A 265984-nucleotide genomic window follows, 5' to 3' on the forward strand; every position below is an offset into this window, starting at 1 on the left:
AGAAAAACAAAAGTAAGTAAAGCAGTTGTCCTCCTAGTACAAATTAAGAGGGCTCCAGGAAAGAGTCAACCTCTGGGGGTGGAGGTTTGACCTCAGTGAAATGCAAACACCATCAGGCCTACTCCTCAGAATCAACAAATAACGAGCCGCTGGGGCAGCGTGGGAGTTGTGGGAGTTGGAAGTTAGAAGATTGAAGGACCTTCCACTGTTGAGGGACACCAAGCACAATTGCACTGGCCTGATTTGGTCCCAGACTGTGCCTATGGGTAAGAAGGAGCTAGCATCCATCTGGTGAGTGTGGTAGCAGAGGGGTGGAGGATCCTGCTGCCTGTGGGCACTTGCAGGAGAAGAGTCCCTGGTTTCAATTCTAGGGCAGAGAGAACAGTTGAAGTTTGCAGCCACTAGAGGGACCACAGGGAGTAAACATGGCTGGGGGCCCTAGCAGTGGCTTAGGGGTATAGAGGAGGGCCTAAGGTAGGGCCCTGGCTCAGAGCTCAGAAAATGGCAGTAAGAAGGACCTGAGGGGGCAGCTAGGTGGCACAGTGGATAAAGCACTGGCCCTGAATTCAGGAGGACCTGAGTTCACATCCAGCCTCAGACACTTAACACTTACTAGCTGTGTGACCCTGGGCAAGTCACTTAACTCTCATTGCCCCACCAAAAAAAAAAAAAGAAAGAAAAGAAGGACCTGAGGCTTGGGGCATCATTTTCAACACATCAGGACTAGAATTTAATTATAATTATAGCTGCTAAAAACAAAATAAAAATAAAAATGAGTAAGCGAAGGAGAAAGAACCAATCATAGTTACTATTGGGATAGAGAAGGTCTGGGTTCATATTCAGAGGAAGATAGAACTAAAAAAAAAAAAAAAAGTCAAATGATTACAAGCCCAAAAAGAATTCTTGGAAGAACTTAAAAAAGGACTTTAAAAATAAAATAAGAGAGATCAAGGAAGAATTAGAAAAATTAAGAACAATTCAAGAAAATCAATAAAATTATTAAGAGTCAACCAACTGGAAATAGAGAATCAAAAGCTTAAAAAAAGAAAATAATTACTTGAAAACTAGAATTGAGCAGCTAATGTGATTATAAGAAACCAAGAAATAATAAAACAATCAAAAGAATGAAAAATAAAAGAGAATGTGAAACAACTCATCAGAAAAACAATTGATCTGGAGAACAAATTGAGGAGCGACAATATAAGAATAGACTACCTAAGGGGCAACTAGGTGGCACAGTGGATAGAGAGCTGGCTCTGGATTCAGGAGGACCTGAGTTTAAATGCAGCCTCAGATACTTGACATTTACTAGCTGTGTGACCCTGGGCAAGTCACTTAACCCTCATTGCCCTGCAAAAACAACAACAAAAAAGAATAGACTACCTGAAAGTTATTCAAAAAAAGAATCTTGATACAATGTTACAAGAAATTATTAAGGAAAAGTACCTGAAGTTTTGGTTTGGGGAGTGTTTTTTTTTTTTTTGGTGAGGCAATTAAGGTTAAGTGACTTGCCCAGGGTCACACAGCTAGTAAGTGTTAAGTGTTTGAGGATGGATTTGAACTCAGGTCCTCCTGAATCCAGCGCCAGTGCTCTATCCACTGTGCCACCTAGCTGCCCCTGAAGTTCTAAAACAAGAAGGCAAAGCAGAAAAAGAAAAAAATCCACCAACCACCACCTAAAAGAGATTCCAGGAGGAAAATTTACAGCAACATCATAGCCAAATTTCAAAGTGCTCAGGTTAAGGAGAAGATATTGCAAGCAACAAGGAAAAAAAACAATTTAAATATTGTGAAACTACAATAAAGATTACACAAGACCTAGCAGCTACTACATAGTACAGCAAATACTTGTTTGTCCTTCATTCTCAAAGAGGACCAAGACATCAGGTGATGTATGGATTTAAGTGAGGGAGGACTGTGCAAGGTTACCAGCCTCATTCTCTCCTCCAGAACCATATGGGTTCAGTGGGATTAAGTAACTTGCCTGGGTCACACAGCTAGTAAGTGGCTGAGGTGAGATTTGAACTCAGATCTAATCAACTTCAGGGTCAGTGCTCCTCTAACCACTGCACCACCTACCTGCCCCATAGCAGCTGCTACATTGGTCTTAGAGTACTATATTTTGTAGAGCAAAAGAGCTGGCATTATATCCAAGAGTAATTTACCCTGCAAAGTTAAGTATAATCCTGAATGAAAGATAAATAGATATTTAAGGAACTGAAAGACTTTGAGGTATTTTTTTTTTTGCAAGGCCAGATTTGAACTCAGGCACTCCTGAATTCAGGGCCAGTGCTTTATCCACTGTGCCACCTAGCTGCCCCTCTGATGTTCAGGTATTTGTGGTAAAAACAGCAGCACTTAATGGAAAATTTGACATATAAGGTCCAGGAGAAATATAAGGTAAACATTAAAGACCAATTATAAGGGACTTAATAAGGTCAAACTGTTTACTTCTTATATGTGAAGATCTTATCAGTGTTCTTATGACTGTCAGCATTGTTTGATTAGTTTGAAAGAAAGGCTTGGGCTGAGCTGCATATGATGGGGTGATTCTCTTAAAAAAAACTTAATAGGGAGAGATAAAAAGGAGCATTTATTTCATACAAATGAAGCATGAAAGGAATTAAGACAGAAGAAGCAAGTGTGTGGGGGTGAAGGGAGGACAGGTAATGCTGGAACCTTACTCTCATCCAAAATGATTTAAGAGGGAACAAATACATCTAGGAGAGTATAAAAGTCTTCTAGATTGAGAAAGAAATAAAATGGAGAGGAGGATAGAATAAGGGAGGGACTTTGTTAGGAGAGGAAGGGGATAGGGAAAAAACTCATAAAAAGATAGGTAGATTAAGGTGGAAGGTGGGGGGGAGAGGACAAGAGAGGGACTCTTGGAGGGGTGGGTATTTAAGGAACAGGAGGACAAGGTAGCAAGCAGAAGTAAATTAGATAAGTGAGGAGGTATAGGGTAAATAGGGTGAGAAGGATAGTGAGGAAAAATAGGATGGAGGGAAATATACAACAAGTGATTATAACTTAGAATGTGAATGGGATGAATTTACCCAAAAAATGAAAATGGATAGCAGAATGGATTAAAATCTGAATTCAACAATGTCGTTTTGAGGAAACACCATAAAAAAGAAAGCTATAAAGATAAACTAAAGGGCTGGAGTAGAATTTATTATGTAAAAACAGGCAGGGGTAGGAATCATAATTTCAGACAAAGTTAAAGCTAAAATAGATTTAATTAAAAGAGAAAAATAGGGAAACTACACTTACCAATATTATTCAATATTTTAGACTATTTAAAATAACTAGACAATATAAAATTCCTGAGAGTATACCTGCCAAAACAGACACAGAACCCTTAAGCAGTTTGGGGAACCCTATGCAACAAAGCTCTAGGATTACAAAGGTATCTAATGATATTGGAATATACTTTTTTTTGGGGGGGGGCAATGAGGGTTAAGTGACTTGCCCAGGGTCACACAGCTAGTAAATGTCAAGTGTCTGAGGCTGGATTTGAACTCAGGTCCTCCTGAATCCCGGGCCGGTGCTCTATCCACTGCACCACCTAGTGGCCCCCAACATTGACATATTTAATCTTTTTTTCCAAATGAAATTCTCTCTACTCTTCCTCAATGGAGAAAGCAAAAAACAAAAACAAAAGAAACCGAACAAAGCCTATTACATGTATAATCAAGCAAAACAGATTCCTGAAGTAGCCATGTCTGAAAAATATGCCTCAATCTGTATTTTGAATCCATCCCCTCTCTGTCAGGAGGTAGGCAGCATGTTTCATCATCAGACCTTTGAAATCATGGGTTGCTCATTGCATTAAATCAGAGGTCCAAAGTCATTCACAGTCATTTGTCTTTACAATATTGTTGTTATTGCTGAAATTGTTCTCCTGGTTCTGTTCTCTTCACTTTGCATCAGTTCAAAAAATTCTTCCCAGGTTTCCCTGAAATTATCCTCTTTTTCATTTCTTATAACTTACATTCATAAACCATAACTCCTTCCGCCATTCCCCACTTGATGGATATCCCCTCAGTTTCCAGTTCTTTGCCACCACAAAAAGAACTGCTATAGATATTTTTGTACATAAGGGTCCTTTTCCTTTTTTTTTCTTTACGGGGCAATTGGGGTTAAATGATTTGCCCAGGGTCACACAGCTAGTAAGTGTTAAGTGTCTGAGGCCGGATTTGAACTCAGGTCCTCCTGAATCCAGGGCCAGTGCTCTATCCACTGCGCCACCTAGCTGCCCTGTCCTTTCCCTTTTTCTTTCATCACTTTGGGGTACAAATTTAGTACCCTAAAGAACTAGAGCAAGGCAGTGACATTATTTAATAAGTTTCTTCAAGGACTCTCCTCAATAGACATCTCCCAGACAACCTCCCACATCAGGATATTTTTACCATTTTATCTCCTGGACCCTCCCAGTTACTTCCTCCTCTCATCAGAATGGGTAAGGAAAACAAGGTGCAATTGTCCAAAAATCATGAGCAGGATTCCTCCTGCTGAGGGTTCCCCCTCCTTTAGGTTCTCCAAGTGAAGGTTAGATGATCCCTTGAATGATCAGTTGTGGCTAGGACTTAATGACCACTACCATCCTTTCCAACACTGCTACCCTGTGCTGTGGTTTCTTTTTCTTTCTTTTTTTTTTGGAGAAGGGCAGTGAGGGTTAAGTGACTTGCCCAGGGTCACACTGTTAGTAAGTGTCAAGTATCTGAGGCCGGATTTGAATTCAGGTTCTTCTGAATCCAGGGCCGGTGCTTTATCCACTGTGCCACCCAGCTGCCCCATGTGCTGTGGTTTCTTAGCAAAGAAGGGTCAGTACAGGACAGTGTTGCTTTATTTCTTGTGTCACCCCTCTTGCTGTCTGGAAGGGTACTATCTCTCTCTCCCTGGAAACTTTGCACATACATTTTCCACCAGCTGAGAATATTTTATCCCCCTCCCCCCCTTCCCCCCCTCCCCCCCCCCCCCCCCCGGGGCAGCAGGGAACTATTCTGTAAAATCATTGTTTTGGAGCCAGCCTGTTCATAGCTTTAATTAATCATAGGCCACCTTAAATGGTAACACTCCCTTAAGACTCCTAAGCTTTCTTGGATCCCTTCCTGGAGTTGTTTAGTAAAAGGAGTGTCTTGTTTTCCTTCTTTGTTAAGAAGCAGCTCTGGCAAGTGAAGCAGGAAAATATCAGCTCCCTTTGCCACTGGGTGCTTGTCTGCTCTTTTGCCATTTTTTTAAACTTCCTCCCCGGACTGTCCCTTTGGAGAGTGAAACTGAGGTTAAGATTGTCAAAGAAAACCTTTGATGATTTTTGGAACAACTAAGTGCCTTCCAAAAGTACACTGGGCTCAGCACTAACTTGGGTCCAGCTGCTGAGAAAGAGAGAATTGGGCCATGGCTCATATCAGCATCAAATGGAGTAACTGGAAGAGGTTAGTTGGACTGGTGCATCCCCCTGCCTGTTCCTTACCCAGGATGCTCCATCTCCCCCCAATGTGAGTTTGCACTGCCTGGCCCTGAAACCTTGAATGTTCTCTCTCTCCTCTCCTCCCCCTCTTAGCTTCCTGGATTTTCTTTAAGCCTCAACTCAGACTCCCCCATTCTGTAGGAGACCTTTCCCAGTTTCTGATTTTCCCCTGGGGCTGCTAGGACTTTCTTCCCTTCTCTGATTACCTCCAATTGACTCTGCATGTGTCTTATGGGTATCTCCTTATTTTCATTTTAGACTATGAGCTCCCAGAAGGCAAGTACCCTGCTACTGTCTGTTTTTTCCATCCCCTCCACTGCTTAGCACATTGTCTGGTACATGACAAGCACTTAATCAAGCACTATTAAGTGATTATTAAATACTCCTTTTGATCTGCCAGCTGAGAAGAGTTGAGGCAGAAAGTGCTGGCTAGAATCTCTGTTAATTCATCTATCTTAGTTTTTGTCCCTGAAGAAATGGCCACCTAGACATTGAACTGCCCTACAAGAGTTCAAGTCACCAAGTCTGGCCTTCCGGGTCTATCCCTGCCTCATCCCATCTTATTTGTACATAGGTGGTGGCTCTCTGTTTTCTCCATTAGACTGTGAGCTCTCTGAAGGCAGGGACTGTCTTTTGCCTTCTTTGTATCCCTATTGCTTAGCACACTGCCTCCGCGCTTAATAAATGCTAGCTGACTGACTGAACAGATTCTAGGCTGGAATATGGTGTGAATAACTAGTGAGAAATCCTGGAGAGATCTCCATCTCTCAGAAAGGCAAAGAGGTGATACCTGCAACTCGTAGCCAACCAATAAGCTTGATGCTTCTCCTGAATGAGTTCCACAACACTTTAAAGGGATGTTTTGTTTTTTTTAAATAAAAGTATTTTATTATTTTCCAGTTACATGCAGAGATAGTTTTTGACATTTGTTTTTATAAGATTTCCAATTTCAAATTTTTCTCCCTCCCTGCCCTCCCTCTCCCCCTCCCCAAGACAGCAGGTAATCTGATATAGGTTATATATACATAATAACATTAAACATATTTCTACATTAGTCATGTTATAAGAGAAGAATCAGAGCAAAAAGGAAAAACCTCAAAAAAAAAAAAACCACCAACAGCACCAAAACCAAAATAGTATGGTTCAATCAGCATCTATATTCCACAGTTCTTTTTTTTTTTCTGGATTTGAAGAGCCTTTTCCATCATGAGTCCTTTGGAACTTTCTTGTGCCATTGTATTGGTGAGAAGAATCTAGTCTATCACAGTTGATCAACACTCAGTGTTGATGATCCTGTGTACAATGTTCTTCTGGTTCTGTTCATCTCATCATCATCCGTTCACGCAAGTCCTTCCAGGTTTCTCGGAACTCCTTAAAGGGATGTTTTTTATTTAAAAGGGGGAAGGACATGATCGTTGAAAGCCAGTCGTGTCTAATTTTCCTCATTTACTCTTATTGGGACAGGAAGTCAAGCCTGATAAGCCACAGACCCAGAATACCTGACCCTTAACCTCATCTGCTTCAATTTCCTCACCTGTAAAATGTGGTTGACAATAACACCTACCTCCCAGGGCTTTTGTGAGGATCAAATGAGATCATGTTTGTAACGTGCTCTGTCAACTTTAAAGACTTTAATATTGGCAGGTATTTTTAATATTATGTTGCTTGGATTTCAGAAAAGCATTTGACAAAGTATGATTGCTTGTGGATAAGACCAAAAGACATGGGGGCAGCTAGATGGCACAGTGGATAGAGCACCAGCCCTGGATTCAGGAGGACCTGAGTTCAAATTCGGCTTCAGACACTTAACACTTACTAGCTGTGTGACCCTGGGCAAGTCACTTAACCCCAATTGCCTCAGCAAAAAAAAAAAAAAAAAAGACCAAAAGACATGGACTGGCTTTCAATGATCATGTCCTTCCCCCTCTTAAATACTCAAAAAACATCCCTTTAAAGACCCCAGTGGTTCGGCATGAGCTTGGAAGGAGGTCTCCAGTGGTAAACCCAAGGGATCTGTTTAGATGCTCTTAGCCCTAGGCCGTTCAACATTTTTATCATGTCAGACAATCACGGAATAGAAGATATCTCAGAGGCCAGCCAAGCTACACCTTGCCAAGAATCTTTTCTATTACACTAGTCTGTGATCTAGGGACTCTTTTTTTCCCAGGCAAACTCATTCCACTTTCAGAGAGGCCTAATTATCATGAGGTGTTTTCACCGTTGTTTTGTTTTGTTTTGCTTTTTGGGTAAATTCTACCCACCTGTTCCTAGTTTGGGTGTCTCTAGGGCCAGGCGGGACAACTCTTCTCCAAGAAACTGCCTTTAACAATGGACTTGAAAGCAGCATCATGTACTCCCTAAGTATCCCTTCTCCAGACTAACTCTCTCCAATTAGATAGAATCTTTCTCAGCCCAGTTCCCCATTTTCTGGACATCAGGCCCCTCTGCTCAGCTATGAGGAAGATGAATAGAACATGGCCCTAGTGGGAAGCAGGGCAAGGGCTGCCAACTCTAACCTGTAGAATCAGCGTCTCCTAGAAACTTATTAAAGCTTTAATGTAACCTGCATGACTTGGGTCCCAACTTGCCAGGGCAGAAGAAAAATTGAAAGGAATTTACTTGTTCCAACCTAAATAACCTGGGAGGCTTCCTGGTAGCAGGTTCCCGGCCCCACCTTTCATGAGGTATGGTTTAAAAAAATAAAGTCTGGACAGTAGCTGGAGGAGCAGGACTGCGGGCCTAACAGAAGAGCTTTAAAAAAAAAATGTGTTGGGGCAGCTAGGTGGCACAGCGGATAGCGCACCGGCCCTGGAGTCAGGAGTACCTGAGTTCAAATCCAGTCTCAGTCACTTAACACTTACTAGCTGTGTGACTCTGGGCAAGTCACTTAACCCCAATTGCCTCACTAAAAAAAAAAAAGTGTTGATTAGCCCCAGGCATGGCACCTGGGCAGCAGAACAAAACAGAAGATGATGGTTCTAGCAGAAGGCAGCAGCAGCTAAACAGAGAAGTCAAGTCAACGGGCCTTTACTAAGGTACTACATAGGTGTGTAAGGACATAGAGCACCTAGCCTAGAATCAGGAAGATACAAGTTCAAATTCGGTCTCAGACATGTACTGGCTGTGTGACCCTGGGTAAGTGAGTTAATCCTGATTGCTTTGCAAAAAAAGAAAAGAAAAAGAAAAAAAAATGAAGTGATCAGGTGATGGTGCCATCCAAGGAAGCAGGCATGATGTTCAAAAATCTTTAGCCTTTGGGAGTTGTTTTATACAGTGCGTTTTGCTTTCCTAAATTTCACTTCATAGGTCATAACATAGTGCATTAATACAGTAATTGAAGAGGCAGCCAGAGGGCCAGCCAACCTGGGCTGTGTCCCTGACCTGCTTCTTTTTTTTTTTAATTTTTATTTATTTATTTATTCATTTATTTATAAAATTAATTCCTTTCCTATTTCACATTCTTTTTTTTTTGGTGGGACGAGGGTTAAGTGACTTGCCCAGGGTCATGCAGCTAGTAAGTGTTAAGTGTCTGAAGTAAAATTTGAACTCAGGTCCTCCTGAATCCAGGGCTGGTGCTCTATCCACTGCATCACCTAGCTGTCCCTAAGAGACTAAGTTTTAGACCGGTTTTCCGTTTGCATGGGGTGGGAAAGGAGGAAGTCATGGGGCCAAGGCAAAAAAAAAAAATAGTTGAATCTAGATTTGTTAAGTAGGGACATGCCCAAGTTTGAAGTAAATGGTAAAAAAAAAGGGGGGGGGATTTATTTCATTTGTATTTTAAATTTTTCCTCCTTCTCTCCCCTCCTTTCTTTAACACCCCTCCCCTTTGTGTAATTAAAAAAAAACATTTCCTTCATTTCTGTTGATCGGAGGAATGTTTTTCCTATCCCAAACACAAACATATGCTTTGGGAATTTAGCTGGACAGTAAGGTAAGCATGATGGGGTTGGAGTGTTAAGTTACAACCCTGCACCCCAAGCGCGCTTTGCCAAGGACTACTGAGGAGCTAAGTGGAGGTGGGGTTCATTCATTCTTTACACTGCAGTTTCTAACTGTCAAACTAGGACAATGGGATTATGGCTTGGAGATCTCATTTTCAAGGCCTATGGCCCAACTGAATGGGAAACATTGAAAAAAAAGTTTCCTTTTCCTTTTTTCGTTGATTCTAGGCAGAATCAGGAGAGAGTACAATTCGCTTGAGGCGTTTAGCTAGATAACTGGGATCCCACATTACCGATGAGGAAATGGAGGCGACAAGGGAAGGTTGTGGCTGGCCTGCAGCTGGACCTTGGCCTGATCCAAGCTGGGGGATGGGAGGAGGTGAGCAGGGTGTTCTCGGTTTCCTTGCCCTTTTCTCTTCCTTTTTTTTCGGGGCAATGAGGGTTAAGTGACTTGCCCAGGGTCACACAGCTAGTACATGTCAAGTGTCTGAGGTCGGATTTGAACCCAGGGCTGTTTTTAGACTAAAATAAGATAATATTTATAAAGTACTAACGTAAGAGCAAGCTAAGGAGACCTATCTTCGACACATATGGGTGTTTAAAGAGAAGAGACTGGCCTGCATTAGCACCTGGGAGTTCCCTATCCCAAGGAAATCACAGATCTCATCCCAACCTCTGTCCCTATCTTGTGTGCATAAGAAAGGTGAAAATCCTAGAGCTCAGTGAAGTCCCCGGGGAGATGATTAAAGTTGACTAGAGGAATCCGGAAGGGCTTCTCTGTTAAATCTCCATCCTTTCAATCCAATCCAATTAAAAGCCAGGCATAGCGCAGGATGCTGAGCACAGGAAGCCAAAAATGGTCCCTGCCCGTGTACACTGATGGGTAAATAGGAAAGATAGACAGTCACGGAGGTGGAGGGGCTCACAAGGAAGACCAAGAACCCTGACCCGCAGCGTCGATGGAAGGAGAGGGGCAAGCTCCCTCTGCAGCCTGCACGCCCACCAAGTGCCACGGGATCGCCTGGGGATCACTGTAACACGGTAACTTGATGACAGGACTCTTGCTGAAGTCTAGGAGGGCCCCACTGCCTTGCAGGGACCAGGCTGGCTCAGAGGGGGCCCCTGGGGGGCCGTCTGGGACAGCTCCGTCCTGCCTTCTCAGACCAGCAGTCAGTCTCAGGGAAGGGAAATGACTTTCCCGAGTTCACCCAGTAGTGGGGAGCAGGGGCAGCATTTGCACCCCGTTCCTCCCAATGCAAATGCACAGCCGCCTCCCTCAAGCCTGGGGGTGGAAGCTGTCGGTGTGGGGGGTGCTTGAGCTCTCTTTGGCCCATTTCCATAGGAGACCCTTTTTCCTTGCCTCCTCCCGCTGAGACACCGAGCCGACAGACTGAGGACGTGAAGCAAGCTGTCAGTCCGTCCGTGCGTTCCCCATCCCCCCCATCCTAAAGAGAGGAGAGGGGGGAGGGGAGGGGGAGGGGAAGGAGGAGGCGGCTGAAGGATGCGAGCTGGACGCCAGGCGGACGCCCTTCTGGCCACGGAGATTACAAAGGGGAGCCCGGGAAGGACACACACACGCCGACCTCTTTCTCGGCCGGGTCTCGGGGCGAGACCCCCCCGCCCGCTGCGGCGGCTCCCCAGCGCCCCCCAGCGGCGCCCCGCGCGCTCTCCCGCCCCCTCGGCCCGCCGCGCGCACGCGGCCCCCGCCCCCATCGGTTAAGGCGGCGAGCGTGCGCGCTCCGGCTCGCAGGGCTAGGCCTCGGTCGGCCCGCACCTCCCGGCTCCGGGCGCCGGCGGGGACAGAAGCAGGTGTCGGGGGCGGCCCGGGCGGGCAGAGGATGGCCGGGTCTCCGGGTGCAGCGGCTGGGCCGGGCCCCGGGCAGCAGCCGCGCGGGGGGAGCCGCAGGTAGGGGAGAAGACTGGGTGGCGTGGGGCGGGGGGGTGAGGAGGGGGCGGAGCTGGGGGGGCGGGAGCGCACGAGGCTGAGCGGGGGGAGGGGGGGGGTGGCCGAGGGGAGATAATGGAGGGGCGGAGCTGGAGGCTGGGGGGGCGGAGCTGGAGGGGGGAGCGGGGGCGGTGCAGAGGCGCCGGACCCCCGCCCCGCCCCTCACTCACCTGCGCGCCCCCGGAGCTGCCTCCGCGCCCTCCTTGCACACTTGGTGGGACTCGGGGTGGGGGGAGCCCCGCTTTCGTTTTTTACACGGCACAGGATCCGTCTACTTGCGTTTCCCTCCTCCCTCTTTTGTTCCAAAAATGCTTTTAAAAGGGAAAGAGGAGGAGGTAAGAGTGGGGACCCCCGCGGCGGCGCGCCCAGAAGCGGGGTGTCCGCCCCACGCGGGGGTGCTCGAGGGGCCCTCTCTTGTCTCTGCTTCCCGGGTGTTCTCTCCGGGCCCTGGCTCGGGGCAGGGTCGGATGTTTGGGTCGGATTGGCCGAAGGGATGGGAGGCAGGGTGGTAACTGACCAGTCTGGGCTGCAGGAGGGGCCAGAGAGGACTGGACCCGGCCCGTGAATACCGGCCCCCAGGGGGCTTGGAAGAAATCTCCCCGGGAAGCTTCTGGTTTCCTATCCGTAACACGAAGGGGCTGGGCTGGAGGATTCTCCAGAAGTCCCTTCCTTCTGGGAACCCCGTTGTCACCAAGCCGAGAGGCCTAGGAGGGGTGGGGGAAGGAGGGGGCTCTGGGGGCTGTGAGAGACTTGGAGGGAGGGGGGCTGCAAGTGCAAGGGACAGTCACTGAGAAGGCCAATGGGTGAGAGCTCAGAGGGCCAGACTGGGGGGGGAAGGGGTTTGTGGAAGTGAGAGGAGCTGGGGGTCCAGCCTGTGAAAAGTGGGGGGACCCCGAGGAGGGAAAAGCCTCTAGTGTGAGCCCCTGAGAAGGACCATGAGGGACCCAGATTAGTGGAGAGTGGAAAGAGGGAGGGACAATGGGACAGGATGTGAGAGAGACCAGGGAAGGAGGCCTTTGGGAGCCTTTTTATTTTTAAGATGGATTTCTTTTGATGCCTGTCTTGAGAGGCCATAGGGATATGGGCCAGGGGAGATGGGGGAGAACAGGATGTCAAAACAGCGAGGGGAAGATGAAGGATTCCCCAGGGGTCCTCCCAACACCCTCCCTTGCGTGTATCAAATGTGACCTACCTTCTACAGAAAGCTGGGGACTTGCTCAGAGTCAGTGGGTTTGTAAGTAGGTGATTTATTATTGAAATTGTGCCCTACCTCGGTGGTGCAGGCCCCCCTCCCCCCAAATAATGAGACTCTTTCCCCATTGTTCTTCCCTTGGAAATAAAAGAAAATGCCCCAGATACCGGCTTTCTTCTTCCTGTGTTCTCAGCATTAGCTGTAGTTTTGTAGTGGTTTGAACAACAGGCCAATCTTTGGCCTGAATGGGGACGGCTTTCTTAGAATAAGAATAATATAATGTGGGGCAGCTAGGTGGCACAGGCCCTGGATTCAGGAGGACCTGAGTTCAAATGTGACCTCAGACACTTACTAGCTTTGTGACCCTGGGTAAGTCACTTCACCCGGTTTGCCAGGTTCCTCATCTGTAAAATGAGCTGAAGAAGGAGATGGCAAGCCACTCCAGTATCTTTGCTGAGAAAGCTCCAAATGGCATCTTGAAGAGTCAGGACTGAACAACAACTTGCTGACTCTAAGCCCAATGTTCTATTCACTCCATCCTCCCAGCTGCCTGTTCTCACTCATCCAGAGCAAACGTAATCACAGATTTAAAACAAACAAAAAATCCCCCCAACCCTGATGTCATTAACAGTGCTTACGGACCTTGGACCGATCCCGTCTGATAAGAAAAACGTCAGCAGACTTCTGCAGATAGTAAGTCTCACCTGGGGAGGCTCCCAGCCAGAATGTGAGACCGGCCCTTGGGAGAATTGGAGAAACATCTCACCCAGTGACCTCTTTTTATAGATGGGTCTCCCCTCACCCTGCAGTGGCCTGGTTCCTCCTTGTGCCCCCTAGAGTAGACACTTCCTGAGGGGAGGCACTGACTGCATCTGCCTTTCTTTGGCTCTCCAGGGCTTAGCATAATCAGTGCTTATTGGTTGGTTTGGTGGCTGGGCACACATAGGAGGTAGGCTTAGGTTATCTCTAGGGCTAAAAACTGTGGGTAGAGAGAGGGGGGAGATAAAGGGGGAGGGAGGAGGAAGGGAAGAGGGGGAGGTAGAAAAAGGAGAGGGAGAGAGATTTTGAAAGCTCTTAAAACCCTGCAGCTTGGCAGAATGCTTGCCCTCTGCATAGCCCGATACGATCTCAGATCACAAAAATAGTCTCCTCTAGTGCCCACGTTGCAAAACCACTGTGCAATTTCTTGCCGTTGGTGATTTCTGCTGAGAAACAGCCACAGGCTGTCTGGTTTTAAGTCCAAATTTGGGCGAATCCCGGATATTTGGAAGCTCACATGGGCATTCCTCTGACAATGAGCTAGGTGACCCTGTCTTTCAGCCTGGGGTTCGTCATCTGTAGAATGGGCTTAGTGATCACCCCGGTCTTACAAATTGTTGTGAGGACCCGTGGGATGGCACACTGTCACCTGGCCTTTGGGTCAAGGACTGACTCTTGCCTCCGGGAATGTCACCAAAGTGAGCCACCCACCTCAGAGCCCAAGCTGGCACCCTGGTCTGGTGCCTAGATGTGTTTTCTGAGAGGCTCTGGCTGGGCACATGGGACTAAGGTTCTGGTGTCTTTTATTTCCTAAAAGCTAGCTTGGATTAGTCAGTTAATCAACACTTATCAAGCACCTGCTTAAGCAAGCATGCTGCCTGAGGTCAGAATCACAGGCCCCAAACTCCAAAGTCAACCCTCTTCCCACCACATTTCTGTGTCTGTCTTTCCTAATGATTCGTTTTTCTTTTAAACTGTTATCAGCATCTTCTGTTTTTACATCACCTTGACTTCTTGAATGCCCCCTGCCCTTACCCAGGGAGCCATCCCTTGTAACTCTTTTTATAAAGGGGTGTGTGTGGGGGGGGGAGGCAGGTCAGAAAAAGTAGCCAACACATTGGTGGAGTTTGGCCAAGTACTTGGTGTTCCACATGCCCCGCTACCCCAGACAAATAATATGATCAGCTAACATTTATAAAGCTGTGCTAAGTGTATTACAAAAGAACGTGCTTGTTACAAATATTAGGCTGAGCTTTTCTTTCTTTCTTCCTTTCTTCCTTTCTTCCTTTCTTTCTTCCTTTCTTCCTTTCTTCCTTTCTTCCTTCCTTCCTTCCTTCCTTTCTTTCTTTCTTTCTTTCTTTCTTTCTTTCTTTCTTTCTTTCTTTCTTTCTTTCTTTCTTTCTTTCTTTCTTTCGCAGGGCAGTGAGGGTTAAGTGACTTGCCCAGGGTCACACAACTAGTAAGTGTCAAGTGTCTGAGGCTGGATTTGAACTCAGGTCGTCCTGAATCCAGAGCCGGTGCTTTATCCACTGTGCTGCCTATCTGCCCCCTAGACTGAGCTTTTCAATAGCTACCATGTTTTCCTATATTAACCCTTCTCAATTCCAGTGCCCCCCCTTATGTATTTCTTGTTTATCCTGCATATAACTTGCTTTGTGCCTGGCTGTTTGCATGTTGTCTCTCCTGTTAGATTGGAAACATCCTGAGGGCAGGGACTGCCATTTTGTATCCCCAGTGCTTAGCACAGTGTGGACACACAGCAAGTACTGAATAAATGTTCATTGATTGATTAAGCTGAGTGTTTCTTAGGGCACAGGACCTGTGATTTCATTAGCGTGGGGAACTCCTAGATGAGAAACCCCTTCTACCTATGCAGATGGCCTCAGAGAATGGCATGGGCATTGAGAGGTCAATGGTCCCATGGACAGGATGTGTCAGAGCTGGTACTTTGAGTCCAGCCCAGGATGGCTTCTAGGCAGCTCGCTAGCCACTCTGCCACACTACCTCTCCCCCTTAGAGAAATGGAAATAAAGCCCAGCCCGGTGGTGTTTTCCTCCACTTTCAGAGCTGTTGCCAGGCACCTGTTAGTTTGAGGCGTTTTTATTTACTTCTCCAGATAATGAGAGACTCCCCAACTTGACTTTGGGGTGTGTCATTTGTGTGTTGTTTCTTGGGGTTGAATAAAAAACGTTGCATGGAAACTCAGGGGCAGCAGCTTTGGTGCCTTCTGTGAAACTGGGTCTGAAAATATTCCTCTTTCAAAGAGTTCCTCACCCACACAATCCGATCCAAATTTAAGTAAAAGTGTTTATTATTTGGCACACAGAGGCATGGCTGGGAGAAGAAGCCTAGACTTCAACTCCTGGGGAGGAACGGATTTATGGCATGATCCTCCCTGCACAAAGGAGAAGGTGATAGTTTTATAGAGGAGAGAACGGGGTGGGGGGAGAGACTTAGGACTGAAAAGTTACAGCTGTTTGAGGAATGATGATGCTAGCTATTGGGGAGTGGGATACACAAATAAGAAAAATTCCACATTTCTAATTTTTTTTTTTTAGTGAGGCAATTGGGGTTAAGTGACTTGCCCAGGGACACACAGCTAGTAAGTGTTAAGTGTCTGAGGCCGGATTTGAACTCAGGTACTCCTGACTCCAGGGCCTGTGCTCTACCCACTGCGACACCTAGCCACCCCACACATTTCTAATTTGAGATTATTGTCACTACCTGGTCCTTATCACATAGCAAACAGGACTGGCTCCCAACTAAGCTCATGCTATACAATTCAAGGTGCCCAGCTTTCTGGGTGTCCGTGACATGTCTGCTTTGTTGTTTTTTGTTTTTTTTTCTTTGTTTTGTTTTATTTTGTTTTTTGGTGAGGCATTTGGGGTTAAGTGACTTGCCCAGGGTCACACAGCTAGTAAGTGTGTAAAGTGTCTGAGGCTGGATTTGAACTCAGGTACTCCTGACTCCAGGGCCGGTGCTCTATCCACTGCGCCACCTAGCTGCCATGACATGTCTGCTTTGTTATCTGACTAACTAGTCTGGTTAATTAACTACTTTGCTTTTCTAAGGAAAGCGTAATCTCTAATTAACCCCAGCAAGTTGATCAACCATATTTCTCCATGGTCAGAGTGTCCCTCTCATGGCCAGAGTATCCCTAACTGAGCCCAGGTCTACTAGGCTTCTACTACACTGGGGTCCTGCTGATCCACCTGCTGCTACTTGGAGTGAATTGAAGGTGGGCCTGGGTAGGGGATCCCCACAGAAGCACAAAGTGCTGGGCTGGGAATCAGAAAGACTTGAGTGGAAATCTGACTTCAGACATGGGACCCTGGGCCATAACCTCTGTTTGCCTCAGTTTTCTCATCTGTCAAAGGGGAATGATGATACTTCCTACCTCTCTGGGTTATTGTGAACATCAGATGAGATCATTTTGGTAAAGTACTTAGCACAGTGTTTGGCAAACAGTAGGCATTTAATAATGGCTTATTGCTTTCCACTGAACCCCTGCTTCTCATCTCCTGGAATACCTTGTTTGGGTCTTAGTGTGAAGGTCTGACTTTCTGTTACTCTACATGGTGGTGGGGCGTTGGGGGGAGGCACAACAAATTCCCTTGTTGAGCATAGATCATGTTCTGCGGGCTGCCATCTCAGCTTGTGGAATGTGTCATACGGTGATTGATTGAGCCACTGTTAGTCGTCAGATTGATGGTCTGCCAGGCTGTGTGTTTAAATGTTTCATAATCCAGCGATCATTGAATCTCCTGTGGGGGCAGTGATGGTGGTTTTGTTTCCGTGCACCCGAACTCGATTTTAGTTGGCACCTACTATGTGCCAGGCTCCTGCGCTAGACTCTGGGGAATTTTCCCCCCAGACCAGTCCTGTGATTTCATCCTCTTGGGAAAAGTCCCTTTTCTTTTTCTTTTTTTTTTTTTCCGGGGCAATTGGGGTTAATTGACTTGCCCAGGGTCACACAGCTAGTAAGTGTTAAGTGTCTGAGGCCGGATTTGAACTCAGGTACTCCTGAATCCAGGGCCAGTGCTCTATCCACTGCACCACCAACTGCCCCAGGAAAAGTCCCTTTTCAACAGGGATTGGCAGCAGAAATCTTAGAGAACTGCCTGTGGTTAGAGAGATTAAACAAACCAGCAAAAGAAGGGAGCAGTCCCTGCCCCTGGGAAGCTTCCATTCTCTTGGGCAGTCGATCTGTGTACAGAGAAGTGAATCCGGAATATCTATAAGGGAATTGCGGGGGGCTGAGGAGAGTGCACACAGCTGGGGGCCCGGAGGTCAGGCAAGACGTTGGGGAGCAGTAGTGACCGAGGAGGGCCTTGAGTGCAGCTCGGGTGTCGGGGAGGGGGAGGAGAGAACTCAGGGGGTGGGGTGCAGCGTGGCTGCAGCGGCCGTGTGATTGTCCTCTGAAGCCTGACGCTGTGCTGGGGCCTCCTGGGATCTCTTGGGCTAAGAGCTGGAAAGGCAGGTTTTGCGCTGCTTAGAGAAGCCTGGGTGGCCAAGTCACCTGCTGGAACCTAACCCTTGCCGACGTCCCATAACCAGCAGCGCCTACCTTGTGCTCAGCTGAATTCTGTTGTGGTGGAAGAAGGGGCGGGCCCCAAGCCCTCCCGCTGATGCTTATAACCTCTGTGAGCTCCCTCTCTCTGGGCCTCAGCTTCTTCCCCAGTAAGACAAGGGGGTTGTGCTCCATAGTCCCTGGGGTGCCTTTTGGCTCTCCATCTGAGGGAACCTGCGATTTCTTTGTGAGGGCGAACACTGGGCCTTTGAACTTTTTAAGTGTGTGTATGGAGCCTGTGATAGAAGGTACCGGCGTTAGAAATCCATCCATACGGGTCCTCCCACCTTCCTCCCTCCCTCCCTCCCTCTCTCCTTCCCTCCTTCCTTCTTTTCCTCCCTCTCTCCCTCCTGTGCCTGCACAGCCTACAGACACATCTCTTCTGTGCAAATGCTCTCATAACTTTCGCCCTGTGGGACTCCATCCAGTGTGCCAGGCTCACTCCCCCTGTTCTTCCCTTGCCCTGACCTTGTCTGGTGCTGATAAGGGGGTGACCAGGAAGCCCTGGGCTTGGCTGTATTCGGATGATGAGAACAGTGTAGACAGCACCCGAAGGCTCGTCTGTCCCCACACTGTCCCTCCCAGAAGCTGGGTTTATGGCCAGTTATGGTTTCTTTGCATTGTGGGTTAGTGGTTGCTTATCCTAAGCTGAGATCAGAATTTATAAAGTGAATATTCGTCTTGTGATTGACTTTGGAACTCTGTGAACTCGTCCTAAATTCTTCCTCTGAGGAGGTGGCTAAAAAAAGGATCCTTTGCCAAGGGGGCTGGGGCGGCCGGTGTTTTGAAGTGTTAGCCCTCATTCATTCATTCATTCTTGGGAATTCATTAGTGCATGAAGCCCTGAGCTAGCTAGTGGGGGTGGGATGCTGTGCCTGCTCCCAAGGACCTCACGACCTGCGAGGGAAAGCACAGATCAGTCACCTTCCTGCTGGGCACCAGCCCTGAGCTGGGTGCCAGGGACATCGAAGGACAAGGAGGAAGCAGCCCCTGCCCTCAGGGCCAGGTGAGATCATGCATGGAGACAGTGAAGAGATGCACTGTGGTCCTTTGGGCTTCCTGTGCAGCCTCATGTTCAGGACCCCAAGGATCTCTCACTTGCCAAGGCCTGTCAGGCCCTGGTTAATTTACCTGCCCTCCCCATCCTGGGAGTTCAGATCCTCATTCCATGAGGAGGAAAGGGCAGGACGTTGTCTTCCCCCTTCTCCCCAAGCAAAGTCCTGCAGTCTTGAATCCCTCATGGTGCCTTGGTGACTCACAGGTATCTGTCATGGTTCACCAGGCAGCACCGGGGCCCTCACAGCATTCACATTGTGCCAAGGCGTGGGTGATAGTGCACTGGAGCTGGCCTCAGAATGGGCAGCAAGCCTACAGAGCAGCAGTGGGTCCAGGCAGGGCCACACTGTACCTTGAACAGAAGCAGGCACAGAAGGAGGAAGAAGCCCAGCTCTGAGGTTGAGGTAGGCCAGAGAGGGAGCCTGGCCAGGTAAGGTGAGTCATTCAGAGGCCCGCCACCCAAGGTTCCATGGGACTGCTCTGGGCCCTGTGTTTACAGCGCCTTCCCCCCAGAGGGAGCAACATGGGCACCACATGTGTATCTGGGCAGAAGATAGAGGTGGGCCAGGGAAAGCCATGGGGCCCCCCTGAAGAACTTGGGAGCAGGGGATCAGCATGGGAGAAAGGACACCCCTAATCCGCATCTTCATTGTTGGGGAAAGTGATGGGAAAGATCTGGAGAGCCCCAGCTCTGGGAAGGGTTCTGGTCATTAGAAAAAAACACCTACTATGCAAATGAGCGGGCACATGGCAGTGTAAAGATTTCTAGTCATTTCCCCCATTTAGAATATGGGATCAGTTCCCTCTTGGGTAGGAATGGAATAGGACCTACTGGCAGTGTTAGGTTGAAATTTTTGGAAAAAACCTCTAGATTCTTCAAAAGATTCGTGATCATTAACCTCATTCTAACAAAGAAGTGTGTCTGGGGACCATTTCTTTAAGTAGTGATTTGTGATACCGAGGGCAAACACGCAGCCCCGGGTTCAGTGGAGCAGACTGCGGCACAGCTCTGGGCCTGCTGCGAGCAGGCTCCTTTGCTCTGGCCATGGCATGCTTTAAGCCCGTATGTATCAAACCTCTTCGATACAGAATGATTCTGGAATTTGTTTTATTGGACTGTTCAGTTGGAGCATCGGTTCTGAACCTCATTTGCCCACTATTGGGGCCCCCTTTGGCAGTCAGGACCCCTTCTCAGAATCACATTTAAAGATTTTTTAAAAACAGTTCTTGGGGTGGCTAGGTGGCGCAGTGGATAAAGCACTGGCCCTGGAGTCAGGAGGACCTGAGTTCAAATCCGACCTCAGACACTTGACACTTACTAGCTGTGTGACCCTGGGCAAGTCACTTAACCCCAGTTGCCTCACCAAAAAAAAAAAAAAAATTAGTTCTTAGCACAGGGCCTGGCAGGTAGGGCCTAATCAGTGCCTCTTGGCTGACACAGGATTGCTAAAGGAAATCAGTTGTGTTGAAACAGTTGTTGTTTTTTAATGTTGAAATCCTAGTTGTTGGTTTTTAAAGAAGTTCAGGGTTCCCTGGGCCCTTCTGGAGTGATCCCTTCCCGTGAGAGATCATGGGCCATTCTAATCCCCATTCACTTAGAGTGGGGGAACAGAGCACTCTCAACTTTGTTCCCAATTCTAAGGCAGCTGTGGCTTTAACCATTTTATTGTGCTTTGCCTATCTGTTGGTGACCTTGGGTAAGAACTTTGGGCATATGTCGGTGATGTAGATAAAATATAAACAGGTCAGCAATCGAACGGTAAAGAAGATAACAGAAGATGGACGTTGACCTGCTGCTTCCTTGAAAGAAAAGGAGATTCAGCTCCAGGGAGACAGGGTGGGCCTCGAAGGCCGAGGACAAGAGCAAAGGGCTGTCTTTTGGTTCAGAGCACTGTCGCTGTCCGAGGAGATGGTCCGGGAGGGAGGATCATGGAGCAGAGCTTCTGGAGCTGGGAGGGGTCTTAGCCATTATCCCCCCATTTTATAGATGAGGGAACTGAGGCCCCGGAAGTGGCTCTGATCCCAAGTCCATTGTGCTTTCTGGGCTGCCAAAGCCCGCGAGGGCATCTCAGCTGGTGCAGCAGGAGAAGGGTGAGACAGAGCCCCCCAAGCTTCCTTTTCCTTTTATTCTGTCTCATCATTGAATCAAATGGAATAATCATTGCGAAAAGCACTGGGCACACAGCAGGCCTGAGAGGAGTGCTTGTTCTCTTGCTCTGCCCCCTTTTGTAATGACCACAGTCAGGAAAAATTCTATAACCAGGAGCTATTTCCTGCTCAGTAATGACTGTGGCCAGATGGGGGAGTCCCTTCTCGTCAGGATGCTGCCCCTGGGGAGACTGTGGACCCCATCTCAGTGTGTTTAGACGCATGACAAAGGAAACCAAATCTATCGAAATATCATTATCAAAATATGTAGGGGAAAAATGACCAGACCCTAGGCTAGGAGGCTCCCAGGCCCCTTCCAGTGTGGCGTCTTAGGAACGCCGATACTCAGATTACTTGCTCCTTTTTTTTTTTTTTTTTTTTTTTGGTGAGGCAATTGGGGTTAAGTGACTTGCCCAGGGTCACACAGCTAGTAAATGTGTAAAGTGTCCGAGGTCGGATTTGAACTCAGGTCCTCCTGAATCCAGGGCCGGTGCTCTATCCACTGTGCCACCTAGCTGCCCCACTTGCTCCTTTTTGAAGAAGAATTCTTTCCCCTGGCCTCGGGCAGTAGCTTCCTCATTGCCCCCACTCCGGCCCATCCTCTACCCAGCTGTTGGTGATTTCCCCCAACTGCAGTTTGGACCATATCACACAGCCCCCCCCCCCTTTCCTCAACAAACTGCAATGGCTCCCTATTGCCCGGGGCCAGATAGAAGTCCTCTGATGATGAAGGTCCCCTCCTACCTTCCCCCTCCAGGAGGCCTTTCTCCTCCCCACCCCAGCCTCTGGTGCCTGCCTTTCCTCCCCACCTTCTGTCTAGTCTGTATCCACGGCCTAAGTAATCACAAGTAGTCTCCCCAGTGGAATGGGGGCTCCTGGAGGGTAGAGACTCTTTGGGTCCCTTTTTGTGTCCCTAGAGGTCAGTGGATGGCGTGGCACCTGGCTCGTGGGCAGCACTTTGTGAAAACACCGAGTGACAATGTTGTCCTATTCCTCCTTTCAGGGCAGAACATGAAGCTGGCCGTCAGAAATAGGGCACCTCCCTCTCTCTGAAGGACTCCTCTTGGAGGACCCAGCCAGTGTCCATGCAGCGCTAGCCCGGAGGAGGGACTGCAGGCGCCGTCCATGTTGTCCTCCGTTGGCACCGAGAGCACTTCCTCACTTGTGTTGGCAGCATGCCTTCTTTGACCACGCCTCTGGAGGAGAAATCTCCTGGCCCCGAGGACAAGCCCAAGGGGAAATCCCTGTTCGGCCTGGGCTCCCTGGCTGGGAACCGGAGTGAGAAAATTGTCATTGCCAGAAGCGACAGCGCCCCCGATGAGAATGTCCTCAAGATCACCATAACAGAGACCACGGTCATTGAGTCAGACTCAGGCATATGGAATTCCCATGCTCTCCTCTACCTCACCTTGTGGTTCTTCTTCAGTTTTTGTACTCTCTTTCTCAACAAGTACATCTTGTCCCTGTTGGAAGGCGAGCCCAGCATGCTGGGTGAGCTAAATGGAGGTTCTTAGGAACCATCTGGGGCCTCGTGGTGGGGAAGGGGGCCAGGCACCACCCAGCTTTCTCTCTGTATGCCTTTTGTACGGAGCCTCTGATTTCTGGGCTGCATCGAGTGCCGGGAGCACGCTGTCAGGATGAGAGAGAAGGTGTTCCCTTGGCTTTCCATTTCAGAGAAAAGAGAAATAGTGTTCTTAATCTACAAGTGTGTGTATGTGTGTGAGAGTGAGTGGGGGTGTGTGTGAGAAGGCATGTGTGTGCACGTGCATCCATGTGAGAGTGTGTGTATGAATTGTGCATGTGTGGGAGTATGGATGTATGAGAATCTGTGTGTAAGAGTATGTGAGTGAGTGGGTGGGTATGCATGTGTGTGCGCTAGGGAAGGGTGGCAGACAGTGCAGCCATAAGCCTATCTGTGGAGGACAACCCTGGCCCTAACTCGATTCAAGCCCTCCTCTCCTCTCTTCTTTCCAGGAGCCGTGCAGATGTTTTCCACCACGCTGATTGGCTGTATTAAGATATTTGTTCCTTGCTGCTTATATCAACACAAAGCTCGCCTGTCTTACCCATCCAATTTCATCATGATAATGATATTCGTTGGACTAATGAGGTAAAGAATCTTTGTGGCTAAGAGCATAGTGGATTTTGTTTCCCTGTTCAAATCCTATTTTTACGTGGATTTTGTCTGTCCCTTCATTCCTGAATAGAGTCTTCCTCCCTCCCCTACCCACGGACCCACCTGTCCCTTAAGACAAGGTTTTTTTAAAGGGGCCCCCGGCCAAGCCTTGTGTCTGTTTCTGCCTCTCTATGACATTTGGCACTGGGCTAGTTGAATATGCCGACAGATAACCGTGGGTCCTTGCCTGCTTTGAACATAAACCCTTTCATTTAAAGCAGTTTCCAGCTTTTGCAGTCGTGTAATCCCAGGGATTCCCTCCCACTCCCGCCCTTGATTGCCTCCCCAGTCCTACAGTGGGCTCCTTCCAGCTTCCAAGCCAGCAGAAGCTTTTCATGTTACCTTACAAGATAAAACAGCTTTCCCTGAGTGACAGCAGCTCCTGTCACAGAAGCCAGTGGCCGGCCCGACAAATGGCTCTGTCTTTCTAAGGCCTTTTCATATCTGTTCAAAGTTTATTTTAATGACACACGTTTGTCACTGAGGCAGCAGGGTTCACTTGGGAGAGAGCTGCCCCTAAGAGCCAGGAAGACCTGGGTTCAGGTCCCTGTGACACTGGGCAAGACCCTTCACTCTGGGGTAGCTCTGAGGCTCTGGGTTGCTGGGAAGGTGCCGACCTGCAGCAATAGAAGGAGTTTCCCAACCACAGGCATCTTAGGTCTGGTCTCTGTCCCCTCTAATAGTATTTATTATGAGAGGCCAGTGAAGATGGGAAGACTTGGGAGAAGGGAGGCCTGGCCTTACTCCTCTGTGAGCCTCGGTTCCCTCCTCTGTAAAATGGGACTAATAAACAGCCCCTTTGTCACAGGGTGTTGTGAGGACAGTACTTGGTTATCCTCAAAGTGGGATGGAAGTACAAGCAGTTGTCATGCAGGAGAGGTGGAGATCAAGTCTGGAATACATAGAATAGCTTTGGGTTTTTTTTGTTGTGTTTTGTTTTTGCTGTGGGGCAATGGGGGTTAAGTGACTTGCCCAGGGTCACATGGCTAGTGAGTGTCAAGTGTCTGAGGCCGGATTTAGGACCGGTGCTTTATCCACTGTGCCACCTAGCTGCCCTTTTTACTAAGATTTTTAAAGAGCGTCTGTGTCTTCCTCTATTTACTATATGGTACTTGTTGCCCATTCTCCATAGAAGTTCTGCACAGCAGCAGGAGAGCCACCGTGCTGACCTCTGACCTGCTGTCCTTGATGTCATTTTCAGGTTCGCCACAGTGGTCTTGGGGCTGGTCAGCTTGAAAAATGTGGCTGTTTCATTTGCCGAAACGGTGAAAAGCTCTGCCCCTATCTTCACGGTCATCATGTCCAGGATGATTCTAGGAGAATACACTGGTCAGTGGTCGGTTCCAAATGGCCCAAGGTTCTGAGGTGGGGTAGGGGGCTACAGGACTGGAAGGCAGAGGAGATCTCTCCCTGGAGATGCAGCTGTCTAGTTAGCTCTTCAGCCTGGGGGGGAGGGGGGCAGGCCCTTGAGCCTCGGCCAGTTCCCTCTCTCTTTCCTTCCCTCTTGGTCCCTGCTGTTCACCTGGCCCTCTCTCCTACTCCTTGTCTCCTCTCTCTAGACAGTTGGGTTTTTTTTTTGACGGGGCAGTGGGGGTTAAGTGACTTGCCCAGGGTCACACAGCTAGTAAGTGTCAAGTGTCTGAGGCCAGATTTGAACTCAGGTACTCCTGAATCCAGGGCCAGTGCTTTATCCACTGTGCCACCTAGCTGCCCCATCTCTAGACAGTTTTACCAGCCTTCCATTAGGCCTCCCTGCCTCCCCTGGCTCTCCTCTGCAGCCAGTTCTTCACATCATTACAGAAGGAACTTTCTGAAGCTCAAATCTGCCATGCCACCCCTTGTTGGCATAGAGGCCTTGGTGTGTCCTGTCTCTGACACATCCTGCCCCCGGGGCCGGGGCAACTCGAATGAGACCAAAAGTGTAGCCTGCATTGGTGGACAGGGTAAAGTCACGGGGTCAGACTTTCCATGATGAGCTAAGTTATCAGCGACTTAGTCATTAAGTGAATATATCATCAGTAAATTTATCAGTGAGTTAATCTGTTAGAGAAACAGATGGGATTGTAGGTTGTGGGACCAGATTTGTTTTTCATCTAGGCCAGAAGCTATGGGCAGCAGCTTATGGTCTCCTTTCTTCCTCTCTCTCCCAATCTTTGTAGGACTGCTGGTGAATCTATCCCTCATCCCCGTTATGGGTGGTCTTGCACTCTGTACAGCTACTGAAATCAGCTTCAACGTCCTGGGGTTCTCTGCAGCCTTGTCCACTAACATCATGGACTGGTGAGACCCAAAGCCGTGGCGGGGGCGGGGGAGGGAGAGACAGAGAAAGCAGGGAGAGAGAGAAGGAGAGGGAAGAGGAGAGAGGAGACAGAGGAGAAAATGAAAGATGCATTGGGAAATCTTAGGAGCAGATGGTTTCTCCCTAGCTCTGCCATCAATCCTAATGAGTCCTCTACGTAGCAGCCCCTGTTCATTTGCCCATACAGTGCTATGGGCTGTTGATGATGCTCAGTGTCCATTTCAGATGGACAGTTCAGCTTGGGCATGTAGAGTGCGTCTGCTGAGTCAAAGCAGACGGGTCTTAGGTCCTCTCTCTGGAGCCTCCCTGTCCCAGGACCATCCAGGCCCTAGCAGAGGAGTGGCCGGTCTACACAGATGGAAGGAGGAGGCTCCCAGGGAGTTCCCCACAGGGATGAACTCACAGGCCGATTGGGACAAATGCCTATCCCAGCACACTGTCAAATTTTTGTGATCCCCTCATGGGGTGGTAACCCACATGGGGGACCCTAAATGGGGGGTAACCCACAGTTCAAGAAGCTTTGTTCTAGTCAACTTTCTCCATCATGAAGTTGCACACGAGGTGGAGACTTGCCTCGGTGGGGGGAGTTCCCTCACCCAGGAGTGCCCTGGATCAAAGAAAATCACAAGTGGAGGCCCTGTTCCCTCCTCTGCCCTGCCACATTCTTTGCATTGAGATAATATGGATGTAAAAGTATCTTTTGATGCTCAAAGTAAAAGAGAAATGTGCTCAGCAGACGCAGGGTGTAAGAGGCAGCATTTTTTTTGGGGGGGGGTGAGGTAATTGGGGTTAAGTGACTTGCCTAGGGTCACACAGCTAGTAAGTGTTAAGTGTCTGAGGCTGGATTTGAACTCAGGTCCTCCTGAATCCAGGGCTGGTGCTCTACCCACTGCGCCACCTAGCTGCCCCAAGAGGCAGCATTTTTTATGCCAGAGATATTTACTTTTGAATCATCTAACTCCAGACTGAGGTAATAGATTATTCATGTTGGACTGTTGTTGGGGGAGAGCCCGTGTTGCACATTTATCCAGCCACATGGTCTGTTGGGCCCATGAGAAAGTGCAGCTTCTTCCTTAGGAACATCCATCCCAGTCTATAGTGACGTGTTTGCTTTAGGGATTTTTAGGAATTATTTGCCCTTATTTCTAACTTGTACCAACGAATATTTTTTCTGGTTTTTTTTTTCCCTTCTCCTAGTCTGCAGAATGTATTTTCAAAGAAACTCCTGAGTGGGGACAAATACAGGTTTTCGTAAGTATCCCAGGCTTTCACCAGGGCCCCCGGAGGCCCATGACCCATTTGAGGGGCCAGAACTGCCCTGATTCCCAAGTGTCAACTACTCGTGTGCCGTGAATGAGTGGAAAAACCTGGCCAGTTACCCAGAGACCCCCTGGAGCTCTGTTAACAGTCACGAACTATCTGACATTAGGATTCAGCTACCCAGGTTTCTTGTGTGACTCAGTCTCCCTCATCAGCGTACAAGAAAAGCATGTTGTCAGTTGTCCAGGATGCTTTCTGAAGCCTCCTATCTAACATGTAAAGCAGAGTCATCATCTTGTGAACGTCAGCCAGCAGGCAGTTATGAATCACCTACCACATGCCAGACGCTGATTTAACTTGGGGGGGGGGCAGATAAAAGTAACTGTAGATATGAGATATGTACAGCATAAAGTGGAGCTTTTCTCAGAGAGGATCCCGTCAGTCAGCATGTGCCAGGCCTGGGGCTAAGTGCCGGGGAGACAAAGAAAGGCCAAAGACAGTCTAACAGGATAGTTGTCATTCCAATAAGGACAAAATATGACAAAATCAGTGGAAGATGGTCAGGTTGAGAAAGGCTTCCTGTCGAACATGGTCTTTGAGCTGGGCAGCACTAAGGAGGGAGAGCATGTCCAGCCTGGGGCACAGCCAGGACAAATATTCGGAGGCGGGAGAGGGAGCGTCTTGCAGGCGGGACAGCAGGGAGGCCGGTGTCACAGGACTGCAGAGTAGGTGAGGGTGGTGCGGTGTACAGGAGTTGGGGGATGGGGCCACAGTTCCTATATTCAGACCTGATTTGCTGTGGAAGCATGCGTGCGGTTTTTTCTTTATGCATCTTGTTATTATTTTCTGTGTGCAGTGCCCCAGAACTCCAGTTTTACACCAGCGCTGCTGCTGTGGTCATGCTCGTTCCGGCTTGGATCTTCTTCATGGTGAGACTGGCTTTGTGCAGAGATGAACCTTTGCTATTGACCATGGGGTGGGGTTTCAGGGAGCAGAGAGGCCGGGTGGTGCAGTACATAGAGAAGTAGCCTCGTAGTCAGGCAGGAAGACCTGGGTTCAGAGTCCAGCCCCTGCCACAGACTGGCCGTGTGACCAGGAGCCAGGCCCTCGAGGTCTTGTGCTAGGCTTCCCTCTAAGACCATGGGCGGCGTTGGTAGAGAGCATTTTGTGTGTCTCCGAGTGTGAGTACAAAGGAGATCCTGGGCCTGGGGCTTATTCCTTTTGTCTGTTCCTCCTCACCTTTCTTTAGGAGCTTTTGAGCCCAGTCAGTCTTCCTTCAGGCCGGAGAGCCATTGTTTCCTGTGCTATGTAGGATGTGTCCATGTTAGAAACGCAGCTAACAGGTCAAATCAGTATTGTGTAGCCCAAGTGTTACAAGCAGCTCAAAGAATCCAAGCAGGCAGCAAGGGTGGGTGAAGGCTTCTTTATTCATCTTTCCAAAGATAGGCACTCCTCTGAATGTGCTGGAGAGTACACTGAAGTGAGGTCCTGCATAGCTATTTATACCCATCAAGGGGTCCCTCCCAACCAATCACATTACAGTACCTACCATCCCCCTATTTACATACAGATAACAACCAATCTGATTGTACCAAGTGGACCAATCACAGTGCTAAAGACTAATTAGGTGGTACCAGTTGACCAATCAGATTGTATGAAATACGATACCAGGCCTTAACCTATTCTGGGCAAGAGTGTCTGCTCCTTAGGATGCTGCTGTGTTAACACACATAACTTTTCAAGAAATGAAACTTAAGTCAGGGTTTGAACTCCAATGTCACATAGGGATCATCTCAGGCACCTCAAGGGAAGCCCCCAGCTTATTCTTGACTCCCACAAAGCACAGGCCCCATTCTCCGTCCTGCTTGGACTCAAGTCCAAGGGGCCTTGGCTTTTTGGAGCTTTGTATGGTGGGCAGCCTGTACAGGGAAGTCCAAGCAACAAGGTTGTGGGTTTTGAAACTAAACCCACTATCTGACCCCTGGACTCTGAGAAGAGTCCAAATACAGCCTTTTCTCTCAGTACGCATTTTACATTTCTCAAAGCATTTGAAGCAGCATTTGTAACCTGGGGGCCTGCCATTTTTTTAAAACATTTTGATGGTAGGTTTCAATATAATGGATTTCCTTTGTAATTCTATGTATTTTATTTTATACATTTAGTGATACTATTCTGAGAAAGAGTCCCTACTTTTACCAGACTGGATGCCAAAGGGGTCCAGGGCACCAAATACACTTTTTCATTCCTTTAACTCCTTGTTCAGAGCTTAGTCATTCTCTTTTCCAGCCTCCTCTCCCACCAGCTTAGGAAAAATAAGCCAACTTTATATCAGAATTAGAAAGGTAATAACAGTCCCTTGACCGTAGTGGGCCTTCCAATGTTTATTGGATGGGAAAGCAGAAGGAATCAGCATTTACACAGCACCTACTATGTGCCAGGCACCGTGATAAGTACTATTTTAATAGATATAATTTCATTTGATCATTTGATTGACTTTAATATGATCAGAAATTTTAAATTGTTAAGAACTATGGCCCCAAGTGGTCTTGACTCCCTCCCCTTCCTCCTCCCCAAAAGAAACCAGTTTTCTATAGTTATTCAGGCTTTCTAAAGACCAATTATACTCAAGAGTATGAAGCAGCTGCATTTATTTTTATTTTTTTTGCTTCTGACTCATACAGGATATGCCAGTGATTGGAAAGAGTGGGAAAAGTTTCCATTACAATCAAGATGTGATCTTGCTGCTCCTCATGGATGGTGTCTTATTCCATCTTCAGAGTGTCACAGCCTATGCCTTGATGGGAAAGATCTCTCCCGTCACATTCAGGTAAGCAGGAGACATTGGGGCAGGAGTGAGTGTTAGTCCACTCTAAGTGATCCAGGTGTTTTCTGTGTGATGGATGCTGGATGCTTAAAATGAGTGAGAATGTTATCAGGTGTTTCTGTATGATGGATGTTGATCGGTTGGGCATTCCAAAACTGTAACACTACATCTCAGTCATTGTGATTATTGTAATGACCCATTGTTACCTCTAAGTGCCATTTTTAGCAAGGCCTTTAAAGGCTGTAGAATGGGTCTCTGTAGAAATCTTTTAAGGCTATAGAAGAGAAAATAATTGGTTTGGAATAGTTTCAGTTCAATCCTGCCTGGACCAGATGTCATCTTTATCATCCTCCTAGTTTCATAAGTTGGAAATTTAAAAAAATAATAATTTTTATATCAACAAAATGTCTTCCAGTATCTCTCTCCCAACCTCTTCCCAGAGAGCCATCTCAGATAGCAAGTGATATTTTTAAAGAAAAAAAAAGAGAAAATTCAGCAAAATGAATAGTGTATTGAAAAAAGTCTGAAAACATGTGGCCTATCACATTTGAGTGGGGCAGGCATTTAGAAGTCAGTCATTTTAATGTAATTGTGATGAAATGTACAGAAGAGAGGCAGTGGGGTATAATGGATAGAGCACTGGACTTGGAGTCAGTAAGGCCGCAATTTGATTTATTCATTTTTTTTTCAATCTTAATAATATTTTTCCAGTTACATATAAAGATAATTTTCAACATTCGTTCTTATAAGATTTTGAGTTCCAAATTTTTCTCCTTCTGGCCCTTCCCTCCCCCCTCCCCAAGACAGCAAGCAATCATGTTGTAAAAGAAGAATCAGAACAAAAGGGAAAAACCTCGAAAAAAGAAAAAAACAAAAACAAAGTAGACACAGTATGGTTCAGTCTGCATCCAGATTCTACAGTTCTTTTTTCTGGATGTGGAGAATGTTTTCCATCATGAGTCCTTTGGAATTGTATTGGATCATTGTATTGCTGAGAAGAGCTAAGTCCATCACAACTGATCATCATGCAGTGTTGCTGTTACTGTATACAATGTTCTCCTGGTTCTACTCACATCACTCAGCATCAGTCCACTTAATTCTTTCCAGGTTTTTCTGAAGTCTGACTGCTCATCATTTCTTACAGCACAATAGTATTCCGTTACATTCATATACCACAACTTGCTCAGCCATTCCCCAATTAATGGGCATTTCCTTGATTTCCAGTTCTTTCCCACCACAAAGAGAGCTGCTATATTTTTGTACGTGTGTCCTTTCCCCTTTTTTATGATTTCTTTGGGATACAGACCTAGTAGTGGTATTGCTGGGTCAAAGGGTATACACAATTTTATAGCTCTTTGGGCATAGTTCCAAATTGCTCTCCAGAATGGTTGGATCAGTTCACAACTCCACCAACAATGCATTAGTGTTCCAATTTTCCCACAGCTTCTCCAACATTTATTATTTTCCCTTTTTTTTTTATCATATTAGCCAATCTGGTGTGAGGTGGTACCTCAGAAAAGTTTTTCTTTCTTTCTTTCTTTCTTTCTTTCTTTCTTTCTTTCTTTCTTTCTTTCTTTCTTTCTTTCTTTCTTTCTTTCTTTCTTTCTTTCTTTCTTTCTTTCTTTCTTTCTTTCATGAGGGTTAAGTGACTTGCCCAGGGTCACACAGCTAGTAAGTGTCAAGCGTCTGAGGCCGGATTTGAACTCGGGTCCTCCTGAATCCAGGGTCGGTGCTCTATCCACTGTGCCACCTAACTACCCAGAATAGTTTTAATTTACATTTCTCTAATCAATAGTGATTGAGAACATTTTTTTACATGACTATAGAGATGGCTTTGATTTCTTCATCTGAAAACTGCCTGTTTATATCCTTTGACCATTTCTCAATTGGGGAATGACTTGTATTCTTGTAAATTAGATTCTGTTCTCTATATATTTGAGAAATGAGGAGTAAGGCCAGATTTTTAATTTTGACTCAAATAATTACTAGCTGTGTGACTGGTCAACTTCTCTGTGCTTCATATAGATATATATTTTTTTTTTAGTGAGGCAATTGGGGTTAAGTGACTTGCCCAGGGTCACACAGCTAGTAAGTGTCAAGCGTCTGAGGCCGGATTTGAACTCAGGTACTCCTGACTCCAGGGCTGGTGCTCTATCCACTGCACCACCTAGATTCCCCCACATGTATATTTTTAAAATCTAGATTTTTCTATATTAGATTTGATTAAAGACATAACTAGGGGCAGCTAGATGGCACAGTGGATAGAGCACCGGCCCTGGAGTCAGGAGTACCTGAGTTCAAATCCGGCCTCAGACGCTTAACACTTACTAGCTGTGTGACCCTGGGCAAGTCACTTAACCCCAATTGCCTCACTAAAAAAACAAACAAACAAACAAACAAACAAAAAGATACATGTGGGCAAATCACCTTATTGCAAAAAGGTTATTTTACTTTATGATGGTATTCCTTGGATAATTTCTCGATAAAGCGAACCATAATAAAACAAGCTAATGGATATAGCCCTTGCCCTCAAGAATCTTAAGGCTAAGGGGTGGCTCAGTGGCGCAGTGGATAAAGCACTGGCCCTGGATTCAGGAGTACCTGAGTTCAAATCCGGCCTCAGACGCTTGACACTTACTAGCTATGTGACCCTGGGCAAGTCACTTAACCCCCATTTCCCTGCCCCCCCCCAAAAAAAGAATCTTAGGGCTAGACTTAGAATAAAGATGACCTGGGTCCAATTTTGACTGAGACTCTTTTAAAAAATATTTTTAGTAGTTTATTTAATTAGCCAAAATCTACCTTCTCACCCTACCATCCAGCCCTTCCCATGTCTCCAATTGAGAATGAGAACATAAGAAAAATAAAGTCCACCATGGACATATGTAGTCAGTCAAAACAAATTTCTATACTGATCATGTCCAGAAAACCATATTTTTCTTATTCTGCATTCTGAGTCCTTCACCTATTGGGAGGTGACCGGCATGCTTAGTCATTAGTCCTTTGAAATCCTGGTAAGAGTTCAGCACAATAATATTTCATCATGTTTATATAATATAATATGTCTGGCCATTCCCTGATTGATGGGCACCCCCTCAGATTCCCATTCTTTGGGATCTTCAAAGAGTTAGAAATCTTTTTATACTTTGTTTTGCTTAGAACTAGTCCCTTCCTTAGTCTGCACTCACTCGAATTCCTTTGTCTCCCCTTTTCCCCTTTTCCTCTTACTTCCTTGTTGAGTGAAATGCATTTCTCTATCCAGTTTTGTGTGTATATGTATGTGTGTGTGTGTGCTTTTCCTTTTGACAGGTTTAGATGAGAGTAAGGTTCAAAAGTGTCAGCTACTCCCCCTCACCCCCTTCTCCTTGTTTGTATAGATGTGAACTTGTGCAAACAGATTAGGTGAGAGAATTTTCCCCAGTCTTCCTTTCTCTTCCTCCCCACACCTGCCGCCACCCCAGTGTATTTTTCCCCTCCATCATCAAGACATAACAGAACCACCCCCATACCTTGTATAACTGGACTCCCTCTGTGGACCCTGAGCAAGTGATTTAATCTCTGTGAGCCTCAGTTCCCTCGTGTAACATGTATGTACTGGGCTTAAAGGTCACTAAGGTCCCTCCCTGCTCTATAATACTGTGTTCCCGTGATATCAACTTTGAAATGTACTAAAGCGGGGTGTGTGTGTGTGTGTGTGTGTGTGTGTGTGTGTGTGTGTGTGTGTGTGTGTGTGTGTGTGTCGGGGGATGTGGAAAGTGTGTTAAGGTAAAACTCTTCAGAGATTCAAGAACCTTTTGTTTTATTTTATTTTATTTTTTTTTTAGTGAGGCAATTGGGATTAAGTGAATTGCCCAGGGTCACACAGCTAGTGTTAAGTGTCTTAGGCCGGATTTGAACTCAGGTACTCCTGACTCCAGGGCTGGTGCTCTATCCACTGCGCCACTTAGCTGCCCCCTTTTGTTTTAATTTTTAAAAATTAAGTTTAAGGGGCAGCTAGGTGGTGCAGTGGATAAAGCGCAGGCCCTGGATTCAGAAGGACTTGAGTTTAAATCTGGCTTCAGACACATGACACTTACTAGCTGTGTGACCCTGGGCAAGTCACATAACCCTCATTGACCCACCAAAAAAAAAAAGTTTTATTTTATTTTCAGATTTTATCCTCTCCCTCCTACCTGCCCCACCTCTCACATACATATATAAACAGACACACACATACACACACACACACACACACACACACATATTAGGGAAAACCTTTTGGTTCTAAATGATTGTGAGTGGTTGGTTTAAAAGGATGCTTAATAAGTGTAAAAGCTGACATCCACCACTTTATTTATTTTTTTTAGTGAGGCAGTTGGGGTTAAGTGACTTGCCCAGGGTCACACAGCTAGTAAGTGTTAAGTATCTGAGGCCGGGTTTGAACTCGGGTCCTCCTGAATCCAGGGCTGGTGCTCTATCCACTGCACCACCTAGCTGCCCCCAACATCCACCACTTTAAACTGGTTTGTTCCCCCGGTTTGGGGGACTCCAGGTAACTGCCTTTTCTGCCATTGCCCTAGCCACCTGCACGGGTAATGCCCCTCCAAGTGTCTGGTGGGTGAGGAAGTCCACTTAGTGGGCCATGGCCATCTCATGCCTGTTACATGACCCAGGTTGATGATGGGAAACCTGGGAATGAGGGCAGGGCGTACTTTGTTGACACCGTTACCACTTTTACCTTTCAGTGTGGCCAGTACAGTCAAGCACGCACTGTCAGTCTGGCTGAGTATTATTGTGTTTGGGAACAAGATCACCAGCCTGTCGGCCATTGGGACGGTTCTGGTGACCATTGGCGTGCTGCTCTATAACAAAGCCAAGCAGCACCAGCAGGAGGCCATGCAGAGCTTCGCCCTGACCGCCAGTGCGGGCGCCCCAGAGGACACGGAACCACTGATTGCCAAGGACTCAAAGTCGTACCACTGACCTGGTCTGCCGCTCACTTCCGCCAGTGTACCGTTGCGTGCATTAGACCCTGCATCTTGTGGGACCCTTCCTTTCCTCACTGCTAACAACTTGATTCTTCCTTAGATGTGCAGATGGGGACTGGGGTGGGGACCAAGGCAGCTGTAAAGTGAAGAAGCCACACACTGTGCTCCTCTGAGTATCACCAGCGGTAGCAAAAGGCACTTCCTTCTCCTGTCACAAGTACTGGACAAGACCCCTGAGCATCAGCACCCTGGAGAGGGGCAGCTTCCACTTAGCACTGTCCCCAAAATAATGTGAAAACAATAAAAAATGACCTGCCACTGTCTTTGGACTTCTTGTTGGGGGATGGAATGGGGCACCATGCAGAAAACAGGCACCGTCCCCCTGCTCCTGTGCAATGTGCTCGAGCTGAGGGTGGCCCAAGACTTCCTGTGGAGGATGAGTGGAAACTGTGAAACCGGAGCTTGATCCAGGGGCCAAGGTGAATGTGTTACTGCCCTCAGAAACCACTGCCCTTCCCCATCGGAATTCACTAAAAACAGAAGATCCAGAGGTTTGGGTCCTCTGATCCCTACGAGTCCTTAAATGAAAAGCAAATCAAGACTGACAAACCTCGTAGATGATTCCCTCCCCCCAGGGGAGAAGGGGGCTTCACCACATTTCTTCTTCCTTCAGAATCTGCGATGAGCCTTCAGCCCCCAAGGAGGCCACCAGGGCTGCTGATGGGCCAGAAATGGCAAAGCTGGCTGTCCTGGGGACCAGAGGTTTGATGAGGTAACCATGGCTCTTTGTGGAACACTCGGGTCCATCCAGGGCAGTTTTCCCACAAGCCCTTAAAGGAGGAAGATTGAGGGGCAAGGGCCCAGATTGGGCTCCCTGCTGCCAGTACCTCCATGTTTTGCCATTTTTTCCTTAAAAATATCACAATCTGCGTATTAAAAAACAAAAACAAAACCCCCTCCCGGCAAATCAGTGATATGTCATAGTATGAGATATTTAGAAAAAGGGGTTGTTTCACAGGCTTGCTTTAAATTATGGAGTGTAATAAAGAAAGTTGGACTCCCTTGTGTCCCTGCCCTGACAATGGCTCCTTAGAAAAAGCAGTGCTGTCCTTTTGTGCTGAAGGGCTTTCCCTTCTCATCCTGTTGGCCAGCCAAGCACAACCCCATGGACCAGTGCCCATAGCCCCTGCCTCCTGATAGTGTGGGAGTAGAATATTAACTGAGGGTCATTTCTCAGTTCTGGTTCATTTAAAACATGTCTCAGAAGTTGTAATTGTTTTGGATCTTCTTCTGAGAATGGGTGTGCTTTTTTATTTTTAAATTTAGCGTCAGCTCTAATGCCAGGTGGTTTTCCTTCTTACTTAGCATTGGTGGGTTTAGAGCTACCATTACGTCCCTCCAGGTTTGCCCCACTCATTGACTTTGTGAAGATGTTAAGTTTCTTTTTCTACGTGAGATGATGAGTAGAGGAAGAAAGCTGATTAAGAGGTGTTAGTGTTTACATTTTTGGTTAAAATAAACTTTAAAAAATACTGTAGTTAAAAAATGCATAGACAGGCTTTAGAGCGGATTTCAGGGAATAACAAATTGCGTTTTGTAGGTAAAGCTAGAATCTTAACTAATAGCTTGTCTTACCCCTGTGGCTCCAAGTGACCAAAGGAAGGACCCTATCTTCTCTTATGACATTCCCTTCTGTTTATGAAGCGGCCCCATTTTAGAACATTTTGTTTAAAAAGTGCAGTCTGCATCATGAATCAGAAGTTTCAGAAATCGGTTCTGTATTCCAACTTCTCCCCGATGATGCCTTTCCTAGTGTCTGTTGACATCCCTGGAACTATTTGTAAGTTGAATTGTCAGAGGGAGACAGATGGAGTTTGGAATGGGATGGTGGGGAGAGAATTTACCTTTTTTCCCCACAGTCTGACCTGAAGGAACTTTGGGTGTCATTGAAGGGGGAGGTAGGAGTAGCAGACATTTGGGTGATGTGTATTGTTACAGTGCTTTTTGAAGAAGATATTCTTCAGATTGAAGTTTGGGGTTTCTATGATGGTCTATACTGATGTTCTCTCCCCATTTTTAACCTGGGGAAGGAATGGGGAAAGGGATTTTCCATAATGTGAGTTTGTGGTGTTTTTATACTGTCTTGATAGCCCTGATGCTTCTCAGAATCAGCTGCATGGACAGTGGGGTTTCCTCTCCCCCCCCCCGTGAATAATAAAGAGAAAAGCCACTTGGGGTCCTGCATGTTATACTGTTCCCTTCCCCCATCTCATTTCCTCTCCCTCCTGCCCAGTTTGGCCTCCCCTAATGATCTCATTAGCTTTCTGCTTGGCTTCTCACCAGGAAAATTGTAAAATGCTTAGAGTAACTACTCTAGTAGATCAAATCTCTTTGAAACAAAGAGCAATAATTAAGTCTTGTTAAGTTCTTCCTGTTTGGAGAGGCTTGCAGAAAGCAGGAGAGCAAACAGCAGGCCTGTTAGCTTGCAGAGGCCTCTTCAGTAAGTTAAACTCATGTCTACAGTGGACATTCCAGATGTGTTTACTCGGACTGGGAAGCGTTTTGTCTCCAGTGACCTTCCCGTAAAGCCACTTTTCCTTCTTCCTAAAAGAGAGATTGAAATTGAAGAGGATTCACTTCCCATTGCTGGGTTGGGGGTGGAGCACGGCGAGGAGATTCTGCCGGTCTGTGAAGACCACTGCAGACAGCATCAACCAAGTCCCTGATTCTGCAGCCTTCCACACGATGGAAGGTTATGCATCTTTGCTCTGCCCCCTCTCCAGCTTCTCCTTCTCTGCCCCTTGAAGATCGCACTCAGCTGGAGAGGGCTGAAAACTCTGGGGGCCGGGTACCCCGTGACAGAGAGCTGACATTTACAAGATTTGCCAGATACCCTGGAATGAGGTCTGTGGGTCTTGGGCAGGCATCCCACAACCTGTGTGTCCTCAGAGAGCCATTGAGCCTGTGGCTCCTGAAGCTGCCTGCGAGCCGCCTTTAAAGAAGACAAAAGACAACGCACAACTCTTGTAGTACTCAGGCCTTCCTGACTCCAGGAACTCCCCCTCACCCCCTTAACAAACAAAACTCAAAACAAGGATTGATAATATGAATTCATTGCTGAATCAGTAGATGAGGCAACAACATATCACACGATTATTTCTGGAACTATTTGCCTCTCGTGATATGGAAGACTTCAGATTTCCTACATCCAGCAGCCGGACCTGGGACCTCGCTTTGGATTGAGTGTCCTTGTTCCATGTTGAGTCATGTCATGGATGCCATCGATGGGCGTTCTGGGGCCGCTTTACATCCAGGGAATGTAAATGTACAGAGATGGTCTATTTTTGTTCACTTTGGCTAAGGTATTTTAGTAACGCTGGCCCCTTCTACTCAAGCCGTCATCCCTGTGTCCATAGGAACAAGTATGTGGGGCTTTGGGGTTGGTTTGCTTGCTTTTTTAGCATTTCATTCTGTTAACCTGGCACTGATTTTCCACCTAGATTTTCTGTTCGTTATCTGTGTCATTTATGAAGGAAAAAAACACTTGAACCAACTCCTTTGGACTTGGCCCATTTCCTTGGCCAGGACAGAGACATCGTGTGGCGGGAGTGGAGATTGGATCCTGGCTTTGAGGACATGGAGGAAGGCTCGCCTTCAAACCTTGCTTCAGAACCTGAGCAAGTTGTTAGTGGTGCATGATCCCAGGCAATTCGCCAAGAACCCTGAGTTACAGATGGGTTGTCAGCCTACACGAGTTGAAGGATGTTTCTGAACTGGAAGCTTTCTAAATGGATCAAGTGTAGGCTTTTATTCACAGTTCCAGATTTGTGTGGGGCGGTGGAGGTGGAGGGTTAGGGAACATGGCTTATAGCCAGTCATTGAAATGTATTAAGTCTCCAATTCAATTCTACAAGCATTTATTAAGCACCTACTAAATGTAAGACACTAGGGATGCAGCTTATATACCAGATGAAAGGCGATGTGCCAGGGTGGACAGGGGGCCAGTATTGAAATTAGGGAGACCTGACACTGGCTGGATGACCCCACACCTCTTGGTGCTTCCAGGCAACTCTCAGAGTACAAGCTACAAATGAGCCTGCATTGGGGAAAGGAGCTTCTGCCCCAAGAGTTTCCTGCCCAATGAAATGTAATCTCTGTGCTTCTTCTGCCCCTGATTATAAAACAAAGAAACAGGCAGAAAAACTCAATGGATGTGGAGTTCTGTAAGGTTTTTCAGAGTCGATGAAGACATTTCCATTCTTAGTGGCACATAGATTCCAATGGCTGTACCTATGGTCCTCTCAACATGGATATTCAGGGCAGTCATTTTGATGGCTCTTCACATGGCTTGCTCATCATTGTTCAGCATGAGGGATTGGCCCAGTGTGCTGGAACATCCATTTTCTCCCCATATGAGCAGCCCATCTCTTTCCTTTTTTTTCCCCCCTCCAGCACACTCAATTGGCATAGAAAGCTTTTATTTAAAATCCAAGGGATCATGTTATTCATGATCCTATGAGCTGTAGCTCTCTTCTACAAGTGTGTGTGTGTGTGTGTGTGTGTGTGTGTGTGTGTGTGACACACACACATTTAAAGACAGGCCAACATGGGGTTCAGTAGTATGTAAAGACTATTTCAAAGAAAGTTGTCTTTTACACCTCTTCTCTCCCCAACCCCCATCAGTTTTTAAAGATATTTTCAAGCCATTGGGCTCTCTATTCTACACCTATGCTTTGGTATGAGTTGTCCCACAGAACAATGTTTGGATCGGTTGTAGCATTAAAGGAAGTACCATATGGCTTTTGGAGGGGGGGGGGCGGGACAGGGAAGATTAAGTGACCTGCCCAGGATCACACAGCTAGTAAGTGTTAAGTGTCCGAGGTCAGATTTGAACTCAGGTCCTCCTGCCTTCAGGGCCAGTGCTCTATCCACTGCTCCACCTAGCTGCCCCACTCATTTGATTCTTGCTTTAAACCAAGCGAGAACTAAGGGCTGATGTTTTTGGACCTGATCTGCCTGGGCTTTGGGCCCTTCCTTTTTTATTGGATAAAGTGAGCTGGGCCTCTGAGCTCAGGCCCCCAAGGGGTGTCTTGGTTTTGTTTCTCTCTGCCCACCAAAGGCCAGGGAAGGGAGATGTGAAGAGCATCCTGGCACCGTGTGTACAGGTCTGCCCCTCTCTGGCTGTCCAGGAGCTCTGGTTTCTTCCGAACTTAGCGTTTAGAATGGTGAGATGTTGCCTTAGATGGACTTAGGTGCTTTGCCCAGATACCTAGATTTCATCTGAAAAAAAAAAATAAAACAGCAAACCCTGCCCTGTCTTCTAAGAACAATTTTTGTTTTAATTCGGGGCACCAAAGCCCAGCTTTGATCTGTTACTTTTAAGCTGTCAGCTGTCTCAAATAGATGTTGGTGAGCTGAGCCACCATATAGACATGATATAAAAGGTCAGTGAACAGCCCTGGATTCAGAAGGACCTGAGTTCAAATCCAGCCTCAGACACTTGACACTTACTAGCTGTGTGACCCTGGACGAGTCACTTAACCCTCATTGCCCCGCTCCCCCCCCCCAAAAAAAAAGGTTAATGGGAGGGCACAGGGCCAGACTCCAGGGTCACAGGGGCCAGGTTAGACGATGAGCACTGTCAAGGAAGTGAGCCATAGTTTGTGGGTTTGACAGTGGGTGTTTACATCCTGCTTTTAATCACCAGTTTCCATCCATGATGGCATGCCAAGGGCTCTCATGTTCCCCAAACAGCCATAAACTAGGATTGTTTGACTCAACAAAGCTGCCAACACAAAGCTCACTCAGAAGAAGCGTCCTTACCTGAACGGGGACCAGCCAAGAAACAACTTGTTTGGTTTGTTCATTTGATCTGGGGGCAGCCCACACGTATCCTGTCCCCACTATGTTTGCTAAACCAATGTTTTCCCCCCTCCCAGAGCTGTAAGACTTGAGCAAATGAAGACCTTTGCACTTGAGGGATGGTCTTTGGCTGCATCTCAGATCCTAAGCGCTGTATCTTGTTGGGTTCTTTTCACATTTACACCTGTGAGAATCAAGCCATATGTAGTATTCTGCCTGCTTGGTTAATAAGGACTAGAGGCATGCTGGAAAGAAGGAAAGAGAACTCTTAAGAATTTGCCTTAAACAACTGTTGGTGCAGAGAGATCCTGAAGCTTCCTGGAAACCAGGGACGCCCCATGACATCCACACCACCACTGAGCAGGAGAAGAATCAGTCCTATCTGGGCTGTCCAAATGCCAGCCAACAAGGGGGTTGCGAGTTCCAGACTTGCCACATACACAGTTATATATGTGTCCCTGTGTACCAACGGGAATTATTTTTAAAATAAAAGAGTGAGTTTTCCATTTTGAGAAACTTGAAAATAGCAACAGTAACTGCTTCTACTCTTGAGCCAAACTGTGTGTGTTAAACCAGACCCAAATGTGTAGAGTGAAAACCACACTGTACAAGACGTTTGTCGGTATTTTGTGCATCGCCTCTTGCAGTATTTCTGTAACTAAGTTCGTTGCTTTCTATAAGATGTTCCTCCTCAGCGCTTGGGTTTGTCACTGTTTTAATTCTTTTGTGTGGTAATAGTTTGATAACTGTAATAAATCCTGTGGATGCCTCTTGGCTATTCCTTTGGTATGAGTAAAACAGACGGGTTAGTTTCTTTCTACAACCATTGTTCTGGAAGTCTCAAATAAAATCGATGTTTGTGCTTCTAGATTTGGTCTTCTATTCTGTATTTCACTTGGGGTCCTTCTTTATTAAAATTATCTGACTTGGTTTCTTGGTGATTTTCCAGTCTCTAATATACCCCGAGGAAAGGGATCCACCAAGCCTGAAAGAAAGAATTTAGACTAGGGGCAGCTAGGTGACACAGTGGATAGAGCACCGACCCTGGAGTCAGGAGGACCTGAGTTCAAATCCCACCTCAGACACTTAACAATTACTAGCTGTGTGACCCTGGGCAAGTCACTTAACCCCAATTGCCTTACCCCCTCCCAAAAGAATTTAGACTATATTCTGATAGTTTGTGTAAATAAACATCATTCCAGATGAAGAAGAAAGATTTCGCAATCACACCAAAAGGAAAGGTGCTAAATTTTCCCCCCTGACTCAGTAAGTACATGTCAGTCAATCCCTTAGCCTCCCCCAGGTTGGTGCGGAATTGTGTATGACTCTGTTGCAGATTCAAGCTTCCAGGAAACATGCCCTGCCCCTGTGGTTTCCATCTTCAAGTGATGAATCAAGACGTGGGAGTGTTAGCCACAGCAGTTCCTGAAGCAGGCTTCACCTAAATTAAAGAATTTACATCCACTTAGGTATCAAGAGATTAGTCTGTCCTCTGCCCTGGCTAATGCACCTGTGGGGGATTATCATTCAATTCTGGGTTCTTCTTTTTGGGGGTAGGCATTGACAAGTTGCTCTATGTCCAAAGAAGGGTCACAGAGATCACAAGAAGAAACGGGAGCCCATGCTATAAGAGAAGCGGAAAGAACTGGAGATGTGAAACGAAGAAGGATGTGATAACCATCTTTGTTTCAAAGGAGGTCTTGTGAAAGGATTGATTATCCTTGTTCTTCGTCCCAGAGTAGGAGCAATGGGTGGGGATTTGAGAGGCAGATTTCAGCTTCTTTTCTTTCTATCAGTGAGAACTGTCCAAAAGTGGAGGGAGCAGCCTTTTCCCGACTTAAGGCAGCAACTGGTTGACTCCTCATTGGATAGTATAGAACAGAAATGTCAAACTCAGCTGGAAACGGGCCCTTCCCACGGCCACTTAGAAAACCACATATTAACCATATTCTATTTGTGTGTGTGTGTGTGTGTGTGTGTGTGTGTGTGTTTTGGTGAGGCAATTGGGGTTGGGGTTAAGTGACTTGCCCAGGGTCACACAGCTAGTCTCAAATGTCTGCGGCCAGATTTGAACTCAGGTCCTCCTGACTCCAGGGTGGGTGCTTTATCCAGTGCGCCACCTAGCTGCCCAGTTCTATTATATTTCTATTTATTTTGTTCATTTCCCCCCAGTTCCATTTTAATCTAGTTTGGCTGCACCTGGTAGTGTTGGTGCTACAAAACAGTCCTGGGTCATGTATTTGACCCCTCTGGTGTATTGCTGGGATCTACCTCCAAATTGATTCTCTGATTCTTCACCCAAGAATTTCCTTTTTTATTACCGAAAGCAGGCCTTGAGATACTAACATAGCTTGAAGAAAAACAGCTGATAGGCTATTATATAATCTGTTGTATTTATTGTTATTTACACATACGTGTATAGATACACACATATTTGTCTTAACCTTTCCCTGGTTTTCTTTAACTCCCAACTAAAGTCAGACCTGCCTCAGGAAGCCTTGCCCAACCCCTGTTCACACCAGTGCAGTTCCTATTAATCCTTTGTATATCTGTGTTTGTGTATTGTCTCCCCATAAGATAGTAAGGTCCCTGAGGGCAGGGACTGTCTTTTGCCTCCTATTGTGTTCCCAGCACTTAGCAAGGTAGAAAGAGCCTAATGAATGTTTATTGCTTGATTAATTAATTGCTATCGCAGAGCAGTCCTTAAAAAAAAAAAGCGCCTAATTATAAAACCGGATGATCTAAAAAACTGAAAAACTCCAGGAAGAAAGTAGGGAAACAAGTACTTTGGCAAAGTGCTTCCCAATACTACCCTGAGTGGCAGCTAGTGCTGTCATCGTCCCTGTTTTACAACTGAGGAAACTGAGGCAGAGGTTAAGTGAATCACAGCCGGCGGGACCGGGCAGGGGTGAGATACCACTCTGGAACTGTCCAATTTGAAGGGAGAGCGTCTTCATGCGTGAGTGTAGTGGAAAGCCGGATCTTCGGGGGTAGATGGTTTGCAGCACCCCCTCTTTCCTTTTTTTGCTGCCTCCCCGCCCCAAATAGCAGTGAGAAAAGACCCCCTGACCCGCCTCCCTGGTTCTCCCCAGAATCCCCGACTGGGGTACTGGAGATTTGGGGGCCTGCAAGGGACTTTTAGGGACCGCCGAGTCCAGGCGCCCCATTTCACGGATAAGGAAACTGAGGTTCGGAGAGGTTACAGGACTCGCAGGGGGTAGTCGGGTGCAGAGCCAGGATTGGGACTAGGGCCCCTGATTCCGGATCCAGCGGGGGTGGGGTGTGTGTAGCGGCCTGCTACCGGGTCTGGGGGGAGGGGGGCAGCAGCAGGAATCTGGGCACTTTTGAGCCAGGAGCGCCGCATCTTTGCCACCTGCAGCCACGCGCTCCCTCCAGATGTTCCCGCAGATTCCCGGCAGCTGCCGCCACTCCTGCCGGAAAAGCTTATCCCCACCCCCCATCGAAAATGACGACTTCAACCCCACGGGGCTGGCAGCCACGCGTCGCACCCGCCCGCTCGCGCCCCTTGGGGGCCGAAGCGGCTCGTGGCGAAAGTGCGGCCAGCTGAGCGCGGGCGGGCCCTCGGCGTCCGCTGTCGCTCCCGCCCCAAGCCGAGCGCTCCTCTGACGTCACCGGCCCGCGCCGTAGCCGGAAGTGACGCTTTTCTCCCGCGCCCGATGCTGGTTCTCCTCAGTCTCCGGGTCCGGTGGCGGCGGCGGCGGCGGTGGTGGCGGCAGACGCGGTGGTAAGTGTCTAGGCCCAGGGCTGGTGGGGAAATGCCCGGCCTGGCGTTGAGGCCGCCTGGGAGGGTCTGCGGATCTGCGGACTTGCCGGCCGGCCTTCCTATCCGACTCTGGAAGGGTTCCGGGCGCGGGGCCTGTGGCGGGGCCGAGGCCGGGCGCGGGGCCTGTGGCGGGGCCGAGGCCGGGCCCGCCTCCAGACCGTGGTGGCGAGATTCAGTGCCCTCCCCTTCCCCGTCCCCCAAGGGGGCTCCGAGTCCTCCGGCCAGAAGCCACCTTAGGCGCCGCCGAGTGGCCCACTCTACTCATGGGGAAACCGAGGCCCAGAGCCGGAGTCTCGCTGCTTAGCAGTTCAGGAAAGGGAGGTGGGATGGCATAGCGCCGGACCCGGGTTCGAATTTTACCTCCGACGCTCGCTGTGTGACCCTGGGCAAGCGGCTTCACTTCTCTGATTCGCTGCTTCCTATCAAATGGGAAAAAGAATGCTTGTTTCTCGGCCTCAGTTTCCCCACTTGTACAGTGCTGACTTCGAAGGGTGACTGAGAACCAAGCGAGATAGTGTAGCGATAAGTGCCTGCAAACCTTTATACTTGTCATTGTCGCCCTCTGGGATCGCTGGGGTGGTCTGCACCAAGTCCCCGACCCACGGTTCTCCGGCCTGTACAATTAAGGGCATGGATGGAGAAGCCCCCCCCCCCGCCCCCCAACCCTTCATAAGAGAGGGGGCGGGGGACATCTTCCGACCACGACGGGCCTCAGCTTCCTCGTCCTCAAAATGGGAGCGAGAATCCAGGTAGTGCCCCCTCCCCAGGCCTGTTGTGGGGCCTGAATGAGACAGGACCCTGAACATATCCTCCCCTCTGTATACATGTGAGAAAGTTTCCAGGGCCCCTTTCAGATCGGACATTGACATGATCAACGTTCAGCAAACAGTTATTGAGCTGCTACTTTGTAGAGCTCAGGGCCCAGGCCTGGAGGAAGCCCCTGTCCTTCCTTCCTGCCAAGTGGGGACAGGAGATAGAAACACAGATCACTAGAATCCCAGGATCGTCCAGAAAGCCAGGAGGGACTTGAGATGTCCCAACATCCAGTTTCCTAGTTTTACAGATAAAGACACCGAGGCCTGGTTATGCTTAAGGTCACAAAGATAGTAAGTAGCATTGTAGGCCATGCCTATAATCAAGGTGCGAATACTGTAGGGCTTTTAAAATTCATCTGTGGTCCATGGGGTAAATTCGGTTGTGTGTTATTATTTTAGAGGCAAGGAAAATTTTGTCAGTGGACACATCTCATTGAAATTGGTATAAAATTGGGAGTCTGGGAGAGTTGGTGAAGCTAAACTAAACTTACGGAATTGCTGTGGCCTCAAAAATGAATCACTCTCCAGCCAACTTTGCAGTGATTGGTGGGTCATTGCTTATTAACGTGATAAGCTGTGACAAATGCCTTAGGGAAGCATAAAAGATGATCGTTAATGTTTGATAAGTGCTTTGAGACTCACAAAACACTTTAGTGTAGATGTGTGTCCTCAGTCAGTTGGTCGGTCGGTCACTCAGTCGCTCAGTCGCTCAGTCACTTCCTCACTCACTCTCATTTGGCCCTCACAACAGCTCTGGGAGGTAGATACTGTATTTTACCCCATAAGCAAGGAACCTGAGGCTCAAAAAAAAAAATGTCTTGCCCAGGGTCACCTACCTAGTGAGTGTCTGAGGTAAGATTTCAACTCAGTTTTAGAACTGAATCCAGTTCTTCCTAATTCCAAGTCCAGGGCTTAGCCATTGCGCCTCTTAGCTAGAGTACTTCATTAAGTCTCTGGGAACAGGTTTGAAGCCCAGAGGACCAGACTTTGGTTCCCATCTATACCAATAACTAACATTTATATAGTGCTTACTATGTGCCAGGCACTGTACTCAGTGTTTTACAATTATCTCATTTAATTCTCACCACAACCCTGGGAGGTGGGTGCTGTTATTATCCTCATTTTATAGATGACTAAGCTGAAGCAGACAGGTTAAGCCACTTGCCCAGGGTCACACAACTAATATGTGCCTGAGGCCGAATTTGAACTCACGTCTTCCTGCCTAGCCTTCTAGCCACTGTACCTAAGTGACATCCCCTCTCTAGCCCTTCTTTTCCTCATCTATGAAATGAAAGGGACTAGGTTGTCTTTATTTTTTTTTTGTGGGGGTTGTTTTGTTTTGCGGGACAATGAGGGTTAAGTGACTTGCCCAGGGTCACACAGCTAGTGTCAAGTGTCTGAGGCTGGATTTGAACTCAGGTCCTCCTGAATCCAGGGCCAGTGCTCTATCCACTGCACCACCTAGCTGCCCCCTAGTTTGTCTTTAAAGGTCTCTTTCAGCTGTCAGTCTGTGATCCTATCCTAGGGATTTCAGGGAAAGCTTCATGTGACTTTAAGGAAGAGGAGTTCAGGTCGAAAGGTCTGGGGAACATCCTTGGAATAAAGTATAGTGTCTGCTGAGACAGGGAGGCAGGAGAGCCCAGGGCATGCTTAGGAGGACAAGTCCTGGCTGTAAAATACAGAGAGTAAGAACTAAGTGGGTGTCTGGAAAGTGCACACGCTCACTCTCTTGGCAGTGAAGATTAAATGACTTGCCCAGGGTCACACAACTAGTAAGTGTCAAGTGTCTGAGGCCAGATTTGAACTCAGGTCCTCCTGAATCCAGGGCTGGTGCTTTATCCACTGTGCCACCTAGCTGCCCCCTGGAAAGCCCTTTCTTTTGGGGCTCTTAGGAGAGAGGCTGAGAAATAGAGATATCTCCTTGCTGACTATTCTTTGGTGTCATCCATGGTGTGGCTTTGCCCTGCATCAAGTGATCAGCCTTATGGTGCTTCATCCCTGCCCCTACTCAGAGGGCTTGGGTCACTGCCTCAGGGGTTCCTGATGGTGCTTGAAGAAGACAAGGGCTCCTGAGCGCTGCCTTGGAGAGATCTGGGCTGGGTTCCAGGGGTACAGCCCATTAGACCCTCTGCCAGCAGAGCATCACCCTTCATGCTGCCCACAGACAGCTGTTTCACAAGGGTAGGAATTATCTCCAGCTGTTCTGGGTTTCTCCTTCACTCTCTTCAAATGTTTTCTTTTCAGTGTGTCTTAACTCAAATGGGTGATGAAAAGGATTCTTGGAAAGTGAAAACTTTAGATGAAATTCTTCAGGAAAAGAAGCGAAGGAAGGAACAAGAAGAGAAGGCAGAGATAAAACGCATAAAAAATGTAAGCCACTTTTAAAAAGTCAATGGTTTGTTAAAAGGAAGTTTAATGTCTTTGCACTCATTTTTCCATTAGAACCTCGCTTCTTCGGTGAAGTGGTTTTGTACTTCCAAATGTCACAGGTGAGCCAAAGTCTCTTTAAAAAGTTACCAAAACCCCATCTGATTCCTCAGTTTATCTCAAAGATAACCAACTAAAGCTATTTCTAGATCAGGGGTTCTTAACCTGGAGTTCTTGGAACACTTTTTTATTTTGTTTTGGGTGGGGCAATGAGGGTTAAGTGACTTGCCCAGGGTCACACAGCTAGTGTCAAGTGTCTGAGGCTGGATTTGAACTCAGGTTCTCCTGAATTCAAGGCTGGTGCTTTTATCCACTGCACCACCTAGCTGCCCCCAGAACATTTTTTTATAACTATTTCAATATATTATTTGTTTTCTTTGTATTTTACTTTATGCATTTAAAAAAAACCAAACACCTGATTCTGAGAGAGGGTACATAGTCTTCACAAGACTACCAGAGGGGTCCACGATGCAGAAAAAGGTTAAGAACCCTTATGCTACATGAAGATTTGTTTGGCAAATAAAGTATTTGGAATCTAACATCCTTATCAAATATTTCTAAGTGCAGTTGGATTAATGTTTTTAATTCTTTTCATGCTTACACTTACCAATAATTCTGTTTTTCAATATTGATAAAATACTGCTTCGAGAAATTAACATCTGTATTAGTTTGCACAATAACATGCTCGGAAGAGCTTTTCAGTAAGTCGGCAGTATACGTCAGGTATAACGCCACCTTCGTTTAAGAATCTGTTGAATATGGCACCATACCGTGCATGCCGTAGAGCTTTGCACAGGCTTGTGGTGTCTAGCAAGCTAGTTAGTGACTGCAGGAGAAGAGCAGTGCCACCTCTCATCTGACTTCATGCACTTTGTTCACGAACTGACTCTTCCACTAAAGATACGCACCAGCTTCTTAGGATTTACACAGCTTCCTCAGGACAAGGCCCCTAACGACAGAATTGGATTTTTGTATTTTATTGGCCCATTAAAACTTAGGTAAAATTTTGTGTCTGAGGTCATCGATGAAGCTGACTTGAAGATCATTTTTCAAAAAGTAAAATGGTTGGGGGTCTCTTTTCTGTTTTCCTCTTAGTCTGATGATCGGGATTCCAAGCGGGATTCCCTTGAAGAGGGGGAGCTGAGAGATCACCGCATGGAGATAACGATCAGGAATTCACCTTACAGAAGGGAAGATTCTATGGAAGACAGGTAAGGGGGTAGAAGAGACAAGGGCAGGACCTCTGGCATACCAGTGTTTTCAGCCCAGCTGAAGGTCCTAAGTATTACTTTGAAAGGGTATGTCATAGGGATGACTGCTGCTTTGAATCCCATGTTTAGGACTGAGTCACTATGTGGCTGGGTGATTGGCTTCATCCTTCTCCTAAATTGCCCACCGCTTCTATGCGGAGCCCTAAAAAGAAAAACAACTGTCAGTGATAAAGCATGTTGAAGCTTGTAAAGGACTCTGTGTGTACTACTTCCTCTCAGTCACCACCTCTGTAAACCTGGGATGATGGTACCTTTGGCATAGGCACTACAGGTGCCATCATCCCAGGTTTACAGAGAAGGAAACAAAAGGCGAGTCACATAGCCAGTGAGTGTCAGAGGCAGAATGAATATGAAATGATATTTAGGGCAAAGGGGAACAGTTCTGTGAGAAATCCACCATATAGGGGTGGCTAGGTGGCACAGTGGATAAAGCACCGGCCCTGAATTCAGGAGGACCTGAGTTCAAATCCGGCCTCAGACACTTGACGCTTACCAGCTTTGTGACCCTGGGCAAGTCACTTAACCCCCATTGCTTCACAAAACAAACAAACAAACAAAAATCCACCATATATTTTATAATAATAATGCATTGGTTCTCATTTCATGGAAGAAATGGGAAGGGTGCCTGTGCACAGCTGCTGTCCTGCACACCTGGTATCATGGCTAGCTTGCTCTCCTGTCGTGTTATTTCCTGGGCCAGTTCTCCTAGCACTCAATGGGCTGAATCCAGCCAGCAGAGGAAGCTCAGGAGCAGTGGCCTGCTGCTACATCTGTTGACTGTGTCGCTTGTGTCAGTCGTTGTAGAGAGGTGGGCGGTCATGCCTTCTGCACCTCAGTGACAGTTCTAGAAAAGAGAGTCCAGCTCAACCTGGCACCCCCCAACCCCCACACATGGCCGCTCCATGGAAAGCACTTTTTGAAGCTTCAGCTGCTCCTGTTCAAGTCTCTCTGGTTCTTGTTGTCCTAAATATCATGGGGTCACCAGAGGCCTGACATGAAGTGGGGTGGCTCAGGGCCTGGTTGATCGATTGTCCTTTGTTTGCCATCTATACGGCACTTCTTATGTGGCAGGCACCTTGATGAGTTCTTGACGTAGATCTCCTTTGAGCCTCACAAGAAACCTGGGAGATAAATGCTGTTATAATTATCCCCATGAGGCAAACTGAGATCAGTACGTGCCCAGGGTCACACAGCTAATAAGTGTCTTGACTTGACTCCAGGCCTAGTATTCTATCCACCACACCACTGAGCTGCCTGTATAGAGCACTGGCCTTGAAGTTGGGATGACCTGAATTCAAATCTCACCTCCAATACTTACTTTGGTGGGGGGTGGGGGAACAGGGCAGTGGGGATTAAGTGACTTGCCCAGAGTCACACAGCTAGTAAGTGTCAAGTGTCTGAGGCCAGATTTGAACTCAGGTCCTCCTGAATCCAGGGCCGGTGCTTTATCTACTGTACCACCTAGCTGCCCCACCTCCAATACTTACTAGCTGTGTTGACCCTGGGCAAGTCACTTAACCCCAGTTGCCTTCAACATCTGTGGCCATCTCCAGTCGTTTTGATAATTCATCTTGCCAGTGGACCTAGATAGCTCTGGAGGAGAGAATGAGGTTGGTGACCTTACACAGCCCCGCTTCACTGTGAGTCATGACATCACCTCCCAATGTCATGGTCCTCTTTGAGAATGAAGGACAAACAACAGCTGTTTTTAAAGAGTCATGGTGTCTTAAACTTTTTCCAATCAAGATCCCTTGTCACCTGAGAAATTTTTATGCAACACTTTGAAGGCAGCATCCTCAGTACAAAGTGCACATATTATGTGTTCAAAACCAAGGCTACAGCAACCCCCACATTCAGTTATGCAACCCCATGTGGAGTCATGATCCATAGGTTAAGAAGCTAGGACCTAGACTAACCTTTTCAACCTGAAAATGAGAAAAATGAGACCCAGAGCAGGTATGTGGCATTTCTAAGGTGGTGCAGCTTGTCAGGACTGTGCCAGGACTAGAGCCTGTCCTCCCAGGCTGGTGTACTTCCCCTACACCATACATTCATCCCCTCCTTAATCAGGTGAGAAGAAACCTTGATGGCAAGATTTTCCCAGCCTGTTGTGGAGAAGCCGCAGGGCCTAGAAAGGAGTTCCTCAGACCATGCTGCCTGCTTGGAAGTGTCGTGTTTTGGGGATCTTGCTCAGTGTAGCAGGCTGACTGTTCCCATAACTTCTCAGTCAACCTCCTGCCATACAGAAATGCTTTTTTGCTACAATTTCAGGTTTTACAAGGTCCATCCTGAGTAATTGTCTGCCCCCTGCCCCTTCATTTGCACATGCTGAGGAAAGCCAGGCCTTTTGATAGCTTTTTATGTAGTTGATGGCCATGCTTGTAACTAAGGTGCTGATGCTGTAATGTGTTTTAAATGCACCTGTTGTGCGTGGAGTAATTGCCATTTTGCATTGCAATCTTAGAGGTGAAGAAGATGACTCGTTGGCCATCAAGCCACCCCAGCAAATGTCACGTAAGGAGAAGGCTCATCACAGGAAAGATGAGAAGAGGAAAGAGAAACGTCGGCATCGAAGCCACTCAGCAGAGGGAGGTACAGAGCCGCTTTTCTTTTGCATCCCGAGTCAATTTGAGTGGTTTGTTCTTCACACTTTACTTCCCTAGAGCACTCTGGAGAGGTGGGCCATCATCCTTTCATAAAGTTTTCCCCTGTTATCTTTAGATTGCTTTGTCCCTAGGACAAATGTTCACACAGGCATGCACAGATGTACACACAGACACAGTTAAAATTTATTTGGTTCAGGGTATAGAACTCCCTAGCCCCATCTCTGCTGTTTACTCTTTAATCGATTTAGTAATCATAATTCACATTCCATTCTGTTGTCACTTGTCAGTGAGATCAGTGATCCACCAAATGAGTGGATCAAAGACCAGGATGGATAGTGACGTGTGCCCTGTTTCCCTCTTTGTCCAGTTGGCCCTACTCTGGGCTCCTTCCATAGAGTTTTCAGCCTTTCAGTCAGCTGCTTGTTTCTCCCATTCAGTCTTGTTGCCAGGCAGTTGCTCTTCCATTTATAGAACATTTTACAATTGACAAAGTTGCTCCATTATTCCATTACATTTCATTATCTTAATTGATCCTTGAAACAGGTAGCCAGGGTGGGAATTATTGTTTTTTCCTGACAAGGAAACTGAAGGGATTGAAGCTGTTGTGACTTGGCCAGAGTCACACAGTAAGTGGTGTGGCCAGAGCTTGACTCCAGGCCCCAACTCCTGTTCTAGTGCTCTCTGTCTTGTGGCATGCAGCCAAGTGGAATGTGAAAGACAGATGAGGATGCCAGAGGACTTGGGGAAGGTTGGAATCCATTGGGCTTACACCAAAAACAATTCTAATAGGGTTGAAAAGTGTGTTTGGCCTAAAGGGAGAAGTTAGTACATCTGCCCGGTGTCTATGTGTCTGTGTCTGTGTCTGTGTATACATGTGTGAGAGCCTTAGGGTGAGGGGCAGGGGGCGTTGAAGAACACTTACTGTAGGCCACATTTGAGATGTGATCATACAAATCATTTCTTAACTGACATTTTGGTTGAAAATCTGAGCCAGGGTCCCGATCTCATAAAAGAAGAGTCCTGAATCCTAGCTTACATGTATCCTTATAACTGATATTTAAATGAACTTCCTGGAACTTGAGTATGTTCCTAGGAGTGTAACAGGCTGTTTCCCTCATCAGGGAAGCACGCCAGGGTGAAAGAGAAGGAGCGAGAACACGAGCGGCGGAAAAGGCATCGGGAGGAGCAGGATAAGGCGCGGCGGGAGTGGGAGAGGCAGAAGAGGAGGGAGATGGCTCGAGAGCATTCCAGGAGGGAGAGGTGAGAGCCTTTCCTTAGTGAACCAGCCTTGGAAGGCATCGAGTAAGCACTGTAGCAACGGTCGCTGCCACCATCATCACCATCCGCATCATCAGTGACAGCGGTATCACTTATAAGATGCAGAACACAGGATTGAGCACTGTGCCAGGGAGTACAATAGTAGGAGTAAGGAATGAAAAAGCATAAGAAGAAAAGAATACAATTCAGGCTCAGTTCATAAGTGCCAGGTGAAGAGGGAATGAAAGAACTCAGTGTGGGATAATATTAGGCAACGAAAATGGCCTAGAGGAATATAATTTTGACCCGAGTTTTATAGGAAATGACGGAAATATATCAAAGGAGAAAAGGGTAGTCCAGAGAATTAGCAAGTTGTGTTCTAAATGTAGCTAAAGCAAAGGACTCAGCCAAGGATTCATGAGAAATGAGGGAGGGAGCCTGTGGGAGCTGACTGACAGGCGTCCTTCAATGACAGCTTAAAAAATTAGGGACTCCAGATCCTTGGACAGGAGAGCCCCAGGACTAAAAGATGTTCTCAGCCGAGCCCTGTAGCATCACTCAGGCAGGGTAGATTAGAGCAGGAAGAAGCTGGAGGCAGAGAAAAGAGCTGGCAGCAGGGGCCAAGGGAAGGCCACCAAAACTGCATGGGTGGCAAAGACTTCATAATGCCAAGGAGAGCCGGTGTTTCCAAAGCCCAGGGGTCTCATTGGATTCCCCCAACAACCCTATGAGGTTGATGCTATTGTTATTCCCCCTAGATTTCTTAACTAATGGGACATGAAGGTAAGGAGAGAGAAGAGGTGGCAATAAATGAGTTTAGGAAAGCAGCAGAATGGTGTGGAGAACCTCGACCAGCCCTGGGGCTGGCGACAAAAAAGAGGCGTCCTCTCCTCTCATGGAGCGTGCGGTATATAAACCAGTCCGTATAATACAAGATGATGGACAGCCAGGTGGTACGGTGCTTAGAGGGATGGGCTTAGACTCAAGAAGACCTGAGTTTGAATCCCATCTCAGACACTTAGTAGCTGGGTGACCTCAGACAAGTTGTTTCACCTCTTTCAGCCTCAGTCTCATCATGTAAGCTGAAGGGGTTGGGTTTGTTGGCCCTTAAGGTCCCTTCTAGCTCTAAACCTGTGCTCATCAGGTTCCATGAGCGCTAAATAATTGCTCTTTAAAGTTATACCAGGGGTGGCTAGGTGGCGCAGTGGATAGAGCACTGGCCCTGGAGTCAGGAGTACCTGAGTTCAAATCCGGCCTTAGACACTTAACACTTACTAGCTGTGTGACCCTGGGCAAGTCACTTGACCCCAATTGCCTCACTAAAAAAAAAAACAAAAACAAAAAGTTATACTAGGGGAAAAGGTGGCACTTAGTGGCACCGGGGAGTTTTCATGAGAGAGGTGGTGTCAGAGCTGGGTGGGAGAGGGAGGCAGATTCCTAGACCCACAGGAAACAGCGACCAGCCCCTGCTCTGGGGAAACCATTGGCTGAAGCTGAGAGGACGTGGAAGACTGGCTGCAAAGGGAAGGGAAAGAGGTGCCAAGTTGGGGAGCGCCTTGAGTCCCAGCCCAAGGTGTTTAAACTATTGGGGAGGCAGAGAGGACCCATTAGAGGGCTTGAGAGAAGAGGGAGATCACTCAGTCTGTGTGTCCCGGAGGTGATCTGGCCTCAGGTGAAGGATGAGAAGGGACCCAGCAACGCCTGGGAAGAGGCTCCTGCACTGCAGGAGGGCATGCAGGGAGCAGGGTGTGATCGAGGCCAGTGCACAAGATAGGACGGCGTGGGGCCATGGCAGAGAAAGCGCCATGCAGCCTGCTTTGAGCAGGATGAAGGTGTCCGATTGGAGAAGGAGGGAGGCAGTGGAGACAGGTGATCCTCCCGTAAGCTTTAGGCTTGAAAGTGAGAGGCAGAGGATGGTGGTCGAAATACCCCCTGGATTGTGGGAAGGCTTCCCCCATCCCCAGAAGGGATCTCCTGACAGGCTTAAACAGAAAGGAAAGTTCTGGTGGGATATGAGAGGTGTGAGGGGCACAGCCACAGAATGTCAGAATTGGAACTAGTACCACCCCCTCCCCACAAATTGTTAGGAAGTTTTTCCCCACATCAAACCTAAATTTGCATGTTTGCAGCTTCTGCCCACTGCTCTTAGTTCTTCGTGGAGGGGCCAAGGAAAAGAAGTAAGCCTAGCTAGGTCTGGACTTGATGCAAACAGTGATTCCCCTGATTTGGTTGCATTCTTCAAATTCACATGGCCTATTTCCATTGAGCTGGAACCAATGACCATATTTTACATTCAAATCCACAGGCCTCCTTCAGGGGATTCGTGATTCACTAATAGGGACCTCAGTGTATGGGTGCAGATCAGACTAGGGGACTGTGGAGGCCCCTCCTGCATTCAGTCAGGTCTTCTATGTGATAACGTGGAGGTGGTTGGCCTGTCCTTTCTTCCTTCTAGACTAGTGTCTCCATTTCCTTCAGCCAGTGTCCTGATGAAGCGGACTTCAGGTTCTTCACCAATACTCTTCCTGCTCTATGATGTCCCACACTGAACTCTGGATTCAGATGGGGTCAGACAAGGGCTGAGGAGAATGAGACTGTCGCCACACCTCTTAGGGGAACCCGAGATCCTCAGAGCTTTGTCTGTTTCCACACCGGTGCTCACCCAGGCGACCGGCCATCCATTAAAACCTCCAGATTTTTTTCAGACAGCTGGTCTGGCTAGACCTTGCTTCCCTGGTGAGGAGAAGAGGCATTTCATCTTGATTAGATTCGGCCTAACCCTCTAACCTACCAAGGTGTCATCTGTTGTACTCACTTTCCCTCCTGGCTTTTTAGCTTCCCATCTGGGCCTTTATCTAAAGCACTGATACAAATAGTCCCCATTAGAGAGCTGTGCCATCATCAAGGACTCTGGGAATCCATCCATTCCTATTTCCCAGTCCATCCAGTTGTGCCATTGTCCAGCTTGCCTTTCACCAACTTTTTCCCCTGCTTTGGAAGTGTTTACATAGTTTATTTATGCTCTGGTGAAAACACCCTCCCTTTTTGCCAGCACCAACTTTTGCCTTTGTGGCGCCCCTAACTCCTTCATTCCGTTCTTGTGTTTCTTTTGCTGCTTCCTTGGGGTCTTTCCCTTCTCATGTAGGCCATGATGTGTAAGTCTGTGCTCTGCTTCATTTTTCTGTGCATAGTCAAGAGAATCATGGATCATGCCAGAGCCTGGTGTTTTGCCACCACCAAAATGAGTGCTGAATCCAGAGGCAAAAATGACATCTGGGGGGCGGCTAGGTGGCACAGTGGATAAAGCACTGGCCCTGGATTCAGGAGGACCTGAGTTCAAATCCGGTCTCAGACACTTGAAACTTACTAGCTGTGTGACCCTGGGCAAGTCACTTAACCCCTGTTGCCCGCCCCCCCCCCCCCAAAAAAAAAAAAGACATCTGGATTTGTCTCAAACTTCAGTCCTAGGTTCTGTGGCTTTTCCAGGATGATGGTCATCTGTAGCCATCTTTTTACATGGAAGAAGTCTGTCATGAACCTCCTGGTTCTGATGGTTACAGTGTCCTTCATGGTGGTGGCCAGACAAGGAGAGGCCTCACCAACTTTTTAATAAGAATTGCACGGGCTACTTCCTCAAACACTTAAATAAAGTCTAGGAAAACTGCTTAGGCCAGGCGTGAGGGGGCACTTCTATAATCCCTGCTTCCCAGGAGGCTGAAGCTGGGAGAGCGATCACTTGGACTCAGGAGCTCTGAGGGCTCAAGCCTATCGGGGATCCTCAGTATGTCTAGCAGCACTAGGGGGAGCTCCCAGGGGCCCCAAGCTGGCAAAGAAGGAGAAGGAGCAAAGCTGCCTGGGTCAGAAATGCTGCTATGCCGATCAGTGATGGGTTTGAGCCCATGAGTGGCGGCTGCACTTCCAACCTGGCTAACGTAGGGAGACCCAGTCTTCAAACAACCTAAACAGCCCTCCCCCTCCTTCAAAAAACTCTATTTGTTGCTGTAAGCTGACCTGCCCCTCCAGTGATGCCAGCAGGAAAAGAAGCAACTTGCTGAAACCATCCTGGTCTGGCAGCCTCTTCCTTTTCTAGACATGTACAAACAGTTTTTGAGAATACGGACATGTTATTGGAACATAGGGAAAAATATGGCTTATATATGGGTGGTGTTGAGGAGTTGAAATCACGCTCATTAGCCCATCATGTCCTTTGACCACTTTTCTTTTGGGGAATGACTCTCAGTGTTCTAGAATTGGAACAGCTCACTATACATTTTAGACATCCAGCCTTTATTGTTGAAACCCGATGCCAGTGTTTTCCTGCTCTGGTGTTTGTTTCTCTTCTTCTACATTTGGTTGTGAAAGGTACCTGCTCTCTTCTCTTCTTAATTTTTGATGATGTGATCATTTAGATTCAAGTTGTGTAGAAGATAATGCTCTAAACCTGATTTGAGACTAAATACAGTGTTTCAACATTTCTTGTCAAAACGAAAGCTCTTCCGGTGGTCCTTGATGGCCTTGGGTTTATCAGCTACTGAACTATTTACTGTTTGCAGTTGTTTCTCGTTCTTGCTTATGCGCCAGGCAGTTTTGAGGACCATTGCTTTCCAACGGTTGGCGTTATGGTAACGCTGCACCCTCTTCATTTGTGCCTTTTTCATTTTTCCCTTGAGATTTTAGACATTTGTTCTTCACTAATTTGATGGGCGTGACACAAACCCTATAGATTAATGTAAGTAGTGTCACCATTTTTATTCTATTGGTGTTATCCAACATAGAGTGACTATGTCTCCAGTTATTTGTTTCCCTTGATTTTTTTTGTTTGTTTTGGTTTTTGGTTTTTTTAGTGAGGCAGTTGGGGTTAAGTGACTTGCCCAGGGTCACACAGCTAGTAAGTGTTAAGTGTCTGAGGCCGGATTTGAACTCAGGAACTCCTGAATCCAGGGCCGGTGCTTTATCCACTGAGCCACCTAGCCGCGCCCTCCCCCCCCCCCCCCAGTGGGTTTCTTAATGATACCTTTCTTGCATTATGTCATCTGTGGCCTTCAGAGTGCTGCCACCTCTGTTCTCTTAGATTGCGGCTTCTCTAGTCAAATACCAACAATTCCTTCCCTCCTTTGTCTTTTTCACTTTAGATTTTTATTTGAATTTGCAGACCACCAAGCACAGCATTCTTGCCAGCCCTTCCTGGGTGCGTACTCTCCCTGCCTGAGAGCCTGGCAGTGTTCTCATTTAAACTCAGTAAGTGTTAGAAATCCGGCCACCCTCTTCGTGGCATGCAGTTCACCTCTTGGGCCTCCTTGACTTCAGTGGACACCAGTGAGGAAAACACAACTTATGCCCTGTGCTCTTGCGTTCTTGCCGAGGACATTTGTAATCTTGGATATTTAGAGTCTTTTCAGGGTCTTTTGGGCCAGTCTTGGCCGTCTTCATCAGAGGCCAGGAGGCTCCAAGCCCCAGGAAGACCACGGGCCCACTCTCGCTCTTGACTGACTGACAAACAGCTCCCCAGATGCCCTGAGCAAGTGAGTCCCCGCCCCCTCAGCTCCTCTCCTTGGGCCTCTGGATCATCAGTTGTCATCCTGGCCTCTGCACATGAGACTTGTTGATCGCTTGTGCACTACAGCCACATTCCGGGGCCCTCCGGGCCCTGCCATGCTTTGCTCTTCCTCACTTCTGTGTTGCCTGACAAATGGGTTAGTGGGTCCACAGTGGATGTGCACAGTTTAGTCACTTTGTAAACATAATTTCAAATTGCTTTCCATTAGGGTTGGACTGGACAGTAGCTCTGCAAACAACACATTTGTATGGCCATCTTCCCCCTATTTCCATCTTTTCTCAGCTTTGCCAATTTGCTGGGTAGGAGATGAAACCTCAGTGTCATTTTGATTTGTATTCCACTCACTAGGTGCTTTGGGAGCAGTCTTTTCCAAGTACACTAGTTTATAGTTCTTTTGAGGACATTTCATTTCTATTCTTTGAACAAACAGTTGGGGAATGAATGGCTCTTTATTTGACATAAAGACAGTTCTCGATTTGCATAAATTCTCACCATGAAATTCACCTCTGCAGAAAACTGGGAAACAATTTTTACAGTCAGTATTTCTGATAAAGGCCTCATTTCTAAAATACATAGGGAACTAAATCAAATTTATAAGAATGTAAATCATTCCCCAATTAAGAAATGGTCAAAGGATATGAACAGGCAGATTTCTGATGAAGAAATCAAAGCTATCTATTGCCATTTGAAAAAATTATCTAAATCACTATTGATCAGAGAAATGAAAATTAAAACAACTCTGAGGTACCAACTCACACCTATCAGATTGTCTAATATGACAAAAAAGGAAAATAATAAATGTTGGAGAAGCTGTGGAAAAATTGGAACACTAATCCATTGTTGGTGGAGCTGTGAACTGATCCAACCATTCTGGTTTTTTTGGGTTTTTTTAGTGAGGCAATTGGGGTTAAGTGACTTGCCCAGGATCACACAGCTAGTAAGTGTTAAGTGTCTGAGGCTGGATTTGAACTCAGGTACTCCTGAATCCAGTGCCGGTGCTCTATCCACTGCGCCACCTAGCTGCCCCTTGATCCAACCTTTCTGGAGAGCAATTTGGAATTATGCCCAAAGGGCTATGGGACTGTTCATACCCTTTGACCCAGTGGTACCACTGCTAGATCTATATTCCAAAGAGATCATAGAAGAGGGAAAAGGATGCACACATACAAAAATATTTATAGCAGCTCTCTTTGTGGTGGCAAAAATTTGGAAATTGAGGGAACACCCATCAATTGGGGAATTGGCTAAACAAATTGTGGTATATGAATGTAATGGAATACTATTGTGCTGTAAGAAACAGTGAGCAGGAGGAGTTCAGAGAAACCTGGAAGGACTTACATGAACTGATGCTGACTGAGAGGAGCAGAACCAGAACATTGTACACAGTAACAGCAACATTGTGTGATGAACAATGGGGATAGACTTGGCTCTTCTCAGCAGTGCAATGATCCAAAACAGTTTCAAAGAACTCATGATGGAAAATGTTCTCAACATCCAGAAACAAAGAACTGTGGATTATGAATGCAGATTGAACCATACTGTTTCTACTTTGGGGCTGGGTTTTTTCCTTCTTTTTTGAGGTTTTTCCCTTTTGCTCTGATTCTTCTTTCTTTCTTTTTAATAAAAGTATTTTATTATTTTCCAGTTACATGTAGAGATAGTTTTCAACATTTGTTTTTTTTTTTGTTTGTTTTTTTAGTGAGGCAATTGGAGTTAGGTGACTTGTCCAGGGTCACACAGCTAGTAAGTGTTAAGTGTCTGAGGCCGGATTTGAACTCAGGTACTCCTGACTCCAGGGCCGGTGCTCTATCCACTGCACCACCTAGCTGCCCCTATCAACATTTGTTTTTATAAGATTTCTAGTTTCAAATTTTTTTTCCCTCCCTCCCCAAGACAGGAAGCATTCTGATATAGGTTATATATGTACAATCACATTAAACCTAGTTCTGCATTAGTCATGAATCAGAACAAAAAGGAAAAACCTCAAAAAAAGAACAAAAAAAATAAAAATAGTATGGTTTAATCTGCATCTAGATTCCATAGTTCTTTTTTTTCTAGATTTGGAGAGCATTTTCCATCATGAGTCCTTTGGAACTATCTGATTCTTTTTTCACAAGATGACTAATGCAGAAATATGTTTAGTGTGATTATACATTTATAACTTATCAAATTGCTTTTTGTCTTGGAGAAAGGGGGAGGGTGGGAGAAAATGTTGGTACTAAAAATCCTATGAAAACAAATGTTGAAAACTATCCTTATATGTAACTGGAAAATAATAAAATACTTTTGTTGAAAGAAAGAAAGAAATTCGCCTCTGGGTGGGGCCAGACATTGGCAGGGTGCCCTGCTCCCAGCAATGAAGCCTCTGGCTGAGGGTCTGCAGGCTGTGGAAAGGTCTGCTTATGTGGAAGCAGAGCTGGCTATATTGGTGTTCATTCCCTGTAGCAGATTCTTCATGCAAAGACTGTTTTCCCAGGCAGCAGTTTCCCTTCTTCTGGTTGCATTGATTTTACTCATTCAGAAGCTTTTCTGTCTCCTAGAATAGAAACTGTCTCTTATCTTTTATGATCTCTGCTTTTTCCCAGAGATGGGAAAGGCACCTGACTTCATTCTCCGATAATTATTTTGGTGGTGGGATTTTTTATGTTCAGGTCAGGCATCTATTCTGAGCTTGTGCATAAGATGTTGGTCTGAACTTCCCAGCCTTCCCACTATTTCTCTTTCAAAAGGGCATTCTGGGGCAGCTAGGTGGCACAGTGGATAAAGCACCAGCCCTGGATTCAGGAAGACCTGAGTTCAAATCTGGCCTCAGACACTTGACACTTACTAACTGTGTGACCTTGGTCGAGTCACTTAAACCCTCATTGCCCCACCAAAAAAAAAAAAGCATTCTTCTCCATGAGTCAGTGTCCTCAGTTTTCACAGCGGTCCTTCTTGCCTTCTGCCACCTGGGTAGGCTGCTCCTCCACATTTGCCCCCGTCTCCCCTCCACTTGTTCCTGTTAATGCCAGACTCGTGGCTAGAAGCTGCATGGAGGTTGCAGAGGCAGAAACCCAATCTGTTTCATTCAGACCCCTGCAAACTTCTCTATGGGGCTCTCATTTTTAGAGTGCTCTTGAGTGCCCATCATTCTCTCTACAGAACTGTTTTAACACGTTTACACCCTTGTATCACTTCCTTCTGGCCCTTCTCCCACCTCTCACCTTATTAAATTGCATCAACTTCTTTTCCTTTTAAGATAAATCTTATTTTGTTGCTGTCTTTTCTTCTTACGTTGATGCTAAATATAACCATTCCTCCTCCCCGTCCGGGGAGCTAGCCCTATTACAGAAAAAGAAAAGGAAGGAAGAAAATCAGAAAAGGCCCAGGACTCCTGGCACACTGACGTTCTTGCCAGCCCATCCCAGGTGCGTGCTCTCCCTGGCCAAGAGCCTGGAATCCTTGTTTTACACGGATTGAGGTTTGGAAATCCCAGCCCCGTCCGCAGACATTGTGTCCTTGGCCAGCTGTTCTCCCAGGTTAGCTGCTCTCTTTGGCTCCTCTCATTTTCTAAACTCTTCTCCTGAGCCAACCATAGGCACTCTAGCAACATGACTATTGGCTTTCCCTTTGCTCAATAACTTCTTTTACCTCCTATCTTGCCGTCTCACCAGTTTGTTTCATATTTTGCTTTTTCTTAGTTCTATCAGTTTGCCAAGTAACCTCTCCTTGATTCCTCCTCCTCAGTCCTTTCCCTCCTTCATATAAGAAGGGATGGGATCCAGAGGATGGGTAGAGAAGGTAGCTTTGGCCGGAAGGGGGAATAGATTGTCTGAGACAGGCGGAGCTGAAGGAGAATCCCCTCTGCCCCATCATCCCACGCTAGGGCTGCAGGGGCAAGGCAGCTTCTTGAGTTTGGTTGTTAGCTGTCTGCCCACTGAAATATGGAACTCCCTATGAGGGGAGAAAAAGATAAAAAACCTCTCCCATCCTATTTCCTGACCAGCTCTCTCCTCCCACTTGTCCCTCACTTCTTCAGTAAGTTGGCTCAGTGGTAAAGAGAATTGGAGCCTGTTGTCATTTGAGGGCCTGGAGTCAGCTGTGCCCTTGCAGTTTTAGAGGCAATATTGAGAGGCCAAGTGAGAGCAGAAGCAAAGATCCCAGACCTGTTTGGCACAGCTAGGGATACACACATTGACAGACACTGGGCACAGGGACTTCCCAGGAGCAGTGGAGGGTGAGGGTGGTGGGGACAGGCAGGCAGCCTCCCTTTGGCTAGTTGGTCTCAGTCTCAGCAGAATTGGCTGGTTTTTGCCACTGATGTGCAGGGAGGAACCAAATTAGGAAGATCGACAGCTTGAGCTTTGAGGAGAGTGGCACCTTCTGCACGCCTTAGAGTCCTCCTGAGTCTCCTGTAGATAGCAACAAAAGGTTAAGTGACTTGCCAAGGGTCACAGCAGGAGTGGCTCAGAGGTGCTCCCCATGGACTCAGGCTACCCGTGCTAGGCTGGGCTCAGCCATCCCATTGGCGTTGGGTGGTCTTTAATGTACTTTGAGACTTTGTTTTGTCCTACTAGCAAGTGCATTGACTCATAGTTCCCACAAAAATGATACATTTTTATTCTGTTAGGAAGCGCTAAAAATAATTCTCTGTGGTCTCCCGGTTTTTAGCTTTTGGTACAATTGAATAACAATAGTAATAGAATGGCTAGCATTTACGTAGCGTTTTACGGTGTGTGGAATACTTTCCATCTGTTTTCTCACTTGGTCCACATAACCCTAGAAGGTAAATGCCGTTGAGAGAGTTTAAATGACTTGCACCAGGTCACAAAGCCAGTTAGCATCTGAGGCAGGATTTGAACTTGGGTCTTCTGAATCTAAGTCTAGCACTGAACACACTGTACCACCTAGTTGCTCTATATTCTTCAAGAAGGCAACAGTGATTATGTCGCAATAATCAGGCAAAGGATGTTTTTCCCTCCCAAGTAACTCCCAGATTTCTACCTAACTTATCAATAAAGTTTATGTTCACTCTGCCTTTGAGGTAAACTGATGGACTCTGAGAAGTCTTATATGGTAGAGTTGGGGGTGGGGGCGGGGGGAATGCCTCAAGTGCTGCAGCTATTGGAGAAATCAGGACTCGTCCCCGAGCCCTCTGAGCTGTCCTCATGACTTCCCCAGAGCTGCCCCTGTCTCTGCGTAGTTGATGGCATTTTTGTTTTTCGGGGCTCCCTTTAGAACTGGATTGTCTTGTGTACTTCAGACATTTTGATTGTGTAGTCTGGCAAAACATGAACAGAAAAGCACTTGAGCCAGTGCCGGGGCCTTCCCATGTTCTGTTCTGCCAGAAGGAATCGGCTCCTTCTGCTAGTGACGATCTTTTCTCAGATCGGCTGTTGTGATGGAAGTTGTTGAGATTGAGCAAGCTGAGAAAAGGTCATTTGTAAATGAAAGTGCTAAAAACTATTGGAACCTTCCTATTTGAATTAAAAAAAAAGTAGGCATCTGATTGCTTCCAGGGACCGTCTTGAACAGCTGGAACGAAAGAGGGAACGAGAGCGGAAGATGCGGGAGCAGCAAAAGGAGCAAAGGGAGCAGAAGGAGCGGGAGAGGCGGGCCGAGGAGCGGCGCAAAGAGCGAGAGGCCAGAAGAGAAGGTAACGAGGCCTACGGGACTGTACATGGGGACACGGGGGCAGGCGGACCTCCTGGGCCTTGGCCTTCTCTCAAGAAAGGCTCACTGATGTGCGGAGCGCGTAAGGGCTGCTTTGGTGTTGTTAGGGCCAAATGCATCAAGCATTGATCACTGAAAGGTTAGCTGGAAGCTACCAGGTGTTTCTCAGAGAAAACAGATCATATATTTGTATCCTCCCTCTGTCGGCCTCTGTGTCAAAGTGAATGTGCACAAAATGGGAAGGTCCATTGTGGAGAAAGTTGTCGGCCTCGACAGACACTTGGAACACTTAGGTGTGTGCTTCTCACTTAGGAGAATCCCAGAGTTGGAAAAGACTTTAGGGGCCATCTAAGCCAAGCAGTGCCTAAACAAACGTCCGCTCCACAGCGTGCCAAAAGTGGTCTTCCGGCATTTATCTGGAGACCCCAGCGAGGGCAAGCCCCTTCCCTCCTTCCCAAGGCCGCCCATTCCCTTTGGGACAGCTCTGGTCAGATCTCAATGTGCCTCTTTGGATCTTGTGGTCAGGGTAGGCTGGCAAGGCCCATTCTCAAGGAAGCCGTGCTTGTGTCCTTATCGAGAGGTGTGTTGTGATTCTTTAACAGAGGTTCTGTAATTTTGCCAGGAGCCAAAGTCACCTCCCTGGCCTTTAGGAAGGGACCCCATCTCTTCCTATTTTGAGAATCAAAACAGCCCCTGCCCTTCTCCAGACATTCCTGCAGTCACTTCTGCCTGTGGTTGGGTTTTTTTGGTTTGTTTGGTTTTTTTAGCACGCCAGGATGTAGGTAATGTAACTTGAACTCATCAAGGGCAATTAGATGCTCTTACTGTCTTCTTGACTATCCTGGGCATCAGCACCCTGCTTGCCATTTTTGTTCTGTCCTTTCCTATGCCAAAGATCTTTATCTTTGCAAAGAAAACAGAAGCAGAATAAAAGTTGTTTCTGCCTTTTCTGTTGTCAGTAATTGTTCCCCGTGTCCTGAGCCACAATTGCCTCCCTTCTTTGGGCCTCCTCCTCGCCCCAATGCAACCCTAAACAATTCCTCCCTGTGGTCCTTACGCTCCCTTGCCATCTCCCTCCGAGCTTCGCTTGGCTTCAGAGAGCCCGCCAGGCTTTCATGCTCACTCCCAATAATCTGCTCTTGCTTATGTCTTCTGGACATGACTTTTTAAAACCTATGTGGGTTGGTAGTTCCTTGGACACCCACATTGTTCTCTTTAGAAAACTTCCCTTCTTCATCCTCATCTGAATTGTCTATTTTTATGTCTTCCCCTGTGCTAACTTGGACTGGAGAATTCTAATCCCTGTGATGGGATCCTTCTCCTTTCTCTGAACCTTTGGAAATCTGCTCTCAGCAAATCCTTGTCAGACTGTACCCAGCCTCCTCTTCTTCCTTCCTTGCTCATAAGTTCGAAGGCAGAGGGGCCACTTTTATCCAAAGTGGCCATTATTTCCATCTTTGGGGTGATGATCAGATAAAGAATAGGATTTCTCCTTGATTTCTCTACCTCTTTGAGAATTACCATTAGGGAAAACTCAACACCAGGAGATTATATATTGGGGAGGGAGGTCAGGGAAAGAGGGGAGAAGAGATGCTATTTGGGGAGTTTATTTTTATTTTTATTTTTTTAAGTGAGGCAATTGGGGTTAAGTGACTTGCCCAGGGTCACACAGCTAGTAAGTGTTAAGTGTCTGAGGCCGAATTTGAACTCAGGTCCTCCTGACTCCAGGGCCGGTGCTCTATCCACTGCGCCACCTAGCTGCCCCTATTTTTTTAAGTAGTAATAATGGATTGTTCTGAAACACACACACTTCTGGTCTCCTTTGTGATCAGTGCAATGAGAACGTTAGTAACATGGTGGCCTGAAATCAAGGAGACTGATTTTGGTCATTGGACAGAAGTTGGTTTTCTCTGGATAGACTTGGTTGGGAATCTCAACTGTGACCTTGGTAGCATTCAGTCAACAAACATTTCTCACCATGTGCCCAGCTCGGGGTGGCACAGTGGGGAGGGATGAGCCAAAGATGGCCCTGCCTTGGTGTAACTGACAGCCTGTCAGGGAGATGAGGCAGCTTAGACCGTGATAACGCGCTCCTTATGTTACTTGGCATTAATTTGTGTGTTGTGTTCTCCCACCCCTGTTAGAATGTAAACTCCTTTAGGGAAGAACCGTTTTGTTGTTGTTGTCTCTGTACTCCACTGTCCAGCATGGTCCCTTTCACCTTGGAGGTGATGGAATGTTTGTCACATTGAAAGGTGTGGTGTTCAGGCCTCGGGAGGCGATGGGCCCACTCTCAGACGCAGTATTGGGCTCCATCCGGGGGGGCTGCACTTTTGGAGGAACGTTGATTAGTTGGAGAACTTTGAGAGGTGAAAGGACTCTCTGTGAAGTCTAGTGGAAGGACCGGTGGATGTTTAGCCGGGAGAAGACTTTGGGGGTGACTGGGTACCTGTCCTCCGGGATCGGAAGAGCTGCCATAGGCAAGAAGGATTAGTCTGGTCCTGCTTGGCCCCACAGGGCAGGGCTGGAAGGATGAGCTGTTTTGGGCGGTAGATGGCACCCCTGTCCTTGAGGCTGATGGCCGCTTGTGGTTTAGGTTACTTTTCAGATGCAGATTGGGCTGGATAGCTGCTGAGGGCCTTCCAACTCTGAGATTCCGTGACTCTGAATTGAAAATGCCCCATGTGAGACCAGTAGCTCAGATGGGAGCTGGGAACAGAAGCGCCCCCCACCCAACAGATCCAGCTAGTCTTGTATTGGTGTGCACAAGGAATCTTGGAGGAAAGGGCCTTTGGTTTGAAGCAAGCTGGTGTCAATGCCTTCTTTTTTCTGGGGTTGCCAGTTTCTGCACATCACAGAACAGTGCGAGAAGACTATGGAGACAAAGTAAAAATAAGTCACTGGAGTCGAAGCCCATTACGCCAGCAGCGAGAGAGATTTGAGCAAGGGGATGGCAGGAAGCCAGGTAAGCCTCTGCCTGGGTGCCAGCTAGGCGCTGTGGTCAGTGCCTCTTAGGACACGGCGCTCGCTGGTTTTCACCACAATTGCCTTGTTGGGACAGTCTCGTGGGAGCTTACCCCCGCGCTCAGGCGGCACGCTTAACCGTGGGGATGGTGGCTTTTCCTCTGAAGAGCCAGACCATATATTTCTGTAAAAGCATGGCTGTTTCTCAAGTAGGACACTGACTCTTCAGGACTGACCGTTCTGCATGGCCATGGCCTTGTGGTGACCTTTTCTCACAGGGGCTCTTGGAACCTACTTTATTTAGGAGGGAGTTCAGCAAATTCAGTGTTTCTCTTAATTAACGTTTGCTCACTCACTCCATGTGCCCTGGTTGAATACTGTGCTTCCACCTCAGGGCCGGCCCTCCTCCATTCACATCCAGCAGACTTCCGATTGGCCGCATAGTCGATCCATTGATTCTTGCCCCTTGTGGAGCCTCTTGGTCACCCGTTCAGAGATGCTGTTCCTTTTACTTGAAGGTTGACAGTTCATCTTCTGGGAACCCTGTGAAACGAATAATGCAATGTCTTTTTATGAAAAGTAAATCAGTCTTTGCCGATTGTCTTAATTACTGAAAAGCGTCTCCCCCAACTTACCTGTGCCACCGTGTGTGTTTGTTTCCTAGTCAAAGAGGAGAAACTGGAGGAGAGGGATCCCCTTTCTGATTTACAAGATATCAGCGACAGTGAGAGGAAGACCAGCTCAGCTGAGTCCTCATCAGGTAGCTGGAGAGCAGCATCAGACAGACAGCCAGACTTTGTCAGGCGGAGCCGCGAGGCTCCTCCAAGGGAAGGGACCACAGGGACTTATCTTCTCCTTTTCTGCTTTCTTCTCCAGCAGAGTCAGGGTCTGGCTCTGAGGAGGAAGAGGAAGAGAGCAGCAGTGAGGAATCAGAAGAGGAGGAGGAGGAAGAGGAGGAAGAAGAGGAGGAGGAGACAGGAAGCAATTCTGAGGAAGTGTCTGAGCAGTCTGCTGGTAAGGGGACAGAACTTCACCCAAGAGTTAAGTTTAAACACTTCAAACCCCAAGGCTCAGGGTTGGTAATGCCACCTGTTTTGTCCTTTTTCTTTGGGCACCAGGCCAGAGAGAAGGATGGCCAAAGAAAAAGATGGCTAGCTCAAAGTCTTAACTTTCCCCTTCCTAAAACCAAACCTAGCCCCAGATTCCAAGGAGGGGGCTGCACGCTTCTTTCCTTCCCAGAGTTCACAGGAAGCCAGCACGAGTCAGTGCTGGGGAGTTCTTCTGTCCCGGCAGCATGAGCTTGACCCGTGTTCAGAAGGGTGCTTAGGACTGTTTCCCACAGAGGCTCTTCCAGTCGTCTCTTCTCTCCTCAAGCCTCCCACACCAGCCTCTCCCTGCCCTCTGAGCAAAGTGTTCACGTCTTACTTGACTGAGAAAGCCGAAGCTCCCTTTCTCTTTATCTCAGACCCCTGCTATCACCCCTACTCCCTCCTCCTCCTCCTCCATGATGAGATGGACACGGCCAGCCCCCATCATTGCCCCTTGATCCTGGCCCCTTCTGCTAGCTCCTTTCCTGCCACCTTCAAAGATATCTCCCCCACCCTTAAGAAACCTTCACTTCCCAGCCACCCCTCAAGCTACTTTCATATGTCTCCTCCCTTTCTCAGCCAAATTCCTAGAAAAAATTGTCTACACTCGGTGCCTCCACTTCCTCTCCTCTCACGCACTCCTCAGCCCTGCGCAGCGTGGCTTTCAACCTCACCGTTCAACCAAAACTGCTCTCTGCAAAGCGACTGGCCATCTCTTAGTTGCCCGATCCAACGGTCTCTCCCGAGTCGTCGCCCTGCTTGACCTCTGCAGCATTCGGTGCTGCTGACCACTCTTTCCTCTAGGGCGTTCTCCCCTCTCTGGGGTTTCTTCATGGTGCTGTCTCCTGGTTCTCCTCCTGCCTGTGCGACCCCTCCTGCTGGATCACCACGTGTGTCCTGCTTACTAAATCTCTCCCAGGCTCTGTCCTGGGCCCTCTTGTCTGTCTTCATTTCTCTCTTGGTGACCTCATCAGCTCCCTTGGATTTAAGGTTACTCTCTGTACAGGTGGCTCAGAGATCTGTATATCCAGCCCCAGTCTCTCTCCTGAGCTAGTCCTGCATCACCAGCTGGCTATTGGACATTACAAATTGAATGGCCAGGGGCACCTCAAACTTGGCACGTCTGAGACAGAGTTCTGTCTTTCTCCTCAAACCAGCCCCTCTTCCCAGCTTCCTTACAGCACTGCCATGCTTCTACTCTCCCTGGTTTTAAATCTGGCGCTATCCTCAGCTTCTCATCCTCTCAGCCCCACAGGTCCCATCCATGGCCAAAGTTCAGTGTTTCTTCCTCCGTCCCCAGTTCTTGCACCTCTCCCTTCCTTGCTGCTCCCGTGGCTGTCACCCCTCAGACAATTGCAGTCACTTCCCATGGGTCTCCCTGCCTCACAAGCTCTCTCCTGTCCAGTCCATCCTTAAGCGTAGATTTGACCTGACCGCACATTACTGCCCTCCTCAATCAACTCCAGGACTTCCCTGTGGCCTTGAGTGTCAGCCACAGCCCTTCACAACCTGCACGGTCGCACGTGCTCTGGGGCTCCACCAAACTCTCCTCTTCTCCATTGCTCCCGTGGGACACTGTCCCACCTGGCCGGCCTTGGGGGGGGCTCTCCTCAGGCCTGGTATGTCCTCCCTCACATCCACTCAGACCCCTTCTTTAACCCTTTTGTGCCTGGACCCCCAGCCTGAGAATCACGGTTTTAAATGACTGGCATAAGCACTCAATTTCAGCCAGAGGTTGGTAAAAGGCGAGAGATTTATACGATCTGAAGAGAAACCAGAGTATCAGCCGGAGGTTAGTGAAAAAAGGAAGATGTCATTTTGTCACAGACTCCCTGAAGTCTCTCCATAGACCCCTGGTTAAGAACCTCTGTTCTGTAGGAAGTCCCCTTTGTCCCCTAACTGTAGTGCCCTCCCCCAGTTAGTTTGCATTTATCTTGGGCGCTCTCTGTGGACTTAGATCTTCACCTGTTGAGCTCCTTGAGGTCACAGACTTTTGGGGTTTTATCCTTCTGTCTCCAGCATATCACGGAGCCTGGCATGTAGTAGGCACTTAATACACGCTTGTTGATTGAGGGATGCCAGGCGCGTCTGAGGCACAGAGGTGCTCTGGTTCAGGAAGGAATGTAGAGACAGGGCGCAGAAGCCAGGGGCAGGGCAGGTTTCTCCTCTGTCCGTCTGAGCGGCTGGCTTTGTTTTGATTTGCAGAAGAAGTGAGTGAAGAAGAAATGAGTGAAGAGGAAGAGCGAGAGAATGGAAACCATATCTTAGTTGGTGAGAAACTCTTCCCTGTGAAACTTTTGGGCTTTGTTTTTTCTCATGTCCCCAGTGCCTCAGGAAGGAGCTCCTTGTGAACGTGCTTAAGACTCTGTCCCTGAGCTCAAGTCTTTGTCACATCCTAAAGAAAAGAAGTTTCACTAGTCGTTGTGCCCGTTTGTTGGCCTCAAATGCTGTCGCACAGTGTGAGCCAGGGTGTTTCTTATTGGTTTTCCCTAGAACCTCTGTTTTGGAAACTTAGCACGGTTCTTCAGAGGACCAAGATGGGTATTGACGACCCTGTGGAGAGAGGCAGTGTGGCATGGTGGAAAGAGTGGGTGGGCCTGGAATCCCAAAGCACCTCAGTGTCCCTCCTCTGACACCGGGCAAGTCACTGAACCCCTTGAGTCTCAATTTCTTCATCTGTAAAGTAATTGGTGTACTCCCTATTTCCATGGGTGGTTGTGAAGACTGGTGAGACAGCACATATAACCTGCTTTGCAGACTTTAAAGTATTATGTCAGCTATTGTGATTAGGGTTTTCATTCCTCCTCTTCCTCCTTCTTCCTGTGTACCAGGCTGTGCCATGGAAATATTCAGGGGTCCCTGCCCTCGTGGAGGCGATATAGGCCCCGTGTAATGCAGGCACAGGGGAGGGAATCCAGGACGTACGTCAGGCTTCTGGGCCCTCTCTCCTACCGTTTGGAGAGCAGGGAGGTCTCTTGGCAGGGCTGTCCCTCGGAGAAGAGCCATGGCAGGCACTGGGTGGGAGGGGATCCGAGCTTCCTGTGGATCTGCAGAGAGGCAGCAATCCTTTGTCCTTGAAGTAACATCAGCCACAGAGTAGCAGGAGTTGGTCCGACCGCGTTCTACCCTTCTCTGGGCCAGAGAACCCTCTCTGCCCCCTGACTCTTGGGCCTTCCGCTCCTTCTGGTGGCTGGAGGCTGAGCTCTGGCACTTGGCAGTTACCATGTTCTCGATTTGATTCTAACTTTTAAAGTTACAGAGTCAAGGTTTGACCGAGATTCGGGAGAGAGCGAAGAAGGGGAAGAAGAAGCAGGCGAGGGGACGCCGCAGTCCAACGCCATGACGGAAGGCGACTACGTCCCCGACTCTCCGGCCTTATCTCCCATCGAGCTGAAGCAGGAGCTCCCCAAATACCTCCCGGCCCTACAGGTCAGCAGTGGGTACAGACCCGCTTCCTCCGCTCCCCTGCCCCTGGTATGGGGGGCGGGGGTCCTCCCATTTCTCCTCCCAACACCTTGCTCTCCTTCTTCCACCTCCTGACCCACAGCACTGCCAGCTGCCTTCCCGGGGCCATAGGAGGGATAGGACTTTGTCACTTGGCCAGAGCCTGGTGGGGTGCATTCTTTTTGCCTGTTGATGACAACAGCTTATCGAGTCCAGCAGCACTCAAGAGATTGTCTGCCCCGTGCAGCTCATCCAGAGAATAGGGGACATCCCCTCTGGGCATACTTTCAGGGCTGACTCGAGTTGGAGGCACGAGTCTTGGATCCTTGCCCACTGGGGCATTGATTGAGGCTCTAGGGACTCCAATGTGACTACCGTTTTTTAGTCCTGTCACCCCTGAAATGGATGCAGGATGGAGACTTCTTATAATTCTCAGTGCCCCTCCCCTGGCACCCTGAGACTCTGGGCTTCCTGCTGCAGAGCTGCCTGTTTGTCTGCTAGAGGGAGCCCAGATTTACCCCTTTGGTTGGCTTTGTTCTTTCTGTGTCCCCAGAAGACCTTGTCTTACTGATGTAAAAGGTCTTGGTGCTGCTGGGGTCAGGGACATTGGGAGAGGGGGAGAGTATCACCAGCCCCTGAGGTAGTTTTGTGTCTTGTCAGCGCCTCGATCCGGGATGTACTAGATGGAACACACCGCGGTGTCCCACCAAGCTCTTGTCTTTTAACTCAGAGAGAGCTGGGACCAGCATCCCTGAGAGTCCCAGGGGAGAGTAGCGTGTTCTCTGTGGCGGCAGAATCTGCAGCAGTGTGCAGCAGCCGTGGCCCGAGCACCTGCAGGAACAGGCTCAGCGGGCAGGGAGCTTACCAGGGTCAGAGGCCACCGTCACACACTTACCCTTCCTCCCCAGGGCTGTAGGAGTGTGGAAGAATTCCAGTGTCTGAACAGGATCGAAGAAGGCACCTATGGTGTGGTCTACAGAGCGAAGGACAAAAAGACCGGTCAGTGCTCGCCAGACTGCCAGGGGGTGGAGGGGCAACTCTCAAAGCTTAGAGGAGACCCAGGCTCCAAGAGTCATGAGTCTAGAGCTGGAAGGACCCTCGGGACATCTGGTCTAGTTCAGCCCCTCTGGGGCTGGGACTCCAGACTGGCCACCCCTGGTGTGGTGGATGGGACAGGCCCAGATCCCAGGTTACTTTGCTTTGGGCCCGTCAGTGCCTGAAAGCTGAGAAATGTCATTCTCTGACCCTTTGTCTTCTTCCCATCTTCACTCAGCAGTCCTTTTTTTCTTATGTTACTAATCCTTCCCACCTCTTATGCCCCATATGTCTTTTGGGGGGGGGGCGGGGCAATGGGGGTTAAGTGACTTGCCCAGGGTCACACAGCTAGTAAGTGTCAAGTATCCAAGGCCGGATTTGAACTCAGGTACTCCTGACTCCAGGGCCGGTGCTTTATCCACTGTGCTATCTAGCCGCCCCCCCATATGTCTTTCTAGCCCAGCACACAGTCACGCCACGCACATACGCCTGCCTCTCCCGCGTAGGTGGTGGCCCTTTATTTCTCCTCTCACTTTTCTCTTCCCTGTCCACACTCTACTCAGTGGACCAGTTGATTGTTGGGTCCATCCAGGGGCTCGCTTAGTGCGTGGCTCACCCTCGATCCCCCTGGCAGCCAATCAGAATGTCCGCCCAGCAGGTGTCCCCACAGACCACTCTAGAAGCACTGGCTGTTAGGGGCAGATTGGAGCTTGGGTTCTCACCAGTTGGGCATCTTGGTCACTGGTCTTGCGCCAGTGAAGCAAGTCTGTTTCCATCCCATCAGCAAAGTCGGGCATGAATGATGGGCTCTCAAAACAGATTCCATATGGTTTGGGACATAGGATATTCACAAGCAAAGAGGGGCAGGTCTGTCTCCTGCACAGGGGCTCCCACTTCTCAGGGCCCTTCTTGTGCCCCCTGGAGACAGAGCAGCCTAGAACCTGGGGCCTGGGGAGCTTCGAATTGGGGAAACTGGAGTCGGTATTCTGGATGGCCTTCTGAGGTCAAAGGTCAGATGGAAAGCTCCGCCGCCCAGGCCTGTCTGCCCCTAGTGAGCCTCAGCGGCCGGCAGGCTGCCGCCTTTTCTCAGCCAGGGTCCTGACCGGGTCCCGTCTTCTCAGTGGTTGTGGTGCTGCTTCCCTCCAGGACCCAGATGCCAACCCACAGTCTCATCATGAGGACACAGAGCACAGCATGAGCGCTCTGCAGTAACTGTTGGAGGGGGTCAGGAGACTCGCCCACTATCTCAGGGCCCAACAGGCAGGCGGCAGCAAGCATTTATTTTTGTTGTTGTATTTTTTGAGCAGCAAGTATTCATTGGGCATCCACTGTGTGCCAGGCCCCATGCCCAGTGCTGAGGAGAGAGTAAGGACAGAAGGTGAAACAATCCCATATTACAGTGAGGGAGACAAGCACATGTCTCAGTATCTGCGGCATAAGGGGACATTAAATGAAGAGAGACTAGGTAAAGACAAGGCAGTGAGAGGATGCACAAGGGCCTGCAGAGCAGCCGACCTTGTTCTCTCCCACAGAAGAAGTTTACCTGGACGTGGCAGGGGTCAGTCCCTCCCACAGATGCCCCTTTTCTGTTCTGTGTCTGTGGAAACCTTCATTGTCTTGCCTTTGAGTTAAGGGTTTTTTTTTCTTAGATTCAAGTTAGTTTGGGAAGCATTTTGCTCGTGTTGTGCTTTGAGGTGTAGAGCTCTTTACCTGTTATCTCTCATTTGATCTCAGCTCTGGGAGGAGGTGCCGTCATTGCCGTTTTACAGGTGGGGAAGCTGAGGCAGGCAGAGCCTCAGTGGCATGACTGGGTATCGGGGAGAGAGGGAGAGGGTGTCGAGGGAGGCTTCCAGGAGGAGGCGATTGAGCCGTATCTTAAATGAAAAGGGAGAGTCCCAAAGGGAGCTGATCCACAGGGCCCTGAGCCCTTGTCTGGCCATCATCAGGTCCCACTGGGGCCAGACCCATCCGCTGCTCGTGGGGCTTTGGAAGCACATCCGTGTCTGCTGCTCTCCTGGCCGGTGCCCAGGAGGCGGACAGTTGGTGCGTCCTCTTAGAGGTTCAGGAGAGGGGCCGGGTCGAGGTCTGGGACCATCCAGGTGGGTGATTTAAGAGCCACCCCACAGGGGCGCCTGCCTCAGTGCTTGGGGAGAAGAGCCCTTTAGACAGAGGAATTGGGGAAGAGAAGCCTTGGTACTGTACAGGGCAGGCATTTGACCTTCCTTCTGTCTGTTCATCGAAACCAGTCAGTGATGATAATGAAAGCTAACATTTGTCAAGGCTTTATTTTTCGTCGCCGGCAGCACTCTGCCAACATGCTCTCATGGGAGCCTCCACAGCCCCATCAACTTCGTGCTGCTCTTTCTAACGCCCCTGTTGGACAGGGCACTCGTCAAGGCCCGGAAAAGGGAGGTGGCCGAGGCAGACCCCGCACCCAGACCCAGGTGCAGCCTCGCGTCGTACGTCCAAGGCTACTGCGCAGAAAGGGATGCTGGGAAAAGGCGCCCATCTCAGCAGGCAGTTTGTCCATCTGAGATTTCAAAGGCTCTTCCTTAGGATCTCCATTTAAAATGTTCTCCTTACAGATGAAATTGTGGCTCTGAAGCGGTTGAAGATGGAAAAGGAGAAAGAAGGCTTCCCGATCACCTCCCTTAGGGAGATCAACACCATCCTGAAAGCTCAGCACCCCAACATCGTCACAGTCCGGGTGAGCCTCTGTCCTGCCTCTGGAGAGTGAGACCCCCCCACCCCCCGCACCTGTGTATCAGTGGCCGACAACAGGGCCATCTGCGTGAGCCAGAGCCGCCCATGGGGGACTTTGCTAAGGGTCCACAGTGTCCCAGGCTCTGTGCTGCCGCAGGGATATGTGGATGGTTGTTGAGAAGTCGCTGCCATGCCCAACACAGCGTCTTGATTCTTTTTTTTTTTTGGTGGGGTAATGAGGGTTAAGTGACTTGTCCAGGGTCACATAGCTAATAAGCATCTGTGGTAACTGCCGGCCCACCCCTGAGTAAGTTTGGGGCATGTTATTAGTGCTGCTTATGCTCTGGCAAATGCAATCAGCTCCGGGGCGCCCCTTCAGAATGACTCCAAATTCTGAGTTAATGTGGGCTGAGTCGGGAGTCAGGAAGACTCGGCTCCAGACCCTGCCTCGGATTGTTGGCACTCCTGTGCCCCCTCAGCCTCAGCTTCTTTATCTATCCAACGAGGGGCTCGGCTCCTCGGCTCCTGCCGTGCCTTGGGGGCAGTCTGGGTTTCAGCAGAGGAGCTCATGGGAATCCTTGGGGTTTTCTTCAAAGGAGATCGTGGTAGGCAGCAACATGGATAAGATCTACATCGTGATGAATTATGTGGAGCATGACCTCAAAAGCCTCATGGAGACCATGAAGCAGCCTTTTCTGCCAGGTACCTCCCCCTACTCTGCCCATGCCCCCTCCAGCTAAACTTGCTGGCGTCCCAGGGGGAGGGGGCTTCTGTTGTGTTGTGGCTTCTCATGGATGACGAGAAGCTTGTGAGGGGTCCAGCCCCACCTGACAACCTCATATCTCTGCTCCTGCTGCAGGTGAAGTGAAGACGCTGATGATCCAGCTCCTGCGGGGGGTGAAGCATCTTCATGACAACTGGATCCTTCACCGGGACCTGAAGACCTCCAACCTGCTCCTCAGTCATGCAGGCATTTTAAAGGTAGGAGGGTCTGGGGGCCATAGACTTAGAATCAGGGGGTGGGGGGTTCCACCTCCACCACACTCCGCTGTGGCTGCGGAGCTTGGACCAGCTGTCCTCCCAGGCCTGTGGCCAATAGCGTCGGCCACGCCTGCCCTGGGCTGGTCCCCAGAGGACTCTCCGAGAGCTGGGATTTCAAGGGCCTCTTAGCTCATTCCCAGGCTGTTGAAGCAGCCCCTCGTTAGCGAGAAATGTTTGTCACCGTGATAGGCTGTGAGTGTTAACTGGGCCTGGAGTCAGGGAGACCCGGGTCCAAGCGTGGCCTGTCGCCTGGCTCCTCAGCCTCAGTTTCTACATCTGTAAAAAGGGAGGGTCGATACCAGCACCTGAGACTTCCCAGGACACTCGTGAGGGTCCCCTTAAGCACCGTATGTGTGCTAGCTGTTGTGATTAATATAATGTTCTTATTTTAAGAATCAGTCATCATAACCCGGTGGGCGTCTGCAGGGCAGGAGGACGGGGTGGCCAGAAACCTGCTCCCTTCGGAAGCCTCTGCAAAGACCATGAGGCTCTAAAGGGCTTTTGGCCCCTGGTTTTTGACACTTGTGTCTCCCTCCCCTCCAGGTGATGGGACATCCCTAGGCCAGAACTGGGCGGGGGGGGGGGGGGGCAGTCATGCTGCTGGGGAAGACTCTGAGGGAAGGGTCAGCCCCCACACGTCCTCTCTTGTGCTTCCAGGTTGGTGACTTCGGGCTGGCCAGAGAATACGGCTCCCCACTCAAAGCGTACACGCCAGTGGTGGTGACGCTGTGGTACCGGGCCCCAGAGCTGCTACTAGGAGCGAAGGTACCCACCCCGCCATTTCTAGGGGACAGCTTGTCCTTCCAAGCAGTGTCTTCAAAGGACTGTTGTGCCCATTAGTTTCTGGTGAATTACTCAATGGGAAACCCCTGTGATACTGGTTCTGGACCTTGAGGATGCCTTTGGTGCGTCTGTCCCAGGGCTGGGGGCCAGCCCAGAAGCTCCGTCCTTCCCCTTCCTCGTCCTTATGGGCTCTCTTGGACTCTCCTACCCTGCTTTCTTTCTCATTGACTTCTTTGCTCAAATTTTCAGGAATATTCCACTGCAATCGACATGTGGTCAGTGGGCTGCATATTTGGGGAGCTATTAACTCAGAAGCCCCTGTTTCCAGGGAAATCAGAGATCGACCAAATCAACAAAGTATTTAAGGTAATGCATTTATAGGTCTGAATCTTCCTACCGCTTTGCCTCTTTGAGGGGAGAAAAGGGTAGTGGCAGTGACTGGCAATGTGTCCACGCTCATGGCTCCTACTGTAAGGTCATCTTCACTAGACAGGAGGGTGTCCTGAGCCTAGGATCTGGGGTCCCCTCCCAAGTGAACGAGGATTGTCTTGCTCCAGCCAAACCAGCCCGAGGGGTTGTGTGCTGACCTGCACAGGCAGTGTGATGCATCTCTGACTCTCTGCATCTCACAAATGTCTTGCTCTTCCCCCTCCTCATTTACAAATGAGAACGTTAACCAGATTCAGAGCTGTGAGGTCACTAAGCCAGAGGCACACGCCCAGGAAGCAGGTAGAAAGCCTCCCTCCCCCTGGTTTGAGCACAGACCCAGACAAGCTTGTCTGGGTGGGCGGACAAGGAGGTGGCCCGGTGACTAGGGCTGTGCTGGACATCTGGCCTATACTAGGGCGGGCAGACAAGGACGTGGCCCGGTGACTAGGGCTGTGCTGGACATCTGGCCCATACCAGGGCAGGCAGACGAGATGGCCCAGTGACTAGGGCTGTGCTGGTACTGTCTGGCCCGTCTGTGCTGTACTTCTGGCCTGTCCCAGGGCTGGGGCCCTCACACCCTTGCAGCTGGTACTTTAGGGCGGATTTCTCTGCCATCAGAGCCTGGAGAGAGGAGGTAACATGAAGAAATCCTTTTCTTGGCAGGACCTGGGAACTCCAAGTGAGAAGATTTGGCCTGGTTACAATGACCTTCCAGCAGTGAAGAAGATGACTTTTACAGAATATCCCTATAATAACTTGCGGAAAAGATTTGGGGCCCTCCTTTCTGACCAGGGCTTCGACCTCATGAACAAGTAAGTGGCCCCAGGATCCTCTTTCTGGGCCGGGGCCAGGGCCTTCCTCCAGCTCTCCCCCTGCAGCTAGTGGTGGGCAGGCCCCTTCCCGGGAGCCCCGTACCAAGCACACTTGACCCTGCCAACAGGAGGCTTGAAGGATCTTTAGGCTGGGATGGCAGGGGTGGGGGGGGGTGGCATCTGTGTGTGGGCTCTGGGCTGGCCCTGCCGCTGGACTGAGCACACTCTTGGGGCTCAGAATGACTCCCACCAGCCATCCTCCTCTCACTGAATCCCTAGTCTGACAAGGTGGGACGGCCCCAGGTCAGCTATTCCCCTCCATAGCCTACCAGCTCCTTCCTAATGGGGCTGCTGCCTCTTGTCCTCACACCCTCTTTCCGTGGTCAATGAACAGTTTGGTAAAACTGCTCCTTCTCAAAAGGACACGGTTAGCCTGAACCAGCCAGCTTGGCAGCTGAACCAGACAGTGTATCGAGCGTCCCACCCCCCTAGCCCTCCGCCTCCCTAGTAAAGGCAGGGAGGAAGGTGCATGTGCCAGACTTCTGCTCCCTCCAGAGCCGGGCCTGGCTGTATGGAGTGGACAGTGTGGCCTTCATGTTCTCACTCAGATGTTGTCTGCCTTGTGCTTCCTCCCCTAAGTCCTCCTGAGCTTCTCAGAGCACTTTTAGCCTCACTTCCCCCAGGGCAGTGATGCCCACTTGTTGCCTGCCTAGTCCAGCTGTGGCCATTCCCTGGGCACTAACCACTTGGCTAACTGACCCTGGCTGGTGGGGATTTCCCCCACTCCGGAATCTCAAATCCAGCTTTAAGTTCTTTCCAGGTTGCAGGGACCCTAATTTGATTCCCATCTACCCGCTGGTGCTTAGACCACCCTGTGTGCCCAAGCCTGACTTCATCTGTTCTGGTCTTCATCTTCCTCTCCAGGTTCTTGACCTATTATCCCGGCCGCAGGATCAATGCCGAGGATGGCCTGAAGCACGAGTACTTCCGAGAAACCCCCCTTCCCATTGACCCTTCCATGTTCCCCACGTGGCCAGCCAAGAGCGAGCAACAGAGGGTCAAGCGAGGCACCAGCCCCCGCCCTCCAGAAGGAGGACTTGGGTACAGCCAGCTGGTAAGTGGTCAGCGCCAAGAGCTGGACGGGCACTCGAAGGGGTCCTTCCCCCGCCAGGCACCTCGTGGGCCAGCGGGGCTGCCGCCAGCCTCCCTCCCTGCCGCATCGCTCACCCAGCTTCTTGGCTTTTCCCAGGGGGACGATGACCTCAAAGACACCGGCTTCCATCTTACCACCACCAATCAGGGAGCATCTGCGGCTGGCCCGGGCTTCAGCCTCAAGTTTTAAACGCCGCGCCAGGCCACAGAGCAAAGGAAACCCCGACTGAGCCGCAGCCTGGCCGTGGCCCTGGGCACATGTGGACACATGGGCTGGGGGCGTGCCTCTCCCCTGCCCACCCTGACAACACATGCAGCCCAGGAGGGCCAAGAGGATGGGGGTGTCCAGCCGGGCTGGGAGCTTCGTCCTGGGACTCGTGTGTTTTGTTCTCAGTTTGGTTTTTTTTTACATTTTGTCTCACTTGGGCTTGTACATTTGTAGAATCCAAAGTCCAGCTTCCCTTGTCAAGCTGGCCTTTCCTTAGACTGCGTGACCCCCATCTGCCCCAGGGCGGGGCAAGGCAGATTGGCCGTAGTGAATGCTGGGGGCTGACGCAGAGGAGCTGTCGGTGTGGACGCTTGCCCTGGGGGTCTCTGCCCTTCACTGTGACACCCACAACAAGCGGTGCGTTCCCCTCAGCACAGCACAGCCACGCTGCAGTGAAAGCCAGGGGTCCTTGGCCACCCCAGACCCTTTGATGATGGCTTGATTTGGGACCAAAGCCAGAGCACATCACGTGACAGCTGTTGGGGCCCCTCTCCTCGGCCCCACGGTGGTTTCCCCTACTTCCCTCCTCGGGGCAGCACCCGCCTTGAGCCTCCCCGTCTGTTGCCCCAACCTCGACATCAGCAGGAATTCTCTTCGTGTTTTATACTCTCTCAAGCCGCGGTTTTCTAAGTGAACAACTCGATCCACTGCCTGGGAGCAGGGCAAGGAGCATCGGTCTGATTCAGATTCTGTACAAAGTTGGACATTCATGCAAACTTAGCCACAGTGAAGTTTTTGTATATTGAGATTGTCATAAATTTTAAAATATAGTAAAATATTCTTGGAGGAAAACACCTAGCCTGTTGTCCTTTGACGGCTTTGGACCACACAGAGCCAGGTGGCCTGGCCCTGCGAATAGGCCCGGGGAACGGCCTGGGCATCTCTGGCCCTGACACAAATGCACATGCCCCGGCCCTCCCTCCTCCCCCGAGGCCCTCTGGATAAGCCAGGGGTGACAGGGACCCTGTTCTGGGGGCTTTGGGGAGGGGCTGGACTCCAGGAGGCCACCGGGATGTTGGCTCCAAGCTTCAGGCCTTGGGTCTCCAGGCTAAAACTCCCCACTGACTCTGGCTGCTAGACCTTCCCCTTGGCCCCATCCCCCAGGGCCCTGCCCCGAATGGGCAGAATTCCTCTCCCCCCTTCCTGTGGACGGGCTGGGAGTTTGGGACGCCAGCCTCGGATGGAACCTAGGAAATAAGGCCCAGGAAGCAGAAATTGTTGATTAAAGCCAGATGTTTTTAGTAAAACTCATTTAAGGCCTCGGCTATGAGGAGAATGTCTCCGTCCGGTGCCAGCACTCACCAAGAATGCACAGGGAGTCTCGGGAGGGCCTTGGTCGTGTCCCCCACCCGCAGCAGCCTGCCAGGGCTTCCACGTGGCACTGCATCTGCTGGCCTGACAGCCGGGGGAGTGGCTTCCAGGCTTTCCCCTGGAAGGCCGAGGAGCAGCCCAGCTTGTCTCGTTGGGAAACGTGGGAGGGAGCCAGGGCCTGTGTTCAGGGGAGCTCTGCTGACCTCCCCACCCGATGAATCGTGGCCTTGGGGGAGGAGCTGGGGGGCAGGGAGATGGAGACCTCCCAGACCCCCCCTTAAGATATCAGATCAGGGCTTTCCTAAGGGGCAGCTTCCTCCTGCAGCTTTGGCCTGCAGCAGCAGCAGCAGGAGGCAAAGCCCATAGGTGGCCATTGGGTACTTGGGCACGCCAGCCATGCCCAGCCTCCAGCCCTTGTGGTCCTCCCAGACCCCTGCGTCCATTGCCCTCCACTCCCTATCACCAAGCCCTGTTGAACTCGACTTCTGCAGCTGTCTCATCTTGCCAATCTTAGCCCTGACTGGCCAAGCTCTGCCGGCCCTGGAACACTCCCATATCTGCCCAGCAGACGTGGGCCCCAGGGGCTGCCTGGGGTCTCCCCATCTCAGCCTTGGGAAGAGGAGGCAGAAAACTGAACACAGGTAAAATGCTTATCAGCTGCATGCCAAACTCTCGGCCCCCCAAATCGGGAGAGGATGCGGAGGGCAGAGAAGACAACCCTAACAGCCTGGCCCAGGGTCTGTGGGGGCTCAGGTTGGGGCTGAAAGGCCTCCCCCTCCCCCCATCCCAAGGCCCTTCACAAGGTGGGGGGGGCAGGTCAGCCTGCCCCCCAGCCTCCTCATCGTCCCTGCGCCGTCAGTAATTCACCCGGATGCGCCAGGAATAGGTGGTGAGGATTCGATCTCTCTTCTTGACGACGCATGTGTAGGTGCCTTCATTGATGGCATTGACGATAATGCTCATGTGGCCCTCATTCAGGTCCAGATAACCCGGATATGAGTACTCCAAGAGCTCCCGGTCCTTGTACCAGCTTGGGGGCGAGAGGGGGGTGTGGTCAGTGAGGCTGCATAGTCTACCCCAAACTTGGGGCTTAGAGCCAGCCCAGCCTCCAGTCTCAGGGAGACCCACCCCCCCAAAAGTATACTTTTTTGTAGGTGTGATCAGCCCTGCCTGGGCAATGATAAACCGCCCCCTGCTCAACCCCAAACCTGTCCCCAGAACTGCCCCAGCAGTCAACCGCTATCTTCCCCTTCCTGTGAAGGGCAGGGATATTATGGGACAGAAACTAATCCAGGTGAAGGGACTTGTCCAGGGACAGGAAGCCCAGCCCGTGGCAGACTGGGGTCTTTCTGACTGGCCTCAAAACCAGTAGGTGCCAGGCATACAGAGCATCCTATTGGAGGAGAGAAGTCAAAAATCTCCCCTGGGACATGCTTCGCGTTAATAAAATCCTTTAACATTTACTATACTCTTTTTTGGGGGGAGAGGGGCTGTACAGTCAGATACAGGGGTCATCCCCATCAAGGGGATGCCCCCAAGGCCTCTGACCAGAAGCAGGACTAGAACCTAGAACCTTGCTCTCTGTCTAGGATTCTTTGGGTCCATTGGTGTTCTGAATATGAGCCACGCCCTAGGACAGGGCTCCCTAGATCTGTACATGCCCCACCCCCCACCCCACCCCACAACCACTCACTAGACTTTGCCTTTCTTGTGAACAATCTTCTGGCCACAGCGGAAGGTGACGTTTTTGCCTTCAGCCACCAGCTTGGTTTTGGTCCTAGGGGGCGGTGGGGTGGCCGCCACAGTGGGGAAAGGGAACTCTGCCCAGAGGACGAGAGATGCGGATGTTTAGAAATTGAGGGCTCTGGGAGCTTGTCCTTTGGGTCTTTTGGGGTCCAGGACTCCTCCAGGAAGTCCTCCCAGATTACACCTCCCTCCAGGCCTCTGCCCCACCCAGAACCACTTAAGAGATGATTGGTTCTATATTCAGAGCCATAACAAGGTTTTCTTGCACCCTGGGAAAGTTCAGTTGTGGGAGACTGGGGAGGCATGGGGCATAGGCAGTGCCCAGAGAATCTGGACCCGGCCCCTGGGGGCCCTCTGAGTTCAGTGGAGGGCTACTGCCGCCCCCCACCCCAACTGGTCAGGATGGCTGAGAATGGCCAATGTCCCCTGCCTACCCTCCAGAATGAGGGTGGGAAGGGGGAACTGTGGCAAGGAGGAGCCCTGGGCGTGGGAAGACAGGCCCCATGGGGAGGGGCAGGAGATGACAAGGCCGTGGGAAGGAAACCCTGAAGCCCCCAAATATGGCATCCTTTGGACTCAGTTAAGGTTGGGGGTGCAGGGATAGAGCTCCAAGTCTAGAGTCAGGAAGAACCACATTCAAAAATGACCTCAAAGGAGCAGCTGGGTGGTGCAGTGGATAGAGCACCAGCCCTGGATTCAGGAGAACCTGAGTTCAAATATGACCTCACACACTTCACACTTACTAGCTGTGTGACCCTGGGCAAGTCACTTAACCCTCAATGCCCCCCCCCCATGACCTCAGACATTTACTAGCTGTGTGACCCTGGGCAGGTATTTTAGCTGCTGTCTGCCTCAGTTTCCTCATTTGTAAAGTCAAGATAATGATAATAATTATCTCCCAGTGTTGTGAAGATCCAAGGAGATAACATTTGTAAAGTGCTTAGCATAGTGCCTGACACATAGTAGGTACTTAATAAATGGTTTCCTTCCTTCTTCTCTTCCCTCCTCTACTTCCTTTCTCTCCCTCCTTCTTTCCTTCCCCTTTCCTTTTTCTATCCTTTTTCCTCCCTTCCTTCCCTCACTCTTTTCTTTCCTTTTTCTCTCTTCCTTCTTTCCCTCTTTCCACTCACTCTTCTCTTCCCTCCTTCCTTCCTTTCTCCTCTTTCTCTCCCTTTCTCTCTTCCTTTCTACTCTCTCCACTCCTCTTCCCTCCTTTCTTCTGCTTTCTTCCTCCTTTCCTCACTCTTCCCTCTTTTCCTTTTTCTCTTCTTCCTTTCCCTCCTTCCTTCTTTCCACCCTCTCCTCTCTTCCCTCCTTCCTTCTTTCTCTTCTCTCCCTCCCTCCCTCCCTCTCTTCCTCATGATAAGCCCAAGTGCTAAGAAGCAGACCTCTACAGAGCCCCACCAAGATCTTAGCTAGAGCTGGAAGGAGCCTGAGAATTCATCTAATCCAACTTCATTTTACAGTTAAGGAAACTGAGGCCCAGGGAAAGTAATTTTCCTTGCCCAGGGTAGCACAGGATTGTATGTGTCTGAAGCAGGATTTGAACCCAGGTCCCATGACTTCAGAGCCAATGCCTTTTTCATGGTTCTCCACTGCCTCCAGGGTTCAGGAACCAGCTGCCAGTTTTCCCCCGACCTCTCCAGGGTCCCCCGCCTGATAGGAGGCACCGGGCTCGGCTCCATCCCTCTGCTCAACCACAGTTACCGTAGCAGAAATCGCAGCTGTGAGGACAGAGCTTCTTCATGAACTTCTGGCGCGTGTCACAGAAGCCCCTCCGTGCCCAGGACGGGCACAAGGACAGCCTATCCTGGCAGCCTGGGTGAAAGGAGAGCAGCCGATTCAGGGGCAGGAGCCCTGCTCGGGGAAGCAGGGGGACTGGGGATGCTTGCGAGTGAGTGAGCCAGCATCAGGATGAGGGAGAGCAACTGGGGACCATGCGGAACAGGGGGCGAGGTGCCCTGGGTCTGGGTCTGAAGGAGTTAGAAACGGGGGGCAGGCCAAGCCAGGAGTCAGCAGGCAGGGACCAGACACAGCACGGGGCTGGGGATGCAGAGTCAGAAATCAACTGACCCATCAATTAGCATTTATTAAGCACCTACTGGGAACTGCACTAGGTTTTGGTGTTTGTGCACCAAAGGAAACAAGCCCTACCCGCAAGGGGTTTACATTCTAATGGGGGAGACAAGGAAATGCAAAAATCTAGACAGCATAGATGTCAAATGAATAAATATATATGTGTGTACAGTTAAATACAAGGCAGTTTGGGAGAGGAGGGGGGCCCCAATGGGGGGATCAGGAAAGACTTCATGACCTAGAGATGCATCCTAAAAGACAGGTCTCTGATGATGTGAGGGAAAGAGGGTGCATTCCAAGCAGGGGGACCGGCCAGTGCAAAGACATGGAGATGGGAAATAGTCTCATGTGAGAAACAGAAAGCTTGTTTGGATCACAGACTGTGGAAGGGAGTCATGAACAGGGACTAGGCAGAGCCAAGGCTAAGCCCACAGAGCTAGACACCCAGGGGTCAAGCACTGAGCTGCCCAGAACCATCACTAGAGACAGCTGGGAAGACAGGGACCCAGCAGGCTAAAGTTGAACACCAGGGGCCAGGAAGAATGTAGGACTGGGGACTGAGGTCCAGGAGCACCAGGGCCAGGCAGAGCCTGGACTGGATCCAGAGCCAGGCACATTCAAGCTACTTAGAACACCCTGAGCACCCAACACAAATCTAGGGTGAGGATTTTAGACTCAACATCTTGTGAAATAACAGAGGATCCCTCACATCTGCGGAGGAGGGGAGGCTCAAAGGCCACCCCTAACCCCCCCAACCTCCACCCCCGCTGTCCCCAGAAAAGGGAAGAGACCCAAAGTCACCTGGCAGACGGCTGTACTCACCATAGAGCCGGTGTATGCCCCACATCTCATCCTGTGAGATTGTCTTTTTGCCTGTCAGGGTGGCATTGATATGCATCAAGGCATTAGGGTTCAGGGAGTGCATGAGCCCAAGGGCATGGCCAATCTCATGGGCAGCAATGTGGACCAGGTCAGTGAGCCAGACGCCTGTGGACAGGGTAGAATGGGACAAGAACCCTCAGAGACTCAAGAACCTTATTCCAGCCTGGGTGCTGCTGATTCTGTCTGAAGAGATGTTCTCAGGGCCTAGGGACACCAGACCGTGCTGAAGAGAACTTCACTGAACTCTGCCATCATGTCTGCCTCAGCCTGCAAAAGTCACCCTGGTCCTAGTCGTGAAGGAACTGACCCTCTCTCACCTCAGGACATTCCATAGCTCCCCAGTGCTTCAGATCAAGCTCAGACTCAGCCAGGCGTTAACCCCTCTCCACAGCCTGACTCCAACCTAACTTCACAGTCTGCTCTCTTCCTCCTCATAAATTCTGCTTTTGGTCTAGGGCAAATGTCTAACCTTCTCTGGAACATGTGCTTTCCTACCTCCACACCTTTGCTTATATCACTCCCCTGGCCTGGAATGCCCTCCCTACCTCCACCTACTCATTCTACTCATCTTCCAAAGCCAAAGGAGTGGAAAACATCCCTGGATCTGAAATCAGAAGATCCCAGTCTGCCTCCTGGTTCTGCTCTTACAACCTATGTGACCTTGGGCAAGTCTTTGTTCTCTGGGTTTCAGTTTCTTCCTCTGTAAAGTGAGGGAGTTGAATTTGATCAGGGGTTCTTAACCTGGAGTCCATAAGCTTCTTAAAAAGTATATTCCAATCTTTGGAAAGGAGAACAGTTTTTGACCAAACATGAGATAGAGTATATTATAAAATGCAAAGTGGATGATTTTGATTATATTAAATTAAAAAATTTTTGTACAAACAGAAGCAATGCATCCAAAATTAGAAGGGAGGCAGAAAGCTGGGAAACAATTTTTGAGGCCAGTGCTTCTGATAAAGGCCTCATCTCTAAAATATATAGGGAATTAAATCAAATTTATAAGAATCCAAGTCATTCCCCAATTGAGAAATGGTCAAAGGATATGAACAGGCAGTTTTCTGATGAAGAAACCAAAGCTATCTATTCCCATATGAAAAAATGCTCTAAATCTCTAATGATTAGAGAGATGCAAATTAAAACAACTCTGAGGTACCACCTGACACCTATCAGATTGGCTAAAATGACAAAAAAGGAAGATAATAAATGTTGGAGAGGCTGTGGGAAAATTGGAACACTAATGCATTGTTGGTGGAGCTGTGAGCTGATCCAACCATTCTGGAGAGCAATTTGGAATTATGCCCAAAGGGCGATAAAGCTGTGCATACCCTTTGACCCAGCAATCCCACTTTTAGGTCTTTTGCCCAAAGAAATCATGGAAGGGGGAAAGGGACCCACATGTACAAAAATATTTATAGCTGCTCTTTACGTGGTAGCAAGGAATTGGAAGTTGAGGGGGTGCCCATCAATTGGGGAATGGCTGGACAAGTTGTGGTATATGAATACAATGGAATACTATTGTGCTGTAAGAAATGATGAGCAGGAAGAGTTCAGAGAAACCTGGAGGGTCTTACGTGAGCTGATGATGAGTGAGATGAGAAGAACCAGAAGAACATTGTACACAGTATCATCAACATTGAGTGTTGACCTACTGTGATGGACTATATTCTTCTCACCAATGCAATGGTACAGAAGAGTTCCAGGGAACTCATGATAGAAGAGGATCTCCAAATCCAAGAAAAAAAAAGAAAGAAAGAACTGTGGAGTATAGATGCTGATTGAACCATATTATTTCTTTTGTTTTGGGTGCTGTTGTTTTTTTTTCTATTTTGAGGTTTTGCATCACTGCTCTGATTCTTTCTCTTGTAACAGGATTAATGCAGAAATAGGATTAATGTTATTATGTGTATATATATGTGTGTGTATATATATATCTATATGTATATGTATAGATATATATAGATATAACCTATATCAGATTACCTGCTGTCTAGGGGAGGGGGGAGGGAGGGGAGGGAGGGAGGGAGAAAAATCTGAAAGTGTAAAGCATGTATAAACAAAAGTTGAGAACTATCTTTACATGTAACGGAAAAAATAAAATATCTCAAAATAAACGGGAAAAAAAAATAAAAATAAAAATAAAACCTCACACACACACAAAAAAAAAGTATATTCCAGGGGGCAGCTAGGTGGCGCAGTGGACCTCAGTCCCCAATCCTCAGTCCCTGAATTCAGGAGGACCTGAGTTCAAATCCAGCCTCAGACACTTGACACTTACTAGCTGTGTGACCCTGGGCAAGTCACTTAACCCCAATTGCCTCACCAAAAAAATATATATATATTCCAATATCATTAGATACCTTTGTAATCCTAGAGCTTTGTTGCCTAGGGTTCCCCAAACTGTCTAAGGGTTCCATGACTAATAAGATCAAGAATCTCTGTACTGAATGATCCTAATCCTTCCCTAATGTGCCCCCCAGTGACCTCCTTCACCCAGATATCTCTCTCCTCAAGCTTTTAGGCATACATCTTGGACCCAACAGACTATAAACTCCTGGAGGGCAGGGATTGGCTTTTTATCTTGTATCCCCAGTAATGAATACAGTGCTGAGGATACAAGTAGGTGCTTAATAAAATGTTTCTTTGAATCCTGCCCTTTATTGTGAACAACTACGTGTCTCAGTTACTTAGGAGACTATAACCTCTCTGAGGGTAAGGGCCTTGACTTAGCTAAACTTTGTGTTCCTTCCAATGCCTAGCATAAAATTCTGCATTTAGTAGATATTTAATAAATGTTAAGTAAATTAATGGATAGATAGATGAATGGATAAATGTCTGCCTGACTGGATGAATGGATGGATGGATGGATGGATGGATGGATGGATGGATGGATGGATGGATGGATGGATGAAGCAGCATATTTCCATCCCTCTTAGGTTCCTGCTCAAAGATCCCTCTAGGGAGGGGTTCTTAACCTGTTTGTGTCATGGACCCCTTTGGTAGTAAAGCCTATGGACTGCCTTCCCTTCTTAAATAATGCTTTTAAATGCATAAAATAAGATATATGGAATCACAAAGGAAAGCAATTATATTCAAATACAGTTACTGGAATATTTTTTACCAAACTTCACAAACTCCTGGGCAAGATCCCATGCATGGGATTATCCTTCCTCATTCCTCCCCAACTGTCACCTCCCCTAACCTCTGACCCCCACCTTCCCTGGCCCTTGTCCAGCCTGCTGCCCCTTAAGACGATTGATCCCTCTTCCCCCTCCAATAACCCCTGGGATCCCTTTTCCTTTCTGAATCCTTAGCTGATGCATCAGAGCAGAGCTGCTGGCTTTACCCCCCTCCCAATCCCTCAGCTCTACCTGGCTCCTGGGTGTCCCCTCTCCTGTGGTAAATCTGATCCGTTCCTTCCATCCAGGTTCCTCTACATTCCCCTTCTATCATCTGTCTGACCTGGATGCATGTGTCGTGTGTGTGTGTGTGTGTGTGTGTGTGTGTGTGTCTGACCCATACAAACCTGTCCTAAGCATGCACATCTCTCTGCCTATGTGTGTCCTGTTCACACCTGTCCTAGACACACAGACCTGCCCTATACATGTAGCCGGCCTGAACCGGCTGTGTCTGTTGTATATGTGTTCCTGACCTGTATGTGTTTGCACGTGTGTCTGTTCTGCACGTGCCTGGCCTGTACACCTGTTTGTGCTGAGCACGTGCCTGTTCTAGCTACCTAGGAAAAGGTCTGAGTAGAGGAAATGAAGAGGGACTTTTTAGGGAGCTCCAGGCAGTCCAAACTCCTTGTCAGCTCTGAGGAGAGGTCTTCAGCTACCTCAGATCACTGGGTCCCTTGCTCCTGACCATAATCTTCCCCTCCCCCAACAGCTTATTTTGGGACTCCCCCAGGACACTGGCCATAGGGCTGGAGAAAGGGGTGTCTGTGGACAGCTTTGCTGAGCCTGGTCCCAGCTCAGAGACTTCTGCAGTGATAAACACCCCAGTCTGAGGCAATAGAGAGCCAGCCATGGCAGGAGGTGGGGGGCAGGGCAGAGGCCGGGGGCGGGGGAGGCCAGAGTTGCTGGGCCCGCCTGAGGAGACAGAACTTTGGTTCCCCTCCCAGTCCCGCTGATTCTGACCTGACCACAGGGAAGCTGATGGTGGGTTCCTAGTAATTGAGTTGGTGACATCGGCCCCTAGGAATGTAAGCTTTGGCTGGGGTGGGGGGAGGAGTGGAAGAATGAGGGGATGGAGGGGAGGATAATGGGAGATAGAGGGACGGAAGAGGGAGCAGAGGGCATGAGGACAAAGGGGGTTTTCAGAAAGGGGCCTCTCCCCTTACCTTTCTTCCAGCTGAAGCGGGTCTCGCCCACAATCCAGTATTCACTGTCATCAAAGTGGATCTCCCCATTGGGGGGGAAGAAGGCGTGGGCCAATTCCCCTGTGGTCCCGTCGAAGCATCTGTGCACCAGCGAGCGCAGACAGTCCGTGTGGTTGATGGCATAGAAACCTGAGGACCGGTGGGAGGAGTGTAGGACCCAGCAGGTCTCTGAGAGGAAGAGGTCCACCTCCCTCTCTTTCCCACCCCACCCTTGCCTTGCCTAGGACTCACTCTGCTGTCCGGGAGACCTTGGGGGTCTTTCTAGTGATTGTAACAACACCCCAAACCTTTTACTCAATTAAGAAAAGGAATCATTTTGTCCCCAGGTGCAACAGTCCAAATTAGACAAGAATCATAATAGAACAATTAGAAGCTTATCAAAGAACCATTTCTAGCTGAATTCTGTTGAGAGAAAGATGAGGAGAGAATAATCAACGCCGAAATTTCTATAGCATGTTGGGGTTTGCGAAGTGCTCTTATAGTCTCACTGGAGCCCCACAATGACCCTGCTGGGTTGATTATCATCCCCATTTTACAGATGAGGAAACTGAGGCACGGAGTGATTGAGGTGATTTTCCTAGGATCCCACAACCAATCCATTCAAACCCAGGTCTTGCTGACTCCAACCCAGTATTCTGCCTTCTATAACACAGTCTTATATCTCTAAAGTGATGGGAATGTTGGTGCATGCGCGCGCGCGCGCGCGCACACACACACACACACACACACACACACACACACACGGGTCCTCAGAAATCGGCGCACACATCATCAAAGATGCTTACCTATCTTCAGATCACTGGGCAGGTCTGGGGCTACCTCCCTGAAGGTGAACGGGGATACATCACTCCACATGCGGAAGGCAGCGACCAGTCCCCTCCGGGTCTCACTCTGATTGATGAGGTTTCGGGGATAGGACAAGATCCTGGGGTAGGGAGGGAGGAGATCAGGGGGCACCTCCTTTCCTGCCCCATCCCTTATTCCGACCCCCCGCCCTTCCCGACTCTCAGAACGTACTTGTAGGTGAGGTTGAAGTGGTCCCAGTGAAGCCGGGATGGTGTGATGGTGTAGCGTTTTGTGCGAGTTTTAGGGGGCAGTGATCCTTCTAGGGGGGCCTGGGGACCACTGAGGCTGAGGGGCCCAGGCAAGCTGACATCTTCCTTAAAGAGAACAGAGTCAGAGGAGACAGCCCTTGGTTGGTCCCCAGGGAGCCTGGGGACATTCCTCTCCCCTGGAATCACCAACACCAGCCCTCCCTCATCCATTCCACCACTGGCTGGCAATCTGGGCGCCCCACCAGCTGACCCAGCAAGACAGACAGACAGATAGAGCCAGGTCGAACCAAAAGATCCAGGGGAGGAAGGACACACAGGCAGATCGAGAGTGGACCCAAGGACAGGGCAGAGGCAGAGGCAGAGACTGGAGCAGTGGAGACATAGGGGGGAGGGGCAGGCACCGCGCTAAGTGCTTTAGAAGGATTGTTTCATTTGGATAGATGGGACACCGTCTATTCAAAAAGTGCTGGAGACTGGACAGAGATATCAGCTGGACAAAGAGCCCAGGACAGACGGGACACACAGACATTCAGTGATCGCTCTCAGAGAGATCAAGTCCGAGACAGAGACAGAGAGAGACGGGACAGTTGGCCCGCAGGCAAGCAGGGGAAATCGTAGCCTGAGTTCTCACCTGAGTCTCTCTGGCTTCGGGCTTCGCTGGGTTCTTCAGGGACACCAGCAGGGCCAGGGCAGGGAGGAGACAGATCAGGCCAAGGAGAGTCCTATAGGGGTGCGTCCTGGCTGTCCCCCCTGGGGGCTCTGCTGGGGGGCTCACTTCAGGCCCCATGGCCAGAGCTGGGGGGAAGCTCTCACTCCGGTTGCATGGGCAGGGTTGGGGCCAGGCTGGGCCAGGCCAGGGTGGGGGGACTGGGCTGGGGGTGGGGGTGGGATAATGGGAGATGTGTCCCCTGCCGTCCAGGCCCGGGGAGCAGAGCCTCCAAACTCAAAGAGCTCCTGCTCTGAACAGACTTGAGTGTGCACACCAGCCAAAAGCAAGATCACGTTACTTGGCCGGGCCAGGCAGGAGCTGGAGCCTGGAAGAAGGAGAAGGGGCTGGAGGAGGAGGAGGAGAAGGAGGCTAAGGAGAAACAGCTGGGCCCAGGGTCAGCTCCTCCTGCTCAGCAGCTGTGGGGACGGGCTGAGGAAAGAGGGAAGGCTGGGGGTGGGGCGGGGGCATCTGTACAAAGGTCTTTCCCTCAGGCTTTCAGCATCCTCTTCTCCAAACGCCAGCATTTCTGAACTCCTTCTGTTCAGAAACTTCGCTGACTATAGGAACAAACTTTTCATCTTGGCATTCAATGCCTTCCAGAGTCCAGCCCTCACCTTCCTTGCCAGTCTTATAGATGAGCATAATATTTAGAGCAAGAAGGCACCTTCAAATTCGTCTGATCGGAGCCCCTCAGGTTTGGGGGGTTTGGGGTTGGTTTTGGGTTTTTTTTGTTTTGTTTTGTTTTGTGTTTTGCGGAGAGTTAAGTAACTTGCCCAGGGTCACACAGCTAGTAAGTGTAAAAGTGTCTGAGGCTGGATTTGAACTCAGGTCCTCCTGAATCCAGGGCTGGTTCTTTATCCACTGTGCCACCTAGCTGCACCCCCACCTTGTTTTTTTTTTTTATTAAATTTTATTTTCAAATAGATGAACTTTTTCACCCTTCCACTTCCTTCCCCGCTGCCTGCCACTGAGAAACCAAGAAAACAAAACCCTTGTTACAAATATGTATAAAATCAATTCCCTCATTAGCCACATCCAAAAAAATAATAATGCCCCAGCCTACCCTCCGAGTCCATCTCTCTATCAGGAAGTGGGCATCATGTTTCATCAGGACTCTCAAGTCTTTTAAAGTTAATTATCTTTACAATGTTGCTGTTAAGTGTATAAATTGTTTCCCGGGTTCTGCTCCCTTCACTTTGTATCAATTCATATAAGTTTGCCCAGGTTTCTCTGAAATACGCCCTTCATCATTTCTGATAGCATAACAATATTTCATCACAATCATACGCCATAACTTGTTCAGCCACCCCTACCCCCCCAGCCATGTTTCCAATTCTTTGCCAACATAAAAAGAACTGCTATAAATATTCTTGTGTGTATGGGTCTGTTTCCTCTGTCTTTGATCTTTTGAGGATAAAATCTTAGTCATGGTATCACTGGGTCAAAGTGTTTGCACAGTTTAGTAACTTTGGGGGCATAATTCCAAATTGTTTTCAAAAATGACTGGACCACATGTTCTCTTTCGCAATATGACTAATGTGGAAATATGTTTTGCATGATTGTACATGCATGATCTATATCAAATTGTTTTCTTTCTCAAGGAGGGGGAGAGGGAAGGAGGGAAAAAACTGGAACTCAAAATTAAAAAAAAAGACTAATGGTAAAATTCATTTTAATATGCAATTGGAAAAATAAAATATAAAATTTTCACATTTGAAAAAAAAAGAATTCCCTCCTTTACTTTCTGACTATAAGCTTCAGGGGAAAAAATAAAAAAAAAAAAAAGATGGCTAGACCAGTTCGTAGCTCCACCAACATTGCAATAATGTCCCTGTTTCCTCACATCCCCTCCAGCATTGGTCATTTTCTGTTTTTGTCCTTTTTGCCAATCAAATGGATGTGAGGTGGAACCTCAGAGTTGTTTTCATTTGCATTTCTCTAATTAATGAATAAGGACATTGTTTTATGGCTATTGATAGCTTGAATTTCTACCTCTAAAAACTGCCTGCTCATCTCCTTTGACCATTTATTAATTGGGGAATGGCTTGTTTGCACAAAATTCTTATCAGTTCCTTCTATATCTTAGAAATGAGACCCGGGGCAGCTAGGTGGCTCAGTGGATAGAGCACCGGCCCTGGATTCAGGAGGACCTGAGTTCAAATCTGGCTTCAGATACTTAACACTTACTAGCTGTGTGACCCTGGGCAAGTCACTTAACCCCAATTGCCACACACACACACACACACACACACACACACACACACAGAGAAATGAGACCTTTATTAGAGAACATTGCTGCAAAGATCCCCTCCAATTTACCTTATTCCCTTCTAATTTTAGATGCTTTGTTTTAGTTTGTGCAAAAAATTTTTAAATTCCATGTAATCAAAATTGCCCATTTTACCTCCTGTGATCCTTTCTATTGCTATTTGCTCGTGAACTCTTCTCCCATCCATACATCTGACAGGAGATTTCTTCCTTGCTCTTCTAATTCATTTCTTTTCTTTTCTTTTCTTTTCCGGTGAGGCATTTGGGGTTAAGTGACTTGCCCAGGGTCACACAGCTAGTAAGTGTTAAGTGTCTGAGGCTGGATTTGCACTCAAGTCCTCCTGAATCCAGGGCCGGTACTCTATCCACTGCACCACCTAGCTGCCCCCTAATCCATTTCTGATGTCACAGCTAAGTCATATATTCATTTGGATCTTAACTCCCTCATTTTATGGAAGAGGAAATAAAGGTCCAGAGAAGGACTTGTCCAAGGTCACCTGATTAATTAGTAGCAGAGCTAAAATTCGAACCTGGGTCCTCATCTCCCATTGTTCCCATCTATGCAGGTGGTACAGTAGATAGAGTAGTAGACAGAGCACTGGGCCTAGAAGACCTGAGTTCAAATCCAGCCTCAGACACTTAACTAGCTTTGTGACCATGGACAAGTCATTAAACCACCACTTCCCTCAGTTTGCTCAACTGTAAAAATAAATAGCATTTTCCTTGCTGGGCTGTTGTGAGGGTCAAATGAGATAATATTTGTAAAAGTACTTAGCACAGGGGCAGCTAGGTAGCGCAATGGATAAAGCACTGGCCCTGGATTCAGGAGGACCTGAGTTCAAATCTGGCTTCAGCCATTTGATACTCACTAGCTGTGTGACCCTGGGCAAGTCACTTAACCCTCATTGCCCCCACAAAAAAGAAAAAGAAAAGTACTTAGCACAGCACCTGATGTATGGTAGAGGCTATATAAATGCTTCTTTCCCCTTTCCTCTATGTATGCTTTGTTCTACCAGGGCTAGTCTCCATGCCACATTCACCCCTGATTCTGGGCTCTGTTTCACATGGGAAGATCTGGCTCATTGTCTCCCTCAATCTGCCCCACTGTGCCCCAGGTCCACCTCCTCCAGAAAAACTTCCACCCTATAACACTCTCTTCCCTCCCTGGGCTCTGATTGACTAAAAGCTTGGTACTCTATCACTTCTGGGGCTTGTCGTGAAGGTAATCACTAGTAATCTTGTATGTCTGGGTAATGTTCTCTCCATACACAACTTGGGTACTCCTTGGGGCAAGGGCACACAGTCCCAGAAAGCTGGGATAGGGCTAACCACCCAGTAGGTAGAATGTCATCTTGACTTCATCTCCCCAGCACTTACCACAGTGCCTGGCACATAGTAGGTGCTTAATAAATCGATAAATGAATATTCAAGAAATGTTCAAATGCATGGAGTGAATGAATGAATGAATGAATGATTGAATGGATGGATGTTTGTACCCTCTCCCAGCTATGTGTAAATGAGTGAACTTATTGTGACTGAATGATGGCTGGGGCAGTGAAAGAATGAATGTTTGCGAATGAATGACTGTGTTTGAGAAATGAATTCATTGGGAACAAGTGAATTTGTGAGGGAAGGAATGAATGTGAGTGGATGTGTGTGAGCTGTGAATGAATGCATGTGGAAATGAATAAATGAATGAAACCCACCCCTTCTTGTGTCCCAAGGGGCTAGGAATTACTTGGAAAAGGTCTGAAGTGACCTCCTTGGCTGCACCCTGCCTTCCCACCAAGAGGATGGTCCAGCATTGCCACAAAGAGGGCTGATACCAAGGTGGCAGCTGTTGGGGGTGGGGGTGGGGGCGGGAATGCTCCCAAACTAACTCTTTACTACCTTCTGTTTGAGAAACTCAGTCAGACTTGGCCCTAAAGAAGCACATCCTGACTTGTCTATGTGCAAGCCAGGATGGGACTAGGGAAGGTGTGTGGGGGGGGGCAGGGGAACGGTCTGGTTGGCCCCAACCATTTGAAGCAAAAAGGCCAGCTAGGGATTCTTGGAAAGTGTGGTTCTTTCCCTGCCTCCAGCCGCCGCCCCACACTCTTGGCTGGGTCGGACTCCCCTGGACCTGTTCCCTCCTTCCCTTTCCAACACCAAATATTTGCTCAGGATGTGGCTTCCCTGGCCAGAGCAGGCTGTTACCAGGAGACGCAGCTCCCCCAGCCTCCTTGTGGAGTGGAGGGCAGGGAGAAGGACCCTGGCCTGGAGACAACACGAAGACCACTGAACTTGTTCAATGCCCTTCCTGGAGAGTGACGTTGAGATCCCAGGGGATCTGGGAGGCTTCTGGAGTAGGGCAGATAGATACCTGGACTAGCTGCCTGACCAGCCCCAATGTGTGAGGACCCCAGGGAAATTAAATGGGGAGATGGGCAAGTGAGATCACAGTGTGGGTACAGGAGAATAAAGAGGGGTGCAAAGAGGCTACCTTAGAGTGGGGGTTTTGAGCCTGGGGTCTGGGGGGAGAGGTCTGTGAAGCTGAATGGGGGGTGGAGATGACATCTTTCCTTTCCCTAACTTCTAACTGAAATCTAGCATTTCTTTGAATTCTTTTAAAGCATTGTTGGGAAAAGGAACCCATCCACCGGCAGAGGGGTCCCCGGTCCCTAAGAGGCTCTGAATCTTTGCCTTAGCAGGAGAGAGAAGGGGTGAGGTGAGGTTGGGAAGGGAGGGGTGACCAAGAGGGAGACTGAAGCGAAGGACCAAGTCAGAGGAGAACGGAAAGTGCTGGGCTTTCATTCTCTTTCCCTTGCTCGATTTTTCCAGGGTCAAGGGAAAAAGGATGTGTGAACGAAGAGAGAAAGAGGGAAAGAGGAGAATGGGTCATCATCTAAGCCTAGCCTAGGGGACGGAGCTCTAGACCCCAAGGCAGGACAAAAGTGGATGCCCTTGGGCAAGTCATTTCACCTCAGCCTCAGTGTTCTCCTCTGAAAAATTGGGATATCATAATAGCAACCTGCCACACAGGTCTGTTATAAAGGACCAAAGGAAATAGCACGCGATAGAGTGATATTAGCTGGTGGCATTATTCCGCCCTCCCTGTCCTATTAGACAAAGCCCAGGTGTTATTTGCCTTTCTGTCTTTTTAGTGTGGTCAGGGGAAGTCAGGCACAGAGAGGGTGTGTGTGTGTGTGTGTGTGTGTGTGTGAAAGGGAAGATCACCTCAGATGAGTGTGTCTGGCTCAGCCCCTGGGTCTCAGCCCTTGGGGCCCAACCCTAGGCTTGGGCTCTCCTTCCTTCAGGAATATGAGGTTTGGGGAGGCGGGGTTCCTTGTTCCCTTTTCTTTCCCACCTTCCCATCTTTCATTTTTGTTTGTTTTTTTGTGGGGCAATGAGGGTTAAGTAACTTGCCCAAGGTCACACAGCTAGTAAGTGTCAAGTGTCTGAGGCTGGATTTGAACTCAGGTCCTCCTGAATCCAGGGCTGGTGCTTTATCCGCTGTGCCATCTAGCTGTCCCCCCACCCTCTGCTCTTGTGAAAACAGACTGGTCTCTCCCTCCTTCCCGGGATCTCCATTTCCCCCTCTGGGTCCCACCCACCTCACACTTCCCCAGTGCTCTCCTCTGGACCCTTGCCTCCAGCCGTGGTAGCAGGGGGAGGGGTCCTGAAGCAGTCAGCTGCCCCAGATCCGGGGTACTGCTGTTCATAAATGGCTTAGGAAAGGGCTACCCATGCCCAGCTGGGAGGCACAAGGGATAGAGATCACTGGGTCTAGAGTCAGGAAGACCCGAGTTCAGATTTAACCTCAGAGACACTAGCTGTGTGATCCTGGTCAAGTAGCTTAACCGCTGCCTGCCTCAGTTTCCTCACCTGCAAAACAGCACCTACCTGCCAGGGTTGCTGTAAGGATAAAAAAAAAAATATGAAAAGATAAGCTGCTGAGGACAAGCCTGGCACAGTATTATTCCCTTACCCTTTGTTGTTCAGTCAAGTCTGACTTGGGGGTTTTCTTTCGTTTTTTTTTTTTTAGTGAGGCAACTGGGGCCAAGTGACCCGCCCAGGGTCACACAGTCAGCAAGTGTCAAGTGTCTGAGGCCAGATTTGAACTCAGGTCCTCCTGACTCCAGGGCCGGCGCTCCATCCACTGCGCCACCCAGCTGCCCCCTCAGGGGTTTTCTTGGCTAAGATATTGGAGGGGGTTGCCATTTCTTTCTCCTGCTCATTTTACAGATGAGGAAACTGAGGCAAACAGGGTGAAGTGACTTGCCCAGGGTCACCCAGCTAGTGTCTGAAGCTGGATTTGAACTCAGCTTTTCCTGACTCCAGACCCAGATCTCTTTCCACTGCGCCGCCCCTCAAATGACTGATCAAGGTTATACTGGAAATGAACAACAGTCAGGATCTGAACCCAGGACTCCAGAGCCAGTGCTCTGGGACACCAAAAATTAGCAAGGAGGTAAAGATCTTATCTCCCCTCGGGCCAGGGGCTGTTTTCCTCAGCTCCTGCTACCCTTCAGGATAACCCAGCCTGGAACATCTTCCCTCTTAGAATTAGGCTTCCTTCCTTCAAGCCTCAGCTCTGGGACCTCCTCCTCTAGGAAGCCTTTCCTGATTGCACCCTTCTCTCCTCCAAGCTGCTCATGTGTTCTCCATCCTCAAATTACCCACTTGACTTTTGCACATGGATGTAGGAAATGCCCAAGAAGGGCACGCCCTCTGCCAATGCAGACCTGAGCCCAATCCTGGCTTTGTCTTAGAGTTGCCCCAGGCAGAGGCTCAGTTGGCACCAGTCAGACTGAACCAGAGATGGGCCTAGAACTCTGGGTTTACATCGTCTTCCCCATCCCCACCTAGAAGGTAAGGTCCTTGAGGGCAGGGACTGGATTTTTGTCTTTATACCCATGGGCATTGGGTGCCACCCAGATCCAGGGAAGGGGCCTGTGGGGATGGGGAGAGGAACTGCTGAGGGGTGGGCCTCCAAAGCCACCCGACCACAGGAGTCGGCTGCCCACACAGCCACCCCCTCGCCATGTGGCACCAGCAGAAAGAGCCAGGTTTCAATTACAGCCATTTCCTCAATAAATTGTCTTATGGAAGTGAGATAAAACACTCATAACATCCAAACCAGGAAATGAAAAGTCCTTGAGGTTGCATAGATGTCTATGGGGACTGCAGGGAGACAGCCTGGGGCCGGATTTGAATTCAAGGCTCGCTTCTGCCCTGGGCGTTTCACTCTCAAGAGCCACATTTCAGGCAAAGAGAGAGAGGGACAGGCAGGGCCCCGCTGGGGAGCAGTGGGAGTTTTGTCCGAGGGGAGGGAGGCTGGGCACAGACGGCCAGAGGAAGGGGTCAGACTCATCTGTCTGGGAGTGCAATGGATGAAGGACAAAAGGAAGAATTAACCAGCACTCAGTGAAAGGACAGTGGAGGAAGGAGACCAGCAAGGGGACTGGTGGGCACGGAGCCCACACCTGCTACAAAGCAGGGCATTCTCCATGGGTCTGAGCTCCACAGAGGCCCAGGCCCCTGAATGGCGCCCACTGCGAGGGCAATGGGAAGCCCAGAGGCCTCTCTGGAGAGCGAGCTAGGGCCTGGGAGCTGGCTGACTCCAGTGGGGCCAAGTGAGGCCAGGGAACTGGAGGCTTTCCCAACGAAGTCAGCGGCCAAGCCCAACATGGGCCCTGGGGGAGCCAAGGCCCACAGGGCTATGCTGGTTGAGGCACAAAGCAGGGGAAGGGAGGGAGGCACCCTCTGCTCCGGGCAGGGAGCCTGGGCCTCTGCCCTGATCCCTGGGGTGCAGCACAGGCCGAGGAGGCCTGCCCCACCCAGAGGGACCCCGAGCCCCCCCCCCATCTGCCCTATCCCCCCTCCAAGAACAGGCAGACACCAGGAGGGACCAAATTCATTTTTCCTTTTATAAAATGCGCGCGCGCACACGTGTGTGTGTGTGTGTGTATGTGTGTGTGTGTGAGTGTGAGAGAGAGAGAGAGAGAGAGAGAGAGAGAGAGTGTGTGTGTGTGTGTGTTTGGGGGTTGCAAAGGCAGATACTAGAAAGATGGCTCTTGTAGAACAGGGCACAGCTGGTGCCTGGGCTGGGGGGTTCAGATAGCTGATGGGGGATGCGGGGAATCACAACACGCACGCCACACACAGAGCTCACGGGCAGAGGATGAGAAGCACTGGGTCCCCTGGGCACACACAGCAGCCGGCTTGGCTTCCCATGGGGGAAGTCCCTGAAGCCCCATGGGGTGGACTGGCCAGTGAGAGACTGGAGAAGATGGTGACCATGAAGAGGCCCCCCCCCATCCACCTGGGCCCCCAGGCTGCCAGCAGGAGCCCGTCCCGGCAGGGGCACCAGACTTTGAGGCCCAAGCCCTGGCCACCTCTAGGCCGGGTCCTAGCCTGCCCAAAGCCAGCAGTAGGAGGAGTCTTTGTCAGCACGGTGGGGTGCTGGGTGCCTGCAGGGGCCGCAGGCAGCATGTAACCCCAGTGCCCTCTTCAGCTGCCCACGAGGCTGTGCCCCAGGCTGCTGTTCTGGGGAGGTGCCACCCAGCCCACACCTCCCCCACCACCTAAAGTGCAAAATCCCTGGATGCTTGGCCCACAGCCCCCTTCCTGCCCATGGCTTAGGCCTCCTTGGGCAGCAAGAGAAGGGCCCACGGACACATCAGAGCATCAAAGGCCTCTCTCGGGCAGGCTGCCCGCCTCAGGAGGGGGGTGCCCTGGCCTTCTGGATCCCGCAGAGGCCCGTGTCCTCGTGAGGCTCAGACAAAGATCTGGATGCGGTCGCGGATGGCCTGGCGGCAGATGGGGCAGACGCTGAGCGCTGAGCTGCAGTCGAGGCAGGAGCCGTGACCGCACTGGAACACCAGGCGGATGTGGCTGTCAATGCAGATGGGGCAGGTCATGCGCTCCTCCATCTGCCGGTAGCGGCTCTGCAGCTCCTCCATCAGCTGCCGCTGGCCTGCACACTCCAGCCCCGACAGGCTGCTCTCCACCTCGCTGCTGTCTGGGGGCCCAACACAGTAGGGGGAGGTCAGAGGGCTTCTCCAGCCTGGCCCTGAGCGTCTTGGCCCCTCCTCTCTGGGAACATGGTCCTCCATACGAGCGCCCAACCACAGGGGAGCCTCACCCCACCCCACCAAGGGTGAGCTAAGAAGGGGGGCCTCCCTCCACCCCCCTGCTGCCTCCCCCCACCTTGTCGAAGCTTCTTGTTGATTGTCACTTGGCAGCGGATGCATTTCTTCATCCTGCGGGAACACTCTGAGGACAAGCACAAATGACCAGGGGGCTCTAATCAAGGGTGGGCAGCCCCCATGTCTCCCCTACACCCCCCATCCCCTCCCTGGCCCCTCCCCACCTCACCTTCACACACGATGCTGTGCTGGCAGGGCAGGAAGAGCACCAGCAGGGCCAGTTCGGAGCAGACGAGGCACTCAGAGGGCCCGGCCCCTGGCCCACCACTGCCGCCGCCTGCCCCACCCACGCTCAGGTTGGTCATGGTGTTGGGTGTGCTGTGCATCCTCCGAAGCCCACAGCTCCTCCCTGTGCTGCCCAGAGAGCCCTGCTGCTCCCTGCCCAAGGATTGAGGAGGAAAGAGAGAGAAGGGTCACTGGCCTTGTGGCAGTGAGGGCTCGGGCCGGCCCTCCTCCACACAAACGCCCCATCACAAGCTCTCGGTCTGCAGGGACACACCCCTTGCCCCACTCTGACCTCAGTCCCACCTGAATCTCTGAGCAAAGCCCCGAATGGCCTGGGCCACCCGTCCATCTGTGACCACATCCAAGGGGCTCTTGCCCCGGTGGTTGGCATAGTTCACGTCAGCACCCTCTTGGGCCAGGAAGCAAGCAATGGCAATGCCCACAGTCAGCTCTGTGCTGCCCAGGAAGCCGGAGACCTGGGAGAGGAAGGGGGAGGTAGCAGAGAGGCCCTCTGGGGCCATGAGGCCTACAGCAGGCTGTAGCCCCCAGGGAGCTGTTTAGGCCAGAGCCATGCCCCCAGGAGGAAGGTGTGGGTGAGAGTCAGGGCAGGAGCACCCAACACAGAGAGCAGGCCCACAGGCTCCCCATGGGCATGCCAGCCCAGAGCCTATAGTTCTTAGGGGTCAGTGCCCCGGGTCCAAGGTGGGAGGGAGATGCAGACCTGGACAAGGTGGGGGCCCCCGGGCAGGAACTCCCGGCCCCAGCTTCAGCACAGCCCCCAGCAGTGCCCCAAAAAGGGGCTGAGCTGGCCACAAGGACCAGAGGGGGGACACGGAGGGCGGCTGGTGCCCTGTTACCCATCTGAAGGCCTCTTTCCTGAGCTTCACATACAGGGCCTTTTCCTGAGCCAGGAATTTTATGTGGGGGAAGAAAGGGAAAAGCAGCTGGCACAAGGAAAAAGGCTGCTTCTGTAGCCCCGGGCCGCACCGCACCACACCCCCAGCCTGGGGAGGCCTTGGCTGCTGGACCTCCTGCTGCTCCAGGAGTCTGTGTGCCAGGGAAGGGCCTGGAGGCGGTAGGACCATGGGCCCTCCGGAGGCCAAGCGACTATCAAGTCACTGGCATACACCCACTTTATAGAAGAGCAGCCACATCCAGGGCCCTCAGTCCGGGGTTAGCCTCCCGATGCCCACCCCCATGTCCTACCCTGGAGAAGAGTGAGGCCCCTTCCCCCGCACCGGTGGCCTCAGCCGGGGGGGCCAGCAGCTGGTGTTTCTCCAGGGCGATGTGCATGGCAGTGTCCCCAGCCTCGTCCTCGGCATTGACATCACTGCCGGCGCTCACAAGCAGGAGCAGCAGCGCCACGTGGGCCTGGGTCACTGCCAGGTGCAGCGGCAGCTGGTGGCGATTGTTGCGGAGGTTCACGTCACAGCGACCCTGCAGGCAGAGGGGGCCCCTGGGTGTCAGGCTCAGGAGCCAGGCCCCCCGGGGAGCAGAGCAGGAGGCTCCTGGGCTGGTCAGCTGGGATAGCCTCCCACGGGCCCCCCGGGGCATCATCCAGAGGCTACACCCCCCAGCGGGTGGCTCTCCTGTCCACCTGTGGTTCTCCACTCCTCTGACCAATCCTCCCAGGGAATGGGCTACCCACCCACCCTGGAGGCCTTCTTGAGCACTCAGGCTGCCAACGTGGCTTTGTCTCACAGACAAGGACAGAAGCCCAGAGAGGGACAGTGCCTTGCTCAGGTCACACAGCTGGGCCTCAGTCTCACTCAAGGACCCCATCCCTGCCCCCACCCACATGCCCTGCCCTCCACCAGCCCCAACCTCTTTGATGAGGATCTCGGCCACCTCCCGGTGGTTATTGAGGGCGGCGAGGTGGAGGGCCGTGAAGCCATCATCCTTTTTGGTGTCTACTAGCTGCCGGGCCCGGGCCAAGATTCTCCTGACGGCTCTGCCAAGAGGAAAGGGGCTCGTGGGGGCCCTGGGCACTGGCTGTGTGGAGGTCTGGGAGGGAGGGCAGGAGCCTGCCATGGGCAGAGATCTCAGGGTCTGGCGAGGCCCCTTGCTCAAAGTCCCCGAGCAGATGGTGTCAGAAGTGGGATCTGAACCCAGCTCCTCTGACCCAGGGCCACGGCTCCTTCCTGGGGAAGGGAGCCTCCTGGGCTGCTGCCCTGGAGTTGGGCCTCAGGCTGCTGGGGTGGGAGCCTTCCCCCAGCCACACCTCCGAGTGGGAGCGCTTAGGGCACCTCGGCTCTGCCCCCCGCAGGGACATGAGGCCCCTGCCTGCCCTCCGAGGGGGCCGGGGACTGGGTGCCAGGGCCTTGCTTCTGGTCCAGCCCTGGGTCCCAATCATGGGTCCCAGACCCCGCCTGACCCCACTCACAGCGCGCTGCCTTTGAGTGCCGCATGGTGGAGAAGGCTGAAGCCTTGGCAATTGGAGGCGGTGAAGTCAATGGTGGGCACCTCGGTGAGGATCTCGATGATGCCCTTGGCATCTGCTGAGATGGCACAGTGCAAGGGAGTGTCTCCACACATGTCCTATGGGAATGCCAATGACTTGGCTCAGGCTCTGTGCCCACAGGCTGGATGCCCACCGAGTGCAGGGTGAGGCTGCAGGGGCCGTCCACACCCCCAGGGCAGCCCCTTCCCAAGGTCCTGTGAGGACTTATAGGAGGGAAGATGCTCCAGGCCATGGCCGTGGGGGACGGGGTTCTAGTGAGGATGCAGTGAGATCACATGGGAGAACCCATTTGCCAACTTGTAAATACAACATCAATGCCAGTGGATTCAGTGGGTTATGCAGGGTGACCAAGCATGGCTGAGAAGGGGTGGATGGGCCAGGAGAGGTGGGGGGGGCAGGGGAGATGAGAAAGGAGATTGGGGGAGATCAGGGGAGATCGGGGGGTTGGGGGGACTCAGGGGAGATCAGGAAGGAGATTGGGGGAGATCAGGGGAATCAGGGGAAATGGAGAGGGGAATCAAGAGGATTGGGGGAGATTGGGAGAACTCAGGGGAGATCAGGGCACAACGTACAGGAATATTGACATCACAGCCTTGCTCACACAGGACACGTGCCACCTCCCGGAAGCCCTTGCGGACAGCCACATGCAGGGCAGTGCACTTGGCATTATTGATCAAGTTGGCATTTGCTCCCCGGCTCAGCAGCACCCGAGCCACTTCGGCCTGATTCCTGGATGAGAAGAGACATGGGCAGCATTGCTGGGGGGGGCAGGCCTGAGGGACCATGTGCCCCCTGGGAAGGCCTGCCCGTGTACCCACTGCCCTCCTGGGCACCTTACCCAAAGGCCGCATAATGCAGTGCGGTATCCCCCTCATCGTCCCGCACATCTGTGCCCGCGTGGGCCTGGAGGAGCAACCGTACCAGCTCCACCTGGCCGAGGTGGGCGGCCACCTGGAGGGCCGTGCGGCCCTGGTTCCTGACATCCACCTGCAGGATGGGCATGAGCTGGGGTCAGGCAATGACCATCCAGGCCCTTCACCCCAGGGGGCTGGGCCAGACTAATTTTATCACTTTTTCCCTATGTGTGTCACTTTTGAATCCATCCCTCCTCAGCCATGTAACAAACAATAAAAATTAAAGAGGAAGGAATGGCAGCTGAGCAAACACAGCCCCTCCCCCCCCCCCATGAGGGAGTCCTGAGGCACCTGAGACAGAGGTGGCGAAGACAGGTGTGGGGGCAAGGCCTTCCGAGGGCACAAGCAAAAAGGCCTAGTGAGCATGGCCGGGCAGGGCCTGGGGCGGGGAGGGGGGGGCCTGCCACACCCTTGCCTTGTCTGGATGCCTCTTCACCAGCTCCAGCACCCTGGCGACGTTGCCATGAGCCACCTCGGTCACCAGCCGCCCCGGTTGCTCAGGGTCACTCTTCTGGGCGAGCAGCTTCTCCAGGACAGCGCCCAGGGAGCCTGGGGGAGCCCAAGGCCTCAGTGAGTCCAGGGGAGCTCCCAGCCGACCCTCTGCCCGCCTGAGGGAGCTAGGGAGGAGGGGAGATCCTACCCACGCTCGCTCCTGGCCCGGCCCGGAGCAGCCTCGGCCCCCCACAGAGGGAGGCCTCGCCTACAGGCGCCCGCCGCTTCCTTACTCTTCGGCTCCTTGGCGCTCTCTGCAGCATTCAGGTTGGCATCTGCCTCCGAGTGGTACGCCGTCAGGCAGGCGGGGTTGAAAGTCCAGGACTGACCTCCGACAGATACCCTCAAGTCTCCATCCCCAAAAACCTTCATCACTTTCCCAATGTGCCCCAGGGCCTGTGAGAGGGAAGGTGGAGTCAGGGCAGCCACACTGTATGTGAGTGGTTCTGGGGGGGGATCAGACAGGCCGGGGAGGAGAAGGCCCGGCAGGAGGGCCGGACAGCAGGCAGACACAGGGCCAGACTCCTGGAGGAGGCTCCATCGGACTGGACAGGCCCTGAGCAGGGACAGGCACACGGCAGGAGCTTAAGAAATGGGTGGCCAGGGGGTGGCTAGGTGGCGCAGTGGATAAAGCACCGGCCCTGGATTCAGGAGTACCTGAGTTCAAATCCGACCTCAGACACTTGACACTTACTAGCTGTGTGACCCTGGGCAAGTCACTTAACCCCTATTGCCCCGCAAAAAAAAAAAAAAAAGAAACGGGTGGCCGGCCTATGAGGCCCTGCTTAGACAGCCATAGCAGACGGGCCTGGGGTGGGGGGGGAGGGTGGAGGCCTGCAGCTCCTTCTAGAGGCAGGAGAGATGGCAGAGCACACCCCTGGGTGCAAGGACCCCTTTCCCCCAGCCAGTGAAGGGGTAGGGGCCACTCACCAGAGCCATGTCGTCCGTCCACTCCCCGTGTCCGGCCTGCAGCCGCTTCACTGTTTCCAGATCACCGATGACCCGGACCACGTCACCGACCCAAAACGTGTTATGCTACAGGAGAAAATGGGGGGTGCTGGGATGGGGCCAGAGGCAGGCTGGGAGGTGCCAGAAGTTGGGGGAGGGCACAGAGGGGCCCAGCCTTAGCTTTGGGGGCCCTCGCCTCCCTGGGCCTCAGTTTCTTTATCTTTACCCTAAATGGCCGGTGGCCAGGCACTCTTGGTGCCTGCTCTCCCCAGCACTCACTTTGGTCAGGGCGCCGGGGTGGAAGGTCCAGCGGGCGTCACTATTGAACTGTACTCGCACGTCACCACGGTCAGTGATCCGGTGGACTGTGCCTGTCTGACCAATGAACTGCAGCCGTGGGAGGGAGACAGAGGCAGAGAAACGACTTCCTCAGCAGCTGCTGGGCACGGGGGTGTTGCCACCCCCCACCCCTCAGTGGTTGCCCAGGCAGCCCCCCGCCCCCGCCAGCCTAGACAGGAGCGCCCTCAGGGGCTATGCCAGGCCTCACCTCGGCCATCTTGGGGTTCCAGCCTCCATGGCCCTCCTGCATCTCCCGGAGAATGTCCATGGCCAGCAGACACTTGACCTTGTCTCCGTGCTGGAAGGGGGGGCTCTCGGTGCTCGCCTTCCGCTGCAGCTCGGCAGGCTTGCCTGGAGTTGGGGCAGACGACACTCCAGGTGAGTACATGGGGGGGGGGGGCAGGTGTGGCCTCCACGGGGCAGCCTCCCCCACCTCTTCAGACCCATGAAGCAGATGAATAGGGCCCCAGCCATCCCAGACCGAGGTGGTGGCCCACCTTGGGGCCCCAGGGCCGCCGGGATACTCTGAAGGAAAGGGGCACGGAGGAGGGTGGTGCTCCACCGTACCTAGCCTCGGGAGGTGCTCTTTGTAATAGAATCCTCCCGGCGCCTCCACCACACACTTGAGGTCCACCTTCCCCTTGTGCCCCACGCGATAGACGTTGGTGGTGCCGTCGGCCCAGGTCACGCTTGCCACGCTGCGGCCTGTCTCCACATCCCATCCACGGATGTCCATCACACGGCCTGGCTTCCCCTCGCCCCCTGGGAAGACGCTGCCAGCTGTTCCTCCATCCCTCCGTCTTCCGGCTCCTCGAGCCTCCCTCCCTCTCAGGTGCCCAGGGCCCAGCTCTGACACTGGGGACCTGCTCTCCTCACAGCCTGCCTAGTGCCAGGCTCTGTGTGGGCACACACGTCACTCTAGGAGGGCAAGCAGGATTCCAGGCCCGCCCCACGTTGCCCTCTTTCCACTCACCATCCTGATTGCCCCATTCCCAGTCTGGGCCCCGGAGGACCTTGGCGCCTTGGAAGATGCCCCTCAGGGTGACTCGAGGAAGGTTGTGGCGGGCACTCACTGTGACCCTGCAAGAGAGCGTGGCACTGAGCTGGCCCATCAGACGGACAGACACCTCCCTCCCCCAAAGCACAAGGCCAGGGCCCAAAGCAAGGGGGTATCTGGGCCAGGGACGTCTTTCTTCTCAGGCAGCTAGGTGGCGCCATAGTGGAGAGAGTGCTGGGCCTGGAGTCAGGAAGCCCCAAGTTCAAATCTATCCTCAGACACTTACTAGCTGGGTGACCCCGGGAAAGTCACTGAACCTGTTTGCCTCAGTTTCCTCAACTGTCAAATGAGAATTATAACAGCACCTAGCTCCTAGGGTGGTAGTGAAGACCCAGTCAGATAATAATTGTAAAGCACCTGGCCCAGTGCCTGGCAGACAGCAGGCATGTAACACTTATCCCTCCTCCTCCTCCTTCTTTTCCCTCTCTGGGTTGCTATTCCCCCTAATATTGACAGGGGCCATACTGCTCACTGACAGGCAAAGGAAGGGGCAGCCGGGGGAGGGTGGGGGAAGTGACCCGGGGGAAGGGGGTCATCCTTACCAGACGCCTCCCCTCCTCCAACAGCTCCCTCTGCCCACCCAGGGACCAGGCATTAGGCCACTCCTCGCCACCGGAAGGCCTTTAGCTGGCACACAGCAGGCACTTAATAAATGCTTGCTGATGGCCTACAGCCTTGAGAGGAAGGAGATTGTGAGAGATGAGGGGGAGAAGGCCCGACGTAAGCAAACACACGCCCTTGACACTGGGAGAGTCCATCTCGAGGAATGGGAAGCAGCAGGCCAACAAAGCGGCTCCCATGTCAAAAGGCCCAGGTTCAAACCCGGCTCTAGTTCTGAGAGCCTACGAGAGACCATGGAGGCTGCCCAGGGAGCTCACCCACACCCTCTGACCTTGGGAGGAAACGGAGAAGAGAGCCAAGGCCCAACGAAGAGGGCCGTGGCACCAGAAACAGGCACAAAGCCCGATCCTGAGAACGACAAGGTAGGCGACCTGATGCCAATTCCTTCAGAACATTTGAAACCATGTTAAGAGGGAGCTTTGTGAAAGGGAAGAGGGACTCGTGTGAACTAGCACGGGGCATTAACAGGTCGTGCAGGACCCATCGAATTCCTTTTTACAAGGGAACAGCACTTGCAGAATATGTATTTGGATTCCAGCAAGATGAGTGGAAGAGTCCGTCACTAATACCCCTCACATCTATCTAATGGAATACTATTGTGCAGTAAGAAGTGACAAGCATGGGGGCAGCTAGGTGGCCCAGCGGATAAAGCCCCAGCCCTGGATTCAGGAGGACCTGAGTTCAAATCTGACCTTGATACTTGCTAGCTGTGTGACCCTGGGCAAGTCACTTAACCCTCATTGCCCCACCCCGCCCCCCAAAAAGTGCCGAGGAGGCAGATTTCAGAAAAACTTGGACAGACTTACATGAACTGATACAAAGTGAAATACTCAGAACCAAAAGAACATTGTACACAGTAACAGCAACATTGTGCAATGATCAGCTGTGATAGACTTAACTCTTCTCAGCAGTGCAATGATCCAAGAAAATTCCAAAGGATTCATGATGGAAAATGTTCTCCACACCCAGAGAAAGAACTGTGGAGTCTGAAAGCAAACTGAAGTATACTATTTCCACTTTTTTTTTCCTTTGGGTCTGTTTCTTCTTTCACAACTGTGACTAATATAGAAATATGCTTTATATGATCACACATATATAACCTCTATCAGATTCTTTACCATTTTAGGAAGAGGGGAGGAAAGGGAGGGAGAAAAATTTGGACCTTAAAATTTTGTAAAAATTAATGCTGAAAATTATCTTTAATATATAACTGGAGAAAATACTATTAAAATTTTTCCCCATATAAATATTTTATTATTTTCCAGTTACACTTATAGATAGTTTTCAACATTTGTTTTTATAAGATTTCTAGTTTCAAATTTTCTCCCTCCCTCCCCAAGACAGCAAGTAATCTGATATAGGTTATATATGTACAATCACATTAAACATATTTCTACATTATTCATGTTATGAGAGAAGAATCAGAGCAAAAAGGAAAAACCTCAAAAAAGAAAAACAACAACAACAAAAAACAATAGAAATAGTACTGTTCGATCTGCATCTAGATTCCACAGTTCTTTTTTTTTTTTCTGGATGTGGAGAACATTTTCCATCATGAGTCCTTTGAAACTATCCTGGACCATTGTATTGCTGAGAAGAATCAAGTCTATCACAGTTGATCAACACAAAATGTTGTTGATACTGTGTACAATGTTCTCCTGGTTCTGCTCATCTCACTCATCATCAGATCATGCAAGTCCTTCCAGGTTTCTCTGAAATCTGCCTGCTCATCGTTTCTTACAGCACAATACTATTTCATTACATTCATATACCACAACTTGTTCAGCCATTCCCCAATTGATATCAGGGTAACCCCTCAATTTCCAATTCTTTGCCACCACAAAAAGAGCAGCTATAAATATTTTTGTACATGTGGGTCCTTTTACCTTTTCCATGATCTCCCTGAGGAAAAGATCTAATAGTGGTATTGCTGGGTCAAAGGGTATGCACAGTTTTATAGCCCTTTGGGCATAGTTCCAAACTGCTCTCCAGAATGGCTGGATCAGTTCAAAGCTCCACCAAAAATGCATTAGTGTTCCAATTTTCCCACAACTTCTCCAACATTTATTTTAAAATACTATTAAAAATTAAAAATTAAAATAGAGCCCATCATGCAGAGCAGGTGTTTCCTGGCCAGCCATTTCCAGAGGGAGCTCATTAATGGATCATGGTCAAGCTAAAGAAAAGTCTGTAGGTTAGTACCACAGGGCTCAGTCCTTTTAATCTATTCCATGTTCCCATTTTGATCAGAAACACCTGTGAAAGAAAGCATAGGCAGCAAATGGATGACACCCAGCTGCAAGGCAAGATCTAACAAAGATCATGTTCCACAAAGATCTCAAGCTGGCACTGCGGACCCAAGTTCACCATGTCTGTAAAGGCCGGGGGTGGGATAAGCAGCCAACAGTGTTAGCAGACTGCGCACTCAAAGTGAAGGAGGGAAGTAGCCCAGGAGGCAAACATGACCTTGGTGTCACCTGCTACAGAAGCCAAAGGGACAGAGAAGATGGCGTGGGGCTGGTCAGACCACATCTGGATGCTGCGTCCAGAATGGGACACCTTTTAGGTAGTCTGTAAGCTCCCTGAGTGTCAGGGACTTGCAGCCCCAGCACCTACAATACATCACGGGGAGGGGTGGGTGCCAGCTAGGTAGCGCAGTGGATAAAGCATCGGCCCTGGACTCAGGAGGACCTGAGTTCAAATCTGGCCTCAGACACTTGACACTAGCTGTGCGATCCTAGGCAAGTCACTTATCCCCCATCGCCCCGCAATAAAATAATAACAATATAGATTACATCCCTGGGACAAGGAGGGACTTAACTGCCCACTGCAAATATGAGTCCTTCTGGAATCCCCACCCTTGGGACCCCCTTGGGGGAAGCTTCTGCAGCCCTCTGAATGCCTCCCCCTCCCTGCTTGTGTCCCTTCTCCCAGAGTGCCTTGTGTTTCACTACTCCGTATGGATTTGTATCCATCCCCTTTTTACAGCTCACATGTACTTGTCTCCTCATTAGAATGGAAGGCCCTTAAGAGGGGGGCCTCCCCAGGCCTCACACACTGTATCCAGCGGGGTCCCTGTGCCTTTGCCTGATGGCTAGGAAGGGAATCTGCAGGAACTGCTCCCCGGGGCCGGGGGCTTCTTGTCTCAGGTGGTCTGTACTAGATTTAAGGGTGGACAAAGAGACCTCAGGGCTCCTTTGGTCCAATGCCCTCATGTTAGAGAGGGGGAAACAGGCCAAGAGAGGGCAACAGAGCTGTGACTGTGCCCCACACTCAGTGCTGAGAGGGAGGGAGAGCTCAGGCAAGGCCTGCGAGCACGACTGAATCGAGAAGTCCTTTCCCCTGCTGCTGCCCAAGGGGCTGGGGAGAGAACCCATCACACCTGGGTTCAAATCCCTCCACCCAACACTTATGGACAAGTCACTTAACCCCTGGGGTCCTCGGTTTTCCCATCTGTAGACTGGGGACAACACCTACTGTACACATCTCACAGGTGAGGCTCAGAAGAGATAACTCGCCTCAAAAGCCCTGTCAACCCTGATGCCTCACTGAGAGGGGGCAGTCTGGGGGCTTCGGGTGCCAGCTTCTGGCCTCCCAAGCAGGTCGGATTGCCCTGCTGGGCCCACTTCCCAGCCTCTGGCTCGTCTGGGGCTTGTGAGGTGGGGCTGGGCTGGGAAGGGGCCTTCTCCTTTCTGACTTCCATTTCCTAAGGACTCAGCTGTGGCTGTGGCCGGATTTGGTTAATTTCAGTGGGTGATTTATTACAATTCCGTTCAGGCGCCCAAAGCCTCCAGACCCGCAACCCAAGAAATAGAGCCGTGGATCTCTCCGGGTCCAAGCCAATTCCACTGCACCGCCCCTGATGGCCTGGCTCCAGGCCCCAGGAAACAGGAAATGAGAGGCCTGAGCAGCCTCTCAGCAGAGTGAGGCCACTGGCCCAGCTGGCCCAGAATGCACCAGGGGTGGCCCAGCCGAGCTGGGGGCTGGAGGGTCTGCCCTGGGCCTTTCCTATGGGCAGGAAGGACAGCCTGGCAGCACCCCCTGCCCCGAGGCACAAGGCAGCTCCACCCTAGGGGTCCTCAAGAAACAGATCTGGGGCCATGTGGATTCAAGTGCCCTGGGGGTGGGGGGCTGGAAGAATCCTGGAGAACAGAGGCATGAAGCTTCTGCAGCCCTCTGAGCACCTCCCCCTCCCTGCTCGTGCCCCTTCTCCCAGAGTGCCTTGTGTTTCACTACTCTGTATGGATTTGTATCCATCCCCTTTCTACAGTTCACATGTACTTGTCTCCTCATTAGAATGGAAGGCCCTTAAGAGGGGGGAACCGCTTCATTCTTTGTACTTGTACCTTGCTGGGGGAGGTTAGGGGCACCCCAGGGCACAAAGCGCTGGGCCCAGAGTCAGGGGGATCACAGTTTGAATCCAGTCTTGGTCACTTACTGTGCAACCCTGGTCAAATCACTTCACCTCTGTCTGCCTCGGTTCCCTAACTGTAAAGTGGGGACCCTAGAAGCACCTATTCCCCAGGGTTGTTGTGAGGATCACATGAGAGAGGTCTGTAAAGCACTTGGCAGCTCCTGGCACATAGCAGCTGCTCCCAGGGAAGGGGTAATTCTATATTACCAAGACTTTCTCACCAGCAACCACCACAGGGTGACCTTTCACACCGCAGACTAGCAGCAGGTTCTGAACACGGGCTGAGAGCTCAGGGGCCTGCCCGCCTGAGGCCTGGTACCAGGTCCGAGGCCCACCACACAGCTCCACGCCAATGCTAGCCATGGCAGCAGGTGGCAAGGGGCAAAACTGGGCCGGGCCCTATCCTCAGGCATGTGGAGAGCTCAATGCTTAGTCCCTCCTTCTGACACCAAAAAAAACCTCCCATGTAAACAGAAAGAGTAGGGAAGACAGGGCTAGGAAAAGAGCCACCTGAAGATTGCAAACTCCCACATGGTGAGCCAGGGAGGTGAAAGGCAGGCCCACAGAGGCAGAGGCCCCACGGACAGAGGTACTCACGGGCGGGAATGTGCAGTCTCATAGCGTTCGAAGGCGTGAGAGAGGTCATGCTTGTTGTTCATATAGCACTGGGTGCAGAGGTCATAGTCGAAGCAGATCTTGCATTTCCAACGCATCCCCCTCAGCCCGTGCTTCTTACAGCAGTCGCAGATGATGTTGGGGTGACGGACACCTGCAGGGGCAGCTCATGCTCGCCTGGCCCCCCCTCCCTAGGGCCCTTCCTCCTGCCTTTTCATCCTCTCCCCACCTCTGCTTCCCATCCCTCGCCACGATTCTCTCCTGGTGAGCCCCAATCCAACCCTCACCATCCAAGCGGCAGGAAGCCCGGAGGCCGGGGGACGAGGCCTGGCCGGGCCAGTCACTCCCCACTGATGGCCACAGGCAGGATGATGGGTGTGCTCCCTATGTCAGAGGGCCACTGGGAGGAAAGCACTTTGAAAACCATGGAGGCCTAGAGAGACGAGAGCCTCATCACCAAGTGCCTGGCAGAGCAGCAAAGAGGCCCGGGAAGCCATCTCTTCCCACTTGGTGGGCCACAGTGGGCTTACCCTGAGCCTCACAGAGAGGCAGACCACCTCATCCAAGGGAACAACCTTGACCTGGCCACTGCCCTGGCTGATTTCAGAACCCGGGGATCCTTGGGCCCAATTCCCAATCTCAATGTCCTTGAGTCAATAGTTAGAGCACCGGACCCAGAGTTAGGAGGACCTGAGTTCAAATCCAGTCTCTGACACTAATTTGCTGTGTGATCCTGGGCAAGTCACTTAATCTCTGTCTACCAGCTTCTTCATCTGTAAAGTGAGTATAACAGCACTGACCTCTCAGGGTTGTCGTAAAGATCAAATGAGATCACATCCATAAAGTGCTTTGTAAATCTTAATGAGCTACACAAATATTAGCGATTCTCATCATTCTCATGGAGACAATCCCTAACAGTCCCCTTCTCTCCAGCCTTCCCACTGTGCCTCACTTTACCTATCTGTGCGTTGTCGTAGAGGAGAAGGTCATAGGCGCCCTGGAAGCCAGTCCGGTAATTAGTCCTGGTGCCCTGATCCCACTGGACTACCACGGTTCGATCAGGCGTTGTAGGGCTGCCCTGCCGGCCGATCTCCACCACAGTGCCAACGTTCCCTTCGCCATTGTCTTGGTTGCCCCATTTCCAGTCCACCCCTCGCACCACACGCATCCCCACCTGCATGCTGGCATAGCAATCCAGGTCCATGGCGGTCAGCACAGCTGCTCACCAGCGTTCCTGAGGAGCAAAGAACACAAGAGGGAGGAGTCAGAGGAGCCCCCACTGAGGCCCAGCTAAAATGCCACCCCAGTCACCCCGGGGGGACAAGCTGAATGCCCAAGGAGGAGGATGGGAAGCAAACCTTCTTTGGGGGCAGCAAGGCCAACACCCTGTGCTCTGTGAAAGCCCGGCCAGGACTCTGATGGAGACTTGCCCGAGCATGGACAGCCTGCTGCTGTCATTTCCTCGCTGGCTCTGCCCAGGAGCCCATGGCTCACTGACCTCTGGGGAGCTCTCAGTGTGTAAAGTCAGAGCCTGGCTTCTAATCGCCAGGAAGTCCCTCCATCACCATGGGACCCAGGACAGCTTGCTGCCTTCTCTGGGCCTGGAAAAGAGGGGGTCCAACCTCACACCACTCCTGCCAGCTCTGACCCTTTGGGATCACACAACAAAGGCAACATCTGTGGTCAGCTGCTCCTCTTCCCCCCAGTTCTGTTAGTGTACCCTCCTACTCCCTCCCCTTCCTCCACACACACGCATGTGTGCATACACGCATACACATGCATGCATGCACATGGCATGCACACACGCTCAGGAATCCAGTCTACTTATCTGCAGTTGCTGCCCGGCATAGGCCATAGAGACTGAGCTTGGCAGGAAAGCCACCCAAGTCAGGCACATGGCTGCCCACCAGCTCCGCTTCTGCTCTGCATACAAAGAGCACAGCAGACTGACTTCTGGCAGAGGGGGTGGGGAGCACAGTCACCATCAGTCCCTGTCTAGCTTTACCAAGCTAATTCCAATCCCACTGCTGCCACTTCCTAGCTGTGTGACCCTGTGTCACTTCACCTGCCAGCCTCAGTTCCTGCAGGAGATAGTAACAGCATCTACCTCCCTGGGTGGTCATTAGGAACAAAGGAATAACTTTTGTAAAGCTCTTGGCATGATGCCTGGCACACAGTAGGTGCCAAATAGATGTTTATTCCCTTCTCCTTCCTCTTCCAACCATAACCAGCATCCTGAGAGTGAAAAGTCAAATACAATTCTAGACTGGTTAAAAGCCGTCAATCCCCGGGGGCTTTTCCCAGCTAGCTGGCCAGGTGAGGCAGGCTGGGTTCTAGCTCTCTAGGGATTTTTAAACAGCTTGGGACCATGCGCTTCTCAGATGTGACACCCTCCTAGAAGCAGCAGCAGCAGCTCAGCAGCTCTGCATATAAAGACCAGCAGGTGGCAGCAGAGAGCAGCAGCAGCCCAGAGGAATGGTCAGTCAGGGGTCCTACACTGTCCCAGCTGGGAGGTGCCCATGTCAAGTGAATGTGCTGCCTCCCCACGTTCGTGTCCCAGCTGGGCACCGTCTGTCCACGTCCATTCATTCCCTAGCCATGTGGGCATATCCTAGTACCCCCAATTGTAGAGGGGAGTCGGGGCTTGTGAGCTATGGTTTTGAATGGTGACTGACCCACAAATTATTTATAATCTAGGGTAGCTGTGGGATCCAGTTATGAGGGGGGCCCCGGGTGCTTTCACATGAAAATGTACACAAAATTATTCAAAACAGGATCTTAACCCAAATCTACAGCCTCCCAAAAAGCAAAGAGGAACAAAGTTTCCCCCCACCCCCAGCCCCAATTAAAGGGGCACCTGCCTCCCTGGGACAGGAAAATATGGTTGTAGAAAACCAGTCTCCTGAACTGAAAAAACAGCAGAAGTCAAAACCAGGAAAGTTGGCCTTTGAAATGGGAAGATGAATGGGTTCCAAGGGAGGAAATTGCTGAGAAATACCCCCCAGGCAAAGTCCCACTGCCTCAGTAGGATCCAGTTCAGACTTCTTCAGGGCTCCAGCAATTCAAGCAATACTGCTGGCTTGCAACAAAGTGTCTTTCAGAAAAGCTCACAGTTTCATATACAATCCCTGTTCTTTTTTGCATAAAGAAATGTTCATGTTTGTTAAGTTCATAATAATAAAAAAAAGTTCTTTAAGAACTTACTTTAAGTAAGCAAGACCAAAAAAAAAAAACCCAAAAAACAAAAAACCACTAGCTCTCCCTTACCCTCTCATCTGTGCCTTAGACCATAGGAACAATGACAGGTCCCATTTTTTTGAGGGTTTTCAGGTAAACAAAGCACAATCTTTACAACAATCCTATGAGGTAAGCAGTGTAAATATTATACCCATTTCACAGAGGAAAACACTAAAGTTACAAATTATTTTCAAAAGAAGAATTACAAATGCTCAACAACCAAATGAAAGAAATTCTCCAAATCACTAATAAAAAGAAATATGACTTTTATTTATTTATTTAATGGGGGCAATGAGGGTTAAGTGACTTGCCCAGGGTCACACAGCTAGTAAGTGTCCAGTGTCATGCCAAATTTGAACTCAGGTCCTCCTGAATCCAGGGCCCGTGCTTTATCCACTGTGCCACCTAGCTGCCTGGAGGTGCTGTTTTTATTCCCATTTTATCATTGAGGAAACTGAAGCAGGCAAAGGCACAGTAACTTGCCCAGGGTCACACAGCTAGTATGAATCTGAGGTCAAATTTGAAGTCGTGTCTTCCTGACTCCATGCCCAGCACTCTATGCACTGTGGCACCCCCCCAGTCACCTCCAATGATATCAAACCACTATACTGAAATCAATTATGACAAAAAGTTGTTATTAAAACATTTTTTTTTTTAAACCAAGTTCATGGGGGTGGCTAGGTGGCGCAGTGGATAAAGCACCGGCCCTGGATTCAGGAGTACCTGAGTTCAAATCCGGCCTCAGACACTTGACACTTACTAGCTGTGTGACCCTGGGCAAGTCACTTAACCCCCATTGCCCCGCAAAAAAAAACAAAACAAAAAAAACCCAAGTTCATGGACCCCAGCTTAAGAACCCCTGCTGTGATTCAGCTTTCTACCTTCTTCTGAACTACCCAGAATGCCCTTTGCCCTTTCTCCTAGCCTAGAAGCAGCCAGCAGAAAACACTGCCCAACAGGCCCATCTCCTACATGATTACAGAACACACACGTCCATGCAGAGAAGCCTCCTCTTATCAGGATGGACAGTGCAGCCCTTATATCAGATTGCTTGCTGTCTTGGGGAAGGGGGAGGGAGGGAGAAAAATTTGAAACTAGAACTCTTACAAAAACAAATGTTGAAAACTATCTCTACGCGTAAGCAGAAATATTAAAATACTATATAAAAAAAGAATGAAGGGTTGGCTTATCTGATTGCTTGTTGCCGCAGGAAGGGGGTAGGGGAGGGAGAGAAAGAGGGATAAAAATTGGAACCCAAAACTATAAATAAAAATGTTTATTATTTAAAAAAAGAAAAGAAAAGAAAAAAGGAATGAAGGATTGGTTTGTGGTGGCAAAGAATTAGAAGCCAAGAGGACACCCATCAATTGGGGAATGGCTGAACAAGTTGTGGTATGTGACTGTGATGGAATACTATTGGGCTATAAGAAATGATGAGCAGGAGGAGTTCAGAAAAACCTGGGAAGACTTCCATGACCTGATACAAAGTAAAGGGGGCAGCTAGGTGGCGCAGTGGATAAAGCACAGGCCCTGGATTCAGGAGGACCTGAGTTGAAATCTGACCTCAGACACTTGACACTTACTAGCTGTGTGACCCTGGGCAAGTCACTTAACCCTCATTCCCAGCAAAACCAAACCAAACCAAAGTGAAGTGAATAGAACACTGGACACAGTTAAAGCAATACTCTATAACAATCAGCTGTGAAAGACTTAGCTATTCTCACGAGATCCAAGTCATCCAGTGATCCAAGACAATTCATTCCAAAGGACTTATGAAAAATACCATTCACCTCCAGAGAAAGAACTGAGAGAATCTGAATACGGACTAAAGCAGTTTTCATTTTTATTCATTCATTCATCCATTCAGCAGGGCAATGGGGGTTAAGTGACTTGCCCAGGGTCACACAGCTAGTAAGTTTCAAGTGTCTGAGACCGGATTTGAACTCAGGTCCTCCTGAATCCAGGGCCAGTGCTTTATCCACTGCACCACCTAGCTGCCCCTCCCATTGCTTCTTTACATGTTGGGGTTCCGACCACACCAGATGACAAGCAACTTGCTGCTTGAGCACACATGCATGGAGTCAGGAGGCTTCTGAACACTCTCCTCTAACTGTGAGGAAAGTGGGTTTGGGGTACAGGCTTCCCCAGGAGCAGGACCTCCTGGGGAGAGGCCTGGGCAGGGCCATAGCCCCTGGCACTGGGGGGTGGAGAGGGGATAGGGCAATGGGCTCCAATCTGTAGGTGATTCCTGGTGGAAGTCCTTCCAGGGGAAGGACTGGCTTCTGGAATTAAGGGGGAGGGGGCCTCAGAAAGCCTCCATTCTCAGCCATCCTCCCCTCTAGCTGAGCCTACAGAGGGAGTGAGGCACCTGCAGATCCTCTCATCCCCATTTCCTTCTTGCCCTAGCTTATTCCCAAGCTCTAATAAATGTCCAGATCACAGGTCCTGCCACCAACCTAGGCAGCCTTTCCCCCACTTAGGACCACATACACATGGAGTTAGAGGTCTCTTCACATAAGGGATGGGAAAAGAACAGGGCCTCCTGGTACCCTCACCCATCAGCAGCAGCCCCAGCTGTCCATCTGACTAGCCAGGCATGTCTGGACCTGCACACACACCCGCACATGGCTAACAGCTGGGCCACTCTAAAAGGGGCCAGTGATGATGCCATAGGAATTTCCCCCTTCCTATTTTCAGCCCACTGTGACAAATGGCTGCAGATACTTGTAATGCATCCTTTCTCTCTTAAATTTCCTGTACCGAGGGGCAGCTAGATGGCGCAGTGGATAAAGCACCAGCCCTGGATTCAGGAGGACCTGAGTTCAAATCCAGCCTCAGACACTTAACACTTACTAGCTGTGTGACCCTGGGCAAGTCACTTAACCCCAATTGCCTCACACACACACACACAAAAAACCACAACAATTTCCTGTACCAAATGTGAATTTCTGCATTTTTTCCTGGGCTCTCTAGCCCACTGTGTCCACTGCCTCATGCTAGGGCCATAGGAGACCATGGAAGAGACATATAAAGGGATCATAGATTTAAAACGGTAAGGTTCCTCAGATGCATTTTACAGATGAAGAAACAGAAAGGGTAGGTGACTTGCCCAGGATCACACGGCTAGTGTCAGAAGCTGGATTTGAACCCAGATAATCCTGACTCCAGGCTAGCACTCTATCCAGTGTGGCACACTGCCTTTCTCGCAGGAGAGAGGGACAAGGCATCCCCAGCCTCAGGGTCCAGTGGAGGACAGAGAGCATGGGTGTTCTCAGGGCCATGAGCAAGGTGCCAGGAGGGTCCTAGGTGAGGACAAAGTGAGAGCTCATTTGTCGTTTAGAGAGAGAGCGGGCTGTTGGCGCCGACTTCACGGAGAAGGTGTTGTTGAAGCCAAGCCCAACAGTACGAGGGGCTTGCCAGCGCCTCTAGTCCAAGCCAGTTTGCGGCCCCAGCTTAGCGCCCCCTGCCCTGCCCGGGTCAGGCCAACCCGCCAGGATGCCAGCCCTGCCCGTGATCATTCGCTGACGAGAGCCCAGAGCCTAAACCTCAGGAAGCTCTGACCAGCCCAGCCCTCCTGCCGTTCAAACATCGTACACCACCTGGCTCTCCCTCCCCACCATCCAAACCTGTGACACTCATCAGAAGTAGACCTGAATGCTCTGTGGCCATAAAAAGATAAGAGTGGCCAAGAGGAGGCAGCGATGACAGCCCAACACCTGCTGCGTGCTCTTTCCATCAACCACGGCTCCGCCCATTTTTACACACCCACCCTTTGTCCAAGCCCCTCCACCTCTGGCTATTGGCTGGATTGAAAACTTGGCCCCTGACCAAGCTGAGAACCAGGCCAAGTGAGACACGGGAGGGCTCCAGGTCCAGAGAGCCCTGAATTGTGCCCTCTGCCCTCAGGCACCAGGGCTTATCAAAGGAAAGGGCAAGAATCAGCCGGGAAATCAGCACGGCAGAAGGAAGCAAGGTCAGAGGCGCCCTCTGTCCCATTTCTCAGCCAAGGGCTCAGTGGGGACCTGCCCCCCATGTCGTAATTCTCAGGAGGCTACTGGCTGGATGCTCTGGACGGCCCCCAGGTCTGAGCCGGGCTTCACTCCTCTGCAGTCCTTGGCAGGCTCCAATCCTGCTGCCTGCCTAGGACAGGCTGGTTCAGAAGACTGCTCCTTCCCAGCTGCCCTAGCTGGGTGCCCTGGGTGCCCAGCGACAATGAGACCATGGGAAAACACGGCACACCCAATCCTCCTACACAATAACAAAGTGGGTCACTACCCTCTATCCTCCCCCTCCCACCCCCACCATGGGACCGGGACCGGGGAGGCCGTCACAAAGTTCATGGGATTGGTTCATCCCTCTGCAACATGGTTTCTCTAGGCTGGTCCAGGAAACAGCGACTGTCCCAGACTGCTTTGGCCCTGGGGCGCAAGCAATGGCTCTGTCTGGGTGGGGAGCAGGAAGGCAGAGGAAAATGCAGGCTCCACGACTAAGACTGAGGATAACCTGAGTGACACATTCATTTAGCCTTCCTTCATTAAGGCCTGGGTGCCGAGAAGGAAGACCCAACACCCCTGGAAGATCATAACTCTTCTCTAATACCCTCCCCATACCTGGTCCAGGAAGGTCCAGCTCACCAATTCTTCTACATGGCTAGTGTCTTCACACCTCCACTAAGTCTCTGGGGTCCTCTGGATAGGCCTCAGGTGGGCCCACATTAAGGCCAATCAGGCCAGGGGAGGGTAGGGAACCACCAGTTCAAGGTCTGCCTCTGAAAAGTGGGAGGGTCACCAGGGGATAGAGCCGACAGGCTGCGGATATCATGGGAATCCCTGGATCACAGGTCACCACTGCCTGAAGGCAGCATCAGCTGACAAAGCACAGGGCCAACATCAGAGCAAGTCCTGAAAGGCACGTCTGGGAGGCCACTCCTAATGCCACAGGACTGGCTTAGGCAGAAACAGAAGTGTGCCCTTGGCCACCCCCACCTCCCAGAAAGTCTCCATCCCTGCTCCTGGGACAGCCCAGGTTCAGCTTCTCGAGCTGACTGTTCTGGGCTCTAAAACGCAACCCCCACCTCACCCCCCAGCAGGAAAAACGGCCGCCTTTTCTGTACCAAGGCTCTGTGAGGCTGCAGCCGCGGTTCCTGACCCCTCGTGTGGCTAGTTTTAAGGGGGTCTGCTCTCCTGGAGAGAGGCCTCACCGGCCTGGAGAGAGGCCTCACCGGCCCACACTCCCAGCATGCCACTTGGGCTGGGAACAAGTGTGGGTCTGAACTGGTCCCTGGGAGCCACTCTTCTGGCTCAGGAAAGAGTCTGCCTACAACAGCTTCATCCATCCAATAACTGTTTGCAGAAGGAAACTGAATGGAATCCACCTGGCCAATAGGTAGCTGCAGGCTCTGTCTCCATGGAGACCCACAGTATCTTCTTCACTTCCCTGCAGCCAATTGCTGGGCTGCTGGCTGCTCTAGCTAGCTGCAGGTGACCTTGCATCTCCTTTTCCTTTCCCCAGGGAGAAAGAAGCCTGTGGATCCTGGCCTGCCCTAGTGGGGGTGGCCGCCCCCTCCTAACAGCAGCCTTCGGTCTGCCTCAGGACACTGCAGCACCCAGAAATCCCCCAGGGGCAGCCCCAGTCTGGCCTCCGGAAGCCCAGACTTACAGCTTCTCCCTACTCAGGACAACAGCCAAAGTGTCCTGTTTGGGCCTGGCAAGGCTACCTTTTTAGGGAGAGGGCAAATCCAATTTAATTCAGTAAAGGATAATTAAGTCCCCCCCAGCAGAAGGCAGCTCCAAGGCCACGAAGCCACAGGAATCCCCACAGCCCGGGGGCCCACCCCGGCCCCAGGTCCCAAACATCAATAGGGCAGCCATTCGTTCCCCTCCCCAAGCCTTAAGATCAGGGGGAGAAGAGGAAAGGTTAAAATGCTCCCACCAACGCGTCCCATGTGGCAGCCCATGGCCATGGGGAGAGCTCAGCCTGCAGAGGTCCCTTACCTGGCAGAAGCTCAGTGGCTGCATATTCCCTGAGGCCCTGGGAAGGCAGCAGGCAGCTGAGGAGCACCGGAGGGAAGCCCCAGACTTGGGCCTCCAGGTGGCAAACACTGACTCCCTCTCCTTCAGAGGCCCAGACAAAGGACCAAGGAGTCGGCTCGCTTTTCCCTTAGGAGCTGCCACCGCCAAACAGGCCCAGAGAGCAATCCGGCATCCCACATCTCCGGTCTTTCCCAGGAAGGAGACACAAGGAAGCTGGGAGAGGGTCAAGATTTGGGTCACTGGCAACAGGGTACGGTTCCTGGGGTCAGTCTAGGCCCTAGTGTAAGCGTCAACTCCACTGGCTGGTGCCCTCCAGGGTCCACTACGACCAGCCACGTGTGGGCAGAGGCTGGAGGAGGGGAGGTCGAGGACAGGGGAGGGATTCAGTTCTGGCAGCTCACCTGCCCCAGTGCACAGGGCAAGGGAAGCAGGTGGGTGCCCCCCAGGCCAAGCCAGGCTAGTGGGAGGTGTGTCCTCCTTGGCAGGAGAGAGGCCAGCCCTCGCCCCACACACTTTCCAGACAAGGGGAGGGAGGGCAGGGCAGCCAGCTCCCCTCCCAACGCCCATCAGCGCCCAGACCAAGTCCCATCTGCAGCCTCGCCCCCCAGATGAGGCGTGGGCAGTGCTGCCCAGCCCATGCAGATGCAGTCCATGTGGGGCCAAGATCGGAGCTGAGCTGTGCCCGCAGGCAGGCACACATCCAGTCCTGCTCATGCTGCCCCTTTCTCTCTCCCCACCCTTCTCAGCTGTCACTTAGAACAGCCAGAGACAACAGGCACTGCTATTTAAAGTGACAGGCACCCCAACTGGCTCTACCCGGAGCCATCGGGACCAGGCATGATTGACGTGAAGTACTGGGGGAGAGACCTCCAAGGGCCGGGAAAGGGTCACTGTAGGGGACCAAAAGCGGCAGCCTCGCCAAGAAAGATGCCACATAACACCCTGGGGAGAACTCCTAGGCATGATGAAACCCTTACCTGCCCAGGCCTCCAGCTGAATCTCTGGGAACAGTCTTATCATGGGAGGTTCAGTCTAAGTCTTCCAGACACCTGCCAACAGGGCCTAAACTCGGCAAACTTGTGCTCGTCTGGCCCCTAATTCCCCTGGAAATAAAAGGATTTCCTGCTTGCATGGTGACAGGCATGGCTCCAAGGACCTGCATGCCTCTTCCTGAAGTCAGGGGCCCTAAATTGTGCTCTCGGCTGGCCCTAACCCCTCCCTTCCAGGATCAGGGAACCACTCTGACCCTCAGTTCAGACCTGGGCTCCTTCTGCCCAGGATTCACTGGGGAGAACCCTGGGACCCGCCTCCACGGCAGGGCCCAACAGGTGTAAGGTAGCCAGCTGGGGCCTTGGAAGCCCGAGCAGACCCTTGGCCAGGGAAGCTGCTATCAATACCTGGAACGCCAAGTCAGGGAAGAGGGAGAAGCCAGTCAGGGCTAGATGGGGAGGGAGGTGGGGATACAAGGCAGGTGTGGCCCGGGAAGCTAAGGGGGTGGGGAGACAAGGGTTGGGCTGAGGTGGAGAAGAATGGCTGGCAGGGACTCCCCCTTCAGCAGGCAGCTGGCTCAGGACAGAGGTGGGGCTGACACTTGGCTTCCTGGCCCTGGATCACGGAGAGGGAAAAGGGATCGGCTGATCAAGCCAGGCTCGGGCTCAAGAAGCCGCCTGATATTCCCAGGGGGCTCTCCACTGCAGCCCTGCTGAAATGGCACCAGGGTGGAGAGGGTGGCCAGAGCTGGGCCCTCCAAAGTCCAGGCCTGGCCAGATGGTCATCCCCCATGGCTACCAACCTAAGGCGCCCCCTGCAGGGCTAAGGCCAGCCCTAAAGCCAAGAGAACCAGGAGCATGGGCGTCCGGGGAGACCCGACCTCTAGGGGAGTCACCCACCGGCCAGGCCTAGCCTTTCTCCCAAGCGGCCGACCCTGCGGCCTTTTCAGAGAGCTGGGAGGGAAGAGACATTCGGTCCCCTCTCTCACAGCTGAAAAATCCACACAAACCTCTCTCCCTCCACAGGCCTCTAGGGCTCTGCCTGGGGCTGCTTGGAGTTTCCCCTTTCAATACCCTTGGAGCCTGGCTTCAAGGAAGAAAGTCATTAAATATTTAAAACCAAGAACCTTCCTGCCCTGCTCCCTAATTAGGAGCCTCTCCAAACAAGCAGGATTTTTGCCTCAGTGGCAAAAAAGAAGTCTGATGTGCCTGGTAATTATCCTGAATCTTTCTCAGCATCTCCTGTATTTCTTGGGGCTAAATGAGCTCTTGGAGGTAGCTGAGCAGACCAGGCAACCAGCCATAGGAAGCCCAGCTTCCTCCCATCCCCTGTGCTAGTGCTGGCCCTGGTCTGAGAGGCCCATGGCTCCCTCGGCCTTCTGCTCGGCCTAGGGACAGGGGCAAGGGCTCGGCTCAGGGGGCACAGCTAATCCATCCTCTCTCTTCCTAGTCCACCCTCCTCCTGACTCAGCCTGACCCACTCTGTGCAGGGATCAGTTTGAAGCATCACAGGCCCTGCACGTCCACAGTCCAATTGGGTTCAGATTTTGCCCGACTTCTCTCAGTCATAGAAACATGGTATTACAAGGAATAAAATTAAAAGTATGTATTGGGGGGCGGCTAGGTGGCGCAGTGGATAAAGCACCAGCCCTGGATTCAGGAGTACCTGAGTTCAAATCCGGCCTCAGACACTTGACACGTACTAGCTGTGTGACCCTGGGCAAGTCACTTAACCCCCATTGCCCCTCAAAAACAAAAAAACAAAAAAACAAAAACAAAAACAAAAGTATGTATTGGGGCAGCTAGGTGGTGCAGTGGATAGAGCACCGGCTCTGAAGTCAGGAGGACCTGAGTTCAAATTCGGCCTCAGACACATAACACTTACTAGCTGTGTGACCCTGGGCAAGTCACTTAACCCCAATTGCCTCACTCTTAAAAAAAAAAGTATGTATTAAGTGTTTGGGTTTGGGTTACTACTATGTGTTGATAACATTAGGATGATGAAGATAACTACCATTTAGAGAGCACTGTAGGCTATGCACTTTATCACGATTATCTTATTTGATCCTCACAAAGACCCTGGAAGGGAGGTGCTAAACTCCCCTTATTTATCCCCATTTTATAGTTAAGGAAGCTGAGGCAGAGGTCAAATGGCTTGCTAGTGAGTACCTGAGGCTGGGTTTGAATTCAGGTCTCCCTGAAGCCAGGCCCATCACTTTACCCACTGCTCTACCCAGCAGCCTCTAGCATATGAATGGTAGCTGTTCTTATTATGACAAACAAACTCCCCATCCCCAAGTCCTGCAGCTTCTGGGTGGGGCCCTCCCTGCCAAGCCTGGTGCCTCAGGCTTTCCCCACGCCCAGGATGGGCACTGACAGCTCAGCTCTGCGGTCACCCACCTGCCTCTGGTCCCTGCGAGGGCCTTTTCCAACACTATGATGCCAAGTGGCTCTTCTCTACCAACACATAGCCCCAAGTGAGGCGAGGCAGCAGGGCCTTGCTCTGGTAAGCTGGCACCACACTCCAAACAGCTGAATCAGGACGGATGGGGCTCGGTGACCCAGCCATGCTCTACGCCTCTGGGCACCCCAGCCTGGGCCTGCTCAGCCATTTCTGTAGCTCTCCCCAGATGACTGGGCTAGGCGGAGCCAGAACCCCCTGGTGTTAGTGGGGGCAGGGACCTCAGTCAGGGGCCACCTAGCCCAGCCCCCATCTGAGAGAGAATCCTCAACCCAACACCCTGGACACAGAGCCACCCAGATTCTACCGGGAGACATCGGGGGGAAGGTCACGACTGTGCCATCCCACGGTCGGGAAGTCCGTAGTCCATCCAGCTTACACTTGGCGCCTTCCCCCCTCTGCTCCTGAGTCGGCTCTCTGGGGAGAAGCCGGAAGAGGCCAGGCCCTCATGAGATGCTGACACGGCTCTCTTGGGCCTTCTCTATCTCAGTCCAAACTCGCCCAGTCGCACGCATTTCCCTGCCCTGGTTGGGGAGAGCTCGCTCTACCTCCCTGGCTCAAGCCACGGCACCATATTTCACCCAGGTTTACCTGACAAGCTCTCCTGTGATAACTCTGCCCTTCAGTGGGCGCTACTGCTACGTGCAGAAATGGTAGCTCAGCTGAGTGCCCGATGGCTCCACCTGCCAACCTGGGAACTGCCCAGATGGCCCCCAGCCCCCCAGCCCGAGGTGCCGTCTCCCCTCTTGGAAGGCAGGCACCCAGAGATGAGGGACAGATCCTTGGCACTATGTACAGTGCTGGGCACAACAGGAGCTCAAATACCTTTTGGTTCATTTGTTCATCTGCCATCTTGGTGGCCCTCTTTCACTTATTCTTTTTTTTGGGATGGGGGGCAACAGGGGTTAAGTGACTTGCCCAGAGTCACATAGCTAGTAAGTGTCATCTTTCACTTATTCTTATGGTGGCCTTCCTAGGTCAGGCTAGAGTAGAATGATCTCCTCCTTCCTCCTGGAAGCTCTGTCTTCAATGGGCCAGAAAGTCACTAGCTTTGGGGCTGCCAACTCTGGCTGCTAACATCTGGGTCTGCAGGACACCAGCACCCCTAGGTCTTTCTCAGGACCCGTGGGCTCTCGTCCCGGGTCCCCACTAAGTGGTTGTGGGACGCTGGGCTTCCCACCTCTTCTCCTTCTCACGTGTAAGGAAGCCTCTTCTAGTTCCAGTGTGCTACGATCCTGGAGGGGGCTGTTCTCTGGGCTTGCCCAGGCCACAAAGGTGAGGCTGCTCCCAGGCTGGCCACCCAGGAAAGGCAGGGGCCTTTCCGCAGCCCATGCTCAGGTAAGACCACCAGGCAAAGTTCACAACTTGAACTCAGGGCCCTGAGAAAGAAGGGGCCCAAAGCTAAGGAAACCACAGAGCCAATCCACAACACACAGATGTAGACAGTGGCAGAAAAGATTGTGGCGTGGGAGCTCGTGGGAATAGAGGCGTGTGAGGAATGTGGCGAGTCACCAGGGTGGAACACAGAAAGAGAGAGGGTCCACAAATAGGGGGGCTAACTGAACCTGTGACGGGCCTGGCCTGGGATCCCCATGCTGAGTCTCCTGCCCAACATGCCTGGGAGAGGTGCCCCATCATGGCCTCTGCAGACGGCGTGTGCACCCAACACCGACCTCCCAAAGCCTTGCCAAGGGCCCCTCTCCTCAGTGCCCACAAACCCGTTTGTCTTTAAGGTCAAGATGGGAGTCAGCGCTTTGCCACAGAATTACCAGAACTAGAAAGGACCTCAGAGGGCATTTAGCGCAAACCACGCACCACAGCAGCGGAGCCCGAGTGATCAGGGAGGAAGGCTCCTTCCATGCTGGGACAGCTCGAACCCTTGGCAAGTTTTTGCTGACAGCCCCAGTCTGTCTCTGCACCCCCCTCTGGGGCCAAGCAGATGATGGCACATGCCTATCCTATGTTCCTTTTGTTTTTTTTTTAGAGCAATGAGGGTTAAGTGACTTGCCCAGGGTCACACTGCTAGTGAGTGTCAAGTGTCTGAGGCCATATTTGAACTCAGGTCCTCCTGACTCCAGGGCCGGTGCTTTATCCACTGTGCCACCTAGTTGCCCCGTGTGTGTGTGTGTGTGTGTGTGTGTGTGTGTATACATATATACACACATAGATATACATATATACATACATACATATATATATTTTTTTGGGGGGGGGGAGGCTCATGCCTCTCCTACATCACAGCCTTTCAAACACCTGAAGAAAACATTTACGTTACATCTCCCAAGTCTCCTTCCATTTCTTCAACAGACCCTTAGGTGTCCAGAACTCAAGGCCCTTCATCACCCTGGTTACCTACTTGTTTGTGTTTCCTTCTAAACTCCCTTCTGTTCTTTTCTGTACATTTTCTTTTATTTAAAACTGAGTTTCAAGGGGGTAGCTAGGTGGCACAACGGATAAAGCACGACCCTGGATTCAGGAGGACCCGAGTTCAAATCTGGCCTCAGACACTTGACACTTATTAGCTGTGTGACCCTGGGCAAGTCACTTAACCCCCATTGCCCTGCAAAAAAAAAAAAAACAACAACAAAAAAAAGAGTTTCAAATTTTATTCCCCCCTCCCCTCTGCCCTTTGAGGCAATAAGCAATCAGAGATAGGTCATACATGTACAATTAGGTAAAACATTTCCAGATTAGTCATTTTGTATAAGACTCAAATTTTTTAAAAAATGAAACAATAAAAGTGAAAAACAGCACACTTTGGTCCATGTTCAATCCATATCAGTTCTTTGGAGGTGGAGAGTAGGCTTCATCATTAGTCCTTTGGGATGGTCTTGCATCATTGTATTGCTGAGAGACATTCACAGTTCTTTATCAGTGTTGCTGGCACTGTGAACACTGTTTTCCTGGTTCTGCTCACTTCATTATGCATCAGTTCATGTAAGTCTTCCCAGGTTTCTCTGAAATCATCCACGTGCATTTTCTTTTTTTCTTTTTAGTGAGGTAATTGGGGTTAAGTGACTTGCCCAGGGTCACACAGCTAGTAAGTGTTAAGTGTCTGAGGCTGGATTTGAACTCAGGTCCTCCTGACTCCAGGGCCAGTGCTCTGTCCACTGCGTCACCTAGCTGCCCCGTGCATTTTCTTTTAAAGGTTCAATGAGCCTCTTGTCCTCCCCACCCCAAGACGATGGCTAGTTGCCCCTTTCTCCCCAAACCTCACCCTAGTTTAGAATTTTAAAAAAGAAAAGAAAAACTAAAGTCCTTCTAACAACTATGCCACATATTGGCCATGTCCAGAAATGTGCTTCCTGGGGGCAGTTAGATGGTGCAGTGGATAGAGCACCGGCCCTGGATTCAGGAGGACCTGAGTTCAGATCCGGCCTCAGACACTTGACACTTACGAGCTGTGTGACCCTGGGCAAGTCACAACCCTCATTGCCCAGCAAAAAAAAAAAAGAAAACAGCAGCTAGTGGTACATGGACCTACAATACACCTCTACAGTTACAGTCAAATCAGCCATCAAAAGACGGAAGGAATTGAAAAACCAGTAAAATCTTCTCCCCATCAAATATCTGTAGCCCATAGTCCAACAATAAATGGGTTAATTTATGGAATTAAAAGGCATCTAGATGGCGCAGTGGATAAAGCACCAGCCCTGGATTCAGGAGGACCTGAGTTCAAATCTGGTCTCAGAAACTTGACACTTACTAGCTGTGTGACCCCGGGCAAGTCACTTAACCCTCATTGTCCTGCCCCCCCCCAATTTATGGAATTAAAAAAAAAAAAGAAGAAGTGTCTCCCTCCCAGCCCAGCCCCATATAAACAGTCCTGGTTTCTGTTAATGGAAGCTTTCCCCCAATTCCTGCCAAAGAGAGTCCCAGTTAAAGCTGGTGAAACAGGGGTTTACAGGCCAATGTCTATCTCCTTCAGTGCAGCTAGTCTTCCCCACATGTCAAAGGGAGGGCCCAAGTCGCCTGGGCTCTAGCCCCTAGTGGGTATTTCAGCCCAGCTGGGAGCCAACAGCTGTCTTCCTCTTATGCACAGATAATGATGCTTCTATCACAATGAGGCTGCTGGGCACTCTCCCAGTGCCCGTTTAGATGGTGCGGTCATTCTCACAGCACCAGATGGTGGCCGAGTCACAGCCTGGGCCTGGAAAAAGGCTTTGGCAAATCAGGCCAGAAAGAGATCCAGAGAACCAGACCCTGCCGGTTTGCTTGCTTAGGCTGATGGAGACGATTTAGATTTCAGGTCTGAAAAGAAATGAGTCCCCTCCTCCCCTACCTTATCCCCCACAACACCCCCCCCAAAAAAAACTCCACAGATGCCAGCGCACTCTGGGGAAGCCCCTATGCCATCCTATCTGCCAAAACAAGCCAGGGTAATGAGTGGGGAAATTTGTGGGAGGCAGAGTCAGTCACAGGGGCCGAGGACAAAGGCAGCCGCACTCAGGGCCTGCCTGAGTAGGCAAGACTGGAGGCAGGAAGGCAGAGTTCTGAGCAGAGAGAAGAAAGGCAGAACAACAAATGTGGGGCGGGCGGGGCAGAGCAGCCAGGCCAGACTCAGACAAAAAGGGTGTGGCAGGACAGACCATTCATAGGAACAACAGCTGGAAGTGGCAAAAGGGCAGCAGGCTCCAGGCCAGAGGGGTGGTCTGGGGCACCAGGAATTTGACCTCGCTGCCAAGCCAAGGCATAGGGCTTTGGTTGGGGGGTGGCCTCCTCTCTCCTCGTGGCCAGGAGGGCACAGACTCGGGAGGTAGGCAAGGGCAGGGCTTGGGGGTTGGGGGGGGGGTGGAGCAGAAGATCTTCTGGATGGCCAGAGAACCCTGCCCCCCAGGCCCCAAGGAGGGTACAGAACCCTGCCAACCACCTGGCTGGAATGAGTATAGACGCTACCTGAGCACAGGGCCTGTTCACTTCTGCTTTGAGAGTCCCAGTGCCTAGCACGATGCCTGGCATGCAGTAGGTGCCTGATGAATGCTTGTTGGTTGGCTGACTGGTAACCTTCCTAGGGCAGGGCATTGAGGACGATCCAGAGTCAGCTCCCCCCCCCCCCCCGGAAGCCAAGGCAGGGAAGAGGGCCCTGAACTGAATAAGAGCCTCATGGGTTCTCACTTGCTCCCTGGCTCTGGCCAAGTGGCTGTTCACAAGGCTGCAGGATCATGGCTGAAGGACGATACTTGGCATTTTTCTACCTATAAATGTCGTGACACAACCCTGGGAGGTAAGGCTATTATTAAGCCCACTGTACAGAGAAGGAAACTGAGGCAGGCAGAGGTGAAGTGACTTGCCCAGGGTTACTCAGTGTTTAAGTGTCTGAGGCTGGCTTCGAACCCAGGTCTTCCAGACTCTAGGTCCATCCAGCTCTCTCTCCACTGTGCTACCTACACAAGGCCATGATGTGGGAACAGAGAATCATGTAAGCAACAGTCAGAAACAGGCCCAGCAGGCCGCGAGCCCTCGAGGTCTTTGGGCATCAGCTACCAGAATGGCTTCCCCTTCCCCGCCTTGTACAAAGCTTGGGGGCACAAAGCTGGGGAACACTCCCTGCCCTCACTGCTGCCCCCCTCGCCTGGCCCTCCTGGAAGAAGCTTGGTTCCTAAGGGGCATCTCGGAAGGAAGCCCATCTCACTGGGTTACGTTCAGCCACAGGCACAAGCACAGCCTCAGGGGAGGGGGTGCCTGGCCCCTCCACTGCAGCTTTTCAGCAAGCACCCATCAACAGGCACGTGTCCTCCTCTGCAGGGACAGAAAAGCATCATGTACCACACTATCACCACACCGAGCCTCCTCTCTCTGTAAAGACCATATGACATATATATGTATATATAAAACCTACATCGGATTGCCTGCTGTCTAGGGGAGGGGGGGAGGGAGAAAAATTGGAAATTGGAAATCTTATATAAACAAATGCTGAAAACTATCTCTACATGTAACTGGAAATAATAAAATACTTTTATTTTTAAAAAATAAAGACCAGGGGCAGCTAGGTGGCGCAGTGGATAAAGCACCAGCCCTGGATTCAGAAGGACCTGAGTTCAAATTCGGCCTCAGACATTTGACACTTACTAGCTGTGTGACCCTGGGCAAGTCACTTAACCCCAACTGCGTCGCTAAAAAATAATAATAATAATAATAAATTTAAAAAAATAAAGACCATATGAACTTTATTGCAGGAGTTCTAACACTATTTGGCATGTCTGCATCACCTCCTAACTCATCTTGAACTCTCAACTGCATATGCACGTGGGGAGGGGTCCCCATCACCAGCCATTTGCTCCATCTCCCTCAGATAAGAACCCTCTCTTTTTTAAAAATTTATTTATTTTTTTTAATTATAAAAGTATTTTAATATTTTCCAGTTAAATGTAGAGATAGTTTTGGGGTTTTTTTAAGTGAGGCAATTGAGGTTAAGTGACTTGCCCAGGGTCACACAGCTAGTAAATGTTAAGTGTCTTAGGCCGGATTTGAACTCAGGTACTCCTGACTCCAGGGCTGGTGCTCTATCCACTGCACCATCTAGCTGGCCCTAGAGATAGTTTTCAACATTTGTTTTTATAAGATTTCTAGTTTCAAATTTTTTTCCCTCCCTCCCCTCCCCCGCCAAGATAACAAGTAATGTGATATAGGTTATATATACACAATCCCATTAAACCCATTTCTGCACTAGTCATGTTATAAGAGAACAATCAGAGCAAAAAGGAAAAACCTCAAAAAAGAAAAACAACAACAAAAACAAAAGAAATCGTGTGGGAACCCTCTCTTTTACCAAAAGAATATAGGCAAGCGCAGCAGACCCAGGCACTGGCCACACCTGGAAACCCTAGCCTTTCTACACCTCCCATACTCACTTCCACTCATTTATGGCCTCTGGACTGGTCAGCTTCCAGAGGTGGCAGACAGTCACATTCTAGCAGAAGCATGCCAGTCTCTCAGAGCTGGAGGGGACCCCACAGCCCACGAGGAAATTGAGGCTGCCTGGGACCATCTAAGTGATTTGTGTTTGAGCTGGTACCAGGCCCCAGATCTCCTAGCTTGGTACCCCTTCCTTCTGCCACGCTGCCGCAGAGGATCGAAGTAGAGCGTCCCCTCGTCAACAAGCTTTTACTGAGTGCCTCTGTGGAGGGGAGGCAGAGCTGGTGGCCTAAAAGGAAAAGGGCACATCCATGACTAATCCAGATTACAAGCCGATCTGGAAGAGCAGGGCACGATACCCATGAACCCAGTCCAAAGGCCCGAAGCCAGGCATGAGTCAGGAAAGTCCTCATGGACAAGGGGAGGCTCAAGCTGAGCTCTGAAGGCCCAGCAAGAAGGAGATAAGCAGAGAGGAAGGAGAAAGGAAGGCATTTCAGGCACAAAAGATAACATAAGCAAACCCACAGAAGAAGAAATGACATGAGCGGGGTGGGCTGAGGGAGACCAAGGCCAAGGACAGGAGAGAAGGTCAGAGAGATAAGCTGGGACAGCCTGACATTCCAGGCGACAAATCTGGATTTCATCTAAGGAGCAACAGGAATCCATAAATCCTCGAGGGAGAAAGTGATCAGATCAGAGACTAATCCTGGGGCTTGGGCAGATGCACAGGAAGGCAAGAGAGCAGATAAGCGGCTGCCTCTGGTAACACAGGCACAGGGTTAGGCCAGGGGCTGGGGGACTGGGAACGCAGACCCAGACCTAAGACACTCCAAAGGAAGAGCGGGCAGAATCTGGTGACTGCTCACTGGTCCATGCAGGATAAGCAGACCAGCAGGAACCTCACGGTCATGGGGATGGCCTCATGCAGGTCTACCATCTACCCTTCCTGCTTGAGGCCGGGGCCCACGTTGTTTTTCATCTTTGGCTCCCCAGGGCCCAGTCTGGTGCCCAGCATGGAGCCCAGGAGCGGGTGAACCACGAGGCCCAGGGTCTCCTCTTCTTCCAACGGCCCCTGGCTTAGGGAGGAGCATGGCCTTGAGCCACAGAGAAGAGGAAGAAAGCGAGGCGGAGCAATGGGATGAACCGAGAGCCAGCCTCTCAATCGAGAAGACCCTGGGTCAATGACACAAGCTGGCTGCACGGCCTCAGTGAGCCCCTCGATCTCTCAGTGCCCCAAGCCGCTGTCTATGACTAGAATCGGAAGAGAAGAAAAACAACAACAACAAAAAAAAAAAACAAAAAAAAGGGGGCAGCTAGGTGGCGCAGTGGATAGAGCACCAGCCCTGGATTCAGGAGGACCTGAGTTCAAATCTGGGCTCAGACACTTGACACTTACTAGCTGTGTGACCCTGGGCAAGTCACTTAACCCTCACTGCCCTACAAAAAAAACAAAAAACCAACAAACAAAAAGAATCTGAAGAGAAGGCACTCAACTGCCCCGGCAATAGGCGCTCTACTCTGAGAGCCCCCAGGGGGCCAGTAAAACAAACACACAAACAGGGAAGGGGAAGGAGGAAGCCATGGACACACTCTAGTCTCAGGTCCGAGGTCCCCATACATGCTGTGCCCTAGGCCCTGCACTCGCCATATCCCCGTAGAGGAGATCGGGTCAAGGGGTTTAAGGTCCCTTTGGGAGGCTAAGGCTCTTACATAGGAAACATGATGAATAACAGATGATATTGATGTTACCTAATTAAGTGCCATGCCGCGGGGCACAAACAGCAAATGCCAGCAGGCTCTCCAATGCCACACTCACCAAGGCCAACCCCTTGATCTCATCCCTTCCCACCTCCTTCAGCCCACTGCCCCCTAATCATCCATTTCTCTAATCTTCCCCAGTTTCTCCCTATCTTTGACTCTTTTGCAGGATCCAGAATCCCTCCATCCTTAAAAAAATAAAACCCACACAACCCCAGCTGGCCCTACTGTTCCCTCAGGATATCATCCCAAGTCTTTTCTTCCTTTCCTAGTCAAATTCCTAGAGCAAGCCATCTATACTCATGGTCCCCTTCACTTCTTCTCCATTCACTCTAACTTCCTGCAATCTGGCTTCCCTCTCAGCCATTCAACTATAACTTTTCAAAGTTCCAATAATATATTAACTGACAAATCCAGGGGTCTTTTGTCAGTCCCTATCATTCTTTTTTTTCTGCAGGGCAATGAGGGTTAAGTGACTTGCCCAGGGTCACACAGCTAGTAAGTGTCAAGTGTCTGAGGCTGGATTTGAACTCAGGTCCTCCTGAATCCAAGGTCGGTGCTTTATCCACTGCACCACCTAGCTGTCTCAAGTCCCTATCATTCTTGACCTTTCTGTAGCACCTAACACTGTTGATGACTCCCTGGATACTCTCACCTCTCTTCTCTGGGTTTTACTAAATTATCACCCACACCCTTCCCTCTAACTGTGTATGTCCATTCCAAGATTCTGTCCTGGGTCCTCTCCTCCCTATGGGCCCTTTCTCAATGATTGCCTCAGTTTCCATCTCTCTGCAGACGACACCTACATCTACGGATCCAGACGTGGTCTGTCTCTCTCTAATAACCGCTCAATGAATGGTCCATAGGCACCTCAAATAAAACATATCAAAACCAGAAATCTCTCTCCCGCTGAATCCTACTCCACTTCCCAACTTCCCTCTCTCTGTTCAGGGCACCCCCTCCAGATCCCCAGATCCCCGCTCTTCACTCCCATACTCAGGCCAAATTCTCATTTTACCCCACAGCCTCCATGGCTGGTCCCCTTCTCTCCACTCACACAGCAAACACTCTTGATGCAGCCCTTCAACCCTTCTCACGCGGATGATTATAATCATCCCCTAACTGGTCTCCTTGCCTCCAGTCTCTTCATCAATCCATCTCTACACACAACCAACTGCAGAGAACACAGAGGCAAACACAAACACTCTCCTACCCAAAAGCTCCAGTCGTTCCCTACTGTCTCTTAGCTAAAAGACAAACTTCTCTGTTTGGCATTTAAAGTCCTGCCCACCCCCCACCTGGCTCTGGGTTACCTTTCCAGGCTTCTTACACACACTTCCCCTTCACATACTCTATGTTCAACTATGTTCAAACCAGATTGGCCGACTTGCTACCTTTTTATTTTTTTAAAATACGTCTCAAGCTTTTTTGTTTTTGTTGCCAAAGCTGTCTCCCATGCCTGCACTTCATAGGCACTTCCTGATTCTACCTCCCCCAACCCAGCTACTAGCATCCCACAAGGAAGCACCATTTACTGAGACCACTGGGTATTGTCCCACCCCCCCCCAAACTGGAAGCACCAAGGGCCAGGACCTTATGTATCCCCAATGCCTAATCCAGATCCTGGAACACAATATACAGTAGGTGCTTAATGAATGCTTATGTAGCATTTTAAGGCCTGCAAAGCACTTTCTTCACAGTAACCCTGAGGGAGTGGATTTAAGCATTGGAATTGCTATTTTAACAAGGCCAAAGCTAGGGCCTGGGGAATGTAAGTGACTTGGTTACAGGGTTAGTGTCTGAAGGGGGATTCCAAGCCAGGCCTCCCAACTCCAAGCCTGGGCTCTGTCCGTTTCTCCAAACTCCCTCTCTCAGCCAAACCAGTTTCAGAATCACTTGGCAGATGTAAATATGCAAGTAATTATGCCCAGCCATTTAAAACCCCATTTTCAAAGCCACAAAGGAAAATCACTGCCAACATAGCACTTACTAATGATCTTTCCTGTAAACAGAGAGCCCAGCTCCCCAAATTGTGCAATACAGATTGTTTCCACACGCATGTCACCATTATCACCAAGTCACAAATAAATCACTGAGCTTTTTTTTTTCTAATCACCACAGATGCTTCAAGTTATCATTATGCCTGGCAGCTAATGGGTCACAGAAATAGCCATCTGAAAAGCTCCACTTATGGCCATTATTGTCTCAAAGTCACAACTTCCAGGGTTGGGAAAAAGAGGAGTATTAGCACACAGGTAAGCAGGACTTACCTAACTCTCCACTGCAGCTCCTCCTTGGGATCCGCCAGCCCCCAGGGCTTCAGTCTGCTTCCCAGGTCACCAGGCAGGTCAGCAAATGAGCTGTCCTATGGGGAGCACCTGCTAATGCAAACAAAGACAGCCAGGGATCAGTTTGAGAGAAGAGCAGGGAAGTCCCGGCACTCGATGGCCAGCAATTATCAATCACCTACTCTCCCTCCCTCTTTTAGACTGTTCTCAGGTCCAAATACTTGACCCTGGCTTCTCTAACTCAATTGGGAACTCCTGGGAGACAAGATCTGGGTCCTGTAACTCTCTATAATCACTACCCCTCTCCAGAGTTCTAGGGACACAGGTGTTTATAATAAATAATTTTAGAATTAAACATGTGTATTTAAAGCAAGGGTGGCTAGGTGGCGCCATAGTGCACAGTGTCAGACCTGGAGTCAGGAAGACTCACCTTCCTGAGTTCAAATCTGGCCTCAAACACTTACTAGCTGTGTGATCCTAGACAAGTCATTTCACCCTGCCTGCCTCAGTTTCCTCATCTGTAAAATGATCTGGAGAAGGAAATGGCCAACCACTCCAGTATCTCTGTCAAGAAAACCCCAAATGGAGTCCTGAAAAGTTGGACACGACTAAAACGATTCAATGACAACAAAACATTTTAAGCAAATTAAATCAGAGGCATGTTCCTGCCCCATGCTAAAAACAGTCAAGGGGAACAAAGTTCTGGACAAGCATGAGGGAATACAAGACACCCAGAAAGGGGTCTCCCCGAAGCAGCAAATACACAGTGTGAGGAGCTGTCTAGCTTGGCCTGGAAGGACCAGATGAGGTAACAGCTATTTAAAACTGTCACCTTCCTGTAGAAGGTTTGTGGAGACAAAAGTCATGGTTCAGGAAGCCTCACCCTCCAGACGCAGAAGGCAAGAACAATTCTTGCGAAGCCCTGTCGTAATGAGCTGGGACATCAAGAATGAAGGTTGAGCAATCCCATGATCCAAGACAATCCCAAAGGACTATTGATGAAACGTACGATCCACCTCCAAAGGAAGAACTGATATTGATGGAACACAGACCAAAGCAGGCTGTTTTTCACTTTTTTTTCCCCTTTTATTCAAGTTTTCTTATACAAAATGACTGATAGGGTAATGTTTTACATAATCGTACATGTACAATGTGTATCTGATGGTTTACCGTCTCAGGGACGGGGAAGGGAGGGAAGGAGGGATAAAAATTAGAACTCAAAACTATAAATAAAAATGTTTATTACTTAAAAAAAAAAAGAATGAACGTTGAGGAAAGACTCTGGCCAAAAAGACAAGATCTCCCAACGACTAAGGGTAGTCTTGTCACAGCAGGGAGATGAAGAATGAGTGGAATGCACTTCCTCCTCTCCACCAAGAACAGAACCTGGCTTAGGTTCTTTAAGGCTCAGGGCAGGGCCTCCTTCTCTCTTCCTTCTCTGAAATTTTTCCTGATTCTCCCAGGCTTTCTCCCCCACTCCAGTTCTTTTCTTTTCTTTTTTTTTTTTCAGGGCAATGAGGGTTAAGTGACTTGCCCAGGGTCACACAGCTAGTAAGTGTCAAGTGTCTGAGGCCGGATTTGAACTCGGGTCCTCCTGAATCCAGGGCTGGTGCTTTATCCACTGCAGCACCACCTAGCTGCCCCCTTTGGTTATTTTCTAGTGACTTACCTGGAAGGAGCAGCAGCCAGAGGGAGAAGCCCTACCTCTGATCCATACCTGCTATGAGACTCTAGACAAATGTCTTAAGCTCTCTTCTTCTTCTCTTCTTTTTTTGTGGGGCAATTGGGGTTAAATGACTTGCCCAGGGTCACACAGTTAGTAAGTGTTAAGTGTCTGAGGCTGGATTTGAACCCAGGTCCCCCTGAATCCAGGGCCAATGCTCTATCCACTGTGCCACCTAGCTGCCCCTCTTAAGCTCTCTTAAGTCTCTCAGAGGCTGTCTCTGCCACAAGATGCAGAGAGCGCTAACCTGCACAGATGCAGGCCCTCTGCCCTTTCTTGCTGGGCAGTATACACCAGTCCTATCATTCCACCTAGGGGAACACAGGCTACTAGAGGGAGAGGTGGGGAGATGCTGGGCTCCCTCTTTCCCTCAGAATGGAGGGGGTGGGAGCCAGGCAGCCATAGCACCTCCCCACAGACTCCATGGAAGGAGCACATAGTAGGTGCTTACTCAGAATTTAGTGGCTGGCCAGCTCACCCAGACATGCTCATTTCTATTGAGTTTTTGTGGGGGCAGCTTAGGTGGCACAGTGGATAAAGCACCGGTCCTGGATTCAGGAGGACCTGAGTTCAAATCTGGCCTCAGACACTTGACACTTACTAGCTGTGTGACCCTAAACAAGTCACTTAACCCTCACTGCCCTGCAAAAAGAAAAAAAAAAAGTTTTTGTTAACCCAAACAAGGGTTTGATATGGAGGGGGAAGAAGAGATTTCCAGAAATGGCTTCAACATTAGAACAAAAGGCATCAGTGACATACTTGAAATGGGGGGGGGGCAGGTACAACTGCTGCTCTTGTGTCTGTCCCCCCACTCCACTGGTGTTGAATTTCCTGGAAAGTGGGAGCTGCTGGTTGTGGGCCAGGCCTGGGGATGGCCCACCTGGGGTCTGTGGCTGCCATTTCCACCATCACTCTTGGAGCCCATCCCTGGCCTCAGCCAGACTCTCCCATCTGGGGCCGGGAAGAGAATCCTGAAGTTTGCAAAGAGCCTGAGCTAGGAAAGGTATGGGGTGCCTATGCCGAGGAGCAGAGTAGTTTCCCCGCCCTCCAAATCGGCCTGGCCCCAAGAGTTCTGGCTCAGCACTGGCCTTTTCCTATGGAGGTATGTGGGGGGCGGGCAGCACTGTGCAGTCCCCTGTTCTTTCTAACCTCTCAGGGTGCTCCAGATGCCCCAGTAGCAGAAGGCCAGCAGGCACCACCCCATCTGCCCTGGGGCCTGGGCGTCCTTGGGTAGAGCATTCCCACCCCAAGCAATCCCAGAACACCAAGTAAAAGTTAGCTGAGAAGACAAAGGGAGCAGCTACCTGAGAGGAGACAACTAGGAACCACTTTACTGAGCCCAAACCCAGATGGGAACAGGTAACTGGGCAAGAGGCAGAGGGGACCCGGACATCTTTCCTAGTCAGGCTACAAGCATTTATGTACCAGGCATCGTGCTAAGGAGCTCCCTTTCCAACAGGGGAGATGATGTGTGTCCATACGAGCTACAGACAGAGCTGGGGGGGCGGGGCTGGAAAGGCCTCCTGCAGAAGGCTGGAGTCGAGCTGAGGCTCGAAGGAAGCCAGGGTAGGGAGGGCAGGCATTCCAGGCATGGCGACTGGGCAGGGCAAAGCCATGGAGGTGGGAGATAGAGTGAGCTATGTGAGGAACATCCAGTGCGGCTGGATCAGAGAATATATGAGGAAGGGTAAGGCTTAAAAGCTAAACAGAAGACGATATATTTGATCCCAGGGGTAATAGGGAGCCAGTGAAGTTCACTGAACAGGGGAGAGGAGGAAGTAGATCCACACTTGAGAAAAATCCCTTTGACAGCTGAGCAGAGGTCAGACTGGATAAATGAAGCCACCTACTATGTGCCGGGCCATGGGCTAAGCACCAGGGATCATAGAAGGGCTAAAGACAGTCCTGGCTTTCAAGGAGTTAGTCTAAGGGAGGAGACAATGCCAACAACTCTGTGCCAACAACTCTGTACCAACAAGAGATAAGACAGCAGAATTTGGAGACAGTGTCAGAGAGATTAAGATAAAGGAGGACCAGGGAAGGTTTCTTGCAGAAGGGAAAATGTTAGTTGAAGGGAAGGCAGGAGGGAGAGTTCTAGGCAAGGGGCACAGCCAGGGCAAATGCCTGGATGTGGGACAGCCGGGGGATGGGTCACCAGATCCCAAAGGATGTGGAGGGAAAGGAAGTATAAGAAGGGGTGAGGTCCTGAAGGGCTTTAAAAGCCAAACAGGGAGGCAGCTAGGTGATGCAGTGGATAAAGCACCGGCCCTGGATTCAGGAGGACCTGAGTTCAAATCCAGCCTCAGACATTTGACACTACTAGCTGTGTGACCCTGGGCAAATCACTTAACCCTCATTGCCGTGGGGGGGGGAAAAGCCAAACAGGAATATTACAATTGCCCCTGGAGGTAACAGGGAGAGCCACAGATGCTCATGGAGCAAGGGAAGAGGAAGGCACATACAAGGTCCCTGGGGTGGGATGTGGTCAGACCTGCCCTTCAGGAAGTTCCCTTTGATCACAGAGAGGTGGGGGGGGGGGGCTGCTGTGGGAGAAGCTCAAGGCAGGCCGGCCTTGCAGCAGGCCACAGTTAGGGGTGAGATGATGAGTGTCTGCACCAGGCTGGCTGCAGTGTCACAAGGCAGAAGGGGCATATGGGAGAACCGGGAAGACAGAACTATAGGGCTTGTCAATGACTGGGCATGGGAGGTGAGAGAGAGGGAGATGCTGAGGATGACACCCAGATTGGGAGCCTAGGCAACCAGAAAAATGGAGATGCCCTCAACTGGAAAGTTAGGACGACCAAAGGGCTTCGGAGGGAAAATGCTGAGTTCTGTGTTGGCGATGTTGAATTTGAGATGCCATGAGAACATCTCAGGGACCGCTAGGTGGTGCCATGGTGCACCAGGTTCAAATCCAGCCTCAGACACTGACTAGCTGTGCAACCCTAGGGAAGTCGCTTCACCCTGTTTGCCTCAGTTTCCTTATCTGTAAAATGAGCTGGGGAAGGAAATGGCAAACCACTCCAGTATCTCTGCCAGAAAACCTCCAATGGAGTCAAGAAGAGTCAGCCATGACTGAAAATGACCAAATCACAACAAATGACATTCAGTTCAGGATGTCCAAAGTGCAGTTGGTGAAGGAATGGCTACAGAGATAGGGAGCCATCTGAAGAGATGATAACTGAACCTCCGGGAGCTGATGAGATCACCAAGTGGAATAGTGTAAGGGGAAGAAGAGAAGACCACCCAGGATGGAGCTTGGGGGACACCCGAAGTTAGTGGGTGTGACCTAGATGAAGATTGGTCAAATGAACCTGAGAAAGCACAGTCAGATAAGGAGAAGGGGGGGGAGAGGGAAAGAAAGGAAGAGAGAGAGAAAGGGAGGGAGAGAGAGAAGAGGGGAAGGAGAGAGGAAGAAAGAGAAAAGGGGGGGAGAGGGAGGAAGGAAGGGAGGAAGGAAGGGAGAAAAAGGGAGTGGAGAGAGGGGGAGAGAGAGGGGAGGGAAGGAGAGAGAGGGAGGGAGGGAAAGAGAGGAGAGGAGGTGAAGGAACAATGTCTTACGGAGTATCTGGTGTGTAGGAGGACAGGATCAATAGCCTGAAGCGGTTAAGAGATAAAGAAGATTAAGAGATTCACTGGAGATTAAGAAGAATGAGGACAGAGAAAAGGCCAAGTGGCCAAGGCTGTCCTTTCACCTCTGACCCTCTGAACCATTGCCCGGTTCCCTCTTCTCCAGCCCCCTCTACAATTCAATATCCCTTCCATCCAAACGGCCCCTCTTAGTCTCCCCTGCCCATAAGGGGTCATCCCCATTTTCCTTTGCCCAAATCCCTCTATGGGCTCCTCCTCTTCCTTCCCCTCATCCCTCTGTAAGCCCCCAGAGAGCACTGCAGTCAAGTGCCCTGAATCCAATTCCCATCTCTGACACTAAATGTGTGACCCTAGGCAAGTCGCTCACTTCAGTACCCCACTTCCTGATTGGAAAAATGGGGAAATGCTACTTTACGACCAGACCAACCTCAGAGTGACTAGGAGGCAAATGTGAACTATGATCTCCCCTCCCTCCCTTTCTGGTTCTTCCTCCTCCTCCTGCTGCTGGAATCTGCTTTGGAAGGGACCTCAGAGGCCATCTGCCACAAGCCAAACCTGAACAAAAATCTCCTCTAAAACATCCCAGATGTTGGGTCATCCTGCCCTTGCAGGAAGCAGCAAAGCAACATCACCCCGGAGGAGGAAGCTACAATCTCGAGGGGCAGCCGTTCCACTTCAGCACCTTCTCCCCAGCCCATCCCTCAGTGGCCCCCTCCCACTATCCTCTGGCATCCCCCCTCTTCTCTCATTCTTCCCCCAAGCCCCTCGGTGATTCTCTTTTCTTCCACTTCACATACAACCCTCTGTGGTCTCCCCCTTCTTCCCCTCCCCCAGCCCTGTGGTTCCCTCCTCATTCCCCTCCCCATTTCACTGTATCCCCTTTCTCTCTCCCCCTTCCCCATATCCCTTAATGATCCCCCTTCTCCCCCTCCTCCTCCTCCTCCTTTGGTCCCCTCCCCATCTCACTGCATCCCCCTTATCTCTCCCCCTTCTTCTCATCCCTCAGTGACGCCTCTTGTCTTCCCTGAGTCTCCTTTGGCCCCTCACCATCTCACTGTGTCCCCCTTATCTCTCCCCTTCCCCTCATTCCTCAGTGATGTTCCTTCTCCCCCTCCCCCTCCTCCTTTGGTCTCCTCCCCATCTCACTGTATCCCCCTTATCTCTCCCCCTTCCCCTCATCCCTCAGTGATGTTCCTTCTCCCCCTCCCCCATATCTTTGATTCCCCTCCCCCATCACTGTAGTCATCTTGTCTCTCCCCTCCCCCCTCTCTCGATGGTTCCCCCTTCTCCCCCTACCCCCTCAGTTGGTGGTTCCCCCCTCTCACCCTTCCCCAGCCCTCAGGCCCTCCCTTGCCCCCTCCCCCAGTCCTCTCCCTCGATCAGCCCCTCCCCCTCCCTCAGAGGTTTCCCCCCTCCCCCTCCATGGCCCCGCCCTACCCGTGGCCCCGCCCTACCCGTGGCCCCGCCCCTTGCCCCAAAGTTTCCTTCCGCGGCTTCCCCGCCCGCCTGCCCGGCCGAAGAAGCGGCTCTGACCTGTGGTCTGTCCCGGGGCAGGGGCTTTTCCCGGAGCCGGGCTCGGCTCGGCGGTTGGCCCGCCCGCCGGGCTCGCTCCGAGGCTCCGTCGCAGAGCGGCTCCGCCGCTCCGTGCGTCCGTCAATGCGTCCGTCGGTCAGGATCAGCGGGGTCGCTGCCCGCCCGCCGCTGCCTGTCAGCGCCGCCCCGACGGGCAGCTTCGGTTTCCAGGGGCCGCCGCGGGGCCTGCCGGGAGTCGTAGTGCGCGCTAGGCTAGCGCGCAGCCCCAGGGGGCGGGAGCCGAACCACAACTCCCAGGAGGCCCCGCGGGAACCGGGAGCCAGGACCCCTCGGGCGCTGCTGCCTGCGAGGCTAGAGGCTGGGCAGCGGCTGCGGCCGCGGGGGCGGGGCCGGGGGCGGGGGCGGAGCTCAGCGTTCTGCACCATGGCGCCCCTGGCGGCGCATGAAGGAAGGGCCTCAGAGCTTGGGCCCCAGGGGACGGGAAAGTGCTTCCCATCAATCCACAAGCGTTCATTAAGCTTCTGTCTACCTGGAGCTAGGCACTGAGCTAGCCCCCTGGGGACACAAATACAAAGAATGAAACTATCTGCTAGCTAGGACCTCACTGTGGCCATTTTACTGACTGGGCAACTGAGGTCCTGAGGGGCATTTACAAGGTTAGGACTAGAACTCATTCCACTACACCAAAAATAATAATGGTAATAACGATAATAAATAGGTGATACTTCAAGGAGCTGCAATTTCTTAAGTGTGAGGACTTGTACCCTCCTCTGTCTTAGTAGAGAGTCTTCATATCAACAAGCAAAGCACCTGCTATGTGCCACACATTTTGCTAAGTGCTGAAGATACAAAGTAAGGGGGAAAATCAGCCCTGGATCTCAAGGAGTTTATGACCTAATGGGGGAGACATCATGCAAACCAATGTACAAACATGACATAGACAGGATAAAGCAGAGATAATCTCTGAGGGAAGACACGTTAAGGGGATGTCTTCCTGTAGAAGGTGAAACTTTGACTGAGATAAGGGAGGACAATTTCAGGCAAGAGGGAGAGTAAGTGTGAGAAAATGGGTAGTTGTCTCCTCTCAATATGGATATAACAGTCAATCATACTCCTCCTGACTTGTTTGTAGGACAAAGGTCTCAGATCCCCTCCTCTCTCAGGCTAACAAAATCACATGGTTCAAGGAGCCCTGGTCTCAATAAGGTCTGATCTGGAGTTGTGTCCATACAAGGAAGAGGGGTGGGTGTGTTATGATTAGCTAGTTTTTACCGGTAGATTATATATCTTGAGTAATCAGACCAATGATGAAAAAGGGGAGGGTCCATTTGTGTTAGGGACTAGGGTATAAAATAGGGCCTGCAAGAGCCCCTTTTCTTTGCACCCACTAGCTGCACACTAGGGTGCTTCCTTCTCACGAGAAGGAAATAAAAGAGCTTTTGTTACATCTCTCACCTCATTGGTTCATAGAGTGAGTCCCAGCGAGTAAGGTGAGCACCTGGAGTCAAGACTCTAAAATTTAATCTAGCCCCCTTGTACTAACTGTGCGGCCCTGGGCAAGTCACCTAACTTCTCTGGACCTCAGTTTCTTCATCTATAAAATGAGGGGGTTGGACTCATGAACTTGAAGGCTCTTTCTAGCTCTAAATATGTATGACCCTGGGCAAGTCATTTCCTCCTCAAATAAAATAGTAATCATATGTCGGACTTTCTTCACTAGATCATTCTGAGGATCAAATGAGATTATATATTATATGTGTTTCATATATATAATATATTACATATTATATATGTAAAACCTATGGCAAACCTTAAAACATTATATAGATGTGAGCTACTGCTGTGGCCAGAAGAATTAATCACCCTGTAACCAGTGTAGTATTGTGCCTCTCTGAACTTAGCGATGTGGACTCCTAGCTGAAGAAGAACAAACAGAGGAAAAATCGAAAAGATCTATAAATATTTCTGTAACAAGTTACTTTTTCCATTAATACTTTGAATTCTAAAGTCAGTCTCCCAGTGCTAAATGAACTCTTTTTTTTTTTTTTTGTGGGGCAATGAGGATTAAGTGACTTGCCCAGGGTCACACAGCTGGTGTCAAGTGTCTGAGGCTGGATTTGAACTCAGGTCCTCCTGAATCCAGGGCCGGTGCTTTATCCACTGCGCCACCTAGCTGCCCCTCCCCGCCAGTGCTAAATGAAAAAGTAGTTATTGTTCAGTCATTTCCAGTTGTAATCAACTCTTCTCCATTTGGGATTTTCTTGGCAAAGATGCTGGAGTGGTATTGCTATTTCCTTCTCCATCTTATTTTATAGATGACAAAACTGAGGCAAACAGGGTGAAGTGACTTGCCCAGGGTCACACAGCTAGTTAGTGTTTGAGGTCAAATTTGAACTCAGGAAAATTAGTCCTCCTAAATCCAGGCCAGATGCTCTATGCACTAGGGCGCCACCTAGCTGCTGTTGCTGCTACTAGCATATATTTGAATATTGCCTATTATGTGCTGAGCACTTTATGATTATTATCTCATTTGGTCCTTGCAACAGTCCTGGATGGTAGGTTATTATTATTCTCAACTTACAGATGAGGAAACTGAAAGGTTAAGTGACTTGCCCAGGATCACACAGTTAGATTTATATTCCAAGTAGGTTAGAGTCAGCAAGATACACACACACACATTCAGAGCAAAATGATTTTGTGACAACCAACAACCCTAGAAACTAAAAGTTAATGTGTGCCCAACAATTGGGGAATGGAGGGCTGAACAGAACAAAGAGATGAAAGATTTGAACTAAGGTCTCCCTGAATCCAGGCCTAGCACTCTATCCACTGTGCCACTTAGTTGTGTTACTTTCATTTAACAGCTTTCTCCCTCAGTTTCCCCAATCACTCAAATGGGGATAACAATGGTATCTACCTCCCAGGACTGTGGGTTTTTGTTGTTGTTGTTGTTGTTGTTGTTTTTTGGAGGGGCAATAAGGGTTAAGTGACTTGCCCAGGGCCACACAGCTAGTAAGTGTTAAGTGTCTGAGGCCTGATTTGAACTCAGGTCCTCCTGAATCCAGGGCCAGTGCTTTATCCACTGTGCCACCTAGTTGCCCCCGGGACTTTTTGGTGGATAAAATGATGTTTGTAAAGCACTTTGCAAACCTCAAAGTGCTATATGAATGTTGACTATTGTTATTAAGAGCAGCATGAGTGACTGTCAAGTTCTTACCTGAATTCAGATAAAACTACATCTCCAGCATTTACCTTTCCTGTGTATAAACCCTGTCAACAAAAGGCGGAAATGCTGCAACTCTCATTCTTTTTTTTTTTTTTTTGCGGGGCAATGGGGGTTAAGTGACTTGCCCAGGGTCACACAGCTAGTAAGTGTTAAGTGTCTGAGGCCGGATTTGAACTCAGGTACTCCTGAATCCAGGGCTGGTGCTTTAACCACTGCACCATCTAGCTGCCTTGCAACTCTCATTCTTTAGGAGGCCATGATGGTTCTTTGAGATCATTGCTCACTCTTCTTTTCTTAATAATAAACATTTTTATTTATAGTTTTTGAGTTCCAAATGTTATCCCTTCTTCCCTCTATTTCCTCTCCCCTCCCTGAGTCAGTAAGCAATCAGATATGGGTTATACATGTGCAATAATATAAAAAATTACCATATTTGTCATTTTATACAAGAAAACTTAAATGAAAGAAAGTGAAAAATAGCCTGCTTCAGTCTGTGTTCCATCAATATCAGTTCTTTCTTTGGAGGTGGATAGTATGTTTCATCAACAGTTCTTTGGGATTGTCTTGGATCATTGTATTGCTCAGAATAGCTAAGTCTTTCACAGTTCTTCATCAAACAATATTGCTGTCTCTGTGCACAATATTTTCCTGGTTCTGCTCACTTCACTATATATCAGTTCATACAAGTCTTTCCAGGCCTTTCTGAAATCATCCTTCTTGTCACTTCTTTCTTTCTTCTTTCTTTTTTTTTCTGCTTGTCATTTCTTACAGCACAATAATATTCTATCACCATCATATACCACAGCTTGTTTAGCCGTTTCTCAATTGATGGACATCACCTTGATTTCCAATTCTTTTTTTGTTTGTTTGTTTTGCAGGGCAATGAAGGTTAAGTGACTTGCCCAGGGTCACACAGCTAGTAAGTGTCAAGTGTCTGAGGCTGCATTTGAACTCAGGTCCTCCTGAATCCAGGGCCATTGCTTTATCCACTGCGACACCTAGCTGCCTCCTGATTTCCAATTCTTATTGCTCCCTTTTTTAAAAGTTCCCTGGCCAGCCCTTTGGCAACTTCTGGAATCTTGCCAGGGATCAATGTAAATCTTTTTTTGACTAGACAAGCACCTACTATGTGCTAGGCACTGTGCTAATCATTTTACTTTTTATCTCTTTTTAGCCTCCCAAAACCCTAGGTGATGTAGGTGTTATTTTCTCCTCTAATTTACAGTTGAGGAAACCAAGACAGGCAGAGGGTGACTTGCTCAGGGTCACACAATTAATAAGTGTCTGAGGTAAGATTTGAAATAAAGTCTTTCTGACTCTAGCCCTAGTGCTTTATCTTCAATGGCAGTTGCCTAAGCAATATCTGTCAGTTCTTTGAGTTCATTTGGAAGTTAAATTCAACAAGAATAGGTAGGTGCTCTCCTATTATCTCCTTACTGGGGGTTGGTGGGTAATTTGTAAATTCCAGCCAGATTATGCAGGAATAAAGCCATCCTGCCCTCTTTCAGAGTACAATCCTTTCCTGGTCTCTGAGAGTGTTGTGTTCTTAAGTCCCCTCCTTTTGATTTAGAGAATCTCCAGCTATGAGAAAACAATCTAGATTTGAAAATCCACTGATCATTTTCTTCTCTGCACAATCATTTCCCACTTGAAGCAGCACAAAAGAGAGTAAGTATGTCAGAACTCAAGCATGCTCCAAACTGCCTGAGATCACAGCCTCATTCAATCTCGAGTTGAGAGGGACCTTAGAGATCAGAGGCTCATAGATTTACAGTAGAAAGGACCCTGAAGGTCTCCCAGGCCGAATCCTTCATTTTACAGATTAGGAAATGGTGGCCCACAGGGTGAAGTGATTTCCCCAAAGTCACACTCATTCCAAGCCATTCTTCCAAATCAATTCCAGTATTAGTAGATAAGGTTTGTTTTTGGATGAAATCCAGAGCTTTCCCTCTCCCTTCCCTTCTTTTAAAAGTGTAAATATACTGAGACAGTTTTTTACATAATGAGATACTTCCTAAGAAATGCTGATACAAGGTAGTTTGATTAGATATTGTCAATGGAAAGAAGAAATGTATCCTTTAACTTGTCAGTATCTTCTGAACATCAACTATTGTAACTGACTTCATTGTTGTAATTGATTTTATTGCTACTCCATTCTTTCCCCAGTTTACATTGTTGCTCTCTGTATCTGCTTTCCTTGTCTTCCATCATTTCCTACTGGTCCTCTTGCGTATCTCTCTGAATCCTTTTTCATCATTCCTTAGATTATAGTAATATTCTTTCACAACTCATCTCTTTGTTCTGTTCAGCCCTCTGTCCCCCAATTGTTGGGCACACATTAACTTTTAGTTTCTAAGGTTGTTGGTTGTCACAAAATTCGTTTGCTCTGAATGTTTTTGTGTGTGTGTATCTTGCTGACTCTAACCTACTTGGAATACAATCCTAGTAATGGAATTGCTGAGTCAAAGAGTATAAACAATTGAGGGTTTGGGTTTGTTTTTTTCTTTTCTTTCTAGATCTAATTTACTTAAAGGTTAGCTCAAGAGCCAGATATAGATGAGGTTTTTCCTGGTCCTCCCAGCTGCTAGTGGCCCCATCCATGACCTTGTGTTTTATTTGTACATACTTATATTTGTGCTTTTTGTCTTCTTCCCATCCCTAGAGAGCTTCGGCCAATTCACTTTTTTTTCTTTTTTTTTTCCAATTCACTTTTGTATTTATATCCCTGAAGCCTAGCACAGTATCTAGCACATAGTAGGTACTTAATAAACGTTTGGTGGATTGATGTGTGATTTCATTGATGTAGGGAGCTTTTTGTTTCAGAAACTCCCACCACCAAGCCAAATGTATACCACCAGCTCTTCTGGAACTTACAGAAGAGTTTTCTGGGACACTGAGAAGTTAAAAAAACTTGTCCAAGGTGACAGAGATATGTGTCAGAGGCAGGATTTTACCTCAATCTTCAGAGTTCTCCAAGGCCTATTCTCTCTCTCTCTCTTTTTTTTTTTGCAGGGCAATGGGGGTTAAGTGACTTGCCCAGGGTCACACAGCTAGTAAGTGTCAAGTGTCTGAGGCGGGATTTCAACTCAGATACTCCTGAATCCAGGGCAGGAGCTTTATCCACTGCGCCATCTAGCCGCCCCCTCCAAGGCCTATTCTCATACTCTGGTTCACTAAACTCCCACTCCCAGCACTGTGTATGTATGGAATTATTTGTAGTTAAGGTTATGTCCAGGATCCCTAAAGGAAGGGAGTAGAAAGGTTTTCATTATACAGTATCAGCCAGGTATTGAACAGGTACTTATTTCCTAGAGACAAAAAGAATACTAAACACAAAATACACAGAACTGTACATTTGACAGAAAAAACCCTCAAAGGAGGGGTCAGACTTATGACTCCTATTATAATCTACCAGAAGGGTGATATTAAAACCTCATCAGAACCTAAAGTAGTTGACAGAACTGCTAATTATGCATTTTACATTTCACCTCTGCTCTGCATTGTCCAAACAGTTCCCAGTAGATGTCCGTTGTGTAAAACCCCTAGACATGGGCCAGCTGCTTGCTGTTGGCTGTCCTCTTCATGGTCATCCTCATTTCTGAATAGGTACCCATTTGCCTAAGATTTATAAAGACAAAGACAAAAGAGGCAACCCAAACACAAAGTCTGGCTCCTCTAGATAGGCCATATGCTTTGAATGCTATGTACTCACAGCCGTATAGACACCTGAGTAGGGGATTAATATACTACCCTTTTCCCCAAACCCTCCTCAGAAATGATAAGAGCCTTGAATGTGGGGTCACTCCCTTTTAAACAGCTAATGAGTCATGAGCTCTTCCAACTCCTCAGTCAATATAGGGATTTTCTATTCTCCAAAGGTGAGCTCTTTAGCACAGAGTCACATATGGCTAGAAACAAGTCCCCAAACTCCATGTGGTAGATAAGAACCAGGAATGACAATTAAGCATTCTTTTTTTTTTCCGGGGCAATGGGGGTTAAGTGACTTTCCCAAGGTCACATAGCTAGTCAGTATCAAGTGTCTAAGGCGGGATTTGAACTCAGATACTCCTGAATCCAGGGCCGGAGCTTTATATACTGGGCCACCTAGCTGCCCTGACAATTAAGCATTCTTCATGGGATGGTCCTTATGACCCAAATATGCATTCAATTCAACTATAAACATTCATTAAGTAAAGACATGTTCAAGGTATCCTGCAAAACACTAGGGGTGTGTAGACAAAAATGAAACAGTCCCTGCTCTCAGAGAGCTTATAGTCTACTAAATACATGAGATGAACTCTACAATCCCTTCCAATTCTTTATCTATGGTTCTATGAAAATGAGAAACACATCAACTAATCTCAAAGACTGACAGACTGTTCAATTCAAGTGAAATCAACTTCAGTAAAAGCTCACAAAGTTCTAACAACAACAGCTAATATTTATATAGTGCTTACTATGTACCAGGCTAAGCACTTTACATTTGATTGAGCCTTATGACAACCCTAGGAAGTAAAGGTTGTTAGGATGAGTATTTTACAGATGAGCAAACCAAGGCAAACAGAGGCTAAAGTGACTTACCCAGGGTCACACAGCTGGGTCAAATTTGAACTAAGGTCTTCCTGGCATTGGCCCCTCAGAAGGCAAAGTTTACATCTTCAAACAGGATGGTTTGCCCAGTGAAGTTGACAAGTGAAAACTTTTAAATTATTTTTTTCAAGGCATAATAAACTCAAGGGCTGAAAATAGTTGATGGAATTGATGGGTGTGAAAACAACAAATAAAACTGACTAACCCCATGTCTTCTTATCCTGTACTTGGATCCTGGCTCTGCCAATTATTACCTGTGTGACCTTTGAAGAAAGAAATGGAGTAAGCATTTTTTTCTTTTTGCGGGGCAATGGGGGTTAAGTGACTTGCCCAGGGTCACACAGCTAATAAGTGTCTGAGGCCGGATTTGAATGCAGGTACTCCTGAATCCAGGGCCGGTGCTTTATCCACTGAACCACCTAGCTACTCCCTGGAGTAAGCATTTTAAAGCACCTAATGTATGTCAGGCACCAAGCTAAGCACTTGGCTTATCTCATTTGATCTTAGGAACAACCCTGGGAGGGAGGTGCTATTATGTCTTCCATTTTACAGTGGAGGAAACTGAAGCAGAAAAAGGTTGAATGACTTAGCCAGGGTCCCAAAGTTAATGTCTGAGACTGCATCTGGGCAAGACATTTGACATCTCTGGGCCTGAGTTTCCTCACATGTGAAATGAGGGAGCAGGACTAGAGGAGCTTGAAGGAACTTCTCTATCTCTGATCTTGAGAAGGGGGAGAATAGGGATGATGTCACCAACCTCCATAATTAAATAATAATAAGCAATCATTATACTTGTGTGCTTTGCTTATAGTTGCTGGACACTTTGTTACTGTTGAGTCATTTCAGACTTTTTGTGATCCCATTTGGGATTTTCTTGGCGAAGATGCCAGAGCGGTTTGCCATTTCCTTCTCTAGCTCATTTTACAGATGAACACTTGAGGCAAACAGTGTGAAGTGTCCTGCCCAGGGTCACACAGCTAGTAAGTATCTGGGGTCAGATTTGAACTCAGGACCTCTACAAACACAAAAATGATACAGTTTGTCCTCTGGGAGCTTACCTTCTACAGACAAGATACACCAGGTGCAAGAAAGTACATTCAAGGTGATATGAGGAGAGTGGAGTTTTCCCAGCATGGTGAGGGAACTTGAGCCTACTTCATTGGCATCTGGTGATGCAGTGGATAGAGTCCTGGGCCTGGACTCAAGAAGATCTGAGTTCAGATCCAGCCTCAACCCCTTACTAGCTGTGTGATCTTGGGCGAGTCACTTAACCTTTGCTTGCTTCAGTTTCCTCAACTGTAAAATGTGGATAATAAACACCTCCCTCCTAGGTTTGTCAAGGACGACAATGGGTTTTCACAAATTTGCGTGTCATGCTTGCACAGGGGCCATGCTAATCTTCTCTGTATGTTCCAATTTCAGTATATGTGCTGCCGAAGTGAGCACAGACAATAGGTTTTGCTTAAACCATGATGGAAATGTGACCTTTGTTAGACAGGATTTAGCAAGGGATTGGATGGCAGAAGTGAAAGAGAAGAAGAGATGAAACTAAGGTAGGAGCCTGGATGACTGACTGGATGATGCTGTCATGCAGGAGAGACAGGTTTAAGCGGGGAAGATGATGAATTCAGTATTGAAACATGTTGAGTTTGGGGTATGGGCAAGAGTCCTAATCTCTCTCCTGATCTCTAAATTACCCTTTATTTGTGACATATCCTGCTGGAGATGTGAAATAGACCATTGGCAATGCAGGACTGGTTTTCGGGAGATGGAGCTTTGGCAGTAATCTGCATAAAGATGCTAATTTTACCAAGAGAAGGGTTGAAATCACCAAGGGAAAGACTGTAGCCAGAGGAGAGAAGAGGGCCTGGGGCAGAATCTCTAGGGCCACCCTCTTGAAATCATCCTTACCAGGCTTCTAGGTGAGAAAGGTCATCAAGGAATCTAGGGGGCAACTAGGTGGCACAGTGGATAGAGCACTGGCCCTGGATTCAGGAGGACCTGAGTTCAAATCCAGCCTTAGGCACTTGACACTTACTAGCTGTGTGACTCTGGGCAAGTCACTTAACCCTCATTGCCCCACCAAAAAAAAAATATACCCCCCCCAAAAAAAATCAAGGAATCTACCTCACCTGTCCACATATAATGAAAGAACAAAGAAAGTGTTTATGAAGTGCCCATTATACACAAAACCCTGTGAAAGCACTGGGGATACAAGTAGAAAGGTAAGACAGTCCCAGCCCTCAATGAGCTCACATTCTAATGGGAAAATTCCTGGGCCACTAGGGGGCAGCAGCAAAGCAGATGGCAATACCCATTGTTTAATGTCATTTCCACTGATAAAATCATGGCAGTTTCTGATGTTGAACCATTGGACAGTGTTAAGGGCTTTCCATTCTGGATCTTCAGTAGCTGTGGGTGTCATACCTTCAGGAGCAGGAGTCACCTCCACAGGCATGCATCTTCTCAGAATGATTGCTAAAGGTCCAAGGTTGGACGCATAGTCATTTCGGGGGCTTTGGGGTTCAGTGTTTGGGGGTTGTCTCTGCCAGAGTCTGAAGGGAGATGGTTCTCAGGGGTGGTAATGATGGTCTGACTTGCTTGGGACACGCTGCCTCCTGTCTATCCTACAGAGTGATTGCTTCAGCTAAGCTGATTGGCCTGCCCTATGTGACCATTGGTGGGGTGGTTGTTAGGACTTGTTTTCCAGGAAAGGTATAAAAAGGGCACCAGCTATATCCTGAAGAGATCATGAAAAGAGGAAAGGACCCACATGTACAAAAATATTTAGAGCTGCTCTTTTTGTGGTGGCAAAGAATTGGAAATTATGGGGATGCCCATCCATTGGGGAATGGCTGAACAAGTTTTGGTATATGAATGTGAAGGAAGACTATTTTGCTGTAAGAAATGATGGGCAGGTGGCTTTCAGAAAAAAAACCTGGAAAGACTTACATGAGCTGATGCTGAGTGAAATGAGCAAAACCAGGAGAACATTGTACACAGTAAGAGCAACATTGTGTGATGATCAACTGTAATGGACATAGCTCTTCTCAGCAATACAATGATCCAAGACAATTCCGAAAGACTCATGACATCCAGAGAAAGAACAATGGATTCTGAATGCAGATTAAAGCAGACTATTTTCACTTTTTTTCTTTCCTGCGGTTTTTCCCCTTTGTTCTAATTCTTTATTGGAAATTTGTTTAACGTGATTGTACATGTAGAACTTAGATTGCTTGCTGTGTTAGGAGGGAGGAGGAGAGGGAGGGAGAAAAATTTGGAACTCAAAATCTTATAAAAATGAATGTTGAAAACTATCTTTACATGTAATGGGTGAACAAATATTATTAAATTTAAAAAATTAAAAATTAAAAGGGCACCAGAAAGGAAGACATTCAAAATAAAATGATAATAAGTGTGAATAGTAAACATCCAGCCCATGATTGTACAAAAAGACAACCAAGAAAGAAAACAGAACCAGAAGCCCATCACTCCAGGGAGAGGCCCTCCAGGGAGATGTGAAGTGTCTCTCATCCCTGAAATCCAGTCAACTGCCAAGCCCTACAACCCTCTGAGGGGAAAGCTCTAGGGGAGCGAGAAGTTGGCAGATACCTGAACACAATAGAAATCCATCTAAAGTGGGATGGAAATCTGCAGCTTCATATCAAATGGTGCTCCAGGGAATCCTGGAGACTGCAATGTTCTGAGAACACTGGGGGTGGGAAGTAGGGCAGAGCTGAAGACTGATGTTCCCTGATCTCGAATGATCCAGGGGCTCCTGAAACCTGTCAGTGTACTAAGCACAGACAAACCAAAGTAGATAAAAGCCAGAAGGAGTCCAGGAAACTGAGGTCAAGACCAATTCTGGCTTGACCACTTCATTCAAAGAGTGCAAAAAGGGGTGGCTTGGTGGCGCAGTGGATAGAGCACTGGCCCTGGATTCAGGAGTACCTAAGTTCAAATCCGGCCTCAGACACTTGACACTTACTAGCTGTGTGACCCATGGCAAGTCACTTAATCCCCATTGCCCTGCAAAAAAACCCCCCAAAACCCCCAAAACAAAAACAAAAACAAAGAGTGCAGAAAGTATAGAAACTTGGCTGTAGCACAAAATCCCCAACTAGGAACTGAGGCTGGAAATATGAGTAAACAAAAGAAGAAATAGTATGCAATGAAGAAATACTACGGGTCAAGAGATGCACAAGAAGTAAGCCTGGCCAGAGAAAGAGGGAGACTCTCTCATGAGTATAAGCAGACACACACATTGGGGAATGGCTAAACAAACATGAATGGCATGGCATACTACTGGGCTGTAAGGAGTGATGAATAAAAATAATGCAAAGAAGCATGGGAAGATTTGTAGGAACTGATGCAGAAAGAAGTAAGAAGAGCCAAGAAAAATCCATACATAATGAGTACAATAATGGAAATGGAAAAAATAGTAACCACAAAATAACTGAAAATTAAGATGATAAGATCACAAAGAACAAGCCTGGTCCTAAAGAATGGATCTGAGAAGGCACTTCCCCTCTCCTCTTAAGATGTGGGGTGTCTATCGCTGTGGAACATTGAATACGTTGTCATATTTACTCTCAGTGTATTGATTGGTTTTGACAAAAATTTTTCATCTTCCTCTTTTTCTTTTCTCTTTAAAAAAAAATCTTTGCTAAGTTTTGTACAAACAGAAGCAATGCAGTCAAGATTAGAAGAGAAGCAGAAAGCTGGGAAACAATTTTTACTGCCAGTGTTTCTGATAAAGGTCTCATTTCTAAAATATATAGGGAACTAAATCAAATTTATAATAATTCAAGTCATTCCCCAATTGAGAAATGATCAGAGGATATGAACAGGCAGTTTTCAGATGAAGAAATCAAACCTATCTATTGCCATGTGAAAGAATGCTCTAAATCACTTGTTTTGTTTTGTTTTGTTTTTTAAATTTTTTTTTTTAGTGAGGCAATTGGGGGTAAGTGACTTGCCCAGGGTCACACAGCTAGTAAGTGTTAAGTGTCTGAGGCCAGATTTGAACTCAGGTACTCTTGAATCCAGGGCAGGGGTGTTCTATCCACTGCGCCACCTAGCTGCCCCTCTAAATCACTGTTGATTAAAGAAATGTGAATTAAAACAATTCTGAGGTACTACCGCACACCTCTCAGATTGGTTAATATGACAAAAAATAAAAATAATAAATGTTGGAGAAACTGTGGAAAAATTGGAACACCAATGCATTGTTGGTGGAGCTGTGAACTGATCCAACCATTCTGGAGAACAATTTGGAACTATGCCCAAAGGGCTATAAAGCTCTGAGTACCCTTTGACCCAGCAATACCACTATTAGGTCTATATCCCAAGAAGATCAAAAAAAAGGGAAAATGACCCACATGTATGAAAATATTTATAGCTGCTATTTTTGTGGTGGCAAAGAATTGGAAATTGAGGGGATGCCCATCCATTGGGGAATGGCTAAAAAAGTTCTGGTATATGAATGTAATGGAATATTATTGTACTGTAAGAAACAATAAGCAGGCAGATTTCAGAAAAACCTGAAAAGACTTGCATAAATTGATGTTGAGTGAAATGAGCAGAACCAAGAGAACATTGTACACAGTATCAATGACATTGTGGGATGATCAACTGTGATAGACTTGGCTCTTCTCAGCAATACAATGATCCAAGATAATTCCAAAGGACTCATGATGGAAAATGTTCTCCACATTCAGAAAAAAAGAATTCTGGAATCAGAATTCAGATTGAACCATACTGTTTCTGTTTTTTCTTCTTCTTTTTTTTCTTTTTTAAGGTTTTCCCTTTTTCTGATTCTTCTTTCACAATATGACTAATGCAGAAATATGTTTAATGTGATTATACATATATAACCTATATCAGATTGCTTTCTTTCTTTTTTTTTTGAGGGGCAATTGGGGTTAAGTGACTTGCCCAGGGTCACACAGCTAGTAAGTGTCAAGTGTCTGAGATCAGATTTGAACTTAGATCCTCCTGAATCCAGGGTCGGTGCTCTATCCACTGCGCCATCTAGCTGCCACAGATTGCTTTCTTTCTTGGGGAGGGGGGAAGGAAGGAATGGAGGGAGAAAAATTTGGAACTAGAAATCTTATAAAAACAAATGTTGAAAACTATCTTTACATATAACTAGAAAATAATAATTTTATGATTAAATATTTCTTTGCTCTTTAGGGATGACTTTCTCTAAGGGAAGAAGGGGTACAGGGAAAATTTGAATGATATAAAATCAAAAGATAGCTATAATTTCATTTAAAAAGAACCAAGTAGGGGCAGCTAGTTGGCGCAGCAGATAAAGCACTGGCCTTGGATTCAGGAGTACCAGAGTTCAAATCCAGCCTCAGACACTTGACACTTAACTAGCTGTGCGACCCTGGGCAAGTCACTTAACCTTCATTGCCCTGCAAAAACAAAACAAAAACAAAACAAAACAAAACAAAAAAGAACCAAGTACAAGTAGATACTCAGAAAACACAAATTACTTGGCCATAAGGACTCCAAGAGTGACAGGAAGAAATGAAGCAAAGGACAAAAAAAAAATGGAATTGTAAGTGAAACAACAAGGAAAAGAACTGGAAGGAGTATAGCTTGGACTAAAAGTTGGAAAACATTATCCAGGTAGAGGACTCACTGAAAATTCAATTGGAACAAACAGAAGTCAGAGTCCAGGAGAGAACAAGAAATATTTGAATAAAATCAAAAGACTGAGAAAACACAAGAAAATGTAAGGTACCTACCATCTAACTAACCTAGGAAATGGGTGTAGAAAAAAAAATTTACAAATCCTCAGCCTTTCCATCTGCCTCCCAGATGAAATGTTCTGTCTGTTATCTCTTCCAATTAGAATGTGAGCTCTTTAAGAACAGAGGCTGTCTCACTTCTATTTGTATTCCCACTGTGATATCAGAAGAATGACACATGATACCACACATGTAGCCAGGTTCAATGGTGTCTCGGGCACCACACCCTGCAGGTCATCCTGCCACCTGAATCATTACTATGCACTTTTACCTTCTATGTAAACCTATGCTTTGGTTGGATAATGTATTTTTCATAAATAAACTTGCAATCTTGAGCCACCATTTCTGTTCATGAAATATCATTTATTTAATGAAATGGAGAAAACTTTCCCAGCAGTAATTATTCATTAATAATTAAATACTAAAATTAATGGATAGATACAATTTATTTAACAGACATGAAGACCCATATATCTCTATAACATTTTGGCCATGGACGATTTCACAACTGAAGTAACCTCAAACCCTCGACATAAGAGGTTGACTCCTCTTCACTGTTGATAAACTCAGTCTCAAGTCATTTTATTCATCCGAGACAACAATTCAAGTTTCAAGCATGTCCTTCGTGAGTCTCTTCGGGATTGGTCCTTTCTTTTAAAATTCACTTTGGGGGCAGCTAGGTGGCGCAGTGGATAAAGCACCGGCCCTGAAGTCAGGAGTACCTGAGTTCAAATCCGGCCTTAGACACTTAACACTTACTAGCTGTGTGACCCTGGGCAAGTCACTTGACCCCAATTGCCTCACTAAAAAAAAAAGAAAGAAAATTCACTTTGATAATCATAGGGGGCAGAATTTCCAAAATATCCTGTATTTGCTGGATACTCACAGATCTTTCAGAGAATTCAATTTGTCAGGTTTCTTTCTAATAGAGTGTCATTTATGGCTGTTCTGATGAGGAAGGAGTTCCAGAGTACCTTCTTCCTCTCTGTACCCTCCATAGATTTTTTCTTTTTTTTTTTGTGGGGCAATGAGGGTTAAGTGACTTGCCCAGGGTCACACAGCTAGTAGGTGTCAAGTGTCTGAAGCCGAATTTGAACTCAGGTCCTCCTGAATCCGCAATCAGTGCTTTATATACTGAGCCACCTAGCTGCCCCCTCCTCCATAGATTCTTCATAGAGCCTCAGGGATCACAGATAAAATACACAGACAGACAGACACACACACACACACATACACACACACACACACACACACCCCTCCCGGATTCCAGAGGGGGAATTTCTTCATATCAAACACTTTTTCCTACTGATTTTTAAAAAAACTGCCATTTTTTTTCAACATTCTATTTTTAGCTTTTTTCTGGCTCTTAAAGCTACAGTAGCAGTATCTGAAGTCTGAGATAGATGCTTGGCACGATGCACACAGCAAGTGTTAATAAATGCTTTTCCATTATGTTCCAGTTCACTCTCCTGTTCATCTCTAGATCCAGCTCATCCATAGATGTGTGGATGGACCACCTCCAGGTGTATAATCACAGTTTTGACAACAGGAAATGGGTAGGTTCAACTCTTGAGTCAAGTCAACAAGCATTTATTAAGTGCTTACGGTGTGCCAGGTAATTATGGATCTCATTGAGGAGGCTCTTAAACATTGATGCAATCAGGCCGATGCCATCCACACCCAACGTTTACCTAGAGCTTTAAGATTTACAAAGCACTCTGCACATATGATTTCTTTGAATAGTGGATGGCTGTTGGTGACCTTTGGAAATCTTTATCTACCAGCTCTTTGGAGGAGAGAAGATAAAGCTGAATTGGATTTTTTGGGGTGAGGGGTGGGGCAATGAGGGTTAAGTGACTTGCCCAGGGTCACACAGCTAGTAAGTGTCAAGTGTCTGAGGTCGAATTTGAACTCGGGTCCTCCTGAATCCAGGGCCAGTGCTTTATCCACTGCGCCACCTAGCTGCCCCCTGAATTGGATTTTTACACATCTACATAATAGATCCAGAACTGGAAGAAATCCTTAGGGGCCACGGAGCATCACCCCCTCATTTTACAAGGGAAGAAACTGAGGCACAGAGTGGATAAGTGACTTGTTTAGGGTCAAACAGTGTTTTAAGAAGGATTTGAACCCAGGTCGAGGTTGCCTCTCAAGACCGTGGGGTGAGTGTGAGTGGGGAGAAACGGAGGAAACAGATGCGGGGCGGAGCCTTCTCCTACTCCTCACGCCCCACCCCATGGGCGGAGTCTAAAGAAATTCCCGTGGGTTTCAGAAAGAACGCCTTTCTCGCTAAACCCCGCCCCCGAAATTTCTGGCCAATCATTCCCTCGGGGCCGTACACCTGCTAGTGACGTCATTATGACATGTTACTCCGCAGTGATCATCTTCACTCCTGGCAGTCGGTATTTGAGGCCTGTGACAGTCCCTATACATAAGTGTCTGTATTCGCCACCTCCGTAGCTCCGACTCAACGTCAGCAGGGGACGTGGCATCCGATGTGAAGAACTGAGGGCGCAAAGGGCAGGGAGGGTGGCGCAGGAGATCGCCCCGGAAGTGGCAGTCCCTCCTGATTGAGGGGTGGAGCCAAGAGACTGTTTACAACCAGCTAGTCGTTTTGCGCAGACTCCCTTTTGATCTAGCGCATGCGTACTTACGGCTCCCTAAGGCCCAACTCCGGAAGGGGGCGGGGAGGTTGCTATGGTGACGGATGTGCTCGAAATTCCCCGGGGATCCGCGTGCCAGTCCCTGATGAAGCTCGTGAGCTCGACATTCGGGGAGGGATGAGTACAGGTAAGACAAATAAATAGAATGAGGAAAATCAGGAGAGGACTAGGGAGCTATCTTCCTCCCACCTGCCGGGATTGGGTCCGACCCATCTGCAGAAAATCCCCGGTCTTATTTGCATATAATTTACATAACGTTGGAAGTGTTCCCAAGCTGCTGCGTGCGGGGGCTGCCGAGGCAAGGAGCCCATGGAGACCGGCTTTGAGCCAAACTGCCCCTGCCGGCAGCGCCTCGCCTAGCACGTGGGTCCGTCTGCACACAGTAGCTACTTAATCACCAAGCATTAATTAAGCGCTTATTAAGTAACTTGCACACTGCATGGCACCTGGTGCACAAAGAAAAAAGTGAAAGGAAATGTGCATATGCAAAGCAGTTTGGTGAGAGGAGACATTTGCCACTGGGGGCATCATGAAAGGCTTTGGCTAGAATTTAACTTGGGATGAGCTTTAGAGGAGTGAGAAGGGAGCGCATTCCAGGTATGGCGGGGAAAGCCAATACAACGTCGTGAAGACTGTGCTAGGCCAGTTCGGAACATATAGAGTGTGAAGGGCAGTAATGTCTATAACAAGCCTGGAAAGGAATATTGGAGCCAGGTTGTAAAGAGTTTTAAATGACAAAGGAGTTTGTGTTTGATCCTAGAGCTTTTGTTGTTGAGACTTTTTGTGACCCCATTTGGGGTCTTTTTTTGGGGGGGGGAAGATACTGGTTTGCCATTTCCTTTTCCAACCCATTTTACAGATGAGGAAACTGAGGTAAACAGGGTTAAGTGACTTGCCCAGGGTCACACAGCTAGTGTCTGAGGCTGTATTTGAATTCAGGTCTTTCAGACTCCAGGGCCAGTGCTCTATCGGCTGAGCCACCTAGATGCCCTTGGTTAGGTAGCTCTTGGAATTTATTGAGGAGGAGAATGACGTGATCAGGTCTGTGCTTTACAGATATCACTTTGGCGACAGTGTGCAGAATGATTGGGAGAGAGGAGAGGGGGAGAGACTTGGGGAATGGAAACCCATTAAGAAGTTATTGCAATAATCCACAGGAGAGAAGGTAAAAGCCTGATGTGTGGGGTAATGGAGAGTGAGGAATCCAACATGGGGAATGTGAAAGAATGGTAGCATAATTGACAACAATTGAGAAGTTGGGGGGGGGGAGAAGAGTTTGACAGAAAGAAGATAATAAGTTCTGCTTTGGATGAGTTAACTTTGAAGCAGCCCAGGCTCTGAAATGCCTCTTCCCAAATTCCTACTAAATTCTCTTCTGAGTGTGGCATGGCCGGTGTCAGAAGAGATCTCAAGCGATCTTGAGCACTGGAGAGAGAGAGGAGAGGATGGGGGGGGGAGAGGGAGGGGGGGAAGGGAGAGAGAGAGAGAGAGAGAGAGAGAGAGAGAGAGAGAGAGAGAGAGAGAGAGAGGGAGAGAGAGGGGGGAGGGAGAGGGAAAGAGGGAGAAAGGGGGAGAGAGAGAGAGAGAGAGAGAGAGGGAGGGAGGGAGGGAGAGGGAGAGAGAGAGGAGGGAGGAGAGAGGAGAGGAGAGACGGGAGAAGGAAAGAGGAGAGAGAGGAGAGAAAAGAGAGAGGAGAAGAGGGAGGGAGACAGAGAGAGAATGGGAGAGAATAATTGAATCTATAGAAGCTGATGAGCTCATCAAGAGCGTCTAGAGAGCAAAGGGAAGAAGTGCCAGGATAGAAGCTTGCAGGACACTTACCGTTGGAGAGATGAATGTGAGGAAATAGACGCCACATTTGAGAAGATGTCAGGAAGAGCCGCTGGATCTGGCCACAGATAGAAAGCCACCTGTGCTAGAAGTGACACAGTGTGAAAGGCACTCAGACCTCAAGTTTCAACATGTCCCAGAAGAATGAAGAGAGATCTCAGTGTTCTAAATAAAAAAATAATAATAATGTGAGTGAGAAAACATTCAGCAACTTCCCACCCAATATGCCAAGCTTCCCATCTCTTTAAAACTTTTCTGAAAATGGACCTTGCATGTGCTTAGAATATCCCTGATGCAAACAAAAGAGGGAGGGGAAAAGGAGGATTTTGCAGGTGCTTCCTGCCTTCACAATGACACAATGGACTGGGGGTATAGAGACAAGACTATCCTGGCCCCCTCTTCCAGCTGCTGGTATCCTCCTTCCCCAAACTACTTTGTGTTCACCTGTATCCTGCCTTGTTTCCCCAATTAGAGTGCAAGTTCTTTGAAGGGAGGGACTCTTTTATCTTTGTATCACCAAGCACAATGCTTGGCATATAGTAGGCATTTAATAAATGCTTATGGGGGGCAGCTAGGTGGCGAAGTGGATAAAGCACCTGCCCTGGATTCAGGCGTACTTGAGTTCAAATCCGGCCTCAGACACTTGGCACTTACTAGCTGTATGACCCTGGGCAAGTCACTTAACCCCCATTGCCCTGCCAAAAAAAAAAATTAAAATAAATGCTTATGATTAACAGACTGACTTGATTACAAAGAAGCATGTGTTAAGTGTGCACAGCTGGACACTTAAGGGCTCATTTGCAGTTGGAAGGCTCCCATGCTGATGTTCAGATCCAGAAGGTTCCAGGATAGATGATACTGTGTTCAGCGATCCTGAGTACCAGAATGAAACAGGAATAAAATGGGGTCTGTGCATTCTGATGAGCAATCTAGAACCATGCGAGAAAAGTTGCTGAATGTTTAATAATGAGTTGTTTCTGCTCTATCTCCCCCCTCTTTTTTTGGGGGGGGGGCAGGGCAGTGAGGATTAAGTGACTTGCCCAGGGTCACACAGCTAGTAAGTGTCAAGTGTCTGCGACTGGATTTGGACTCAGGTCCTCCTGAATCCAGGGCCGGTGCTTTATCCACTGCACCACCTAGATGCCCCCTCCCCAGTTCAGTTTTAAGCCACTGGAGGACAGGAACCCTGGATGCCCCAAAGGACCTAAAACAGGTATTTGCACAGTTGTACAGTGTTGAGCATTGGGTGCACCCTATGGAGTGTACGTGGAGATGACCTTTGTGGGCCATCCCGTGGAATGTGTGCAGAGCAATCCTGGCAACCTTTGGGGGCATGCACAACTCCACCCTGAAAGGACTGGAGCTTTGGGGTGATGTTGTAAACCCAGGATGGTCCCTTGGTCCTGATGCTCTGGTAGGGAGCACTGAGTCATTTTTTTTTTCTTTTTGCGGAGAAGTGAGGGTTAAATGACTCGCCCAAAGTCACACAGCTAGTAAGTGTCAAGTGTCTGAGGCCATATTTGAACTCAGGTCCTCCTGAATCCAGGGCCAGTGCTTTATCCACTGCACCACCTAGCTGCCCCGAGTTATTTTAGCAGAAAGGAGGTCCAGTTTCTGCCTCTCTTCCCCTCTGCTCGTTGTTTGGTCTCTTTAAGTATCTCCCTGGAAGTGGGACAGCAGTCCCAGGTGGCCCGAGGTTTGGGGCTTCCGCTTCTCTTTTGTCTCTTTCCTGAGTATCAGTGACTGAGTGTGTGATCCGGAGATGGACGCCTTCAGCTTTGAGGATTGTTTTCTGAGTTCAACAGTTTGGATCCTCCAGGTCTTCTGCTGGTGCTCTTTGGCAGGAGCTTCTAGCGTCTGTCTGCTCAGCCCCTCTTGGAGATGACCAGTAGTGAGAGATCGAGCCCGTTCCCTGACCTTTTTGCCAGAAGTCAGGGTCCTGGAGGGGTTGGTCTTGGCAGCGCAGTGCCGATTCATCCCACACATCCCACAAAATGCTTCAGGTTTTGATATTTTGACTAACAATCTCCTGGGAGAACATAACTGTGGTTCCAAGTTCTTGATTCTTGTTTAAGGGTTTTTTGTTTGGTTGTTGTCAATGCAGACTCGTGAGTCTTTTGTGTCCTTTAGCATTTCTTTTGTGTGGAGGAAATAAATAACAGGTCTTCTGCCTGCTGTCCACTGGACATCGAGCACCTTCCTAAATCTTCCTTTTGGGGAGACTCTTGACCTGGAGCAAGTTTGAGCTTAAGTGATTTTCTTTCCCCAGGACTCAACATAGTATCTGTATTTTATTTATTTATTTTTTGTTGCAGTGCAATGAAGATTAATTGACTTGCCCAGGGTAAGTGTCAAGTGTCTGAGGTCACATTTGAACTCAGGTCCTCCTGAATCCAAGGCTGGTGCTTTATCCACTTCACCACTTAGCTGCCCACTCAACATAGTCTCTGTAATCTGTATGCATGACCAGAACTAAGATCTCCCCCTAGTGGCAAGGGAGAGGGTAAGCGCACTAGCCTCGCTTGGCTCAGGAGTGGGTAGGTGTGTGGAGGGAGATGAGCCCTCCTGCGGGGGCTCTTACCTAGGCTTCACTCTGTTTTTCTTTTTTCTTTCTTTCTTCCTTCCTTCCTTCCTTTCTTTCTTTCTTTGTGGGGCAATGGGGGTTAAGTGACTTGCCCAGGGTCACACAGCTAGTAAGTGTCAAGTATCTGAGGCTGGATTTGAACTCAGGTACTCCTGAATCCAGGGCCGGTGCTTTATCCACTGCGCCACCTAGCTGCTGCCCCTTTCACCCTGTTTTTATACAGTCTGGTCCCTTTCCTTCCATGGAAGTGGTACAGTGGGAAAAGGAGCCAGTCTGGAGTCAGAGATCCTGGGTTCTAATCCAGACTCTGCCCCCTCCTGTATTTGCATAAATCTTTTCACTTCCCTGAGCTTCATCTGTCCAATGAGGCTGATAATACCTGTAGTACCCACTCCAAAGGGCTTTTGCAAGGATGAAATGAGATAACTGATGTGAAATTAATGGATGCATTGAGGCAGCCTGGGAGAAAGGGTGCTGGAGCAGAATTCTCCTTTTTCTGTCTGTTAACTCTGACCGAACTGGCCTCTAGCCTGTGGATGGCCAGAGCTTAACAGAGCAGGCTAGAGACAGGAGGGTCAGGAACCAGACAGAAGTTTAATTTCAAAGTGAAGGAAACAGCTCAGTCAGACACATCTGCTAGGTCTCTGCTCCTGCTGGGGGGACCCGCTTTAGTGTGGCAGAACCTCACTTTATATACTTGTGGCCAGACAACGCATGAAGCAGAGGGGAGCAATGGTGGTGAGGTACAATAGCAACAGGGAGGCCAGGTTCATAGCACAGCTTCCTGTCTGGGCCTGTTGGTGCTCGCCCAAGTTCAGGAACCATCCGTTCTGGGATTTATTTGCAGCAGAATTCACCCAGAGGATGAGTGCAAAGGATTGTGGTTATGTCAAGTTCAGGGCAAGGCTTCCTTGCTGGGCCTTAGCTCTGGAAAACAGGGTGTCTCTTAATAGTATCTTGACAGACTTCTCTGGGCCTCAACTTCCTGATTTGTAAAATGGGGGGGGGATTTGACAGTTTCTGCTGATCCTCCCAGCCCTTAGATATCGGTTCCTGTGTTCCCATGATCTAGCCTGGTTTTTACATTTCAGTTCTCTATCCTGGGACCGGAAGCCTGTCTGGAAGGTTGGGGAGGTTGACCCACCCCTCCCATCCCCTAATTGAATTTTCCCTAAGAAGCCCATGAGGTATTCCTATTCTTTTTTTTTTTAGTGAGGCAACTGGGGTTAAGTGACTTGCCTAAGGTCACACAGCTAGTAAGTGTTAAGTGTCTGAGGTCGGATTTGAACTCAGGTACTCCTGAATCCAAGGCCGGTGCTCTATCCACTGCGCCATCTAGCTGCCCCGAGGTATTCCTATTCTAGTTCTGGACAGATGCCTCCTTGCATGTTTGGACAGGACCGTCCATCATTTTGCTGGCCATCTTTAAGCCTGGAGAATAGAGACAGGCAAGCTGGAACTGGGATACACTTCCTAAATTCCCCCTTGAAAAGCACTTTCATTGTCGTTCTCTCCTAGGAGCTCCTCTCTTCATCTCGCTGCTGCAGAGATCTTATATTCCCCATCACTGATTGCGCCCGGGGCAAACTGTCTTTATCCATTTCCACGTCTCTTGGGGCAATGAGATCACAGATCGATCATCTTGCCAATAGTCTCCTACTGTGCTTCCTGGGAATTTGCTCCTGTTAAGGGGTGGGGTGTGGCGGGGGGGGGGGGGAAGGTGGGGAGAACTAGCGGCAGAGGTCTGGGGGATGGCGGGGAGGTAGCTAGAGCCTGGGTCACCACAGCGGCACACAAAGCTGGCGAGGGATTGTTCTGAAGGGGTCGGCTCAGCAGCCTGCACAAACCATGTATGGGAAGCAAAGTCTTTAAATGATGCCCCAGAGCAGGGTCTCTTCGGAGCAGAGAAGCCACAACCAGAATACAGATGCTTGCAGCTGGGCTCTGTTGATTGTTCCTGCGTGAGAAAGCGCTAGCCTCCTGTGAGCCGCCCTTTTCTGCTCTGCCAGGAGGATCAGACGTGTGTGCCAGGTCGCTGTCTACATTAGTCTCTGATATCAGTAGCGCAGAAGGGCAGGAAACACATGGGATCCAACCTGGCAATGGGTGTTCATTTCCAAGAGAAACATAAAAGGCCCCAGGATGCTGTTTTGCATCTACCATTCCCATCCAACCAACATGTATTTGTCATAATCATACTATCTGTCACCTGGATTGTGCAAACCTGGCAGAACACCTTGCCTCCATTTGCCTCAGTTTCCTCAACTGTTAAATAGGGATAATAATAATGCCTCGTTCCCAGGGTGGGTGTGGGCATCAGTGAGATGCATGGAAACCCTTTTACAAATCTTAAAACACCATATAAAGGCTAGTGGTAGCGATGATAATGCACATGCAATGTGCTTGGCTCTGTGCTCTAGGTTCTAAGGACATGAAGACCAAAAAAACAAAACAAAATAAAACAAAAAACCCCAAAAACCAAAACACAAAAAAGGAAACAGCCCCTTTCCTGAAAAATCTTTTGTTCTCCTGGCAGCTAGGTGGCTCCACAGTAGATAGAGCTGGACCTGGAGTCAGGAGACCTGAGTTCAAATCCAGCCTCAGATACTTATAGCTGTGTGACCCTGGGCAAGTCACTTAACCTCTGTCTGCCTCAATTTCTTCAGCTGTAAAATGGGAATAATAATTGCATACACCCCCCGGCTTGTTTTAAGAATGAAATGAGATAATATTTATAAAGCACTTAATATAGTGCCTGGCACTTGGTAGGTGCCTAACAAATGCTAATCCTCTTCCTCCCCCTTCTACTATAACACTTTTAGTCTCTGGGATTTCTTATTCCAGCTTCCACTCTACTGGCAAGTTGGGTCGCCAGAGCTTGCCTACATTTCCCCCCTCAGGGATCTAGGGGTACCCTTGAGAAGTTCAGGCATTTCTTCTAATGCTCTTGGCTCAAGCCCCCATTATGGTGTATTCTCCTCAGCAGCATTGTGACTGGTTAGTGGCCCAGTATAATTTAACCTATTGATGTCTTCTTCATATCGATAGCTCATTAACATCAATTAGCTTTTAGAGAGGGACATTTATTATAAAGGCATAGCAAGAGCCAAAGTCCAACAGCCCTGACACTGGCGCTACTTTTCCCCTCCTCCCTCAGTCTTTGGGGAGTGTGGACTCAGACTCAGAGAGATGACTGTAAAACATTTCTACCAAGCTGGCTCCCTGATGGAGGGATTGAATGAATTATACTTTTCTTGTAGGATATAGACCCTTGGAAGCCCAGTCAGTCTATTGCTGGGTCAGGTCAAACGGGTAGCTCCTCAGGGATCTGCTGTTGGACTTCTGAGGTCTCTTCTACCTTTTCAAAGCTCACAAGTTCACAGTGAGGTAAACGAAATGGTCCCTGCCCTCCCAGACCATAGATTTAGAGTTCTGTTTCTATTGTGTTTTATCACCATGTAACTCTGCACAATAGGGTCCGACAATTATTTTTATTTTTTTCTGCTTTTGTAATGATTTCACCTGATATTTGCTATTTTGTTTGTTCTTTGACTTTCTGCCCTCTTTTTTTTTTTAAAGTGAGGCAATTGGGGTTTAGTGACTTGCCCAGGGTCACACAGCTAGTAAGTGTTGCGTCTGAGGCCAGATTTGAACTCAGGTACTCCTGACTCCAGGGCCAGTGCTCTTTCCACTGCGCCATCTAGCTGCCCCTTCTGCCCTCTTTTTAATCACGCTGGCTCAAGGTTTATCCACTTTATTACTCTTTTCAAGGAAAAGCTTTTAATTTTATTTATCATTTCTATTTTTCTATATTTTTTAGTTTCCAGTTTATTTCTCCTCTAATTTGTAATATCTCTTCTTTTGTGATTACTTTATTGGTGCTGTTGCTGTTCAGTCATGTCCAACTTTTTTGTTACCCCCATGGACCATAGCAGCCAAGCTCATGCTCATTGTTTCCATGACACTATTTATCCATCTCATCCTCTGCCGTCCTTTTGTCTTCAATCTTTCCCAACACGAGGGTCTTTTCCAATGAGTCTTGTTTTCTCATTATGTGGCCAAAGTATTTAAGCTTCAGGTTCAGTATTTGTGAATAGCCTGAATTAATTTGTATAAGCATTGACTGATTTGATCTCCTTTCTGTCCGAGGAACTCCTGAAAATCTTCTCCAACTTGAAAGTGTTGCTTCTGAAGTGGTTAGATGTCCTTATAGTCCAACTTCCTCGCTATTGGAAAAACTATAACTTTGAGTATATGCATCTTTGTCAGCAAGGCAATGTCTCTGCTTTTTAGTACACCGTCCAGATTTGCCATAGCTTTCTTTCCAAGAGCAAACGTCTTTTGATTCCATGGCTGCAGTCCCCGTCTGCAATGATCTTTGAGCCCAAGAATATAAAATTTGACACTACTTCCATTTCTTCTCCTTCTGTTTGCCAGGAAGTGATAGGACCAGTTGCCAAGATCTCAGGTTGTTTTAAACTTCAAGCCAGCTTTTACACTCTCCTCTTTCACCCTCATCAAGAGGCTTCTTAGTTCCTTTTCACTTTCTATGATCAGAGTATTATCATCTGCATATTTAAGATTGTTGATATTTCTCCTGGAAATATCAATTCCAGCTTTTGATCCATCCAGCCTGGCATTTCCCATGATGTACTCTGTATTAAGTTAAATAAATAAGGTGGCAATATACAGCCTTGTCATATTCCTTTCCCAATCTATGGAACAATCACTTGTTCCATATTTGGTTCTAACTGCTGCTTTTTGGCTCTCCTACAGGTTCCTCAAGAGACAAGTAAAATGATCTGGTGCTCCCATCTCTTTGAGGACTTGCCGTATTTTGTAATGATCCACACAGTCAAAGGCTTTAGTGTAGTCAGTGAAGCAGAGGTAGAGGTTTTTATGGAACTCGATTGCTTTCTCCATAATCCAGTGATATTGGCAATTTGGTCTCTAGTTCCTCTGCCTCTTCAAAAATCAGCCTGCTCTTCTGGTAATTTTCTGTTCACATGTTGCTGGAGCTTAACTTGCAGAATCTTAAGCATAACCTTGCTGGAGTGTGAAGTGAGCCCAATTGTTTGGTAATTTGAACATTCCTTGGTATTGCCCTTCTTTAGAATTGGGATGTGAACTGATCTTTTCCAATCCAGTGGCCACTGTAGAGTTTTCCAGATTTTTTGGCATATTGAGTGCAGCACTTTAACAGCATCATCTTTTAGGGTTTTAAACAGCTCAGTTGGAATTCCATCACCTCCACTAGCCTTATCATTAGCAGTGATTCCCAAGGCCCACTTGACTTCATTCTCCAGGATATCTGGCTCTAGATCAGTAACCATACCATCATGGCTATTGGAGATGTGAAGATCTTTCTTTTTTTTTTTTCTTTTGTATATTCTTGCCACCTCTTCTTAATGTCTTTTTCGGTTAAGTCCCTACCAGTTTTGTCTTTTATCAAGCTCTTTTTTTCTTTTCTTTTCTTTTTTTTTGGTGGGGCAGTGAGAGTTAAGTGACTTGCCCAGGGTCACACAGCTAGTAAGTGACAAGTATCTGAGGCCGGATTTGAACTCAGGTCCTCCTGAATCCAGGGCCAATGCTCTGTCCACTGTGCCACCTACCTGCCCGTATCAAGCTTTTTTTTTGCATAAAACTTTCCTTTGATAGCTCTAATTTTCTTGAAGAAATCTCTTGTCTTTCCCATTTATTGTTTTCTTCTATTTCTTTTCAGTGCTCATTTAAGAAAACTTTCTTATCTTTCCTTATTAGTCTCTGGAATTCTGCATTTTGTTGGGTATATTTTTCCCTTTCTCCTTTCCCTTTCCTCCTTTCCTCACTTGTTTGTAAAGCCTCATCAGACAGACATTTTGCTTTCTTCTTCTTCTTTTTCTTTAGAATGTTTTTTGGTTTTTTTGTGGTGTCCTGTATAATATTGCAAACTTTCAGGCACTCTAGTTACCAGATCCAATTTTTTAAATCTATTCATCACTTCCACTTCATATTCATATGGGAGGTTATTTAGGTCATACTTAATATGGTCTGATGATTTCCCTTCTTTCTTTAATTTAAGTCAGAATTTTGCCGTATGAAACTCATGATCTGAGCCACAGTCAGTTCCAGGTCTTGGTTTTTTCTTTTTCTTGTTGTTGTTGGTGTCGTCATCGTGGGGCAATGAGGGTTAAGTGACTTGCCCAGGGTCACACAGCTAGTAAGTGCCAAGTGTCTGAGACTGGATTTGAGCTTAGGTTCTCCTGAATGCAGGGCCAGTGCTTTATCCACTGCGCCACCTAGCTGCCCAAAAGTGTTTGTTAGGACCAGAGAGTTATCTTAGTCTCTGCCCTGCTTCACTTTTTTTTTTTTAAGTAATAAACATTTTTATTTATAGTTTTGGGTTCCAATTTTTATCCCTCCTTCCCTCCCTCCCCTCCCCCTCCCTGAGGTGGTAAGTAATCAGATATAGGTTATACATGTACGATTATATAAAACGTTACTATATTAGTAATTTTTATAAGAAAACTTGAATAAAAGAAAAAATGAAAGAAAGTGAAAATAACATGCTTCAGTCTGTGTTCTATCAATATCAGTTCTTTCTTTGGAGGTGGATAGTATGTTTCATCAATAGTCCTTTGGGATTGAGGGGGCAGCTAGGTAGCACAGTGGATAAAGAATTGGCCCTGGATTCAGGAGCACTTGAGTTCAAATCCAGCTTCAGACACTTGACACTTGCTAGCTTTGTGACCCTGGGGAAGTCACTTAACCCTCATTGCCCTGCAAAAAAAATTTTTTAAGTATATAAACAAAATATCTACTAAATAAATACATTTAAAAATAGTCCTTTGGGATTGTCTTGGATCATTGTATTTCTTGGCAAAGATACTGGAGTGGTTTACCATTTCCTTTTCCAGTGGATCACCTTTTGTCAGATCTCTCCACCATGACCTCTTTCCATCTTGGGTAACCCTGTACAGCATAGCTCAATTGAACTACATAAGCCCTTCCTCCATGACAAGGTGGTGTTGGGGGGTGGGACAGGGAATGTCTGTTATTAGATATAACTTTTTTCTCGAGGTAGCTGTGTCTAATCATTATAATTTTCTTTCTTTTTTTTTCTTTTTTCGGGGCAATTGGGGTTAAGTGACTTGCCCAGGGTCACACAGCTAGTAAGTGTCAAGTGTCTGAGGCCAGATTTGAACTTCAGGTCCTTCTGAATCCAGGGCTGGTGCTTTATCCACTGTGCCACCTAGCTGCTCTAGCATTTTCTTTCATGTAATTGTTGTTTCCATGATTTGTTCCATGGGCACTCATTGTTAAGCTTCTGTTTGGGTGGAGTTAGAACTGGAAGGGTACATAAGGATCATCTAGGTCAACCCCCTTATTTTTTTTTAATTAATAAAGTATTTTATTTTTTTTCCGTTACATGTAAAGATAGTTCTCAACTTTTGTTTATACAAGCTTTACAATTTCTGATTTTTCTCCCTCCCTCCCCTCCCTCCCCCCTCCCCTAGACAGCAGGTAATCTGATATAGGTTATATATATATATATATACACACACACACATAATAACATTAATCCTATTTCTGCATTAGTCATGTTATAAGAGAAAAAAATCAGAGCAATGATGAAAAACCTCAAAATAGAAAAAACAACAGCATCAAAAACAAAAGAAATAGTATGGTTCATTCAGCATCTATACTCTGCAGTTCTTTTTATTTTTTTCCTGGATTTGGAGATCCTCTTCTATCATGAGTTCCCTGGAATTCTTCTGTGCCATTGCATTGGTGAGAAGAATCACAGTAGATCAACACTCAATGTTGATGATACTGTGTACAATGTTCTTCTGGTTCTGCTCATCTCACTCATCATCAGCCCACACAGGACCCTCCAAGTTTCTCTGAACTCTTCCTGCTCATCATTTCTTATAGCACAATAGTATTCCATTGTATTCATATACCACAACTTGTCCAGCCATTCCCCAATTGATGGGCACCCCCTCAACTTCCAATTCTTTGCCACCACGTAAAGAGCAGCTATAAATATTTTTGTACATGTGGGTCCCTTTCCCCCTTCCATGATCTCTTTGGGAAAAAGACCCAAAAGTGGTATTGCTGGGTCAAAGGGTACGCACAGCTTTATCGCCCTTTGGGCATAATTCCAAATTGCTCTCCAGAATGGTTGGATCAGTTCACAGCTCCACCAACAATGCATTAGTGTTCCAATTTTCCCACAGCTTCTCCAACATTTATTATTTTCATTTTTTGTCATTTTAGCCAGTCTGATAGGTGTCAGGTGGTACCTCAGAGTTGTTTTTATTTGCATCTCTCTAATCATTAGAGATTTAGAGCATTTTTTCATATGGGAATAGATAGCTTTGGTTTCTTCATCAGAAAACTGCCTGTTCATATCCTTTGACCATTTCTCAATTGGGGAATGACTTGGGTTCTTATAAATTTGATTTAGTTCCCTATATATTTTAGAGATGAGGCCTTTATCAGAAGTACTGGCCACAAAAATTGTTTCCTAGCTTTCTGCCTCCGTTCTAATTTTGGATGCATTGCTTCTGTTTGTACAAAAATTTTTAAATTTAATGTAATCAAAATCATCCATTTTGCATTTTATAATATACTCTATCTCTTGTCTGGTCAAAAACTGTTTTCCTTTCCAAAGATCTGATAGGTAGACTATTCCTTTCTCTCCTAATTTACCTATGGTATCACCTCTTATGTCTAAATTGTGTATCCATTTTGACCTTATTTTAGTATAAAGTGTAAGATGTTGGTCAACCCCCTTATTTTACAAATGAGGAAACTGTAACTGACCAAGGTCAAAGGACTAGCCCAGGTGTCAGAGGCCGGATTCAGGCCCAGGTCCCATAACTCCTGAGAGGCATGGTCTCCACCAAGCCCTGATGCCTGAACATGGCCAATTCAATTCGATTAACTTGAAAAGATAATTTCACATTTGTTCTTTTTTTCTGTCTCCCATCATATCAGAGTCTCTGCCTTTGGCCAGTGTCTCACTTTCCCACAAGCCCGCTTGATATCTGTCTTGGCTTTCCAACACTAAATCTCTTTCTCTCTCTCTGTCCCTTCCCCTGGTCACTGGTCACGTCCGTCACGCATCAGGGAGATTGGAGTTTCCAATTTGGTCCAAAAGGCTCTAGATTGGGCAGTGGGGGCTGCTGGAGGAAGGGGCTGCTTTCCAGAGGGGTGCTCCCAGTGTGGATGGAAAGGCTCTGCTGCCATTTTGCCTCGCTCCAGGCTCCGTGCTGCAGAAGGCAGGTCAGCTTTTTTTGTCCAGAACAGTCCATTGTGTGCTCTCTTTGCCAGGCTCCTCGCAGGTCTGGAATCCTCAGCATCCGTGAAACTCAGGCATCCGGGAGGAAAGCCACTGTTCCCAAGAAGATAGCTATGCTCTTCCCAAAGGATACCTGAGTGTCCTGGGGTGGTTACTCTCTTGCTCATTCATTCTGCCCCCACTGGGACCGTCACAAAAATTTCTAAGTCCGATGAAGAAAAAGAAACAGCGAAGTCTCCAAGCCTTAGAAAACAGGTTTATTGGGAGAGGGTACCTGTCTCACAATAAAGCCGGTCTCAGGTCTAGGACCTGAAGACCCCGAGCAGAGCCAGGAGATGGTGTTTATGCCCCATACAAGGCTTAAGAGTATTCATACAATACTATTTTTGGACAAACTCCTCCCACAATGGAATACGCCCCTGGTGGTACATGAGCACCAGCTTACCATCAGAACTGGCTAGCCCCTTGGGTTTCCCCTCTTCCACTTAAATAGATGCCTCTCTACTTGCTAAAGTCTGCCAGCTTGGGTCGCCGGTCACTTAGTTGCTGACCACTGAGGTGGAACCAGATGACGGCTAGAGGAATAGATGAATGTCTGTTAAACGGTGTCTAGACTCGGTGGTCATATGGCATTGGAATTTGCCTTACTAGGATCTGTCTTACTTACTCCATTATTATTTGATTAAGCTACTGAAAAATACCTAAATATATTAAATCACAGTTGGTAGTCTAAGTACTGATTATTACCGTAGTTAAATCATGTATCTAAGGACTGGGGAAAATCTCACTCGCAGGACCCAGGTCCAATCCTGGTCGGGCCCTACCTCCCCACAGATGCTAGGTGAGGATCCCCGGCCTGGTGGATCCCTCAGAAGGCCTGCGGCACTAAGAGAATGTGGACATTTTCTTTTCTAAACCAAAGCAGGATCATTGATATCAAATGTGAGCTCAGTGGCCTCTGGCTGAGCCTGGCAGGAGAGCTCAGATATCTCTTTCTCTGACCATTTGAGGTCATTGTCTCCCCAGGCCTCCAGCCATTGTCTTTACCAAACTGTTTCACACCCCCCCCCCTTCCCTGCTTAGGCCTGGGAGTGCCAGGAACTGGCAGGGAGTAGCGGTGAAGCAACGGCAAAGAAGCCACAAGAACCACCCTCCCCTGGCATGTGGGCCAGCTCCCCCCTCCAGACAGTGCTTTTAGCTTCCTCCCAGCAGGGCTGCTTGCCCAGCCAAGTGAGATCCCTGTGGTTTCGGATCAGTCCATCTCCTTGCATCCTATTCTCTCTTAGAAACCCAACGATGGTTGCTCTATCACGTGAGGACTGACCTCAGAACCTCAAAACGTTTAGAGAACTCTCACCACACACAACTAATATTCTCCCTATATTGTTCAATACATGTTAACTTTCAGAGATTCTTAATGTTTTGAATGCAACTTTGATGCTAAATTTAAAAACGCAAACAATTTCCATATCACCTACTGCTACTGAGTAACATGTTAATTTTGATATGAATTGTGCATTATGTTTTGATTTTTTTTTGCGGGGCAATTGGGGTTAAGTGACTTGCCCAAGGTCACACCTCTAGTAAGTGTCAAGTGTCTGAGGTCGGATTTGAACTCAGGTCTTCCTGAATCCAGGGCCGGTGCTCTATCTACTGCGCCACCTAGCTGCCCCCCTGAATTATGCATTATGAACAAAGTTTAGTTTAGTTGGTGGGGAGGGAAGAGGCAGAGACAAAGGAAGTCTCTAATTGGCTTATTCTTATGTGCTTGGTGAAGTCTTAGCTTATGTGCAGTATGGGAAGGTAACTTGGGAGAAAGCATATTCAGTTAGGAGATAGGGACTGTAGAAGCTGTCTGGTCATGCCTCTCATTTTTATAGATGAGAGACGTGACTTGCCTGAGATCACAGGGGCCACATTGCACATTCACATATGTTCAGCCACACAGTGAAACTCTCACCATGGAGCCTACTTTTGGATCTGTTGTGTGCTGGGTGTCATCAGGCAAACGTCACCATGGTTACTCATTGTTTCCTCAAGTACGCTGCTCTTCTTTACTTCATCTCAATATGCCTCCTAAGTGTGCCAGTCAGTGAGTGGTTTTCACTAGGTATTTGAGGAGCTGAATTTTAAATCTCAGAGATGAAATGTTACTCCCATGGTGAGGCAAGCATATGCATTCTAGTTCAATTATAAAATAGGTGCTCAGGGTAAGGCTTGGACCCCTTACTTGTGCTCTGTGGTTTGTATTAGGCCACTAACTAGATGGATGCGTGGATCATATCCCGTGGAAGTTGTGGTTCCCAGGATTTGGAGAGAAAAGAATAGGCCATTCAACAGATTGCTGGTTTTGTTTAACAAATATATCAAGGATTAACCCAAGGCTTGTGCAACATACAAATCTACTTTCTAACAGGCAAGAAATTACCAAGAAATCATTGGTGTTTTTTTCAAAAGCAATCAAGAAAGGGTGTGTTGGAGTCAGCTGATTGTTAAATGAACATTAATACTTTCAAAGTTCACAGACCCTACAAATCAGGGCTTGATTTATTGTTTTGCTGATTGTCTATACTTAAAAACTGACACAGAGGGGCAGCTAGGTGGCGCTGCAGTGGATAGAGCACCGGTCCTGGATTCAGGAGGACCTGAGTTCAAATCTGGCCTCAGACACTTGACACTTACTAGCTATGTGACCCTGGGCAAGTCACTTAAACCTCATTGCCCTACAAAACAAAGAAAGTGATATAGAGAATGTTAGTAATGCAAATTCAGCTTCAAAGCATGTCCTGTACACCTTCCCTTCCACCACCTGGAGAGCCACTTGTTAGATGTTTATCAGTAAGCCACTGTTATAAAAGAAGGTATAAGAGCTAACACAAGATCCATTTCTTGTACATTTTTTTTTTCCTCTCAGAAAACCAAGATAATGTCAGTTTTGAGAATGGGGAACACTTCCATCAAGATAAATCCACAATGAAAAAGCAACGCCAAGGCAATGGAATCCAAGTCTGTGGCTGATGACTTTTCCATGCAGAGGATGGATGTTCCACGGGCAAAACACAAAATGAAATCTTAAGTTGATACATTTTGGTAAGTTACACGGGCACAATTTTGGTTAGTAAAAAGAAAATTAATATAAAGTGTCAACCGGACCAAACCAGCCTCTAACCTGTGGATGATCAGAGCTGAACAGAGCAGGGTAGAGACAGGAGAGTCAGGAATCAAACAAGTTTAATTTCAGAGTGAGGGAAATGACTTGGGAGTAATGAGGGGCTATCGACACGTGCCAGGGCCCCACCCCTACTGGGGGGACCCGCTTTAGTGTGGCAGAACCTTGATTTATATACTTATGGCTAGACAGAGTGACACAGTCTAGAGGAGCAGCAGTGGTGAGGCACAGCAGCAACAGGGAGGCAAGGTTGTCTAGTGACAAAAAGTCTGTTCATAGCAGGGCTTCACATCTAGGTATGTAGGCGTTCGCCCAAGCTCAGAGATTTAGTTCTGTGATTTGGTTGCAGTTCATCCGGAAGGTGAGCGCAGAGGATTGTTGTTATACTAAGCTCAGGGCACAGCTTGCTTGCTGGGCCTTAGCTCTAGAGAACGGGGTGAGGGGACTTCTAATAGTATCTTGGCAAAAGGTGTGATTCTTATGAAAACAGTGGGTGATAGACAAAAATCTGAGGCCATATTTGAAATGGGCACAAATGCTATTTGTAAGGTTGATAAGATGCGATATAAACCAAAACAAAACACTTGTTGTTGTCTGGTGTCACGAAAATTTCTAAGTCTGACGAAGAAAAAGAAGTGGCAAAGTCTCCAAGCTGTAATAAGATAGGTTTATTGAGAGAGGGTACCTGTCTCACAATAAAGCCAGTCTTAGGCTTGGGACCCAAAGAGCCCGAACCTAGGGCTTTGGTGGTATTTATACTAATCTAATAAAGCTCAAAAGCACTATACCCTATTCCTTTAAGACCAACTCCTCCCAGTGCATCTTTAGAAAATTGTACAGAAAAGGAGTACATCGAAACACAATGCGCACCAAATAAAACATAAAGAGGAGTTTTAGGGATGTCCCTTCCTGGCTGGCAGCGTGCCAGCTCCACGCATGCTGATTGGTTCCTCCAGATTAGCAGATACTATTGGTAGTGTTGTGGTGAACCACCATGCGCCTTATTTAAAAAGGGACATCACAACACAAACCTGATACAGGACCCCTATGAAAGACTAGGCTGAAATCTATCATGTATAAAGAGAAACAGGTCCCATAACTTCAGACACTAGAGTATACTTAAACACAATGAATCACCATTTGCCTCATATTAAACTGATTATTACCACAGTTAAATCCCTTATCTCTAAGGCGTAGGGGAAAATCTCACTCACGCTGGTTCTCCTAATATCACAGAATTGGAGAGTTAGAAGGGCCCTGCCAACCACCTGGTTCACTCTGCACATGCAAGAAATCCCTGCTGTCGCACACCCGACAGCCGCCTTGTGAGACAGACAGCTCTGATTGTTAGGAGGGCTTTCCTAACATCGAGCCTAAATTGGCTTCTTTGCAACTTTCCTCCTTTGCTGCCAGTTCTTTGGCTGATTCTGAGGCTAAATGGAACAAGCCTCTCATCTTGGCTCCTTCTCATAGATACTTGAAGATGGCTCTGATACGTCTCTGGAGGCCTCTCTTCTCCGGGTCAAACACCCCCATTTTCTTCAGCTGCTCCTCATCTGACAGGAACTCCGGGCACTTCAGCATCCTGGCTTCCCAGCTCTGACCATTCTTCAGTACATCAGTTTCTCTCTTCAACAATGGTGCCCAGAACAGAACAGAACTGGAGAGAAGCAAGGGCAGAGGACCGGCAACACTATCATTATCCCCTTCCTAGACGCCCAAAGCTCATCAGTCCTTTTGGCTGCTGACATGTTTCTAGCCCCACTAAGACCCCGAGATCTTTTTCAGAACAGCTACCGACTAACCATCCCTCCTCCATCCTATGCTTGTGAAGTTACATGTTTGGGCCTAAGTATAGATTTGACATGTATCCCTACTGAATTTCAGTTTGATAGATTCAAACCAATTCTCTAGCATGTGCAGATCTTCTTGGATCCTCACTCTTTTTTTTGGCAGGGCAGTGAGGGTTAAGTGACTTGCCCAGGGTCACACAGCTAGTAAGTGTCAAGTGTCTGAGGTCTACTTTGAACTCAGGTCCTCCTGACTCCAAGGCCTGTGCTTTATCCACTGCGCCACCTAGCTGCCCTGGATCCTCACTCTTGATTGAGTGTTTTAGCCACCACTCTTAGCTTGGAATACTCTGAACATTTGGTGAATGTGCCATCTTTGTCTTCATCCAAGTTATCAAACAAAACACAAAACACACACCCCCTGGGACACTCTCCTGGAGACCTCTGGCAGCACTGACACTGAACCCTTAACATCTCTTTAAATCCAGTCAGGGGGCCGCTAGGTGGCGCTGCAGTGGATAGAGCACTGGGCCTGGGTTTGGGAGGATGAGAGTTCACATCTGGCCTCAGACACTTGACACTTACTAGCTGTGTGACCCTGGGCAAGTCACTTAACCCCCATTGCCTCACCCAAAATAAAAAATTAAAAAAATCCAGTCAGTCAAGCGCTCCTGAATTCATCTGATTGTCTTACTGTCTTTCCCATCTCTTTATCTTCTCCATAGGAATAATATGAGATACTTTATTAAAAGTTTTGGTAAATCTAAGCAAATTATACCCATAGCATCCCCTCAACTACTAGTTTAATAGACTTGTCCGAAAAGGAAAGAGAATCTGGGATGACTTGTTATTTTTTTGAAAATTTGTTTATTTACCAGGATTTATTCTTTCTCTCTCTCTCTCTCTCTCTCTCTCTCTCTCTCTCTCTCTCTCTGTCTCTCTGTCTCTCTGTCTCTCTTTCTGTCTCTGTCTCTCTGTCTCTCTCTCTCCCTCTCTTATTGTTCACCTCACGTACCCAACTGACCAATAAAAATAAACTCACATAGTCCAATAAAGCCAATTCTTGTGTTGGGCACGTCCAAAAATGTTAGTCTCATTCCCGATTTCAAGCTGCTCACCTTGTGGCCAGAAGGGGGTGTGCTTCTTCTCAAGGCCTCTGTACTTGGGGTTTATCATTTCATTAATCAGAGTTCTAGAGTCTTTGCAAGTTGTCTCAGTTCTCCTCCTCCCTTCACTCGGAGTCCATTCAGAGAGGTCTTCTCAGCTTCCTCTGAAACTGCCTGAGATTTGTTTGGACAAAAACTTTCCACCGTCACATAAATCCACATTGGCATACTTCCTTGTGGAGGAGGTCCTGCCGCCTCTTGCTCATCTCTGCTCCTCTTCCCAGCTGTTCTCCGACCCTCTCGTTAATGATCTGCTCTAGAGTTTTCTCAGGGTTGAAGTTGAGCTCACTGGCCCACAGTTGGCAGCCTTGGTTCACTTTCTCCTGGAAAAACAGGATAGCATTTGTCCTCCTCCGATCTTGTGGTGCCTCTCCCCTTTTTTGATCTCTTCGAGGTTACTGACGGTGGCTCAGCCCTCCCTAGCTGCCAGGTCGTTCAGGGCACAAGCATGTAGTTCATCAGGGGCAGGGGACTTGAACTCTCCAAGGGCAGCTGGTGTTCCGAGTGTCTCCTTCCCCATCTTGGGCATCGATTCCCTATTAGTCACTTTTGTCCCATCCCTTCCAAGATAAGGGTCATTCTTCTTCACAGAGACAACAGAAACAAGGAAGGACTGAGCAACCCTGTGTTCTCTTTGCCATCACTTATCATTGGCTCATCTACTCCAAGCAAAGGTCCTAGATCTTGCTCAGTCCTTTTTTTTTCCTCCCAATATAGCTCTGTTGATGAAGGATAGGTTTTTTTGTTGTTGTTGTTTTGTTTTGTTTTAGTGAGGCAATTGGAGTTAAGTGACTTGCCCAGGGTCACACAGCTAGTAAGTGTTAAGTGTCTGAGGCTAGATTTGAACTCAGGTACTCCTGACTCCAGGGCAGGTGCTCTATCCACTGCGCCATCTAACTGCCCCCCAGGATAGGTTTTGTTTTTTAACAATTATTTTTGGGTTCTAGTCAATTTTATACATATCTTTTGTTTTTACATCAATTAAAATTTCAAAGTATTACCCTCTATATAAAGAAAAATAAAGTTCAATGTCTAACCAATACATTAAAAAAGTCTGACACACCCATACTCCCTCCCTCCCCTCCCCCCAAACCTCTGCAAAGAATTTGAGAGAGGTACCTGCTTATATTCCATTGTTGGACCAAGCTTGATCACTATCCTTTGACAGTATCTGGTTTCAATTATTTTGTGGTTTTTCTTTCTATTGACATTGTTGTGATTGTGTCTGCTATTTTCCTGGTTCTGCTGCCTTCACATTGTATCAGTTCATATAAGGCTTCCCATGATTCTCTAAATTCACATTGCTGCAGGAATGAAATATGGGATGACAAAGAGCGACCATGGATTCCAGGGTGTTTGGAAATGAATCAGTGTTTTACTAATCAAAATTGTGACCCCACATAGTTAAAAAATCAGAATACTGAGGCATTCCAGAGAGATTGTTTATTCAGGCTACAGAGGGGATTGTGCAGCAGTAGGGCTGGGTGGGGAGTCATGGGACCAGAGTTTGAATTCTGACTCTGCTCTTTTCTACTTTTGGGCCAGTCACTTGACCTCACTGGATCTCAGTTTCCTAATCTGTAAAATGAGAAAATTGAACTAGATAATCTCTAAGGTACTGGGTTCTTACCCCAGTATCTATGAATTTTTTTGAAGAAATATTTTAATAACTGTATTTTGATATAATTGTTCTCCTTTGCAATACTATCCATTTTATTTTATTCTACCCTTTTAAAAACATTCTGAGAAGGGGTCCAGAGGCTTCACCAGGTTAAGTCAGCTGGGTAGCACAAGGTTTTGGCAATATCTTTGTTTCTTTATCTGTTCATTTATTTTTTTTATTTTTTGATGAATTTGTCTTAAAAGACTTTACCCAGTCAATCTGGCAATCCATGGACTTTCTTTAAGAGTCTTGGGGGGGTGGTATCCTTGTTATGTGCAATGGTTTCCTGGGAGGGTGTATGAGATGGGAGGAGGGATTTAGGCAATGAAAAAAACAAAAAGCATCAATTAATATTTAATTGTTAAAAGAGGGTTTTAGTAATAGTCTGCTCAAATTCCTCCAGTTTTTAGGGCTCTCCTCAAAAGGAATACCTTGTATTTACTTCTCTCTGCCCATGTTGTATCATGCTAAAAAAAAAAAATCATAAGCTCACCGAGGGCAGAGACAGCCTAATTTTACTTATTTATTTATTTATTTTTTTTAGTGAGGCAATTGGGGTCAAGTGACTTGCCCAGGGTCACACAGCTAGCAAGTGTGTGTTAAGTGTCTGAGGCGGGATTCGAACTCAGGTACTCCTGACTCCAGGGCCGGTGCTCTATCCACTGCGCCACCTAGCTGCCCTGACAGCCTCATTTTAATTCACTAATACATTATGGCTGTTTGGTAGAAGTTTGCTGAATTGACTCAAACTGGTCATCAAGAGATATCCACTGAGATCAGAGACCAGGCCTTGCAGGTCCCTCCTTCTACCCGTGAGAGGAGGCTGCTGTCCCGCCAGACCAGGGTGGAGGCCCTTTTCTGGTGGAGTCAGTGGATGGTCTGCAGATCAGTCCCACAAACTCCAGCTTGCCCTTTGGCTCTCTTCTAGAAAGGACGCTGCTGGGCTGCTGGGAAGGTCCCAAGGGGACAGCGGGGCAGGGGTAGGAGTGGGTGAGCAGGTTAGGAAACTCATGGCCTCCTTGCTGCGCTCAGAAAAGGCAGAAGGGCTAGAAGCAGAAACACTGGCCTCTTTGCTGAGCACCAGAGTAGGAGATGCATGGCCTTCCCGTCGTCTCCACCATTTTAGAGGCCCACAAAGAGCAGCACTCAAATTTTTGGGAGATGATCCTTAGCCAGGGGACCACCCTGGAAACCACAGCATCAGGAAGTCTCAGCAAGACCCTCCAGTTACATCTGGTGAAGAAAGACAGGCTAGCGAAGCACAGGATCATAGATCTGACTGGGTCACAGAGTCCAGGCCTCTTCATCTTACAGAGGAGGTAACCGAGTCCCAGAAAGAGGCGGCAACACAGATTGGTTATTAGCATTTGCGTCAGGGGACGGCTAGGTGGCTCAGTGGATAAAGCACCAGCCCTGGATTCAGGAGGACCTGAGTTCAAATCTGACCTCAGATACTTGACACTTACTAGCTGTGTGACCCTGAGCAAGTCACTTAACCCCCATTGCCCTGAAGAAAAAAAAAGGGAAAATGAAGGACAAACACTCTTTCAGCACCCCAAAAGGTGACTCTCTACATAGACATCACCAGATACAGAAATCAGTTCCAATTCTGCCCAGGAGCTTTGGTCTGTTCCCTAGCTCCACCCCCCCACCTTCGGCAGCCTGATGGTCCCTGCTGCCCAAGCCCCCCATTCTGACACTGTACTTAGTGCTAATACCCAGTCAGCTTTAGCCCTCCTGCAGTTCAGAACCCCCAAACTCAAACTCCCCCATAGCAGCGACTGCCCACGTGCATCGCCCTGTCCGGTAGCATAGTCTAAGGGCTGAGTAGCAGACATCATCAAGTGGTGCCCAGACATTCCTGAGATGAATCCACGAGGTTACCTCTGGTTGAATACAATGATACTGCTTGGGATGCTGCTGCGCGCTGCCACCGCCATAGTTGTTTGTCCTTCTGTCTCAAAGAGGACCATGACATCGGGGTGATGTCATGACTTTCCGTGAACTGGATTTACGTGAGGGAGGGCTGTGCGAGGTCACGAGCCTCACTCTCTCCCCCAGAGCCATCTGGGTCCAGTAGCATGGTATATATCAGGACTACTGGAGATGGCCCTGGATGTTTAAGGCAATTTGGGTTAAGTGACTTGCCCAGCCAGGATCACACAACTACTAAATGTCTGAGGTGAGATTTGAACTCAGGTCCTCTTGACTCCAGAGCCATCTATTCACTGTAACTGTTACCTCAAGGAGCTAAGCGTAAAGACCCCTTATTGTGCAGACAGGACAGGACATGGGCCCAGTGCTTCAGCTTCCAGAATAAACCCCTTGGGTTCCCCTTGAAGGATGCTTCCTTCTCTTTGGAGGTACCAGCTGCTGGGAGGTTGGGGGCCCTTTTGGTACCCCTCAGTGACAGTTGTGTGAAGAACGGTCTGGGCAGGATCCAAGCAGCCCAATGCACATGGACTGAGTGCCTGTGGAAACCTGTCTTGTCCCCTCTCGCCCAACACCAAGTGTGTGTGGAGGTTCTGGGGTGCTAGGAGAGGTTGTTGTGTACGGCATAACTTTTGGGGTGAGGGCAGGCATGTGCTGGTAAATGCTTAACCCTTGGCTCTCTTAAAAAAAAACAAAACAACCATGTAAGGAGGACATACTTTTAAGGTTAACCTGAATTATTAACATTTTTCCCATCACTTTCTGAAGTCTAGACAGTCAACAAAAACAACAAATCAAGCCCTGATTCTTAGCATCTGTGATTTCTGAGATGGAAATGCCTACACTGAAAATGTAACACTTGGCCCTAGACAGTCAGTGTGACCTGGCTCCACTCTGTCCCTGATTGGGGGGCTGAGATCATCCTACTCTGTGGGAGGGGTCAATCTGTCAATCAACCAACTAGCATTTATTAAGCCCCTCCTGTGTGACGGGCACCGGGTTAGGTGATGCTGAGATAGGGAAAATAAATGCAGCTGTGGAGATCAGGGAGGGCCTCATGGAGGAGGTGGTCCTTGAGCTGGGCTTTTTCAGGAGGCTAGGGATTGGGGGAGGAGAGCAGTACAGGAGCAGGGGGCCGGAGGACAGAATGAGTAACTTCCCGGAGCAGGCTTCGTGTGTGCCCCACTGCCCATGAGGGAATGCCACATTGCCTACAGTGGCACTGGCTCACAGGGTCTCCTCTCCTTCCAAATCCCTCAATGCCCCCATACCCAACAAGTGGAATCTGTGTTCTTTCAGAATGAATGAATGAAAGAAAGAAAAAGTAACACTTGGCAGTGGGGGATGATGGGTAGGGAGCTGCAGGGGGTGCCTGGGGTTACTGCTCTTAGGGGCCCAAGGCAGAGACCAGACCCAGCTCTCTTGTATTTGCTCCTCTGTCCCCATCAGATCCGTTAGTGCCTGCTTGTGTTCCCGAGGTCCCTCTTAGCCACAGACTCAGAGTGCTGAACCCATTGTAAGGTCTGTCCCCAGGATCCTTTCCTCTTTTCCTTTTTTTATCTCTACTGCCTGGCTAAATGTCTGATATCAGTTAATCAATTCATTAGGCACCTACTATGTCCCAGGCACATACCTGACAAAGAATCCCCACTTCAGAATTCTCAACCAGGGGTCCCCTGATCTTTACTCGTTGTTGTTCAGTCATTTCTGACTTCTTGTGACCCCATTTTGGGGTTTTCTTGGTAAAGATACAGGAGTGGTTTGTCATTTCCTTCTCCAGCCCATTTTACATATGAGGAAACTGAGGCAAGCAGGGTCAAGTGACTTGTCTGGGGTCGCGCAACTAGGAAATGTCTGAGGTCAGATTTGAACTCAGGTCTTTCTGACTTCAGACCTGGCACTCCATCCACCTGGGGACACAACCTAGCTGCCCTTTGTCTCTTTCCTAGAGACCTCCAAGGAGGAGAAATTTGGGGCCTCCTTAAGGGGGCTGTCTCTAGTTACCAGCAGCTCTGATTCTTAGGATGTTTTTCTTTACATCCTGACTGGACACCGGAAACTCTGCGGGAAGGCATCACGGGGAGCCCGTTCCTCCACCCTCCCTGCCGGTGTCCCTCACCCTTCTCCAGCTGGTTGTTGACTCTACGTACCGTCATTTTCATGGGGGGTAACCCAAAGTCCCTACCCCTCTACAACCTTTAGTCCTATCTCTTTGGGTCAGGCACGGCCACTCACACTACGGAGAAGAGCGAAAGTCACCAACTATGGTCCTTCCAGGAAGGTGGAGGACTACTGGGCCTTATGACATGCCCTGGGGGCATTGCCATCCACCCTGTTGCTGAATCCCCCATGTGTGTTATTTCTCCCAGTTAGAATGGGAGCTTCACTTCATACATGCCCTTTTCATTCATTCATCAAGGTCAAATTTACCTCCCCCCCCCCCCAACTCCCAGCTAGGAGGTCAGGAATGGCGGGAGCAGGCAGGCCCTGCTTCTGCAGCAACTTCCTTTCACCTCCAGGCCACTGCTAGGGTTTCTTTTAGGCTCAGTGAAAGGGGAGGGGGAGGGGTCAGCTAGGTGGCACAGTGGATTAAGCACCGGCCTTGGATTCAGGAGGACCTGAGTTTAAATCTGACCTCAGACACTTGACACTAACTAGCTATGTGACCCTGGGCAAGTCACTTAACCCCCATTGCCCTGCAAAAAAAAAAAGGGGGGGAGGGGGAGCAGAGAAAAGAAGACCTGCCTTTCCAGAGGCAGGGACAAGAGGAGAAGGGAGAGAATGTTAGGAAGGAGAGGGAAGAGGCAGCCCTTCCTTACTGGAGTTTGTGATGCATCACACTCCCCCCTGCCCATTTCTGCCATACAGGGAGATGACAGCCCTGGCAATGGAGATGCTACTCGGCAAATAGGCTCTATCTATTGGATGCATTCTGGGAGGATGTCACACCCTCTTTGGACCCCGGCAGGAGAATAAGTCAGAGCAGGAGAGGGGAGGGCTGGGAGAAGAAGAGCCCAAAGGTGAGAGAAGACACTTAAGGTGGGGATTCGGGCGTGGCAGAGGAATGACGGGAGATAGATCAAGGATAAGAGGAGACTTGGGCAGCAGGAGGAGGCCGATCTAAAGGACAGCAACTGGGGAGAAGGGACGGGCCAGAGCAGGCCAAGGCGTTCTGGGCCGGGGAACCTGGGAATGTGATCTGCCTTCCTCCTGGGGCTTTTGGGATCCTTCCGTCTCCTAATTCTCCTCCTACCTGGCTTAGGTTTCCTCCCCCTTCCAACCTCCCCACGGGCTTGCTTTCCCTCCCATGCAGCTGACAGTCTCCTTCTCCCTGCTCCGTCCCCTCTCCCCAGTTATGCAGGACATTTCAGCTCTGTAGGCGGCTCAATCTCTCCTTGTGGAAAGAACTGTGGATTTGGAATGAGAGGACCTGGGTCCAAGTCAAACGACTGCCACCTTCCATACTAGTTCTGCCTGCAAATGACCCCCCCTCTCTAGTCCACCCACCCTGGCCACACCTTCTGCATCTCCAGGTCTTTGCACTGACTGGCCCACCTGGAAGGTGCTCCCTCCTCATCTCTGCCTCCTGTGGGACCCCGCTTCCCCTTCCCACCCCAGCCCCTTCCTGAGGCTCTCTTCTACTCCAGAGGTCTCTTGTATGTGGCCGTTTACATCCACGTTGTCTCCCCAGTTAGAATGTAAGTGCCCTGAGGGCAGGGACTGGTTTTCCTTTTCCGGCTGCATCCCGTACTCTGTCCCAGTGGTGTGCCTTGGCCAGTGTTCCCTAAACCCAGCGATCCCCCCTCCTGTCTTGTCCAAGTCTGTCCCTATGCTGAGAACTTCCTCACCTCCACCTCTCAGCATCCTTCCTTCAAGGCTCAGCTCCTGGGCCCCCCCTCCTACGAGAAGCTTTCCCGATTCCCCCCTTCCCTCCTTCCTTCTTCTCCTCCAATCATCATATATATGCGGGTACACCCTTAACCTCTTGTGCATTTTGTATTTCTTAGCAACATCGGAGTTGCTTTTTTTCCCTTGGTCTTCACATCCTTGATACCTAGTACAGAGCCTTGCGTTCAGTAGGTGCTTAATAAATGCTGTTGGCCTCTATTATACACCATCTCTCCCAGTGGCGGCCCCTAAGAAATGTTTGTTGAGTTAAAGGCCCCCTGAAGTTATAGAATGTTTGGGAGGGACCCCTTGGCCCTTTAAACCAGTATCTTTTTGAAGGCTGGGTTCCCACTCCGTTCTCTGGAAGAATGTTCTGCTTATAAATACCCCAGGAGACCTGATGTCTGTGACCTGTCTCTAAGGGGCCAACAGAGAGCCCCGGAAAAGAGCAGCTTCCGCCAAGGTTTATCATGTGGTCCTGCAGAGGTGTGCAGGCTGGATGATGGCTTGTCGGAGGTCACGAGGCCACACACTGGGGCTTTGAGCCAGGATTCCAGGCTCCAGCCCTAGAGCCTAGAGCCCCAGACAGCACTTCTGAGGGGGAGTAAGCAGCATTCGGCTGGGAATTAGGAGATTCTCCAGGCCTTTTCCATGGCCACAGACACTGCCGCCTTCTTCCTAGGCTGTGTCCCCGGCACTGATCCGTGGCAGGAAAGGAAAACCCCAGAAGGGACAGTTGCTCCCTGCTGTTCCCAGGCCAGAGAAAGGGGGGGCCCCTTGGAAATTCACAGCTGAGCAGAGGGCCTTGGGCTAAAGGTGTGCTGGGGGAGGGGGAGGAGAAGCAGCCTCACGGGCGTGCCCTCCCTGGCCAGTCCCCCCCCCCCCAGAACCGAAGAGGAGGTGGGAGGGCCTGGGGCTCTGGGGTTGGCAGGAGCAGGTCTGGGAACCGGATGTCCTTTTTGCCTGGTGAGAAAGGAAACAGACCAATTGGGGCTCCAGGCAGTTGAGCAGACCTCGTCGAGGGCTGGGGGTGGGGGAGGGCGGGCAGGGAATCTGACTGGTCAGAGTAACTGCAGGAGAGTGGGGGGGGTGTCACCGCTATTCTCCCTCCCCCTGCCTTTGACAAAGCCAAGCTGGGCTTAAGTTTGGAGCTTTCTCCAGAGCTCTGGAGTGGACACATCTGTCTTCCGCTGGGCAGAGACTTGAATTCCTCATAATCTGGCTGACCCCTGCAAAGGAAAAACAAGACCTGTCCCTTCTGAGGACCCCAAAGACATAAGGGGGGGAGCTTCCTTCCTTCTGGAGTGGGAGGATGGAGAGACAGAGCCCCCCTCCCCCAGCTGCTTATTTAACAATTGATTCAGAGAGAGAAGGGGAGTCTGAATTCAGGTCAGTTCCTTTCTGGGAGGGAAGCTTTGAACTGGCCAGACATTTGGTGGAAAAAACCCTGGATTTGGAATGAGAGGACCTGGGTTCAAATCCCACCCTTGCGGGACGACCTTCATGACCTTGGGCAATTCCTTAACTTGTCTGGGCCTCAGTTTCCAAACATGTAAAATGAGAGGTTTAGATTAAACAGCCTTGAGGTCCCTTCCTCTTCTAAATCTGAGATCCTGTGGATAAGAAGGGAAGAAGAGAGAAGTTTGGATGGAGGCTAGACTGCCCCCAGCTTGTTGTTTGACCTTGGTGAGCTGACTTTTCCTGCTAGGCTTCCGTAGCGTTGACTAAGCTCCAGCTATGGTCAAGACATTGGCCCAGGCACTGGGGAGACCAAGAGAAAACAATCCCTGCCTTTGGGAGGAGGCAACATTTAAACAGAGAAATATTGATGTAAAAATGGGATTTTTATTTCAGGAAGAAACCAGAAGCCCATTAGCAGTATCTATAGAAGGCAAATAGGTGTGTGTGTGTGTGAGTGTGTGTGTGTGTGTGAGTGTGTAATTCTGATGTATTGGATCTAAAGTTGTCCATACAACTGAGCTCCCAAGGTCCCTTACACCTTGAATCACTGAGGCTCCTGAACTAGGTAACAGAGGAGATAAAGCCCAGGGACTGTGGAGGCATGAAGACCTGAGTTCAAATCCAGCTTCAGACACTTAGTAAGCTGTGTGACCTTGGGCAGAGTACTTCATCCACCTACTTCCCAGAGTTGTGAGAATCAAATGAGATAAGCCATCAAATGCTACACAAAGGCGCTTAGCTATTATTATTTTCTTCATCGTCGTCTTCAGAGAGCCGGAATAACTCAGGGGGATTAGGCAAGGCATCCCGTGCCATCATGAGCCTTGAAGGAAGGTAGGCTCTGGACTGAACTCACTTTCCCCTCTCCCCTCTACTCCGCCCTGATCCTTCAGACCCCTTTCAGCTCCAAAGTCAATGATTGTGTCACTTTCATAGGATGGTAGATAGAACCCTGGGACAGGACCCAGAAGTCATGCAGGCCAATGCTCTCATTTTACAGTGATGACACTGAAGCCATGAATTTAATGGACTTGCCCAAGGGTCACTCAGCCAGTCGCTGGCCCACTTAGGGTTGAACTCTGAACCAAGGCTCTTTCCATAGCCCTCCTAAGTCCTGCTTCTTATTTTCTTACAAAATGGAAAGCACCAACCCCGACCTCCCTCTGGCTTAAGGAATGAAAACCATGAACCCAGTGGCTTTGCTAGTTGGAGTTTAAGGAGTCGGGAGATCCAAGGGAGAAGACGCCCACCCACAGCCCCGGGCGAGCACAGCAGCTTAGCCAGACGGGGAGCCCGCAGGGATACTCGCGTGCCCACATTAGAAATCTCTGGGATCCCGGGAAAGGGTGCTTGCCGAGCACCCCGGGGACCAGGCTGACCCTGGAACCTGACCTCAGAAGACGTCCCGCCCCGCCCCCTACACATTCACTCCAGGAGTGGAGGTGGGCGCTCGAGTGTGCCACCGCAAAGGTGCCTGTGAAGAGGGGTGGGAAGGAGGCCGTGGCACCATGCCCTGGCCAGGCCCCTCGGGGCGCAGCCTCTCCCAGGCTCCTCCTAGGACCCCGGGCTAACTCCGCCCCGTCGGTCCCTCCCGCCCGGCTCAGGGCGGGGCCGGTCCCCTATGCATTGGTCCGCCGCCGTGTCAGTTTCCCGGGGGGCGGCCCTGCCGGCCGAGAGGGGGCGGGACCCGAGGGACGGGACCCCGGAGTCCGGCGGGGCGGGGCCGGGCCGGACTGCGAGGAGCGGCGGCGGCGGCCAAAGTTTGGCCGGGGCCGGGGGCAGCGTGTTCCCCATACCCCGGGGGGTGGCGGCCGGAGCCGGAGGCGCGCGGGCATGCCGCGCGGGGGGCACTGAGAACCGGCCCGGCTTAGCGGGAGGCAGGGGCTCCCGGGGCCATGGGCTCGGGCGGCTGCTCCCGGCGCCACAAGGGGCTGGTGCAGACGGGCTTCCTGCTGACCGCGGCGCTCGGCCTGCTCGGCGGACTGCTGCTCTACGGCCACCTGGAGCAGAAGGCGCGGGCGGCCCAGACGCTGGCCGCCACCTACCGCGGCCAGCAGGAGGCACTGTCGGCGCAGCTGCAGGGTGAGCGGGGGCGGGGGGGTGGACCTGGGCACTGGCACGGGGTTGGGGGACCTGGCACGGGGACGGGGCTGGAAGGACTTGGGGAATGGGACGGGGCTGGGGGACCTGGGCACGGGGACGGGGCTGGAAGGACTTGGGAATGGGATGGGGCTGGGGGACCTGGGCATGGGACGGGGCTGGGGGAACCTGGGCACTGGGATGGGGCTGGGGGACCTGGGCACTGGGACGGGGCTGGGGGAACTTGAGGACTGGGGAATAGAATTAGGGTTACTATGGAGTTCTGGGACAAAGACCTGGAGATGGAGGGAGGGGGTCTCCCGGGTTTGGAGGACACTGGGATGGGGCTGGGATGCATCCAAGGCTGCTAGGAGACTGGGAAGGGACTGTAGGCTGCTAGGGGGCCTGGGAAGCAGGGATGAAATGAGGTTTAGGGTTATTAAGGAGGTCTGGGATGAACAGAAACCCGGTGACTGAAGAAAGGAATTAGCTCGGGGACTGGAGGGAGAGTGAGGAAGCCAGGGGACTTGGGGATAGGGGCTGTAAACAGTTAAAGCTGAAGGGATGCTTAGGGCCTCTAGAGAAGTAGGGGACTGGGAGGCCACTAGGGGGTGGGGGCTGCAGGGAGGCAGAGGAAGGGGTGGAAGGAAGCTGTAGTGATGAGGGGCCCAGGAGGACGGGGGCTATAGGGAGAAACTTCAGGGTTACAGCTTGAGGGGGGCAGAATGAGTTTGGTGAGTCAAAAGGGGAGGACTCTGCCTTCCAGGGCCCCTGCATCAGCTATGTTTTCTCACTGGGATCTGGAACCCCCATCATTTTGTCAGGCAGGACCCAGAGAGAGGTCTTGCCTCAGATCCCATGACTGAATTTAGAGGGGAAGGACCCAACAGAGAATGGCTGTCCCAAGGAACTTTTCCTGCCTGGCGCAATGGCCTGAGGGAGGGATTTGCTAATCTCTGACTCAGCTGTGCCAACCCCCCCCCCCCAGGCTCTTCTTCCTGTCTCCTCTTCCAGTGCTGGGCAGGCCTGTCTAAGGGTTGGGGGGGTGGTGTAGGGAGGAGCCGGTGGTTCTTTGCCTCCCTGTCTTTCCCCTCTCTGGCCCTTGAGTTGTGTGGCTGATTCTGTAGCAACAGAAACACTGAGATCGTTTGGGAGACTTTAGACCAGGGGCCATCGGGAGGTAGGGCCCAATGTCTGGGGTCCTTGCCAACACCATTGGCGTCTCTGTGCTTGGACCCAGGAAGTCCCTGCCAATCCCTGGGGACAGAGAAAACCAGGAAGGGGTGAGGAAGGAGAAGGGCAATGTGGGGGCTCAGTGCCAACTGGATTAGCATGATTAGCGTTGCTTCTCTCCGCCTGGGCTGGGCCTGTTAGGATTTGTAAACACCCTCCCACTCACTTTCACCTTGAAAGACTCATGGCATAGAGGTCTTCTGGATGGGGAACTACAAAGAATATGCCCAAGAAGGGGAAAGCATCCAAGTATGCTTCAAAGGTAGGGAAGCTGAGGCTGGAAGTGGCCCAGTCGTTTGAAGGAGATTGCAAAGTGAGCTAGACATCAGAGACCCAGGAAAGGCTTCCATGCTTGTGTCTCCGCAAGCCTCCTGCTCTTCCCCACTTCCCCAGCCAACTCCTCCCAGACCAGCTCATTAGCTTTGTCTTAAGAGACTTAGCTGAAAGAGACTCTCTACTGGCCTGATCCCCAGAGCGGGGCTACCTGGTAACCCTCCTCTGACACCGACCTGAGACCCTTGAACAGAGCCAGGCATAAGAAGGAAGATTCCCTAAGGCATCCCACTTCAGAGTCCTTTTCATACCTCCTGTTCCTTCTAGTCTTTGGGATCTCTGACCTTCATGTGAGTCCTCCAGTTAAGCCTGTTCCTCCCGTGTGCCTAGGTCTATGCCAGGCACTGAATGAAAAAACATGCGACACATTCCCTGCCCTCAGAGAGCTTACACTTGATGGGGCTTCTTGTCTCCCTAGCTAGAGTGCTGGGTATGCAGTGAGAAGAGTCAGGCATTGAGGCTGGTTGTTTGACAAACCAGGCAAAGCTTGGGTGTCCAAATGAGTGTCGTCCTTCAAATAGCACCTTAGGTGTCCACGCTGTTATTCCCACCAGGCTACCCTGGTTCGGGCTTCCTCTGTGAACAGTCAGCCTTGGCATGGCAGCTGGCACAGAGAACAAGGTGGACTGGTATATTTTCAGCCATAGCAGCCTTGTTGGAATACTACTTTGAAGGGCAGCACTCATCTGAGATGTGGTTTTATTGGTAAGCATCTCTATCATAATGCAATAATACTGGGTAGGTGATGTGCATCCTGGTAGTCAAGAGGTGGATGAGTGGAGGCCGGAAAGATCATGCCACCCCCCCACCCTGAGGAAGCTGGACCTGCCGTTGGGCCCTGAATATGCCAACAGGCACCTGTCACTGCACTAGGTACTTGAGATAGGAAAATCTTGGGCCTTCCTTTCCTTCTTCTGGGCCTAGATTTCTTAGCTGTCAGAAGGTTGGAGGCAACATGTTGAAATGATGAGACTTGGATTAGGAGAGCATCTGGTTTGGATGGACCCCTGGCTCTGCCTCTTTTCTCAGCTGGGTGACCTTGAACCTGGACCTTCTCGGGGCCTCAGCTTCTTCATCCGGGAATGAGGGACTTGGGTAAGATTATCTTCTCAGTGCCGTCTATCCCTTTGTTGGGATCACAGCCCCATTCACTCCCAATTCTGCTGTCTCCAAAATAAGGCCCGAGCCCCAGATATCTGTGTATATGTGAGTGAGTGTGAGTGTGTGTGTGTAAGTGTAAGAGAGAGAGAGAGAGAGAGAGAGAGAGAGAGAGAGAGAAAGAGAGGGAGGGAGGAGAGAGGAGGAGGGACAGAGAGGGAGGGAGGGAGGGAGAAGAGAGAGACACAGAGAGAGAGAGAGATGTGGAGGGGAATCCTTGGTCTCCTACTGCCACCACCCCTTCTCTGCCCTTTGTTCACTGGTCATAAAGGTTGGGTTTTTCCAAAGGATCTTTTCTAGGTTCTGGAGAGGGAGGTAAAAGTCATCCTCAAAAATGTCTCCCTTATGAGTTAGCACAGGCTAAATCCCACCCCACCCCCTGCTCCCCACTCCCACTCAGCTGGCCCTTGTAGACAGACCTGGCCTGGCAGGATTTCTAGAGGAGTTGTTTGGGTCACCAAGTCTCACCCTAATCCCCTCTTTGCTTCTGTCCCTGTTCCCCATTGAGCTCTCCCACCTCTCTCCTTGGCAGGGTTAGTGATCTGAGAGGAGGGGAGGCTTAAATGTGCTGCCCCCAGGTTGTCTGAAGAAGAAAGAGGACTGACTACATGTGTTTGTGTTCATTCGTGAGCGTAAAAATAACTGACCTTTCTGGGATGCATATAGTTTACAGAGTGCTTTAAAGACCTCATCTAGCTTGGTGGTACTGCAGTGGATAAAGCACCCGCCCTGGATTCAGGAGGACTTGAGTTCAAATCCAGCTCAGATACGTGACCCTTAACAACTGTGTGAGCCTGGGCAAGTCACTTAACCCTCACTGCCACGCCAAAACCCCCCAAAACCCCACCTCATCTCATTTGATCCTTACAACAAGCCTAGGAGTGTGTTAAAGGTATGATAATATCACCCTCATGTTACAGACGGGAAATCAAGGTTCCAAGGGGAAGAAACTTGTCCAGGGTCATACAGCTAAAGAGGCGAGATTCCTGTAGTGGATAGAGGGGGACTGGGAATCAGGAAGAACTGAGCCAGAATGTTACCTCAGAAACTCACTGGCTGCATGACCCTCGGCAAATGACTCCACCTCTCTGGTCCTCTGTTTCCTCCTCCACAAAATGGGAATAATTATGACGCTTTGGCTCATAGGTGCAAGAATTAAGTGAAAATATATATATAAGGCATTTTGCAAAACTTAAAGCAAGATAGAAATCTATTTCTGTTATTATTGTTGTTGTTATTCATTATCCCCAAATCCAGGGGCAGCTAGGTGGTGCAGTGGTTTATCCACTGGCCCTGGATTCAGGAGTACCTGAGTTCAAATCTGGCCTCAGACACTTACTAGCTGTGTGACCCTGGGCAAATCACTTAACCCCCATTGCCCCTGCAAAAAAGAAAATTAAAAAAAAATGCATTCACATATCCAGCCCAGTATCTATACAATATCATATTATGCTTTGTATGAGCATAGTCATGTTTTCACATGTACCGACACACAAGAGATACATGTACATATGTATTAACAAAACACAGGATGGGGGTCGGGGGAGAGAAAGGGGCTGGCTGCCTGATAGACTTGCCCCTTGTTTCTGGGGCTCTGAGCATAGACCAACAGAGAGGATGGAGGATGGCACAGGAACCTCTCCCTAAGTTGTGTGTGTGTGTGCATGTACGTGTGCATATGTGTGTATGTGCACGTGTGTGATTATAACATTTAAATCTGGAAGGCATTTTAGGGATCACAAGAGTCCAACAACCTCATTTTCCAGAGGAGAAATCTGAGGCCCGGAAGTGTCAGGAATTCCCTCAAGATCCTCAGGGCCGTCAGTATGTATCACAGCTGGAATTTGGATCCAGATTGCCTGACTCCAAAGCCCATGTTGTTTCCTCTTCCCGTGTCTTGCAAATGAGAATGTTTTTCTGCTCGTGCCCTTGGGAGTCTGGGAAAGAGCAGGTGACCCGAGTGGGCTGATGAAGCCATCTGGGGTTCTTGGCCCGGGCCCATGGTCCTTGTGGGGAGAGGCCTGGGCTCCCACAGACAGCTCTGTGTGAGGGGGCACATCCTCCTTCTTGTCCTAGATTCTGTGAAGCCACTTACTCATGACGGACGCCGTGTCCTCCTGAAAAGAAGGCTGTTTGGGAGGCCAGCTGCCCTGACCGTCCTTCCTGGAGGGCCCCTAGCCCTGCATCCCCTTCTCCCCAGCACCAGCTGTGTAGACTTCCCCTGGAGAAGAGAGATTAATTGTCTCTTAGGAAGCCCTCCCTGTTGGCCCTTCCCTTTGTCCCAGGTTAGGGGTGACATCTCTCTTCATTCCTACTTCATGGAGCTGACTAAGAAGGAAGGGAGCCCATGGCCAGGGTTCCAGCTAAGTCATTGAATCATAGAATTCAGAGCTGGGAGGAACCTCAGAACCTCAGAGATTTCGCTAGCCCAGCCCCCTCATTGTCCAGAAGAGGAAGCTGAGGCCCTGGGGTGGGGGTGGGGTGTCAGGACTCGGGGAATCCTTTCTTCCAGCTCCATAGGGCTGCCTCAGTGGCCAGAATTGTCTGTCCAGTCTTTCTTGGGAAGACAATCCATGCCAGCCATCCTGCTTCACCACCCAGCTCCAGCCCTGGCTGAGGCCTCATTTGCAGAGTTGCCTTATTTCCCTGGTGTTCACCAGAGAGTCCCAGCTCCTGTGGCCTGCCCCTCAAAAGCTTAGAGTCATAACTTGGGGTCTCCCCACCTGGGGTCCAGGACTGGACTCCATCCTTGGGAGACAGACGGCAGCAGCAGCAGAGCAGAGGGCAAGGGCCGTGGCTAGCCTAGCCCAAGTCTTTTCCTCCTTCAGCTGAAGGCCTGGGGCCTACCTGAGTTTGGAGGGGGCGGGGCCTGGAAGTTTTTCAGTGGGACTTTGGGGAGTATTCTGTTTCTGCCTCCTCTGGGGCCCTAGGGGGTCCCTTGGCTGGGGACTGGGTAGGTAGAGGTCCAGCGATGGTGAGAAACAAGCTGCATTCTGTCTCAGGCGGGAGCCAGGGTTTGGAGAGAGGAGGGAGAAGCTGGCCAATGGGCCTAGGAGGCAGTGCCGGGCCTGGGGTGGGGGGGGAGATGTTGTAATTTTCCAGATTCAGAGGTTTCCAAGTGAGCACAGAAGCTTTTCAGGAGTTGGCAGTGTCTGTTTTCAGAATGTTTGTGGCCTGTGACTTGGCGTGGGGAAGGAAATCAAGGTTGGGGTGGGGGTGGGGGTGGGAAGAGAAGGAAGGGGTGAAGACGAGGAGGAAGAGGCCTGTGCCTCTCTGGTATGTGTGTGTATTCCCTCCCCCAGGATGCTTAGCTCACTCCTTCCCCTCCCCCATCCCCCTAATTCCCCCTGGAAAATTGTGAAGTAGGAAAAAGAACATTAGTGGGGTCTGATGGAAGCCAGAGCAAGCCCTCAGTTTATCCGTCTAAAAGATGGGCTTGTTTCTCTCTTTTCACGTATTCATCTTTTTTTTTTTTAAAGTGAGGCAATGGGGGTTAAGTGACTTGCCCAGGGTCACACAGCTAGTAAGTGTCAAGTGTCTGAGGCCAGATTTGAACTTAGGTCCTCCTGAATCCAGGGCCGGTGCTCTATCTACTGTGCCACCTAGCTGCCCCTCACTTGTTCATCTTAACCTGGGCCCTTGACCCCATCCCTTCCCTGAGATTTGGAATAGATCTTCTCCCCAACCTTCTGGCCTCTTCCCCACAGTGGTCTATGAGCATCGGTCCCGCCTGGAGCGGTCCCTGCAGAAGGAACGGGGGGAACACAAGAAGACCAAGGAGGGTAAGGGTCTGCAGTGCCTCTGGGGCTCTGAAATCCAGGTTAGAGAGAGATGCCCACCATCCTCCAAGGGGCCAAGTCTGGCCTTGCCTCCTGCCTCCTTGGGTCCCTGCCGGATGTGATCACGGGATGGCGTGGCATGGCATGGCATGGCATGGCATGGGTCTATCTCTGTCTCCTCTATGGATGGCTTCTGGGCTCCAGACTACTCCCAGGCTAGAAGCTGTGCACCTGGATGTCCCTCTGGGGAGGAATTACGGTGACTGTCTGGGGCAATTCCTGAGACTAGGAAGTGGGTTAGGGTGGGAAGAACCCATCCTGGCAGTGGGACAGGGTACATGCCAAGGTCCTCTCCTCTCCAGATTTCCTAGTGTACAAACTGGAGGCGCAGGAAGCTCTCAACAAGGAAAAGGTCAGTGGGGCTGAGGGGGGGCGGCATTCAGCACTCTAAGTATAGGAGGGACCCCACCACTGCTGAACTGTAGCTGGGGAGTGGGGGATCTTGAAGGTCAGGATAATGGGGAGTGCCTGCTGTCAGGGCACAGCCTAGCGAATAAGTGCATTTTGGCATCTTCTGGGGGTACAAGGTGTGTCTGACAGGCCTCACAACATGGAACTGAGGGGGTTGGAAAGCAGGAATCAGTGAATTAGAGTATCATGATTGAAAAGAGGAGAGCAGTGCAGGGCAGTGCTCTGGATTGGGAATGGGGATCCCTAGATTGCTGTGTGACCTTGGATAAATCACTTCTCCTCCCTAGTCCTTTTCCACAGAATTAGGGGTGGAGAGGACTTGGACTCAGTAATCTTTAAGACACTTATTGAACAAATATTCTTTGTTCTGAGGCCAACCAACCTTTTGGGCCTTAGCAGACCTGCCTTAATGAGCAGATAAGAATGATTTGTAATGAGCACAAACGTGGTGTCTATGTGGCTTCCACGATTCTGGAGAAGACACAGAAAGATGGTGGACGGCCTCAGTTTAAACAAGATCATCCCGTTGGCCCTCAGATGTGGACGGGGCAGGCATGCTGGGCGTTCCTGTCTGTGGACCTTTAGGGATGCCCCCTCCTCAGACCTGAGTCCACGGTGTAGACCCCTAGACCGTTTCTGTGTGTCCTGGACCCCTCGGGCAGGCTGGCGAAGCCTGTGGGTCCCTCCTCCGAATCATGTTTCTAAATCCTAAAAGATATAGAGGGGCAGCTAGATGGCGCAGTGGATAAAGCACCGGCCCTGGATCCAGGAATAACTGAGTTCAAATCCGGCCTCAGACACTTGACACTTACTAGCTGTGTGACCCTGGGCAAGTCACTTAACCCCCATTGCCTGCAAAAAAAAAAAAAAAAGATATAGAATCACAAAGGAAGCCAGTTCGATTGGGAATGAAGATGTAATCCCTCTTTCCCCTATAAGTTATCCTCTGAAATCTGGCCACAGACCCCTTGGGTGTCCCTAGGTAAACGTCCCTGGGGGAGGGAGCAGTGTTCCCACCTACTTGTCACTGTGTGTGATGAAGTATCTGTTCTCTCTTCATGGACCTGGGGCCCGGGCTACAGCAAGACTCGATGAACCGCTATGGGGCCCTTAGCTCCCAGCACAGGATCCTCAAGGCAAGCAGACCCCGGGGCAGGGTCGGGATCACCCCCTTTCACCGACTGCCCCATCTCCAATGTGCTAAGCCAGGCCTAGGGCTTGGGGATGGGCATTCGTGGGGGTGCTTGGATGTCCGCGTCTGAGGTGGCCCCTCATCCTGGCCAGTGGGGCCGCCTAGGGGAGGGCTGTTGTGCCAGCATGGTGCGGGGGGCACCTGGTGGTCTGGGTTTGCAGATTTCTGCAAAGGGATGGCAGAGCTGAGGAAGCAGGGGTCAGGGGGGCTTGGCCTAAGACCAGGGAAAGGAGTGGGCCCTTGGTTCTTAGGGAAGCGTTTGCGCTCTGTCTCCTTTCTCTGAATTTCTCTGGTGTTTGAGGACCCTGAAGGCACTTGCTCTGGGGGAGAAGAAAAGCCTCGGGTGGGGTGAGGGGAGCTGGTGCTGACTCTAACATCAGGGGACCCCCTTCCATTCCCAGAACCAACATGAGGATGTGAAGAAGCAATTGTTGGACTTGCAGCTGCAGCACAGCGGGCTGAGGCTGGAGCATCGGAAGGCCCTGGAGAGCCATGGGCAGCGCTATGCCCAGCTACAGCGGGAGAAAGACAGCGAAGTGGCCAGTCTGCAGGGTGAGGCCCGGGGAGCTGCAGCTGAGCACTGGAGAGACAGGGCCCCCCAGGGGGCCCCAGGCTGAGGGGGAGGCAGGGTCCCTGGCCTCTGGAAGCCCCAGGCTGAGGGGAGGCAGCTTCTTTCCCCTAATGGAGCCCCCAGAATGAGGAGGTGCACAGAACATTTACTCTGAAGGGAAGGCCCGGTCTCTCCATGGGGGAACTGCTACTTCTCGCAGGACAGACACTGCCTTATTTCCAGGGGACTGCTGATCTAACAGCTGGGTCCTGGACTTTAGAGTGGAGTAAGGCAGGGGGACAGGACCCATATCCACAGGAAGCAGCCGCTACCAGGTAACTCCCAGAGCGTCCAGTGTGCCGGCCTGAAGCCAGGACCTCTGGAGAGCCCTGAGCTGTGATTCATCTCCTTGGGGCCTGACAGGATCTCAGGAGTCGGCAGAGGGATGCAGGGTGCTCCCTTCCCTCGGTTACTCAGCCCATGACTCTCCTACCCCACAGACACAGTGTACAAACTTCGAGAGGAAAGCAAGCTATTGAGGAAGGCTCACCAGGATGTTCACACCCAGCTGCGGAATGCCCAGGTGAGAGGCAGGCCAGGTGTGTCTGTCTTCCCCACCACCAGAGGAGGCAACACGGCCCAGTGGGGAGAGGGCTGGGTTTGGAGGGCAAGCACCTGGATGAACATTCTGCCTCTTTGTGTTGCCTTCTTCCTGTGTGACCCCTGGGCAGGTCTTCAACCTCTCTGGCCTCAGTTTCCTCAGCTGTAAAATGAGGGAGTTGGACTCGAAAACCTCTAAGGCAGCTCAGAGGCACAGTAGATACAGGTCGGGACCAGCAGTCAGAAAGATCTGACATCAAATTTGGTCTCAGACACTTCCTAGCTGTGTGACCCTGGGCAAGTCACTTAACTTCTATTTGCCTCAGTTTCCTCGGCTGTAAAAGTAGGACCATAATAGCACCTACTTCCCAGGGTTGTCGTGGGGATCAAATGTGCCAGAGCCTGGCACATAGTAGGTGCTTAATAAATGCTTGTCTGTCCTTCCCCACATTCTCCTCTAAGGTCCCTAAATCTCTGATTTTTTGCCTCTCCAATGAGGGGAGAGAAAGGCTGGTTGTTTAAGTGGTGATGACGTGAGTAGGTTAACCCCAACAACCCCATTCTCTCCCCCTTTTTAGTCCCAGATGGAGGAGTTCAGACAGCTCAAGGAAGCCTTGCAGAAGATGCCCAGCTTCCAGGACCCTGGGGGCAGCCAGCGGCAGCAGCAGCAGCAGCAGCAGTTCCTCCAGGCCCCGAGGCAGCAGGCTCAGCTCAGGAAGCCTCAGGTAGGGAAAGGCCAGGGCTTCTCTGAACTCCTGAGGGTGGGGCTGGTGCAATGTGAGGAGGGCCTCCCACTGGAAAAAGGTACAGTCTAGAAGCTGGAATTGAGAATTCCAGTTCTGAAGACTCCCTGTGCCTCAATTTATTCACCTGTAAAAGGGATCCTCTCTGGGGCCCCAGGGGACCTTAGAATTTTGTTAGTTTACTGGGATCCTAACCCTGAAGGAAGCCTACCCAGCTTTGGGACAGCTCTAATTGTTAGGAAATTTTTCTATCTATCACGCCTAAATTGGCCTTTTTTTTTTTTTTTTTTTGAGATATTTTATTTTTTCCGTTACATGTAAAGATAGTTCTCAACTTTTGTTTATACATGCTTTACACTTTCAGATTTTTCTCCCTCCCTCCCTCCCCTCCCTCCCCCCCTCCCCTAGACAGCAGGTAATCTGATATAGGTTATATCTATATATATCTATACATATACATATATATATATATATACACACACATATATATACACATAATAACATTAATCCTATTTCTGCATTAATCCTGTTACAAGAGAAAGAATCAGAGCAGTGATGCAAAACCTCAAAATAGAAAAAAAAAACAACAGCACCCAAAACAAAAGAAATAATATGGTTCAATCAGCATCTATACTCCACAGTTCTTTCTTTCTTTTTTTTTCTTGGATTTGGAGATCCTCTTCTATCATGAGTTCCCTGGAACTCTTCTGTACCATTGCATTGGTGAGAAGAATATAGTCCATCACAGTAGGTCAACACTCAATGTTGATGATACTGTGTACAATGTTCTTCTGGTTCTGCTCATCTCACTCATCATCAGCTCACGTAAGACCCTCCAGGTTTCTCTGAACTCTTCCTGCTCATCATTTCTTACAGCACAATAGTATTCCATTGTATTCATATACCACAACTTGTCCAGCCATTCCCCAATTGATGGGCACCCCCTCAACTTCCAATTCCTTGCTACCACGTAAAGAGCAGCTATAAATATTTTTGTACATGTGGGTCCCTTTCCCCCTTCCATGATTTCTTTGGGCAAAAGACCTAAAAGTGGGATTGCTGGGTCAAAGGGTATGCACAGCTTTATCGCCCTTTGGGCATATAAATTGGCCTTTTTGAAATGGCCACCTATTGGTCCTGGTTCTGTCATCTGAGATTAAGCAGAAGGCAGCCACTCCGTCTTCCACATGACAACTTTTCAAGTATGACTAGAGATCTAGCACATCTTGACATGAACCTTCTCCACTAGAAACTCACTCAGTTCCTTCTGCCAAAAGGCTTTTTGACAAAATCCCACACCTGCTTTTAAAAACACTAGAAAATGTAGGTATAAGTTGGCCTGTTCTTAATATGATAAGTGTTTTCTGTCTAAAACCAAGAGCAAGCATTATATGTAATGGAGAAAAATTAGAAGTCTTTCCAGTAAGATCAGGCATAAAGTAAGGAGGCCCATTATCACCACTACTACTTCACATATTACTATCTACTGTAATAAGCTATAGATATCTATAACGAGTATATATAACAAGTAAAGAAAGAGAAATTGAGGGAGTTAGCTTAGGAAAAGAAGAAACAAAATGATCACTTTTTATATATGATATGCTGATTTAGTCAGAAAATCCCACAGAATCAACCAAAAAATTAATTGAAATAATAAATTCAGCAAAGTTGTAGTACATAAAATCTGTATAAATCATCTGCATTTCTGCCTATTCCCTTCTGTAGATCCTCATAAGGCACCCTGTGTGACCTTAAGCCTTATGGACATAAGTTGTACAGAGCGGACTTTGGTTTTCTCATTTGTGAAATGAGGGGATTGGTTGGACTTAACAGTTTATAAGGTTCCTTCCAGCTCAGATGTATGTTCCTGTGTCCATCCTGGCTCCCCGACCCTCACTCTCCAGATGTCAGTAGCCTTTCTTTAAGCATGGAACCCTAAACTAACTGTAATTCTCCAAATGTGTTTGGACCCAAACAATAGAAATCAGGAATATTGCCCACATTCCTTTTGGGGAGAGCTCTGCCTAGAAGTGGTAGTTGAAACTATGGGACTGTAGCAAGAAGAGAGAGCCCAAGGGAGACCTCCGTCGAATGGCCGTATTAAGGGGTCTTGAAGAGATTGGGGATCTTCCAAAGGAGAGAAAGGCTCTGACATTTCAAACATAGCTCATTTGATGACAAGGTCCCTGCTGTTTCTGTATTCCCAGCCCCTAATGCAGTGCCTGGCACATAGGAAGTGCCAAAGAAATCTCTCGTTGATGGTTGGAGTGATGCTGAAGACGAGGGTTTCCAGTAGGATGGGGGTGGTTAACAATGTCAGACATTTCAGGGAATTCACAAAGGATGAGGACTGACGAGTCCATTGGGTAGAGAGGAGTAGGGCAAGGGAGGCTGATTACAAGGGGCTGAAGGGACAGCAGGGGCAATAGGGGCACATGGAGAAAGGTGATGTTGCGACGGCAGGGAGAGGCATGAGTTGGTTCCTGGGTGGGTTAACAAGGTCAACAGAAGGGATTTTTTGGATTGGGGAGGTGGGAAAGGGAGAGAGTGAAAGTGTATGGGGGCAGCTAGGTGGTGCAGTGGATAGAGCACCGGCCCTGGATTCAAGAGGACCTGATTTCAAACCTGGCCTCAGACCCTTGACACTTACTAGCTGTGTGACCCTGGGCAAGTCACTTAACCCCAATTGCCTCACCAAAAAAAAAAAAAGAAAAGAAAAGAAAGTGTATGGGAGTGGGGGCAGCTAGGTGGTGCAGTGGATAAAGCACTGGCCCTGGATTCAGGAGGACCTGAGTTAAAATCTGGCTTCAGACCCTTGACACTTACTAACTGTGTGACCCTGGGCAAGTCACTTAACCCTCATTGCCCCGCCCCCCCCCAAAGTGTATGGAAGCACTGACCCTGGATTCAGGAAGACCCGAGTTCAAATCCGGTCTCAGACACTTGACACTTACTAGCTGTGTGACCTTGGGCAAGTCACTTAACCCTCATTGCCCCGCCAAACACACACACACACAAACAAAAAAGTGTATGGGGGTAGAGAAGGGAGAGGGACAGAGACAAGGTGAGAGAGAGAGACAGACAGCAGGGAGGGAAAGAAACAGAAACAGAGAGGGAAGGAGGGAAGGGAAAGGAATAAATATTGAGTGCCTACTATGTGTCAGGCACTGTGCTAATGAGATAATGAGAACAAGAGAGATATTTGTTAAGTAGTTAGCAAAGTGCCTGACATGTAGTTGTTCTCATCCCCTTTCCTGCCCTCCTACTCGCTGGGGGAGTACAAAGGAATTCTAGACACAGACCCTGCCCTCAGCCCCTGGATGGTCCTTCCTACCCTCTTACCCCCTGGGAGATTATTTGTATCTGTATGTAGTTTATGTGATCTCCTCTGGGTTCATGTGGTTCCCCCTTGAGAAGATGTGAACACCCTATGGGTAGGGACTCTTTTGGGTTTGGGCTTTGCACTGTTGCTAGCACATTAGGGCACTTAAAAAATGAATGAATGTGGGGCAACTAGGTGGCAAAGTGGATAAAGCACCGGCCCTGGATTCAGGAGGACAGGAGTTCAAATCTGGCTCAGTCACTTGACACTAGCTGTGTGACCCTGGGCAAGTCACTTAACCCTCACTGCCTCACCAAAAAAAAAAAATTTAAAAGAATGAATTGATGAAGTAAAAAAAAAGGCTGAGTCATCAGCATCTGGGGGATGTTGACAGGAGAGAAGGTTTTGAACAGTTTCTTTGGGGAAAGTAATAAGGAAAAAGGGGAATTATCGGGGAAGGCCCAGCTGAGGTTTTGTACCAGGATTCTGTAGTGGATAAAATGAGTTCAGTTTCGTAACTTCTTCCTGTGACGTTCAGCCTCTCTGGGGAATAGAGCGGAGAGACTGGTCCTGGCTCGGGGTCCTGGGTCTTGTGAGCCTGTGCATAGCATCTCAGCTGGGCCCCAGCCTGCTCCTCTCCTTCCTCCTGCAGGTGTTCATTGCCACAGGCTCCAGAGTGGCCCTAAACCCCCAGGAGCCAGAGGTGGGCCCCCACTGGAACCCTCAGGCTGCCCTGACCCCAGGGACCCAGGCCTTGACCCCAGCTGGGCCACCTTTCCCAGACGTGAAGTTACCTTCTTCTGGACCCCCTGCCTGGCCCCCGAAACCGATGGAGGGCCATGTTCTCCGCTTCACCAGAACTGTAAACAGCCTCCCGGGCAGGCCCCCGGTACGATTTCCCCAGCCCCTGCATGCACCGGGTGGTTCCCCCCCTCCCTTTTGTGGATGTGGCTGCCAAGCTCGGAAGTCATTTAGACAATCGCTCTCACCAGCTGCTTCCTCCTCTTCCTCCCCGAGGCTGGAGGTGTTTTGTTCCATGGTGGGAAGGGAGGCCCCAGTGGGTGGGGGCACAGGAGCTATAACTCTGTAGAGTGGCCCTTGCTTGCTTGGAGCTCCCAGATCACTGTGAAATGGGTGGTCTCTTGGGAAGCAGAGCTGAGTCCCTCTCCCTAAGACAGCTCAGCCTTGTCCCTGTGACTTCTGACAACGCCAGGCATAAAGTGTATCACGAGAAACCCAATACTGCCCCCCAAGGCTTAACTCCTCACCCCAAGGTCTACCCTGTGCCCTCCCTCAGCAGCTGATATCAACTGAGAGCTGCTGAGTGTATAAGAAAGAGATTGTGGGAGAAGGTGGGTGGAGGATCTTTGACCAGGGATGCTGAGCTGCCTCCCCCTGCCCACAGGTTCAGCAGGTAGTGGTGGTGGCAGCCCCTGTTTCCACTTCCTCCGAGAGACCCAGCCCACGGGGTTGGCCCCCTCAGCAGCAGCCTCTCACAGGGCTAGACAAAGAGCCCCAGGCCCTCCCAGCCCCTGGTAGCCCACAGGTACAGATGCAGAGGTGGGTGTCTGGGCTGGGGCCAGAGGTGGGGGGAGAAGAGGGAAATGGGGCTGAAGGGATGAGCATCTCCCCCCAGCTACCTTTGGTAGCCCTGACCCCCCAGCCCTTGGGAAAGACTTCCTGGTGCCAAGCTCCTGGATCTCTGCTGTCTTTTACAGAAGAATGAGATGCGACCTATAGCTACTGAACGGCTCGGCCCTTCAGTGCTGGAGCGGCTTCCAGAAGATCCAAATAAGGCAGAATGGGGGGCTCTTTCCAGGAGAAAATGTGGAGGCTTATTTTCTCCTGTTACATAGTACATGTACTTATATCCAACATGTTTGTCACACACGACAATTTTGGAGCATATGACGGCTTAAATGTATTCTTCTTTTGCTCCCCAACTCCGAGGGCTAAATTTGGAACCAAAGAACCTGCCTTTGAATCTGGTTTCCTCATCTGGAAAAGGAGGGGGTGGGACTAGGGGACCTTACAGGTCACCACCAGCTCTAAATAAGGCCTTTCCCCATGTCCCATCTGGGCTACGTTTCCGGGCTCTCAGACCAGTACTTGTAGTTTCAGTCAATATCTAGCACAGGCATTACACACCCAAAAAGTACTTGGGAAATGCTGCTGTTGAGACCCAGGCATAGTGGAGATAGTGATAGATGGATGGGGGCGGGGGGAGTCAGAAACCCAAGGTCAGGTGACATTTAGGAATTCCATTCTGTCACTCATTCTCTCGGGGCCTCAGTAAGACAGGTGATGATAAAGGGGAGCTCCTGCCCTACAGGCTCACTATCGGGAGCAAATGAGATCAAGCCCATGGAGCGCTTCACACACTTTATGGCACTAGAATAGGTCTGTTATGGGTAGCCCTCCCTGAGACCTTGCCCTATCCCCTCTTCCATCCCCCAGCTGGCAAGACATTGTCAACAAAGTGAATGCCCAAGAAAAGAGCCAGCAGTATCCCCCGAGCAGCCAGCCCCAGGGACAGGGCCAGCCTCTTCCACCTGCCAACCCAGGAAAGGGCATAGAGAATCCGGTAGCCGACAAAGAAGACCAGAGAAGGGCAGGACCTGATGAGGAGGAGCTAGAGATGGGTGAGTGTGGCAGCAGGGTGCAAAAAGAACCATGAAGCCAGACCCAGGGGCCCTGGGTTCTAATCCCAGCTCTGCCCCTTACTCTCCAGGAGGCTTTGGCCAAGTTGCCTTCCTTCTGGGTCCTCGGTGGGCTTTGATTTCCTCATCTGCAAAGGAAAGGATTGGAGCAGATGGGCCTCCAAGGTCCCTTCCAACTCTAAATCTATGAATCAATGACCCCTGGCACTCAGGTTCTACGGGGCCAGATGGCCTCGTTTCCTCCCCTTGGTGAAATGGAATGAGTTGTTCTATTCTGAGCCCTTTGTTGGAGGTGACACATTGTCACAAGTCAGGGCACACATTGTTACACTTGGGGGATACATTCATTGTTGCAAGTCAGGAGACACATAGTTGCATGCCAGGAGATAGATTAAAAAATGTTTTTTGTTGACTTATTTATTATTCTTTAGACTACTATGCAATCATCTCCTCCCCCATTTACTAGTATTCTATTTTTTCCAATTATATGTAAAGATACAGGGCAGCTAGGTGGCGCAGTGGATAGAGCACCAGCCCTGGAGTCAGGAGGACCTGAGTTCAAATCCAGCCTCAGACACTTTTAACACTTACTAGCTGTGTGACCCTGGGCAAGTCACTTAACCCCAATTGCCTCACCAAAAAAAAAAAAAAAAAAAGAGGCAGCACTAGAGCTGGGTTTTGAAGGAAGTGAGGGACTCCACAAGGTAGAGGTGAAGAGGGAGGTGTTCCAGGTATGGGGAACAGCCTGAGCTCAAAGACACATGGGTGGGTGAATGACATTCAAGTATAAGGAACACCCACGTGGGCCAGTTTGGCTTCAGCATAGAATGCAAGAGAGTTCAGCCTGGAAAGGTCTTATGATCAATCACCAGCCATTTATTAAGTACCAGCTGTGTACCAGGCAATTAGCTGTTGCAGTGGATAGAACACAGGGCTTGGAGTCAGGAAGACCTGAATTCAAATCCTGCTGCAGATACTTATTAGCTGTGTGACCCTGGGCAAGCCACTTAGCTACTCTGCCTCAGTTTCCTCATCTGAAATGGGGATCATAGCCTTGACCTCACATGGCTGTGAGCCTCAAATGAGTTAACGTGTAAAGTTCTTTGCGTAGAGCTCTATAGAAATGCTAGCTAGCTAGCTCAAACACTTTGCTAGGCACTAGGCATGCCCTTAAAGAGCTTACATTCTCTCATAGGAAGTCATATATATACATACAGAATAAATGCAGGACTTGGCAATTCAGATTGTGAAGGGCTTTAAATGCCAGGCTAAGGGGCTGTATTTTATCCTACGTGCCCTAGGGGGTTACTGATGTTTCCTGAGCATCAGAGTTAGATCCATGAATTAGAAAAATCAATCTGCCGTGTGGAAAGATGGATTGGAAAGAGGAGAGAGGGAGAGAGAGAGAGAGAAGCTGGGCTGGGCTGGTTGGGCTCTCCTGCTCAGAGATTCTTCCTCAGTCCCCACCCCAGCCCTGTCACTCCATCTGAGGCTCATTAAAAAGTCAGCCATGTTTGGTAAAGGCTTGGAGCCCTGAACTTGTGAAGTTCTTTCTGGCTGTGCCCCCAGCTTGATGGGTGACTAGGGGAAGGGGGCATCATTCTCTCCCATACTCTGACTCCCTTGCTGTGCAGTGACTGGGACAGATTGGAGCCTTTGGCCAGTGGCACCTCCCCCACCAAATTCAGGTGGTGGGGCTGATCCCTCTGCCCTCCCCCCAGATGCTGGCATGATTGAGCGGGAAGAAAGCATACGGCCCAGGAAGGAGCCAGGGGCCCAGGGCCCGGTGGTGAGTACACAGTCTCAGGGGCCTGCATCCCTGGTGGGGAGGGAGGTCTAGGGTGCAACGTTGGAGGGCCCTGCCCACCCTTGCTTCTCTCTCCAGGGACCCGATGCCCTTGCAGATCCTGCCCATGATCCCAACAACCAGGGTGAGGATGAGTTTGAAGAGGCAGAGGTAGAGCGGCCAAGGTTGGAAGAGGGGGCCCCAAGACCCCAGCAAGCTGGGGAGCTCCGGGAACAAGGACCAGAAGAGCAGGACCGGGCAAGGAATGAGGTGAAGCCAGGGGCAGGGGGAAGGGGCACTGGCTGCTCCGGCTCTCACAAGCCCAACCTGCTGACTTTTGCTCCTTGGTTTGGGCCCGCAGGCTAGAGCTGGAGCCCACAGGACTGGCACAGAGTTGCCGAATGGCTACCAGGATGACCAGGAACTGGTAAGGCTGGAAGGGAGGAAGGGACCGAGGGGCTTGGGACATTTAGGGGGCTGGTTGGGGGCTCCCAGATAGTCCAGTGGTTGGGCTGTGAGCTACCCCCCCTTCCTCAGTCCTTTTCTGGAGCCAGAGGTCTAGGAAAACGGAGGTGAGCAGTTCTTAGCATCATAAGGAAGGATGGAAATGAGAATGTATTAGTCACTTACTACATGCTGGGCCCTCAGGTACAAATACAAGCATAAGATCATAATTCGAGAGCTGGAAGGGGCCTTAGGGTTCGTCTCGTCCTACCCTCTCATTTTATGGAGAAGGAAACTGAGGCCCAAGAAGTCCAGTGACCCACCCAAGGTCACACCACTAGTAGAGAGCATGCTGGCTTTGGAATGAAAGCACTTGGGTTCCAATTTTTCCTTTGACATTTCCTGTGACCCTGGGAACATCTCTTGATTTGTCTGCCTCATCTGTAAAGCGAAGAGGCTGGATTAGATGATCTCTGAGGGACCTGCTGGCCCTAGATGTTGGCATCTGTGCTTCTGAGTAAAAGAACCAGGATCTGAACCCAGGTCCTCTGACTAAATGCTTTGCTCTTTTCACCATCCCCAGTGATGTGTAATGTCTGTGTATCCCTCCTCTCCCCCAGGATGAGAACCTTGACCTAGAGCTGGTACCTGAGAACAAGAGTCACCCAGAGGCCCCTGGCCAGAAAGACAATTACTACTGACTCTCCCCTCCCCTGTCTCCTGAACCCCAGGCTTCATGTCCTCCTGAAGAGGACCCCCCCCACACCCTGGGAGCCTAGAGAGAACATAAAAGGCTCAGAGACTTGTAGGTGAGGAGAGGGGAGTCTGCTCTACCTTCCCCCGCCCTCCTGCCCTGGCACACACGGGGGATTATTACACACCCCAGGACAGTCTGAGGCCCTTAGGGAGAGCGGCTGAGCTAGGAAAGAGATCCTTTTGGCCCTTGGTGTCACCCCTTGCTTTCCAGCCCTCGGCTCCCTCTGACCCACTAACCACCCACATCCCACAAGTCCCTCATGTTGGGCTTTGGCCTGCTCAGGCCTCGGAGTCAAAGGCTTCCTCCCAAAGTAAAATAGGGCAGTGATGCGATGTCTCTGGCCTCCTCTGGAGATGAGGATGGACTGAAACCAGGAGCTGTTTGGGGAGGGGGATGACTGGTCGGCCTTGTCTTCAGACCAGGAGAGAGAGACATAAAGAGACAGAGAGACTCCCCCCACACACATACACGCATACGTGACACATGGGGAAAGGGGCTTCTATTCTCTGCCCACCAAGCTCATTGAAGCCCCAGCTGGGATGGACAGAGCTGTACAGGGCCAAGTCCAAGTTCCGAGACTGAGACAAATCCAGAACTCTTATGGGTGCTGGAGGTGAGAGCCTGGGAACTGGGCCCTGGTTCAGTTCTAGGGGCTAAAGGGGAGACCCCAAGTGGCTCCTGAATGTGTCCCTACTTCCCTTCCCCACCATCTCTCCCCTCCAATCACTTTCTGGGGATTGGAGTTTAGGGAGTGGGACTGTCATTTCCAACCCCCCTCCCCGCCCCAGGACCAGCAGAATGGAACCTAGGTGGGGCTGTCAGACCCTCAGCTAGATTCTCTGTGGCCAAGGCCCAGTAGGGTAGGAGATTGGGCAATGGATGGAGGCGGGGTGCTCAGCCCTGACTTGGGCCATTCTGAGGCTAGGTGGCCCAGGGTTTCTCTGTATATAATGTATAGCCAGGCCTTAATATCCATTTTGTACACACAGAAAATAAAATTTGGAGTTAAATTCACTGTCTTTAGGTGATGTTGACCTGGGAGAAGGGGATATGGGGCCCTAAGAGAGTGGCATAAATGCCTTACTTAGTCACCACCATCGCCAAGAAGTCCCGAGTTTTTCTTGGGAAAAGGAAAAAGATGGAAATTATCAGTCACCCATTGTGTGTGTGTGTGTGTGTGTGTGTGTGTGTGTGCATGTGTGCATGTGTGTGTTTTTGGGGGAGATTTCCAGGTAATGGAACCGTTTCTGCTATTTCATCTCTTCCAGTCAGAGAGGGAGGAGAGACAAAAGTTCCAGGCCGCCCTTATGGCGATTGAGTTGGATGGGTGGTGGTGTGGCCAACCTAGTTGGTTGCAGGGTCCCCCAGTGCTCCTCTTACCCTTAGCTCACCCAGAGCAGGAGAGTGGGCTAGGACCTACAAGCCAGTGTGGCCCAGGGACTGTGGAAGCAGAGGAGCAGGGTTCAGATTCCAGCTTGGTGCTCACCTGTGGGGCCTTGGGCCAGTAACATAAACTCTCTGAGTTTCCTCAGTTTCCTCATTTGTAGCATGAGAACACAGTGACTTTCAATGGTCCTTTCAGCTTGAGATCTCTGCTCCAGTGATTATCCTTAAAGCCCTTTTCTGATGCTTCTGTGAAGTGTAGAAGTGGCTGATCCTGGATCTTTCTGGAATGAAAGTCAGACTCATTTCCCTAGGAGCCCCCAGTAATAATAATGACAGTTTTTGGTTGGATATAGATTTTATTAATAGTGTAATAAACAATAAAAAGACACAAGTAACTGTTCACAAAATATCATCTGTGAAAAGAGTCACCTGAATTATCAATTGGAGATATAAACCCTCCATTTAGCTCTCGCTCAGGAGTGCAAAGTATCTCAAAAATTTGATTCCTACTGAATTTATATAAGGAAAGTCCTCTGTCCTGTGACATTCTCCCCAAGGTAGACTGAGGTCATTTCACCTTCTGGGTGCTTTACTGAAGGAGAAGGCCACAGGGCTCTAAAACTAGGATGTCTAGCCTCCTAGGATTGGCCGAATTGAACCTGGAAACTATTCAGGCCACGTTTTCCTGCCAAGGTTCTCTTGCCCAAGTTGTATAAGCCTGACAGGTCAACCTGTTCCCCAAAGATTCCATGGGTACTAGGGGAGATGGAGGGAGATGGAGGGAATTAGGGCCAAGAGGGGGAGTTCACATCCCCCCCCAATCCCCCCCCCAGTCTCACACTTCGGGAAACTAAGAAGTGCAAAGTGCATTGGTAGAAGAGGAAGCAGGTAACTTCCTTCTTTGGGACTTGAAGGTCCCGTCCCCAAAGCTCTGCAGAATCCACGCAGGGCAGTGCTACAGAGATAGTGGGAGGGGGCTCAACCATCTTGGAGGGGGGGCAGGGCTGAGGTGATACAAACAGTGAGGCTCTCTCTAGAGAGCTCAAAGAACTTTTCAGATGTTTCTCAGCAATGGCTGGCTGGCTCATTCATTCATTCATTCATTCATTTCATTCATTCATATTCACTTAGTCTTTCCTAAGTATAAACTTTAGACCCAAAACCTTACTCTAGGTCCTGTGGAGGACACCAATAAGCCACCTGTATTCAATAAGCATTCATTAAGTGCCTACTGATTGCCAGAAACTATGCTATGGGCCGGGGAATCTAAAGGAAAAAAAAATCAGAGCTTCCATTCTATGGGAGAGATCAGACACACACCCAGAGAAGAGAGAGCTCAAAATTCGATGGGACAATTTGATGGGGGAAGGAGCTCCAAAAATTGGGGGCATTCCTAAAGGCATGAGGGAGGGGGCAGTAGGAGCCTTGAAAGACAATCACAATTTAGTGGGGATTGTGGATAGGGATCGTACTACAGAGATAACAGTGCCAGAGGTGCCTGGCACAAGGCTGGGCATGGTGAGCTAATTATAAAGGGGTAGTGTGAAATAATGGAAAGATCTCCAGGCTTGTAATCAAGAGGCCCGAATTCTGGATTGTTACTCATTATGTGACCTTGAACAGGTAGTACTTTGAGTCGACACTCAGTTTTGCCTACCTGTAATTGCACTGTCTTTAGTTCTGATACCCCAGGACCTTTGACATCTGAGGGGAAAGGGATCACTGTGGCCTAGAGCAGTCAGGGAAGACTTCTTGGAGGAGGCAAGACCTGAAATAACCCATTTGTCCCATCCAGGCTGGCTGGGTGGCTGGCTCTGTCCCAACCCAGAGTGCTCTTGGGGATAGCTACTGTCTCACTCACCCCCCTGCCACCCACCAACATATATCCCCAATTTTTGGGAACTTTCTCTTGTTGAAAAAAATGGAAATTCAACTTAACCAACATGTCCAGGCATTGCCCCTACACAATACAAAGAACAAGACAATCCCTGCCCTCAAAGGGCTTCCATTCCCCAGGAGGAGATATACAGTCATACATATATATATTTAAGAAAATACAAAGGAATTTGAAGAGGGAGAGAGAACTGGCAACTGAGGGAATAGGAAAAAAGCCTTCATGGAGAAAGTAGTCCCTGACCTGGGGCTCCAAGCAGTGAAGAGGAGGGGGGTGCATTCTAAGTGTTAAAAACAGCAAATGAAATGTCTGGGGAGGGGAGGGAAAGGCATCAGTCAATACAGCAGGATAAACTTGGTCACATTTTGAAGGGGAAATCATGTGAAAGGCAGTGTAGTACTGTGGTTAGAGAGCCAGCCTCTGGTTCAGGAAGACTGTGACCCAACTGGGATCACACAGCCCTTTTGGATCAGTCACTCATGTCTTCCTTAGCCTGAGGACCTCTGGAGGCCAGCTTTCTTGTCTTATTACTCTATTCCTGCCTCTCTGGGGGATAATAATCCAGCCATAAAATCTTAGTATTAGTCATAAAAGGTTAGAATGGGAAGAGATTTGGGAGCTCTATCTATCCCACAGGACTCCCTCATTTTACAGATGAGGTTCTGAAAAGGAAAGGGTCACATCCAGGGTCACACAGCCTGTATCAGGCAATATCTATGCTACTAGACTTGGGGTCATTCAGACCTGGGTTCAAATTCTGCCTCAGATACTTCCTAGTGGTGTGACCTTGGGCAAGTCAGTTCTCCCTGTGCCTCAGTTTCCTTATCTGTCAAATAGGGATAAGACAACTTGCCCTATCTAACTCACAGAAATGATATGAGGCTCAGATGAAATAGTGTGTGTAAAGCCGGTTCAGCCACTGGTGACCAGTTCACTTTCCATTGCCCACGTTTGCCTTCGTGCAGGTGGTCCTCCATGCGTGAGACGCACTTCCCCCTCATCGCAATTCTTCCCAGAAGTCCTAGTTTCCTTCGAGGTTCAGTTCAAACGTGGCCTTTGACGAGAGGCCTCCCCTCCCTAACGGCAGCTAGTCTTCCCCTTACCTCACCTCCTTTTTGTTCTGTATCTATTTATGTTTGTGTATGTTGGGTCTCCCTGGACTGTACAAACTTCCAGAGTGCAGGAACTATTTCATATCTGTCTTTTATCTCCTCCAGCCCTTTAGGCAATAAGTTGCTGACCAGCGTCAACAAGTATTCATCAAGCACCTGCTATATGCCAGGCATTGTGCCAAGCGCTGAGCGATACAGAGAGAGAAAAAACAAAATCTGGTCCTTGCTCTCGAGGAGTTAACGGTCTAATGGAGGGGGAGGAGGACGTGCAAATGATTATGCACAGACAAGCTAGAGACGGGATGCATTGGAGATAATCTTAGGGGGAAGTCATGAGCATTAAAGGGGACAGGGAAAGGGAGAATGATTTTCTTCATCCTTTATACCAAAAAAAATCACATGTCCAGTCCTTATGCCAGGACTCAGCACATATCATAGTAGGTCCTTAAAAAAGATTTGTAGATTGATATGGTCAGTTATTCTCCACCATTTTACCAGGGGAAAGCACGCTTTAGAACATCAGGACCCTCCCTCAAATGTCAACCTTCCCAAGGGGGGCGGGGGAGGGGGAGAGAGAGAGGGAGGGAGGGAGGGAGAGAGAGAGAGAGAGAGAGAGAGAGAGAGAGAGAGAGAGAGAGAGAGAGAAGCAGGCAGGCAGGCAAGGGAGAAGACCTGCGGCTCCCTCGCGAGGTGACCCTTTCCTAGTCTCCCTCTCTCTCCCTCTCCCCAAGGGGCAGGGCGACGTCGAGGCTAGGGTTAATGTAGGCTCCGCCCCCACCGCGGCGGCGCGGCTCCGGATCCCGCACTGGGCGCTGGCGGGGGCGGGGAAGACCAGCGAGAGGAGAGAAGAAAAGGGAGACCGAGGGAAGAGAGAAGAGACTAACGACTAACGGAAGGGAGAAAAGAGGGGAGAGGAGGGGAGGAGAAGGGAGTGGAGAGGAGCGGAGGGGAGGGCAGAGAAGGGGCGCGCGACGGGCTCCGCGCTCTGCCCGCCCGCCTCGCCAACGCGCCTGCCTCCCAGGCTCCGGCGGCGGCGACGGGGGGCGGAGACGCGGGGAGGAGGGAGCCGGCTGGCCGCCGCAGCCGCAGCGAGCCGAGCCGTGCGGAGCGCCCGCGGGGACAGCAAGAGGACCACTCCGCTGCGGATGGAGGACCGTGGGAGCCGGGGCACTGACTGAGCGGAGCCGCCCCCTCCCCATCCTCCCGCCCGGGAGATGCCCCGGGGGCGCGGGGGCTGCAGTTGCGGACCCCGGCCCGGAGACCGGCGTTGCAGCGGCGGCCACCGCCGCCCTCGTGACCTTGGCCCAGGGTGCGAGGCGCCGCCGCCCCGGGGGTCCCCCGCCCCCCTCTGAGCCCCCTACGCGATGAGTGCGCTCCGCCCGCCGGTGCCTTGGCCCTGGTTGCGGCGGCGGTTGCTGCCGCCCCTGCTGCTTCTGCTGCTGCTGGCCCCGCGTCCCTGCGTCCGCGGAGACCCCGTGCCACCCGTGCCACCGCCGCCCAGCCCGGAGCCCGAGGCGGAGCCCGGCCCGGACCCCCCGTGGTGCCCCTATAAGGTGCTGAGCGAGGGCCAGGAGGCCGGCACGGGCCGCCTGTGCTTCCGCAGCCCCGAGCCCGATTTCCGCTGCCAGCAGCGCCTGTGCAAGGCATACCGCTCGGCGGGGCGCACGCTGGTGGCCAACGTGCTCCGCAACAGCAGCGTCCTGCTGCAGTGGCGCCCGCCGCCCGCCGCGCCGGCCCGCGAGCTGCGCGGCTTCGCGCTCAACTGCTCCTGGGACGGCAGCTACACCCGCTTCCAGTGCGACCGCGTGCAGCTCGGCGCCTCTTGTCGCGACTACCTGGTCCCCGACGTGCACGACAGTGTGCGCTACCGCCTGTGCCTGCAGCCGCTGCTGCGCCGGCCCCGGCGCGAGCCCTCCCCTCCCGGCGCCCCGCCGGCCCCGACGCCGCCGCCGCCGCCGCCCGCCGAATGCGTGGAGTTCGCGGCCGAGCCGGCTGGCATGAGGGATATAGTCATCGCCATGACTGCCGTCGGGGGCTCCATCTGCGTCATGCTAGTGATCATATGCCTTCTGGTGGCCTACATCACGGAGAACCTCATGCACCCGGCCTTCGGGCGCCCCAGGGGCCGGAGACAGCCCTGAAGGCCCGGCCCCGGGGAAAGCGAGCCCAGGCCCAGACAGCCAGCTGGGCAGGTGGGCAGAGAGTGTGACTGTACTTGGCTCCTGAAGTGGGGGGGGGGGGGAAGGGGAGGACTCTCCCTTCTGCCCTTCCTCGACTTAGCCCTGAGGGGCTCCCCTCGGGACTGGACTGGACTGGACTGGGTGATGTGGGAAGGGGATTATCAGAGACCTGGGCAGGGAAAGCATTCTGGTTTCTGGGAGGAGGGGGGATGCATTTGTTTGAACCCAAATCAAGCCCCTCTTCCTTCCCCCAAATCCCTCTAGTCACCCCTGCCTGTGTCCCCTGCCTCGGGTCTCTGACCCAGCTCCCTCCACTCCAGTTCCCAGAACTGGGGCCAGCGCATTGGAAGATGGGATGTGGAAGGCTAGATGGGAAATCTGTGCAGGAGAGACCCCGCCCCTTTCCCCCTAGCCCCAGGTGACACCGGGCCGGGCTGGGGGAACAACTGAGCTGGGGTTCAGGGAACTTTGACAAAACCAACCCGTTCCCCCACTGGCCCTTCCTTTTCCCATCAGTGTTCAGTGATTTTTGACTACATTTCAAGCCTGGACTGCAGCTTTCAGAGCAGTATTTGGGATCGAGGGGAACCTGCCCCTCAGAGGGAGGGGGAGGGCCCACAGTATATAGTCTCCCTGGTATGTTGCAAAATTCGAGGACAAATATGGAGACTTAGTTTACCGTTAAATGTGAGAGTGGAGGCCCCCGGGGTCCTAGGCTAGTCTGCACCAGCACAGCCCTCCAGATTCAGCTCTAGAGACAAGAAGCGTTTATTCCCTCTGAGGCCATCTCCTCCCCTCCCCTGCACCACTCACAGACACATCAGAATCCCCCCTCCGAACTGCTGCAAATCCCTGCCCTTTCCCACCCTTCCCTTCTCCACTGGTCACTTCTCTGAAGTCTCTTTGCATCACCTAATCCACAGACTCCCACACACCTGGCTGAGCAATACCTCAGGATGCCCCTTGGTTGGCCTTTGAGAATCATTAGCATTTAAAAGTTAAAGTTGTGCCATCTGCTGATGGGGGGGGGGAGAGAAAAAATCCATCCCCTAAAGGGTGCCCAACTACATTTTATAAGGAAAGGATTCCCCTCCTGCCTTCAGTGCTAAGTCTGTTTCTGGGTCAATTTTCCCTGGAAGCTTGAAGGCCTTTTGAGAGACCCTCCCCAAAGCTCACAACCAGAACTGGATCCCTGCACTTAAAATTGCTCCCCAGGGATAATAGGGAGCGGCTGAGAGGTGAGAAGGGCAGATGCTTCCTCCCCTCTGGTAGACCGTGGGGAAAGGGATTTTGAGCCCAGGAGCAGAGGCACAGGAAGGAGGGGCTCACACCAAGTGCCTGTGGGGACCAACTTCTTGTTTGCTTGGGGGGAAAGTAGGCCTGAGGAGGGAGAAGAGGAGGAGGGGTTTTCTGTTTCCTCATCTGAGCCACGATCCCCACATCCCCACGGCAGCCTCATTCATGAGCCTAGCGACTTGTCCAGATAACCCCAGCCTTGCCCTCAGGGGGCGCTATAGGTGATTCAGCCCCAGCCTTTGCCCCATCCTCAATCATCCGCTGCATCACTCCAATACCTACTATCTTGTGCCTTAGGGTGGAAAGTTTACCCCGTGGAGACCCGCCCATTCTTCCGTGTTGGGAGCTGTGTTCACTTGTGTTAGGAGCCAGTTAAGCCCGTGGGCCTTTGCTTTTGGCTAGACTAGTGGAAAGAGCAGACAATTTGGAGCTATAGAAACTGGGTTCAAATCCCTTGCCTGCCACTTGCCACGTGACTTTGGACAAGTCACTTCATGTCTTGGGGGTTCCATTCTTTATCTATACAACTAGAAGCTTTAGGGTAGATGACCTACTAGGTCCCGCCCATCTCCGAGTCTGTAGATCTATAATCTACCTGGCTTTGGCTTCTTGGGACTGGCAGGTTATGCTGTGTGTCTGTCTGTCTGGTTGCTGCATGTCCGTCCTTCCTCACCTCCTTCCTTTGTCCCAGCCAGATCTTGCCTGGTGGAATTGTTAGGACTCCCTGGCTATCCTGTTTCCCCAAACAACACATACTAACTACACTGTGGTCATCTGCCTTCCATCCCTGTTCCTGCTTCCCCCCTCCCCCACCAGTAAGAAGGGGGATGATCCACTGCCTTTGGAGCTAAAGTGGCTTCTGGATAAAATTTCCCCAGAGGTTTGAGGGCCTGTTGAGAGAGGCAGATGGCTGCATCCTCTGTAGCGTTGTGTTTTCCTCTTGCTGTGAGTATCTTGTTACTACGAATTCCCAGCTAGGGATTGGGGCTGGTTGCTAGGGAGGGAGCCCGAAACTCTCCTGGGGCAAAGCCAACTGATCATCTGGACAGTACTGGGGTGGCTTGAGATTCAGGGAAGAGAAGGAAAAGCAAAGTCTGTGGATTTAGGGGAAGAGCCAGCTCCCACATCATTACAAGTTAGGAGTAACTTTAAATTATACAGCTGTGGCCAGTGTCACCACTGGCTGGACTTAAGGGCTCTATTCTGAGGCTCAGCTAGCAGGCTACAGGGGGATGTGGAGACCCAAAACATACTGGCCATGATTCAGTAGAGCCTGGACCATTGGGGTATGGGAATTGTCCAAGAAGTCACCTGGGCTCCTGTGTCAGGAAGAGAGGTTAGCTGAGGGCGTGGGGGGGGGGGGGCTTTCCCAACAGTTGCTTCTAGGCCAAAGAGGGATCCTGGAGGCTGTAGGTAGTAGGGAAGTGAATGGAAAATGTCTGAGAAAGTAATTATCATGTCTTTGGAGAGGGGGTATATGTGCACAGGGGAGCTGTGGGGGTTTTGGGTTCATCTCTGCAGATTCCTCAGCATCGTAGGTCTTGTCCCTGGACCCAAGCTCTTGGGGGTAGCTTTTCACCTACTCCATGCTGCCACGTGTCCCAGACAACTGCTTGGTCTAAGGCTCAAGAGGGATGAGTCACCAGGCCATAAGTCATTGCTGATTGACCTGTCTAGCCCCAATCCCTCTTTCCTCCACTGAGGGAGAGAGAAGGCAGAAGACTTCAGCCTCCTTCTTACCTAGAGATTCACTCCCTACCTCTTCCTGACTGCTCTGCCACCTCAAAAGTGGCCACATCATATATCTGTGTAATGTTTGTTATTGGAAATGATCTTTGCTTTACTCTCTGGATAGACTGAAGGAAATATTGCTGTGTAAATATTGGGGGTGGGGTACTTATTTATTAGGGGATGATATATTTGGGGTGGTTTGGGAGGACAATTCAGCCCGAGAGGATTCCCCTTTTTCCCTAGCTCTTTCTTAGATGTTCTGTGCCTCAGCTTCCCCATCTGTAAAACGGGACCGTCTGCCCTCCAGGGCTGTTGTTAAGGGGAGTGTGAACAAGGACAGCTCCCTTCCTCCCCATCCTTGCTCCCTCCCCCAAGGGGCTATGCTGCCCATCAGTCACTTTGGTATTGGGGTTTACCCCCACTCCTGCTTTGCACTGTGCCCATATGTCCAACCTGTCTAGTGTCCATGTGTAACTGCAGCCCTCTGATAGGGGAGTAGGGGGGAAGAAAATGTGACTTCCTGGGCGTGGTCTCCCTTCTCTGTGGACAGTGGGGCCTCTCCAGGTTTGCTGGGAGGGAGAGGGGAAGTTAGAGGCCCACTGCTCCTGTCCACATTGAGCCAGCCTGCAAATAAATTCGTGTTCTCAGCTCTGAGTGTCTGTTCCAGGTGCATATGCGTTCTTCTGCCCCGACTGCCAACCCAATAGACCCATTCAGGGAAGGGAATGAGGCCTGAAAGCTGGGTTGGGTGCAGGGCCAGGCAGATCTGCTTGGTGGCAGTGAGGGGGGCTGGGGGAGGACAGACAGATCAGCGCCTGCTGCAGCTAGAAATAAACCAAATGTCTCTCTAATGACCCATATGAGCGTGCTGCAGAAGGAAAGGCAGCAATTAAAGGCTCCCAGAATGGAAAGGGGAGGTGGGTCCCCAGCACCCCACCTGGCCTTCTCGCAAGCTGCAGACTGAAGCCTAGGGCAGGTCAGAGACAGCCCAAGAATGTGTCATGCTGGTTGGAGCCCTGTCCTTGGTCCTGACAGGGCCATAAAGCGCTCAGTGCTAGAGGGCCTTTAGCCGTGCTATGTCCTTGCCAACCACAGCTCTTGAGTAGTCTGGGTCAGTCCCTTTTCTTCTCATTATAGCAAATGGGAGCAGGTGGGGTCCAGGCCAGAACCATAATAGCAATTTTGGCACTCAGGGCAAACAGCACCAAACATGGTCTTAAATTAACTTTTAATTTAAATTCAGTTGAAAGAGCCAGAGGAGACTTTGGGACACTGTCCCATGGAGGAACACAAATACCTTTGGGGAATGAACATTGGGCTGGGTTGGATGTGGTGCTACTGTAGGGAGGAAGAAGTCCAACATCTGGTAGCTTCATTTTTTAACTGTTTTGTTATCAGTGTGCTAAAATACTATAGAAAGAATGCTGTTGGGCAGCTAGGTGGCGCAGTGGATAAAGCACTGGCCCTGGATTCAGAAGGACCTGAGTTCAAGTCCAGTCTCAGACACTTGACACTTACTAGCTGTGTGATCCTGGGCAAGTCACTTAACCCTCATTGCCCTGCAAAAAAAAAAAAAAAAAGAATGCTGTTAGTGCCTGGGTCCAACCTCTGGTCATTCTACCTTTCTTTTGTCAACATTCCAAGCCTCTAGAGAAGATGGGTTGGCCTCAGGAGCTGAAAGTTGTCCCCCCAAAGAATAGGGAAGCTGAGATGGGGGTATGGTCAATGCTGGCTAGGATTAACCACGTGAATTCCTTGACTAATGAATATGCCATTGCTCATGAGGACCTGGTGTCCAAGTCCCACCTCTACCATTTTCTATTCATTGACTGGGTGACCTAGGATGTCATAACCTTTTCTGAGCCTGTTTCTTCTCTCATAACATGAGGGTGATCTCCATTGCCCTTTCTGTCTCTAAAATGTTTACTTCTTTCAGGTCTCGTCCTGCTCTGGCAGACTGCCTCTCACCTTTAATTAGAACAACCCTGCAGAAGAAAAAAGGCATGGTGCAGACAGAAGAAAGCAAGAATTTTAATTACTTGCGGTCCGAGCTTCTATATTTATTAGCTGTGTGGCCACGGATAAACCTGTAACTTTGCTGAGTATAGGTTGGACTGAATTAACTATGAGGTTCCTTCCAGCTCTAAATGTCATTTTTCTACAGTCCTGGGATAAGACAGCAGGGATGTAAGAAAGCTGTGTGAATCACAGGGACAGAGTTTTAATCAACTGGAATTCAGGGATAATAAAGGAATGGATGAGTTACTTCAAGGCAGAGAAACAAACAGCTTCTTTGTTCAAAAGGCTCAGAGGAACACAGTAGAGGTAGAACCCTAAAGCTTAGAAGAGACCTGAGAGGTCATTGAATCCAACGCCCCACATTCGAGAGAATCAAGGGTGGCCACCAAGACCTGGTTGAGGTGAAGCCCGTCCCAGCACACAAGCACAGGAGGCACATCAGGGTAAAGCTGGTATCTACCCCCAGCTACACGATGGGGTCTCTCTCCTTTTTCCTCCCTATCCTTCAGCTGAAGCGCCCAGCCAGGCAGAGGAATTACTCATCCCTGGCAAGTGGCACATAAATTACAAGGGCTGGAGGGAGGGAGGGGAGCAGAAGAGAGACTGACATTTTCAGGGCAGTCTGGCTTTCTGCCCAGATGATTAGGGAATGGTCCAAAATCAGCAGATGTGGCAGGGGCTGGGGGATGGGCTGAGGTGGGCCTGCCTTGGCTTCAATATCACCTAGTCCTAGGGTAGAGAAACAAGGCTGAGGCAGTAGGGAAGCACAGGGCCATGTAGCCAGCAAGCACTTAATAAATGGTTGAATTGAGCATTAGACTCACCTGTGTTGCACCAACCAACCAATAAACAAATATTCATTAAGTATCTCCTTTGTACTGAGAATCGTGCCAGGCACCAAAAGGGAGCCAGGCAAGTCAAAGGGCATTTATGAAGCACCTACTATGTGATCACCACTGGGTATCCAAAGAAAAGCAAAAATAGTCTCTATACTAAAGAAGGGTACAGTAACGGTCAGTTTCTGTCCTCAAGAAATTTACATTCTATTAGGGGTGACAAACGAACAAACAAATGAATGAATGAATAAATAATTGAATAGACAGATAAATGAATAAATAAATAAATAATAACAGCTAATATTTATACAGCACTTTAATGTTTGCACTTTAGATATATTCTCATTTTATCTTCAGAACAACCCTGTGGGATATTGCTATATTATTGTCCCCACTTTACAGATAAGGAAACTAAGGCTGAGAATAGTTGTAACTAGGCTGTGATCAGATAGCTGGAAGTGTCTGAGGCAGGATTTGAACCCACATGTTCAAAGCTTGGGAATTCTTTCCAGTATACCGCAATGCTTCAATATATACGTACACATACAGGTGTATTACTTTTTTGGTCATTTTTCAGTCATGTCTGACTCTTCATTGACCCCTTTCTTGGCAAAGATAATAGAGTAGTTTGCCATTTCCTCCTCTCTCTCTCTCTCTCTCTCTTTCGGGGCAATGTGGGTTAAGTGACTTGCCCAGGGTCACACAGCTAGTAAGTGTGTCTGAGGTCAGATTTAAATTCAGGTCCTCCTGAATCCAGGGCTGGTGCTTTATCCACTGCACCACCTAGCTGCCCCCGGCTATTTCCTTCTCTGGCTCATTTTACAGATGAGGAAACTGAGGCAAACAGAGCTATGTGACTTGCCCAGGGTCACTCAGCTAATATGTACCTGAGGTCATATTTGAACTCAGGTCTTCCTGACTTCAGACCCAGTGCTCTATGCACTATGGCACCACCTAACTGCCCCAGGTATATTACAGTGGTATGCTGATAAATGTTTAACCACTGCCTCTGGCAGGGTGGGTAAGATGTATGCAGGACACACTTTAAACTCTAATCTGCTTTAAAAAAACATTTTCTCCATCACTTTCTTAAGGCTATACAATCAACAAAACAATAAATTGAGCCCTGAGTTCTAGAGATTGCTGATTTCTGAGGCACTGAAAATCTAACATCAACTCTCAAGATGCATATGAGCAGGCTCCAACACAGCCCTGGATAGAAGATAGATATAAGGCAGGAAAGACCTTATTTAGGAGGTGGCACTTGGAAGAAAGCTAGGGATTCTCCAAACATTCCCCTTTAAACTCCATCTCCCTTGAGCATATTTACCCTGGACTGAATCTGAAGCAACTGGTGGAAGTCGAGGACACCTGAGTTCTCCTCCCATTTCCCCCACTGACTTGTGAGTCATGAGATTTTATATATGTGTGTATGTGTATATGTAGGTATTCCAACCCTTAAAGTGCTATAAAATGCTATTTATTGTTATTATGGAATGGGATGCTGATCCTCTTTTTTCATTAACATATAATATTTTATTTCCCCCCAATTACATGTTAAAACAATTTTTTTTCGTTTCTTCTTTCTTTTTTTTGGCAGGGCATTGAGGGTTAAGTGACTTGCCCAGGGTCACACAGCTAGTTAAGTGTCAAGTGTCTGAGACTGGATTTGAACTCAGGTCCTCCTGAATCCAAGGCCAGTGCTTTATCCACTGCGCCACCTAGCTGCCCCCTAAAACAATTGTTAACATTCTTTTTTTTTAAGTTTTGAGTTCTAAATTCTATCCCTTCTTCCTTTACTTCCCTCCCCCTTCCTGAGATGGTAAGCAATCAGATATAGGTTATAAATGTACAATCATGTAAAACATTTCCACATTAATCATTTTGTATAAGAAGACTTGGATAAAAGAAAGTTAAAAAGCATGCTTCATTCTGTATTCAAATAATATCAGTTCTTTCTCTGGAGGTGGATAGTATGCTTCATCATTGGTCTTTTTTTTTTTTTTAAGTGAGGCAATTGGGGTTAAGTGATTTGCCCGGGGTCACACAGCTAGTAAGTGTGTGTTAAGTGTCTGAGGCTGGATTTGAACTCAGGTACTCCTGACTCCAGGGCCGGTGCTCTATCCACTGCGGCACCTAGCTGCCCCATCATTGGTCTTTTGGGATTGTCTTGTCCAGGGTCACACAGCTAGTAAGTGTCAAGTGTCTGAGGTCGGATTTGAACTCAGGTCCTCCTGAATCCAGAGCCGGTGCTCTATCTACTGTGCCACCTAGCTGCCCCTGATTGAGTATATTTCAAATGAGGTTGGTAGAGTGGAGCCAAGTTGGGGAGAATTTGAAAAGTCAATCGAGGGCCTTCTATGTTTTCTACTAGGGGCAACAGGGGGCCACTGGAATGTACTGAATTGGGAAATGAGATAGGCAAACCTTAGGGAAAATCACTTCGGCAGCTTTGTGGATAATGGATTAGATTGGGGAAGAGACAAAGCAGGGGGACCCATTAGGAGGCAACTGGAACATTCAATGTATCAATTAGTTTGGCTAATTTGTTTTCTCTTCTTCCTCTTCCTCTTTGTCTTGAAATATGCTTTGTTATAAGAGGTGCCTCTTGGGGCAGCTAGGTAGTGCAGTGGATATAGCACCGGCCTTGGATTCAGGAGTACCTGAGTTCAAATCTGGCCTCAGACACATGACACTTACTAGCTGTGTGACCCTGAGCAAGTCACTTAACCCTCATTGCCCTGCAAAAAAAGCAAAAAAATAATAAAAATAATTTAATAGGCATCAGTGGCTTTAAAATTGCACTAAGAGGAGCCAGCTAGATGGTACAGTGGATAGAACACCGGCCCTGGAGTCAGGAGGACCTGAGTTCAAATACGGCCTCAGACACTTGACACTTACTTACTAGCTGTGTGACCCTGGGCAAGTCACTTAGTCCCAATTGCCTCACCAAAAAATCCCAAAAAACCACAAACAAACTGCACTAAGACTTTTGGTACACCTTGTATCACACTTAATAGTGTGCAGAATACATATGCTATCTAATTTGATCTTCACAACAACCCTGTCAGTAGGTGCTATTATTATCACCATCTTTCAGATGAGGAAACTGAGACTGAGAGAATATAATGCAAAGCTATTTATTTGATTCAATATATTCCATCCATCTCCAGAATTCTACAGTAGCAAGAGAATCTTCTAAGGACATGACCAGTCATTATCAAATGAGTCATGCCAATCCATTCCTCTGAGATGACTTTCCATTTACACTGTCTATATTTTGTGCAGAGATGTTTTCACATCTTTCTCATTAGAATTAGAGCTTCTTGACAATTTAAACAATAGTTTTACATATAAATCAACCTCCGTAAGGAAAGAGTCTCTTCAGAAATGACTTTCTTCTTTTCTATCATCGGGAAACCAGCCACATTCTTACAGAAACTCTACTGAATGACTGACCAGGGTTGCCAAACATTTCATTTGAAAAGCCACCAGAAAAAAAAAGAAAATCCAACAACATAAGCAGAGGGAAAGTTTACATAGGAAAATAGCAACAATACTACAATAAGGGACAGCATAAGATTTGTTTCAGCAAAATGTGTGTGATGGTCCATGATGGTTTCAAGATGGCTTGTCAAGTGTATAGCTGGCAAGCATGACATTTGTGCTGATAGAATGCAAATGTTCATAACATATTGATCAGTTGGTTACAAAGCTGATGAGGTATGATTGGAGGGGAACAGAGAGGAAGGAAGGAGCTTCTCTGGTGCAGTGTATAGTATATAAATGAAGGTAGTTCAACCATCCGTGGGAATCAGGTTGCACTAGAATGTGATCCCTTGTAGAGATTTGGAAACAATTTGATGACAGGTTGGAAAATTTCAAGGACATATTTCACTTAGGTAAAAGTGTCAGAGTGGCTGGCTGTACCCCAAATCTTTTCTGCAAGTTAAAAATCATTTTCATCATCGCTGGAATGTCCATTGTGACCTGGCCTAATCTTCTCACTTGGAGTTCCCAGGTCCTTAAAAAAACTTTGTTGATATGGTTAGTCTCTAATTTCCTTGGAAGCAGGGGCTGCTAAGGTTATGACAGGGCTCCTACAAACTATTCACAACCACAGAAATTTAGTATTAGCTGTCAAGAGGTAGTGTCCCTTTAGAAGGGATCCCAGAACAACCCCAGTTACTGTCCTATAAAGTAGTTTCCGTGGCCATCTGAGAGCTTCCTACTCTCATCTCCTCACCCCAAGAGTCCTCTTCCCTCATTGTCTCCTGAGCTCCCAGATCCTTCCTGAGCACCCTATGCTGAATTGCATTTAGCACCCCTTCTCCACTCACTCAGCATAGTGTCCCAGTCACTGAACCCTCATCCCTCTCACTAAATACTCTCTCCCATTCACTGAGTCTCCATCTCTCCCCCTCTCAGCATACTATCCTATTCACTGAGCCATCAGAACACAGCCCTATTCATTGAGACTCCATTCTCCCGCACCCTTACTGAAACGCCCATCCCCCTCACTAAGCCGTCCCCCTCATTGAACATCCTGCCCTATTCATTGACCCTCATTCCTATTCCTGTCTCCTTCACGGAATCCTTTGCCCTCCTCATTGAGCCTCATTTCACCTCACCGAATCTCCCGCTTTTTGGACCCGCTATTGCCCTCCCTGGAAGTCCCATCCCCCTCCCTGAACCCCCACTTTTTCTTTGTCCTCCCATCTTTCTCGCTGAGTGTGCCATTCATTGGCTCGCCTGACCTCTTTGATCAGCACGGTCCCACTCACTGAGCCTCCACCCCCCTCACGGGTCACCTAGCCACAGACTCCCCCCTTTACATCACTGAGTTCCCCTCCTCTCAGTGAGCCCCATTCCGCCCCTCGCTGAGTGTCTGGCTCTCACGGCGCTGTCCAACCACACCTCTGCCACTGTCACTGTTCTCATTTTCATGAAGCTCCTGCCAACACAGTATCAGGGCCCGGAAGGACTGGCTGCCTTTGTCCTCGCTGTCCTAGCAGGGGAGGAGGGAGTCACTGGCAGAGAGCCTTCATCATGACAGAGAAGGCGAATGGACCGTAATGTCTCCAGTCTCCTTCTGAAGGTCAGGATCCAGACCTCAAACGAGCCCTGCCAGGGGAGCATCGGAGCTGCCAGCGCCCTTGGGGAACACCTCCTGGGTCCCTCTGCGGATGTTCTCAATCTTCTCTGCTAGTTCTTTGTACAAATGGTAAATGTCACTGTTTGCCCCTCCCCGCCTTAGATAGAAAGTTCAACATACTAATTCAATTGAACCAGTTACGTTATTAAACTCAACCATCTACAGCAGGAGAAGGGACAGATTGGTGGATTCACTGGTCTAGGGAACAAATTGATGACGAACATTCCCTCTCCCAATGCAAATCAGCTTCTTTCCTGTAACTTCCAGCCTCAGAAAGTTACCCAGAGCCCCAGGAAGTTCTCAGACTAGCTCAGGGGCACAGACACTTTATGCCAGAAGAAAACCTGAACACTGGTCTTCTGGGCTCAATATCCCCTATTCCACACTGCCTCTCATAGAGAGATTTTCCAATTGCAAAACCCAGTAATGATGCTTTTTGATAGCTTTTACATAATACTTTAAGGTTGCAAAGGGTCTTACAAATATAGTCTCCTTTTATCCTCACAATAATTACCTTAGGAGGCAGGTGCTATTATTATCCTCATGTTACAGATGAGGAAACTGAGGCAAACAAGGTCAAGTGACTTGCCCAGGGACACACAGCTAGTGTCGGAGCTCAGATCTGAACTCAGGTCTTCCTGACTCCAGGTGTGCACCATGGCATCACTTAGCTGCTACTTACTGCCTGTGTGACCTTGGGCAAGTCATGTTAGTATTCTGGGCCTCAGTTTCTTGGTCTGTAAAGGGTTTGGAGGAGGTCTCTAGTGTTCCAGCTCTAAAGTCCAATCAGATCCAACAAATAATAATACCTAACATTTATACAGCATTTAAAGGTTTGCAAGGCTCTTTACATATACTGTCCCATTTGCTATGAGGCAGATGCAGTTATTATCCCCATTTTATGAGGATGAGGAAAGTGAGGCTCAGAGAAATTAAGTGACTTGCCCCAGGGTCCCACAGCTAATAAGCGACTGAGGCAAAATGTGCACTTAGTTCTTTCTGACTCCAAATTCAATACTCCATGGCATTACACTACCTAAATGTCTCAACATTTATTAAATGCTACATTTTTAAAAATTATGATAGGCTCTTATTAGATTTAGAGAGGCAGCATGGCCCCTGGCGTGGGTTCAAATCCTACCATTGACACAATAGTTGATGTGTTACCTTGGGCAAGTCATAGCCTCTCATGGTGTTGCAAGCACTTGTCTTAAACAATAAAATTACAGGGGGGCAGCTAGGTAGCACAGTGGATAAAGCATTGGCATGGATTCAGGAGGACCCGAGTTCAAATCCAGCCTCAGACATTTGACACTTCCTATCTGTGTGACTCTGGCAAGTCACTTTAACCCTCATTGCCCCACAAAATAAAATAAAATAAAATCCATGTGTTCCAAAAAAACCAAACAAAACCCAATAAAGTTACAGAGTAGCCTTTAAACACCAACCTGGGGAACTGATTTTATTCTAGGGGAAAGAGGGAGCCACTGAGATTTTTGAGGACATAATGTATACACACATATATGTGTATGTGTATATGGACGTATAGACACATAGGCACACATACATATATTATTGTTGCGTGGAGAATTGGGCTGGAGAGAGGAGAGAGTAGAAACAAGAAGATCAATTTTTTTTTGTTTTTTGCAGGGTGATGAGGACTAAGTAACTTGCCCAGGGTCACACGGTGTCGGAGTTGGATTTGAACTCAGGTCCTCCTGAATCCAGGGCTGGTGTTTTATCCACAGTGCCACCTAGTTGTCCTCAAGAGGATCAATTAAATGACAATCAGGATTAAAAGGGCACAGTTGAATGTAGGAGCTGAGAGAGGAAGGAGAACAAATGATGACTCTGAGGCTGGAAACCTGGGTGCCTGGAAAGATGAGCTGGAGCCAGCTCTTACCAGCTCATAGCAGATGAGTTAAATTTTTCATGTAAGCGTTTACATCTTAGAATCAGGAAACACTGCAAATCAAAACCTGATTCATTTTAGTGTTGATGTCTAGACTTAGAAAGTGATAGAGAAAACTGTTAATAATGCTAATTAAACTTTTTCAAAAATAAAAGTATTTTATTATTTTCCAGTTACATGTAAGGATAGTTTTCAACATTTATTTTTCATAGGATTTTTAGTTCCAGATTTTTCTCCCACCCTTCCTTCCCTCTCTCCTTCCCAAACAATCTGATATAGGTTGCTAATTGAACTTAAAAGTGAGTCCTGCATTCACTCCCCCCTCCCAAAGCTGGTTGTTAAACATTTACCAGAACCCCTCTGGAAGGGGATGCTCTCAACAGAATTAGGGAGGAGCCATAAGGGAAAGATTGGGATGGGGGAAGTTCTATTTTGGACATGTTGAGTGTGAAATACAGGAGAGGAGTACCTCTCTGGGAAGTCCCTCTACCAATGAAATCACAGGTTAAGATATTAATTTATTTTATTTTTTTGGTGAGGCAATTGGGGCTAAGTGACTTGCCCAGGGTCACACAGCTAGTAAGTGTTAAGTGTCTGAGGCTGGATTTGAACTCAGGTCCTCCTGAATCCAGGGCCAGTGCTCTATTCACTGTGCCACTTAGCTGCCCCACAGGTTAAGATTTTTAAAAAAATATATTCTAAAAAAATTTTTATATATTGTGCTAGACCAGGAGATACAAAGCCAGAGCCAAATTGGTCCTAACATTTTCCTGGGAGAATGTTGTATCACTTGCATGAAAATGAACCAATGAATTTAAACCAACCTTTCCACTTTACAAGTAGAGAAACTGAGGCTAAGAGACTCAATCAACAAACATTTATCAGAAGATTTCGATTTGCCTGTCCTATGCTAGGAGCTGCAGGTATAAAGAACAAAAAAAATCCCTGCTCTCCAGAATCTTGCCATCTCCTGAGATTGAAGTACATGTACACACATATATGTGAATTTCAAAAATACACAAAGTAAATACCAGGTAATTTCAACTTGCCCAGGTGACACAGCCTGATCTAGACCCTAGCTTCTTAAACTGTGGGTCATGACCCATATGGGGGTTCTATAACTGAATGTGGGGGTTGCGAAAATTTTGGCAATAGTAAAAGGTTATGTATACCTATTTTATATACCTCTATACCTGGGTTCATGTAAAAATTTCTTGGGTGAAAGGGGTCCCGAGTGGAAAAAGTTTAAGAATCCCAGATGGGCTTTAAGAAGTCCTGTGTACGGGGCAGCTAGGTAGTGCAGTGGATAGAGCACTGGCCCTGGAGTCAGAGGACCTGAGTTCAAATCCAGTCTCAGACACTTGACACTTACTACTGTGTGACCCTGGGCATGTCACTTAACCCCAATTGCCTCACCCCCCCAAAAAAAAGTCCTGTGTACTTGTTACCCTGTATTCTTTTCTGAAATTTGCTCTCCCCTTCTAGCTAGGGGGGGTGATTAGAACAACTTGGGCTGCCTCACCTGGAGGGTGTCTGTTTTCCAGACAAAGCTACTTCCCCTCACTCCTGTCCTATATACTCCCCCCCACCGGAAATACAGAGAAAGACAAAAGCCGGTCCCTACCCTCAAGGAGCTCACAGACTAACTGAAGAAACCAGACTGTATAACCAACCATGTACAAACAAGATAAGAGATAATTCTGGGGCGGCTAGGTGGCGCAGTGGATAAAGCACCGGCCCTGGATTCAGGAGTACCTGAGTTCAAATCCGGCCTCAGACACTTGACACTTACTAGCTGTGTGACCCTGGGCAAGTCACTTAACCCCCATTGCCCCCCCCCCCACACACAAAAAAAGATAATTCCAAGGCTGTGTGCTTGGATTGGCCGGAGGCATGGTGGAACCATCCACAGAAATGGGGAGATTAAGGTAAGGGGCAGCTTTGGGAGAGAGAACACCAGCAGTTCACTTCTGGAGATGCTGAGGACTTTGAGTGACACTGGGACTGTTCTATGCCTCTTCAGAGCCCTGCGTCTGCCACCCTGCTCTTCCCTGGACGAAAGGACAAGCACGGCTTCCAGACACATCAACCAGACTAGCTAGAGCTGGTCTGAGCATGGATGTTCTTAGGGACAGTGACAAGATCCATCTTTAACCCTGGCCACCTTGAAATCTGAAGCTGGGACCCTGTGTTCATGCATCCTCCCATGACCTGACTGTAAACACGACCATGAGGTGGAGAGGATACTTCTGAGGAAGGAAGGAAAGGCCCTGAGAGATGCCTTTAGGGGGTTACAGATGCAAGGAATTTGGTGTTGTAATGACCATCTTTGAGGTTGAGGGTCTCTGGGAGCACAGAAGGGATGAAGCTTCTTTAATTGTGTGTGTGTGTGTGTGTGTGTGTGTGTGTGTGTGTGTGAGAGAGAGAGAGAGAGAGATTGAGACTGACCCTGGAGGAATCAGACTCTTAGCTCTAGAACTATAAGAAGCTGACATCCAGGAAGAGTAAGGGCCCGGTCCCGGTCAGTTATACAGGTACCAAGAGCCAGCGGTAGAATCTGAACCCCAATCCTTTGGGTTCACATCCACAGAACTGGACTGTTTCACTGATGCCAAGGAGAGAACCCTATGGGCTTCTAGAGTTGACTTAATCCAGGCCCTAGAGAAGCTCTATAGGAATGACTGTAAAGTGGTGGCAGGAGGAGTCATTCTCAGGAACCACCACCTGCCTGTTGGATGGTTAGGACACTGCTGCCCTCTAGTGGGGAATGTGAGTCCCAGCAGGCCCCTCCCTCAGACACCTGGGGAAAAACAGGCTTTTAATGTGTTGAGGTTAATCTGGGCAACTTCAGGATAGTCTACCCCTTCGTATGTCATTGTATGATATAATTAATATGTGAAAAGTTTTCAATAAATAGGCTGAAATGATGGGTAGAAATTAAAGTAGATAAAACTCCCTTCGGATAAATATAAAATCCTTGTTTGGGCACAAAAATTAGTTCACCCAATTGCCAGATGGGGAAGACCTGACCAGACCAGAGTTTAAGTGGAAAAGACTTAGGAGTTTTCTTGACCTCAAATGAAAAATGAGTCATCAGGATGATATGTGACAAGGCTGCTGAAAAAGAAATGTGAATGTAATCTTGGGCTGTAAGAATAAAGGCCCAGGGTCTAGAAAGGAAACCATCTGCCTTGAGCAGAGTTGTAACCAGCAATTTTAGTCCCTTGCCTCTGTGATGAAATAATGGGATTTAGCAGATACTCAAAGACCCACCTGGAGATTAATCTAGACTGATTGAATCAAGGGAGAGTGATTGACTGCTGATTGGCCTACTTCAAGTTAACTAGATTGTAATCACACCTGGCTAGCCCTTAAAAAGGTATTGTTCTCAGAAGCTAGACTGTGAACTCAACTTGAGAACACCTTCAAAACCAATGGATTTGGATGATGCCAACCAATCAGCTTGAAGCAGTATGTAAGGACCGCCTCTGTTCCAGACCTATAAAAAACTTCCACAATCAGCTTGCTGGAGAGTTCCTGATTAAAGCAGGCTTGTGGAGGAGGACTTGAGGAAGAACCCAATCAGGCTGGAACTCTAGGCTAGATAGTCTTTTTCTTAACTTTCTGAACTCCTTGTGAATATCTGTATGCTTTAATAAATGTTTAATGCCCAAAGACTGGTGCTGAATCTTCTAATTTAAGGCGATCACACAATATAGATTTTAAACATCACACCTCAGAGCAAGCAGCACCAACTGAGGTCGGTCACACTGAAGGAGTTCTCTCCTTTTGTTCAATTTATTCGTGATGTGAAAATAATCCTTCAAGTATAATTTAGAAGAGGGCTGCATTTGGGGGCATGGGTCTGATTCCTGGATTTACCACATATTTTTTTGTGTGTGAGGCAGTGAGGGTTAAGGGACTTGCCCAGGGTCACACAGCTAGTAAGTGTCAAGTGTCTGAGGTCAGATTTGAACTCAGGTCCTCCTGACTCCAGCGCCGGTGCTCTATCCACTGTGCCACCTAGCGGCCCCATTGACCACATATTTAACCTCTTTGGCCTTGGGCACCTTACTTCCCATATTGGGGTCTCAGGTTCCTTTTCTGTCAAGTGAGAGGGTTGGACTAGGTAGCCTCTGAGGTCCCTCCCAGTTCTATGTCTAAGATCCTTGGACCTTGAGGATGTCCCTTCTCATCTCAGTTCCCTCATCTGTCAAATGAAAGGGAGTATCAATCATCCCTCACTCTCAGGCATGTGAACAGCCCATTTTTTCCACTGGTCCATTTCTTTGAGGACATCCTTACCCCCCTTTCCCTTCATGATGAGTCCTTGTTTGTAATGTCTTGTAGCCTGTTCCCAATCACCGTGAGACTAGCCATTACCCTTTGGGTAAATTTCCATTTCAATTCTTTAGGAACTAAAGGGCTTCCATTTGACCCTGGCAGAAGAATATTGGTGTTAAAAGATGGGCTTTAGGGGCAGCTAGGTGGTACAGTGGATAGAGCACCAGCCCTGGAGCCAGGAGTACCTGAGTTCAAATCTGACCTCAAACACTTGACACTTACTAGCTGTGTGACCCTGGGCAAATCACTTAACCCTCATTGCCTCATTAAAAAAAAAAAAAAAGATGGGCTTTGAGGAAGCAGTACAGTTGAACTCCCCTCCACAAAACTATCTGAACAGATCTAGAAAACACAAGACAATCTAGATGGGGAAATCCAGAAAAAAAAATCACAAGTCATTTGTCAAGCCCAGCACAACATAGGGATACAAACTAAGGTGTCTGGGGGTACTAGGGATGGGCTCAAAGGTAGGAACATCCCACAAAGAGCACTACAGTGCCCAGGGAAAAGGCTTTGTACTAAGGCAAGAAAGGTCCTAGACCTGTACAGGGGCACCATGTGCAGGGTCCAAGAACAGGTACCATCAATGGCAGATTTGGACCCAACACCCAGTTCCAGGTGACAGATACAGGGCAGACTTAGGAGGGGACCCATGTCAGAGGACGCATTGTACTAAAAAAAGGAGTTAGTTGAGAAGCTGGACAGGCAGCAATGGTGTGGCTCAGACCCCAGGAGCAGAGTCTTAGTTCTAGCACAGCCTACGGAGGAATAACCAAAGCAGGAATCCCAGACCAAAGGGGAGCCAACAAGTCTGTCTACTGAACCAGCAGAGCTTTCCAGCTGACTGATAGGGGCAGAGTCCAGCAGCAATCTCCCATTGCTCAGACCTGCACCTGGGTCAGGAACCTGCAGAACTCAAACCACATGGGGACAGTCAGCAGACTTTTCTCTTAATGGGACAACTCTGGGAGCAACAAAAGCCTTCTCATCCCTACCATGTCCCTGCATCAGAGCCTAGCCCTAACATCAAGACTAAAGTTGGGGGCGGGGGGGGGGACAGCTAGGTAGCCCAGTGGATAAAGCACTGGCCCTGGATTCAGGATTACCTGAGTTCAAATCTGGCCTCAGACACTTGACACTTACTAGCTGTGTGACCCTGAGCAAGTCACTTAACCCCCATTGCCCTGCAAAAACAAAACCAACCAAACAAAAAAACTAAAGTCAGGAAGTAGGCTCGAAGAATGAACAAAAATTAAAAAAAGAATCCCGCCATAATAACTATTATGCTGTTTGGGAAACTTAAGATACAATTGCAGAAGAGAATGAGAAGCAATGCCTTGGAGAAAAACATAGCTGTGGCATAAACCCAATTAGAATGCCTAGAAGAGATGAAGCAATAGAGTGTTTAAAAATGTTTTTAATAAATGGAACAAGAGCACTTTTTAAAAAATGAAAAAGAAATGAGAGCAATAGAAGAAAAAACTGGAAAGGGAATTAACCATTGGGTACAAGAAGTACCAAACCTGTGTAAGTAACAAGCTCCTTGAAATTCAGAATGGAACAAATATTAGCCAATGAGTCCATGAGGCAATAAGAAATATTAAAATGAAGTCAAGACACCCCTAAATCTATCCTTTTGTGAAGGTGGAAGGTTCACAGGTATTACAGATTGCACATTTTGGGGTGGGGTTCAACATAAGGATGAGTAGTGTTGATATTTTTTCTTTCAAAAAATACTATTTATTATATGGGCTGGCTCTCTGAGAAGAAGAAAGGGAGGAATACTTGGGGTAACTATGGTGATGCAAGAAACAGAAAATATCAATGAACATGTATTTATTTATTTTATTTATTTATTTATTTTTTGCGGGGCAATGGGGGTTAAGTGACTTGCCCAAGGTCACACAGCTAGTAAGTGTCAAGTGTCTGAGGCCGGATTTGAACTCAGGAACTCCTGAATCCAGGGCCGGTGCTTTATCCACTGTGCCACCTAGCCGCCCCCAATGAACATGTATTTAAAAAAACAAAGTCAAGAGACTGAAAATATAGAAGAAAATGTAAGATATAGCAAAAACAACTGACCTGAAAAACAGATTGAGAGAAACAATTTAAAAATCATTGAACTTTCTGAAACCTATGGAAGTTAAAAGAACTTAGACATACCATTTCAGGAAATCTTAAAAGAAAACTGCCCAGATCTCTGAGAACCAAGAGCAAAATAGAACTAGAAAGAATTCCAGTGGTCATCTCCTGAAAGACAGCTCAAAATGAAAACTTTTAGAAATATCATAGCCCAAATCCAGAGTTTCCAGGTTAAAAAAAATTACTACAAGCAGCTAGAAAGAATTCACCTAAAAAAAAAAAAAGACCAAAAGGGGGAAGCTAGGTAGCGCAGTGGATAAAGCACCAGCCCTGGATTCAGGAGGACCTGAGTTCAAATCCGGACTCAGACACTTGACAATTACTAGCTGTGTGACCCTGGGCAAGTCACTCAACCCCAATTGCCTCACCAAAGAAGGAGGAGGAGGAGGAGGAGGAGGAGGAGGAGGAGGAGAAGAAGAAGAAGAAGAAGAAGGAGAAGGAGAAGAAGAAGAAGAAGGAGAAGAAGAAGAAGAAGAAGAAGAAGAAGAAGAAGAAGAAGAAGAAGAAGAAGAAAGAAAGAAAGAAGAATTCACCTACTGAGGAGCCAGGGTTAGGATCATCCACAATTTAGTAACCATCATTATAAAGGAGCAGGGAAATTGAAAAGCAATATTCCAGAAGGCAAAGGATTTGGTAAGCAACAACTGATGACACATGTCCCACAAATTTGGTAAACAACTGCTAATGATGTATGTTCCCCAGATTCAGGAAACAGCTATTGATGACATATGTTCCCCAGACTTAGAAAACAGCAGCTAATGATATGTGTACCTCAAATTCCCTTCTAGAGGGAAGATTTTAGCTGATCCTGTTGTTTCTTTCTTGGGGTACTGAATACCCCAAATTGGGTGACCAACTGATACTTGCTAATCATGTTAGCTTTGGCTGATATTTTTCTTTTACCATAAACTTAGGTAATTAATCACTAATCAGAAGTTGGTTGTAATCAGCCTATACCTAGAACTATAAGAAACCCATTGGAGACCCTTAATCTTCAGCCTGATCTTGAGTCTCCACAGAGGCTGGCCTCTAAGCCTCACCCCACTGTCTGAGCCTCAAGCTTCCCTAATGTTCTCTTGAAGGTAATATTGAAATGCCAACTTGTCAGGCAACCACTTCAGAGGGAGACACAGGTCCTCCAGGCAGAGAGGGAACCTTGATTTTTACTAAGTTTGCTAGTACGGTAGCTAGGTGGTACAGTGGATAGAGCTGTGGACCTGGAATCAGGAAAACTTGAATTCAAATCTGGCCGCAGACACTTATTAGCTAGGGAAGCCTGAGCAAGTCATTTAATCCTGCTTGCCTCAGTTTCCTTATCTGAAAATGAGCTGGAGAAGGAAATGGCAAACTACTCCAGTACCTTTGCCAAGAAAACCCCAAATGGGGTCATGAAGGGTCTGACATGACTGAAAAACAAGTATGGTAGAAGATATGCTTACTGGGAAATCCAAAGAAATCAAGGTGGTGGTTTTTTCCTAACGGGATTAATGTTTGTAAAGTCTAATAGATAAAATAATGTTTGCATGCATTTGATTAATAATTTGATTGCTCAAGCTGATAGGTCTAAGTTTAATTAGTGTTTCTGTTTGCTTCTACCATGGATGAGGACCTTCTCTCTGCTGGATTAGTCAATCCATTAGACTTCCTGGGCTTGCTCTTCAATGGACAGATGCTCAGTCTTTTGAACTTTCAGTCAGTTGCTTGGCAATTTGGTATTGTATTCTGGCCTTAGTGTTATAGTGCCCTCCCAACCAGAGTAAGGACCCTTAGCTAAGGAGCCACAGAAAATGCTTCCCTCTACTGCCTTCTTATTGTGATCTCCTAATGGGAACAGCCTGGTTTCTCCAGCTCCATAATCCTTTCTGGCTGAAAAGTCCTGTAATTCCACTTTATCTAAAGGCAGTGGTTTTTAACCTGAGCTGCAGATGTCAAGTCCTGAAATTTCTATTGGAGGAATAAAGCATCTTTACTCAAGATAACAGAGTAACAAACCTGCCACCCTGGAGAGGTCCAATGACTGCAGAGCACAATGGATTTTCCCCACCCAGAAAACCATGAAAAAGCTTTTTATACTCCTAGGATGAGAGGGAGAAGAGGTTGTACGAGACAGCGAGGCCTGCTTGTGAGATGCCAGGTGCCCTTGGCAATGTGGGCAATGAAAACGGCTTCATTCTGGGCTGTTTAATTGCCAGGAATCCCAATGGAAGGGGAGAGAGAGAGAATTAATATTATATTTTATATTAATATTTTCTGTCATTCCCCCCCCCCCCTTCTGATTCTGAGAGGGCTGTCTTCTATATGAATCTCTGATCTGGTACCACACTCAGAAGTATGGGGAGAAAAGAAAAGAAGTATGGGGGAAAGTAAAGAGATTGATAGATGCATTGACAAGAGCTTGTTGGAGGTAGTCCTCAACAAGCAAACAGACGTTATACCGGACAGAAGCACATAGGGAAAAAGTAAAAAAAAGGAAAGGGTAGCCTACTCTCATTGTCCATTTCATCATTACATCATATCTTGGGGCTTAGATGCCTCATAAAACTGTCTGGTTTCTGAGAACATCTCCTAAGGCAGTCTGCTGGTCCTCTGAAAATCTCTCCTAGGCATTTTGGAGTTTCAGAGCCGTTTCTAGCAAATTTGCTTTTCTGGTTCGAATCCCCTTTTCTGTTAAGATTTCTTACAAAGTAGATCTTAAAACAATTCAAGTTTGAAGGGAGAATCTAAAAAGAATCTATGAGAAAAAGAAAAGAATCTATGAGGATCTGACTTGTAGTCCTTTTAGTTATGATTTTTGGTATCTGCCAATATAGTTACATAGGCTAAGGCTAAAAAGTTCCTTTTAAATTGGCATAGACTCTACCATCATTTAACTTCTGGTGTTCATCTAATCATTCTTCACCAAAGATTCAAGTTCCAAAAAGGGAAGGAAATTCAGTTTATCACCTATATTTGCCTTGTGATGTAGGTTAGCAAATTGTCTTATGGGCATACTTAGGAATTTCGTATACAAACTGATAAATTGGAAAATTCTGAATCCAGAATTTCAATACAAACTGATAAATCAGAAAATTCTGAACCCAAGTCTTATATTTGACATATCAAATTATCTAATCTGTTAAATTATTATTTGGGTGGGGGGCAATGAGGGTTAAGTGACCTGCCCAGGGTCACACAGCCAGCAAATATCAAGTGTCTGAGGCCAGATTTGAACTCAGGTTCTCCTGAATCCAGGGCCAGTGCCTTCTCCACTGTGCCACCTAGCTGCCCTAATTATAATTTTTTTTGAAAAAATTTTCACCAAAAACAAAATTTTATTTATTTATTCTAATATTTACTTTTAGCTGTTCATTTTCCCCTCAAAAGGATGAGATTCTTCCAAGGAACTAATAACAGAACATTTTTTGTAAGAAAATGACCTCTAATACACAACTGACTTCTCTTAAAAGTTGCTAAACTAACTTCAGTTGTAACAAAAGGTTCTGGGATAGGATATATAAATACACTGAGCAATCAATTTCAAAAGAGTACACATTACATAAGTTATTTATAATAAAACATGTTTGTACTTCAAGACATACTCAATTCTCAAACCAATTCCAAATTCAGTAATAAGCCCACAAAAAACTAGCTTTTCCCATTTAAATAATACTAGCTATTCCATAAATGACTCTGCTCTGAGGAAATTTATTGCACCAAAATTCTTTTCTTCAAAATGAAACTGAAGATATTTCTGATGCAGTCTAATAATGAATAGAATAACAGTTTGGTCCCATAAACTGTTGCATCAATACCCAATTATTCTTACATTATTTTGAAACATGTAGGGCCCTTCCTTTATACACAAATCATATACACACAAGTAATTATGTGGTTATGTATAGCTTATATATATATGTGCATATGCATATATATGTATGTGTGTAGGCATATATGTGTGTGTATATATAGATATATAGATATATAGATGGAGAGATATAACAGGCAGATGATAAGGACCAAATACTCATCTACTTAATTGTTTTAAAATATAGAAAGGACTAAAATTCTAGGCTAAATAGCTCAAATCTTATACCTACATCTTATTATATTAGCTCATATGTGCTCCAGGTAAAGATTTTTTTTTTTTTTGGTGAAGCAATTGGAGTTAAGTGACTTGCCCAGGGTCACACAGCTAGTAAGTGTTAAGTGTCTGAGGCCGGATTTGAACTCAGGTCCTCCTGACTCCAGGGCTGGTGCTCCATCCACTGTGCCACCTAGTTGCCCCCAAGTAAAGATTTAATAATGTGTTTCTATTGATAACCTGCCATGATTATAGAAATTTGCCACAAAAGGAGGATTAGAGGGGCAGCTAGGTGGCGCAGTGGAAAGAACACTGGCCCTGGAGTCAGGAGTACCTGGGTTCAAATCCGGCCTCAGACACTTAACACTTACTAGCTGTGTGACCCTGGGCAAGTCAACTTAAACCCCAATTGCCCTCACTAAAAAAAAAAAAGAAAAGAAAGAAAAGGAGGATTAGAAGACCTAGTTATAGTAAAGGAAAAATGCTTCCCTAACTTCATGTCAATCCTAGACAAGAGTCGTATAAGGGAGCATAGCCAGGCTTAAAGACAGTCAAAGCGGATGTGTCATTTTGGGAAACTGAGTCAGGAGAATCCTTCCTCAGCCCATGCCAGGAGTCATTCTCCCAGCTTTCTCCATGAGAACCACACTGCAATTCACAGATGTCAACTCCATATGGTTTCTGGCATCACGGATCATCAGTTCAATAGCTTTTCTGGATGATCATGCCTGGAATCAGACTCAGTTAAGTCTCATATGGTCTTTTTGTGTGTGTGTGGGGGGGCAATTGGGGTTAAGTGACTTGCCCAGGGTCACACAGCCAGTAAGTGTTAAGTGTCTGAGGCCAGATTTGAAGTCAGGTCTTCCTGAATCCAGGGCCGGTGCTTTATCCACTGCGCCACCTAGCTGCCCCCTCATAAAGTCTTAAACAGCAATAATCATAGTTTTGGATGTTTTCGGTTGTTAAGGATCACATGTTGTTGAGAACAAGTATTGATTACACTCTCAGATTGAAAACAGTAAGAGATTCATCACTAAAAACAACAACAACAACACACAACTTATTTTGCCTTGGTTACAGAGATTTACTATAAGAGGCAGAATCAGGGAATTAAGAATGACTATAAGCAGTCAAGTATATGGAACTAGATGGGTAGATGTCTTATATGAGAAAATAAATTGAGATTCCAACCTTAGACTTCCCAAGGCCACTATCCTAACCTTATTCCCAAGGACAGATAGAGATTCACTAGCTTTAGATCTCAGATGCCACTCCCACTGAGCTGCTGGAGGTTTTTCTTGATGTGCTCATTTAGGGTTGGCCCAAGGACATGACAAACCTAAAAACGTAGCTCAAAAAGAATACTGAGGGGGCAGCTAGGTGGCACAGTAGATAAAGCACCAGCTCTGGATTCAGGAGGACCTGAGTTCAAATCTAGCCTCAGACACTTGACACATACTAGGTGTGTGACCCTGGGCAAGTCACTTAACCCTCACTGACCCAACAAAAAATAAACAAACAAACAAACAAACAAGAATATTGAGGGTCCCAAAAAGGTTTAATTTCAAACAACAAAGTCTCACTAATCACAGTAGGGCTGGACACAATTGTCAATACTCTCAAGTTGTTGTGATAAACTTGTTAATAAATAAAAATTTATTAGGGCTTATGATAATAAATAAAAATTTATTAGGGCTTATGAAAATCACACAAAAGATTTTTGCTTACTATTTCTTTCTACTAGTATTTCCTTTTCTCAAAAACAGCTTAAAATTGATCCTGACATAAAAAGATAATCATCAGACTTTCATGAAGTAATAAAGTTGGAAATCTCTAAACTGACAGATATCTATCTCTTATCCAACCCTTACTGTTAAAACTAAGTTGGTTAGGGGCAGCTAGATGGCTCAGTGGATAGAGCACCGGCCCTGGAGTCAGGAGTACCTGAGTTCAAATCCGGCCTCAGACACTTAATACTTAACTAGCTGTGTGACCCTGGGCAAGTCACTTAACCCCAATTGCCTCACTAAAAAAAAAAAAAAGAAAAAAAAAAGAATAATAAAACTAAGTTGGTTAGGGGCAGCTAGGTGGCTCAGTAGATAAAGCACTGGCTTGGATTCAGGAGGACCTGAGTTCAAATCCAGCCTCAGACACTTGACACAACTAGCTGTGTGACCCTGGGCAAGTCACTTAACCCTCATTGCTCTGCAACCCCCCCCAACCCCCCCAAAAAAAACCTAAGTTGGTTAAAATGTAATTTTAGTACAGAACATTCCAGATATAACTTCACAATCCATAATAAATTATCTTATATTATAAATTCTTAATTACCACAAATAAATTCCTAATTACTACCCCCTCTAGTCAAAAAAGTGTTTGCAATGGGAGAAGGCATTCAGTTTTCTAAGTGAAGCAATGCCAAAAATATACCCAATTAGATTGACCTTATAACCTCTAATAACCAATAATCTTACAATTTTCATGAGTGATAGTCAAATAATTTTAGATGAATCTTACTATAGGCAAGTACTTTTTTTTTTTTTACTATAGGCAAGTACTTCAGAATATTGTTTCCAGAAATTTTCTCTCTCTTAACAGTTAAGCTTATAATGTAGCAACATATAAACTGTTGTGATCTTAATAGAATATCTACACAATATCATAAACAATATTATGCATTTGAAAGATATAACAAAACCCATTTCATTTTTTTTATGAATAGAATTTTATTTTCCAAAATATATGTAAAAACAAAATTTTAACATCAATTTTTTTAAACTTTGTGTTCCAATTTCTCTTCCCCCCTCCATTCCCACCCTCCACCCACAGGAACTCAAGCAATTCAAAATAAGTTATACATGAGTGTCCCTATTGGTTTTTTTTTAATGTATGAGGTATTTTATTTTTCCGTTACATGTAAAGATAGTTCTCAACTTTTGTTTATACATGCTTTACAATTTCAGATTTTTCTCCCTCCCTCCCCTCCCTTCCCCCCTCCCCTAGACAGCAGGTAATCTGATATAGGTTATATCTATATATCTCTATACATATACATATATATATATACACATAATAACATTAATCCTATTTCTGCATTAATCCTGTTACAAGAGAAAGAATCAGAGCAGTGATGCAAAACCTCAAAATAGAAAAAAAAACAGCACCCAAAACAAAAGAAATAATATGGTTCAATCAGCATCTATACTCCACAGTTCTTTCTTTCTTTTTTTTTTCTTGGATTTGGAGATCCTCTTCTATCATGAGTTCCCTGGAACTCTTCTGTACCATTGCATTGGTGAGAAGAATATAGTCCGTCACAGTAGGTCAACACTCAATGTTGATGATACTGTGTACAATGTTCTTCTGGTTCTGCTCATCTCACTCATCATCAGCTCACGTAAGACCCTCCAGGTTTCTCTGAACTCTTCCTGCTCATCATTTCTTACAGCACAATAGTATTCCATTGTATTCATATACCACAACTTGTCCAGCCATTCCCCAATTGATGGGCACCCCCTCAACTTCCAATTCCTTGCTACCACGTAAAGAGCAGCTATAAATATTTTTGTACATGTGGGTCCCTTTCCCCCTTCCATGATTTCTTTGGGCAAAAGACCTAAAAGTGGGATTGCTGGGTCAAAGGATATGCACAGCTTTATCGCCCTTTGGGCATAATTCCAAATTGCTCTCCAGAATGGTTGGATCAGCTCACAGCTCCACCAACAATGCATTCCAATTTTCCCACAGCCTCTCCAACATTTATTATCTTCCTTTTTTGTCATTTTAGCCAATCTGATAGGTGTCAGGTGGTACCTCAGAGTTGTTTTAATTTGCATCTCTCTAATCATTAGAGATTTAGAGCATTTTTTCATATGGGAACAGATAGCTTTGACAAAACCCATTTCTAATTAAGCTGCCACAATTCAGTTGAATGCATCTCTAAATTATTTTGTATAGAAAATCATTCTGAACAAAATTAAGTGGAACTTACATAAAACCGATCTATAAATCTTCCCACTTTAATTAGGTGTGTTAGGTATTTACATCTCGGTAGCTCTTGGATTTAAACATTATAGAATTTATACCATGTTACCAGCAGAGTTGAAACAAACCTATATCCATGTAAAAAAATCTTATTAGAAGTGGTCAAAGGAACAGGCAATTTTCAGACAAGAAATCAAAGCTATCTATAACCATATGAAAGAATCCTCTAGATCACTATTGATCACAGAAATGCAAATTAAAACAACTCTGAGGTATCACCTCACACCTATTAGAGTGGCAAAAATAACAAAAACGGAAAATATTGAATGTTGGAGGGGATGTGAGAAAGCTGGGACGCTAATCCACTGTTGGTGGAGTTGTGAAAAGATCCAACCATTCTGGAGAACAATTTGGAACTATGCCCAAAGGGCTATAGAACTGAGCATACCCTTTGATCCAGCAATACCACTGCTAGGTTTATATCCCAAAGAAATCCCCCAAAAGAGAAAAAGGCCTATTTGTACAAAAATATTTATAGCAGCTCTTTTTGTGGTGGCTAAGAACTGGAAATCAAAGGAATGCCTGTCAATTGGGGAATGGCTAAACAAGCTGTGGTATATGTGATGTAATATTATTGTGCTATAAGAAATGACAAGCATGATGATTTCAGAAGGCCTGGAAAGACTTGTATGAACTGATATTTAGTGAAGTGAGAACCAAGAGAACATTGTACACAGTGATAACAATATTGTTTGATGAAGAACTGTGAAAGACTTAACTACTCTCAATACAATCATCTAAGACAATACCAAAGGACTATTGATGAAACATATTATCCACCTCCAAAGAAAGAAATGATGTTGATTAAACAGACTGAAACATGCTATTTTTCACATTCTTTCATTTTTTTCTTTTATTCAAGTTTTCTTGTACAAAATGAATAATATGGTAATACTTTACATAATTGTACATGTATAACCTATATCTGATTGCTTACTGCCTCAGGGAGGGGGGAGTGGAGGTAGGGAAGGAGGGATAAAAATTGGAACCCAAAACTATAAATAGAAATGTTTATAAGTAATAAACATTTTTATATCAGATAAAACAATGAAGAATTTTTTCTATCATTATAAACCAAATAAAACAAAATAATCCTTACACTGAAAGTATAACACAATAACATTCAAATTAAAAAGAGAGTCTATTTTTCTAACTATGTGGGTGTTACCAAATTTTATAATATAGACATATACTTAATTTTACGTTAACAACACTAGGGAATACACATAAAGTTTTGCTAGTTTGAATTCATACCTGTTATCATCAGGTTAACTTAGCGTATACTGAACTAAAACATTACAAGATTATAGTTGGAGGAAAAAAAAAAGATTATAGTTGGAGAACTGTTTTTTGGCCCAGGCAAAAAAGACTTTAAAAAGACCTAAGGAGGGCAGCTAGGTGGCTTAGTGGATAAAGCATTGGCCCTGGATTCAGGAGGACCTGAGTTCAAATCTGGTCTCAGACACTTGACACTAGCTGTGTGACCCTGGGCAAGTCACTTAACCCTCATTGCCCCACCCAAAAAAAAAAAAAAGACCTAAGGAGTTTGATCTGATGTTAACAGGATATGGTCTGTTTTCCCTAGAGAGAAACCTTTGAGTTTTCACAGAAAGAGTTAATTAAATAATTTGCAGTTTGAACAATACAAGGAAACATTTAGGGTCCTATGTAATAGTTACAAATCACAATAACTAATATTTTTTTACCATAACCAAAATTTAGATATACTGTTAGATTGATAATATGAGCTTCCTACATATCACCCTAAAATCAAATCACTGTAATTTAACTTGAGCAAGGGGCTAGATCTTGAAGTCTTAAAACATTGACACCTTACTCAGTAGTCAATCTGCCATCAAAGGCCAACACTCAATGTTACTTTAAACTGTTGGCAGGTCAAGCAAGGTTTTAGGACTCTGCCTTTCATAGATTAGGACATTTTAAGGGGTCCTTTTTTCTTTCTTTTTAAGGGGTCCCCTTTATGCCAACTTCACAGAAAACCATTATTATTATCTTCTATATTTCTAAAAAGTTTTTAAAAACACATTTATATCATTATTTCAACAATTAAATCCATAACCCAAAAGAATCAAAGGAGAGTTTCACTTTTCTAATAATATTTTAATACAATGAAACTATCAAATTAACATTAGCCATTATACTTATACACATTACAAATCAAATAACTAAGACAATTTGGCTTAAAACCACATAGCTGGGGCAGCTAGGTGGTGCAGTGAATAAAGCACCGGCCCTGGATTCAGGAGGACCTAAGTTCAAATCCAACCTCGGACACTTGATACTTACTAGCTGTGTGACCCTGGACAAGTCATTTAACCCTCATTGCCCTGCAAAACAAACAAACAAAAAGACCACATAGCTAACAAGTTTCCTGATCCACAAAATAAATTCTAGGAGGGACACATTTCACTTAAAATGAGAGATCAGAATCAATTCAGTTGTACTTGGATCTATTTTCCACATGGTATCATACAGAATCCCAATTTATAATTTCAATTATTTAGTATTATATTTTACACAAGGACTATTTATTCTAAGTATTTCATATTATCACTAATTCCAACTAATCCACTGCCAAAGATTTTTAAAGTGAAAGTAATTTACCCCAATTAGCACACTTAGGAACCCAATATTTATCAAATTTCTCTTAACATTCTATAACTTTCTCTCAACCTTTCTACTTACACAAAGTCAAACTTCCTCACACCCTCTCAACATGCTTCATTTTTTTATATCCTTCATAACTTTAGCACATACTGTTTGTTAACCTTTCTCAAGGTGTAGAGTTAATTTCAACCCAGGCTATTTTCTTCATTAATTTACCTACCACAATGAAATCTCTTCCTTGATTAGCTACAATTCAGGTGTTATATAGGAGATCAAATACCTCCACGCCTCCCTCATTTTCCCAAAAAAAGGAGACAGAATCTGTACTGCCTACTCCTACAAATCCTTTTTTAAAGAGAAAACCATTAAGATGTTTTTAGTAATTACAAAAACTTTTGGGAGGTATGCAGTGGTTTATGTTTCGGTTGAAACAAAAGAGTGGGGTTCTGGCTTCTTCCAATCCCATTAACAGCTTACAAAAGGCTTGGCTACACAATTAACAATAAAGATCTGTTATGTTGCCTAAAGAGATCAGCTCAAAGCAGTTTTCCAAATGAAATCATATTTACTCTCTTCTCTTTTTTGCTTACTTACTCTTCACTTTTCTGAATTTGGAGTAAAAACTTTGTAATTCATAAGTCAAGAGAGTTGTATTGTTCAATTCTTACCAAAATTTCATACGCAGCTTTCACAATAGCAACATACATTTCAAACACAAACTGCTGAAATCCTTAAGTTGTTGCATTTAAGGCTACTATAGAAAAAACCTTGATCAATGTGATCTAAAGGACAAAACTTATTTTGCAGTTTGGAACACATTTCCCGATTTCAGATATATTGGGTGGGCAAAGAAAGTTTCCTCAGATTTAAACATAATCTACAAACTTTAATTTGGAGATCCAATTAACCCTGAATGTGTAAACTTTCAGTTTTCAAGATTATTTTCCAATGAAAGTTTGTAGCCTGAGGGGCAGCTAGGTGGCACAGTAGATAGAGCACTGGCCCTGGATTCAGGAGGACTTGAGTTCAAATCTGCCCTCAGACACTTGACACTTATTAGTTGTGTGACCTTGGGCAAGTCACTTAAGCCCCATTGCCCCACAACAAAAAAAGAAAAGAAAGTTTTTAGTCTATAGATCAGGAAGAGATCTTACCTTCTAGCTGCTCCTGAGCAACAACAAAATTTCTTTGCCACACTCAGCTTCAGTTAGTCACTTAACATTCATTAAGTTTCTACTGAATACGATGTCAATAGAAAGAGTAGTTATTCTACCTTTAAAACTGACAAAGGGATACCTGGAGAAAGGGTGGGGTAGGGATCTTGGAGTCTGATCTTTCTCAGCTTCCTGTACCTCCTTTCCTTTTTCCCATCTCAACAGACATACTATACCAAACTGAGTATCTGTTATAGAAATGTTTTTTTTGTTTTGTTTTGTTTTTGTGGGGCAATGGGGTTTAAGTGACTTGCCCAGGGTCACACAGCTAGTAAGTGTTAAGTGTCTGAGGCTGGATTTGAACTCGGGTACTCCTGAATCCAGGGCCAGCGCTTTAACCACTGCGCCATCTAGCTGCCCCCCCCCCCAGAAATGTTTTTTTTTAAACAAATGGATAGACTGAAGGAGTCTAGCCTACTTATAGTTTAGCACTTTTGTATAGCCTATTGTAAAAATGATTAAGGGGCAGCTAGGTAGCTCAGTGGATAAAGCACCGACCCTGGATTCAGGAGGACCTGAGTTCAAATCCAGCCTCAGACACTAGCTGTGTGACCCTGGGCAAATCACTTAACCCTCATTGCCCTGCAAAAAAAAAAAAAAAAAAGAAAAGAAAGAAAAATTATTAAGATTCTCCCCCTCTTCTTGTACTGTTTCTTGAAACTTTTTTTACTGGGACAGCCGGGTGGCACTGTGGATAGAGCACTAGACTGGAGTCAGGAGGACCTGAGTTCAAATCTGGTCTCAAGACACTTAATAGCTGTGTTGAGAAATGATTAATTGGACCCCTACTTTATTCTAATCAGTTTGATATGATTTCATAGGGGTAGTTACCATAAGTTCTGATAGTAGGCCTCAGAGCTATCAACTGCAGGTTTTAAGTTCACTTGCTTAATCATAGGTAGCTAACTAGAAGACCCCTTGTTGTTCCTTGTTATGGTGACCAAGCCCAGCATGGTGGAGGTGACTCAGTTACATGGAAATCCCCCAGTTATTTTTGTTGCCCCTCTATCCCTTGTCATCCCTCTATTGCCCAACATAGGGAAATGACTATAAGCATTTGTCCAATGAGTGATACTAAATGCCAAATTGCAGGCCTGTCTTTCCACTGGTCCACTGGTCCATGTAAATGTTTTGATGTTCACTCATCAGCCCAACCCTGGGAGCCTGTTCATTGACTTTGGTAGGACCTCCTAGAAAGTCAAGATGGGTCTGTTAAGGTCTACTCATTAGCCTGTTTGTCAACAAATGGGATTCTGTATTTTGTGTAGGCAAAGTCTATCCACCAATCAGACTCCGTATTTTTGGCCTGCTCCACCAGTATTAGCCGGTATCAATCACTATAAACCATTGTTGTTCAGCCTTAGTTCTCAAAGATGACAAATCAGAAGGGTGATTTCTTGACTTGCCAGCTAATTGGATTTAAGTGAGGCAGGGCAGTGCAAAGTTACTAGCCTTACTCTCTTCTCTAGAGTCAACTGAGTCCAGTGGCAAGATACAGATCAGGACAACTAGGCATGGCTCCAGATGCAGTGGGAGACCTTGAACTTTTTAATCTAAGATCTTTCCCAGGTCTCAGTTTGTCTGAGTCAATACCCATTCAGTGATTCAGTGACTTAAGGGTAGGTAAGAAATAAGGCAAAAGAGCATTCTAGTTTGCCTACTCAAAAAAAAATTCATCAGGGAGTGGAAGACTTGCAGGGTTTCTGGCCAGAACAGAAACAATTGCTATTTACACTCAATCTGAGCCATCAAAACTCAAACAATAACCAAGTGAGACTTGGGCTGGGACCTATTATTGGGCAACCAGTGAGAGCCAGAGTGATCTGGGTTTAAGGCATAGTCAGGTAGCTCTATTGGAGTCCCAATGGGCCTGGTTTTCCAGTTCCTTCCTTCTTTCTTTCTTTCCTTCCTTCCTTCCTTCTTTCTTTCTTTCTTTCTTCCTTTCTTTCTTCTCTCTATCTCTCTTTCTTTCTTTCTTTCTTCTATCTCTCTTTTTTTCTTTCCTTTCTTCCTCTTCTTATCTCTTTCTTTTTTTCTGGAGCAATGAGGGTTAAATGAGTTGCCCAGAGTCACACAGCTAGTGTCAAGGGTCTGAGGCTGGATTTGAACTCAGGTCCTCCTGAATCCAGGGCCAGTGCTTTATCCATTGTGCCACCTAGCTGCCCCACCAGAATTCTATTTCAGGAAATCATAAATGAAACTACATGGGACAAAAAGGTTAATCGTCCCAGGTTTTTTTTTTGGGGGGGGGGGAATGATAGAATAAGTAAGAAGGGAAGAGAAAAAAAATTTAGCCCCCATACCACAAGATATCTTGCACAGTTTACGCGATCAAAATTTATATTCCTTTGGGCAAAGCACACACATGTTAAGGGTATGATTTTCCATGTGAACAGAGGGAGAGGAAGGAAGGAAGGAAGGAAAGAAGGAAGATTGCCCAACTGGAACTGGCCAGTTGGGTTCCCAGTGGTATGGCTAATACTACTCACAAGCACTAGAAAACGAATGCCCTGGAGGAAGAGGGTATCTCAGATTGTGAGGAAGATCTGATGTCTGCTTTATTAGAGGGAACCATGGACCCTTTAATAAAGTGTCACTGGGGGCAGCTAGGTGGCGCAGTGGATAGAGCCCCGGCCCTGCAGTCAGGAGGACCTGAGTTCAAATCCGGCCTCAGACATTTAACACTTACTACCTGTGTGACCCTGGGCAAGTCACTTAACCCCAATTGCCTCACTAAAAAAAAAAATAAATTAAAAAAAAATAAAGTGTCACTGGCTCAGAGCTCTGCCTCAGTGGTTTTTCTTGTAGATTGGACAATTAAAAAAAACCCAACATAAGTCACTTAACCCCAGTTGTCCCCACCCCCCCAAAAAAGAACCTTACTTCTCCAGGTGGAGGGATCAGAAGACAAGAAAGGTTTGTAGTCTAATAAAAATCATATTAGCCTGGTTAGATAAAGAGAAGAAGTTTTTAGTAAATTTTTCAATTTAACTTAAATTTATCTAAAATTCCATCCTGAGGGCCATATGACTTAGGATGGGTGAGAGGCTATCAATTAATTTCAGCTAAGATTGAAAACTAAATGTACAGGACACAAAAGTATGGGGGGGTTGTATCTGGAGATCTTTTTAGCTATGAAATAATACATCTGAATGTGTTATAAAAATGAGTAGGAGTCTCCTATTATTGACAACAAAATCTCTAAGTTCAAAATACTTACTAATTCAGGGGCAGCTAGATGGTGCAGTGGATAGAGCACCGGCCCTGGAGTCAGGAGTACCTGAGTTCAAATCTGACCTCAGACGCTGTATGACCCTAGGCAAGTCACTTAACCCCAACTGCCTCACCAAAAAAAAATACGTACCAATTCAAAAGTTATTCCAAAATTGATTCCTACTTCACTTTAATTTGCAAGACTCCGAAATATACAATTAAAATTTCTAACACTTCCTTACAAGCTTACTTTTCTCTTGTCAGCCTAATCTTTACATCTGTAAACTTGGGTGAGAAATAATTATTAATAATCAATATCTTGGGGCCAGCTAGATGGATCAGTGGATAGAGCACTGGCCCTGGATTCAGGAGGACCTGAGTTCAAATCCGGCCTCAGACACTTGACCCTTACTAGCTGTGTGACCCTGGGCAAGTCACTTAACTCCAATTACCTCACCAAAAAATAAATAAATAAATAAATAATCAATATCTTGGAGGGGGGACGCAATGTTCTCCCCTTCTTTCTGGGTCCCTTCTCCACTTCCACCCCCCACTGCAAAGTTCAATTCTTCTTGTAAGATTACTTCATCTGGAGCAAGAATCTTGGGTGGAGACAGATTCAGGTATCTAGATAGCTAATGGACTTTACTGATGAGTTTAATCTATACCAGACCACACCTTAAGTGGAAACCACTGTATTCCATCAACTTGGGTGGGGTCTATATTCTTTCTCTGATGTCTTCTTTTTACGAAGATTTGAGTGATCCCAGACTTCATTTTAATATAACACACCTCCAATCATGTCAACTAATCAGATTTGATTGCTATGTGATGGACCACCTGCAGTTAGAAGGGTATGCAAACTGAGACCCTCACCCTCCATTAGGGGGTCTTTGGTCTGAGAGAGTCTGGTCAATGACCATCCTTTTATTAATAACCTGTAGGCCTATAAATAAAATGATTAAATTACCCAGAAACTATGTCTCTCCTATTTTTAATCCTCACACTTGACCAGTTGAGGGAAGTAAAGAGAGAAGGAAAAATTTTTTGAAAGCTCTGAGTTTACTAGAATGGTTAACCAGGGTGTGAAGAATTATACTTCACAGGTTCTAAGAGCCACACAGTCATAGAGAAAGCCACAAACACACTGACACATTAATGGAAAACAAACAGAAAACATTCAAAGGTCTCTAATAGCGCCTTCAGGAAAAGGCTACTTTGATTTTAAACACAGATGACATGACAAAGTGACATTACACTTAACACTTAATAACCCATAAAGACAGACAAAAAAAAAATTAATTCTGTGTGTGTGTGTATTTTGGTTTTCATTTTCTTTCTTGTGAGATTCCAATTGTCCTAATCCTTCCTGGAGGAGAAATATATTTTGGATTCAGTGTCCTTTTCAGTTTTGAAATTTTAAAAATGTTTTCTTGAAAGGATGAAAGTCTAGATTTTGCTTCCCCCACAATGGCTTTTAACATCCGTTGATTGGTTAAATGAGTCCTATTCAGGGCATTTGATTTTTGACCCTGTTCCTTATCAAGAGACTTTTTTTTCCTTTCTTTTTCTTTTTTTCTTTTCTTTCTTTCTTTCTTTCTTTCTTTCTTTCTTTTTTTTTTTGCAGGGCAATGAGAGTTAAGTGACTTGTCCAGGGTCACATAGCTAGTAAGTGTCAAGTGTCTGAGGCCAGATTTGAACTCAGGTCCTCCTGAATCCAGGGCTGGTGCTTTATCCATTGTGCCACCTAGCTGCCCCCAAGAGATATTTTTTTAAGTAGCTAATTTTATCTCTATCAAAATGAACCCTACTGGGGCCAGCAAATTCAGGCATCAGTTTTTGTCAATGATTGCCAATGTTCCGAAAACTTGCAAATATACAAACCATACTGAGAAGTCAGTTGACTGACTTTAGTCCTTTTCAGGGGCCAGGTTAGATGCACCCCAAATTGATTTCCCATAGGGTCTTTTTTTTTTAATGGGACAATGAGGGTTAAATGACTTGCCCAGGGTCACATAGCTAGTAAGTGTCAAGTGTCTGAGGCCAGATTTGAACTCAGATCCTCCTAAATGCAGGGTTGGTGCTTTATCCACTGCACCACCTAGCTGCCCCCAAGAAAGCATTTCTTAAGGAGCTAGGTGTCAGGCAGTGTGCTAACCACTGGCAATAACAAAGAAATGCAAAAAAAAAAAAAAAAATTCCCTGATATCAAAAAGATAACAGTCTAAGGGGAAGAAGCAACATTCGAACAACTCAGTATTAGAAAAGATGCCCCTGATTTTTTTTTTTTAACCAATTCTCAATTAAACAGTTGACTCAACCTAAAAAGATGGGAATCCAGATTCAATCGTAGTGGGGACAGCTAGGTGGCACAGTGGATAAAGCTTAATACTCATTGCCCTACAAAAAAAAAGACCCCATGGGCAATCAATTTGGGGTACATTTAACCTCACTTAACCCTTATTGCCCCGCAAAAAAAAGTAATGAGGAAATATTTGACAAAATAAATAAAAGTACAAGAAAACATAGATGACAGATTCAATCGTAGTTAGGTACTTACTGGTCCAATGGGGAGGGGAGGTTGGAAATTGGCTACAAGGGGCCTGTGCTCGTACCAGATGCTCAGTCCTGGGGACCATGGAAGACATAATCTTCTAAGAATCCCACTTCTACCACCATTTAATGTTCAGACTTTGGGGGGCAGCTAGGTGGCGCAGTGGATAGAGCACTGGTCCTGGAGTCAGGAGGACCTGAGTTCAAATGCGACCTCAGACACTTAACACTTACTAGCTGTGTGACCCTGGGCAAGTCACTTAACCCCAATCGCCTCACTAAAATAAATAAATAAATAAATAATGTTCAGGCCTGAAATAAATCAAATGCATGAGTGGAGGAATAAAGCGTTTTTTAATTCAGATAAGAGAGTAGCAAACCTGCTACCCTGGAGATGTCCAATGACTGCAGAGCACAATGGATTTGAAAATGGTGGCTGTCTCCGGCCTTTGGGGTGTTGGCAGTTAATATGCATAAGCTAATTAAGCAAGTGCAGTACAAACTAGCTTTAACCTTTGGCACACTTGGACTAGCTAGGCTACTTGCCTTGAAGTTCTCTTCTATGTCTACTTCTGGGCACTTGCAAGACTGGCTTTTCGCCTTAAGGCCCCTTCCTGCAATCTTCCTCTCTTATGTTTTGTTTTCTAAGATAACAACATTTTTTTTGGTGGGGGGGAGACTTTATTTTGTTTCTCTCACTTACATGCCACACACCATCTCCAATTCTGGGCATTTTCTCTGCCTTTCCCCCATGCCTGTAACTTTCTCCCTCATCATCTCCACCTCCCAATTTTCTCAGCTTCCTTCAAGTCTCAGCCTCCCTTCTGCAAGGAGCCTTTCCCAATTCCTCTTAGTGGTAATGCTTTCCCTTTGAAATCATCTACAATTTATCCTCTCTACATCTTTTCTTTTCTTTCTTCCTTTCTTTCTTTTTTTTTGATGGGGCAATGAGGGTTAAGTGACTTGCCCAGGGTCACACAGCTAGTAAGTGTCAAGTGTCTGAGGCTGCATTTGAACTCAAGTCCTCCTGAATCTAGGGCTGGTGCTCTATCCACTGTGCCACCTAGCTGCCCCCAACTCATTCTTTCTACTGGCTTAGTCATCACTAGAATTGAGTCCCTTATCACTTCTCCCCTGCTTCAAACCCCTAAGTGTTCTCCCTCCCTCAGTTCTCTCCCTAATTTAATGCATGTAATTTTCTGTAAGGGCAGATCTGACCAGTCCCTTCCTCAATAAACTCCAATGAGTCTCTTGTGCCTCTAGTATAAAATCTAATCTCTGTTCGATTTTCAGAGCTCTTAACAACTAGAATCCACTCTATCTTTCTGGCCTTATGTTACATTCCTCCCTTTCCTATACTCTAGTGTTGTGTGAATTTTCCAGGCTGGGCATGAGACTCCAAAGAGAATCCCACCCACTTTGGGTAAGCTTGGGCCAATACTTCAGCTTTTTAGTGTTCAGACTGGATTTTTCTTTTCTTCTTCTTCTTCTTTTTTTTTTTTGGTGAGGCAATTGGGGTTAAGTGACTTGCTCAGGGTCACACAGCTAATAAGTGTTAAGGGTCTGAGGCCAAATTTGAACTCAGGTCCTACTGAATCCAGGGCCGGTGCTCTATCCACTGCGCCACTTAGCTGCCCCCCAGATTGGATTCTTAAGAGTTTCTGAGGTCAGCTAAGAACATCAATCAATCAATAAACATACAGCCACTTAGCAGCATTGTTACAGAATGTAATATAGGGGAAATGTGCAAGCCTTGGGGTCAGGCACAGTGTTGAAGGTCAGCTCTGTTCCTATAGATATCCAAAATAGTGAAGCCCTCCTCCAAGATAGAATGGGTCAGACTTGGCCCTGTTTGTTTAAGCCAGTGAGGAGACTAAAACATAGCCTGAGGGCCTCTATCCCCATCACCCTGGAAGTCTGTTTCCTTGGTCTCTGAGGTTATCTTTCCTCAAGAAGAGATGTTTTCCCCAAACTCCTAGCACAAAGGTTCATCTACTTCTTCCATACTAGCCAAACTGTCTTTCTCTCTGCTCCTTACAAACACACTCATCAAACAAACTCACCTCCAGTTTTTTACCCTGACTGTACCTCATACCTGCTGTGGTAAAAAGTACGCCAGTGGGGCAGCTAGAGCACCAGCCCTGGAGTCAGGAGTACCTGAGTTCAAATCTGGCCTCAGACACTTAACACTTACTAGCTGTGTGACCCTGGGCAAGTCACTTAACCCCAATTGCCTCACTAAAAAAAAAAAAGTACACCAGTTTTTGAAGGACCACCCTTTCAGGGAGGAGACCAACGGCATGGGCTACGCATGTCAGTCCGGGTGCTAAGCACTCCACTTCCGGGGTGCGAGCTTAAAAGGCAAGGGGAGAACAGAAATGAGATCTCTTTTCGGCTCTCCTTGTTCGCTGGCTGCGCTGCACACACAGAGGCTGACGGAGGTTGGACTCGGCAGCCTTGCCGTAACAGCACATGCTTGACGCAGCTCTCCCCCCCAAAGGTGGCCTTGGGCTTTTGGTGAGTTTTATATAGAATATCGACTAAGCTTAGACTTAAGACTATTTGTTTGTATTTCTACTTTCCTATCCCTCTAATTAACATCACCTTGTAATTTCCAAACAATAAAAGCTCTAACTAGAGACCAGAGGCTTCTTCCATTTACTAGTCTGGGAGATAAATAAGGGAAAAGTTACAAAGGGAGGTTAATGCTCTAGTATCCAATTTTAAATCTCACACTGCTATGCATGCCTTCCTCATCTCTGCCTTGAGGAGTCCTTGTCTTTCTTTAAAACATGAGTGAAGGGGCAGCTAGGTGGCACAGTGGATAGAGCACCGGCCCTGGAGTCAGGAGGACCTGAGTTCAAATCCGGCCTCAGACACTTAACACTTACTAGCTGTGTGACCCTGGGCAAGTCACTTAACCCCAGTTGCCTCACCAAAAAAACAAATAAACAAACAAACAAAAAAACCCATGAGTGAAAAGGGGCAGCTAGGTGGCGCAGTGGATAGAGCACTGGCCCTGGATTCAAGAGGACCTGAGTTCAAATTTGATCTCAGACAATTGATACTAGCTGTGTGACCCTGGGCAAGTCACTTAACCCTCATTGCCCTGCAAAAAAACAAAACAAAAAACACGAGTGAAGCATTATGGTCTACAGGAAGCATTTTCTCATCTCCCCAATTGCTAGTGGCCTTCCCTTTCTATCTGGTATTTATTTTCTTTTATTATGGTGTGACAAAAAATGTTCAAGGAATCACTAATAGGCACCACAGTCAATTATACAATCAATGACAGAGATATGATTTAAAAAACCCAGTTTATTATGTTCAGAGCATTGACTCATTGTATACAAAAATCAGTGATCCCTGAGTAACAATTTCAGCAACCTTAGGTAGATTGTTGTTATGGTACCAGGATGGGTACAATGAAATTTCAAAAAGTAAACAAGGTGGGGGGCAGCTAGGTGGCGAAGTGGATAGAGCACCGGCCCTGGATTCAGGAGTACCTGAGTTCAAATATGACCTCAGACACTTGACACTTACTAGCTGTGTGACCCTGGGCAAGTCACTTAACTCCAATTACCTCACCAAAAAAGTAAACAAGGCAAGATGATGGTTTACCAATCGAAAAATAGATAGCAGAAGGGGAACATCTATCTCAAGTGAAGTAAGAAACTGTCCAGGAAACATTCACCTAAAGATGATATTTCAAACTGTAAATATGCAGGCCAAATGAACAAAATCAGTTAATCCAGGGGCCATAACTGATGTCTCAGCTTGATCTTGCAAATTCTAGCTAGTTAATGTGACCTACTCATTGTAACAAGGGGGTCAGAAATTCTCTTATTACAATGCGTATACTTTGTATATATGCATGTCTATCTACATGTATATCATGTCTCCTCAGTTATAACCTAAACTCCTTTGAGATCAGGGATTATTTTTTGTTTTTATAGCTCCAGTTCCTAGTACAGTGCCTGACACACAGTATTTACAAGTTTGTTGGGGATCTCCCTGTATGACAATTCCATCCAATAGACCTATAACTTAGTTTTATGGAGTCACATTTAGAAGTTAAATGACTTACCCAAGGTCATACAGCTAGTATCAAAGGCAGGATTTGAATCCACATCCTCTTGCTTCAAAGGCTTGTTATCTATCACAGTGTAATGAACACCCTTTTATAATAATTATCTCATTTTAATGGCTCTTATAATCTCTCATATTTCCTTCTCTTCACTTTAGGATGTTTATTTGAGTTGAAAAGTTCTGAGTTTAGTCACAATTGTTTGGAGCCCCCAGTCAGGAAAAACTGGAAATGCCTAGGCCGAGGTGGGGTTCTCTGCTTAATCTTACATTTAAATCTGTCTCTAGTTAACTCCTGGTCTTGTCATAGCTGATTCATTGGTCAAAATTCAGTCTATTGGAAACATTTGAGTGATGCGACAACAGATTAGATTGTAATATCAATGCAGCCTCTGAGGCTGAGATGCAATGAAGTATGACTCGATTTTCTACTACTTGGGCTAATTTTGGCCTGACAATCAACACCAAGAAAATAGAGGTTCTCCACCAGGCAGCACGACCCCATCCATGGGTGGAATCATCAGTTATAGCAAACAGAGAGGTTTTGAGTGCTGCGGATAAGTTCACTTACTTTGGCAAGTAATATACTTTCCTGGGATGTCCACATAGATGAGGGGGTCGATCCACTCGTTGCCAGAGCTAGCTCAGTGTTTGGGAGGCTCTGAAGGAAAGTATGGGAGAGAAGAGGTGCTGACGTCATTCTTGTAAGCCTATGAAACCTGGACAGTCTACCAGTATCCATGCCAGGAAACTGAATAGCTTGTATTTGAATTGTTTTAGGAAGATTCTGAAGATCACCTGGCAAGATAAGGTGCCAGAAACTGATGTCCTTTCCTGACCTGAACTGACAAACATCTAAACTCTACTGTATAGAGTACAACTCCAATGGGTTGGCCATATTTTTGGAATGCCAAAAGTACATTTGCCTAAAAGACTATTTTGTTTTGTTTTGCTGGGCAATGGGGGTTAAGTGACTTGCCCACGGTCACACAGCTAGTAAGTGTCAAGTGTCTAGGGCCGGATTTGAACTCAGGTCCTTCTGAATCCAGAGCCGGTGCTTTATCCACTGCACCACCTAGCTGCCCCCCATAAATTCTTTTAGCACTCTCTCCTCCCCAGGTTTCTTATTACCAAGTCGAGTCAAGTGTCTGAGTGGACCTGTGATTTAGGAAAATCACTTTGTTGTTTGTCCTTCGTTCTCAAAGAGGTCCAATGACATCAGAAGGGTGATGTCTTGACTTGCAAGTGAATTGGATTTAAGTAAGGCAGACCTGCACAAAGTCATCAGCCCCACTCTTTCCTCCAGAGTCCTCATCCAAGTCCAATGGCAAGATATGTCACTAATACTTGAGATGACCCTGGATGCAGTGAGAGGCCTTGGCATTTTTTCAGGAAAATCACTTTAGTGGCTGAATAGGGGATGAATTGGAGTAGAGAGAGACTTGGGGCAAGGCAGACTCATCAGCAGTTATTGTAATAGTCCAGGTGTGATGGGGGCAGCTAGGTGGCGCAGTGGATAAAGCACTGGCCCTGGATTCAGGAGGAGCTGAGTTCAAATCCCGCCTCAGACACTTGCCACTTACTAGCTGTGTGACCCTGGGCAAGTCACTTAACCCTCATAGCCCCACAAAAAAACAAAAAACAAAAAAATAGTCCAGGTGTGAGATGATGAGGGTCTACACCAGACTGATGGCCATGTTATCGACTATAATCTAAAATGATACATTTTTCCTCTCCCTCCCCTTTTCTTTTTCTGACGTAATTGGAGATTATATAAGCTTTAAGAAATCTGTTCATGGGGGCAGCTAGGTGGCGCAGTGGATAGAGCACTGGCCCTGGATTCAAGAGTACCTGAGTTCAAATCCAGCCTCAGACACTTAACACTTACTAGCTTTGTGACCCTGGGCAAGTCACTTAACTCCAATTCCTTCACTAAAAATAAAAAAGAAATCTGTTCATGGCCCAGAGTTATTTGAGAATCCTGGGCTTATGCTGAAGCACAAGTAACACACCTGGGTTTTGCTTTTTAAATCTCTCTGCTGATAGCTTTGATCACCAGTAGTGCCTATCAATGACTCCATAGATGTTTCCATAACAATTGTATAAGGAGGGGAAGATGGGGAAAGAGGGGATTATATACTCAGAAATATAGAAGGACACACATCTTCTGCCAGGTCATGGTGTACACGTGTCTATTGCCCACCAATGGTATGCATTCCATTCTGGTGTGAATAAGCTGCAGTTTACCTACAGTCTATTGGTATTCTGTCTTTTTTTTTTTTTTTTTTGGTGGGGCAATGAGGGTTAAGTGACTTGCCCAAGGTCAACAGATAGTGTCATGTGTCTGAGGCCGGATTTGAACTCAGGTACTCCTGAATCTAGGGCCGGCTCTTTATCCACTGCACCACTTAGCTGCCCCCAATCTGTCGGTATTCTGGCAGGAACTCATAAGGCTTCTGAAATTTCTTGAAACTCTTCTATCTCTTTCGCCTTTATCTGCGCCTCTCTTTTCTTTCTTTGTACTCTCCTTAGTTAAGACAGTGTGAGGCACTCAGCAGCCCTCCATGTGTGTTTGGGGCAGCTAGGGGGCACCATATTGCACATGGAGTCAGGAAGACTCATCTTCCTGAATTCCAATCTGGCCTCAGGCACCTATCTTTGCTGTGTGACCCTGAACAAGTCACTTCACCCTATTTGTCTGTTTCATGACTGAAACACTGAACTTACTCAGTGGTTTTGATTGAGTTGCGTGGACATGTACAGCACCTCTTCAGTACCCTGTTTTGATTGTTTGATTCAATTAAGAAAAAAAAAAGGTTGGCCTTAGTTAAGGTACCAAAAGTAATAATTAGTTTTAACCCCACCCTTATAATAGCACTGGCTTCTATGTTTAATTTGTAGAAAGTTGATTCAGCCCTCTGATTTTATCAGAGAATTCCCAATGTATAATATTCTCTAGGGCAGCTGGTTGGCAAAATGGATAAACCACCAGCCTTGAAATCAGGAGGACCTGAGTTCAAATTTGGATTCAAATATTAACTAGTTGTGTGACCCTGAGCAAGTCACTTAACCCTGTTTGATTCAGTTTTCTCATCTATAAAATGAGTTGGAGAAGGAAATGGCAAACCATTCTAGTATCTTTGCTAATAAAATGACCCCCAAATGAGGTCACAAAAAGTCTGACATATCTGAAACAACTCAAAAATAAAATCTTCTCTACCTTAAACAGAATTTCAACTCATTCTCCTACAGTTATCTAGAATACTGAGAGGGTGTGACTTGCTCAGGGTCATATAACTAGCATTTGTGACTGGGGAAAGGCTTAGTGATTCTCTAGCACCTATCTCTGTACTCTCTCTCTCTCTCTCTCTAAATATTATGACATTGAATTTTTTAAATTAAAGATGTTGCAAAATGGATCAGTCTAGTTCATTAGTGAAGTAGCTGGGTGACATTACCAGAAAATGTTGTGTCTCTCCATCTCTCCTAAACCCCAACTAGAAGGTTGAACAGTGGCCACTTAACACTTGCATCTCTATTGGTACAATTCATTTTCTATTCCAATCTATCCACCTCCAACCTCTGGTCTCCAAGATTCCTTAGGCCTTGATCACAGGGGACCTGGGACTTCAGTTAGCCTTGTCTCCTATTTGGACTAGGCTCCCCCCAGGCACACTTCTCTATGTTTAAATATCTCCAGGGAGTTCAGAGAAACCTGGAGGGTCTTACGTGAGCTGATGATGAGTGAGATGAGCAGAACCAGAAGAACACTGTACACAGTATCATCAACAATGAGTGTTGATCTACTGTGATGGACTATATTCTTCTCACCAATGCAATGGTACAGAAGAGTTCCAGGGAACTCATGATAGAAGATGATCTCCAAATCCAAGGAAAAAAAAAAAAAGAACTGTGGAGTATAGATGCTGATTGAACCATACTATTTCTTTTGTTTTTGGTGCTGTTGTTTTTTTTTTCTATTTTGAGGTTTTTCATCATTGCTCTGATTTTTTCTCTTATAACAGGACTAATGCAGAAATAGGATTAATGTTATTATATGTATATATGTGTGTATATCTATATCTATATGTCTATATATAGATATATAGATATAACCTATATCAGATTACCTGCTGTCTAGGGGAGGGGGGAAGAAAGGGGAGGGAGGGAGAAAAATCTGAAATTGTAAAGCTTGTATAAACAAAAGTTGAGATCTTTACATGTAATGAAAAAAAAATACCTTATATGTAAAATTAAAAAAAAAAATCTCCAGGGGCAGTTGGCCTACCAACCTATGGAATGCAGGGTTTAGAGTCAGGAAGACACAAGTTCAAGTCCACGCTCAGATAGAGGCAAGTCATTTTTTTTTTGTTTTGTTTTTGTGAGGCAATTGGGGTTAAGTGGATTTGCCCAGGGTCACACAGCTAGTAAGTGTCAAGTGTCTGAGGTTAGATTTGAACTCAGGTCCTCCTGAATCCAGGGCTGGTGCTCTATCAACTGTACCACCTAGCTGCCCCAGGCAAGTCATTTTTAACTTGTTTGCCTCAGTTTCCCCAACTATAAAATGGAGATAAAAATATACCTCCCAGGGTTATTGTGATAATCAAACGATATAACATTTATAAAAAGGGCCTACCACATTATTCCTCTGTGCATAAATGCTGATTGGCTGAGGCAGAAAACCCTTTTACTGGGTAAATCTAACACAGTCAGCTCCAATAAACCTTCCTGAGGATCCAACAGGGAATATTTTCTTTTTCTTCTTTTTTTTTTTTTGTGAGGCAATTGGGGTTAAGTGACTTGCCCAGGGCCACACAACTAGTAAGTGTCAAGGGTCTGAGCCTGGACCTTATGGGGGCCAAATTTAATATATGGAGAGTTAATTGAGTGGCTCATCGTAATATTGGGATCCTGGAAATAATGAGGGACCTCTAGGTCCAAAGCTCCCTTCCCTCTGAACTGCCTTTTTTGATATTTCTCCCAGGCTAATAAGAAAGGAGCCTAATAGCCTCTTTTCCACAAACGAATCAGGGTTTTTTGTTGTTTTTTTTTGCGGGGCAATGGGGGTTAAGTGACTTGCCCAAGGTCACACAGCTAGTAAGTGTCAAGTGTCCGAGGCCAGATTTGAACTCAGGTCCTCCTGAATCCAGGGCCAGTGCTCTATCCACTGTGCTATCTAGCTGCGCCGCGCCCCTCCCCCCCATCAGGTTTTATTAATGGGAATGAAATAAACAGCAAAGGTGAAATTAATAAAATCAAAGATAAGGGCCTAGGGGAAAAGAAATACGGATAATCCTCGTAACTCCAATTTAAGTCTATACAATCCCTAAACTTGCTTCCAGCTCAGCTAATTCAAAAGAGCAGGACTCTGTATGTTAACTCACCACCTGGGGCAGCTACTCCTGCTGCTTGCACTACCAGAAGAGAAAGTCACTCCCCAGAGGCTGAGCTCCCCAGGGAGAGCATTTACTCTTCTTCCCCCAAAAGGGGAGGTCCTTCAAAACTGCCTGGGGAGGGGGCAGCTAGGTGGCACAGTGGATAAAGCACAGGCCCTGGATTCAGAAGTACCTGAGTTCAAATACGGCCTCAGACACTTAACACTTACTAGCTGTGTGACCCTGGGCAAGTCGCTTAACCCCCATGGTCCTGCAAAAAAGAAAGAAAAACTGCCTGGGGAGAGTGATTTCTCCTGCTGACATCAGCAGCACAGGTCACTCAGGGCAGGCCAGATTTGGCTCATCCCAATCAGTCAGCCAAATTCCAATAATCTTACCACAACCTGAACTCAGGTCCTGCAGACTCCAGGGCTGGAGCTCTATCCACTGCACCACCTAGCCACCCCTCAGGGAATATTTTCTTGTAGAAGCACAGGTCTAGGGGCCGCTAGCTGGCGCAGTGGATAGAGCACCGGTCCTGGATCAGGAGGACCTGAGTTCAAATCGGGCCTCAGACACTTGACACTTAACTAGCTCTGTGACCCTGGGCAAGTCACTTAACCCCAATTGCCTCACTAAAAAAAAAAAAAAAAAAGCACAGGTCTAGGCTGGGTTTCTTTGGATCCAGTGAAAAAAGGTTTTCGAGGCCTGGGCCAGAGGTGGGAGAGCCCTGGGGTAAAATGGGTTGAGGAGTACCATAACTCATAATCATTCCCAATGGACAGAAGTCTCCCAAGGGTGAGTCAGAAGCCCTCGGGGGTTTCCCACAACTGGCTTTGTTGGGAATAGCTCAGGCTTGCCTTCCCCAGCTAGTACAGGAGATCAGATCTGGCTTTTCAGTTTAGGCTTATGTTTTATTTTCAGACAGGAGGTGGGGGGCTCCCTGCTAGCTGATCCGGTTCCCCTCTGAGAACTGGGGTTCCCTGAGGGCAGGGAACGGATCTCCCTACTCAGTCCCAGGACTGGTGGTCTCTACATGTAAACCACAGTGGACTGGATTCATTAGTGGGGCTTATAGTCTCACTTCGGGGCTCCCTAGGGCTAGACTAGTTTCATACGACAGGAAGCCAGTCTCCAGCCCCTAGGCCCACCCCGTCCTCAGCCCGGAGTCCCCCAGAGGACTGGGGCTAGGTTCGCCTCCCAGACCATTGGAAAGGGCAGCGTTGTCCTCCCGCTCAGACCCAAGACAAATGTTGGGACCTCCCCTTCTGAAGGAGCAGGGGGAGCCCGATAAGAAATGGGCAACCTCCAGTCACTGTGTGGTCGGGACTCTCACCCCCCACCCCACCTGGAGTGCTCCCAGCGTGGCTGGGCCGCGGCAAGAAGCATTTATTAAGCGCCTACTGTGTACCAGTTGCTGTGGGGATACAAAGAAAGGCGAAACCAGAGTCCCTGCTGTCTGGGGGGGGGGGTTCCCAGTTTAAGACTGGGAGTGGGGAGCCCAGGCTCCCAACGCCTCACAAAGAATTATTCTCCACCGCCCACCCGCGGGCCGTTGTGACATCATCTTCACGCGGGGCAAGACGCGCAAGCCGGGCAGAAGCGCCCCAGTCCACCCGGTGTCCAAGGCGGAGCCGGGAGCCGTGGCTGGACGCTCCGCCCCAAACCTTTCCCAAAAGGACCAGACTGGTCTGAGGCGGATTCGAACTCGCGACCACACAGCCGCCAAGGGCAGGGAGGTGGGGACTGGAAGAAGAGGCAGAAGAAGTGGTGGTGGTGGTAGTAGTGGTGGTGGTGGTGGTGGAGGAGGAGGAGGAGGAGGAGGAGGAGGAGGAGGAGGAGGAGGAGGAGGAGGAGGAGGAGGAGGAGGAGGAGGAGGAGGAGGAGGAGGAGGAGCCAGAGAAAGAAGGAGGGGCCACCGGAAGCCGGAGGCGAAGTCTCGGGGCTGGGCTGAAGGGGT

General features: G+C 48.3%; 6 protein-coding genes and 1 non-coding gene across 23 annotated transcripts; 4 read left to right on the plus strand and 3 right to left on the minus strand.

Annotated features, from left to right (window-relative positions):
• The first annotated feature begins 10239 nt into the window (after positions 1–10239).
• On the plus strand, positions 10240–41340 carry LOC122746181 (solute carrier family 35 member E2A-like). 4 transcript variants are annotated; one of them, XM_043991643.1, is made up of 9 exons: positions 10240–10455; positions 22088–22575; positions 23059–23194; positions 24462–24589; positions 25420–25540; positions 26757–26810; positions 27676–27748; positions 29501–29646; positions 34368–41340. In XM_043991643.1, the coding sequence occupies exons 2-9, from the start codon at positions 22260–22262 to the stop codon at positions 34603–34605; spliced, it is 1212 nt and encodes a 403-aa protein (XP_043847578.1). In that variant the 5' UTR covers positions 10240–10455; positions 22088–22259; the 3' UTR covers positions 34606–41340. The 4 variants fall into 4 exon arrangements, with proteins under 4 accessions (XP_043847578.1, XP_043847580.1, XP_043847576.1 ...); XM_043991641.1 differs by lacking the exon at positions 10240–10455 and adding an exon at positions 11176–11320; XM_043991644.1 differs by lacking the exon at positions 10240–10455 and adding an exon at positions 18551–18886.
• A 2764-nt stretch (positions 41341–44104) lies between these two features.
• On the plus strand, positions 44105–80352 carry LOC122749237 (cyclin-dependent kinase 11B). 8 transcript variants are annotated; one of them, XM_043995502.1, is made up of 21 exons: positions 44204–44217; positions 47316–47441; positions 47514–47560; positions 48594–48709; positions 51234–51361; positions 52497–52635; positions 63670–63824; positions 66684–66806; positions 67470–67565; positions 67682–67819; positions 70099–70164; positions 71147–71322; positions 72246–72336; positions 74958–75079; positions 75672–75777; positions 75935–76056; positions 76774–76881; positions 77149–77265; positions 77992–78140; positions 79065–79254; positions 79390–80352. In XM_043995502.1, the coding sequence occupies exons 3-21, from the start codon at positions 47552–47554 to the stop codon at positions 79480–79482; spliced, it is 2244 nt and encodes a 747-aa protein (XP_043851437.1). In that variant the 5' UTR covers positions 44204–44217; positions 47316–47441; positions 47514–47551; the 3' UTR covers positions 79483–80352. The 8 variants fall into 8 exon arrangements, with proteins under 8 accessions (XP_043851431.1, XP_043851433.1, XP_043851432.1 ...); XM_043995496.1 differs by lacking the exon at positions 47514–47560 and having other exon boundaries at positions 44105–44217; XM_043995498.1 differs by lacking the exon at positions 47514–47560 and having other exon boundaries at positions 44105–44217; positions 71153–71322.
• Positions 80353–80868: 516 nt separating this feature from the next.
• On the minus strand, positions 80869–91834 carry MMP23B (matrix metallopeptidase 23B). Its single transcript, XM_043996415.1, has 8 exons — positions 91640–91834; positions 90971–91113; positions 90739–90878; positions 89915–90082; positions 85516–85680; positions 84325–84435; positions 82565–82691; positions 80869–81901 (listed from the first exon to the last, which is right to left on the minus strand). Exons 1-8 carry the CDS (start codon positions 91793–91795, stop codon positions 81727–81729), a joined length of 1185 nt encoding a protein of 394 aa, XP_043852350.1. The 5' UTR covers positions 91796–91834; the 3' UTR covers positions 80869–81726.
• On the minus strand, positions 89069–143933 carry MIB2 (MIB E3 ubiquitin protein ligase 2). 2 transcript variants are annotated; one of them, XM_043996414.1, is made up of 21 exons: positions 143729–143933; positions 136864–136971; positions 114219–114495; positions 113244–113415; positions 107528–107634; positions 107122–107316; positions 106763–106905; positions 106495–106602; positions 106198–106302; positions 105501–105663; positions 105191–105324; positions 104700–104848; positions 104434–104590; positions 103784–103938; positions 103225–103351; positions 102607–102837; positions 101704–101876; positions 101345–101553; positions 101177–101242; positions 99917–100988; positions 89069–89083 (listed from the first exon to the last, which is right to left on the minus strand). In XM_043996414.1, the coding sequence occupies exons 3-20, from the start codon at positions 114463–114465 to the stop codon at positions 100744–100746; spliced, it is 2886 nt and encodes a 961-aa protein (XP_043852349.1). In that variant the 5' UTR covers positions 114466–114495; positions 136864–136971; positions 143729–143933; the 3' UTR covers positions 89069–89083; positions 99917–100743. The 2 variants fall into 2 exon arrangements, with proteins under 2 accessions (XP_043852349.1, XP_043852348.1); XM_043996413.1 differs by having other exon boundaries at positions 136864–136974.
• Positions 143934–152888: 8955 nt separating this feature from the next.
• LOC122752237 lies at positions 152889–152990 on the minus strand. Its single transcript, XR_006356023.1, has one exon. It is a non-coding gene; the product is annotated as a U6 spliceosomal RNA (small nuclear RNA).
• Positions 152991–160971: 7981 nt separating this feature from the next.
• LOC122749441 (Golgi integral membrane protein 4-like) lies at positions 160972–211843 on the plus strand. 5 transcript variants are annotated; one of them, XM_043995816.1, is made up of 16 exons: positions 160972–161095; positions 177583–177758; positions 187257–187408; positions 198248–198322; positions 198682–198731; positions 199873–199926; positions 200384–200534; positions 201033–201115; positions 201711–201857; positions 205850–206086; positions 206603–206757; positions 207655–207839; positions 209579–209646; positions 209743–209913; positions 210005–210070; positions 210708–211843. In XM_043995816.1, the coding sequence occupies exons 6-16, from the start codon at positions 199882–199884 to the stop codon at positions 210786–210788; spliced, it is 1389 nt and encodes a 462-aa protein (XP_043851751.1). In that variant the 5' UTR covers positions 160972–161095; positions 177583–177758; positions 187257–187408; positions 198248–198322; positions 198682–198731; positions 199873–199881; the 3' UTR covers positions 210789–211843. The 5 variants fall into 5 exon arrangements, with proteins under 5 accessions (XP_043851751.1, XP_043851752.1, XP_043851748.1 ...); XM_043995817.1 differs by lacking the exon at positions 187257–187408; XM_043995813.1 differs by lacking the exons at positions 160972–161095; positions 177583–177758; positions 187257–187408 and adding an exon at positions 191448–191819.
• Positions 211844–216455: 4612 nt separating this feature from the next.
• Positions 216456–223545, plus strand: FNDC10 (fibronectin type III domain containing 10). Of its 2 annotated transcripts, XR_006355747.1 has the most exons (2): positions 216456–217428; positions 222380–223545. XR_006355747.1 is itself a non-coding variant. In XM_043997326.1 (1 exon), the coding sequence occupies exon 1, from the start codon at positions 216601–216603 to the stop codon at positions 217375–217377; it is 777 nt and encodes a 258-aa protein (XP_043853261.1). In that variant the 5' UTR covers positions 216456–216600; the 3' UTR covers positions 217378–221090. The 2 variants fall into 2 exon arrangements, 1 of the variants encoding a protein (XP_043853261.1); XM_043997326.1 differs by lacking the exon at positions 222380–223545 and having other exon boundaries at positions 216456–221090.
• The last annotated feature ends 42439 nt before the right edge of the window (positions 223546–265984 follow it).

This window comes from Dromiciops gliroides, chromosome 3 (assembly GCF_019393635.1).
Source record: "Dromiciops gliroides isolate mDroGli1 chromosome 3, mDroGli1.pri, whole genome shotgun sequence".
NCBI lineage: Eukaryota > Metazoa > Chordata > Mammalia > Microbiotheria > Microbiotheriidae > Dromiciops > Dromiciops gliroides.

What these genes read in the sequence shown, in the direction of transcription:
- MIB2 (XM_043996414.1), bottom strand. Translation starts at nt 114,465, where the DNA reads ATGGACCTGGATTGCTATGCCAGCATGCAGGTGGGGATGCGTGTGGTG. An exon ending in CTGCATTATGCGGCCTTTGG is followed by an intron (nt 104,591 to 104,699) that starts GTAAGGTGCCCA and finishes CTTCTCATCCAG; the next exon opens with GAATCAGGCCGAAGTGGCTC. An exon ending in GCTGTGATGTCAATATTCCT is followed by an intron (nt 103,939 to 104,433) that starts GTACGTTGTGCC and finishes GCATTCCCATAG; the next exon opens with GACATGTGTGGAGACACTCC.
- MMP23B (XM_043996415.1), bottom strand. Translation starts at nt 91,795, where the DNA reads ATGGGGCCTGAAGTGAGCCCCCCAGCAGAGCCCCCAGGGGGGACAGCC. An exon ending in CCGAAGCCAGAGAGACTCAG is followed by an intron (nt 91,114 to 91,639) that starts GTGAGAACTCAG and finishes GTTCTCTTTAAG; the next exon opens with GAAGATGTCAGCTTGCCTGG. An exon ending in GGGCATACACCGGCTCTATG is followed by an intron (nt 84,436 to 85,515) that starts GTGAGTACAGCC and finishes CCTTTCACCCAG; the next exon opens with GCTGCCAGGATAGGCTGTCC.
- LOC122746181 (XM_043991643.1), top strand. Translation starts at nt 22,260, where the DNA reads ATGCCTTCTTTGACCACGCCTCTGGAGGAGAAATCTCCTGGCCCCGAG. An exon ending in ATATTCGTTGGACTAATGAG is followed by an intron (nt 23,195 to 24,461) that starts GTAAAGAATCTT and finishes TGTCATTTTCAG; the next exon opens with GTTCGCCACAGTGGTCTTGG. An exon ending in TCCACTAACATCATGGACTG is followed by an intron (nt 25,541 to 26,756) that starts GTGAGACCCAAA and finishes CCCTTCTCCTAG; the next exon opens with TCTGCAGAATGTATTTTCAA.
- LOC122749237 (XM_043995496.1), top strand. Translation starts at nt 47,331, where the DNA reads ATGGGTGATGAAAAGGATTCTTGGAAAGTGAAAACTTTAGATGAAATT. An exon ending in TGGAAACCATATCTTAGTTG is followed by an intron (nt 70,165 to 71,146) that starts GTGAGAAACTCT and finishes TAACTTTTAAAG; the next exon opens with TTACAGAGTCAAGGTTTGAC. An exon ending in AGCTGCTACTAGGAGCGAAG is followed by an intron (nt 76,882 to 77,148) that starts GTACCCACCCCG and finishes TCAAATTTTCAG; the next exon opens with GAATATTCCACTGCAATCGA.
- FNDC10 (XM_043997326.1), top strand. Translation starts at nt 216,601, where the DNA reads ATGAGTGCGCTCCGCCCGCCGGTGCCTTGGCCCTGGTTGCGGCGGCGG.
- LOC122749441 (XM_043995813.1), top strand. Translation starts at nt 191,633, where the DNA reads ATGGGCTCGGGCGGCTGCTCCCGGCGCCACAAGGGGCTGGTGCAGACG. An exon ending in CGAAGTGGCCAGTCTGCAGG is followed by an intron (nt 200,535 to 201,032) that starts GTGAGGCCCGGG and finishes CCTACCCCACAG; the next exon opens with ACACAGTGTACAAACTTCGA. An exon ending in CCCAGCTGCGGAATGCCCAG is followed by an intron (nt 201,116 to 201,710) that starts GTGAGAGGCAGG and finishes CCCCCTTTTTAG; the next exon opens with TCCCAGATGGAGGAGTTCAG.